Raw genomic sequence first — 281,448 nt, 5'->3', positions numbered from 1 at the left:
ATCATTTTTATGACTCTTCTTATGAATTTCTTCCAATTTGTCTGCATCTCTCTGGCAATGAGGCACCCAGGATTTACGGCCTTGTTTTAGATGTGCTCTCCCTGCAGCAACTCAGAAGATGTTACCTCCTGCTACTTTTACCCACCACTGATTTAACAATATGCGGGAGTTGTGAGGTAGCCTGGAATCAATTAAAATAGAATTTAAATGGTTCAGTGCTCAGAATTGCCGTAATTCTTTTGAGGCACCGCGCGCAACGAGAAGCCTTGGAGCCTGTGAAAACCTGCTGCTTCTGGGAGCACGTGACTGCAGTTCCTGGGGCAGGCAAAGCCTTGAAACCTGCTGCATGCACAGCTCTGTGAGTCTCTGAAGGGGTATGAAGGACGAGTGGTGATCCAGAAGACAAATGGAGATGGGTTTGGCACCAGGAACAGCTCACGTGTGCTGCTGGCCTGAGGGGTCCACCCTGCTCCTCCTGGAGCTCTCAGACAGGTGACAGCCCCCAAGGGCTCATCACAGCAGAGGCAAAACTGGGGGAGGCAGCAGCCAAGAGCTTGACATTAGGTTGCTTCAAGCTCTGTTTAAATGGTTTGCTTTAATAAAAAATTAAAAAAAAAAGTCTTTAGGAATCTGTAATGCATTTTGAGCTTTGATTAATGAAGAGTTTGAGATAGCTGAGCGGCAAACTAAATGATGAAAGATGCTCTAAGACCTCTCAGATCTGCTAAAATGATCAGATGGCTTCTCTGTCCCCATCATGTGTGGTCTTGATTCAAGGCACGCACTGGAGTCAACAGGATCTCTGCTCCTGGTTCCTCTTTTCCCATCTGAACAACCCTGTGGTTTCACATTGCTCTGGTGGATAAGGAGGGAAGGCTGTTACCTCTGGAGGTGTTTAGTTCCTCTTGCAGAACAATTTTTCCTTCTCTGTCCCATACACAAACTGTGGCTCTCCAGATCTCTTTTGTGTTGCCACTGCTGGTCTCTGAGCCACGGGAAGGGAATTGAAGGTCACTGGGCCTTCACATGCATACTCCAGCGCCCTGAGTTTTCACTTTCATGTCATTTGTTACTCCTCCTCCAACTCCTGAATTCAAAATGAAGTGTTTAAAATTTGATCAGGGATGTGTTCTAACGAGTGCTTGGATTATATGTGTGCCTTGTTTCCTTAAGTGATTTTTACCATTCTCTCTACCTCCAGAAAAAACAGATAAACTGTATTTTATAGGCTCTTTTCTCCACATACCCCAGTCTTTCCTCTTTCTCATCTGTTGCTCTTCATTCATGAAGCTCCTCACAAACCCCAGCCTTGAAGTGGAGCTCAAGAATTAATAAAACAGCTTGTGGTATGAAGCACATTTACATACAAGTTGTGTGTAAGCTCATATGGATCTTGCCTTAAAAATTATTTACATTCTGGACAAACATCTCATAATGTTGGACAAAACAAAACAAAACAAAACAAAACAAAACAAAACAAGACTGTTTCTTTTAGCCATAATGTATAAATATTTTAAGTACCAAGGCTGATTTGTTACTGCTGAGTTTGTGGGATCTATTTGTATGGTCTGTGCCATCCTGCTTTTCTCCTTCAGGAGCAGAGGATGGGCCCTGCCCCTGTACAAGTGCAAAAGGATGAATTTCCAAGCCTGCTTTTGCTATATTAGCATTCATTTTAGATACACAAATAAAGTAATTTGACTTGTTAGACGTTCTATGAAAAACACCAAGATAGACCAACTGTCTTTACCGTCAAAGTTATGAAAACCATTATTAAAAAGATCAATCACATAACCTCCTTGCTGACATAATGATAAATGTTTCCTGCGAGTGTTATTCTATCTTCTAATTTCAGAAAAATTAATATACCTTCTTTCTGCCTTTTTTTTTTCTTTTTGCTAGCTCAGGCCTTGTTACAAAGCCATTTTAATTTGCAGTCATTCTTCCAGTGCACCTGCAATGATAGAGCTGATAAACACTTTCTTAGATGATAATTTTTAATGACTACCACAATTGCAAACCGAACTTTGGCTTTAGGAAGAATGCCAGAGATGGCAGAAAACTGAGAGAATGAACAAGCAGAAGAAATAGCATGGGAGGGATGCATTTCATACATAGATTATGTTGAGCAATTTGGTCTAGTGGAAGGTGTTGGGGGTTGGAGTGAGATGAGCTTTAAGGTCCCTTCCAACCCCAAACATTCTGTGGTTCTGTGATTATCTATTCTTACTGCATTTTATTTTCCTGATAAGTTTCTACTCATACAGTTAAAACACTGCCATGCTTGAATCCATCAAAAAGCCCTCAGTTTCTCCTTTTTCCCAGTGCCTAAAAGCTGAAACAGTGGGTTTCTGCACACTGCTGATATCTTGCTGAATCAGGCAGTTTGGGGCAAAGCCAATTCCTGTGACTCCTGTGGTCTTGCATGAGGAATTGCTTCTGTTGGAGAAGCGTTGACCATTTAATATACGGTGCTCATGACTCACCATATATTCCCAGAGCACTTGGAGGTATTTCCATGCTGTCTCTGTATTTTTACAACTTAAACATATTCCCCTGGAGATTTATGCAGCTTTACATTCTTTTCTCTCATACACACTTCCAGGAGTTTTATGGGGGAGCAGAGAGGGAGCCTAACCAGCGCAGGCAGCTCGCTTAATTTAGCACAGTCCTGTCCTTTCCAGTTCACCCACCTGCAAAATGGGAATAATAATAAGCACTTAAGGGAGAATATTCACATGTCTAGCTTGAGACCTTTAATGTTCATCTCTCCAGAGGCTCTGCAGAGAGAAACAGCTTCTAATTCAGGTGCTTTGAATGGGCTTCTAATGGAGCTTGCTCCTCTTCTGGCAGTCAGGGAGACCAAGTTCTCAGCTCCAGCACCCCTCCATCAGGCATGGAGTGACATGCCAAAAGCCAGACACTGTGAACATCCTTTTTCATGCCTCATCCTGCAACCATTTTCACGCTCAGCTTCCTGCTGTGGAGCAATATCTGATTAACTCAGTGGTTTTCCACATCTGCAAAGTGGAGTGGGCTGTGGGATGAAGACCATGCAGAGCCCCAGTGATCACTGAGGGTGAACAAATGAGCATCTCAACAGCACTTTGTGCGTGTTAAACCCAGTGAAAGCACTATTAATTATCAATATGGCCAGTCATTAGTATTCATTAGGGCTTAGAATAAACTACTGAGACTCAAAGCTTCCTGTTGCAATCTCTGGGTTGCAACTGTGTGACATTGAGCAAGTCACCTCTCTTGTCCTCATTTTTCCTGTCATTAGGACCTCTGCATCATCCCAGAGTGTGATGTGAGCCTTAATAAGGCTTGAAAAGGGCTTTGAGAACTTGTGGTGAAAAGGGAAATATTAATGTCGAGCATTGCTGTAACAGCAGATGAGACGGAGCGAGAGCCTCATCCCGATCCAAAGGGCTCAGGGTGGTGCCATGGAGCACTTGAATGGCTTGTGAATCCTGCCCAGGAATATTGAGCACAGAGAGGCACACCGAGCCAGTTCTGCTCACAGGCAGAGCCAAGAAGCACCACCAGGGAGTTGAGATTTGGAAAACCCATCCCTCTCTCGCTTTTCTTCTGGTTGCACAGGCAAGCTGCCCATTGGTATGCACAAATAGATATTTGGGCTTCTAAACACCCACTCCTGGACACAGAAATGCAGTTTGGGACCGTGTTTAGCATGGAAAGACTGGCACAGAAATCAATCTTTATTTCAGAAAATCTTCTTTTCAGTGTTTAGCCTTGGTGTTGATTATATGAATTAGATCCCTATTACAAATGAGCCTCATGTCCCAGAAACTAATGTTCTGTGCTCAAAGCAAGACTTTCTGCATTTCATCATCATTCTGTTCCTTAACGATTCAGTTTTCCTGGCAATGATGAGAAATGTTTATTTCCCTGGAGTATTTTTTGGATGGTAAAATTACGGTGTTATTTGTGGGCAGTGGATGCTGCATTAACCCACCAAGGCTGCATTGCTGTCTTTAATCACTGTTTGGAGACCTGGCCACCTTCCTTCACACCTCTGGTTTCCATGGCACCCTTTGGCCACTTGTAATCTGTTCAATCCACTTTTATGCTAGAGACAGTGGCTGCCAGCTTCTGCCTGCTCGGAGGCACACAAGCAAGACAAAGTGACAAAGTGACAGTGAGATAAACACTACTGAGAGGCCTTAGTCTGCATTTTGAGGACTGCTGTAAATCAGAGTGATGGAGAGAGACAGATTAGTGATGCCAGCATAGAGAGGTGAATGTGCATGCTGGGATCTACATATTCCTGTGAAATGCATCTACATTTCATTTATGCCCAGTGATAGGAACGCTGTCGTAATGTTGTGGAAAAGAAGGATATGCTGACAGCATGGTCAGGCTCTTGCACAGTTCCTCAGGCTCTGCAGGAGTCATTGATGGAGTTAGTGCAGGTTCCTACAGTGCTACAGCCACATTTTCTTATTTCCATCTCCAGTTAGAAGCAGAGCAATACGTTATTCTACGTGATCATATACAAGAAATTCTTCATTTCGTGTGTCTTGTAACTTCTGTCACCAGGTGTTGGCTGACACTCTCCATCCTGTTCCAAAATCCAGCTGCCTTGCCCAAGCTGAAAATCCAAACCCAAACACCTGAGATGAGTTACATACCCACACATACATTTGGTGTTTGAGGTAATGGCACTGTCAGCTAAAGCAAAATCTTGGTGAATTTGACCCTCACCAAAGAATTTCATTTAAGAAAGTTACATAAATGCAAAGTCAGGCCTGAAATCTGCCATCTGCCAAACCAGGGAACCCTAAAGTTAAATTCACCATTGGAGCCAATGCTTGGCTGCTCTGCAGTTACCATCTGTAGTTTTTTACATTGCTGTTTATTCTGTTAAATTTATGCCTTAGTGTGTAAAAATGTCTCCAGACTGTGAAAGCAAATGAGCAATGTGACAGGGCTCAGCCCAGTAAAGACAATAACTTTGACATTATCAGATTTTTCAGACTTGAAAATCTCAAGGCTTAACCTCACGTAAACCCTTGGCTTTACAGTTTGAGATCTGCTTAGTACTGGAAGTCTTGCAATACTCATTCTCTCTGCCTGCACTCCCAGCACACTGGAATTTCCTCTCATTGCACTAACACAGAGCTCTTTGCTCAGAACTGATTATTCTCTCTGCTGCAGAACACACAACCACTGCTATCAGTGGCTCCTATTCGAGTTTTTAGGCCAACACAGGTGAAAAAAAGCCATGCAAAAAGCTTTGGTTCTCAGCTCCATGTGCTCCCAATCTCAAACTCAGCCTACATATGAACAGAGGAGGATGTTTGGGAAATGCACAGGCCTGCAAAAACCACCATGTTTGATGATTTACTCCCAGGTGACTTTTTCTTTAATGCAAAGGGATGCAATGTAAAAAGGAGCAAACTTCCCTGTGGTTGATTCATTCAGCTTTTTGGATGAGAAGACGCAGAACTGCCTAGAACGGCAATGTAGCCCCATCGCTTTTTATTTTCCTCTTCTGGTTCAAAAAAGAAATGTCAGTCTGACCCATCTGCTGGAATCTGAGCAGAGCCCCAAAAGACCCACACACAGGCTGGAAGACAAGTGCCCATATGGTGTCTGCATGCATTCATTGCAGAGCTGGTAGGCAGCAGAAATACCTCAGGGAAGAATTGGGGATGAGAAGATATTTTTAATAAACCAGACTGCAGTGATCTATAATGGGAAATAATCACCGAGCCTTTTCCACAAATACCTAAATTCTGTCTCCCCTACTTTCCCTTCCAGCGCTGGCGGAGAAAAAACAGAAAAGAAAGGTTTCTTGTACTGTAAAACACTTCAAAAATTTCCCAGATACAGGTGTTCTACTCTATCAAGGTTACTGTTAATGTTATTAATATTCATTTTCATTTACACCACCTCAAAGCCATTAATGTGATAAGAATGTTATTATCTTTATAGCAATAAGTATTTATTAAAAGCATGTACAGTGAAAATTGGTAATAAGATGAAGCAATGCAAAGCAGAATGCAATGAATCCCTTAGGAAGAATAATAAAGATTTCTGGCTCTTTTTATTCCTCCCAACAACTTCACAGTAGAAAAAAAATAAAAGCAAGATAGCAACGCAGGCTCGAAGTCACTTATCAGAATTTGCAAGGGCTTTGAGTGTTTATCCTCACTAAGAGCTGGAGGGATCCATTTCTGGAAAATTATTGTTGTCTGCCCTTTTAGCAAGAAACTGTCTTGATGTTTTTGTTTAATTAAACTGCCACTGTCAATTACTGCCTGCAAATAACACAAAGTATTGCCCAATGAACTTCGGAGGGCACTCAGCAGCCACTGGGCTGTTGTGAGCTCCCTCTGCACTCCCTGAACGTCTACTGGAGGTGGGAGGTGATAAAATTCCCCATTTCTGTCCTTTTCCTGCTTCCTTCAAGGAAATAAAAATAACCCATCATTGTTGTGGCCCCACCGATTGAAACATCAGCGCTTCCATCACAAGCTGAAGTATTTGCTTCAGTCCCCAAGGGTTCATGTTCGCTGAGCCTTTCCTGTTGTCCTGGCAAGGGCTTCCTCCCAGGGGGTGCAGCGGGATGCTCCACTCCAACTTCCACTCATCCCCTGGACCTCTGCCCTGGCCAAATCGGGCACTCCTCTTCCTCTCCCTCCTGGCACATCTCTCCATTTCCAATTTCACAACCTAGCTTTATTTCTGCTCCTTTTCTCTTTTCTTTTTTTGCCAGGAGAAATTGTGGTTGGCTTTATGCTCCGCGCTGACCCCGGCTGCCGGGCCGGCAGCTCCATGAAGGTAGAGCATTCCCAAACCACAGGAACACAGAGAGCCAGCCCTTCCTCCGTACTCTGTGTTCCCTGCAGCTCTGCTGGACACTTCCTCAGGCAACAAGGAATCTCACCACTGGCTGCAGCTGAGGCTGGCAAGTGCTGCTGCCTGAAGAAATGACAATCTATTTTTTTCCTTTTCAACTGCTCACCAGCTGAGCAAAGGCTCCCGGTGCTTTCTGCTTTGGGGAGCTGAAAAGGTGACCTCTGATGAACTTTCTGTGCCAACAACCCCTTACATTCACTGTGCTGTACCCAAGGACTACAGCCAAGTTATTGACTGCTCCAAAAGTCCTTTCCCTTATTCAAAATCTCCCTCTTTTCATCCCAGTGCTGAGCCGAAAAAGTGACAGGACAAGTGTTGCTGACATGTATGGTCTTAATTGATTTGGATGCAATTCTGACTGAAGTATCAGAATTCCAGGAAGATACAACCAGAAAAGTTCCACCACCAAGTCTGGGGGGTTTTTAGGAGTGCAACTTTCCACAAGAAACTGTTTTCAGTGGAGTCGAAGGCACTGTGCTTTTTCCACGGAAAAGATTGCTCCCCCTCAGATTTGAATGTTGAGGATAACTGACTGTGGGGAGGATTTTCCATTGTGTACATTCAATATAATCTCTACCTGGACTCCAGACTTTACTTTCAAGTTGTACAGAGATAAGAAACACCCCATGAGTAGAGTGTAATGTTAATTAGGTTCAGTTTCCCTCCTGTCTGGTTGGCCCAGCACAGTTCACTGATTTTATTTGTGGATAGATTGGAGATAAGTTCACATACTTATAACCCCCCTGCCATGGGCAGGGACACCTTTCACTATCCCAGGCTGCTCCAAGCCCCATCCAGCCTGGCCTTGAATGCTTCCAGGGATCCAGGGACAGCCACAGCTTCTCTAGGCACCCTGTGCCAGGGCCTCAGCACCCTCACAGAGAATTCCTTTCTATGAATGTGGTAAAACAGAGGTGAAAAATCACAGCTAAAGTGACACATTTATTGTATGTCCCAGATGCCTTCACTTTTTCCTTTCTATTTGAATTCTCTCTTCCCTCAATGTTACAGCTTTAGCTTTGATCCATCCCAGCAGAATCAACAATCTTTTGTAAAATGTTCTTTTCAGTCCAAGTCCTTTCTGTGATAACAAAAAAACAGTACAAAAAGAAGATTTGGATTATATTTATGTGTGACTAGACTATTGATCTCACAGCCCGGGAAATGAAAAATGAGATGAAATGTGATTTTTAAATCCGACCAGGAGGAGGGGATCAGGGTGAAGCCAAGCACAAGTCAGGGAGAAGTGTGATTCTACAAAGAATCCACCTCAGAAAATCAACTTTCAGTGTTTGTATAACACAAATTCAGCTACTTGTACTCATTGGGGACCTGGTTTCCTCAGGGGAATGTTTTCAGCCTTTTAATTTACCTTACTCCCATTACCTACACGTTATGGAGAGACAGTGAATGCACTCTGGTGTGCAAGAAAAGATTCCTGTCTTGAACACTTCCATTCCTACCTCACCTTCACTAAAACCCAGCTTTGATCCCACTTGTTTGACTGAGGACTTTCCTCCGGAGATGGTGGAGGACTCAGCACGGGTCCTTCTCTGAACTTCAGTTTTTCTGTGGTGAAGAAAACATGCTTATTCCTGTCACAAGGTCCTTGTGTCCCACCTCCAGCTGCTCAGGCTGCTCCTCATTTCCACCAGGACTTGGCTCTACACAGCAATCATGAGGCAGACTGGGCTGAAGGGACCTGTCTGACAGCGCGCTGGGAGTTTTTTTCTTCCTTTTTCTACTGTAAAGCATTCTTCCTTCCCCAGCCTACCCTAGAGAATCTAATTAGTGGCCTAATTACCACCCCCATACTATGCCCTGGCTGACCTTTGCTGGCTGTGTTCTCAGCCTGCCTTCCCTTGTCAATACAATTTTGGGCCGTAGGTCTGCGGGGTCTGCGCTGCTTCCTCTGCGCACCACGACGTCACCACGCTCCACTCAATGCTTATTTTTATTCCCCACTCCAACAAAATTGAACTGTGAAAGCACTGTAAATTTTCAGCCTCGAGAGGCTCTTCATTAAGCAACAAATAACTCTCTGCACCTAGTTGATATTACCCTCCTGTTGGCTGTTTGTCACGCAGCACTACCCCCCCGCTCAGCCGGCTGTGGCCGTTCCACTCGGCTGACAGAGCTGCTGCTGGCCAAAAAAATGCACATTACAGCCTGTTTGCTGAGCCTCTGACTTCAATATAGAAGCAACAGCATCATTTTTATCCTTATTTGGCTCAAAGGTTCATGCTATCTCGCTGTTCTTATCAGCTAACAGCGGGCAGTGTTTCACGGGCCTGGATCCCGGTGTTGTCCTACAGGAATGGCTTTTTATGGCTCCAACCCCACTGCTGCTGCTAATGGTGCTTCCACACAAAGAGGTGCTGTCCAAAACAAGGAGCTGCATTTAATGCCTCCATGCTCTGTCCCTGACGCTGCCCCCCAGTCTTGGGAACAGTCTGGGCTCCCACCCCTCTGCAAATCCTGCCTTGCCCCAGGGTTAAGCGGTGTCTCAGCTCCCTGATAGGTGCGTTGGTAATTTTCAAGCCACAGTGCATCTAAAAGCCAAGCACCACCCTGGGAAGGAGGTCATAAAACAAATATTCCTTTCCTGCTGAAATGCATTATTAAAGCCTCCACCCCATAAATCCCAAGTAGATAACACTCTCCGTGGCACCTTGTAAAATAAGCAATTTTCTGCTACTGAGGAAACAAATTCTTCTTCTCATTCCTATCTAAACTCCACCAACATGGTGACAGACACAACACTGCATCTGAGCTGGGTTTTGACAGCCTCATACATTTCTAACTCTGTCAGCAAGAATAAATGTTGGAGGCTTTTCACTTTAAAGAGCTCTGGAGCAAAATGGACTTTCTGGGACCCGCTTCACCCTTTGTGTCTACCAGCCATAAAGTTTCCCACCATTTCCAGCACTGCTTCATTGCAAGGCTGAGGTAGAATTGAAGTGCTGAGATCAAATCAAATTCCTTCAGAGAGGAAGTAAGGCTGGGAGTAGAGAGATAGACATCGTAGATTCCCAAAAATTTGGTTTTTCACCCCAGAACATATCAGGATGAAGCTCACCATGTATCACACCCTCTGGGTGCTGCTGGGGCAGAAACAGGGAATATCTGGGACTGTATCCAGCAGTCCTTGCTAAGACAGGCATGGAGCAACACTTGGACCAGGCTGCTTCTGTAGCAGCGACAAATGAATTTGGACTCCATTTTCTAGTTTCCTGATGGATCTGTCAGTGTCTCATTTCAATAAGATGTTATCTCCATTTTTTCTTTGGATTTGTTTGGGTTTTTTCAACGATAACACCACAATACTGCTACTCAATGCTGCATCAGCAAATGTTAATGTTTTATTCCAGTTTAGAACAAGAAGAGATTAAGGAATTACAGCAGTCACCTACAAAATGCAACTGCTGTTTTCCAAATAGCTCTAATCAGCTACCAAGGACACTGTCCTGTTTTCATCCATTGTGGACCATGCAGGTTTGCAGGTTTACAGGTTTCTTTCTTGTATGGAAGGTCTATGGGATCATTCATTTCAGAAACTTATGTAATGTCTTATGTTCATTTCTAGAGCAATCAGGGGAGTTAACTTAGTAGTTCATTGCTATTTTTCTGCTCTCTGGTGCACAGAGTGTATCTCCTGTGTTCAATATCAACAGACCTTACCAAGGTCCATATGTGGCCACAGATTTTAAATACAGACTTTTCCTTTTTCTTTTATTCTTTTAAAGTCAAAGCTAAATTCAAGAAATTTTTATCTACATCATCATATATTTAGGGATCAGCCTGAAGCCAAACTAAATTCTTTTCATATTATGAGTGAAAAAATGGCTTGTTCTCCTGCTCAGCACAGATCACTCAGCATAAATCCCTTGTGTTAAAGCCCCTGCTCCTCATTACCAATACAGTATTCTCGATAAGAAGGAAAATTTCCTTTTCCTCCTCATCCTCACAGTTCACTCAAGATGCAGCCTGTGCTTTGAAAAACATTTCTATTCCAATATTTAACAAGTGGATAGGTGTTGAAGCAGGGTCCTGTAGGGGTGGAAAGGGCTGGACTGGAGCAAAATTATACTGGGATATGGGGCAAATTCACAGGTACCTCCAAGTCCATCCTACCCTTGAGAGAGCTGCTGAAACATTTGAGGAAGATCCTCCTGGAGGTGATGTGCCCACTGAGGTGGGTGATAAGCAGTTTATCACAGGTCCATGCAAAGAGAACCTTTAGCCATGGCTCTGAGGGAGGAACATGAAGGTGACAAGGACACTGAGTGACCACTTAGAGCAAGACACTGAAGTATTCCAGGACTCATGATTGACCACTCTCCAGTGGTGCTTTCCCTCTGATAAAACTTGTCCCAAGCTGCTTTCCTCATGTCTGAGGAGGAAACCCAGCACCCATGCCCATGAGAAAGGACCCACGGTGTCACTCAATCCTACCATGAAAGCCAGTTAAAATTCCTTCATAGGGAAACCAACTTTGGGTTGGGTTTGTTTTGGGGTTGGTTTTTCTTTTTTTTTTTTCCAGTCTGCTATTATAAATAATGGCAAGGAAAAATAAAGTTTTTAATTTGTGCAAATGCCTTGACAAAGTTGTCCTTCATCCTTGTGTAAATATTGCTCCTGTAACCCTGCCAAGGAATGGCCTTGAGTGTCTGCAGCCAAAAAAAATCAGACCTGCTCCTATCTGAGCCCATGAGACCTACATATAACTCATGTTTGTGGCTGGTATTCCAGCTCTTCAAAAAGTGCCTCTGAGCCTTTCCTGGCTGGGAATCCAGGCTGCTGTTCCCTAACTTCTGTGTACCATTTCAGGAGTAGTGATGGCACATTTTGCAAGGAAAAATACTTCTATTAGACAAACTGGAAAAGCTGGAGAGAAAGGCCAAGGTCTCAAACAAGGATTTCCTTTCCAAACATTCAGACTTGCATGCCTGGATGCTTATCTGTCCTTTCAGAGTAATCCAATAAAAGATAAACTTTCTCCTCCTAAAAGCCTTTACTCCACTTAAACCCTAGACCATTGTGGCTGAAATTCCATGGCTAGCTCCAAAGATGATGGTGGAGATAAGCAGTAGGGAATCTGTTTATCTAAAGAGGGATACATTTGTACAGAATGAACAGAAATGTCATAGCTCTATTGCATAATCTGGCTGTGTTCCTTATTTCAGTTCCTCCAGTGGCTGGAGCCTGCACTCAGGTGGGGAGGGGAGAGTCACTCCAGGCAAGATCCGTGTGGAGGTAGTGCCTGTAGGATGTGTCTCAGCTCTGAAGCTTCCCTTGGGTCTCCAGCTCCCATATCTCATTTGATAGGAAAAGCTGGCCACGAGGCACAAGGCTTCTCCCAGTGCCTCTGGAAACTGGAGGGTTCCGTCACTCTCATGGAAAGGGATGTGAGAATGAACACAAGTTACACACTTTCCAAGAACACAGGCTGCAGCTTGCAAACCTGCAGGTGTTTTATGGCACTGACATTTCATAACCCGTGAGCTTGCAGATTTGGAGACAAAACTACAAATGGAGTTCAATTTAAAAATCCTGGAGGGTGAGATCCTTGATTTTGATGAAGTGTCCAGACTAAACCTTTCATTCCAAGATAGTTCTCACATACATTCCAACCAAAAATTCCTAAATCTGCATGTAGGGCAAAGTGCTGAAGAACCACCTACTGCTCTCTTGAAACAGAGAATCAGCTCCTCTTATGCCAGGACAAGAGGGAATGGCTGTAAACTGCCAGAGGGCAGGGTTAGATGGGATATTGGGAAAGAATTGTTCCCTGGGAGGGTGGGGAGGCCCTGGCACAGGGTGCCCAGAGCAGCTGTGGCTGCCCCTGGATCCCTGGCAGTGTCCAAGGCCAGGCTGGACAGGGCTTGGAAGAGCTTGGGACAGCAGAAGGTGTCTCTACCCATGGCAGGAGATGGGACTGGATGAGCTTTAAGGTCCCTTCCTGCCCAAAACATCCTGGAATTCTATTCTATGATTATTCACTACTTTTAGGGCTGTTTTCAAAACTTCATTTATGTGTGTACCTTCCCCTACAAAACCCCCAGCACTGAGACAGCAGTTCTCTTCACCCAAATGGTTCTATGTATGTTCTACACAGTTCTTTGCCATTGAGGCATTTGCTAAAAAACTGCTATAATTTTAGTAAAAAAGCTGTGCTGGCAAGCTTTAAGTGTGGGAAAGGCCTTAACTCCAAGTTATCAGTAGACATCACTGTGGCCAACCAATTGAAATAGTTAAATTATTCTGGGTTTCAAGGCCAGGAAATAGTGAAACTCTAGCAGGAAAGCATATTTTGCATAATGCAGAATCTCAGTCCTGAACCGAAACACTGAGAATAGCCTGGAGGAGATCAGCACCTTTCATCCAGTTCCAAGAGAGTCTGGAAACATTCACATTTAAATTTGCCAACCACCCTTTAACCTTTTCTCCCTTTTCTTTCCATCTACTGTGGTCTCTCCACATGCACCTCCTTCCTGTTTATTGGGTATTTTTCTATTAATACAAGAGGGGGAGACCACTTTGAGGACCTCCCCAGGCTCAGCCTCTTTAGGGTCCTCTTTAGGATCCTTTCCCTCCATGGCTGCTCAGTTCAAAGGGAAATCAATGGTCAAAAAAAGGTACCTGGGCATGAAAACCTTTCTCTGCAAAACAAAGGGGTATCTGCCACAGCTGTGGGTCACAGAAAACCTGGGGAAGGGGAAAGTTATCCTTTCAGAGTGCTTCCCAAATGGAAAAAAACCCCAACAATATAAGCAATAGATTCTTGACAATTGCATGGCATTCGCTGTCCCCAAATATTAATTTTCATTTTTTAAAAGTGCCTAATTCTCTTAATGAAACCATTACACCCTGAGTACCCTGGTTTAAAATTAGAAAATCAGAAGAAAGTGAAGAGTAAAAGTTGGTCTTGTCTTTTACTGTGTTACAGGTGAATGCAGAGGGTACCACAACCACAGAGAAACAGCCAGGCTGGGACAGCAGCTCTGCCCCATCTTCCTCCCCTGGCACCACCAGAGCCAGTAACTGGTCTGAGCATAGGAAACACACTGTCAAGCAGCACAGAAAATTGACCAAATTCTGATTTTCTCCATTAAGTGTGCTCTGCCAGGCTAACAGAAGTAAAACTTCATTAAAAAGTGGCGCAGCATTGGAGTGCTGAGCTGTACATGGATGCACAAGAGGCATCATTTTGAGAAAGAGATTCCATCTCCTACACGGGCCCTGCTCTCAGACAATCACCTTTTCAAGCATGCTGATGTTGTTGCTCTCCTTAATACATTTTAATTCCACTCTTAATGTTTTTGCACGCTCATGGTGCATAGCCAGGGACATTGCTCTGAAGAACCATTCCCCGGGAAAGGGTGCAAGAAGCCAAAGCAGTGACAGGAGGGGGAGTGTGGTTTCCTTGTAGAATCAAGGAAAATATAATGATGCCACACAGTGTGTAATTACCACGGCTCCCTCTTTGTGCTGCTTGTCTCTGTGGGCTGCATTCCTCCAGCAGGTAGAGAAGCAAGAGAAGAGAAGGGGGAAGGGGAGGAAAGGGCTCTGACGCTGCCACCTTTCCCCATCAGCTGGAAGCCTGTGAGCTCAGTGACAAGAAAAGGGAGCAGCACGTTCAGAGACCTGTGGGGCTGGACTTGGAGGGAGATGGGAAAGTTCAGCCCTGTTTTGTTACCTCTCCCTGTGGGACCAGGGCAAACGCTTGGCCACAGAAGTGCAGGGAGAAGTAGCCAGAGCCAAAACCACCATCCGTCCATCCATCCATCCATCCCTCCTTCCATCCATCCATCATCCACCCACCCCTCCATCCATCCCTCCATCTATCCCTCCATCCATCCATCATCCATCTATCCCTCCATCCATCCATCATCCATCCATCTCTTCATCCATCCATCATCCATCCCTCCATCCATCCATCATCCATCCATCTCTTCATCCATCCATCCATCCATCCCTCCATCTATCCATCCATCATCCATCTATCCCTCCCTCCATCCATCCATCCATCCATCATGCATCCATCCCTCCATCCCTTCATCCATCATCCATCCATCATCCATCCCTCCATCCATCCATCCATCCATCATGCATCCATCCCTCCATCCATCCATCCATCCATCCATCCCTCCATCCTTTCATCCATCCATCCATCCATCCATCCATCCATCCATCCCTCCATCCATCCATCCATCCCTCCATCCATCCATCCATCCCTCCATCCCTCCATCCATCCATCCATCCATCCATCCCTCCATCCATCCATCCCCCATCCATCCATCCAATCCATCCCCATCCATCCATCCATCCATCCATCCTCCATCCTTTCATCCATCCATCCATCCATCCATCCCTCCATCCCTCCATCATCCATCCATCCCTCCATCCATCATCCATCCATCCATCCATCCATCCATCCATCCCTCCATCCTTCATCCATCCATCCATCCATCCATCCATCCATCCATCCATCCATCCATCCCTCCATCCATCCATCCATCCATCCATCCATCCATCCTCCATCTTCATCCATCCATCCATCCATCCATCCATCCATCCATCCATCATCCATCCATCCATCCATCATCCATCCATCCCTCCATCCATCCATCCATCCATCCATCATCCATCCATCATCCATCCATCCATCCATCCATCCATCATCCATCCATCCATCCATCCATCCATCCTCCATCCATCCATCCATCCATCCATCCATCATCCATCCATCCATCCATCCATCCATCCATCCATCATCCATCCATCCATCATCCATCCATCCATCCATCCATCCATCCATCCTCCTTCCATCCTGCCAGAGTGACATTCCCAGGAGGGGACCAGCACACAGAGCAGAGCAAGGAAGTGCTTTCAGGGAGGGCCCTTCCCACTGCAGCTGATTTGGGATGCAGAAGGAAAGCAGCCCCTGTCTCCCCCAAACAGACACTGGGAGGTCACTCCCAGGTCAGCACAGCCTTGTTTGCAGAGGAGCAAAATGCACCCTCTGCCAGCCTACCTATAATTAAAGACCTGCAGTTTCCTACATATGTATTCTTAAAACATCTGTAAGCATAATTACAGCAACCACTTAAACAGCTGAATACGAGGCGGGCGTTCTTTTTCACTGGGAGATTGCTTTTAATGACTCTGTGTACAGCAGAGTTTGCAGATGAGGGCAGAAGTGCACCCAATTATCTCTCTGCTGACACTTACTGCACTCAAACTCACATTTTCAGGCTTTTTTGTTTGCTTCATGAGGACTCCCATTCCTCTTATGCTCAGTTCTCCCTGCAGCACATTAAAAATTAAGGATCCAGCCCCAAACCTGAGCTCTGGTTATCCAATTACCCTCAGAAGATGCTGTAGAGCTCAGGCCCATTTCCTTATGTCTTCCCTCTTCACTTTGACGTGTGTTGATAGCACTCTTTTGTGAGCTGAGGGGTAGATTTTGCAGGAATTTGGCCAAAACATGGGCTGTGATGCCAGTAGCATGGTAAAGGGTGTTTAGGAGGGGACTGAAGGTAATTCCTGGCCGTGTTACAGCTCCTGTGTCCACAGTGTCCAGCTTTCTCCAAGACTCTTGGTAAGGCAGAGGTGTGGGGAACTATTTGATGTGTGAAACACAGTTCTCACTTAGGGGATTTTTCAGCCTGGAAAAAGAGATTAAGGAACCAAATTAAGAGTGTCTAAAAATCTGTGCTGTTTTCCAGGGAATTTACTTTTGAGTGTTTTCATTTTCTCTTTCCTGCTTGCCTGAAGAGTCAACCATCTTCAGCTTTCAGCCCAAATAAAAACACTGGAAAGATCTATCGGGTAAACTGGGTGATGCCACAAGGGTGGGAGTGTCTTTGTTGTGCAAGGCACTGCAAGGTTTGAAAGTAAAAAGCCGAACTGTGGAGGCTCACACCATACACAAAATCTGCAACTTTTTTTTTTTTTTAGCATGGTATGCAGACAGAAGGAGAAAAGCAGCTGCCTAAATAAAGAACTGGCTTACAAAGAAAACATTTTATGAACAACTTGCTGTCTTGCAGCAAGAGGTCAAATGTGGGTCGAGGAAGAACATACAGAGGGACTTAAAAGTCAGAGATCATAGAACCATAGAATATCCTGAGTTGGAAGGGACAGAAAAGGATCATGGGGTCCTGGCCCTGCACAGGGAGGAATGGATGTTGATGGGATTGGAAGTGGAGAAGGACAAATCAAGATATCAGTGCTTGCAAAAAGCCAGATAGGAATACCCAGAGAGGTCAGAAGAGGAGGACACAGAGGAGGAAAAAGCTCACAGCTTGTGGGGCTCCTTCCCTCCTGTTTACCTGCGAGGTGGTGAGTGCTGGGGAATGAAACACTGGTGCTGCTGCTTTCCAAACACAGGAGCACATCCCAGTGCAGGAGCTTTGGGTTGGATTTGTTTGGGTTTTGTCTCTCTTGATAACATCATTTCATAGCAGATGATCCCGGCTGACTGCACACGCTCCCTGGGATGAGTCCTCTCTTGCGTGACCCTTCCTGTGTCACGGCTGGATTCCCCTCACCACAGGCACCAATTGCACAATCCTGACCATATTTTCCAGCCCATTTAAAAGCAGCCCATGTCCAGCTGGTTTATTCCTGTCACAAATATGACCTGTGGAGCTCACAGATGACGTAGCTCCCACTTCCTCAATGACGCACAGACCGCTTTCCCCATCTCCCATCAGCAGACCGAGCCACCGGCTCTGTTTGGAGAAAGGGATATGCCAGAGCCATCTCCACCAGGAGAAGACATGCTTGGAATGGGCCATGAGAAATCCCCCAAAGGCCTCCCTGCAGCTTGAAATTTGTCTGGGAAGATTCCATGGAGGCAGAGCCAAGGGACGATGAGGCAGAGCCCAAGGGACCACTGCTCTCGCAGCGCGTGCTCTGAGGGTGACCTGTTGTGTTTGCTTTGTCCCCACCCACCAAAGCCTAAAAACATATTTTAAAAATTCATTTCTTCCCTGAAATTTTGGGTGCCAGAATTGCATCCTCATAGTCCCATATTTCTACACAGACTTCCGAGAAGTAAATAAAAGTGCATTTTAATTCGCTGGAAGATTTGGACTGTCAGAAATGACACTCACCTGTGTCTGATGCTCAGCTGTATTTCAGTGTGTTCTTCTGATCAGTAGAATAGAAACAGACTGGTTTTGTACTAATTAAATTGAGAGACATTTTCACCCAATTAACATTTGCCTGTCAGACCAGGGAGTGCTAGAAAGCACATACATTCCTCCAAATAACTGTAGCTGCTCTTTGTGTGGGTTCTGCTTGGAGGAAGGTGGTTATGAAGACAAGTCTTCATCTTATGGCGACAAGCCAAGTATTTTAAAAGAAGATATTAAATATTGTGTAAATAAGACACACCTAATGTTTCACTGAATTCCTGCAGGATCTGAGTTTGTTGTGATTCAAACTAAAGCAAAACAGAATTTTGCAAAAAGAAGCTAAAGTATTTCTTCCTCTCCTACTATAATTAGAGGTAGAAGCTATTTTAAAAGCAGCTTTTCTTTTTACTAAGTCATTAAACATGAATTTGCCCTGAAAACATTTCTCTATGTCAAGTGGCCCTAATAAAACAGGATATTCTACAGCTATGAGTCCAGTTCCTGCTCACTGGGAAGAAGTTTAACAGTTTCAGCACAGGGATGGGTTTCATGTGGTCTGGATGTGCTTCTGTGCCTAATTTTTGTCATCCTGTGTGACCTTAGATAAGGCAGTCTCTGAAACTCAGCCACGCTCTGTGAAAAATGAAGATAACTCTCTCCTCCTTCACAGGGAAAAGATGAGCTTTAACCAAGCAGAGTGAGTAGATATCAGCTTGAAAAACAGCAAAGAAATAGCAGTGACTTCTTTCCAAGGATCTAAAGAGAACATCCTTTGCAGATGCTTTTTCTTCCACGAGTCACATTTTTAAAGGCCTTTCCACTACTTTTGAAAATCACCTTGGTTTGACTTGCCTGGTTCTGTTCAGCTTTATATGAAGAAATATTTAGCACCCATCAGTCTTTCCCAGCTACCTTTGATGTGGGAGCTGCAGCCATCCAGAGGGTTGCTGCCTGCATTCTGATATAGCAGCAGAAATGCTCAGTTTTACTGGGAATCTGGGGACTTCATCATTAGACAAGACAATATTAGAAAATTACTTATATTTAGGTCTAAGGCTTTTGTCCTTTGGTCCATCCTCATTGGTGTCACCTGATAAAACCCTGACTCTTTGGGTTAAGCAATGGGATGGGTGTGATGGCCTTGGCAGGGGGTTGGAATGGGATGAGCTTTAGGTCCCTCCCAACCCAAACCATTCTGTGGTTCTGTGATACCAGGAGCAGCTAAATTCAGATTTGAGTCAGTTTTTCTTAGGCATGGCTCTCAGATGGGCTTTGCTAGCATCTTTGCAGAAATCTAGGTAGGGATGTCTTTAAAAAGTGAAGCAGAAGAATGAGAACTAATGGGGAACAATTGCTTGAGGATGCTGCTCTATCTAGGGTAGCTGTAGCTGCAAGAGATTTGTTTGTTATTGTACAACAGTTTATTACAAAATCACCCTTCCTGTTACAAAACTACCCTACCCAAAATTATGACAAACTTACTCTAGATAACTTTGAGCAGATGTGCAAACTGCTCAGTAGAACATTTTATACAATAAATAAATCAGTGTGGACCATGAATTACAAATGTTATCAGAAAGGAAATCATATCACAATACGTGATACTGCAGTGAACCATTGGATTATCTTAGCCCAGTAAATTATTCCAGCTGCGAAGTGATTAATAGAGCTCACAGATTTGGAGATCAGCTACATCAGTGCTGGCTGGTCAGAGGGTGAGCTCTGACACCAGCTGCCCCTGGGCAGGATGTAACTGATTCCCCCAGCAATCAGATAATACAATAAAGATTTGAACCTGGTAACCTCTCTCCTTTTGGCAGAGTTGCAGTCATTCCTCTTCCTGACTGCTCCAGAGAGATTTTATCCGTGACCACACATTTCACATTAAGTATTGGCAGTTATTGGATTAGAGCAGTGCAGTAGGAAAGGTCACACACAGAGTGGACTCCAAGCAGCTCAGGCTTTGTTGTGTGTCCACATCAGGAGGGATAATCAGATAATCACCCTGAGTGCTGGTTTGCCACTGATTTCTGTCCTAGCACTTCAGATATCTGTGCAGCTTAGTGCAGTGTTCTAGTGCTCTTGAGAAAGCATTTCAATAAGCCCTTTCTCTGAAGTTCACCTAATATTTCCATGCAATTTTCCTTTGGGTGAAATATTCTGTGGCTGCAGAGATTTTCTTGGAAAGCCAAAGGGGAAAGTAAATTTAATTTGACTGTTTCTTAGTTACCTAACCTTTCATATTCTGTGGCATTGGGATTTTCCAATAGTCTAGAATCTTAATTAGTTTCTTCTCTCACACTTCTCTCTTTTCTTTCTCAATCTTCCTACAGTCTCTTCAGTTGCTTCCTCAGGACTGGAACTGAGATCCACAAAAAAGCCACAAATCAAATGGGGTTATTTCTTCAGATGGGGTAACTCATGGTGTCATTGCTGACTTTATTCCTGTCCAGTCCCAAAGTTAAATGAAAAATACTGAAAATTCAGTTGAAAAACTGCAAGTATCATGGTTTTTCCATGTGTTTCCTTTCAAATTCTTTGATGGGCAGGAATGGCCTGTACACTTGCTTCCCATAATGATTGTTAATATAGAAACAGATCAAAAGGACCAGGCTTTTTATTTGTACCTTTGTGTGCATAATCACTTTTCATGTACTCCACTTTCTGTTGTAGCTGGGACTTAAACTCTACAGAGGGTAAAATTCATTAATTTTTTACTTAACTGTGTTTTTTATCTTGCTGGTTTTCAGAAGCTCTTTGCTCCTTCCTGAGATAGTTTCTTCCTATGAAGCAGAATTTTTTTTTTAACCATCTTAGAAATTAAACTCCAGTTCCAACTCTAGACAGTTTTATTTCATATGCTAAACTCTCACAATCAAAGGCAGAATCTCTGCTGAACAGGTTTGGGAACATCTGGCTCTTTTCTTTTGACTTTTGAGGCTAATTATCTCAGAGCAGCTTGGGGTTGGTAAGTATGAAATTCAGCTGGCTGGCCGCAGCAGTTTTGGAGAGTTTGGGGTTTGGTTTTGTTTTTCTCCCCCTTTGTAACTATTTTCTCCACAGCCTTAAATCATGCTGAAATGGAAAGAGCACAAATATGTACCCAGGGAGCATGTGCTGGCACTTGGAGACACCACCACAGGAATTTCTTGCTGTCTGTTACAAGAACCGGACAATCTGTGCTGAAACCAGGGACCGTGGAGGGCTTGGGAACTGGGAACAGCAATGGAAAAGCTGCTCTCACGGGGAGACTCTGCCACTGAGCCAGTCCACACAGTCCAGGGATAGGTGTTAACCCAGGGCTGGGAACCTCCTGGGGCTGCCAACAATGGTGATTGAGTGTATCTGCTCCAGGGGTCTGCCCTGTGCTGGGTGGAGCATCCAGGGTGGTCCAGCATCTGTCACATCTTCCTTCTGCACCCATGGTGGTCAGGGGATCCTGGAAAAAACAGGCCTGACCCATGCTTGGGTCTTTGACTATGTCACCCAAGCCCAGCTGTGTAAAGAGTGGTCACAGAGATCTCATCCTCTCTGGTTTTCCCACCCTGTCCATAAAAATGAGGGCAAGGAGCTCCCTGGCCAGAGTATTCTAAAAGCCTGTGCCAGTGAGACAGCACGGTTAGAGCTATGGACAGACAGTGAGGCACAAAAGGAGGTAGAAACAAATTCCTTTATTAAACTGGGGGGAGGATGCCAGGGTCTCCAGTTTCACCTGCTCTAATCTTTGTTAGGGGAGCCTTGCTTCACTTCAGCTTTTTTTTTTTTTTTTGAGGATAGATGCTCTGCTTGGCAGCACTGGTCCCAGAAAATTCAAAGAGAATGGATTGAAAATATGTCAGCTTGGGAGAGACCAAACTTTTTTCCCCACAAAAGGAGCAGAAGTGCTGAAGGAACTGAGATTCTTCCTTTGTCATCTACAGAGAGTCCCACCCAGCCCCAGCATCAAACTCACACCCCAGCTTCTCCTTCTCCCCTCGGCTTTCTGTCTGCCAGGTAGTGTCTCACACAAATTGCCACACTGAGGAAGGAAAAAAGGGGAAACAACAACAGTGAATCACAGCAAACCAACCAATCTTTCCATCCAGCTTGGAAAGCCTGATGGAAGAGACTGATGTTGTTTCTGTTTTCAGACAGGAGTGCAGATGTGAAGGTGAGGAGCAGGTGAGAGGGAATGTTCAGGTGATGGGAAGGAAATCCTGAAGGAGGAAAGGATTTGCTCCCTGTGTGCAATCCAAATAATGTGGTAGATGGAGGGTCAGTCAGGACAGGGGGTTTCCAATTTCAGCAAGGTTTTCCAGAAATAAGTCCATATCTTGGGCACAGGCACATGCCAGACACACTCTAGGCAACAGACTTCTTGATTTATATATCCCAAATTGTAACCTGGGAACCAGAAAGGGCTTCCTGCCATGGAAATAAAAAATACTAAATTCCAGTAAAGAAAGAACTTAGTTGAAAAACCAGGTTTTTTTGTAAATGACAGATGGGGCTTGGTTGTAAAGGGTGAGGGGAGCCATCCATTAAGGCAACTTCTCTTGCTGAATTCCATGTTTTAATTATGCAAATTCACTCAGACATCACAGCATAGATGCAATCTACAGGAGGAACAATTATATCTTTACTATTTTCCCAATGTTCACCGTTGCTCTTGAAAACATTAAAAAGCCTGAGTCAGAAGCACTTCACAGGAGTGCAGAGTTAGGCAGAATGAGAGGACACAGGATGCTGGTGGCATCCAGCACATTAAGGCATCGTGTCACCTTCAGCTTGCCCATGGAATGTGCTCTCCTGGTGGCAGATGGCACTGGAGCACCCACCCACCAAGTTTTTAACCCCAGGAAGTCACTGGCAGCGTTGTGTGATGCCATCCACACCTTCTGAGTGACTCTGGAGAGCCTTCAGTGATTTTTCTGAGCTCAGAGTATTGTGGAGACTGGTCAGGTTCCTCTAAGGAGAGGTCAGATGGCTTTGCCACATCTCCAGAGGTGCAGTTCCCAGGCACTGTTCCCAGCCTGGGAGCAGGAGTCACAGCTCCTTCACCCCTCCCTCTCCCCAGCACGCTCCCCCAGGCTCCACAGGCATCCTCCTGTTTCTGCAGCACATCATTCCAAGCTGGAACATGCTTCCCTGGGGTCTACATCAAAGCCTCCCACTCACCCACACAGCACACATGGCTCTCCTGCTGGTCCTGCTGCTGCCCAGAGAGCTCTCCCCCAAGAGCTGCTGCTCCAGAGGGAGGGAAAGCTTCCAGAGGGGTTTAGCCATCAGGACATCTGTTTTCCTGTGGTCCCTTTCCCATTCCAAGCCCCACAGGCACCCTGTGCTCTGTGTCTGCACAGCCAAGCTCAGAGGAGGCTGAAGAATAACAGACAGGAGACCTGTGGGGTTCCAAAACACTTCAGTGTCCTTCCCAAATGATGATCACTGGGGTTTCTGCTGTGAAATAATTTCCAAAGTCAGGTGTCTCAAGTCAGAGGACTCTCAAAGTTTGGCTATAGGCCTCTAAGAGGACTCGAGTCAATAAAAGAAATCACTGCTCACTGTATAAAAATACAAATACCAATTTAGCCCATGAGCAAGCCCTTGAAATCCTATGGGAAATACTTGTTTAAGATCTCATTGCCTCCTCCTTTCATCATTTCAGCCCCTTACAATGCTAATTTCATAGGACCATCATCATTATTGCCACAGGGGATCTGCTTAGCAAACAAAGCAATGCTCTGTCACTGTTTGCCCCTTGCCACTGCCCCAAATTTTCCACAAAAAGTCGAGGAGGGCAGTGCAAGTGAGCACTGGTCCATCAGAGCTGCAGGATGAGTGTAAAGGAAAATCATCCCAGTGGTTCACATATTGCAGCTGAAGCCTGTGGCTTACCCAGCTCAGCTACTCAGGTATCACAGAGAAATCAGGAGATTAAAGACCAAGAACAAAATGATAATTTTCTCTAAAAATCATCTGGGCATAACCAGAAGAATTATCTGAGTGGAAGGGTAGGATAAGATCAAATGGGTATGTGTATATATTTATTATATATATATATGTGCCTTGAATACATTTGAGTGTGGAATTAGAAGGTCTCTAATCACTACACTGAATTTTAGAAACCCTCCATCAAACATAGTGCTGGGAGAAGGAACCTAAGCTGTTTTAAGATGGATCTTGGCAGCTTTCTGGGTGGGATTTGGTAACAGAACAGAAGGAATCTTAAATTAGAAATTAAAGGTTTTGAAAGATGGTTTTGCCCACAAGGAGATGAAAGGCTATTTGCCGAGTAGTTGTCAATGAATTTTGATTGAACCATATTTAGGCTATTAAATAATTCTGTTCTTCTGAGCTCAGGTTGCTTGAAAGGCCACGAGAACCTTTTGATTGGAGGAGGTTTTCTCGTGTTCCTACAAATCAGCAGAGCCTGGTCCCACTCTGAGCTGGGATATTTGGAGAGGTGTGATGCCACCCCCACTTGGATTCAGGAATATTTTCAGGATGCATGGTGTGGATGGTCAAAGGTATGAAACCATCAGCTCTCAGCTCAGGAGGGAACATCCCTCCAGCTGCACCTGGCAGGGAATGCCTGGGAGTGAGGGAGGGATGCCCCCCCTGCACATCAAAGGGGCATCTCACACCTCACTTCCCACCTCTTGCTGGAATCTGGCCGTGCCCCCTTCCTTTGGCATGTTGGGGTTTTAGTGGCTTCAAGGTTTTTCTCTACTGATCATTCAGATTGATTTCACAGGGCCTTAAAATGCTCACAGAAAATGCAATTTCCAGTTCCTCTACGTTCCACTGCAAGTGAAATTGCTTGCAGCACACTGGCCAATGAAAGACAGATTTTGTTTAATTAGACCAATTTTATGATGCATTTTATGTAAAAAAGTCCCTCATTTTTATTTGGCATGCACCATTTACTGTTACACTGATCTTGCAAGAAATAAGCAGAGTTTGCAAGACCTCAGAATTTTAATTGTCTGTTTTTCTATAATCAGGACTATCCCAAATAATTAAAAATCCAGGGACAAAAGATACAAAAAAATGAAGGAATATCACATTGTAAAACAAAATAAAATAAAATAAATAAAATAAAATAAAATAAAGTACCAGCAGATATTTTAGCTGTAATTTGCTCTTTTTCCTTTGGAGCTATTAGTCTCTGCAAAGCTGAACCATCGTGCTAATAAGTTTCTGGGAGAGGACGTGGCAAATCTGACATGAAAAAGGCTGCAGGATCATTTGCCTACCAAAAGGAAAAAAAAAAAACCTTTTAAAAAAGGGTGCTTAAAATAATTTGTTTTTAAAAAAAGCCACAGGAAAGTCAGACCTGCCCTCAATGAGGTTTGACTGAAATCTATTTATGGAATTTCCATAAGATTTTGTTCGGGTTGCAGAAATTTCATGGCAGGGAGTTACTGCTCCTTTCAAATTCCAGCCTTCTTAACAATCCCAAGTTATTAAACTTCCAGAAGGAACAGGCTTTCACTTATTTTTACATCTTGCACTCTTTGAGCTTGACAAAGATGAAACCATAAGGAAAATTACAAACTGCAGGTATAAAACTCACCGACATCACTAAAGCATTATATTTTTATAAGATAAAATATAATTGGGACATTTATTCTTTTCTAGGATCTTAAATTGCCTACAGATCTTTTTTTTTGTTTTGTTTAATATAAAAGGAAATTAAGTTATACCTTGAGTAAAAAAGCATTTGGCTGTGGGACAGAACACAGTCAGTGTTAGGAGATCAACATTTAGAGTAGAAGGAGAGTATTAATTATCCTGCCATTGAAAAAACTTGTTTTGAAAACCCAGTATGGAAACAACTGATCTTGAGGAGCATCAAAGGAACCAGGAAAATATGAAAATAATTAAAATTTTGATGAGCATAACTGGGAATTTTGCATTCTTCTGCTTTAATCTGTATTTAATCCATTTACTCTGAAAGGCTCCTTCATGTGGTCTTCCTGCCAACTTCAATCTCTTAATGCAACTCCTACAACTACTTTATTGCTTTCATTTCAGGGCCATATGAAACCCAGTGATCTGAGCCCGTTAAGATTTATAGGTGTCTTCCTAGAAGTCTTCAGAGATGTGCATTTTTTGGTAAAATATTAAACAGTTGTCACTTCCACTTCCAGTAAAATGATTTGTGCTTCCAGAGTATATTTCAATTTTCACAACAGAGGCTTATTTTGGCTCTTGAGTTTTGAATACAACATGCCAGAAACCCTGTGTTTTCATAATACTAATTAAAAAAAACATACATTTTAAACATTTTTCAGCAACCGAGTGTGAAATGTTGAAGGAATCTGTTAACATATTGATTGCTTTGAGCAGTGCTTTAAATTAGCTTTCTGTTCCTCTCCATATGGTTTTCCATTAAATTTAAATAAATTAAAGTTCAATTATCTGGAAGAGAGGTACAGAGTCCTCCCCAGGTTGATGGATGAATTACCACTCGACCCTCCCTGCCAGGAATTCATCAGGACGCTGCCTTTGGGTATTGTGGACCTTACACCTTCTCTTTCAGGCAAGATTTCAGCACAGGTGCCAAGCACACCTTCAGAAATAGCCCTGAAACTGGAAATTTCTTTCTCTCTGCACTATTATGTGAGTCATGCCTGTGAGGAAAAAAAGAATCAAAAACCAAACCCAGAAGTTCATCAGCTGGAGAGGCTCCGTGTTGGCAACCACAACAGGTTCCAGCCTGCAGAGATGCAGCAGACGTAAACAGGAGGATATGGCACAGATGGCGTCTTTCCTTCTGAAAAATTAAAAAATAAAATAAAATTTAGCTTGTATCTGCCTTTTGCATGCTCAGCATGCAGAGGAGCGGGAAGAAGGGAGAACAGCATCCTAAGTATTCACAGAGTTGGGCCAAAAATAATTTATTCCTGTCCAGTGGAGGTTTGGAGAATCCCAAACTGGTTTGGGTTGGAGGGACCTTAAAGCTCATCCAGTCCCACCCCTGCCATGGGCAGGGACACCTTCCACTGTCCCAGGCTGCTCCAAGCCCCGTCCAACCTGGCCTTGGACACTGCCAGGGATCCAGGGACAGCCCCAGCTGCTCTGGGCACCCTGTGCCAGGGCCTCACCTCACTGTCAGAAACTTCTTCCTTATATCTAATTTAATCAGTCCTCTTTCAGGTTAATAAGTGGAAGTATAGTAACTTAAAAGAAAATAAAAGTATATGTGGAGAAGGTGTTTTGTGAGCACTTCAGGACATCTGGAGGACACAGAGTGAGCCTGGGATGTTCTCTTTCAAAACTTGGTCTGTCCCCTCTTTGGCCCACATTCTTCCCCATCCCCCCAGGTCCAGTCCATGGCAGAACCACCCTGGCTCCAGCCTGAGGGAATTGTGAGGAGCTGTTTGAGCTTGTGGAGAAAGACAGAAACACCACTCAGGATCTGCTGCTCTCATTCTCATTTTCTCTCTTATGAAGGAGACCATAAAACATCCATCTTAGACCTTCTGTCAGTAGCAGAGATGATCCCAGAAGGCAAAACCTCCTCATTATAGTTTCTGCCTCGAAAATCTCACCTCAGATAAAATTGCAGCTGTGAAGGGCATTATCAGAACCAAGAATAACTCAATGGAAACGTGATCTGTGAGAAACACTGCCCCGAGGAGCTGGGGAACAAACCCTGCTTGCAGCAGACTGGGCACCCAGGGTGGTGGTGAGCCCTGAGGCTGCTGGAGTGGCTACTGGGACATGCTGGGATGGAGCTGGGCCATGCTGGGATGGAGCTGGGCCACACTGCCTACTTCGTGTAATAGGAAAGGGCAAGCTAGAAGGGCTTGGCTCTCTTTTGAAATGATGAGAAAAGCCACAAAAATAGCAGCAAAACAGGCCTGGCAGTAATTTTAACTTAGTGGTTACCTCTGTGGTATAGCTCTGTGGTTATATAAAATAAAAAGGAGAAAATGGGATTTTTACACACTCTTGTGTACCTGTGGAACAACGGGAGTGAGGCACGTTCTCCCTGTACGGAGATTTTGTAGACACAGTCACACCCCTACTGCTCACATCTGGCCTATCGCTCCATTTTTTACAAATCACGGTGTATCAACCCTTTGTATGAGCACAGTGACATTCCTGAGGGCACACAGAGGTGCAGTCTCCTCACCCCCACACTCGTGAAATGTCCATTTCCCTCTTCCCCCTGCCTAAATTGGGACCCTCAAAAACTTCCCTCACCTCCACCTCCTCGAGCCTCACCTCCAGTGGCCCCAGCCTGGTTGCTCCTTTCACTGAGCGTGCCATTCATCCCCACCAGCCACTAACCCGCTCTACTGTGTGAAAATACATTAAATGACTGAATTATTTGTTTTCAAACAACTTGCTGTGCAATCGCTCGTTTGACAGGAGCCCTTGGTGCCTTGCAATTTGCTCTGCACATGTGGCAGCTCCCAGGGAGCCCTCAGCAGACAGGGGTCAGGGAACAAAACACCCCTTTTAGTGAGCCTTGGCATGCTCCCCCCCCCAAAAAACAACCATAGAGGCTCTTGTCTATTGTGTCAGGGCTCTGGAGTTGAGTAAGAGGGAAATTATTCCTAGTAATGGCCCTATCCACTTGATGCTCTCCTTTTTTTTAAAATTCCCAGAGTATGCATTTGTTTGAAGAGATAAGACAATCCGAGAGTTTTAAGCTGGTCTTTATAGGACTATTAAATCTCCCTATAGCACCATAAAAATTAATAAAAACAACTGCTGCTCTTCTACCAAAAAATAAACAGACCTGGTATTAAGGGGTTGTTTTTTTCAAGGTTCTGTTGCTGCTGCTGTTCCTGTACCAACAGGTACAAATGGTTTTTGTTCCCTGGGATCTGCCTCACTTGCAGGAATGGAGGAAAATGAGATAAATGACACTCAGCTTGGCCAAAACAGAGCTTTGCTATGTCTGTGGCACAACTGCTTCTGTGGAAGGTGTCCCTGATGACGGCAGGAGATGGAACAAGATGAGCTTTAAGGTCCCTTCCAACCTAAACCATTCTGGGATTCTGTCCATCACAGCTACACAGATTTAAGTTGTGAAGGTGATTTATTCAGCTGAAATCAATGAGGTGTTAATGTCAAAGAATCTTTCTTCAGCTGGGTTCACTCTTGTTCCCAAATATCCCTATTCCCTGCTTCTCCTGTGCCACGCAGCTCTATTTAAATTGGGTGGATGGCTGTGTGGAGATGGATGCTGCTCTTCTTGTGTACACCTGAAAATGAAATTTTCTATTCCTGTAATGTAGTGCTTAAAACCTAACTCAGTCATACAAAAACAGCTCGGAGGTAAGAGCTGCCTAAATCATGCATTGAAAATTCCTCATTACATTAGTGGGGGAAAAAAATCCTTTCACGTTACCTCTCTCAAGCTGCTTTAATCACTTTAAATCACTTTAAATGACTGTTATCAGTCATTTCATTTCCCTTCCTCCACTGAAACCTTACTGCTTTCTACTTCTGAGATGTTTTCAACCTGTGCTTGGAACAGAACTTACTCCCTCCAGTGTAATTTTCATTTTAACCTTCCCTCAATGGCCTAGAAATAATAGATTGCTAAGATTGCTTTAATAGATTGGAAATTTAAACCTTGTAGAGATAACCACCTGGATGATGTTACGACTCAATGGTAAGGCAAAGAATAACAAACCTTAAAAGTGACTGAACTAAGACTTATGTTTTAAGGCTGCTGCAATGCCGGGCATTGTTATGGCTCTGTAATTAAATAACATTCCCTGGTGTTATGGTTCCACTGCTATTCAAAATCCTCTGCTCTGGAGTTGCTTTCTTTAGTGGTAACTCAGAGGGAAGTGATTACTGATGGAGGAAAACAAATATTTTTAATATTCCCCCATTGTCTTCTCAACGGTCTTTTCTTCCCTGTGGTCTTCTTAAAGCACTTGGGTGCTCTCTCCATGAATTTCTGGACACTGGAGGAGCTTTCAGCTGAAATCTCCAAGTTAATTATTTGCCTTCATCATTTGGGGTGGTGAATGTAAACCATGGCAACCTGGTTAAAAATCCTGGCAGCCCAGGGAATAACCAGAAAGTCTTTGTGAGTGGTGGAAGCAATGGGGCTTTTCTCGCCTTTGTTGTATCCAAAAGTTTTCTATGGAATGTTTTCTGGAGAATTGCTGGTTTTAATTCATAACATCTCATGTGACCAGGTACCCACCCCTGCTGTCTATGGTAGGATCTTAGGAAGCTGATTGATTTTCACAGAATCCCAGACTGGTTTATGTTGGAAGGAACCTTAGAGCCCATCCAGTGCCAACCCCTGCCATGGGCAGGGACACCTTCCACTGTCCCAGGCTGCTCCAAGCCCCATCCAACCTGGCCTTGGGCATGGGATGGGCCATCCACAGCCTCTCTGGGCAACACGATGGCCTTCCAATGGGTTCTCTGTGGTGCAAAATACCTTCTAAAAATACTTGGTAATTTCAGGGCTTGTGCTGAGAACTTGTGGTGTTCAAACATTCCCTCAGCGTGTGATTTTCACTGCTGCAACCAACAGCTACAAAGGCCCAGCAACAGCTTCCCATACTCAGCACATAAATACAGAGTATTTATCTCCAAGCCATTTATTTTTAGCCCACTTTTCTCACATTCTAGCAGGGAGATGCTGCATTGTGCTCCCTGTGCTTTCCTTATTTATCAGGCCTGGAATCACAGAAAATATGGCTTCATTCAGTTTGTGTCCTCCTCCCATGTAAATGTTTTAGCATAAATAGACTGAAGTTTCTCTCCATTACCATGCAATATCTATGACAAACTCTTCCCAAGATTTTTCATCTCCAACAGCAGTTTTCAAATGTCGCTTTCCAACTCAGGGAAACAGCATTGGTCTAAAGAGAATTAAAGAAAGAAGTACACTTAATTTTAAATATATTTGCTTCAGGTTTTTCAAGAATCTACAAATTTGAGGTCAGTAGCAACTGTTTCTTCCAAACTTCCTCCCTGACACAAGATCAACAAACAACATTGCACTAATTAATCTCAAAGGAACTACCTGGGAAGCACAAACCAGTTGTGCACAGCTTTTAAAGCAATCACACTCATACCAGAACTGTTGTTTATCAGGGCGTGTTCCCACTTTCCCAGAGCTCTTCTCCATAGACCTCAAGTGCAAAAAATGTTCTCACTGCCATATTTGTTAATTTTGCACACAAAAAGAAACCCGGGTGAGGTTTTTTTTTCCTGACCCTGGAAGAGTCAGCAACCAGTGTAGGATGACTGAGAGCTGGGGCTTCCCAATCCCATCGGGATCCCATGCCATGGGTGCTTCCTGGGATTCTGAGCAGCTGCAGGGCTCACCCACGCAGGTGGGGATACAGCAGCTCCCCAGCAAATACTTGGGATGACTCAAATCAGCTTCCAAAACAAGCTGCTGTTGTGGGTTGACCTCGTCAGAAATAAACTCTGAGTGAGTGCGTTATGGATGTACCACGTGGCATTAACTCACCACAGATGTGACAGCAGGATGGGGATTCTGCAGCGAGTTTTCTGCACTCTGGACATTCTGAAGTTAATCAAAATGTCACCGAGATATTAATAGTGTGAATCACTCTTTTTTGAAGGTACTTTCAGTTTGGTGGGCTCAAATCCTTCCCTGTGCCACTGGATCCTGTTTGGGATTGGAGCTCACCAGACTGCTGGGCTGCTGTGGTGTGTCCAGGCATGGGCCCAAAAACCAGTCCTTGTGCCAACTCATCTTCCAGGCTGGAGAATAGCTGCCAACGCTTCTGGTGGTGGAAATGCTCCCCAGTTGTAAATTACAGAATCCCAGCAATCGGCACAGACAGATATGATGACATCTGCTTGACAAATCCAACGAGCCAGGTATCTCCTGCTTGACAACTTTACAAATGCTTTTGCAGCCTGCGATAATGGAAGGCTGTCAGTTAAAACTCTCCCACGTCTCTCACTCACGTCAAATACTTGACTTTATCATCAATAATAGGGAGTTAATTACTGTTCTGATATGATCTACTCCAGAGTTGCCCCAGAAATGTCACAGTTATTTAACTGATTGCCCTGGCTTGCCTCTACTCCTTGTAACATTTATTTTAACCTGGTCCTGAGCACACAAAAATCTAGCAGCAGTGTAAGTAGACTCTCCAGTAAGTAAACTCTAGTTCAAGTAAGAAAATATGATGTCTTGGAGCAGGATCCACCCACGCGCTGAGTTGATCTTGAAATACCATTCTCATCAAGTTCTGGCACGATGCAAGTCCCGGTACGATAGTTGCAGGATATCAGGCAGCAAGGCTACACAAACATTGGCAAGACTTCTCTTTTTCCTTCCACTCTGTTCACCTCAGACATAAAACTCGATGCCTCTCAGGCTGCAGTGGAATATTGGAAACACGGAGAAGGTAACTGAGCCTCCCATTGCGCTGCTCAGCCAGAGGAGAGAGGTGGAAGGGTTTCCTCTCTCATCTCCACTCTCCTGCTCCCTCCTCAGCTCCAGGGAATGCTGACCTGCTGCAGAGGCTGTTTTAAGGAGTCACAGGGGTCTGACATCAGTGGAATGTGCATCACCCAGTGACAGCAAGTCAACCCCGCTGGAGATGAGCTGTGCTCCCTCTAAATGCAGCGAGAACCCGGACAGTGAGGGCAGAGAGCAAAATTCAGTCTGGACCTGGAGCTGTGGACTTGTGGGCTCGTTGGGAAACCTGACATTAATTCCCACCTTGGATCTGCTGGCCCCTTTTGAGAAGTGCTGCTCTGTTGCTCAGCTTGGCCTAACTCCACCAATGCCCAGAGGAACCCTGCAATGCCGTGGGTGATCACAACGTTCCATCCCCATGATGTCATTTTTGGAAGTTGGAACTGGATGATCTTTAAAGTCCCTTCCAACTCAAGCCTGTCTATGACTCTGATTTTACAAGATGCAAGATTTTCTTTTGAGAAAAGAGCCTGGTTTGCATTTGAGAGGGCTGGCAGCAATGGAGCTATTGATCTTCCTTCCCTAAATACATTGTTCTTGTGATTTAAATGAAATATGTGAACTGCATTCAAAAGACTTCTCTGCTTCTACAGTGTGTCAAAGCTTGCCCTCGTACATCAGTGGATGTTAAATCATCATATTCTCATTTATATGTAAACTCCAAGATGTTGATGGAGTCAAGTACTGTTATGTGTGTGTGTTTGAGGATCTAATTTTATGCTGTGTATTATTTTATAGTTATCAGGCTGAGCTCTGCTGACTTGATTCTACTGCCTTCAAAAGAGAGCAGTGGAAGAAGAATGGGTTTTGCAGTTGTTTGATGGGTGGAATTAAAATGTCCTGCCCAAACCAAAACTTCATATGGGCTATTTGTAAATTTTTGCCTCGTTTACTTTCAATAACAATGTAGCCTGTTTTTTATACAGGAAATTCTTTCAGAGCAAAAACCAACACACATTTTTATTGCAATGTTGGGTTTGAAATCAGCTGAGCTTTGTTCCCAAACAAGCAAATCTGTAGGTAATTTGATTTAAAATTAGCAAGCAATAAACCTGGTTTTTTGATCAGAACTATTTTTGCGTGGGTGATCCCGCCATGCAGACAAGCAGTGATTTGTCCTCAAGTCTGTTCTTGCAGGGGCAGTAAACAGTCCTCCTACCCACAGGGGTGAGCCAAATCAGCTGAAGACTTGTGAAATGTAACCTTTTCCCATCATTTGGTGGTTCAAGAAGCCTGGGAAGTTTTGTTTCTCTGTCCAGAGGCAGAAAGCAGAGCTCTCACAGGTGCCACAATACAGGGCAGTGCCAGGGGGATCCTACACACCTGGATTTGCTTCTGGGTACACACTTATTATGAGGCACATCCCTGACCAAGACACTTTGTACCCACAAAAACCAGCAAAAAGAGGAGGAAAACCTTTGGCTGGGATGCAAATCAGAGATTCATCTCTTTTCTCCACTGATTTTTTCCCAAATTTTCTACGCAGAGCTACAGCTTTTCTGCTAACCCTTCTTTCCGTCTGTCTGGGTTGGAATCAGTGCCTGGTACACAGGGTGGGAACTGATCCACAAAGGCTAAAGCTGCTGGGGATCTTCACAGATCAAATCTCCAAAAGCTCTCAGTGTTTTGGTTTAAAGCTCTACAAAACTCTTTGTGGGTCACCTGGAGAAGAATATGTGAGTGCAGAATTAGCAGCTCTTGCACTTAATTTGTCAGAGGTGCAGATGCAGCTTCACCACCAGTGCTTCAGTGCTCCATGTCACAACTTCAAGGGCCAGGCCAGGAGCTGCTGGTGATTTATGTCACTGGGACTGCCTCAAGCAATAAGATTTGGATAGCTTCCAGCACCTGTGTGGGTGAGGAGTCAGGGATTGAGGAGCTTCTTCCCCTGCCTACACAGATTTAAAGACGGAAGGCTAATTTTGTGACACCACATTCCGGTGGTGGATTTTTATATAATCTCATTTTTCAACTGAGATGGAAAGCCTTCCTCTTCAGATAAATCCACTTCAGTTAAGTGAAGCTGGAAGCCTTTCTCTTCTCCCTGATTTTAATACCTCTAATTTATCAGTTGTAGATTTGTATCTAAGTCCCACTGTAGCTTCTCTATGGTCCAGACAAAATTTAAATGTTGAAAACTTGCTGCATGCTGTCTTTCAAAAGAACAGATTTTAGCTTAGAAGATTTGGGGTTTGGATGTTTAAAACATGATTCTTTCTTATTTTGAAGACAACATGTCTGGCTTGTGGAGACTCCCACCTCTTCCTGGGTTGCTTGCTCTGGGACAGCTGGAAGATGTGAGCGGCTGCCACGCACAGTGAGTGTGAAAAACATGCACAATCCTTTTGTCTTCTTGGTGAGTCATTCCAGCCTTCTTGTCTCTCCCTTCCTGTATCCCAGAAAAATAGGAGAAGGCTGGGTTCCAACCAGACAAGCAGCAGCCAGTGCTGGTAATGACAGGGCAGGTAGGCAGGCTCATCATGTCCATGGTCATGTGTGTGTCAGGTTAGGAAACGGGACCCGCTGAAATCGAGCACAGGAAAGAGGGAAAAGATCTTGAGATCTCAAAGTGAGGGCTGGGATTCCCCATCCAGAAGTGGTTAGCAAAGAAAATGTAATTGCAAGTTGAAACGCTCTTGGTTTTGCTGCTGTTTATAGCAGCCTAAGTTCTGGATGTTTGTTTTAAGATGCTGTCCCTGTGGCAGGGAACGATTAATCCATTCCAGTTGCTGTGGATAAGGAGCTGTTGTCAAAGCCAGAAATGCTGTGCAATCCTGTCAGAGACTGAAATATTATAGTTTATGACTTAAACATTTTCTTGAAGGGCTTCTAAAACTGTATTACAAAAGCTGCAGAGAAGACTGCCACACCCTGAATGGGGTCCTGACTGAGGCCTGACACTGAAGATAAGATGAAGTAACAACTCAGGGCTGGGGATGTTCACAAAGCACAGGCTTAACACCTCCGAGGTGGAGACCACAGCCCCAGGGCTATCAGCTGCCAGGCTCAAACAGACCCTCCACCAAAGGGTGGAGGGAGGAGAGGCTCTGGCTATCTTGGAAAAGCATCTGGTCAGAGGCACAGTGACTGCCCATCCTCCCCTGTGCAGAGGAGCCCAGCTGAGAGGCCCTCACCGAGGGGGAGAAGCTTATCCACAGCAGAAGGGGTGACATGGCCCATCACAGGGGCCCCCCAAAGGATCCCCAGACCCAGCACCAGAGCACCAGAGATGATGCAACAGACGCTCAGTGTTGCAAGGGACAGTGTGTCAAGCCAGCCCCTGCAAGGGGAGACACGTGGGCGTTCCCACCTGGCCCACAGCGTGTATTAATCCATGGAATTCTGCACTCTTTGGCATGTGGTGGCATGGCATAGCGTGTGGTGGTGTGGCCATGGCAGTGACCGGGGACCCTCACCACCAGCAGGGCAGATGGAGGGGAGCAACGAGACGTCATTGGGACCCTTGGATGGGTGATGGGCTTCCACCTAACCCCTGTCACCTCTCCCTGTTCCCCCACCCCCCACGCACACTTCTATTTCTTTCTTTCTTTCTTTTCTCTTTCCTTCTCTTTGCCTCTCTACTATTAAATAAAGCACATCAATTTTTTGACATCAACATTTAATCTTGTTTGGTTTTAATCTCGTTTCTGGGAATATTTTGAACCTTCCAAGTTCTTTCTGGTTTATGCACAGAGACTTAGCTTTCTTTGCTTTTCTGGGTTTAAACCAGATCGTAACAAATCCCCACAGTCCTTCTGGGTTTGCTGGAGGAACATCTCCAGCACCAGCCAAGCCAGTTATCACATCCTGTTCATAGTTATCCTATCCATGTTCATCTTTTTCCACAGAATCACAGAATCATGGAGTAGTTTGGGTTGGAAGGGACAAGAAAGCCCAACGAGTTCCAATCTTCCTTTAGACCAGGCCCCATGGGATTTCTTCCTTGATGGGTTCTTGGGATCTCCAGGTGCATAAATGTTTTACCTCAGCCTCCACAGTGGCTGCCAAAAGTGGTTCCTGGTGGTGGCACAGGGTCCCACAGGGGTGGCACTGGCACAGGGCAAGGCTGGGAGCACCTGGGAGGGAAAAAAGTCCTGCCTCCACCTGAGATAAGGCAGTGCCAGTGATTTCACAGCCTCTGGAGGGATTTAAAAGATGTGTGGATGTGAGGACATGGGCTGGCAGTGGCCTTGGCAGTGCTGGGTTAATCGTTCACAACGATCCCAGAGGTCTTTCCCAAACTAAACAACTCCCTGATTGTGCACAGACTTCTCAGAACTGTCACCACACTGAATGATGTTGTGAATGCCTGTGGGAAGCAGCTCTCCTGCTCATGCACCCTTCAGTGGGTTTTATGCCAAGAAGTGCTTTCTGCTCCTGAACAATTCTTCGCACAGCGCATCACATCTTCTGTACCCCACCTTGGGCAATGTCAGCCCATGCTATCCCTCACCTTAATTCTTCTCACTCAGCAGCAAGCCCAGGTGTTGGATCACACCCAACTTTTGCTACATTTCTCTCTTGTTCAACCTTTCTGAACCCCCCAGCTCATTCAAAAGGCATTATTTTTAAGTATGGCCATTTTACACTTGTAAATGCTCTTAGAAATGCTGCTTCCCGGAGTTTGATATTTTGTTTTTGAATCTGCCTCCCAGTATCAGATTCCCTCAGCTGAACCACCCCCCAGCTTCTTATTCAGGGTGACTCCACAACCTGAAGTGTTTTCTAAAGGCTGATTACTCTCCTGGTTTATTTTGTTGACATGGATAGAATTTCCTGCCTTGCTAATGAGAGTCTTTGACTCAGTCCACTTGGGCTACAGTAATCCCAGGTAAAAACCAAACCAAAACAAAAACAGCCAAGAAGAATTAAGCAGTTAGGGGAGACTGTGAGTGAATAACACAATTCTGAAGCAAATCCACCTCCTGAGCCCTGCCCCTTGGCTTTATGTGCATAGGGATGAGCTGACACAGGAGGTGCATCTCTACTGAAGTGCGTGACTGCTCCTCCACGCAGCTTCAAACAGAAACCCCACTTTCCCCTCATACAACTCAAACCTGCATCTGCTGGTTTGGCACTGATCCTCATTTGTACTCCCAGCTTTCTGGAGACAGCAGGGCTGGGAGCTGTGCTCACCCCCAAGCAGGGCTCCACGCTTCTGAGTTCTCCACCAAGACTTGAACTTTCCCACGCAGGACCTCAAAACTTTCCCCTCTCCATTCATCAGCTCTTCATCTGCAGAGGGAATCAGCTGACTACAAATTGAATTAAAAAAAAAAATTAAGTCACTTTCAGGTTACTCACAGAGAGAAACAAAGCTGAGAAATGACAAGCTACTTGAGGGAATTTGTCAAAAAGGAAACATCTTCCTGTTTTCTCGGCTCTCCGACATCACTGGGAGATGGGATCTTGCATCTCTAATTGGCCATAACTTTTTCTTCTTGTAGAAAATGGGGTATTTAATGCAATGCTCATTTTTTTCCCTGAAAATCTTCTTAGGGACATAGAAATGGATGTTAATGTATGCAAGTCCATTACTGAGTATGGTAATGAAGAAGTCATGGCCAATGGTGAAGCTTAGATTAAGCACGCTTCAGAAAACAAACACAACTCCTCCAGAATTCCTATTCAACATTGGTAATGGAATAAAACTCCTAATAAAGTGTTTTCCCCGAGAAGTAATAAATTCTGGAAACATGACTGTATTTACTTAGACCTTTTGTAATGAAAACGTTTTTCTCAGGCAGGAAAACTGCTCTTTATGGGAAAATTCAGTAAATACAATTATGCAACTGTTTTCCTGAGGATTTTACAAACCTGTGCTGCTGCAAATGCTCAGCAGACCAGTCCAGCAGAGCCCAGTGCATGTGGAACTCGGAGAAAACATTTCTCAAGCATTGAAAACACATATGTACTTTTCTCTTTCTGTATCTCATTTATAAAATCAAAAACTCCCCCAAACCCTCAGTAGAGATCTGAAAAAACCTGATTCATTTTTCACCTGAAGCGACTTTGTTCATGCCATAAATCTTCTGAAATGAAATGCAGCAAATCTCCACTTGCAACTTCTTGAGAAATGCTTTTTCTTAAAAGCATTAAAAATAAAAATGCCATTATTTATTTATTTATTTATTTGTGGGAAGGGAAATAAATGGATTCAAATTTATGATTTAATCTAGGAAATATGCATCAAGTATCATTAGGATTGATTTTTTTTAAGTAGATGCTGACCACACAAATGCTGTTATTGCCAATGGAATTAACAGGGAGCTCACACACACCCCAGAGCTGATGTGAGATGTTTTACTGGTGTGTGTTGGAGTCACACTTTAACTGAAATACTCACTGCTAAGTTTCAGTGGGTTTTTACTCCCATTTTTACATTCCCTGGGGTGTTTCAGGAGGCTCCGAAGGCACAAATCACCCCAGGCTACCCTCACAAGGATGCTCAGGCAACTCTGCTCGGTCTCGAAGCAGTGCTGAGTTTTGCTCAGGGAAATGCCAATCTTTCTGTGCTTCTTGGGATAACAGGAGCCCTCCCAGTACTCCCAGTGCTGGATTCCCTGCTGTGCTCTGGCCAGGGATGCTGAGCAGCACACACAGAGCTGACAGCTCTGCCTCAAGCCAAGTTTAGGGCTGCATTGCTTTACCAGCACTGTGCAAAGCAGCTGGAGAGCACCAGCGGCTTTGATCCCAAACTATAGAAGAAATCCTGATTATTGAGCTGCTGTGATCCCAGGCGATCAGATATTGCTGCAAATGCAAAAGAAAGCACCTCTCAAGGAGGCTCTGCCCTTCCTCCTCCAGCACAGAATGAGTTTCAGAGGAATCAAAGCTCAGCAATCGCATTTGCACAGCAAATAAAAGGAGCAGCCCCCTTGGCTGTCCTGTCAGCTCCAAAGGCTTGGCAGGATTTGTCACTACATCCCTGAGCTCCAGGCCACAAAAGCGGGGGATCAAAGCTCAGGCAATCTGGGAAGGCATCAGCCCTGGCTGCCAGGACTCACAGGGTGGGGTTTGGAAGGGCTCTGAGGCTGTGACAGCCAAGGAGTGATGCTGGAGCCCCCCTACACTCCTTACTGGGAGCTCTGGGTGCAGCTGCTGTCACCTGTCCCATGGTTTCGATCCATTCAACCCCAAAAGCACATTTTAAATGAGGATAAACAACGTGGCAAATGACATCTCTGTAGGATGTGCTGCTTGTATTTCCCCTGGTAAGTTTGTGCTTCACCACATCATAAAAAAAAAAAAGAGGGGAAAGAGTTATTTGGGTTTTGTGGCTTTTGGATAGGTAAGTTTTAAAATACTACACAAACATTAAATCATTTTGTTTGGGTTTTCTAGTGCAAAACCAAAGCCAAATAAGATAAATCAAGAGCAAATACTTTCTGGGGCAAAGATGGGCTGGAATGGTGATACACAGTGTAACTCCTGTTAAAACTTTGTCTGACAACATGGTTTCCATGTTTTATACCTCTGCTTGCATCTCTGAGAGTTAATTCATTTCCTAACAATGTTCAAAGAGGAAGTTTCAGCTCCTAAGGCAATTTGGAATAAGTTTGGCAAAAAGTATCTGCATTACTTAAGGATGATGCTTTTACTCCAAAAACAAAATACCTTTATTTCTCTCCCCAATAACTAATTATCCAGGTGGTGACAATGCCAGACAAGAAAGTTACCTCTAAACATGTTGGAAGATGCATCAGTTAAAGTAGTGTAATGGAAAGATTTTATAAAGTACACTCCAGATCATCTGCATTCACAAAGACAAGAGGCTCATTTCCATTCTCCTAACTCTGTAATTTCTCATGTTTCATTAAGCTTTAATCAGGAGACTTAAGTCTTATTCTAGCTCAAATTAGTTTTAAGCAGAATATGAAGTACAAGTACTGCTAGTTTATAATAGCTTATATGCCCTCAATCCTGCTGAAGAATGGACTGAAGGAATTGTTGCATTTCCTTCTCAACCAGCCTAAAAAGAGCAAAGGCCTAAGGAGAGCCTCAGGCTGGAGTCACCCAAGTGCAAAGCAGCCAGGGCAACTCTCAGCATCAAACTGCAGATTTTTTCTGTCTCTGACACATGATCATTCAGAGAACCCCAAAAGCCCTCACTGATTTTGAAAGATTATCACAAATCAGGTTTTAAATTTTAATATTTTTAATTAATACTCCGAGGAAGGGAGGGAATTTAACAGGCACAAGGGAGAAAACAGGCGTAATTTGGAAATGTATGAACCAGTGAAGCAGGAAAGCTAAAAAATTGTTCCAGATGAGAAGAAATGAATGAAGGAAAGAACTTTCTCTGTCAGCCATGGCAAGGCTGTTAGGAGGCCTACAGGGAAAAAATGAGACAAATGCTGAGACAAAGGGAACCAGAGAGACCGGGTCTGTCTCAGGTCCCTGTAAACAGGGACTGTCCCCCCTCCTGAAGTGTTTCCTTCAATGCTGAATTAGCAGAGAAGAAATTCAAGGTGCTGTGGATAGAGGTCCACGGGGTGCCCCTTTGAATCCAGCTGGGTTTGTGGCAGGCAGCATCCCCAGCATCACCCCCTCCAATTCCCTGGGTGCTGCAAAGCTGGAATTCAAGGTCAGGCCCACAGCTTGGCCGAGAGGGGGATATACCTCAGCAGAAGAAAGAAGCAACCTTTCAGCTTCAAATCTGCACTTGAATCAGTTTATTAATCCCACAGTGCAAATCAGAAGAGAGGGGAGGAGGGGAAGACGTGAGGAATTCACAGAGTCCAGGACAAAAATAGCATTATTAAACATTTCATTTCTTTTTTGGACATTTTCCCAATGACTTTTAAATCTCCCTAGGCTTATAGAGAAAGAAAAAAAAGAGGTTTATATCCTTTATGTGCAGGTTTTAGAAGACAACCTTATACAGTGGTGCTGTAGGGAAGGACTGCAGCTGCAGCAGTCCCACCCTTGTGTCTGGGACCTCAGCACCAGCTGATGAATCTTGTCTGCAGCCCCCAAAACCAGAGCACAGGTGAGCCTCCAGTTAGTCCTGCAAAATAAAGGAAGAGAGAAATGCCACTCAAAAATAATCCTAAAGGGACTGGGCGGGGGTGAGGATTATGGCAGCTTTAAACAAAAGTTAGAATGAAATGAAAGATTATACAGTTCTTTTGTTCTTCAGGAGGAAATGTGCTTGTGTAGCACTTTTCCCCAAACTTTGACAGCCCCAGCAGAGAACATGAGGAATATATGCAATTTTTCTTCCATTAAAAAAACCTCTGCCATTAAACGTGCATTACTTGACAACCTAAAATTCAGTACCTGATTTTCATAGTCCCACTTTATCTCTGTGCTTGCCAAGTGTAAATTAACTTCTGTTTGTCTCTTTCACTGAAATACAGCTAGCCCTGCTTGCTCTTGTGTTGTAAAATCCAGTTATTCCTTAGAAAAACACACATAAAACAGGGCAGGAAAGGAATAAAGTGACTGGGGTGTATGCTGGTAGCAGGGCAAAATGAAAGCACAACTTTTGCAAAAGAAGCCTTGCTGGAAAGATTAATTATTATTGGAATCAGTTTCAGATTCAGCAAGACAGGTTTTCATAGACATTCTGGCAAATCCCCTTAAATCTGGATTCCATAACTATGGAAGAGATGGAAGGGGTGGCTGAAATAGGATAGGATGATAACAGGAACGGGAGCCAGCTCCCAAATCAGATTTGTGCATAATCAGCTCAGGGGATTGAAGCCTGGGAAAGCTTTTAAAGGCTCATGTGATCCTAAATGGCTGAGGTGAAAATGTAAGTGTATATGTCCACAAAATAGTTTATTTCAATAGCTACCTTGGAAATGCAGTGAGTCTGGCAGACCTGAACTGCAGAGGGCTGGTAATGGACTGGAGGGTCTTTTATTTATAGATCTGCTCCGGTTTAAATCCAGTTCAAGCCATCAGCAGCTAAAAGCTGGGTATTTTCCTATGGCCTGCAGGAACTCTGTCCAAGGCTGTGGAGCTGCAGGAGCTCCCAGCCCATGGAGATCCTCCAGGGACAGGAGCTGGTGGGGAGAGAGCACAGGATTGCTGGAGAAATCCCAGAAGAGGCAAACCCAGACAGCGGGATTGGGGCACAACCTCCAGCAGAAACCATTTTCCTGGGAGAGTGGATGGTTTTGAACCCTGCCCATCCACTCCAGGTGCTTTTCCTGCAGGATGCCCAAATCCTGCCCCTGCAGGGAGCAAGACATTCCTAGAGTACCCAACATTTAGCTCAAGGTGCTGTTTGCACAGTTAAATAAACACAGCCCTGAGGATGTGGTTTAACACAGGAATGGGTCAGTGGTGGCCCTGTCCTCTGGCCTGTCTGGCACTGCCACAGGCTGGAGCTGAGCTGGTGCAAGGCACCTCCTTGGAAGACCACAATCCTCCAGAGGTCATGGCTCATCCAAATCACTGTGTCAGACAGCTGAGAGCGAAGACAAAAGAAGAGCAAAGTTAAATCTGTACTTGGCAAAAAAAAAAAAAAAAAGCAAAAAAGAAAAGAGTTTCTCTCTTGATAACCAGGAGCCAAATAATTGCATGAGAAGGCTGAGAAATGCAGACCCAAGCAAATGGCACTGGATGGGAGGAGCAATGTGAAGTGAAGAATATTAAACACTGACTGCCCATCACCATCCCTGGAAGTGTTCCAAAGCCATGTGAATGTGGCACTTGGGACATGGTTTACTGGTGGCCTTGGCAGTGCTGGGGGAACAGCTGGACTCGGTGATCTTAGAGGGCTTTTCCAACCTAAGTGATTCTGTGAGAGTTTAGGCACCCGGGCCAGTGCTGGTGGGAGTGCATCATAATTTGCTTTCCAAACACACAAGGAAGAGTGATGGAAGGATTGGGATCTAAGGTCAGAGGAGGTGACCAGAGGGGACACAGGAGAGCTGAGCAGACAACAATTCCTTTCCTAACACCAGCTCAGGGCTGGAGCAACAAGAGGCAATTGATCCCATTTGGGGCAATTGATCCCATTCGGGGCAATTCCAGGGCAAAAAAAGGACTGTACCAGCTACTCAGCCGTCAAATATTGAATGGGGTGAGGAGGACTTGGATTTAGAGTGGAGAACTGTGAAAAGGCTGGAGTGTGTGTCAGTGGGGAGGATGGTGCAGGGTAGGTTCTTTTACACTGCCCCACAGATCCAGGGCTGCCACCCAGCCATGCTGACATCCCACAATTTACAGTTTACAGCAGGATTTCTGATAGACTGAGAAAAAATGCTCTTGAGTATTGCAAAGTGAGCAAATCATCCTGCCTGCACTCAGCTCTCATCTATTTTGAAGACATCAGCTCTTCCCTAACCATAGGGGAAGGATGAGAAAGGAGGTAGGGGCACAAGGAAGAGGTGGGGAAGGGGGACAGCAAGGGCAGAGAGAGGTGACCAGACACCCAGACAGCTTTGGCTCTCTCAGAACAAATCCCTGCTGTGGGCAGAGCTGACCAGACTGTCTAGGCACTGTATATATAGGATGGAGCAGGAGTTTGCAATTACATTCCATTTCTGTGGTTTACATATAGCAGTGCTTTATAAGCCAGCACACATCAAGGCTGAGCCTTTCACTGAGCTTTTTCCAGGGAGTGGGGTTCTTATCTCCTCTTAGGAAATGAAAACATGGGCAAATTTGCTTTTCCAGGTTGAAGAAACCACAGAAATGTGAAGGCCATTTTTATAAATAACATCATGCACCGAATTCCACTATTCCTTTTTACTTTTACTCATGGCTCAGCTGCATGAAGTGTTTCTTATTGGAACAAATCTGCCTTTATTTTTTTATTTTAAAAAAAGCCACCAAAGCAGATTTATAGCAATTCTTCCTATCAATAAACAAACTAGTTGGAGCTCCTGACTCTCAGTTTTGTCCTAACCAGGCATAGGGATCACCTCATTTGTGGCCACATGGTTTGAATTAGAGCTGATCTATTAGAGGAGCTGAGCTGAGCTCCCACCCTGCCTGATGCCCACAAGTGTCACCTCCTGCTCCTACTCTGAGGGCATGGAAGTTACAGCAGAAAAAAAACGGGATGGTTCATTAATAAGGGCTTTCTCAGCCCATGCCAATTGCAACTAGAATGTTCCTATTTTCAAAGGATACAAAACGTTTCCTAGCAAGGCTGGAAAACCAAACTCATGGTAGTTCTTCAGAGTGGAAAAAACTTGCAGCTTGAATCAACAAGAAAAGGTGAGAATATTGCCTTCACTCCAGTAATGCCACCAACTCCAGTTGCATCCACCTCTCAGCAGAAGAATGTTGCTTTCATATTAAAAATAAGAAAAAATACAAATTGCAGACAGGAGCCACAAGTGGAGATGAGCATTTCAGTCTTAAACCCATCCCAACCTGGAGCTGCAGACAGAGCTACCTTCAATTATTTGCATGGTATTTTAGTCACAATTTTTCAAGCAAAGCACATGGAACTCTGTGATGTGTTACAGAGCAAGAGCTTCTGCATGCTACAGCTTTTTCAGGAAAACAGTTCAATTAATTTCAGCAGGGAAATGAATGGTAAATTCCACCTTAAATGAAACATACAGAGACCTTTCTGTGCAAGGTGTGAAATGAAATACAAGTGAAAACACAGCAAATTGGTTGCAAGACCCAGACAATAGAAAAGATAACAGAGATGCCCGGGCAGCTTGGCCTGGCTTTTCAGCCACAAGCAGCAATTTAGGCAGAAGATTTGGACTGCTTGGTTTGAGACCTGTCAGGATGTGTGACTTGAGGCTGTTTGAACACATGGGCCAGCATTTGTCAGCCTATTGACAGTTTATTGACCCCAACACTTTATTGCTCTTTCCTAAAACACGGTGCCATTTCCTAGTTCAGGAAGAGACCGCGACAGCAGAATTCAGCCAGACCCAACCAAACCCCAAGGAGATGGCAGGGCTTTTAATTCACCCCAGAGGCCACAGGAACAAGGATTTATCCTGCTGAGAACCAGAGTCAGCGTTGAGCAACGGGCTGGCTGAGACCACAGTGCTTTGCATAAAATGTAGACAAAAATAAACTCTCCAGCAAACAAAAGCTGTGCTCACATGTCATTTGTGCTCTTCTTCAGATGCAAGAACCCTGGCAAGCCAAGAAGTGAGCAAGTCAGTCATTTTTCCAGGCATTTAAAAGAGTTACAAGTGGGGTTTCCCATCCTTTAGCTTCCGTCATGTTTCTCTGTGCTTTCCATAGGTGAAGGATGCCTGGTGCTGCCAATAACTTGCTTAACATGGAAACTTTCCTCCCTTCTTTCTGAACATCAAACATGGACTTCAGAGGCTTCATGGTCATTTTGAGGGAAAGAACTGCAAGTGCTGAAAGAAATGCAACCATTTTCCCAAGTATTTGCAGCCAAATGAGCAGAAGTGAATGAGAATCCAGCAAAGGCAATTCAGAGTGGTAGAGAAGGGAACTGTACACTGAGAGCCTGTTCACAAAACCTTGTAGAGAGGAATGAAAGCCTTCATTAAAGAACAGTTCAACTCAGGTGTGCCATAAACTGGTACTCAGGAAAGTGTCATACCAGAAAACAATGTTAAAAATCAACAGAAAGGCCAGTAAAGCAGAAATATTATATTGGTAAAAAATGCTACCAAAGGGTTCTGTAGCCTAAGACACTAAGTTAAAGCTAAAATTGCTCCTCTGAAGATCATTAGGTTTTGGATAAAAAAAGGAGGTAGAGGTGGGTTTAAAAATATGGTTAATTCTCAAGAACCGTGGGATTTTTGCACAGGAATAGAAAAGCATAAATGAAGCACCAGGGTACAATGTACTCATCATCAGATGAATATGGAAATAAAAAATAACTGATAAAATGTGTCAAATCTGCCAAAGGATTCAGGCTAGGGGAGATCCATATGGATGAATCCAGACATAATGGAGCTGCAGTGCAGATGTCTCCATGCTACAGGCAGAGGGTACAGTTTAATGCTTCCTTAATAATGATGCTACCTGCAACTGTGCTTTTTGATAATCCCACCTCAAAACAGGCCAAGAACAGTTTGATTTTCCCAGACAAGAAAGCCTGGAGAGGACTCTGTCCTCCACTGGTCATCTCTCCTCCAGGCAGGACCTTGGGTATTCCAGATTAGAGAAAACACTGATGCCAGATGTTCTCATCCCAACAGTCTGGGAGGAAAATGGAGCAGAGGCAGTTTAAATACTTTTCAAATAACACTAATAATATCTTAGCTTCTTCACAGCAGCTTTTCAAAGCATGAAATGTCACCAACTCCAATTTTGTATAACAAAAAGCTGAGAACTAAGCTTCCTAATTCAGGCAGAATTATATCACAGGGTAGAAAAGCTCTGATCTTACATGAAACACTATGAAAGCTGCACCAGAGCCAGATCCTAACAGGTGCACAGGAATTTCCAGGCCTCTGGCAGGAGGAAATGCACTTTGCATACCTGATGGCTGTGGGGAGCTCAAGGATGCAGCAACTGGAGAAGTTGTGGCTCAGCCTTTTGAGAGAGCGACTCATAAGAACTGGAACAATTAGAGCTCATCCTTTCTGGAAGGGTAGCCAGCGGGTACAACCTGCAGTGGTAGAGCCTGAAAATATATTGGAAGGAGCTGACAGCAGCAGCTGTGGGGATGGAAGTGGCTTTTCAGAGAATTTTAGAATATGCAGAGCTCCTGGAAGGGAGCTGAAGACATGCTGTGAATTGCTCTGTGCTGCTGGGAGATTTGTGCACAGCAAAGACAGTCTGGAGCTGTGAGAAACCTGCAGATGGGCTCAGTTCCACTCACCTTGAAGCCTGAGCAACCCAAAACCTAACATTGCAGCTAGTTAATCCCTGAAATCCACCTCCTAATTCTCCCCCAGCATGTCTGTCCCTCAGGCAGAAGTTGGCAGGGTTCTGCTATCTTTATAGTGAACCACAGCAAAGCCTTAAGTTTAAAGAATCCTGGAATGGTTTGGGTTGGAGGGACCTTAAAGCTCATCCAGTGCTACCCCTGCCATGGGCAGGGACACCTTGCACTGTCCCAGGTTGCTCCAAGCCCCGTCCAACCTGGCCTTGGACACTGCCAGGGATCCAGGGGCAGCCACGGCTTCTCTGGGCCTCGCACCCTCCGAGTAAAGGAAAGGTTCAGCACTCCTGGACTGGGGAATCACCAAAATCTAGGTCTGAGTGTGTCCATGTGAACCTTAAAGCTCCAGGTCATCATAGATTTTTTGGCCAAAATCCTGATGCAATTGGTTATTTTAAAAAGTCAGATTTGAAGAGAAGGGAAATGATGAGCAAGGCAGTAAATCCCTAAAAACCTGACTGGGGAGAAAAGGATTTGGGTCATGGATATCCAGTGACAATGGGGAGGACGAGGAAAGAAAAGTGACAGGAAGCCAGAATGAGAGTGAGCAGGGGGTGTGGATTATCAAAGGGACTGGGAACAGAGCAGGGACTGGGAACAGAGCAGGGACTGTGTGGGAGTGCCAGAGAGCCCACAAAAAGCAGCTGAGGACATGAAAGCACAAGAACAACCAGGACTGGACTTGCTGCTCTTTCAATTTGATGTTTTCCTGCCCAAACACATCAAAGATGCTCCAGAGGAGACAAGGGGAGGGAAGGATCACACTCATATTACTTTTGGACAGATGGAGAACTCCGTTACCAAAAATTTGAAGTCCAAAAAGAACAAAAACTTTTGAAGGTTGTGCACAATAAGCCTCAAGTGAAGTGGAGGCACTAATGCCAGAGCCCCTGCAGCTGTGACCCTCCACTGGCACCCCATCAGGATCAGGGCCAGCTCTGTCCCCAGGGACACCAGCTCCAGGGGCAGCCTTTGGATAGTGCTGAGTATCCCTTGGAAAGCGTTGGCACAAATGCCACAGACTGAGGATCCTGAAGTCTCACAGCTGCAGGTTTCCTTCACCTCTAGATCTACAATGATTTGAGATAAATCACTTCTGCTGGTGCTGGATTTGCTCTCAGGCCACTTTAACATTGCAGAGCTGTTCCTAGGCTGTGCTGGGGCATGGGGGGATTTCAGCATGTACAGATTCACACTAATTTTTCATCGGAATTACCCCGAGCTGCCAGCTAACAGGAACACTGCCTCAGAGAGAGCAGTTGTGAGAATTGTTTTAGCACAACATTGGGTGTTTTATGTGTGGTGCCAACTCCTTTTGCAATAAATCAGAGCTGCCCAGCACATGGCTCTCAGGAGGTATAAAATCACCTGAGAAAAAGTGTTCTGGCCACTTGCCTGCGCTGTAATTCCTTCCAAGGGTGCATGCCCCCAAGTCAGACACGCGGGTTGAGATGCAGACCCCTGTGAGGGGCCTCTGCAGGAAGGGCCAAGAGCAACACTCTTCCCTAGAGCTCATAAATGGGATGAGCCAAACCTGTTAAATAGCATGGAAAGACTCCCAGAGATTTTAATGGGTTTCATGCAATTCCTCTGGATGCAAAGACCCTCTTTGTTCCTGAAAGGGTTGTCTGTCCTAGGGCAGCACACTGGCAGAATGCAGAAGAAGCAGCCCAGGGAAATTAAATTCAATTAACCATTTCATTTTAGTATTGGCATTTACATAGTTCATTGATTACCTGGCTGTGCAGAATCCTCCAATTACTTAAAAGTATAAAATGTTCCCAATCTGGGTGCTCTTTGCCAAGTGCAGGAAAGAAGGGGCAAACAGGCCACTCCAGCAAGACCAGCACTTCACAGTTTATAGCAGGAAAATGTGGACAGAGGGGCTGATTTATCCTCATTCTTGCAAATCCTATTTTTCAATTGTCCACTGGGGCTATTCACAGGAAAACTCCCTGGGATAACAACACCCTGGCACCTCCCCTGCCTCAGTACATATTTTCCCTCCGACCACATCACCTGCAAGGTCAGCTCTTGTGAAATCTTGCCCAATAGAATGCTATATCCTCATCAAGGAGGTGATTTAAAACCAAAAGAGTTGTGATTTAGCAAGGTCCAGCCTTGGGGTTTTGTGGGAACATGTCGTCTTGAGTCATGACTCTCCTTTTGTTGAGGAGAAAAATTTATTTTTAAAACTGCGCATTGTTAAAAGCAGATCCAGTGTCACATTAATTTCTGTCAAAAAAAAGAAGAAAAAAGCCTGGTTTTAGCAGATGGTTCTTATGGTTGTCAGACTACCCTGTTATGAAAATAAAGTTTTGAAGAGTTTGGTTTTCCTTTCCGGTGCTTTTCTGCTGGCTAAGAAAAGAAACATCCACTGAGTCCCAGCCTATTTAGCCCTCAGGAATTATAAATATAATTTCAAAAGGTTTTACAATTGATTTTTGCCTTATTCCCTTCCGAATTTTGTGTTACATGCCGTAAATGCATTAAGAAGAGAAAGCAATTCTTTCTTTTAATGCCCTTCTTTGCAACTGAAGGAACAAAAATATTACCCAAAGTTTCCTTCTGTCTATGACCATACCAAAGAGAGGTGTAAAAGGTTAATTAGAGGGAAAAAAACCAACCTTCTATTAGAAAGATTTAAAAAGCAGCTTCAAGTGACTGCACAGCACAAAGGTAGAAATAATTTGCTGGTGGTTTGGTTTTCTTTAATGCTGTGCCCTGCAGCTCTCACAGGACACCTCAGGGAACTTTCCATTCCTCTGGCTCCTGCATCTCATGGTTCCTAGAGCTGAGCACACACAGGACATGCACACCACGGCTGACAACACAGCAGAGGTGCATTCCAGGCCGTGCCAGCACACCTGGATGCTCGGCTGAGCAGCCTTTGTAGTGCAGCACAGCATGAAATGGCCAATTTGTCCTCCCTGCCCACGCTGCAGCAAGGTGTGAAATCCTAAAGGGGAGAGGCAGCTCTCACATTTGCCTTTGGGATTTGCTGGTGAGCCAGGAGAGCAGCAGTGCTGGAAAATCTCTGCTTGGGAAGCCTGACATGAATGACAGAATCATGGGATGGTTTGGGTTGGAAGAGACTCAAAGCCCATCCAGTGCCACCCCTGCCATGGGCAGGGACACCTCCCACTGTCCCAGGCTGCTCCAAGCCCCAATGTCCAACCTGGCCTTGGGCACTGCCAGGGATCCAGGGGCAGCCCCAGCTGCTCTGGGCACCCTGTGCCAGGGCCTCACCACCCTCACAAGGAACAATTCCTTCCCAATATCCCACCTATCCCTGCCCTCTGGCAGTGTGAAGCTGTTCCCCCTTGTCCTGTCACTCCAGGCCCTTGTCCAGGAGTCCCTGACCCATCTCATGAAAGGCAATGACAATTGGCCATGAAGCTCAGCAAGGTCCAGCCAATGTACAGAAGTGCCTCAACTTCACGAGACATTCTCCCAGCCCCACTGAGCCTGCTCTGGTGGATTTCTCCCATCTAAGCTAATTTTCTTAGCCCTCACAATTCCTTCTCTGTGGGAAGACATCAGAGCCCAGAAAGCAACTTTTTTGTGGAAGATAAGGACACCGCAGGGTTGTGGTGGGACATCCTGGGAAATTAGGAAGAGCAGGAGAGCAGCACAGAAAAGCTGCTTCCCCTTTCTTCCTTCCCATTGTGGTCTCTGAAGGGCAGCCCAAGGAAAAAGCCTGGCAGAATTTTCAGGCCGGGAAGGCAAAAGTGAGATCCACGCTCCAGCCATAAATTGAATTCCAAGCGTTAAAGCAAATGGAAGTGGCATTTTGTGAGTTCAGAAGCGGGCATGAAAATTACTGTGGGTGTTTCAAGGGGTGTTTGCAGAAATTGTTATGGAAAAATCTCACGTGTGGTTGGAATTACCCAGGGAATGGTTTTCTACTAAGGAAATAAAATCAATCACGGGTGGGGTGAACCAAATGTTTTGTTGCAAGAACAGCGACCAGGATTCAGAATTTGCTGCCCTTTCACAACTGCAGTTGCACGAAGCTGCCACAAAACATCTTCTCCTGGCTTTTAGGAGAGTTATGGGCAAAGAGCAGGCTTGAGCTTTCCCAGCAGCTCCCCGAGGAAGGTGGCTCTGGGAAGGTTACAGAGAGTTTTATTCTTCGATTACGGTGGCTCTGCATGGCTCTCATGTGTGTTTCAGTGGAGTTATTCAGGGCTACACTTGTAACACAATCCCACCCATTCTGAGGGGATAAATGCACGTTTTGAAGTTATTTTAGGTAAAAAAGAAACAGGCTGGACTGCCTTAAATAACTCCTGACCTGTAATTATGAGCTAAGAGCTGCTGCATACAATGTAAAGGAAACCTCAGGATGACAGGAGTGGAAATCATGCCTTTTAACTGAGGCACAGACACATTTCTTGGAGCACACGTCCTCAGGCACAGCCCCTGCATGCCATGGATGCATTTGCTCTGCTGCTGGAGCAGATGGAAAGATTAAATCTGCTACATGCTCACTGCCAGGCTGCAAGGGAAGCCTGATCACAGCATTTCTTGGGCCATAAAAGCTGAAGCAGAAGGACAATGCTGGCAAATGTAAATGGGAGCAGGCCAGGCTTTGCCTGCCCTTCCTGCTGGCACAGCCCCAGTGTGGCTCTGCAGGGCATCCCCAGTGCCCAGGGAAGGCTCACCCAGGTGGGCACTGGGCTGTCACCCACCCCAAATCTGGGATGGAAGAGAAAGGAGACATGTCCAGACGAGGCCACCAGGTTGATCAGAGGGGTGGAGAACTTCTCCTGTGAGGCAAGGCTGAGAGATTTGGGATTGTTCAGCCTGGAGAAGAAAAGGCTTCAGAGTGACAAAATTGAGGGTTTCCAGTACCTGGAGGAGCTGACAAGAAAGATAAAGAGAGACTTTGGACAAGGGCCTGGAGTGACAGCACAAGGGAGAAGGGATTCACACTGCCAGAGCTCAGGGATAGGTGGGATATTGGGCAGGAATTGCTCCCTGGGAGGGTGGGCAGGCCCTGGCACAGGGTGCCCAGAGCAGCTGGGGCTGCCCCTGGATCCCTGGCAGTGCCCAAGGCCAGGCTGGACACTGGGGCCTGGAGCAGCCTGGGATAGTGGGAGGTGTCCCTGCCCATGGCAGGGGAGCTGGAACTGGATGATATTTAAAGTCCCTTCCAACCAAACCATTCCATGATTCTATGACCCAAGAAAGACCAAATACAAAAGCAGTAAAGCGTAATGTAGATTAGATTCAGCAGAATGACATAACAGGGTGTTAGGAAAAAGGGGATTTCAACCATTTATTTGATCACCCATGAGATTACCTGAAGAACTAGAGAACAGTTATGAACATGTCAATCAAAAATGAATAAAAATGCAATAATTTAGGAGCACAACTGTTTGAGGCACTAGTTGCAAATGGCATTTCATGGATAAATAAATTGTGCTTCAGTGGCAAGGATGGGACACCAAACTTCAGCAGGTATTCAAGGACAGCACATGTTTCTGAAGCAGCTGCTACAGCTCACAATACCAGCCTGATTCTCTTCCCCCTGAAATCCCAAGGCAGGCCTAGGACTCACTAATGGTTTATTATTTATTGGTTTATGTTTCATTAACTGAAATATTCTGAGCATTGCACAGGGTTGGCAAACATAATAAAACTAGCATCAGTTTCTGATTCTGCCACTGAGCTGGTAATGGATTTGGCATAAATAATTTAAACTTTCTGGCTGGTTTCTCTATACTCAAAGTAGAAGTTTGTTGCTTTTTTTTAAATAAAATGTTTTGATATCTAATAGCAAACACACTACATTAAAAGTAAATATTTTATCACCATACTGTCATACCAGATAGTCTGTCCCATTTACATGCTACAGATGTTATACAGGGGAGTGATAACAACCCCTATAAAACCATGGAAAGTTGATCCATAAGTGCTGTGAGACACCTGAGCATTAAAAGAACAGATTTTTCTGGAATAGCTGAGCTTTCTGCTAGTACAGGTTAAAAAAAAAAAAAAAAGAAAAAAAAGAAAGAAAAAGGAAAAAGAAGGAAAACAAAGCTTTAAATCTTATAAAATGGTAATTGTGCATAGAGAACAAACAAGGCCTTGCAGCTTTAGCAGTTAACCATGACTGTGTGCTGGACATGTGTGTTTTTCATTATCGGCCAACACATTGTTAAACACGAGCAGACCCGAATGTACACGTGCTTTACATTACATCTGCACAAGGAGACCCTTCCCACAGCCAGCACCACTTTCCAAATCCCAAATGATGACTGTTCTGAAGAGGCCTTGCTTGGAACACCCCTCATGTGTTTCATGGCACACACATTAAAAATCCAGGATCAAACTGCTGGTTTTTCACTTGTGATTGCAGAACTCAGAGCACCAGCAAGCCTGACCAGGCTGAACCTTGCACTGCAATCCCACAGCCCACATGATGGAAATTAGGCAGCCCCACGGATAAATGCCTGTCCTGGCTGGCTAGAAAAAAAAAAGATAAACTGATTTTAAATAGTAGAACAGCAATTAGCAAGGCTAACAAGGATTTCCATGTGGGATATCACTAAGCACAGGAAAGCATTACATGGAGTGGAGGGGGAAGAAGGACAGGGGAGCTCTGCTACCTCAGGACCACCATCCATGGTGGGAGTGGGATATAAACCAGAGCAGCAGGATTCAGGAGTTAATGTCACATGAAAGAGATGGGGAATTAGGGCAGAGAAACATTTGAGTACATTTTGTTGCTGTTAAAGCTGGTGGTCAACCCTGTTGATGTTATCCAGAGAGATGGCAGATACCCCATCCCTGGAAGTGTCCAAGGCCAGGTTGGACTGAGCTCTGAACAACCTGGGATAGTAGAAGGTGTCCCTGCCCACCTGGGACAGGTGGAATGAGATGGTCTTTAAGGTCCCTTCCATCCCAAACCATTCTGTGATTTTATCATTTTATGTTTGGCTCTTTCAAGGTCAGGCCAGACTTGGAATGCAAGTGTAACATGAGCCACCAGAACATCTGCTGTGGGGTATTTCCAGACCATCCTGGAACAAGAAATACCCGAATCGTGTGAGAAAACCGATTCTCACAAAATCTTCAGGCAAAAGTTGCCAACAAGCTTAGCTAAGCATGATAGCTACAGTTCAGATGAGAGAGCCAGGTCCTCGCTGCATCACCTGGCACCCTTCCACTGAAGTAAATGGAGTTCTGCTGATCTGGCTCTGTACCTGGGAAGGGCTGCCAACAGACAAGCTGATGTGACACATCAGTGTTAGAAAGGAGGGGGAAGAAAAGTCTGTTAGGTAATATAAAAAAATTGTGGGTTTGGTGTTTCTCGACCTTGTAAAACTCATGAGGTAATTCAAAGGGAATCACAGCTCCTGTTTATGAGTGACCCAACAGATCCTTTCCTGGCCAAAGTACTCAGCCAGGACATTTCATGTGGAAAGAGCTCTTAGGTGCTCCCTGGTTTCTACAGGGCAAAGGTGGGGATTTCTGCTCTATGCTGGTAAAAATTCCCACTTGGGCAACGAGGTAGAGTGAAGAGTGACACAGGCTGCTGGATTTTGCTGCCTCCTTAGAGCAGAGAGAAATGCAGAAAAAAACCCTTAAATTCTGGCGGCCTAAGATTTTCCCACATGCCCCCAGTGTTTTCTGCTGGGTTTAGGTGTCAAATGGGGATGAACCGCAGGTAAATTCCAGGTAAAGGGACTAGAGTTCATCTGCACCTGAGCATCAGGGCTCAGTCCTGGCAGGAGTGCATGGAGTCCTAAAATGAACTGGTTTGGAAGGGACCTTAAAGCTCACCCAGTTCCACCCCTGCCATGGGCAGGAACACCTTCCACTACCCCAGGTTGCTCCAAACTCCTTCATCCTGGCCTTGGACACTTCCAGGGATGATTGTTACAATGCCAGGAGTTATTCCAGTGGCTTTCAGGTTGGCCTTACTTCTGAGCTTGAAGGTACATTGCCGTCTGAAAATCAGAGCTGGATTTGGGGAGACATAGCTAAAAAATATCTGTATTTGTCAAAAATCCTTCCTGTCATTTCACGTTAATCCCAGCTAGTTTGGCGTATTTCAATTTTTTTAATATTTGATAGCAAATTTCTTCCCAGACGCCTGTGCCCACACTACCATTAGATCTACACCTCATCCCTTTGACTTGATTACTGTTTCTGGTGGAGTCTGCAGCAAGTCAGAGCTGAGTCCTGAGCAGCTCATGCTGGCAGCCTGATGAAATCAGGAAAAAATGTAGCTCTTGTTTATTGAAGAAGCAAAGCTGCTTCCATAAATAAGAAGGAGGCACAAAAGAGAAGCAAAGATGAAATAGCACTCTGAGGGAGGCATTTCAATCATTTTAGAGGGATTTCAGTGCAAAATGGCAAGAGGAAAAGAGGTTCCTTCTCTAAAAAGACAAATTTTATGTTTTTAATATTCTCAAAACACTTCAAATCTTACTGGAGAAAGGATTATTAGGGGCAACCTCAGCTTTAAATGAGGAGCCAGCCTCCTTTCTTTGGGAATGGAATTATTTCCAAAGGAATTACATTTTAAAATAGTGGGGGGGAATGACACACAAATTTCTGGGACAAGAATTTACCTTAGAAGCTGCTCCCAGCTCTCTGTTGCTGTACAGCAGCAATGCTCAGCCACCCCCGAGTGACACAGGACCGTGGTGGCTGTCACTGCCAGGTGACATCAGCTTCTCCAGCTGGCTCAGGTGAGATCAGGAGCCAAGAGAGAAGGGAACAATCAGCTGCCATCTGGGGTGGGAGCTTCCACCCCAACACCTGCAGCCAAGGCTGCACCTGCTCTGCTGGAGCTGCTCCTGCAGAGCTCTCAGGGAGCCTTCAAATGACTCGTCAGACCTCTCCTGTCTCCTTTGGGGATGATTAAAAACAAAAAAAACAAAACAACAACAATAAAAGAGACAAAAAAACCCCCAACAACAGAACATGATAAAACAGAAAAAAACAAATGCTAAAAATACTGAACTTGGCTGCCATCTGACATCAGCCTTCTACACAATCCTGGGAGATCGCTCAGCCTGCACATCCCTCTTTCCTTCCTTTGATTAGCCAAGATACAATTTCCTTAATTTTGTTACGAGCACTTTGTGAAAGTGATGGAAAATAAAGCTGGCCCGAGAGGATGGAGATGCAAGCAACCTCCTCCTGCTTTTCCATGGCTCCCTTCCTCCCTGCCCTTCTCATCAGCACCTTGCACACCTTCCCACCAGAAGCCCCATCCTGACAATAACCACACCACGACCGCCTGTTGCAGACACATCTTTGCTGCAGCTTGCTCAGTGGAACACAGGAATGCTTTCATGCCTGTCCAAGCTGACTGCTGTTAAAGAAAAGGAAGGGCTGGATTTTCAGCATCCAGAGATGTTTGCAAGCAAAGTCACATCAGCAGAGCAGTACAGAGGAAAACTCCCAGTTTATGTGACCAGAGCCCACAGGCAGAGCCATGCTGGTCTAAGTCAGGGACTTGATCTCCTGTCCAGGCTGTAGAAATCAGCTCCTTGGCAGCCAGTGGATCTCTGGGATGAAATGCATCACAGGTCCTTAGTTAAGAAAAATTAAATTTCATTGAGGGCATTGTTGGAGGTCTCACTTTAATATAATTTGTAAGTGTTCCAATGAAATCCTCAGCCTTTGGGCAAATCTTGCTCATAATCCCCCATCACTGATCAGTTTAAGCAAGCCCCAAATGGCAAACTGTCCCACTCCCTTGTTAATGGAGAGGCATCTCCTCTCATCTGCTGGCTCTGAAATAACAATGAATGCAGCATCCTTAGGCTTGCCAAATGCACTTTAAATACCAGCTTTATGTCATAAATAGGCTTTTTGGAAAAGCAGAACTCAATAGTCTGACAAAAATGGAAGAGAATTGCAGCATATCTAGAGAAATTGCAGCTCAGTCCCAAAATTTCAATCTGACTTCCCTTTTTGAGGGTTTTGGAATGAGAGTTTTTGCTGAGGCATGGCCCAGCAAGAGAACTGATTGTGAACTTCACACGGGGGGGGTGAACAAAACAAGAAAGAAATTATTAATCTGGCTCTCAAAAGTCAGGGCTTCAACATCCACATCCACTGCTGGCACTTCCCAGCCTTCAAGGAGAAAAGCTCCTTAATGGCTCGCCGTGGTCTGGGCAGGGAGCCTGGGCTGTGAATGCAGTCTGTGCCCTATTCCCTTGGAGGATCCATCATCCCCAAGGGCACCACAAACAGCCCCAAAGGCTCAGGGAAGTGAAGGGAATTCCAGCAGCTGCCAGGGAAGGCCAGTGCCCCATTTGCTGCCATTAGGCAAATGCATCACAGCAGCCCCATCCCTGCCTGGCTCCCAAGTGACGGGGGGTTTATTGCTCCTCCAGGCTCCATCCACAGCCATTACTGCAGCAAAATCAAATGTAATCACATTTACGTGGGATTGTCAACCATCAGTAAGAAACCGTTCAGTCTCCACTCCCAGACATCAGCTTCCTCCCAGTCTGCCATCCCACTCTGCAGCCCATGGCTGACTGGCACATCCTCCCCTTTGTCTGCAGCCATTCACAGAAAACTTCAAAGAAATCCTTCGTAAAAGCTCCTCCTGGCCGTCCTGCCCCGCTGCTCTCCCAGGGGGGCACAGGATGACAGCAATTGAAGGTTTCCTTCCTCTGTGCTGTGTTGCTGATCACCTCGGCACCATTAATCACCAGTTTGGGTACCACGAGGCACTGGACCAGCACAACAGCACAGATTGAGGATTTGTGGCTTCTGTCAGCGGTACAAATATTGCAGAAGGAATTACAGCAGCTCTGGGGTAATCGCGGGCCTTTCTTCAGATGCTCAAAGCATTTATAGACTTCTCCCTCAGAGCAGAGTTATGAATGGCTGTGCATAGTTAGGCTAATGCTTGGGAAAAATCCAATACCTGCTGAAGTCCTCGCTTAGGGAGAGCAGGAAGATCTTGTCTACAAGCTCTGTGCTGTGAGGCACGATTCAGATTGCACCCATGCATTGCTTCTGCCCTTTCCTTTCCCCCCTTGTGCAGATCTCCTCGTCAGGAGGACCAAACCAAGAGGATTTATTCAACCCCTAACACTTAACAAACACTGTACTGCAACAACTCAGATTTGGGGCGCTCTAGGAAGTTTAACCAATTCTTTATATGACCCAGGGGACGGGAAATGCTTCACTCACCCTCCCTTTTACCTGTGCCCCTGCCCAGCTCCCTGCAAGGCGCTGCCCTGGGTGGTCAGTGCCCCGTGTCCCCTCCGTCCCCGCGGGAGAGGATGGGGTTGCACACGGAGGTAACTCTGCTGCCCAGGTTGTTTTCTCAAGCGGTGAATGCACTCTTTCACAAACAGCCTTGTCATGTCACTGACCTTTTCATGCACTACATGAGTAGGCCTCATGTTCACCAACCCCCGCAGAAGATGGGGCAATAAAATCTTATTTCCCCAGGAAATGGTATCGCTTGCATATCTTAATGAAAATGCTGTGGTTTGTTGTTTTACACTGCTCCGCGAGCACCCAGATCAAAGAATTAACACAAGATCCAAGATCAGATCTAGCTTTGCAAGCAAGCAATGTAGTCTTTGTCTTTGATATGCAAACAAAGAATCATTAAATAAATTTGATTGTATCAAGCTAATAAGAGGCTTCAAATACAGATTGAGCAACCACTAGCTAGCTGGAGATAAGCATTTTGTTAAAGCAACACTAAAAATATAAATAAATTTCAACCTAGAACTTTGGAATTCATTCAGATGCAGATCAGAAAGCCTCAGCAGTTGTGTGAGTCAGTATTTTGTCTCCAGACATGTTACTTTAGGAAATTGTGGGGGTTAAGGCGAAGCTGAAGAGATTATTTTTCATATCAGCAATAAGTTTTATTGTTGCAGAATATGATTATTTGTGGGTGGACAGTGCTCAGCTCCACTGGCTTCATCTTAAACAGAGGAAGAGGTTTGAGACAAGCATGCACAGCATGTGTCAGCTTCCCTTTTTGTAACCTCTTGGCCTTTTGGAGGAAACTTATAGAATACCATGAGCTCAGCTGATACCTAGATACTTAGAAAAGAGGATTTATTGTAGGGAAAATAAAAATATAACTCCTGCTCAGTGGCCGCAGTGTGTCAGGAGAAAAAGGAAGTTTCTCTATCAGCGACTGAACAAAAGCTGCTTTGAGCTCCAAGTTATTTCTGCATTTCCACTTTGGAATATTACCATTGGCCATGGATGAAAGCAAGAGTGCTGGAGTACTCCTACGAGTAAGTAATTGCAGCCTGCTGGTGCCAGGGATGCCTTCTCCTGAACACCTCCCATCAGAGCACAGCTGGAGCAGGTCACAGGGACCCACAGAGCTGTCCCCAAGTGTCCCCATCATCCACCCCTGAGCAGAATTTGCACCCCAAAGGTGGGAACTCCAGAGTTTAAAACCTTCTCCCACTTCCGAGTTTGCAACCCCTCCAGGCAGAGCAGCTCCCAGAACAGCTGGCAGCTCTCCAGGTTTAGGATCATTCCAGAGGCAGAGGTGAACCTTCCCCCCAGGCTGGTACTCTGCCAAGGGATGTGCCAGGCTGTTGTTGCATTTATCCAGCATCCCAGGAGCTTTGCCCAGGAAGCTGCAGGTACAAGGATTAGTGGATTAAAGAGCAATAGGGGCACCTTAAACCCACTCAAAGTAGGATTTTTTTTCAGGGCATTTGCAAGAAATCAGAAGAGTTTTATATTAATTCTCTGGAATAAAAGAGTGTTCAGACACTGCAGCCACACAGGCTGCCATGCAGTTGAGGCTGTAATCTATGGAAGTTTTTATTTTTAAAGGCACAAACAAGCTTTTACTGTTTCAAAAGGGAGATATGGAGAAGAGAGAGACTGTCACCACGATGTGGCAACCCATTCTGTTCTGAGATTTTTATACACAAAAGCCACCAGAGCTCAGATGATGATTTGCAAGAAATCTGTACCTGCCTCTGTGGCTGGACCCCGCACATAACAGAGCAGAAAAGGCGAGTTCATCCCAGGCCAGGGGCCACAGAATGCCCAGCTATTCCCCCAGGCCAAGGCAGGAAGAGGCCAGGGTGGTACAGGCTCCAAGGACACACAGAAGCAAAGCCTATTTGAGAAAATCACGCCCTCTCCAAGCCCCCTCCCATCCCAAGCGCCGCAGGAACCATCGAGTGCTGTTTTCCCTGTGAAGACTGAGGTAACAGTATTTCTTCTTAACACAGCTCTTTATTGCACGCAGTACTTAGGAGCCTCAACTGCTCCTTCTGCACAGCTGGAGAGAAAACACACATTGGCTCAGGAATATGTGTTGTGAGTGGCCCACGAGCAGCAGGCAGAACCCAGGGCTTTGCCACCACTTCGTGCTTAATGAGCTTTGGAAAAATATCAGTGGCAGGAGTGAGGTAGAGAATTCATCAAAACCAATCCAGCCAAATACGCATTCACACTCTTAGTGCAATACATTATGGGAGAGGCTGCACACTCCTGTTAATGGCCATATCATCACCAGTCCAGAATTAATGTTCATGCCAGCAGCATTAATTACCTTCACTTTGATTTCTCCCAGGGATCAGGCTTCAGCAGCACTGAAGCCCTGCAGTCCCTCCTTACAGCACACTTTTCTCAAGCCCAGGAAAAACTGTGATAATCAATATTGATTGATCGCTGCGCTCAGTCCCACTGCTGCTTCTAAGTCGCAAAAAGCACTTCATCAGATAATGCATCTGTTTAAATTTACCAAAGAAGAGGCAGTTACACCTCAGCTTCAGGGGCCAGACATGCAAGAGTGCATCGACAACTCCTGAAATAGATGGAAATAATTAAATGCCTGAAAAACACAATGCAAACAGGAGTGCTGACACAGATTTGACACTGCTGGCTGAGCAGCAAGCTGGGGAGCAGGGATTAAACTTCCTTCAAACAGCTGGACTTGTGCCTGCCCCACCATCCGTGGCCCTGAGCCAGCTCCCAGCTGTGGGTGCAGGGGCTTCTGGAAGAAGAGGCAGCAGATTTGTCTTCTTGAGCTGTTAATTAGCACAGGGGTGATGTGGGTTTAAAAGCCCTTCCTACCTGAGACGTGGCATAAATCCCTCATTCCCCACCTCCCATGAAAGGTCCCTAAACAAATAAACCTCAGGGATGAAACAAGCCCATGAGTCTGGATAAATATTCCAGGAGGAACAAGTGGGAGCAGAGCAGCTCCTGAATCCCACCTGGATTTCAGTCTCCCACTTATCTGTTCAATAGTGATAAAGCTCAGCAATAGAAACTTAGGCATAAAGCAGAATTTCCTCACAGAAATTAAGGCAATCACAGGTGAGGGGACAGGAGTCAGCAGGACCCACGGTCATTTCCTTGTGGGCATCCGACCCCAGGCGTTAGTGACACCTCAAAAATAAAATCAAAGTTCCCCAGACATGCACAAAGCTGTGTATGTGTTGCACTTAGAGTAAAATATTCATTTCTGTTGATTTCCATTGAAAACCAGCCCCAGAAATCCACCCAACCTTTGAAAATTATGGGAAAGCTTGTTCTATACAGACACAAAGACTGTCAGGCTCTGTTGTCAGGCTATTTCGAGAAATAAAAAAAATCCAAAATTACCCCTGAAGACCATTTTCCAGCAACGTTATCCTAAAATCTGCCATTCTGTATAATCAGGATGGTGGTCAAGTGTGCTGAAAAGAGGAGTTCAAATTTATAGCACCCACATGCAATATGGGCTCATCAAAAAGTATTAAATCCCTGCTCAGAAAAATAAATACAGTTCCTAACACCCATGCAAGACCACACTTGAAAAGTACTTTATTAACAAAATGCAAAATGGGTTAAAAAATAAAAAAAAATTAAGCCTGCCTACTTTCCCTTGGCAATTTCCTCTAAATTTGATTGTAACTTGGGAAAGATAAATAGCACTTACTTCATCAGGGAACAAGCATTTTCTGTGGCAGCCAGGGAAGCTGCCTGTGCTCAGCTGGGCTGCATCCATAGATCTTCCCTGAAATCTGGGGAGCTCCCCAGCCCACAGTCCTGGGAGCTGCACTTTCAAGGGCATAAACTTGACACCACATAAATATTATGTGCTTTTCTTACACTTTGCAGCTCAGAATTGATTCACTCTCGAGCACAGTTTTGGGGCTGAGTGTAACATAACTCATCTCCAGCTGGCATTTTCTCTGTGAATAACACGCCAAGCATCCCTTCACCCAGGGATGAAGCCTCCAAGAAAATAACAACACATCTTTTTCCTGCTCACACCACCAAAACCATACTTGGAATTTGCTCTCAGGCTTTGTCCATTCCAACAAAGTAGTTTTACCAGTTCCTTGCCCTCTTCTCTCAGTTTTGTTTTCACCAGAAATTCTGTGCATAATCTGGGCTCAGATGAAAATGCAGGCTTGACAAAAATACCATTTTTGATCATCCAAACCAAAGGTCACCTCCTACCAGTCTCTGAAAGAACAGGCAAATCCTTTGATATTTCTTAATAACTGGTTGTACAGTTAAAATCTGAAACCAGAAATTTATTGTTTGTCAACTGATCAGCCTGGTTGGCTTAAAAAAAAAAAAATCCTTATTTACAACATAAAGCAGACTTCAGGTTACCCTGGAAGCAGGCAAGTCCCATAAACACCAGCAAGATGTCAGTGGGATGACACAACATTGCCAGGGAATTTATTCCTCTAACAGTTTTCAAATCACATCCATGGATTCCAACAACATTCCAGGACAGTACCTCCACACAGAGAGTTTGCTACACCTCCCTGGTCTTCCACATTTGCCAGCACTTAACTGACACTGAAATTTAGTCTTTCCAAAAGCAGTCTTACTTGTTTGGGGGTGAGGGTTAGGGTTAGAGAAAGTGCAGGAGTTTCTCAGAGCTTGGGTGTAGCCTGAAGGACACGTTCTGCTGGAAGGTGTTCTTGGATAAGTGTTGATATTTCTCCACCAAGACTCCCTATTTCACACTAAACCACATTTCAATAACTCTGGTCTTTAACATTTTGAGTTACTTTCAAAGTGATGCTCATCAAAACATTTTAGGTTCAGGTTTCTTCTGTTCACCATATTCCTAAAGGATCATTCTGTGTGGACACAGCTCCCAGAATTGCTCTCCTCTGATTCTTGTCTCATTTTCTCAGCTGATGTCTTCCAAATCCCCACAAATCCCCTACTCCAGTGTGGGCTACCACATATGGCAATATGGATTTACTGCAGGCTGTGCAAGTTCTCCCCACACGCCTTTTCCAGGATATTTTACTGCACTGTGTTAGTGGTTCCCCTCACTGCGACAGAGCTGCTCACACAGAGGTATGGGAGCTGCTAGATGAACTCAGAATCCATGCTGGCAACTTCTTAGAAATGATGCACTTTAATTTTGCATTACTTACAGGATGAGCAAAAGTTCTTTCATGAGGGATTCTGGCCCTGAGTGTTCTCCAAGGGGAAGTGAGATAACTGTGATCCTTCACAGATTTCACAAGAGGGTCCCTCTAAGAAGTCATATGCAACTTCTTTTCCCATCCCTTTTCACTCCTACCCCTCCCTTTTCTCTGGAATAGCTTCCTCTTTTATCAAGGAAATTCCCCCTGGTCTTTCAGAGATTTCTTGGGCGAGAGTGCCAACTCACCAACCCCCGAAATGAGAGTTGCCTCCTCCACCTTCAGGGATGGTGGAAACTCTAAACACACTGTCAAACAGCAAAGGTCAGCCTGCTTTTAAAAATGTCATTTTTAATGCCTTAAATGAGGTAAGAATTATAGAAGTTCATCTACAGATGCACAATCAAGTCCCTATTCTACTGCTACCTATATTATAAAGGTCATAGCCTGCAGAGTATTTTTTTTTTTTTTTTGCTGTTTGGCTTTGCTTCCTCCTAAGGGATCAATAAAGTAACTCATATTTCCTTTCTATTTTAACTGTGTTGTTGAGAGTATCTTATCCTAGGCATCGAACTGCTGGCACTATCTTTTTTATTGCCTATAACCTTTAAAAGAATAGATAATTCAAACACCACCTCGAAAACAAGTGGCAATAAAATGCAACAGCAGAAGAACAGCACAGAGTAAAACTTCCAGCAGAGTCTCCTTCATCAAGACTCTTCATGAACTTTCTTCTCTCTCCACACCATTAAGTTCAGAAGGAGAACATCCTATCCCAGCCCATGACTGGTTTGGGATCATCACCACACGAGTTTGGTGACACTGACTTGCTCAGTGCAGGGGAGAATTGGAGAAGCCAAGATCATCTTGTTGGAGGTGATGCAGATCTCACATCTCCATTTTCAACACTGAGTCTGCTGCAGGAACACCTTGATGGCATTAATTTTCTCCCCTTCCTAGCCTGACTCTGAGCACAGACATCAAGCAGCCAGAAAATCAGGGGAAAAGGAGTGTCACAGAGTAAGCCTACTGCTGAAGCAGAAATTTACTTTAATCCCATTCCCAAAGATGACTCATGTTCTTCAGAGGAACTTGAAAGTCAAGGTTCTCCCCTTCAAAGTCCTTGTCTTCCTGCAGCACTAGTCTCAGTGATTTTCCATGTAAACAGGGAAGTTTTAATGACATAATGGGTGCTTCTGCTGTTTTCACAAGAATTCCTTTATTCAGAGGCAATGCTAAAGGAAGCTGTTCATCTTCAAAGGTCAGGTTGTTGAATAAGGTGAGCTATAGTTCAGAGCAACTGCAGGAATGTGGAAGTACATTTTAATTAAGTGTTATAATCCATAACTCCAGGATATGCTTGACCTCCCTCAACCCTGGCCAGACTCAAGATGGGACCAGGTAGGGCTCATTGGGGTCTTCAAAAAGCTGTGGATAAACCCACTCAAGGAAAGGTTTTGCAAATGAAAGGAGGCACAAGGGGCAAATTAATGGACTGTGATGGCCTAAAGAACAACTAAGGAACAGAATAAGAAATCAATCTTCTGCTAGAGTCTGGTGGAGCTGCTTCAGTCCCCTGGGATGACAATGAACACTGACAGCCACCCCAAGAGGAAAAAAGCATCAACATCTGTGAAGGACACTAAGTAAGGTAGGCTACCTCTAGAGAAAATCAGGGGGAGCAAGTAGACAACAAAAAACACTGAAATTTATTGGAGTTCAAGGTAAGTTCCCTTTATAACACAAATATTTGGTGCATGTTACTGGCTTTTCTGTTGTAGAAAAAAAAAAAAATCATGTTGGCTTTGCTGTAGGCAGTTAATGAAACTCCTCAGTGCCTAGCAGCATTAATAGCAGAAAAGGGGGTCATACCTTAAAATGAAGTCTAATCTGGCCTGACACCATAGGTTGTTTACCTCTGACCTTCCCACAGCCAAAATCCTTTTAAAGACATGAAGAGGCTTTGGCTCATTAGAATAAGCAGCAGCAGCTCAGCTTAAACTGTTCTGCTTGAGAAAGTTGATAAATGACTGTTGTCATGAAAGGTGGAGAAGAGGGAATCTGGGCAGCAGTGCCAGGGTACTGGGGAAGGTGAGTCAAACCTTTCAAGAGAGGGGATCTCCACTATTTTACACTCCTGGTAGAGAGAATCCTTGGCCACAGTGATTCAACAGTGAATCAAAGTGAGCTGAGATTTTATCTGGCTGTTCACATCAGGTATTGAGTCCTTTCTTTCTGTGAGTCTGGCAAAGCTTTGGGCTCCTCTGTTTTGGGTGCTGAGCATGGTCCCACCCGGCCTTGCACTGCAGGTGAATGGAGTGGGAATGATCACACAGCTAAAAAAGCGGGAGCATTTTTAGGATCTGTGGTCTGTTCAGCTGAGGAAAGGCTGTCAGGACAGATATTGGCAAAGAGGTAAAAGCAATAGCAAAGAGGGAGGGAATAAATGCTTATGCCAAGAGGATAAAGAGCAATAAACATAAAGGATGCAGTAAACATAAAGGATACAGCAGAAAAGCCAAGTTAAGTATCAAGAAAAGTCCAATAAAAAGAACAGTTAATCACTGGAAGGAGTTTATCCTTGGAATGCAGGTGGGAGAGCACCAGCTGAGATGTGAGGCTGTTCCTTCTGGGGCTCAGGGCTGACCGAAGCTCATGGAACAGTTTGGGTGGGAAGGGACCCCCAAAAATCATCCATCCAACCCCTCTGCAAAGAGCAGGGACAATGCCTGCTGGTTAATGTAACCCCACAGCAAGGACAGGAGTGCTCAAATTGCCATCTTGCTTGGGGACTCAATTTCTGGGTGGGTTGATGCCACCTCACACCTTCACATTGTATTTTATTAAAGCTCCCTCTCCATGGAGTCTCCCTGCAGAGGACGAGCTCACCAGTTCTCCAGCTCCCTTCCAGCCCCATTTGCTGCACACCCCATCCACAATCTCCCAGTCCCTGTTGTTCTCTGGCATGGCTGGCAGGGGAAGCGTTCCCTGCGTGCCCTGCCCCAGCAGCTGCTGCGGGTGGGTGAGGGATGCCCACAGTGTCTCCCAGCCTGCCCAGAGCTGCTGCTGGCACCATCCCAGGTGCAGGAAGAGCCAGCTGGTGCCTGCTTTTGGCTGGCAGAGCGAGATAACTTCTGTCATCTCCACCGCCACAAAAAACTCTGACTTTTCCCCTGCATGCAGGCAGGTGAAGGAATCTCACACGTCTCAGCTGGGGCTCAGTGATTTCATGAGTGCTCTTCTGTCCCATCAGCCAGGGGCTCTCTGCTAATGAAAGCCCTTACCCTGGAAACCTGGAGAAGCCCAGGAAGTGCAGCTGAGTTGCAAACCCTAACTGAAGTGGGTGCATTTCCTATAGCAAAGCTAAAAACATGTCAGGATTTCAGGCTGCTCGTTGTAGGCAGCTGCTAACTACAGGCTCGGGTGGTAGGTTTTTTCCACCGAGTCTCTGCTTAATTCCTACAATTTAAAACAGGTTGTTACAATGATAAGCATTAGACTGTTTCAGGAAATAGTTGCTACCTGGGCAGTATGTAACAAGTATAACACCTTTAACTGTAAAACTTCCGAAGAGAAGTGTTTTAAGGGTAGGGATTGAGAGGAGACTTGGCACTCACTTCTTTTTGCCTCATGAAAACTAAAAATGTGCCACCTTTTTTTGTGCTATGGCCCACTGCAGAAAACTTCAAAACTCTGGCTTTAGTCCAGCCTTTTTGCTAGGATGGGTTGTGGCTTGTAGTTTCAGTCATAAACAAAAGTCTAAAAAGTCTCCCAGCTGTAAAATTGTCTATTCAACACTGCAGGATTTTCATGGCTAAGTGCCCTGAGTGCATCAAAATGCCAAATAATGCTGATTTGAACTGTGCATGCAGATCATTTTACTCCTCTTGACAGTCCCCAAACAAAAAATAAATAGCTGATGATTTCAGTGTTGTTGATACTCAGAACTTCAGAAACCAAGATGAAAAAAATACATGAGCTCTTTAGAAATCAGAATCACAGAAAGCACCTGCTCCAGAAACACATAATCAAAGGAGGCAGAGATGCTCCGGGAAGCTTCCCACAACACTTGTGGCTCTGTCCTTATGGCTCTTGTGAGTCATTTTACAAATTCTTTGCCACATTATCCCATTCTCTGAAGGGAAAGTGTTTACTTATGTTAATTAACAGCACAGAGGGATAAAGTTAAATATCAGCAGAGCTGTCTTCATCTTCCTGGTGGCTAAAGAATGCTGCAGCCTGTAGACTGGAATGCTGTAAATTAAACCAGTTTTTCAGTGTGGTCCAGAGCCTCAGCTTCAACGCAGGCATGCTCGGAAGGGAAGGATGTGTAAATCTCCCCTTCTTGTGCCACTGCAGCACCAGAGAAATCTGGGAAACTTTTAATTTAGAAAGCAGGTGTCCATGCACTTATGTGTGACTGCTTTAGGAAAAAAAAATGGTTTGTGTTGTGTGATGCTGTTAGTTTGAGAAAATTCATCTATTGTTTAATGAAAAGTTAAGAAATGTTGCTCAAAGAGGGCAGCTCGAGAAATGTGTGTATTTAGTGCTTTTCTGATGGTTATGTTTGTGCTGAATCAGTGGCTGACTTATGAGGAGCAACCTGGCACAGGTATGGCAATAGCTCAGCTAATTTAATGTACAGCACCGATGAAGCTTTAAAAAGATGAGAATAATGATATCACTGAGGCCTTTGGGCTGCCCAGATGATTTCCTGCTTGCTAGCACCATCTCTCCTCATCACAGGTGGCTTTTGCTGCCCACAGGTGTCACCTGGTGAGCGAGGCAGAGGCGAGGGGGCACTGTCACTTTTGCACCACCAAAGGCAACATTAAGTTCCTTATTCCTCCTCAGTGTAGTTGTGAGACTTTCTCACGTGGCAGTGAGTTAGTTTGGGTGGGTAATCAATAATTCACATGCACAATTTCTTCTTGCCTTGTGTATCATGTGCTGAAATTAATCATTAATTTTCATTTGCAGCTGCCTCAATAAGTTAATGACATCACCCTTATTATAAACAGCAAATTTATTTTCAATAGCCAGGCTCTGAAAACCAATTTTTCATTAGTATAATTGACAAAAGCTCTACTGTACTTGTCAGCATATGTCCAGAAATTATATGGAAGTGAGTGTACTGTTTAAATAATTTGCATTCTAGTGTGAAAGGTTTAAAATTATGGATGCATGGAACATCTATATTTGCAACAAATAAAAAGCTAAAAATGAGGTGAACTACTGTGTCCAAATCTGTGAGGGAACTGATCTGAGTTGTGGCCACTGCAGCAGGTTTTTCTATAACAGAAAACCCTTTTCCTACTAATTTCTGGAAGAGATGAATGGGGATTTTTTTTTTCTGCTCATAAAATACAACTTCATGTTGTCAGACTTGGCTGCAGTTGGTTTTGATGTGGATTTCCTTACTCTAAGGAAATGGTACAGTTTAATCTCATCTAGACTATAGCTTTTATTTGACGATTTTTCAGTGAGGGAATCTAAAGCCAGCTCAGTTCACAATTATTACATTGTTCCTTTTAGGACAGGGGTCCAACCAGATGTGCTGTACTGCAGCACAGGGCAGCCCTCCCCAAAGCCATTAACTTCCCAATCCTTTTCCATCTGCCAACAAACTGTCTTTGCTTTTTTGCTTTGGTTTCCTTTGATTGTTTGTGTTGTCCAAATGAACGTTCGGATGCTGTTCTCGCAATTTTTTGCATTAAAATATCAATGGAAATCCCTTTGTCTGCACGTGGCTGATTTCCCAGCACAGTTCTCCTCCAGCCTTTCCCCCAAAGGAGGAGTTTCTTTTCCACCAACAGCCATAAACGCCAGTGGGATGAGGAGTTCCAGCTCTTTCCATTCACTGCAATAAACCTGTTTAGCATCAGTGTGATGGATCTGTTCCATCATCCCCAAGGACAATGGGGAATGTGGAATTCAGGGGAACTAGCATTAGACAATTTTGCAAAGTTTTCTCTGTAACATGAGTTCTCTGATGCCATTCCAATTTTTAAATATATTCCAAAGGGGGACTATATGATCTACCAGAACATGAACAATAAGTGAATCTCTAATGGCACAAATGAGGAGAACTTGGATGCAGCGGGCTCTGCAAGCATTTGCAGATGGTTTCATCCTACTGATTTTTGGTTTTAAATAATCAGCTCAAAATATAACTTATGAAGTTAATTTCAAGAGTAGGCTGGGGTCTCAAGTTCCAGAGTGATCTAAGGAGAAAGTATTTCTTAATGGCCACAGAACTCTTAGTGTGAAAATTTCAAAAAAAATAAATTAAGAGTCCTGCTTTCAGTTAGCTAGCGAGGATTTTAAAGTCCATTTTGGACTTGGCTTCTTTTCCTGAATTTCTAATTTTTTGTTTTACATATTTGGTAAATATGTAAAATGAATTTTGGGCTGGTCTTGAATTCCTCATGTATTTGCTGATGATGAGTGTTTGTATCACACTTAGATTGTACAAATCTCCTGCTCCAGGGCTTCTCTTGCTTACAGGAGGGAAAACAAACTTTCCCCCACTTGACTTTTGTTTTGAGAGGGTGATGGAAGCAGCAGACACTCCTTTCTCTGCAGAATTACCAGAAGAAGAGGTACAAGCTGTGCTGAAGCTCCTGATGTTTGAGTCTGAGTGGTTAGTGTGTTGTTGATGGTGGAATTACTCATCAGGAACTCTGAGCCCCTTCCTCACTCTGAGCTTTGCAGGGTCACTGCATCCAGCTGCAGGGAACCTGCACATCCAACAGCCCTTGGAGGTTTAGAAACGCTTGGTCTGAGCTGGGTTCACATTCCCTGTGCCCCTGTGTCATAATTGCTGAGCTCTGGGAGTTCTTGGCACTCTCCAGAGAGCAAAGCCTCTGTTGGTAATTTTTCAGTGAAGCATTAAAAGATCTGTTTAAAGATCTGTTATAAACCAAGCTGTGTGTTTGTCCATTTTCACTTTACCGGCCAGCAGTGTGTAATAATACTTCAGGATGAAAGATGATAACTTCACAGACACAAACAAGTTGGAGCAATAAATGCATTAGTCAAGCACTTTGCTGAGGTGCGCGAGGGTTTCTTTAGTGCTAAACCCAATGCAAAAACTACACAGAGAGGGATTCTCCACTTGAGCTGAACCTATCAGGAGCAAAATATTTCAATGAGACTAAAACTCTTCAGCATAAGTGGTTTGCTTCATACTGCAGGGGAGGATAAATGATAAAAGATGTTTGCATTTAAACAGAGGAGATAGAAATGAAGTCCTGTGGAATAAAGAGGTCAAAATGACATGAGGTAGAAAAGCCACAGCTTTGAAGCCAGTTTCTAGTAGGTTCACAGAGCGTGGATGTCATTAAATATACACTGGTAGCACTAAAAAAAAGAAAATATGGGTGTGCAAGGAGTAACGAGGAGCAGTAAAGAGGTAGATAAGGGGGAAGGGCTGGAACGGTTGCTGAATGCAATTAAAGACTCTAAAGAAATAACATGGAAAGTAATGACATGGAATAAAATGTAATTCCACCAGATGATGAGCAATAGGAAGTGTTTCCAGTGTGAGAAGAGTAAAGTGTTGATGAAGGAGACTGTGGGCTTTTTAAGGCAAAGAAAATAATTTCTAGACAATAGACTCAGCCTCTGCAAGAAAAAAAGAATTAAATAAATTCCCTGCTTCAGTGTTCATAAAGGATATGGAACAGATGCCAAGAGCAGATGTACAGTTTCCAAAAAAAAAAAACCAAAAAGAAAAAGGAGAAACATTGCAGAAAATCATTGCTATAACAGCTGATCAAGAAATAAAACAATCTCAGCAGTGGGAAAGAAAGCCAAAATTAAACAAAGCTTCATCTCACTGTTCAGAAGACATCCAGAAAGGAAATATGAGCCTGGGTCACAAATGTTAAAACAGGGAAGCAAGGATAGACTAAAGGGATATTAAATAGGGATATTAAACTCAATGCCCCAGAGCCTCATCTTTCAACTCGGAGAGAATGCAAGGGTATGAGCCTTAACTCCGTGGTTTTCTTATAAAGGGTTTGAGGTGTCATGACAATAGAAGCATCCGTTTGAAAAGAAAAGAAAAAAAGAAAAAGGAAAAATAAGAATTTGGTTTTGTTTATTTCCCCTGAAACATCAATTCTGTGGCTTGTAACTTTCTGGATCATGTCTTCCCTCTACAGCATTAGATGTGGATCAAATACATCATAAAATAATTGGTTTTTTCCATTTTGGAACATTCCAGCCACTGAGTATTATGTTTTCAAGATGAAGAAGGACATTTTTCCCTTGTGTTCTCGTGCTTCCTAGGATTTATAACAATAAATATGAGCTGGTAGCTGAGGGGAATTGTGCTTTGCAAAGTGGCTATCACAAAAGTAAAGCAACACGGACTAAAATTAAACTTGGGGTTTGGGCTGGTTTCCAGCGGTGGGATCCAATTACTGGCGATGAAAGGAAGGAAGCAGAGTAAATCAGAACCAAGTTATTCATGCAGCCAGAAACCAGAGCTGTGCACAACCTTCTGGACGAGGTGGGGGACAGTTGGAACGTTTTGATTTGGAGCACCAGTGGGTTAAGCAGGGAACAGATGCAACAGTTCTGGGGAAAATGCTTTCCTGTCAAAAACCACTCAAACTAACAAGACTTTGCACTTCAGCTGAAGTTGGGTGGATTGTTTTGAATTTCCTTGGCAAGCAGCCAAAACACTTCAAGAAGTTACAGTAAATTCATAAAATTATCAAGAGAAAAATAAGGTGCGTTATGATCTTTGCAGGGAAGGAAAATGTCAGCACGTGAAAGGACTTGTGAAATAATTGAATGTATTGAATTTTTCTTTTGGAAAAAAGGTCAAAGGTTAAAATAGAGTATGGAGAAAATGTCATGTCGTTGGCACCAGGTGACATCTCTGAAAGCCATGGGTTTCATGGGTGTGAGAATAAGTTTTGGCTGGCGGGGGACATTGAAAAGATATTTATCACTGGTTTTTTCCTCCAGGTATAATTTTGCAGTCGGAACAGCACGGGGGCCATATTCTGCAGCCATTCCTATGCAATATGACCAAAATTACTGGCAGTCTCCTTTGCATGGATACATGGAACAGGTAAAACTTCCTGTATTAGTAAGAAATCTGTGAAGAAAGGAGCCTCAGGAGGATGCAGGAGGTCTGGGACACTTGCACTGGCTACTGATGTTTTGTCATTGTGAACTAAGAATGGAGATGTTTTTCCCAGTTGCAGAGACTGAGAAGTAGAAACCATTAACTGCAGAGGAGGATCCACCCAGAGAAAGGATAACATCATGGCCACTTCAGTAAACAAGTTTTGAAAGAAAGTTGAGAGGGAATAAAAATAAGGTTTAAGAGGGAGGGAGAGTCTCATCAAAGTGGGTACTACGTGGGAGGGAGTCGTGTTTGTCTTTTTGCTCAAAGTGCAATAACTCGCTATCATTTCCTGCACTTTATTAATAACTGCTCTTCTGTTTAAAAATATTTTAATCCCTTTCATAGCTGGAATGACTCACCAAGTCTTTTTTCATTGTTAAAGATTATTTCTTCCAGTCTCTCAGCCACCAGAACAGCGTCCCCAGGGAATAGCATGGTGCTAAACCAACACTATGCCTATTTTGTTCCCCCAGATCCAGTCTAATTATTCTCATTAAGCTTAACAGACAGCTAAACATCCATGGTTATTAAAAATAAAAGAGTCAGAAAGCAATGCTGTACTCTGAGCAGTAAAAGAGATGTGAATCTGTCAGAAACAAGAGGATTCCTGCTGCATCTCATGGAGACGTGGTGCTATTTTATACCCCAAGAATCACAGTTTTGCCTATTCCGGCTCTCAGCATTCATGAATAGATAATCTTAGGGAGGCTTCATGCTTTTCCCAGCAAACTGTGCAGGGAGGCTCATGCCTGCCCCTCTACCCTGCTACCCCAGCTGGAGTTCTGCATCCAGCTCTGGGGTCCCAGCACAGGAAGGATGAGGAGCTGCTGGAGTGAGTCCAGAGGAAACCACTAGGTTGATCAGAGGGATGGAGCAGCTCTGCTGTGAGGAAAGGCTGGGAGAATTAGGATTGTTCAGCCTGGAAGGGAGAAGCTTCAGGGTGACCTAACTGAGGTCTTCCAGTAGCTAAAGGAGCCAGACAAGAAAGATGGAGAGAGACTTTGGACAAGGGCACAAGGGGGTGACAGCACAAGGGGGAATGGATTCACACTGACAGAGAGTGGGTTTAGATGGGATATTGGGAAGGAATTGTTCCCTGGGAGGGTGGGCAGGCCCTGGCACAGGGTGTCGAGAGCAGCTGGGGCTGCCCCTGGATCCCTGGCAGTGCCCAAGGCCAGGCTGGACATTGGGGCTTGGAGCAGCCTGGGACAGTGGGAGGTGTCCCTGCCCATGGCAGGGGGTGGAACCAGGTGATCTTTGAGGCCACTTCCAGCTCAAACCATTCCAGGATTCTGTGGTAGATGGAGCCCAGCATGTTTGGTTAGAGGACAGCCTTGGTCCCAATCCATGTTTTCATCCCTGGTAGTTGCTACCCCACTGTCTTGCCCTCCTTTGAGGGGCAGGGAGCTCAAGGACAGGCCTCATCTGCTGCATCCTCCCCTGCCAAGGGGCAGGGAGTGCCAAAAGCCTGCAGTCAGGAGGGGAAGCTGGGCACAAATGGCACTTCCCAGCGATGGAAAATGTTGCTTTTCCCCAAGCTTTAATTCCTTTATTTCCATTCTCCCCGCTGTCCCCTGTCCCAGCGCAGAGCGTGGTGCAGAGCTGTGCTGTCACACGCTGTTACTGCAGATGATGGGCCCAGACCACCACATCTCCTCCTGCTGTGAGGTCCTCCAGCCGAGCCCAATGGAAACCAGAGATGTCATCAAGTCACAAAGGTGGTGTGAGGACACAGTTCTGACTGCTGGGCTCAGGCAGGGATGCTGGTTAAATGTAAAAGGGTGACTTTATCGTGCTACATCAGACAGGAATATTTTAATTTAAAAGGAATTCTTTTCAGAGCATATTGAAGTTATTTTCCCGCTTGTTGTCTATGTCAGTGCTGTATGCAGAGAAAATTAGGCCTAGGGGATGGTGGCTCACCAGTTTTTTATTTGAAGTCTATGAGAAAGGAAAATGTAGTGGAGTCTCCATTTTTTTGAGGTCTGTGTTCTAATGCATCAAGACAATAACTCCCTGAGAGATAGGCTATACTTTAAGTGTGCTTTATGAGCTGAAGACAGAATTACTGACTTGGTTCCTTTAGCCTGTGTTGTGCAGGAGATCAAAGAAGGTGTTTGCAATTGTATTCTAGGAACCTGACCAACACCAATGTCACAAATCCAACATTAACAACCAGTGTTTGCCACCCAAGAAGTCACAAAGATGGTAAAAAAAAAAAAAAAAGTGACAAAGAGAAGAAATGGAAATAATAGGAGAAAAAACCTGACAGCTTTCCAAGTGCAAAATTTGTTTGAGAGTAATTATGTAAGAATACTATGCATAGTTTATTCCATGCCAGATCTCCTGGTGAGCGTATAAACATATTCATGCTGTTCATGTTTCCACTCAGAAGCAAATTGCCATTGCACTACTTAGAAATTTGTCAGCAGAGATGTGGAAAAGGTGGGAATTAAGGTCCTGCTGCAGAAAAGACAGACCCACAATGAGCAGTGAGCCAAGTTCAGGCACAGCCCTGCAAGAAGGTGTTTGAGGAAGATGTTTGCCTCAGATTACTTGATCCCAGGAAGAGGCTCATCTCTCCCAGGATGAAGAAACTGGAGCTACCTGTCTTCCTCTCACCCAGAAGCAAAGCACTGGGGAAGCTTCTTCAGGGTATCAAACAATGGGGGGGCGTTGCTTCCAGTTTGAGCATTCCTTCTATTCAAATCTAAACACAATGGACTTTATCTTCCATGGGCTCACTGGGGCCCTTGAATGTCAAATCTTTAACCCTGTGAAGCAGATCCTCATCACTCCCCATTGTTTTCCACCAGATGAAGATCTTCCATAGCAGCTGCATAAATAGCCCATTCATAAAAATATAAAAACATATTGTACCGAGACAATAGCCCAACATTGTCCCTGGTGAAGTTAGCAGAGTTAAACGTGCAAAGAATTTCCCTCTCTCCTCCTGCTCCAGTGCAGAATCCCAAGCACCATCATCTCTGCCTCATCTCCATTTCCATCACCACTTCATAAGAACTGGGAAATAAAGATCAAGAGCCAAGGCTTTGGTTGCCTGGAGAGCTCCTGTGCTCATGGTGCAAATGGATTGTGATAATGGACAGTAAAAGAGAGTCTATTATCTTGTCCTCTTTAACAGGACTTCTTAGGAGATCTCTTTGATGTTTGAGAAGTGGACAAGTTATTGATTTTGCTATTCATGATCCCATTTCTTTTTTTTTCTTCTTTCCTTAATCAGAGTTGGCTGCTTTCCTGTATGCTCTACGCGCCCAGATGGGAAGCAAATGGAGCACCAGGACAGACATTAGGGGTAAATTAATTTAATCCAAGAGTGGGTTTCCTCACAGTATTGCCTGCATGGGAACATCCACGTGTGCTTAGCCTTCCTCTTCCATGTGTACCACTTGTGTTTTGCTTTGCTTAAAAACAGAGGAAAAATCCAGTTGCTCATCACAAGGCCTATTTTCAGCCTACATTTGGTCACAGGAGAAGTTTGCTTTGGTCCTTGCTTGAAAAGAATTAAAAATGGAAGATTTAAGGAGGATGTGGATGTAGCCCACTCTTTTATTCACACATCTCCAGGTCCTTTGCCTCTTTCCTGGACATACAATGTCTCGTTTATTTGTGCCACGTCACTGAGAGCATCGTGGCAGCCCTCAGTGGTGAGTTACTGACTGGCTAATTCCTAAGGTCAGCACCAGCGCTCGCACAGAGCAGAAATGTTCCTTCTACCTGATTAGGCAGCACTGCAAGAGAGCAGTGGGAGGCCAAGGATTCTCTGGTTACAAGGCTGATTAGCCTTCCTTAAAACAAACTTGAACTGAACCAGGGGTGAATGATCCAGAAAGTAACAAAGTGCATCTAATTGGAGTAGAAACAGAACAAACTGTGCTCTTCTTTTTTGGCTTCCTTTTATGCTTTAATGAGAAGTGATAAGCACCATGTCTGATACCATTAAAGGGCTTGAGTGGATGAGCCTCCTGTCTTGGGCCAGATGCTGCTATCCTTGACACCAACATAAACAAGTATTCCCTGGTATGGATCCAAGCAGCAGAGGCCTGTCTTACATTGCAGCAGCCCAAGCTTGAACCTTGAAAAGCCCAGGCTTCTTTTCAGTCCTTCACATTGCAATGAGAACATCTGACCTCTCCGCTTAACCCTAAATTAAACGTGCCTTTGGTTTTTCTGGGCAGGAGGGTCAACTTGCAAAACATTTGGAGCTGCTTGGTTCCCACCAGTCTAAAGTTCAGGGGAGGTCAACTCACAGCAGTGCCACAGACCCCAGCCTTGTACATCTGCTCGTTGTCACACGTGGAGCTGCACATCAGCTGTGCTGAGTACAGAATTCACATGGCTTCTCCTTGGGGCAGCTTCTTATGCTCAAAGTGCACCGAGGCTGAAGGAGAATGCACAGGAATTCCTACAGAAGTCTCTGGCTGAGTCGAAAAGGAGGCACTGAAATGTGCTGCTGTAACAGGAATGTAATGAAAACTAATATCAGCACTGGGTGCTGGTGAAATTATCCAGATTTTTCATATCATGCTGCAGATTTCTCTGCTGTCCTTTACCCTCATATTCTTGTGGGATTGCTTAAAAGAAATAAAGGTGATGCACCAGAGATGTCTGAGACGTGATAAAAATCAGTCTCTCTTTAATCAGTATCCCTTAACTATGCAACTAGGGACAATATATTAATTTCTAAGTGGGAAAAGAAAGAGGGTAGAAAGTTCCTTCCTGTGTTTAATCCTAAAATTATTTCCTGTAGATGCTGAATACTCTCCTTATGGCCCTGGAGGTGTTTCAGTAAGAGCACATTTGACTGTGCCTTGAGGCTCACCAAGGGCTGGGCTGTCCCCTCACCAAGCACACAGCTGTAAAACATCCTACACAAGGCAAGAACGAGGATCTGACTCGGATTTGAATGACTTCTTGGTCCAGACAGGAATCAGCCTGAGCCAGCTCCCTTGCCTTGATGTGTTTTAGGAAGCTGACTGGGATTCTGGGGAACTAAGCCAAGCCTTTGTCCCTCCTAATGTGCCCACTCGGAGTGAGACGTAGCAGTGCCAGCCCTTAGAAAGGTGCCAGTTGTGTTCTTAAACGCATTCAGATTTTCAGGCTGGAGGTGTGGGGATAGGCCAATCATTAGTTCTCAGTTTAACTTTTTTCCAGAGGTGTTGTGACCTCCTGCCCACAGAGGGCTGCAGGCTGTGCAGCTGCACAGGGCCAGGATGTCAACACTGGCATGCACAGCTGCCAGCATTGCTCAGAGGTCAAGCTCCCAAAATTATGAGAGAGTCCAAGAGGAGAAGGAAGAAACCTAAAGCTTGGAAAAAGGCAGGGGGGGAAAAAAGTCTGAAGCTTAAATGTTTGTGGCAGTTCCTAAACTATGGCGAGAGGTGCTCCTGACTCCACAATCCTGTCCAAAGCCAGGGTTCAACCAAGAGCCAGGCTTCCTTCCCAACTCCACCCTCAGCTTCAGCAAGGCCAGACCAATTCTCCCAACACTTGACAAAGCAGATCTATCCCAGGGAAGAGTTTTTCCAGCATGCTAGGAAAAAATCTGGCAACGCCTCTGGACAGCTTCAGCAATCAAAACACTCCAGGGCCTCTCATTTATTGGTAAGATTTTCCAATGATTCCTTGTTTAGTCTTCTTTTTATAGATTTTTGTCTTTCCTGTGAAATGACAAACCCAAACAAAAAAAAATGTGTTTGCTTTATTTCTGTCCTTTTAAAACTCTTCTAATGAGGGTAGCAAAGAGATGCAGGAGGATGGAAGAGGCTGTAGGGGGATCAGCTGCTGAGCCATGTCAGTGGCTATGGACTAGTTTGGCTCCATCATTCATGGCACAGGTGAACATTTTTTGGAGGCTGAGGGATATTGGGGTGTCCCTTTCCTGCTCCCTCCATCCCAGTTGATGCTGTCCCTGCTCCATTTCACAGTGTAGGGCAGGAATTCCCTTCTCCTGCAGAGTTTAGGAGAGCATCCCAGGATGGTGTTGCCAATCCAGCTCCAAACAGCGAGTGAAGGCTTTGAACGATTTGTGAGAGGTATTTTTCTCTCTGTGGAAATGTTCAGACCTTCACACACAGGCCATATTTCTGCATTAAGTCAAAGTGAATGATCTCATACCCTTGAATTAAATCACTGGGGACGATGATGGTAAACCTGGCTTTATATTGAGAGTGTCATCTTATTGTCCCTGCTCTGCATCTCCTTCCCCGTGGCAGCGTGGCAGTGAACCTCCAGCGTGGATGTTCCAGCATCCCTCTCATTTAATGCAGCTCTCTCTGGCCTTACAGGATAGATGGCTCCATCCTTAACAGATTAACTCCTTCTGAGGAGCCACACAAAGGGGATTTATGTTCCCTGGATCTGCATGCAAATACACAGCTGCACGACGAGGGGACTCGTGTGCACATCAGGGACAAAACACACCCTGAAAAGCCCCTCCCCACATCCACAGGCCTGCAGAGAGGAAGAGCAGGAGGAAGAGTGAGAGGCTGATCCCAGCCCATGGGGGGTTGCATCAGGCTAAATAATATTTATCTGCACTCATTTATCTACCAGGTTCACGTGGAATAAGACACAGGTGACTCACTCGATGGGAATTTTTTGTCTCTCAAACACTATTAAACTTCTGGAAAGCTCACAGCATCAAACTCTTACTAAAGTTTCTTTTTCATACGTACAAATTTACAACAGCAAACAGCAAATTCTTGAAGACAGAGTAGAGACCTGTCCCTAGAATACAGAATGATATCACATGAATTTCTGTGTTTCAGCTCCATTTAATAACACCCAATTTTTCTAACCCAATGGCAAAATAATTTTTCTAAACTACTAGCAAATTTATTCTATTCTCTCCTAATAAAAATTGAGATGTCCTGATCAAGGGTTTGATGCAAAACTGAAAGAAACCAGTGATAATCTTTCCACTGACCTCAATAAGCTTGGATAGAGACCCTGAAATAAAAGTTAATGTGTATCAGGAGAAACAGTGAGCTGGAAGTGAAACAACACAGATAAATCTATTGCCTAAAATTGCTGTAGGAATAGCATTTGTCTGATGTTTTTTAGTATAGTTACATTCTAAAATACATTCTCTGTGTGGTTATAGCAAGCTTTTTCCTTAAATGAAAAAAAATGGAGCCAGTCAGACTTCTCCATTTGAATGCTGATGGCATTTTTCATTTTTATGCCCTTCTCCAAAGCAGAAAAGCAGGAGATTTTGCTGAAGCGATAAGGGAATTTATACATTCAGAACAGATCTGCACTATTATGACTCCAACATGTAATGCTGAGGCAATAAAATTTATGACTGTCTTCCTCAGTGCCTTAATGAGGCATTGCGAGGCTCACTGTATATTTGCAAATGTCTTAACAGATAATGATTTTAAAAAGTACTGGAGTACAGCTGCCAGCACAAATGGTCATAACACCAATTATCTTCACAGGATTTAGTCATTATGTGGAATCAGAGGCAAAACTGAATCACGGGCCAGTTTTCTCCTCCAGTTTGTGAGGGAAGTCAAGGGAACACATTTCTCCAGACCCATCCCCTGTTAGCTTTCCTCTCCACTGCTGCCATAATCCTAGCAATTAAACTGAGCCTCCTGATGAGACTTATTACTTTTAATCCGGCTTGTTACGGGGCATAAGTGGTTTTGCTAATCCGTTTTTGGCACGCCTGCTTTTCCCAGCACAGCCCTCCTTGTGATGGGAGCAGGGGTGCTCCGGGAGCACCTGGCACAGGCTCCCTGATGGATGAGTGGCTGACACCCCACTCGAGCGAGTGATCCTAAATCCACAATCAGCTCAGAGTCATGTGGGACCGGAGAGAGATGGGGAAGGTGAGTGGATTGACAAAATCAATTGTGGAAATAAATTCCTTGCAGAAAACTCTCCATAGCTGTACATCTTTGGGCCTGGAAGTGCAAGAAAGTGGGATCGCCTTTGTTGCCTATCTCCAAGCTCCCCAGACTCTTCCTTGTTTTTTGGAGTGAGTTTGTTTGTTTGGGGAGGAAATGGCAAATTATTAAAACCTTCCATCTCTTCTGTTTCACTGCCAAGCCGCAGCCAAAGCCACGGGCTTGTTTAAGGTCAGGCCAGTGTATGGGGGTTTGGGGCATTCCAGAAAGGTGTAATCATAGAGTCATGGAATGATTTGGGTTGGAAAGGACCTTAAAGATAATCTCGTTCCAACCTCCTGCCATGGACAGCAATGCCACCCATGAGATCAGCTTGCTCAGGGCCCCAGATGACCTGGCCAATGACTGATGCTAACTTCATTTCCCCTAAATTCAGAATCGAGCAATCAGAAGAAGCAACGTGTCTGTTTCCCAGAAGAAGGACATCTGTGGCCCATTGACCTCTTCAACTTCCCCATTTGCTTTTAGAGTGAAGGGAGAGCCCTTCATGTGTCATTTTTCCTGGGAAACTCAACTAAGAGCAGCCTTTGGCAGAGGATTGCGTCAGCAGCTGAAGGCTGCTCCTGGTTTTCAAAGCACGGGATCCTGCTGGCTCCTGGGGGGTCCCTATTCCAGCAGCAGCGGGTTTGGGAGACACTGAGGGCTGCTCTGCTAAGCAGTGACTCAGCTCCCCACTAGAAAGGTCAGAGGTTTACTCATAGGTCATGATGAAGTCATTAGTCCTGAATTTCCATCATACTGGACGGAATTCAACCAGCTCCCACGGCCTCAGTGCTCATCCGAGCAATTCCTCTTGGCTGGCTCTGAGTGAAGCCATGGAGAGATGTCAGGACACTGATCTGATCTGCCCTGCACCCCTGCAGCAGCCACAGTTTACTGCCCAGGTCTGAAGGACAAACCTTCACCATGCTGTCTTGTCTGCTCCCACACCTGAATGGCCAGATAAGGCAGAAACCTGTTTATTAATTTAGCTTCCAGGTCAGGCATGAAAGGAAAGGATGTGATGAGCTCACTGGCTTAATGTCCTTAGCTGCTTGGGTTGATTTAAGGTATGTGTTTTGGTAAGGTCCAGAGACCAATTTTTCCTGTCTAATAAAGCAGATAAATGGAAAGGAAACATTTGCCTCAAAATACTTTCTGCAAATGCCCATGGTTTTTCCCTCTGAAATAAATGAGATTTTTGGTTTTGTGTCATTCACTTGGATGCATTTAATAGGATCACAGAATGGTTTGGGTTAAAAGGGATCTTTAAAGGTTACTCAGTGCCACCCCCTGCCATGGGCAGGGACACCTTCCACTATCCCAGGGTGCTCCAAGCCCTGTCCAACCTGGACCTTTCCAGGGATGGGGCAGCCACAGCTTCTTTTCCATCTAGGGACAGAGCTCCATGTGAGGCTCTAAAGGGTAATATTTTGGTGATTTATTTCAGCTGAAAAATCCTAAAGAGAAGAAAAAAAAGATGCTTTGGGTTGCACTTCTCCCCATTCTCATCCCCTAAAATTTTTCCTTAATCTTAATATTCCATAAACACCTTCACCTCAGTATATGGTGCCACTGCAGGATGAAAAAGGCCTTGAAATAGGTGCTGTATAAACCACGGAAGGCAAGAGAAATTCCCAATCCAACCATTAAACACAAGAGGAAATGGTGACAAAATAGCCTGACAGCTGCCTGCCCACACCTGAGACCAAACAACACTTCTGGAAGTGAAGATCCCTCAGAAATTTCCATTTTGGATCAGCATCCCACAAGCAGGTAGAATGTGAGCATTAATTTGTGGATTGCAACGTCCACTGAGGTCAGAGTGAAGACTCAGCTCTTTTATGCACTCATGTTGCTAAGAGCAAGTGTTGCTTTCATTTACCAACCCACAAATCCCATGTGTGGTATTATTTCCCTGTTTTTCAGTGCTAAGAAATGTGTCTATATAAAACCTCTCCGAAATATTGCTCCAAGGATTCTGTAATTCATTGTAACTCCCAGCCCTAATAACTACAAGGTGATTTTTCATAGATTTCTAAAATTGGCAGGCTAATATTTCTTGGATCAGTCAGAAAAGAAATACTGCTCTATCCTTTGCTTATCCTTTCCTCATCAACACGTGTAATTACAAAAACATATTTCCCCAGCCCAGGATTTCAGGATTCCCTGTCAGAGCCATTCTCCCATCCTCCAGGAGCCAATCTGAATCCTATGACTCCAGGGGAATGTCAACTGGTTCATCTCCCATCCCTGATGGCCATAACTTCCATTTCTACCTATCAAATATCTGTCACAGCTGGAATGGATGAAAAGCAGAGATATTCTTACAAACCTAAAACTGAAAGGCATTCATACTGAGGAGAAAAAACGAGGATACAGAGGTTTCCATTCTCCCCAGACAGAGAGGGACAAAGGACCCTCTGAATTCTGGGGAGGGAACAGAGCACCAGCTCCAAAACCAAGCAACCTTCTGCTTATGCAGGGCTCTGTCTGGTACCACTTACTGCTGTCATTTAATCAACTCACAGGTTTAACCTGCACTGGAAACAGCCACCTGTATGGAAGTCAGGAGTGTGCTGTGCAAGAAAAATGGGATTCTTAAGCCAAAAAGAGGAAGCCCTTTCCACACAAAGGTTATGGATGCTTTTAATTCCAAAGCCCTGTGTGCCAGGGCTGCAATAATTGATGCTGGAACTTGACAAGCCGGATCAGTGATTAATGGTGAGTTTGCTAGTTTTGAACAAAGAGCTGCAGCAGAAGCTAAATCCATTTGTACTCTGTCATGGGAGGGGTGTGCTTTTAAAAGGACAGGCAGAAATTGGCAGGATGCTTTACAAGGAGTCTGGTGGAGAGCTGGATTTTCTGCATCCTTTAATAACAGCTTAATTTCATTTAAGGCATGCCACATATTCAGGTTACTACAAGCACAGGGCGGCTTATCTGACAAGTGGTTGTGATGGATCTCCTGTATGTTAAACACTTTGCTTCAGGAAGCGTCAAAAACATGATTGATTTCCTTTTATCCCTGTGCCGTGGGGAGTTCTGTTGCAATTCCATGCACTTTGTCAGAATTAAAACAAAAAATCCAGGCAGGCAGTACTGAGCAGCATGGAATGCAGGCAGTGCACATCATTCTTTTTGATGGGAAATAAGGGGTGGTACCATTCTCACCTTTTAAAAGATCTTTACCCACAGGTGCAGCATCCCTCTGCCTCAATGGTGATCTCTTATTTCCAACCCTGCTTTCTTAATAAAAGAGACATTGTTGGATCTGAAGCCAGGATCAGCCCTGTAGTGCTGCTAATCCCAGGTATAAACTAATCAAGAGTTAATCCTCGAGCTCTCACTCAGAGAAATTCTCCTGACTTGTGCACACAGGTCAGGATTTGACTAATTTGTGATGATACATTAGAGCTGCAGCAGTGATAAAAGTGACAAACGCATTATGAACAGCAGCACCGTGCTGGGATGGTGCCAATGGCATGTTCTCCTCAGGGATGGCTTTTTGGGAGCACCCTCTGCCCTCCCTGTGGTGCAGGACACGGTCTGTGGTGCCACCATGGCATGGCAGCTGTGTTTTAAAGCAATGGCACAAGACTGTCCCGTCAAGCAGGAAGAAACATCACCATCCACATTCTTACCACGTGAACCCAAAGTCAAGGTAATCAGAGCACAGATTTTCCTTCCCTGCAGGAATGAATGCCTGTTGCTGAAATATTTTCAACACAGTGAAAGGTTAATGTATGCATTGCCATGCATGTAATTAACACTACTTCCCTTGTAGCACACCACCTTTTAAAATTAGCATTGCTTTTGTCCATTTGTCGCAGGAGTTGGCATTTCCCTTCATTTTGTTCGTATCTTTAATTTACAGCAGTGGTTTTCTGTCCTCCACACGTGTATCTGCAACCCAGGCAGAAATCTCATTTCTGAGCCTGAGCTGCTTTCTCAGTCGCTGCTTCAGGGGCACCTGGTGGTGCCCAGCACAGGGAGTGCTCCCGAGGCAGCCTGCGGGCAGGGAAGGGCGCTCTGCTCCTGCTCCCTCTGCACCCACAGCTCCCAGGGCCTCCCTGCAAGCCTCCTGCCACTCCATGCCTGCAGCTTGAGATGCAGCAGCTCCTCTCTGCCAGTTCAGCCCCTTGTCAAAGCCCTGCATCATCCCAAGATGCCTTAACCCACCCTGCCCCTCCATCCCAGCTCCCATCTCAGCTCCTCTTTGACATTTTGACATTTTCGGTTCATCTGCCGAGCTGCTCCTGCTGCTGACGTGTGTCAGTGCTCCCAAGGGATGTCAGCCGATTGCTGTGCTGCAGCTTCAGCTTCTTCTGTAATGATCAAGGCTTTATGAGACCCTGACTAGGAGCTGACTCAATTCAGGGTTTGATTGGAGCGTTCACTCCATTTAATATTTGGATGCTCAGTGTTGGAAGCAAAGCCATCCCCAGGCAGATGCTGACTGCAATTGTGTCACTGTCCTGGGTCATGCTTCATCTCAGTCTCCTTGAATCCACACACTCCATAAAAATGAAGGGTAAGACCATTTCCTGGTTCATGTTTTTATCTTTTGACAGGTTTTTGAGCAGGCTTTCAGGTGTCACCAGCCCGAATGGCAGCACGTTGTCTTTCTCAAATCAATGCTCGTTTCCTCATCAGATGTCAGAGTCCTCCTTTTTCTGTTCCACACTTTGTCCTTGTGATCCCAGGGCTGCTGTGGGGGCCTGGGACGGGGAAAGCACAGCCTGTCACGGGTGTTTGCAGCCAGGAATGGAGAGGGAAAGCAAGGGGAATACTTGGAGGCTGTTTTATCCCATCCTGCTGTTTGTTTCCTCCTTCTTCTGGCCCTGCTCCTCCACAAAAACACTCCAGGCTGGGGAGGCTTAACAGCCCTCCCATGGCTTGGTGGTGGAGGTACAAATGGGACTGGAAACGCCCTCAGGAGAAGGAGGACACCATAAAACCATTCCTCTCCTCCTGCTATTCCCACCACTGCATTACCCTCCACAATAGGGGCCATGAGTGCCCTGCTATGGGAGCTCTGTCCCTGCAGACAGGATGCATCACTCCCTTCCAAGCCCGTGAGGAGTTTGAAAGTCAAAATACTGGGAGAAAGAGAGAGGAAAAGGGTCCTTTTCTATTGTAGTTTTCTGAATTATTTTTCACCATCATAGAAAAAAAAAATACAAGGGAGGAGAAGGCTTTTAAAAGACCAAAAGAAATAAACATCAACTGAAGTTGCATTGCTCCAGTTGTCAGACTTAGAATTTTTAATACTTTTAACATATCCAAAATGCCTCTGGAAACCCAAAGGCCTTCTTGGGTTTTTTGTGTTTCCTTTTAGCTTGATGAAAAATGAGCAAAAGCCCATGTTTTTGTTTTTCCAGCCTAACACAGAAGTTCTCTAAACAAGGAGGAATATCCAGGTCAACAAAGCAGGAACAGGCTGCACCATGGAAAAATAAAACATCAGCTCAGTTTCCAGAGAGGTGAAGAATCAAAGGCCTTGTCCCTGCCAGGAATTCCCGTCTCCCAGAGAAACTCAACAAATTCAAAAAAGACCAGCAGAAAACTCTCTAAAATGGGGTTTTATTTTTGTTCCCCATGGGAAAAGGGGATTTTACATCCTCTGCCTCTTGCAAAAACCCTACATTTTCCTAACTGAAAGCTGGATACGTTTTCAGTGTGTTTTCAGTGCTTTACAAATCATTTTGCATTTTACTCTCCCTTGTTCCCCTGCCACGGGAAGGGCTACATTTTTGATTTATATTTCATAGGGGTAGGTGATGATACTTTAAGTCATCTTGGAAAGCTGTTAGCACAAGGAGTCCTGCTGGAACACAATCCTCTGCAGAAACTGCCTCTTCATGAGAGCTATTTGCAGGCTGGATCCCACCAGCAGGGCTGGGCCAAATCACAGCCAGTCATAAAATACGATCCTTAGGTCTGCTCTTTCCCTAAATTGACCATCTTAAGGCAAAAATCCTTCAGCAGGTATTTTAGCCAGGGACTAATGATATTTTATCCCAGTTGAATAACCCCACTCCCACTCATAAAACTCCACGTTATCTCAAAAAGCAGCCTTCTGGATTTAGTTGTGCTTAGTCAGTAAAGCCCAGCCTATTTATTTTTGTTCTTCTCCTGAAAGTATTCAGTAAATTCAAACACATAATGAGAATTGCACCAAACCAAAAATATTTTTTAAAAGCTGTAATAATAAAGGGTATCTGGAAGTCTTCCAAGGATTTCTTAGGAAAATTCTTTCAAATTCATATGCATTAAGAAAAGCACTTTTCATTCCAAGCACACTGACAAAAAAATGTTAGGAACTAGAGCTGGGAAAAATATTTTGGATTTGGTAAAGGGTGGCAGCTTTTTCTTTACTTTTTTAATAGTTCAGTAAAGACCAACTTGTAAAAATAATTTTCATCAACTGCAGAACAACCCTGACTGAATTACAGCAACAAAAACCAGGTTAAACATCACCTTCCTCGGCAATTTGCAGTGAGAACATCAGGCTAGTGCAGCAAACACATTTATTTATGCTCCACATATTGTTCTACATTTCAGCAGTGGCCAAGGTGAGCATATTTATCCGAGGAGCTGATGCTGTCACCCTTCCTTGGCTGGCATCTAAGAAATTGCACATAATTACTGGAAAATACAAGGTGGGAAGGAGCTCCTCTTCCTTGGCTTGAAAACCTAAATCATGACTTGTCCTTAGAATCCCAGAATCACAGAATGGTTTGGGTTGGAAGGGACCTTAAAGATGATGATCTTGTTCCAATTCCCTGTTATGGGCAGGGACACCTTCCACTATCCCACGTTGCTCCAAGCCCTGTCCAACCTGGCCTTGGTATTGATCACTGGGAGGAAATTCACGTAAACAAAAAATTCATGGCTCCAAAGATGTGTTTTCCCCCTTCTTTGCTCCACTTTGGCTGCCCATGTCCAGCTTTCAGTGCTGCTGCATCCTTTTGCAGCTGCCAGGACCTTTTTCAGGCATTAGGCACAGAGAGAAGCTGGAGCTGTGAGAGGGGGCCCAGCAGGAAAAGAGCCTCCCAAATGCCTCCTCCATTGATTTCCCTCTTTTTTGCTGGATCCTATTTTAGCCTTTTTGTGACACTGGCAGCTGTAATAAAATATGCAAAGTCATGAAACTCTCAGGACTGCCTTGAGCTCATCCAGTTTGGCACAAAGGCCAGCAAAGGGCAAAATTTCCTCCCTGATGGACGTGCAGAAAATGCTCCTTTCCAAAGCAGGAGAGCCACAAAATGCTGCAGAAAATCCCACCAGGCATCACCGAGGACAGGGCAACCCCTCTTGTGGATTAAGAACAGTTGAGAGCAGCAAGATTGTAAAGGACAGGAAGATTCAGGAGGTGGGGAAGCTCCAGCCTCTTTTACATGGTCTGTAAAAATAAATTCATAAATAAAAAATTGTCTCCGGGTGACCTCATTGGCCTTGCTTTCATCTATAGACACTGCAAATTGGGAACAACAAGACACTTCAGCAAATTGGAAAAGTCATTGAAATAGAAAGAAGAGGGAAACTGTTTCAAGCAGAACATTGTTATTTTTGTCAAGTGTTTACCAAAATACAAGTGGAAAAATTATTTTGAAAATTCATCTAGCTCTGGCATCACTCAAAGCTCAGAGAGGGCAAGGGGGATGTGAAGTAGTTTTTGTGCAGATGTGATTTGCTCAATATTAGAGATGGATGTAGACTGTCTGACTTCATCAGGTTAATTAATTATATGCTAGCCTGAGTCAGATTAGGTAATTGCATTTCTAATTGATCAGCGGTCTTACCAGAAGGTGGATGCAAGCCAGATATTTTAAAATATCCCCACTATTCCACTTGCTTCCAAATAGATGTTTTAGCTTTGAATTTAAGGTCAGAGCAGCCCCTAACAAAGCAACAAGCCCCAGTTTCTCGGTGTGGTGATGCCTTCTGGGCTATCTGAAGTACAGATGCATTAACAGGAGGGAAGTTCTGCCTTAGCAAAGAGGGGCACCACTCTGAGGTAATTACAGATACATCTCTTGAATGTCAGTGCCTTGCTGTAACAGATCTACATGCGAGAGTGGGGGGGTTATAAATAAAATGGCACTTGGCACATCTCTCACTGCAGCAGGGAACAGGGCTGTCATGCAAACATATCCTCACGGTACCTTGGAGGATCTGCAGAGCCACGGGAGCAGCCTGGCTGACACTGTCATGTCCCACTTCTGGAGATGTGTTAACCAACCCTGAATTTGTTCTGATCCTATTCTGGCTTTGCTGTACCTAGAAGAGAAGAACTCTGGGTCACGAGCTTCTACCTTATAGTTGTAACATATGGGCTCAAGAAGTGCCTGGCATCCTCTGTGGGAAATTCAAGGAACGAGCTGTAGTGACACTGCTTGCTAAATGCTGCAAGGAGATCACTGGAATTCATTGCTATTTTCATACCTCTGTGACAGGGGAAACTGATTCAAGGCACTTTGAAAATGTAGCTGATGTGCTCTGAAGGCTGAGACAATACAGGCTGAGAGCAAAGGCCAAGAGTAAATTCTTTCCGAGGAAGCTGAGCATGTGTTAGATATGCAGGGACCTTCTAAATCAGTGGCTAATGCAACTGCTGCAGCAAAAGCCCCTTGCACAGACTCTTTCCTTTCCAGGATTCAGAAGGTTTTGAAGCTGGATTTTGCCAACCTCACCGTTCTTGTCCCCTCTGCATTTCAGGTTCTCCACCCAGCAAGAAAAACGAAAGAATTAAATATTTTGAAAAAGAAGAAGAACGGCTAGCAGTAACTAAGGAGATTATCAACTCGGATAGAGAGCAATCCCCTTCAAAATGTCTGTCTTTGATATGCATCCCTCGAGGTACATTTAGGGCAGCCCCTATTGAAATTGGTGGCAATTAGGCACTTAGGTACCTCGGTGGTACCTCAGCCTTCACATTCCCCAGCAGTTGGAACAAAAGCTTTTGAGTGCGAGCCCCTGCAGGAAGAATTAGTTTGGGAAAGGGAAATGGGTTTACAAGTTGTGAACTCAGACAAGGACATTCAAACAACAAAAACCTGGCGGACTCCTTTGTTCAGTCACAAAAGCCAGCCACCATTTGGCTGAAACCTTTGGTTTTTCCACTGCAGCTCCTCAAAGGAGCTTTTGGAAGGTCAATTTGCAAGAAGCAGATAAAACCAGCTGCCAGTAAGGAAATGCCATCTCATAGTGGGGAAAGGATGTGCTGGGAAGGGAGCGCAGATGCTGGGGCTTAGCAGGACCAAAAACTATCCCCACCATCAAGCAGGAGCTGAGTGAGGGCATGAAGCTCCTGCAGCAACTGTTCTGTGGGAGAACCTGCCCGTGCTGGGGCTTCACAAGAGCATGAGAGAACCAAGAAGTTCTTTACCAACACAAGCTTTTATTAGAGAAACAGCACAGACCACTTCTTGCCAGTTGCCTTCCTCTGCTTCTCTCCCTTTCCCCAAAAAGACACACGGTTTGTGCTCTCTCTTTACTGCACAGCTTCTCCCCCAGACTTTCTTCCTCACCCAAAACCCTGCTGAAGATGAAGGAGACAGGACTTACAGAAGCAGGCGCTTTTGAAGAAAGCTTAAAGGAAACTTCTGAACAGCCTGGCTGGGTAAATGCTGAGAAGAATGTGAGTATCTGCCTGCCTATGTCTGAAAATGGAAAGGATGGGAAGGAACTGTTCAAGGTGTTTCAGGAGGTTATAAATAAAAATAATGAGATGGGATTTCAGAGAGAAATGTTAAGGCTGAATATCAACGGGAATTTCCTGACACTGGGTGCCTCCAGTTGTTCCTAATGGTTTCTTAAGCAAAAGTGATGGATGAGTTCTCAGTGAAGGCATGAAGTGGAGAAGGGACTGGGAAATGCACATCAGGCAACACCACACCACTGGGCAGAGGTGGCAGACTCAGTCCTCCTCCACCTCCCCTAAGTCCTTCTTACTAACAGTAATGTTACCCTAAGGCAGGTCCCCAACCAGCCAGAAGCAACCAAATTTTTGTCACACAAATGCAGAAGCTTGTGGGAGTCTCACTCAAGTGTGTGATCCATGCTTAGTAAGGTTTCTGCTAAATTCAGTTTACTAAAGTTCCTGAATCTGGTTATAGAGCTACTCCTTTCCAGATGTCGTTTATATCAGCATTTTTAGCCTGCAGTTAGAAAACCCTGTATTACACAGAAACCATGGTTTTTGCATAGGTTCAGCAATAAAATCACAGGCCAGCTTTGAACAATTCCAGGGCTGGGGCAGCCACAGCTTCTCTGAGCAACCTGTGCCATTTTCCTTTTAAATGTAGCCCAAGGTAGGAGGAAAACCAGGAAAATTAACGTTTCTGCACTTGTCACACGCTTTGCACACGAGATTTATGAACCACACCATCTGCACATGCACCAGCCCCAACCACGAGAGCTGGATCCTCTCCAACAGTCTGTTCCTGACTTAGCAAGTGACCTTAAAACTGTCAATCTGTGCATTAAAATCGATATAATAAATTATTTTCTTTTTTGAGTACTTCATTATCTGTCCCTCAAAGCTGTGATGCAGATGTTGGAAATTAAGTAGAATTTATAACAGATTCGATTCTGCATCAAACAAATCATGTTAAACCTAATGCCAGGTTCCTGGATTAGGCATGTACCTTCTTGTTCAGAATTTGGGCCTTTTCCTATGGACCTGAAATCAGATTTTGTCTCAGTGCTGTTTTCAGAAGGGAGGCCAGAGAGATGCAGCTGTACCTTTAGCCTCTGCCACTATAGCTGGGACCTTGTATTTGTGACGCACTGTGCTATAGGATTAGGTAAGTAAGACATTTCAGCCTTCGTACCCCCAAAAGAGAAGACAGGTGCCCAGAGATGCTTGGAAGCATCCCTGTTCCTTATTTGAATATTGAAACACCAGTTTCTAAATCCATAACACTCAACTTGTTCAGAGAAAAGCAGGTGCAAAGACAGCTGTGTGATAAAGTTGTGTGCTATTGGCTCTCCAAAAGCCAAAGGGTTTTTTTCCCAAAGCCTGTTACTATTGTTCCGGGTGTTGGATCTCATCCTGAAAGATCCCAGTGATGAAACATATGAATATCAAAGGAGGGATTACATTTACTGTAACTTCAGAGTCTTTTCCCTGCTGCCTTCAGGTGGATTTAGAAATGCTTGTTTAGTTTTCATTCGCTATAGGTTTTAATCTCCCCAGACAACAACAGCATGTTACTTACAAATTACTAAAATGGCAAAAATATTTCTCCTCCACACTGGTCACCAGTGAAATTCTTAACATAAAAAAAAGCAAGAGGGAATAAGGTATATACGTAACTTTACAGCAACAAAATACAAGTCTGATTAACCACATACTCTCCTTTTCTCCAGCTGCTGGAAATATTTATAAAAACTTCAGTGCTGCACAGTAGAATGTTGGGTATTGCAATAAGCTGGAATGGCTTGGCTGTACATAGAGAGTGTAATGACTTGTCTAATGTCAAAGAGCAAATCAAAATTACTCCCAGGAAAAGGACATGGGCATTCACACCTGTCACTGTGTCCCCTGCCCACGGAGGTGATGATGGAAGAGCAAATTCCTGCACCACTTTTTTCTAAAAGTGTCCTGAAAACGTCGTAATGCGTCACTACTTAACACTTGTCCTATTAGTAAATATGAATGTCAATGAAATGTTAATGTGACATTTTACCACAATCAGGGCATTAATTTAATTATGTAAAGATCCTCATTAATTAGGTTCTCTAATTGCTAAGTTTTTTTGCTTCCTACGCCTGAAATTATTAGTAGGATCTTTCTGCAATAGTTTCCATTCCAATATCAGTGTAAAGCCCCTGGACCCACAACGTTGTCTATGACCCATTTAATAAAGTGAATTACCTTCACAGCCATCAGTGACAGAAGTGTTTGGAGTTTGTCATTGTACCTCCTACTTTGGATTAAAAAACCCCACCTCTTAACCAGGTAGCCTGAACTAACTTTCCATGATTTTACAGAATATCTTTATAAGGAGAAAAGCTTTTATGCATGATCCAAAATATATTTGACAACAGTGTTTTTTATCTCTGTTTTGCACCAAACTACCTGCTCTATCTGCTGGGAAGGTGGAACAGAAGACTTTGCCAACCTGTTTATGATAAATGTGTTAAAAACAAGTAGACACTGAAAAGATTTCCAGGCTTGGTAGAGGACCATGTATTTTTGTGCTTCAAATTCAGCAGTGTGAGGATGTGTTTCTATACATTAAACAGAAGTCTGGGGATGTGTTTCTATACATTAACCAGAAGTCTGGTTGCATATTCCACACTTGAAGTCCAGCAACAGAAGCTCCCATATCCATCAGTGACAAGGCCATTGCTGGCTTTTCCCCATAAATTCCAAGTGCTCTCTACAGCAGCCAAAAGCACCATCCCAGGATAAAATGGTATTTTTCTTTCACTTTAGCAAATAGATACCCAGGAGGGTGGAGGGCTGGGTTCCGATGTTGTCAGAAAAATTCATTTCCAGCTGATGATGACAGGGAGCAGAGAACTGTGTGATGATAAACCATCCATTTTCCTTGCTTTGAGGAGCTCAGCACCATGGTGAGCGGAGGGAAATTCAGCAGCAGTTGAGCTTTGGAGCTGGAGGACTGTGTGTCCATGGGGTAATTAAGCACACAAATCCTCTGATCCATGGCTGCTTGTCAGCCGCGTGCTCCAGTGCACAGATTATCGTGCAGAGAGGGAAGGGAACACCAGGGAATGTCAGTCAGAAACTGCTGCTTCTGTCTGTCTGTCCTGTGGGAGCTGAGGAAGTTCATCAGCACGCTGGGGCTCCTTGCAGGGAACACTGGGATGCAATGGGGACACCAGGACGTGCAGGAAGCGGAATCTGCACGTCCTTTCTGCATGAAGAGACCACAGCCCCACCAGCACTATCCCCACCACCTCCTTCTCATTTGTTTTCCCATTTTATTCTTGTTCTTTCAGGTGGAAATGACTAACTCCTTCCAAAGGATGCTGGTGGAGAACAGCTTATTTATGTCCCTTGCCCAGCTGGCCAGAGTCTGTGCAGGAAATGCAGGTGATTTATCAGAGGCTGTTCACAGACATGGGAGATGGGCTTCCTGCACAGCTCAGGGGCTCTTCCCTTCTTTTATTTCCTCTTCTTTTTCACTCTTCCCTTTTCATGAGGGTTTCCAAATTCCTTTCCAAGGGCTCCAGTCATGTTGCTGTAAAATTACTGATTCCTGTGATACCTAACATAGTGTTCTGCCCCTTTCAATGCAATTTTTCTCCTGCATCTCTGTGTTTGCTTACATCTCTCCCAGTTCACAGCCTGCATCCTCCATCAGTCACAACCACAGCATTGAGCTAAATGCAGTAGAAAACCACACCAACTGTGTGGTGATGAAATGAATTCAGTACACACCATAAATCTCAAAAGTAGTCCTAAAAGCATCACTCATCACACACTGCACACATCCATTGTTACCAGGATCTCGCAGTCCTGAACTTAAAGGTTTCCTTCTTGAATGAGGAGCTGGGTGAGTATTTTCCATCAGGTAGCACTGATGCATTTGCAGATCATATGGGCAACCCCAGCTCAGCAGAGGGTGCCCTAGTGGCACCTGCAGACAGTTTCTCACCTTATGCCATGGCACAAACCAGGGCACAAATGCCTGAGCTCATGTCCCGCAGCTCTTGCCCTCCTCAGCAAACCTCACCTTTGCCACCCTCTCACTCCTTTCTCCTTCCACGTGTCCCTCCTCAGCAGCACCCTGTACTTTCTGCAACGAGCTGATGTGCACCCTCATTTTGGCATGGCCCTGAATTGCGAAGAGGCCTGCTTCCAAAATCCCAGTTTTCATGTCTCCAGAGACTGTCCGGTTCCCAGTACAGTGTCACATTTCCCAGCACCAGGTGTTACCACAGTATCATTTACCTTGGAAAAGATCTGTAAGATCACTGAGTCCAGCCATTCTCCAGCACCACCAAGGCCACCACTGATTCATGTCCCCAAATGCCACACTCACACAGGGTTTAAATTCTTCCCAGGATGGGAACTCCACCACTGCCCTGGGCAGCTGTGCCAGGGCTGGACAGCCCTTTCTGCGAAGAAATTTTAATATTTGTTTGGAAATATCTAATTTCTCTGTTGCCATACACACACAACACAGGCAGTGCTGCCTGCTATTTACATGCTTCCTGACACCCTAATAAAAAGGATGTTCATGTTTTAGTGGGACTCCTCCTGTCAGAACAATTCCACATGCTCTGTATGGGTTCTGGCTGTTCTGGAAGCATCAGGGCTGTGATGGTGGAGAGGGAAGTGTCATGTAATTTCAGGAGCACATGGAGTGGAAGCACAATTCAAAATCTTTCTCTTATTAATATTTGATGCGTTGTTTTCTTTCATCCGTGCTGGAGAAATCAGAGGAGTTAAAAGAAGCAAAATGATTTAAACCCCCACTTTCCTGTCCTGAGGGACTATAAACACCATTTTTCTTCCTTGATGTACCGAGTGAAGTCACTGACAGGTACTGCATTAGGGAGCAGAAACTCTCTGTGCTTTTCAGTCTGTTATAAAAGAAGGAAACGCAAACCCAGCCAGGGTCTGCAGCTGGCTCGTGGCTCCCGTTTCTGCTGGTGACAGCTCACATGCGAGCCAGGAAACAGCTGCACAGGAACGGGGCAGTGACACTTGTCAGAGTGCTGGTGACACTAAACTTCAGGTCCAGCTGACTTGTTATTCAGCTCCCGTGTGGTTTGGCTTTTATACTCTCCCTTATGGAGGTATTTGTTGGTTTTTACCAGCTTATGGCTGAGTAGATCTGTGTAGAACTCCCGAGGACATAACCACCTTCCCCTTCACTGCTGTGGACCCCTGCAATTCTCCCACTGCAATTCCACACAGGAAAGGATCCAGGGATGAATGTGGAGTCCTCCTGATCCTTTACACATCCCACTTCATGCCCATACTGATCAAGAGAAATACTTACGCACAGGCATTCCACTGCCACTGGATTAATGGGTTTCCAGAAACAGCACTGGAAACACGTCCTGCTTGCACTGACATTTCTACAGGACATCTTGCCTGGAAAACCTGCTCAGAAAACAGGCTACACACATGCCAAGCGGCTGCTCGCCTGAAATTGTGAGGAGCAAACAGAATTTTTAATGGGCCCATCACTATAAAGTTTGAGTTTTAATTGCATTGGGTAAGTCTTTCAGCCTGTCTTGGCACCAAGTCACAAGGAAGGTGTCTGTGTCAGGTAGTGACGAAATGATCATAAAAGTCTCCAATGACCAGCAATTTACAGAATATTACTTTCTTCTTAAGGAAAAAAATGGAAGCTTTGTGCAAAATCATCAGTTAGTGCTTTGAATCTCAGACAAATCTGCATTCAGTGCTAGAGCGTGGGAAAGGAGCACTCCAGGGATGTGGTGGTACTGCTGCTCCTCTTGCTGCTATGACCTCTGGAGCTCTTCTTCCTGGCAGGGAATGGCAGAGGGGATGAGCAGAGTCCAGAGCCTGTGCTGGAGGCATCTCTCAGGTGGAGACACAGGGGGGACTCTCTGGAGAAGCCACAGAACTCACAGACCTGCCAGGTGCCTCAGTGCTCCTCACGGGAGCCTCCCTTTGCAGCACAAGCATGTAAAAAATTAGGTAAAAGATCAATTAGTGCACCTCATGAAACCACTGCTCTGGCAACTACCAGGACAGGCCACAGGCTGACTGGTGAATGGTTCCAGAGGGATTACAGGGACTGACACCACAGAGAAGCACAGAATACAAGTTTCAGTTCTGGCAGCAATTCTATTAATCCAGGTGAATGTTTCATAAAATGAATGAGGGAGAATGATGTTTTCCTAAATGCATTTTTCTCCTTATATGGAAAAAGAAGGAGAGAGATTAAAAGGCCATGTACTAATGCTAATTTTCTACTATGTGTTTCAGTTTGCCTGTGCCAAAAAAACATTCATTCGGGGTAGGAAAGCACAGCAAAACACAGGAAATATCCAACGCAAACAAGAGCCAAACACCTCCAATTTAAATCCCCAGCTCGTTTCCGGCCATTCTTGTGGACAAAGATCAACTGTGGAAAAATATCCATGAGAGATCTGTCCCTCTTTTCTTCCTTTTCCCACCTATGAGTGTCTTCATAATTCTGGGTTTCCAGTAAATGCTGGTGAGTTTTATAGCTGAATCAACTCAGGATTCCCCTTAATGGAACACCCTTCCCTGGGCTCAGAGAACCCCAGATACCATGGATACCGTGGTCCCAAAGCAATTCCTATCTATTCCCATCTTCCTTCACCCAGGAGGAAACTCCATGGATCCATCTCTCTTCTAGCCGCGAAAAACCCAGTTTGCTTTGATCACCAAAACCTGGCTGAGAGTCATCCAGGGACAAGGCCTGGGGCTGGGAGCGTTCATAGCTTTTTTGATTATGTTGGACACATTTTCTCCTTTCTGCCTTTGGTTCATATTTGTCCATGGGAGGGGAGTGTGTGATCCCTTTGTAGTCTTTAGATAGCCAAAGCTGGACACAGTAGGCAATCCACACTGGATTCAATCCCAGGGGCTTTGCAAGACAGTCTTATCTCAGAAAATAAGGGATTCATGCTTGACCTTCTCATAGCAGATGGAGTTCAAATATGAATCCCTCTGCAGATTAAGATAAAGACTTAGTTTAAACAGGTCTAAAGGACACATCCTCCTGCTACAGTTTTCCCAGCAGGAGCAGGGGACTTGCCAATAGAAAGTCTCCTTGCCAAGCTTCTTGTTCTTTGGTGACTGAAAGAACAGATTTAGCCACTCTCCATTAACACAGACCAGTAATTAAAACCACGTGACCCAAGTGTGATTACAAAAACAATGAGAACAGTGCTAAGCTTTTATGCTTTATGACAGCAAAATCCTTCACTGAATCACAGGAATAAGCATCCTCCTGCAAAGCTGTTGTTTAAGTGGGGAAGCCTTCAAAACCAGACAATCAGCTAATAGGATGGTTCTATTTTAGACGAGTTGTCTCTCTGTCCTTCTCCAGGAACCAGCTGGAGTGATGCTGCCCAAGCTCAGGTGGTGCTGCTGGACAGACAGATAGAGGATGTGACCCCCACTGGGCTCAGCTGTCCAGCCTCTTACCCACAGAGGGAACAGAATCACCACAAATCACCATCTTCTCCTTCAAATGAGTTTTTCTTTCGGGCAGGAAAAGTCATCGAAGTTTTGTTTTGGCTTCCTCTTTCATTTAAAAAAAAAAGAATGCAGGCAGATGGGAGCATGTGTGAGAGCATAAAAAGGGCTCTCCCACATCTTCAGAAAGTAGACTCTTCCAAACCTCACACCATCCTTTCTTTAGGAATATATACTTTTTTAAAAGAGTGAATTATAGTCTTATCTCAGAAAATACAGGATTCTTGCCTGACCTTCTTGTGGCAGCTAGAGTACCCATGTGAACCTCTCTGAAGATTAAGACAAAGACTCAGTTTACACAGGTGTAGCCCAATCCTCTGCCTAAACCCAGCTGAACTTTTAATGGCTCTGACACCCCAGCCTCCCCCTGTAAAAGCAAGCCTTGGGTGTCTGCCTGCACACAGAACAGGAAAGTGGGACTCTTCCAGGAAATGCTGTGTTTTCATTCCTCAAAAAAAAACCCCAACAACTGCCTTCAGCGGATTTTTGTTCCCTGCTCCTCAGGTGCCACCACCCATGGGTGCCCACCAGTGGTGTCAGCCTGTAAAGTGTCAAACCTTGCACTGGGGCTGCCACCTAAGCACCCAAACACATCACCCTGGCCAGGAATGACAAGAACAAACACTGAAGTGGCATTTTCCCTGCACAAAAGTTCCTCTGCCTTTTTCCTTTGCAAAATAAAAGAAGCAGCCTTGCCTTTTTTAAGCCCAGCTCTCTTCATATGCAATTGCGTTCTGGATTTGTGGTGTTACTTCCCACATGTGAATTTTTTCCATAGTCCTTGGCAGCTAGAGGAGTCAAATGCCAAGTGGTGGAAGATATTTTCTACAGCCACAGCATCTGGCTTCCTGGCTGGTTGCTGTGTCAGTTGTGCTGTTGACTGTGGAGCTACCTCTGTTCCTGTATGGTGTTTAAATCCATGGAGCTGCTTCATCCCCGTATGCTGTTTCCCTTTCTCACCTTTCAACTGCTTTGAACATTTTTCCAGAAATTAGAACTTCCTTGCATAGTTTCCACATGGGTTCAAGACGAGAGATTTCCCTGAAATGGCTTTTCTCCTCATGTTGGGAAGGTTCTGGAGAACTCTCCAAGTTCATCCATGGTCACATTTATGCTGTTGCCGAGAGTTTTCCCATGGCTTTATGACAGATGGTATGTGCTCTAAAAACAACCATATTTTCTGTTAGCTCAGTGCTGCTCTGTACTGGCGGTTGTCTCCTTTGGAAAATTACGTGCATTCCACCCCAAATTGCTTTTTATCTAAAACATTTGGAGTGCTGTTTTGTAGGGAATGTATTAATTTGATTTGTTCTAATTACCAGGGGATATAAAAGTCTGGGCCTCAGTGAAAGAGAATTTAAAGATAGACTTTGTCACAAAACTCTGGAACACATCTTAGACAGGAGAGCTGCATAAAGCTATTGACAATAAAACTACTGTTTCATTTCACTGAAACAACCAAGGATCAGTAGGATCAGACTCAGCAATCTTGGTGGGGTTTAGTTGTTAATAAATTTTGTATAAAACCAGATTCTCAGCTGCTATAAATCAATATAGCTTTATTGAGTCAAAGTAACAGTTCAACCAGCTCAGAACCCAGCCCATTGCTTTCACATCTATTTGAGAAATACGTGCAGACAATGCTGGGAAGAAAGAAAAGACAAAAAAAGTCTTTTGACAACATTAAAGTTCTGCTACCTGACAAGCACTTCAAAGGCTGGCATTCTTTACCCATAAAGGAAAGCTGTCCTGCTCCTGCTGAGCTCAGCACTGCACAGGGCACCCAGGAAAAGCCATTTCCCACTTGCTCCTGATTAAAATGAACATTTCTGTTGCTCTGCTAAAAAAGCAGCTAAAAAGTGGCTGCACTCACGACACCAGGAGCACTGCCAAGCTAAATTATGCAGTGAAGAGGGGAAAAGATGGGCAGGTAGTGACAGGACAAAGGGGAATGGTTTTAAACCAAGGGAGCAGAGATTTACATAGCTATTGGGGAGAAATTGTTCCCTGTGAGGGTGGGGAGGCCCTGGCACAGGGTGCCCAGAGAAGCTGTGGCTGCCCCATCCCTGGAGTCTCCATGACCTAAAAGAAATGAATGAGCAGCTGTTAAGACACCACAGATCTTCAGTGGACAGGAATGAGCCAGAGCACGTGTGAAATGAGGACATAAATTAATAAAAATCTCAGCATCTTGTTAATTATGCCCTAAGCCATGTACACCCCACAAATCAGCAGCTTTACAAACCTGCATAACTCTTCAGCATTGCAATCCTTTCTGTTTTATACTACAACATGGAAAAGTCTTTTTTAGGGATTTTTTTTAGGTTTTTTTTTTTTTAACATTATGTGGTTATGGGTTACAATACCTAGGAAATTAAGGTTTATGCTACAATGTCAATGTTACCTCAACTATAGAGAAGATTGTACAATCTCAGAAGACCATCTGGCAAGAAATTGTTTTTGAAAGACATAAAAGCCAACAGATAGCACTGTTCATCAGCTTCACACCATCAGAAACCATCGGGTTTATCTTTGTACAGAGACCATCCGTGTCATCAGTCACATAATTTAGACTGAGAAATATATAAAGATTCTGTTCATGGCAATTACAGTTATAAAGACCAATAGAAAAATCATTTGCTGTGCTGTCAGCTCAGGGATTACAGATTTCATGTGAGGTTTTAGTGACCTTAGGGCATTAGAAGTGATATCCCTCTCAGCACAGTAGATTGAAAAGTATTGATGAGAGAGTCAAGATGAGAGAACAGCAGCTTGCTAAGACATTCCTCTGCCTCTGCCCATTTACTGCTACATTAATCTTTTCTTGATCTATTAAATTCCATTTTCTTGGACACTTATTCTGGGGACATGTAGGAAACTAGCTGAACCTATATCATCACGTCAGCTGGCACCCTAAAAGGAGTCCAAAGCCATGAACCCAAAAGGATAGGGAATATGTCACTTGGCAGTGCAGGATATGAGCTTTCCACCAACAAATCAGTGAGACTGTAGCTTCCTTTTCCCCCAGTGGCATTGGCATCAAGGCTTTTAGCTAAAACTGAAAGCATTTTCATTTTGCCAAGTTACAGAGCCACACCATAACCAATATTATCTCCACAGAAAAACTGATCCTGCACAGACTGAGATGGGAGGTACACTGACTTCATTAGGGTCAGGAGTCCACCTGCTTGTGCCTGCTCTGTACAATGTTTATTCACGTGAAATACCTGGCAAAGAATTCAAAAGCAGCTGGACTCCCCATCCCTGGAAGTGTTCCAGGCCAGGTTGGATGGGGCTCAGAGCAACCTGGGATAGTGGAAGGTGTCTCTGCCCATGACAGGGGCTGGAATGAGATGATCTCTAAGGTCCATTCCAACCCTGCTGCAAAGACCTTCAGAGAGTAAAAGGTACCAAAAAAGTAAGGTAGACCATAAGCAGTACTTTACAAACACTGAAGGAGTGCTGCAAACAGCTTTTTTCAAAGCTTTCTGGAGGAAAAAGCAGGAGGGGGAGGCTCAAGCAGGCTGGAGAATAGAGTGTGGGTTTACCTGCTCTTGCACTGTAACCCTGATGGAAAATTAATTCATAGCTTTAGAATTGCAGCTTCAATATCAATTCTGAGGAGCCTTGAAAGGCTTCAGTCTGATTCAGTGGTCATAAGCTTTTAGTCCTTAATGCCCCTCAAAATGTGCTCCTCAAGGCAGTGAGTGAGTCTTGCCCTGCTGAGATGATGAGCTGTGACCATGGGTGGTCACGGCAGGACTCAAGGACATTCCTTTCTGTACCTTGGGGAAGGCTTTATCATATCCCTGTCTGGAGGAACAGAAACTCTTCTGCAGTTCCTCGTTACAGCCCCCAAATCCGTGTGTGAGCTGTTCAGTCTGAGCAGACTGCACTGCCTCTTCACCAGGCTGCAGACAAGCTGAGACTTCCTGGGTCACCAAAATTTCTGTGATGAAGCATTAGCACAGAGAAAGGTGAAAATAAATACTTGAAAATAAAACACTTTCAGCTGGTTAGATTCCTAGGAATTTCTTATTGAACAGAATGAAAATCTTACTTAATATCATCTTCAGCAGTGGCCAACGCTCAAAATTGTTCATAACTTTGTTGCTCACAGACCCCACTGAATGCTAAAGGGATGGAAGGAGTGGCAGACTTGGCAGTGCTGGATTAATGGCTGCACTTCATGATTTTAAAAGCTTCTTCCAGCCTTAATGATTTGATTCTATCCCTGCTGAGCTTCACTCACCACCACTGACCCCATCGAACTCTCCAGCTGCACATCTGCCATCCCTTGCAGCAGCCTCTTTACTCTGTGGCTCAGGGAAAACTTCTAATTCAAGCCAGTGTTAGTGATAAAAGAATGAAGAAAACCACTGCAATGTCCATAATCAAACTGGGATGACTTTGAAGGTGCTACAGGTGCAAATGACAGTGGCCTCAAGCCCTGAGTCCCAGCCCTCACCTCTGACTCAAAGTGTGCATGGAAAAGGGGGACAAACACAGCATGTAGGGAACAAGAGGCACCTGTACTCAGCTGATGTGCTCAGTTAACCAAATTTACCTGGCTGTGCATCTAATTTATTTTTCTTCCTTTGTGCTGCCTGATTTGTATTCCCTAGAAATAGTCACTCTTCAGGATTTAGAAAATAATCTGCATGTTCTGGAGAAAATCAGATTTTCATCTCTTTGTCTCCCTTGCTGTCAAAATCTTACTTTATGCCTTCCTCTCGCAATCCATTTCAACAATTGCAGTGGCACAGGCAATATTTCTCTGTGCTTGATGAACTGAGGGACACTTGCATATATAACTGGGGGACAATGACTGTGCCTGAGTCTTCATGAAATGTTTGAGAGCACAAGGGGGAAATGCTGTATCCCAGCAGCATCTCACTTATCCTGACATAAAGAAAACAGCTCTGCAAACCAAGTGTCTCATCCATATTCAAAGTTAAAATCAACTCAAGCAGCACCTCAGCAGAGTGAGTCCAGCCAGCCAGGGCTGCCTCACCCAGGATTATCATCCCTCCAACTGGTGTTGTACTCAGTTTTCTTTATTCCAGCTAGGAAAGAGAAAAAACGACTTCTCACCAGTGTGAGAGTGGGTTAATGGATGTCTCAAAGCCCCTCGCTGTGATTCCTCCTGATCTCTCATGACATTTTTGGTGTAACACTCACATCTGTGCCAGAAGCAATGGGTCTAGCTGATAAAATACAATCCAAAAAGGAAATGTAGCCTTTCACAAGGTGACATATACCTCAAAATCATTAAACTAAGCAACAAAAGCACATGGTCTAAATCCATTTTCCATTATTTCCACACATAATTGTGTTCATCCTCAGAAACCAGCTTGTACAATGTACCTAGCTGAAAGAAAAGCAGAGAAATGTCCATCATACATAACAGATGGAAGGGAGTTTATATTTCTATAATTTTGACTTACAATTCTCTAACTGCACCACTTCAGCTTACGAAGTTTTCAGCAGATTCCACCACTGGAATTAGTCATGATGCTGAGGAAGTTCCCCATAACCAGCCCCATTTTTTCACTATTCACTGCATTTCTGTAAGAGTCTGAGAAGGAGAGCAGTTCCAGGAATATTCCTGCGCAGTGAAATCACAGGGCTGGTCCTTGTTAAGGGTACTGATGGCAGTGGTGAATGAGCACTGATTGTTGTTACCTTTTACATTTTAAAAGATAGTTATTGCAGATGAAAAATGCATAACCTTGGAATCTCTTCCCAAGGCACGTGGAGCCCAGAGTTGAGATGCACGGCACAGGCACGTTGCTGTGATTGCCTTCAGTGTGCTGCCTTCTTGTTCTGAAACACAGCGTAATGATTCCTCTTAAAACATCCATTTATAAAACCCACACCCACCAGAAGTGGGGAGGATCTGTAAGAAAGAACCTCTTACGGCTCCGGTGCCTCACCAACACCTCAGACCCATCTGATCACTGCTATCTGTTAGGACCAGGAAACAGAATTTGAGGGGTTTTTTAGACAGAAACCATGCTCCTGCATCACCTCAAAGGCTGCTACATGTCCTCTGCTCACTTTCCAAAGTTAATGGGTTATTGATCACTGCTGATCAGGCAAATGTGCCACCTGATGAATATGCAGACACATCATCAGGAGTGCTCTGAGCATCACAATGTTTTCTACATGGCTGGGTTCCTCACCCCAGTATTCTGAGGGGTTTTTAAATGGCTCTCTTCTTCTTAATCTCAATTAAAATGGATTAATTTATACTCCATGCAACATCCAAGAAATCAGTTTGGAGACTTAAAGTTCCTTTAAAATGCCACGTCAGCCTTGAAGCCTTGCTTTCTCCCTGCTCTTCTTGCCAGATTTCTCCTCCAAAGGAAACACAACAGTGAGCCTGGATGATGTTATTGCAAGGGATTGGGAAATTCAGCATCCCTCAGTCTTCCTGCATGAAAACCTCTGCAGAACAGACAAAATCAAAGTGTCACCTTATTCTGCTTTTAAACATCTGGTCATGTGAGTGTTTCTCTTGACAGCTCTTCCTCTTTTTCCCAGTGTCTCTTATTCAGGGACAGGGTTTTCATGGCTCACAGCAATGGCATTATGAGTGGTGCTTCAAGCTTGTATTTAAGTCTTAGGAAAGTGTCTCCTCTTTAAATAATGGAGAATATTCTCTGACCTGAAAGCCCTTTTTCCTATGGGAAAGTATCAGGGAGAACTAGGAAGAACTGTGGAACTTAAAGCACCGAGTGCTTTCACTGACAAAGCCCTGAGACAGCACTCCCAAAATGTTCTCCCCTGTAGCTTGCTCAACACACAGGAATTTTGGATAAGTAGGATTTCTATTAGTGTCTCAGTTATGAATAGATGTAAAGTCAGGCAACATTAAAAGCAGTTTCCCAGCTGTTTCAGCATAACAATTTCTTTGTAAATAAGGTGAATGTTATGTCAAGGCAGCTGTGAAAGTGATTTTATTGAGTCACTGGGCACAGATACCATGTAACTTATCCTTTAATTATTCTGAAACTTTGTAGATTTTGCTAACAAATAACATGTGACAGCAGGATATTTATGGATTCCTACAGATTGCTGTGTAATTACCCTTAGAGAGCTTTGTGGTGTGTGTACTGTGGAATTGTTATGTCTTTATTTTGGTACGTTGCAGTCTTAAATCTCTAAGGCATCCTCTCATTCACCACCACGCCTGGCAGCCTCTTTGCATTCATGGCAAGGGAGCCTGTCAGGGAGCAGACACAAATCCTAACACGTGTCTTCCCTAAAAGAATTGACTTTTGCTGTGTTTCTTATTACTATTCTCCCTGAAGGGTAGTAGAAGTCTTTTAGATTGAAAACAACATCGCTGTGCCATGTGTGGAAAAAGCAGCGCTGGCTTCAGAAGTGACTTTAGTGCAAACTGCTTCTGTTTAGGTGACAACAACAGCTTCCTTGTAAGCTCTGTATATGAGGGACTAGGGGTGCGAGTCTGATTTCCACAGCAGTTAAATTGTGCCAATCGCAGTCCAAAGCAAGCAGCTCAAAGCAGCAAGGATAAACCCCTTGGTTTTGGCAGTGATATATCATAGGGGCAAGTTCAGAAAGTCATAAAGTGCTCTCAGTTCAAAGGGAATTTAAAGCTCATCTCATTTCCACCCTCTGCCACGGACAGGGACACCTTCCACTAGACGGGTTTGCTCCAAGCCCCATCCAGCCTTGAAGTCCAGGTTTTGTTGGGAAGCACCCAAGGAGAGTGGGTGACAGGTGAAGCCATCCCTGTTTTTTGTGGATATGCCAGGACCAACCCCTCTCCTCTCCTGGGGTGTGTTAGGAGAGCTCCATCTCTCCACGAGTAAGTGATACAGGGGTCTCAAGGACTCTGCAGGTCAGTAGCAGCTCTGCTGCTTTTAAAGAGCTATCCAGCATTTTTGCTTCCTGACAGGAGATTGATGTGTCTTATTTGTATCTGTAGCATTTTGATGTTAAAAGTTTGGAAGCAGCTGCTGCCAACGCTCCTAAAAAAATGGGAAAATATGGGGCCCTGGAGAAAAAGTAGATGGGAAATTATAAATAAACTTGTGAGAAGACTGCAGTGTGAAAGGCACCATGTTGTTCTTCAACAGTCTGGGAACTGACTGCAACTTTTTCAAGAAATTTCTGTGACTAATTCTTCAGTAGCTTTTCAAAATCAAGCTGTCCTTTGTTGCTGTTTTTTACTTAATACTACTTTTTCATTCCCTTCTTACTGTCACGGCTTCCAGTGGGAATGTTTTCCACTAGAAATTTGGTATTAATTTATTGTGGATATTCTTCAACTGCTCCTAGTAAGATACTCATTCACTAAAGCTTTCATGGAAATGACCATCATGCATTCAGCTATGGGAAGAGTCCTGTGAAGCCACACCAGTATTACTGAGGACATTGGAGTGTCAGTAATTACCCATTTTCACTAAATAAACCACACTGTGTAAAGCACAATGTCCTGTAATAATAAAAACATTATTCCTGATGAAATGTTATTTGTCGGTCCCCTGATTGTTATCCATGACGTTTCATTTCCAGTCAAAGTAGAGAAATACAGCTCCAGCTCTGGGTCAGCTTTGCCACTCCCACTTGCTCTTTAGCTGGCTGCATGTTTCCTAGAAATCTTAAGGAAATTAGTTTCATGCTGTGTTAATTCTCTTCTTTATTTACAATTATTTGGTAAAAGAGTTGGAGCGAGACCAGAGGAGGCCATGAAGATGCTCCGAGGGATGAAGCATCTCTGCTACAAAGACAGGCTGGGAGGTGTTCACCTGGAAAAGAAAAGGATCCAGGGAGACCTTAGAGCCCCTTCCAGTGCCTAAAGGGGCTCCAAGAGTGCTGGAGAGGGGCTTTGGATGAGAGCTTTCAAAAATTGTATGTCACTGGCCTGAAACTGATCCCATCATCAGGTCACTGGCAGCAAAGACCAAGCCAAGCATTTTATAACATCTAAGTCTCTTCTTGACTGCTCATTTTTAACTTTTTTAACTCATTTTTAACCCACGAGCAACATTTCTGTTCACAACTGATTACATGCCAGCCCTGAGCAGAATGAGTGGGTTTTGAAGACATCAAGCAACAATTGATAGATCAAGACCAGGAATAAGCTCTCTTTTATCTAGAAAAACTGTAATGGAAATAATTGGAAAAATGTGTTTTATTATTTTCCCAGAGGAGATGATTAGGGAACCTGAAGGCAATGGCTGCTCTATGGAATAAATGATTTGAATTTTAACTGAAAATGCTGAGGCTCAAATGAAAAACCATTTAAGACAGCAGGAGAGTGTTTACCCATTTTTTTAAACTGTTTTTATTATTTCTAGTAAATATATTTGCATAATTTGTACATCCAAAGTATCCCAACTGGGACTAATTATCCACTGTGTTAGACAACATACAAACACACACCAGAGCCAACCTCTGATCTGGGAGTCACAATCCGGCGCTCAGTTGCAGCAAACAACACTTGATAAGCCAAAGTGTTCATTCTCTTTTCTGTTTTTGCCCCCATTTATTAAAAAGGGCTCATAGCCAAACCCTCACTGGCCCTTTCAGAAGGCAGAAGAACAAGGAAATATTGTGCCCTGGTTACTGCAAAGGGCTGGGGTTTGCAAATCAAAGCCAAGTCTCCATACTCTGGAGCAGATTTTCTGTCTGACAAGAAGCAGTTCAGCTCATCTGTGCCTCCGTAACCTATTTGTAAAAGGGTAGCAGCACTCCCATCCTCTTAGGGGCAGGCTGAGAGGGAAGGCATTAAGATTTGTGAAGAAATACCTAGAAGAATTTAAGAGACTAATATTTTAGGATTTTGTCACTCTGGGACTGGATGGGCTGATCATTGGGTGCAGCTGTGTTTCCTCATGGAAGCAGTAAAGCTTATGGTTTCCAGTACTAAAACTTAGCACTTGCAAGGTTGGGTGTGTTTCCCCAGCCAACTTTGCTGTTCCTGGTAACACCCCTGTTCATAAATGCCTCCTCCTGCCTCGCCATCAGGTGCACAGTGCAACTCCACTGCCTTTAACCCGACACACACTCGTAAAACCCGAGCTGCTGTTCAACTCTACACCGTAAGCTGAACCATCAAGAGGAAAATGTTGGCCATAAAACTTGTGGAGTTCCAGCTTCTGGGAGGCTGCAACATGCAATGTTCTAACTGCTTGTTAAGGTCAGGAATGAAAAATGAGCCAAGGAGGATTTTTATCAACTGCGCCACCAGTTCTCTAGAATGGATGCGTCCTCTTCACTCATAGAGGGCAAAGCCTCACTGCAGGAGCATTTTAACCCCTGATGTGGCCTCCTGTTTTCTGTTTCTTATATGGGGATACCAATTCCATATCCTGGTTCTCAACCAACTTCCAGCATTGTAAAATGTGTCCTGTACTTCAGAACAGGCTCCCAGGGCAGTGGTCACAGCCCCAAGGCTGCCAGAGCTCCAGGAGCATTTGGACAACACTCTCAGGGATGCATAGGGTAGGACTGTTGGGGTATCTGTGCAGGGCCAGGAGTTGGACTGGATGATCCTTGTGGGTCCCCCCTTCCAACTCAGGGTATTCCATGATTCTATGATCTTTTTATCCTGCCCAAATACCAAATATTTGCAGTAAGATGTCCTGTTAAACAACCTTGAGCTGATTACACTCGAACTTCTACAGCTTCACCAGAAACTTATTCTGAAGTCAGAATGGCAGTTCTGGGGGGAAACACTGAGCAGGAGGAAGGCTGCTGCTGCTGAAACCTAGGCATGCAGTAAGAGTGAATAATCACTGTAAACAACAAAAATACTCAGTGCCCATTTAGAGAAGGGCATCTAGAGAAGAAACCTATTATTTCCAGATCTAGCCAGACTCCTACACACAGTTCAGTTAGGACCTGTCTAATTATAGGAGTGTGGAAAAGTGTTGCCAACAGTATTAGATTGCCAAGTATTTTCCTTTGTGAAGGTATTCATTCATTGGTTGAGGAGCAGAGCTCTGGAATAACACATTTCTACCTCCATCACCCAGCACCAGTGTGACTGAAGGATAAACAAGGAGTTGCATTTGCAAAGCATTCAGCAGTTTACTGACAGCACTGGAGAGCTGCATAGTGAAACACCACCATCCAAGAATTAAAAGGTGTTCACTACTTCAGAGTATCCTGAAGGTCTGCCTTCCTGCTGAGGGAACCTGCTGCCTGTGAGAGTTCAGTTGGGGATTCACTCTGAGTGTCCTGGGCAGAAACCATGCCCTGTGCAGTAGAGAGGCTGCCATGGGGTGACATGGTCAGTACCAACAGCCCTGGAAGCAAATCATCTCCTTACTGGTCCACTACTTCCCTCCAGCTCCTGGTTATTACCTTGAAGTAGTACTTTAAAATCAATTTATACGAAGATATTTCATTTGATATGAAAGAGAAAAAAAAAAGTAAACAGGAACATTGAAAAAAAATTCTCCTTCTATTGAAGTTCCTGGAGAAAGCAAAATAGTCCTATTCAAGAGTCCCTGAATGTAGTAGTAAATTAAATCTCTGGTTTGATTGAAAATACTTAGTGGGAAATGAAAGGTCACTGTTCGAGAGGAGCCCCCAAGTCAGGTGTTTAAAGGGAAAACAGAAGCAATGCGATATGCAGTATCACTGCAACATTCACCTCTGCTGTAAGGTTATAGGGAGGGAGAACCTGCCCCCTGAATTAAGAGTGCCTTAATTACGTGTACCTGAGCTTCTGCTGGCTCCCAGGCTCAGCATGATTCGTAGCTTTGAGCTGTGAGGGAAAGCTGACTCCTCGCAGGGCTATGTGCAGAGGCACACGAGGAGCCTGCTGTGACAAGCCTCTCCTCTTCCTCAGCCAGGAGATGATCGCAGGGAGAAATCACACAGGCTCTGCACACACACACACAGGCACTGACATGTGGGCAGTGTTGTTTGGGTACTTTGGGCAGACTTTAGAAGAAGCCAAACAGACAGGACTCCAAGACACTACAGCACCAGAGCACTCAGATAATGCGCAGACTGGGTGATAAATTGGGGGGTGAGAGTAAAAGTGCATTTATCCACTGAAAACTCTTCCCCAGAGAAACAAAACTCTGCACGGTTTCCACAAAACCCCTGGGGAGAAGCTCGTGACCCCAGAGACAATAATACAGACATACAGGCAATGAAAAAATCAACAGTTTTAAATGATTCTCTTGGTATCCATCCCCCACCTCCACTCCATGACAGAGGTTTTCCTTTACCCAGATTTGAATCCTTGCAAGCTTTAATTCTGTTTCCTTGCCTGACAATATACCATCTGTGTTACGTATAGTGCCTCTTGCTTTCTTTGGGATTTGTAAAGGAAAACCAACAACCTTTAAACTGCAATTAATTTATCACTATACATATTATCTTCAGATTGCTTCACTACTGCCTCAGTAGCATTTGCAGCCCATCTTCGGTGAGGGCAGGGCTGACACGAGCACATCAATCTCTTCTTTTTTGCCCTGTAGGTCTGCAAATACCAACTACTCCCAGGCACCTCATGAGAAAGGAGTTGTTGTTGTGTTGAGTCAGAACCTGCAAGCCCAGGCACTCACCAGGAATGTTATTAATGTGTGCCATTTACTGAGTTATGTGTGCTTGTCTGACAGTAGGGAGGGGTACAGCTGGTTACCTGGGACTGGGGCTGCTGGGATAGCCCAGACTGTCTCTTTGGGAAGCAGGATGGACAGAGACTTTGGTAAAGGTAGCTGCAGCACCCAAACCACTCTAGGATTCTGTGACATCTAGGAAGAGCAGTATTTAGCAGCAGGTAGCATTGGGTTTCACTGTTCATTTGGCCATTTCTTAAAATGTGTTTATAACACTGCTACTGCAGATAACGAATTTTTATCATAAGGCTCCCCCCAGGAAAGGAAACCAAGACTCATAAGATCTGGGAAATTATAACAGAGAGTGAAGTCACAATGCATCCTAGGCCTGAGAGGATGCTGGACTGAGTAATCTGTATATAAAGAAAAGGTCATTTTGAGGGAAGATTTGCACAGAGGAAAATGGTTTACAAGTAGTAGAAGTAAATAATCCTTGCAAACTACTGGAGGTGATACAAACCAGCTGGGCTGAGTAGACAATGGGGAAAAAAGCAGATTTTCCTTCATAGACCCAAGAAACCACAACCCCCTCCCTGCCATCCTCTCCCAACCCTGTGATTTGTGCACATTTCTAGCTCAGAAAAAAAAGATCTCCTGGGTTTTGTCAGTCTACAGCAAAGGCCACATTTTTCCTACACTTAATAAAAGGGTTTGTTTCAAAGCCCTTAGCTTTATGCTGGGATAAACCTTCCATAGGGCCAATAATTCTAATCATATTTGGAATAAATTTGGTTTAAAAGAGTAGAAGTTTGACCTGGACAGAGTGTCAGGCAATGGAATACAAGTCAGCCTAATGGACTGCTTCTGATGTCCTCCATCTGGCTTAGGAAAACCATGTCCAACAGTTCATTGCTTAATGAAATGTCATCAGGTGGCATCAAACAGATCAACTTCCTAAGATAGCAAAAAAGCCTGGGATATTCCCCCATCTTGTGCCTTTCATAAATTTGGAAGAGTAGAATAGAAAACATACAGACACATGTTCCCCCTGCCCTTGGAAAAACCTGGCATTGCTGGGTCTGAAGGTAGGAAATGCAACGCCAGGCATGCTCACTTGGTATTTTGGGATTCCCCAGGCAGAGCTGCACCATCCCTGCTGTGCCCAGGCAAAAACCTGTCATCAATTCACTTGTAAAAGCAGTCCCCTGGATGCCACCCAGACACGGGAAACACACCCAAAACTTCCCAGATAGCCTCAAGAATGTCTGAGATGCCTCTCCCAAGGTATTTAAGGGTATAATTAGACAGACCTTTTAGAAATTAAAGGTGATGAAGTTGTAATGAATGAAATTTTCTTTTAGGTGAGGTTTAGAGAATGTAACGGATGAGGCACAGAAGGAGTTGGGGAAGGAAAAACATCCTGGGAAAGTCCAGTTGTCCTGGAGAAAGAATAAATACAAATGAACAGCAGAACATTCACTCCAAATTTTCTAACAAAAAACATTCTTTCTTAGATCTTCTTACAAAATTTGCTGTTGCCATTTGCTACACAGCAGAATGTTTTATTTATGTTCTGTATTTCCTAAAGGAAAATATTGGGAACTGCACTGAACCTCATTGGGAGGAATGATGTAATTGGATATAACATGAAGAATCACTGTTGCCGTTGCTTTTACCTATGACTAACTATTTAATCATGCCCATAATATCGCCTGTGCTGATGATGAGCTTGCTATGAAATGAAGGTTTTAAAACAATTCCTGCCAACTGCTTCTCAGCCTTCACTATTTCTTTTTTTCCATGGAACTCTGTCAGATGGACTCAAAACACATTTTTATTAATCTGCGCTAGAAAAAAACCTGGTCACATCCAAATCTGAGTGTGTACTGCCAGAGTTCTAAAGGCATGACTGCAAGGTGGCACATAAATCCGATCACTGCATGGGCAGCTCCTGCTTTCAGCAGACCAGTAAACAGATCAGTACCAATAAACAGGTCAGGAATTCAGGATCTGAGGAAAAAATGAGATTCTATAGCAAAGGAAGAAAGCTTATCCCCATGGAATGGACATTGCAAGAAACACAAGGTTTGGATTTTTCTAGTTCCACATGAAAGAGCACTTTTACAGTGGGGTGAGGAATGGGAAAAAGAAGCTGTTTGAGGGTTTCTGTGTATGTCTCTCACATCAGGAGTGTGTACGATGGTATTACCCCTCATGTGACTAAATCTCTTTTCTCACTTGAAACAGAAACTTTGCCCAGGATATGGGTGCCATCTGGGCACACAGATGCAGCTCCACCAGCACATCCCAGCTGTCCAAAGAGGGAACAAAGCCACTGCCTTCAGGTCTTCTGGGATTGCTGGGACAATGATGCCATGCTCCACATGTACAGTCCCCCAAGACAAAATTGCATGAAAGCCTAAGTACACAAAAATTAAGGCTGCAGTTGACCTCCAGGAGTATGAGAGTTCTTCAGAGCTTTTTCATATCTGAAAAGCCTCCAAACTCAGCATGACTTAAAACAGTTCTTGACTGATATAAATAATTAACAAGATCACTTATCACTTATCAGACCGCACGACATTTGGTAGTGACCACCTCTGGGAACCGCTCTTCTTATCTGCTTCTTACTTATTCAAAACCACATGCTACATCATAGCATCTCAGGACTCAGTTCCTACATTTCCTGTTTGTTTCATAAATAAACAAACCTGTTCCCTGAGACAAGACACAAACGCCCAAATGGCTCCAACCTCCTTCTAAGCAGTTGTAGAACATTAAGATTCCCACCAAGCCCCCTTTTTTGAGGCTGAGACCTACAGCTCCATCAGCTGCTCTTCATCAAACATGTGCTCCAGATGCTTCCCAAGCTCTGTTCCCCCTCTCAACATACATAAGCACCTCAATGTCTTTCTTATACTGAGGGGCTCAAAACTTACTCCAGAATTTGAGGTGCCTCAGCAGTCCCAGCAGAGAGGGATGGGCACTGCCCTGCTCCTGCTGCCCACACTGGTGCTGCTACAGGCCAGCTGACATTGGCCTTCTTGGCCACCTGGGAACATACCACACCATTTGCAGCTGCTGTCAACCACCACCCCCAGACCCTTTTCCATCTCTCAGCTTTCCAGGCACAATTCCCCACACCCAGGGCGTGGCCTCACACTGCTGTGAGTGAGGGCTCAGTGCCTGGCAGGGCAGGGGCAGACACCAGCCTTGGGCAGGTCTCATGTCATTGGGGCTGGGAATGCTGATGGGACATTGAACACATCCTGGTCTGCAACACGCTTAGGATATCACTGTTGGACAAAGACTTGTGGGCTGAAACACTTCCATCAGATAAACAAATTGGAACCATACAAGTGATGAAAAGGCCACAGTGGCTCACAACCAGCTGCCCAATGTATTGCCAGCCCGAGACCAGCAGCATCAGCAGCAAGCTGCAGTTGTGCAGCTGAGCAGACACGGTGTCACGTGTGGGGTCTCTCTGGGATCTGGGGGATCAGCTGTCCCACCTATTTCCCCTGCCAGCAGCTGCTGCCCCCAGGCTGCTTCCCTGGTGCTGGGCCTCAGGAGCAGGACAGGCCTCGGCACTGTGCATTCGCTGCTCAGCCATGGCTCACACAGCGCTGTGTCACCCACACTGACTTGGTCACAAATGCAAAACTTGGACGCATGAGAAGTTAATCCTATCCCCTCAAAACCACTCGCCACTCGGGCATCATCACTCAGGATGGTATGGGAGGAGCCCACAGATCGGTGTTGGCCATGTCACAATGGCCCCAGTGACATCATCACCCTGGCCTAAAAACACAAGCAGGGTGGCTGCACATCAATACAACCCTCTGAGTTGAGGAGAGCATCGCCGAGGAGGAGCTTGCCCAAGGCTGCTCAAGCACAAGGCTAAGTCAGAGGATTCTGGTGCCTCTGACACAGCTCACGCGCATCTCTCTCTTTACTCAGGGCTGGTGCACAACTGTCAGGCGGAGGAATGCCAGCAGTTCTGCGCAAGAGACGCTCCAGGCACTCGCCATCAACCTGTTCCAGATCCAACACGGCACAGCCGGACACAGTACCCGAGGAGCAAGGTGATAGCAAAAGCCTCTCTCCCCACAGCTCCCGATCGCTGGCACAGGTATACCAGGGCAGTCAGTGAGCAGGCAAGAACTATGCCAGGGCAAGGCAGGAGCTCTGCAAAAGGGCTAGGCTCTGGGCATTTGCTGGGGCACCCGTGCCTGACCTACCCTGCCCTTCAGCCAGCACAGCACAGACCCAGCAGGGTTCTGGGGCTGATCCTGCACGGACACTTGCCCAGCCCCACAGACATGCTCATGCCGGGGGCACTTTCTCTCCAGTGTGCATGCTGTGCCACCGGACCGAGGCAGACACCGACATCTGTGGGTACAAGAGAATGAAGTTCAAACTCTGTGTCCACAACTACTGCCAGGTAAGCTCTCTCGGGGCTCCCTCCAACTTTCTGCCCAGGAGGGGCCTTCCTTCCTCACCTAACAAGCTCCTGGCCTTCTCTGCTCTGCAGCTTCTTGCCACTGGGCTTTTCCCACAAGAGAGCACAGAAGACTTTCTCGTTGGAGACACCAGGCACGTCATCAAAGAAGCAGCCAAGAAGGTGAGGACCTCGCAGGCGCAGGGAGCTTGGCACCAGGAGAGGCTTGAGGCACCTCCTCCTGCTCCCCAGCAAAGAAGCCCCAGCCCTGGCACATGCAAGAGCCTCGTGTGCAGGTGGCTCTGTGGGCTCTAACCCAGCACTGCCCACATCCTGCTCCCTGCCCGGAGACGCAGGGCAGCCACAAAGCCCCAGTCCTGACACTCAGGGGGCTGCGGTGCTCTTTCCAGAGCTGCTTCATTTGCTACAAGATGGGGGCCAGCATCACCTGCTGTGAGACGGGCTGCGACCGCACCTTCCACCTGCCCTGCGCCCCAGACGGCGAATGTGTCACCCAGTACTTCGGGGCCTACAGGTAAGGGCTGCCCGCCCTTGCCTCAGAGACCCCGGCTTCATCTCCAAGCCCTTTCCATCTGCAGTGGCCATGCAAGGCAGAAGCCCACTGGGACAGCTGCCAGCAACCTGCCATAGACTGGGGAAGAGCCCACAAAGAGGCTGGGGTCTCTCACAGCTCCACCCCCCACATCGCCATCACTGCGGAAGGACTCTGCGCTTCCCACCTTCCCTCGCCCATCTCTTCCATCTTCCTCACAGGTCCTTCTGCTGGGAGCACCGCCCACAGCAGGCAGTGCACGCTCGTCCAAGCCAGGACAACACCTGCACCATCTGCCTGGACACCGTGGAAAACAGAATCTCCTACAAAACCATGGGCTGCCCTGCATGCCAAGACGCCCGCTTCCACCGGCAGTGCGTCCAGAGACTGGCTCTGCATGCTGGCATCGGCTTCCGATGCCCGTGTTGCCTGAACCAAGAGCCATTCATGATGGAAATGCTCACCATGGGGATCCGACTCTCCAAGAGGTTGGGTTTTCTCCTCCCAGCTCACAAGGTGTCAAGCACAAGTGCAGTGCCAGCCTAAGGACTGCCCTGGCAGGCCTGGCCACCTTCTGTACCATGCCTCTTGCCCGCAGCTCCACTGAGGAGCTGGAAACAGCACAGGCAGCGGAGCAGGGAGTGCCAGGATCTGCTTGATGCTGGGTCAGCTGGGCTCAACTCTTTCCCTTCCTTCTCTTGCAGACCCCCATCATGGGAGAGTGTCCAAGCAGTCACACCCTTAGGTCAGAGGCATGGCCGCTGCGATGCCAAAACGTGCCTTTGTCCAGGAGGCAGGGAGCACGCGGAGGAAGCGGGGTAAGCTGCCAAAGCAACAATGCAGGGCTCTGAATAGGACCTAAGATCTCCCCACAAGCTCAGGGATGTAGAACTAAGAACAAGGGCTCTGCCAGGCCAGGCCATCCCTTGCTCTGGCACTTTGTCCGCACAACCAGTACCTCCTTTGATCCTACAGACCCTGGCAACTGAGGCTGTGCAGCTCCTGCGCTGCCGAGGGCACCCACAGACACTGCTCCTCTTTGGGGAACAGCACCTACTCCTGGGAGTGCCACACCTGTGCTGGCACGGAGACTGGTAGGCACCAAAGCACTCGGTGCCCCGCACTGGGGACAGGCGCCAGGCTGGGCCTGGCAGCAGGGCCTTCAGCACGCCTTGGCTCCAGGACAGCTCTGGCTACCACAGGAGCCTCTCCTGCTTACGGCCTGCGTGGCCACCCTGATGACCTTCCTGCCCCTCTTCGCAGGCTCCACTGGCAAACCAGAGCTTGTCAGCCCCAGCACTTCCAGCCAGGAATTATCAACGCCCTCCCAGGGTGTGTTGCTCCTCAACAGCACCTGCTTCCTTCGCCCTCGGCAGGCCTTGAAGCGGCGCTACCCTGAGGAGGAAATACCATCACGGACAACGTACAGCCCTCCTGCAAAACGCCGCAGGATCGATGATGGCCCAGCCCACAGTGCCGATGAAAGCAGCCCCAGCACTTCCAGCCAGGAATTATCAACGCCCTCCCAGGGTGTGTTGCTCCTCAACAGCAGCTGCTTCCTTCGCCCTCGGCAGGCCTTGAAGCGGCGCTACCCTGAGGAGGAAATACCATCACGGACAACGTACAGCCCTCCTGCAAAACGCCGCAGGATCGATGATGGCCCAGCCCACAGTGCCAATGACAGCAGCCCCAGCACTTCCAGCCAGGAATTATCAATGCCCTCCCAGGGTGTGTTGCTCCTCAACAGCACCTGCTTCCTTCGCCCTCGGCAGGCCTTGAAGCGGCGCTACCCTGAGGAAGAAATACCATCACGGACAACGTACAGCCCTCCTGCAAAACGCCGCAGGATCGATGATGGCCCAGCCCACAGTGCCGATGACAGCAGCCCCAGCACTTCCTAACAGGCAGTGTCGACGCTGCCTGAAGGCGCTTTGGCCATCAACAGTCAGGCAGCACGGCCACGACGTACATACAGGCCACCATGGCTCTTCCACGGATCCACAACAGACAACCGCTCCCAGCCTGGGCCAATTCATATGAGACATGTCTGGCGGCAACAACACCGGGCCAAAAAGCCCAACTGCCGGCCATGAATAGCACAGCAGGACACCACTGATAGCACAAGCCTCTCTCCCCACAGCTCCCGATCGATGGCACAGGTATATACCAGGGCAGTCAGTGAGCAGGCAAGAACTATGCCAGGGCAAGGCAGGAGCTCTGCAAAAGGGCTAGGCTCTGGGCATTTGCTGGGGCACCCGTGCCTGACCTACCCTGCCCTTCAGCCAGCACAGCACAGACCCAGCAGGGCTCTGGGGCTGATCCTGCACAGACACTTGCCCAGCCCCACAGACATGCTCATGCCGGGGGCACTTTCTCTCCAGTGTGCATGCTGTGCCACCGGACCGAGGCAGACACCGACATCTGTGGGTACAAGAGAATGAAGTTCAAACTCTGTGTCCACAACTACTGCCAGGTAAGCTCTCTCGGGGCTCCCTCCAACTTTCTGCCCAGGAGGGGCCTTCCTTCCTCACCTAACAAGCTCCTGGCCTTCTCTGCTCTGCAGCTTCTTGCCACTGGGCTTTTCCCACAAGAGAGCACAGAAGACTTTCTCGTTGGAGACACCAGGCACGTCATCAAAGAAGCAGCCAAGAAGGTGAGGACCTCGCAGGCGCAGGGAGCTTGGCACCAGGAGAGGCTTGAGGCACCTCCTCCTGCTCCCCAGCAAAGAAGCCCCAGCCCTGGCACATGCAAGAGCCTCGTGTGCAGGTGGCTCTGTGGGCTCTAACCCAGCACTGCCCACATCCTGCTCCCTGCCCGGAGACGCAGGGCAGCCACAAAGCCCCAGTCCTGACACTCAGGGGGCTGCGGTGCTCTTTCCAGAGCTGCTTCATTTGCTACAAGATGGGGGCCAGCATCACCTGCTGTGAGACGGGCTGCGACCGCACCTTCCACCTGCCCTGCGCCCCAGACGGCGAATGTGTCACCCAGTACTTCGGGGCCTACAGGTAAGGGCTGCCCGCCCTTGCCTCAGAGACCCCGGCTTCATCTCCAAGCCCTTTCCATCTGCAGTGGCCATGCAAGGCAGAAGCCCACTGGGACAGCTGCCAGCAACCTGCCATAGACTGGGGAAGAGCCCACAAAGAGGCTGGGGTCTCTCACAGCTCCACCCCCCACATCGCCATCACTGCGGAAGGACTCTGCGCTTCCCACCTTCCCTCGCCCATCTCTTCCATCTTCCTCACAGGTCCTTCTGCTGGGAGCACCGCCCACAGCAGGCAGTGCACGCTCGTCCAAGCCAGGACAACACCTGCACCATCTGCCTGGACACCGTGGAAAACAGAATCTCCTACAAAACCATGGGCTGCCCTGCATGCCAAGACGCCCGCTTCCACCGGCAGTGCGTCCAGAGACTGGCTCTGCATGCTGGCATCGGCTTCCGATGCCCGTGTTGCCTGAACCAAGAGCCATTCATGATGGAAATGCTCACCATGGGGATCCGACTCTCCAAGAGGTTGGGTTTTCTCCTCCCAGCTCACAAGGTGTCAAGCACAAGTGCAGTGCCAGCCTAAGGACTGCCCTGGCAGGCCTGGCCACCTTCTGTACCATGCCTCTTGCCCGCAGCTCCACTGAGGAGCTGGAAACAGCACAGGCAGCGGAGCAGGGAGTGCCAGGATCTGCTTGATGCAGGGTCAGCTGGGCTCAACTCTTTCCCTTCCTTCTCTTGCAGACCCCCATCATGGGAGAGTGTCCAAGCAGTCACACCCTTAGGTCAGAGGCATGGCCGCTGCGATGCCAAAACGTGCCTTTGTCCAGGAGGCAGGGAGCACACGGAGGAAGCGGGGTAAGCTGCCAAAGCAACAATGCAGGGCTCTGAATAGGACCTAAGATCTCCCCACAAGCTCAGGGATGTAGAACTAAGAACAAGGGCTCTGCCAGGCCAGGCCATCCCTTGCTCTGGCACTTTGTCCGCACAACCAGTACCTCCTTTGATCCTACAGACCCTGGCAACTGAGGCTGTGCAGCTCCTGCGCTGCCGAGGGCACCCACAGACACTGCTCCTCTTTGGGGAACAGCACCTACTCCTGGGAGTGCCACACCTGTGCTGGCACGGAGACTGGTAGGCACCAAAGCACTCGGTGCCCCGCACTGGGGACAGGCGCCAGGCTGGGCCTGGCAGCAGGGCCTTCAGCACGCCTTGGCTCCAGGACAGCTCTGGCTACCACAGGAGCCTCTCCTGCTTACGGCCTGCGTGGCCACCCTGATGACCTTCCTGCCCCTCTTCGCAGGCTCCACTGGCAAACCAGAGCTTGTCAGCCCCAGCACTTCCAGCCAGGAATTATCAATGCCCTCCCAGGGTGTGTTGCTCCTCAACAGCACCTGCTTCCTTCGCCCTCGGCAGGCCTTGAAGCGGCGCTACTCTGAGGAAGAAATACCATCACGGACAACGTACAGCCCTCCTGCAAAACGCCGCAGGATCGATGATGGCCCAGCCCACAGTGCCGATGACAGCAGCCCCAGCACTTCCTAACAGGCAGTGTCGACGCTGCCTGAAGGCGCTTTGGCCATCAACAGTCAGGCAGCACGGCCACGACGTCCATACAGGCCACCATGGCTCTTCCACGGATCCACAACAGACAACCGCTCCCAGCCTGGGCCAATTCGTATGAGACATGTCTGGCGGCAACAACGCCGGGCCAAAAAGCCCAACTGCCTGCCATGAATAGCACAGCAGGACACACTGTCGCCCAGCCTGTAGCCCCCATCCCCCTCACCCATCAAAGTAGAGTAGAAATAAAATAAAGGTTTTTTACACTAGGAGAACCCACACGTCTTTTCCAGTCATTTTACTCGGCCTTTCTTCAGGCCACTGCTAGTGAAAGGGACTGGGATCTTCTTCCACAGCGTTGGCAGCACCCTCCCCTCTGCAGGCTGGCCCTCCTGGCCACTCAGCACCACGGCCGTGCCCTTCAGGCCTTGCTGGCCCTCACCAGCAGCTGTCAGTGTCCCTGCAGGGCAGCGCTCGGCTCCCGTGGCCTGTTCACATTCCTGAGCCCGCCTGCACCCACAGCCTCTGCCGTGCCCAGCACGCCTTGACCAGGCCTGTACGTCTTCCTCGGGTTAGCACCATTTCAAGACCTGTTGAAGGCACCACCAGCAGCTGCCCTTGACTGGAAAATGCCCTGCAGCAGCCCCTGGCCGGCAGTGCTGGGCCTGCTGTCCTCAGCACTCATGGCTGGCAGACCATCGATCCTGTGGCGTTTTGACAGCAGGCTGCAGGATGTCCATGCTCCTCTGTAGAAACCTGCTGCAATGCAGTTCAGCAGCTCCCACGCAGCACTCCACACAGCACTGTGGGACTGTGGGACGGGCACTGCCCTGCTCCTGCTGCCCACACTGGTGCTGCTACAGGCCAGCTGACATTGGCCTTCTTGGCCACCTGGGCACACACTGGCTCATGGATCCTCACACTGGGAAAGCTGGGGCTACTGCTCTCAGAGCTAAGCTCTGAAAACAAGATCTGCACAAAGTCACAACATTGGTGGAAACATTTCCACATCTTGCTTGTTTAGCCTTAATGAAGAATAAAAGGACGTGCGTTACATCTTGAAAATAAGGAGTACTCCGATGTTGCAGTTCAGGTGGCAGTGGCCACGGCAGCAGAGCACTGAGAGGACTGGTGAACAGGCCTCCAGAACACTGAGGTCTGATTCTCAACCCTTTGTTATGGCGAGATCCAAGGTTCCTAGTGCTTCTTAGTTTACGTGTTTTAAGTTTATTGGTTCAGGAGCTCTCCACCCAGTTTTATGTGTAAGTTCATGTTTATGTATTTCCCCTAGCTGCTTATGTATTAGTTCTGGAAAGTTCTGCTTTCTTCAATGCCCCACTGGTCTACTCATGTAATTCCCTCCCCTAAGTGATCTCCATTGATTATTCCCCTGTTATCCACTCCTCCTCCTCAGTCGATCCCCATCGCTTGTTTCCCTTTGTTCCACCCCCATATAAAATGCTGTGCTTTCCCCTTTTTCCTGGTCTTTGTCCCCGAATCTTCCGCCAGCAATAAACCAGCTGGAACCTACACACAGACCCCTCTGTCCCATCCTTTGCCTCTGCTGAGACTTTTACACCACCTTTGTTTGGGGCTCGCTCCTTGCAAAGGAGACAGCTTTCCCTCCTTGCTGCAGCCAACCTCTGCCTGTTGCAGCTGAAGCCAAGGACTGCAGCTGGATGCTGTGCTGCCTCGGGCAGCCCCAACAGTGTCACTCTGAGACCTGGTTGATTAAAGCAAGGAATCAAGGCATGAAAGGAATGAAGTGGGAGATGACAGCCCAGACCTCCTTTGGGCAAAGGAAGTACATTTTTTTTGATGCTTCCCAGGTTCTGGAGAGAACACTAGCCTGGAAGGTGGGGCTGGAGGGAGCTCTGTGACCTGCTGCACTGCCAGCACTTTCTTTCTGTTTTTGCAAAGCTTCTTCATCACTCCGTGCAACCTCAGTGGCCTGTGCTTCCTTTTACTGAGCTATTCCAGATTTTCACATCCTCATTACTTCTTTGTTCTTTAGATAAATATTGAGCACATCCTAGGTTTCTACAAAACTGCAAAAACACGTTCTCCAAAGATCCACACTTTAGCTGTTCCAAGAGAAGGGAGACCCTCAGGACTCTCTCAGGAGGCAGGCAAGGCGGGCACCAGTACTTCTCTAACAGTGCTAGATTTCACCCCAGGCCTTGTTCTCCCTCTGTTCAGTAATTTTACTTTCATTTCTGGATTGAGATCTCATCTGTTCCAGGCACACCAGGGCATGGTATGGTTGCATAGGCAGAGCTGGCCCAACCATAATGAGACAAGGAAAGTTGCGCCACATGGGGAAGGAAGTCCCAGATACCACCATAGTTGTTAGCCCTTTTTTTTTTGTTTTGTTTTACTTTACTTGGTATTGGTTTAGCATGTGACCACCCACCAGCCTGCTGAAGAACAGCATGGGCACAGGACTAGACTAAACCAAAATGTTCCTTCGCAAACCTATGCTGTGTGAATTACAAAGCAGTGACTTTCAGCTTGGAAAAAGCCACCCCCATGCATGTCTGAGCACCCTGCACTCCCTGGCCTCCCACCACGGTGCCTCCCCCTCCCCATAAGAGGTCTGAAAGCACAAGGGGCTCTCCCTCCCAGGGATGAAGGTCATCCAGGTTGCCTCATTACATGTCCCATCTCTGGACATGAATAGCGGTACCAGCCCTTAGCCCTATTACATGACTCCAATTCATCTCCACAGGGCCACAAAGAGCAAGGCCCTCCAAAACTATATTCTTGCATTAGCTCCTTCGCTAGCAAGAAGCAGCTGTGCTTGGAGAGGCCACTCTGTTGTCACCTGATGTCTTTAAAGATGCAGGTATGGTCTGCTCTGCACGCAACGGCTGCACAGGAACACCCACCCCACTTGGCTTTAATCTTGTTTTCATTTTTGTGCTGTCCAAGGTTAACTTCAGAGCTGGGAACTGCAACCCCAGCTCCCTAGCTGAGACTGCACTGCATGCAAATACCAGTCTCTTTCTCACACTGCCTTTACCCTTGACGTGAAGGAACTGCTCCTGTAGATGAGAGCGAGAGATCAAAGACTGTATCAGCAAGGCCATGGCTCTGTGTTTGTACAGCAACTGCCTGGCATTTACTGCAGTCCAGACAATACAAAATGTCGCAATTATACGGCTCTGATCCATGCACACACAGGAGCCTCCCCTAAAACACAGTCAACCTGATGCAGAGGCACAAAGTCCACCACTATTTTCATACAACAGCCTCATTTTCCCTGTCCTTTTTGATTTTTCCCTTACAATATTCTGCTGTGTGTACAAGTTTGCAACCCTTCATGGGCATCGGGTGTCACTTACTCGGGGATTGCTCCATTGTGGCATTGCTTAGAGCTCAGAGGAGGAACCGTGGTCCTGTCATGCCAGGCAGCATAGGGCACCCCCGCCCCGAGAGTAAGAGACACTCACTGATGTCTCAAGAACTTCTAGTCCATCAAATCTGGTGGCAGAAGAAAAGCAGGTGGTTTATCCTTGTTCTGTACAAGGGGAAGGTGCTGTGCTCAGCAGGAGGGCAGTGGCATCTGTCCTGCAGGGAGCTGGGTGACTGTTCACAGGTCATGGCAGTTCCCCAAGCACCAGCTCCCCAGGAGTGACGTGGGACTGTTCACTAACGCAACCTGAGGTTCATTAGCACGAGCCTCGGTGTGGCCTCGGGCAGAGGAGACGCAGCATCAGCTTCCACAGCGTCCTCGCTGGATAACTTCACAGTGGGAGAAGGCACAAGGTGGACGCGCATGCTGGCTCCTCTTCGGAGGAGGCACCTCAGGTGGCCATTGGATTTGGCTTGCATCAGCCCGGAGGCAAAGAAGGCAAGAGGGGCTCTGGTGTAGGTTCCAGCAAGTTTATTAGCAGGAGGGTCCAAGGACCAAAAAAAGCCCCGAGTGGAATCGTGCACAGCCTTTTATGGGAGGGGGGGGGCAGAACAAGGTGGGGAAAAGGGAAGTAACCAATGGGGTACAGTCAAAGGGGATACAATTTGACCAGAACCAATGCGGAAAACAGGGAGGCGGGAGTCACAACAGGGAACCAATGAACAACCAAACAGCGAAGAACTTTCCAGAACAAGGGCGGTAACTTGCACCCCAGAACCACCCAAGGGGAGGCAACCTAGACTTCAGTGACATCCTCTGATCCGCGCTCCAACTCACTGTCTTGGGTGGGGAAATCCACCCAGTGGATGGCCCTGGTTTGATTGGCATTCCATGGCCTCAGCCCAAGAGCGGGCTGAGCCACCCCAACAGCTCACCACTCCCTTCCCTCACCAGAGCAGCTCAAGAAGCATGAACTGCTATGGGGAAACTGTGCATTGACTGGTTAACACTGCCCCAACTCCTTAGGCCAGAGTAAGCAGCCAAAACTCAGTATTTGGGGTTTTTTCTGAAGACAAAGTGGGAACAGAACTGGGTACTCCTCCAGTGGCTTCCTGTCCCTGCGAATGACATAACCCCAAATCAAGGATGCCTCTCAAACCACCCGCTCCAACGAGGCTGCCCACACAAAAGGACAGTCTGTACAGTTACACATCTATAATGCAATACAACTAGGAATTTTCTGCTAAATATTTAGTCCTGACCAAAGTCCATGTATTAAACCACTGAAATACGGTATGTGAAAATGTGGGGGGGGAGGTTTTCCTGCATCTGTACAGTTGCTGCTGCTGCCACCTCTGATGACAGAGCTGGCCAGTCCCTGTGAGACTCACCTTACTCTGGCTATTCAAAAAGAAGAGTTTTTATCCTCAGAGAAGGCAGGAGCTGCCACAGCACTGGTGGAAGAAGGTGTGGACCACAGGATAATCACTGAAGCTTTCACCTGCTTTGTGATTTCCTCAGCTTTCCTGCCTCCATCAGGGGGGAAATTAATGATCCTGTTCTTTTCACACGTTATTCAGAAATGCTTCCAAAACTCCAAGTAATTCATATTTAATGATATCTGATTGTTGTTAAGGTGAAAAACTATTAACGGATACTGGAAAATGGATGTTCTTGTCCCAAAAAAAGTGTATGTAAGGAAGCACTACTGTGCATCTTCTCCCTCAGTGGTTTTAGGATGATTTCTGATGGCAAATTACTTGCAATCTCCCACCACATCCATGTGAGGCCAAGCTTCTTCAGCACAGCCCTAACTGCCAAAAACTTCCAAACACGTTGACCAGGCATTGGCCATCTTGCCAACAAGAGCCAGATGGAATGTACACCGCTGTCATTCCTCCCAGGACAGCCCATTTGAGCTATGGTTTTATTCCGTACACCGAACTAGGCTCTAGCACAGCTCATCTGAGGGAGGGCAGCCTCAGTGTCTGCTGGACATACCTATGGCAGACAGGGAACAGGAGTGTTTACAGGGTAACTACTGCCCTTTCTCATTTCACAGCTCTTCCAAATGACTGTATTAGCTTGAGAATTAGGTCTCCCATGTGTCAGACCCGGGGAAGGTCTGTGAGTTCATCCAAGGTCCAGGCCTTTGTTTGGTTTGCGCATTGTGCGAACGGTCAATACTCTTGAGGGGCTTTCTCTGCAGCCTGAGTTATAGCAGATTAATAGGATTTTATACAAGAATGAGTAGGAGTTGCTTTCTACCCATATTTGTTTGGACTAGTGCCGATAACAGCCTGGGGATTTTCCAGACAGCACAATCTCTGCTCAGATTTCTTCAAGCAAGCCTGAGCAGAGCGACAGAAAGTGTCGAGGGAAACAACAACTGAAGAGGATTCCTGATGGTCACCTCTTATCTGCACCACAATAACATTCAATAAGGATGATAATAAAAGCACAGCAAATTCAACTGGAAATTAAAAACAAAGGAGCATTCCAACCCGTGGCCTAAGTCAGCTGCCCTCCCTCGAGCCCTGAGCAATCCGACTGCAAGGGCCCCGGTAACTCCCTCCTGCTCCCCCATGTTTGACAGGCAAAGCAGTAAGGTTGGACTTGATGATCTTACAGGTCTTTTCCAACCTTAGTAATTCCATGAAATCTTACCACATTCAAGCATTTGGTGGCCCTCAAGACCCCTTAAAAGTGATGCTCAACACAGCAGCTTTGTGAGCTTCCCACCAGGGCACTACAAGGGATTTTTAATTGCTTCATAGTGCCAGTAATATTCTTTCCCGTGCCTACTTTTCCTGCTGAGGGAATGTTCAGCAGAACACCTCTTTTTACTGCACAAATACAGCAACTCCAACTGGTTAAGCCTCTCACTCAGGATGGAAGCACGACAGGGAGGCCCAGGGAAAGCAGTTCACAAGTTTAAAGGCCTATTTAAAATTTTGTCTCAAACCTCCACCTTCTCATTTGCTCTACTTCGGTGATGTGAGAAGGAAAGCCTCTTTTTTTCCCCTCTCAGCTGTCCCTACGTCCGTATCAGTCAGAATTGCTGGGCATTTGCCACACTAGAGGCACAGGAATTCTCCTAACTATCCCCCTTACACAAGATTAGCCACAGGAGTGCACAGCACAACTTATGCGCTGAGACAGCACCCAGAGCTGAGAGTGAAGCTTGTGTCACACCTCAGTATTAGTAAAGCCCAAAAGCAAGTGCCCAGGAGTTCCCGAACTCCAAAAACTCTCCACCCAGCAGTAAATTCTCAGTTTAAAGCCGAGCTTCTGGCTCCACCTGCTGCCAGAAGGGTGGAAAACATGAAGAAGCAGCTGTAGACAAAACAAAACAAAAAAAATGAAAAGAACAAAGAAATAACTAAGGCCTGCTTTTCTGCTTAACTCATCCGCCAACATTGTTGTTCAAAGACAAACAAAACAGATTGCTTAATCGTGGAAAACTCTTAACAGGTTCAAGATGTGCAGCTCTTTACCCGGTCATGACTACCAGGCACATGGGTCCTATTAAAAATTACCAGAATACATTACTTAAGTTTAGAAAATATTGTTTGATGACACAAATTCATGGCTTTTGCAGCTGAAAAGAACCCAGGTCAAGGACAATGTCATAAGCATGGTTCCTAAGATTGCCAGCAGGAAAGGGCAAAAAAAGGAATCCCTGCATTCAGTGTTTTCCCATCTCCCTCTGTTCACTGTGTGGTTCTTGCCTCTTAGTGTTTCACACGGTGCCCTGAAATCTTGGTTTACATTTACCCACAAAGAGTGTAATTTTTTCTTTTTATGCCAATATATATATTTAATGATTTCACGCCAAAACTCACTCACTTTTCCCTTGCCAAAGTGCACAGGTGCCAGCACAATTGGGCATTATTTCCACAAACAAAGCTCCCAGTGAAGCCAAGGGCTGCCCTGGGTGCCCCAGGAAGGCTGGTTTGGCTCTGGGGTGCTTGGATTACCTCCATGTGTTTGCACAGCACTGAAGGCAGGGTCACTATTCATTTAAAAAGCATTTCATATACCTGATTTAAAGAAACATCAGAAGCTACTTCACAAAAAATATGTGTGAATGATATGATGGAGACAGATTAAGCCTTTATAGCCAAATTCTCACAGCAACATTCTGCAGATACGTATTTGTGCTTTTAAGAAGCTTTATTGCCGTATAGGTCTTGCTAAAGAAACCTAAGCCCTCTGGATAGGCAATACAGAGCTCTTTCAAGTGCCATTTTAAAAATATTTTCAATTACAGCAACAAAAAGTAATGCCATTTCCACACTTGCATCTCCAGTTAATGCAAACTTAAAAAAAAACATACTGGGAAGGTACAGGAAAGGTATTCTCTGAGGTTGCACTTCTCACTTCTTCACCTCCTACAAAGTTATGATCCAAAACCCAAACTCATTTTATGAGACGTCTTACGTATTTTCTTTGCACATTTCAGCATGTGTATTACACTAATTTGTAGATTATTTTCAGTTTGGCCTCCTTCAAATTAAACTTTACTCAGCACCAGCCTTTGGCTGAGCTACCTCCACTTGAGCAATCAGTGGAACAAGTACAAACCCCAGAGCACTGGATTTCTGGCACCCAGGTAAAGGCACTTTAGTTGTCTACATTTTTTGGGAATAAAAGCCCTGAAGAAATTTTCTAAGGCTAATTAAGATCCCAGACAACAAAAGCACAGACAGGTTTTACAAGCACATTAGTTATACAAGCAGCTATATTTGAGTTTGAGAGGTTTAAGCGGTGTCACTGACAACTAGCCAAAATCCCAGTTTAGCACTGCCAGAAGACACAAAAACCACTTTCCATGATAAAGCAACTCCCCAAAACAGACACAACATTCCAAAGGCAGATGAGCTTTCTGATACCCTATCATTTTGTCACAGAAGAAGAGGAGGCACTTTCACATTCCCTTTGGCCATCCAGCTCCTCCTCCTAACTCACAGACTGCTGCCAACACGGTTTTTATTGTTTCTCAAGTGGAGGTTAGCTGGTGACAGCCTCTGCATCTGGGAAGAGAAGTCCCGGCTATCTGTCTTCACTTCTGAAGTAATACATGTAATTTTGTACTTGTTCTGGCATTGAACTGTAATAAACTAAACAATAAAAACCCTCTGTCTGCTCTAGCTCTGGTTCCAGACACACACCCTGGTCCTTGCTTAGTTAAGAGAGCCAGAGAGCTTTCAAATTGAAACAGAAAACTCCATTACCCCATCATTAAATAAGGGCAATTTAGGATGACTCGTCTTGGGAAAAGCTATACACACTCTGATATTCATAAGCTTACCAAAAAAATTGGACTCATGAAGCAACTAAAAGATAAATTAAAAGCTCAGATTCAGCAGTGGTGTGCTAGAGAACGAGAAAGATTCTCAAGTTCTGAAAAGTCTTGGCCTATTAAATCTGCAACCAAAAAGTGGGTAGGGTAAGATCTGAGCTCAAACCGATCATCAGCAGCCAGAGAAATAATCTCAGAGAACGCAGAATCAGTAGACCAAACCACAGACTGTTATATGCACTTCTTGTTTATTCAACAAATAAAAAACAGGGGGAACAGCTTCAAAGCTATTCTTCAAAACAGTTTGCACAAAAAACCCCTCCACAATACTGGGCATTAACTACAGGACGGCACCCAAACCACGTGAACTTCTCTGGCTGTTCCCAGCATTAGTGAGGGCACAGGGCAGCAGCGAAGTGCAGAACAGCAAGGGCTCTAGAAAATACCACCTCTCAGGGAAAAAAAAAAGAACTTTAATCAGAAAAGGAGTAAGGACTGGAACAAGAACAACCACAAACTTTAGGTATGTAAAGGGCTGTTGCACAGAAGGAAAATAACCTGTTCTCTGTGGCCTGAGAAGCACTACAGTGGCAACACGACACACACGTGGCAGGAAACTTGTTAACAGCGAGGACAGGGAAGCAGTAAAACAGACTGGAATCTTCTGCTCTCCAGTCCTTTTCGGCGATTAAGCAGTGACAAAGCTGTGGCAGAGAACAGACCTGAGCATGTCCTTCATCCTTGCCAGCCCCATTACCCTAGGAAAGTAAACTTCTGTGCTGCCAGGAGTTTTGGGGGTTTACCTTTTCAGTCTCTGAAAGGACCCCAGCAAGTGCTGTTTACCCTGTGATTGCTCTCAGGTATTTCCCTCCTTCCCATCAGGTTACACAACTACAGCTTTCAAAGATGTCAAACTTCTTCGGCAACACCTTCCTGCATTTTTTTCCCTTATTCCTAATGTGAGGAAAATCACTTTGCCAAAGGCCAGTGTCCACAAGGGAAACAGGAGAGCCCCTGCAGAAATCAATTCTATTCGAATGGAAAGAGATATCGCCCTGTCACCCCCGATGGAGTTTCTGGAGTGTTCCAAGGACGCAGCTTCCTTTTATTCCAAACTCCGACCCCAAGTGCCCTCCTCCTTTCCCCATTGGCTGCGGTGCCAGGCGGGCACAGCCTTCCCGATCCGCCTACCCCATATTCCCCCTGCAACAAGTTCCCCACGCCCATTCCTCCGGTATCCACTTACAGGCTCTGTGCCTGAGGGCTGCCACCCCCATTCCTCCAGACCCCAATAGGTTCCTGCAGGTTATCCAGGCGTTTGTAAGGACTCACGCAGCCATTTCTCTTATCCCTAAGGATAACAATCCCACTGCCATATTACCCCTTAGTCCTTGCAATAAGGACTGACTTTTCCAAGTGGGAATCAGTCTTACTTCACCCACAGGTGACACATCTTCCTGTCTCACCCAAAGCAAGGAAGAGGAAATGTTCTGTCACCCCAACCAGCACACTGGGTCACTTCATGAACTAAGGTGCCTTCCAAATCCCAAAGGATTGTTTACCACTTCACAGTATGAGCATGTGACTGTATTTAACCCCTATGCTCAGCAAAGGGAACATTTTGCACTGTGTGATTAATCAGGGTTTAGTTCAGCTAAAACCAGCTAAGAAAAATAAAGAACTTCAAGTTTCTGTGAGGTTTGCTCTTTTTGAAGACTCAGAGTATTTCCATTGCACATGAACATACTTTTTTATAATGCAAAGCATGTTTTAATATAAACATCCAGATGATAGAAAGTTTTGTAACAGTAAAAACAGATCTATATGCTCAGATCTGTTTTACAGGATTGCAAAGCCAAACACTGAGGCCACACTTGAAAACAGCATCTCTTTTCATACAATCAAAATATTGTACACACAGAACACAGCTCGATGCTTCTTGAGTTCACCAGCATAACACCCAGTTTGTCAAACCTTCAGTATTAAAATTTTTTTCAAGCTGCACGTGAAAAACACAAATTCACCCGCCATGATAAGTGCTTCCATCCTACAGACATCTTGCTGAGGGGCAAAAATTGCCAAATGCCATGTTTTGGAGAGTGATATGAGAGTGCAAGGCAACCTAATATATATATATAAATCACACTTTAAACTTTGACCAACACTTAAAACAATTAAGCAGATTTCTATAGGTATCTCCCCTCAAATATTCTGACTTAGCTGTTCAGTAAGTACAGAACTTTATTTCCAAGTATTCCAAGACTGGAAAGTCTTCAAAATCATTCTGTATTTTCTACAGAGCCGTTATAATTTAAAGATACAGCTATGTTTTAATAGTCAAGTCCTCTTAGATAAAAGGAATGAGAGATGCTTGCTTCAAGAGCAGGCCTTCATCATACACATTTCAACACACCCCCTTGGAGCAGTCAGCAGCCAGACTGTAAGAGCCATGTTTTCAGAAAGACAGGATGGTCTTGTGAATGATTTCAATGGACTCTCTGATTTCATCCTCCTTGATCACAAGTGGTGGAGCCAGGCGGATGATGTCGCCGTGCGTGGGCTTGGCCAGGAGCCCGTTATCGCGGAGCCGCAGACACACCTTCCAGGCATCATAGTCTGCAACGGGAGGGAGGGAAAACAACAACAGCACTTTGAGGACATTTCCAGCACAGCAGAAGAGGTGTCACACCTGCAGCACGTGGTGCTGTTTGCCAGCTGGCAGAGACATGATGCAGGGTGTTCACAAAGGGAGAGGTCACTCAGCTCCCTGGAATCCGCACTGAGTGACACTGCTCCAAAGCTGCCCTTTGCCTCACAGGTTTGCCTCAGCACACAGAGTTCTGCTCCTTCACAGCTCAGTGCTTGTCTAGCACTCAGCTAGACTTCAAAATAGATCTCAAAAGGGGAACCATGCAAAGAGGATGTAAGCAGACATGTGGACAGGACTTCAGACAAGGTCATGTTTATGTAACCTGGATTTCAGCACATCATCTTGGAAAATGACACCATCTTCCTGCACCACTTTATCCCTTGATCAAGTACCTTGATACTCAGATTTCTGATATAATTCAAGGTGTTAATCCCTAGAAACTTGCTAACATTAACTTTTTTCTTCTTTGTACTCTCCTGTATTCATTGTTCTCTTCTAACTCTTCTGGAGACAACTAATCTCAGCCAATGCTCCCATAATCTGTCAGGAACTGGTGTTCCAGATGTGGACAGTTTTTTCCAATGAGGAGAGACAAAGGTATTTGTTGGGAGGCAGATTAACCATCAGGTTTCAGCATTATCAAATCATAAAAGAGTTCAATAATTTAAAAACGATTGTTCAGCCTTTCTTAGTTAAAACCCCTCATATTTTTAATGGCACACAGTAACTTAAATCAGTTTTCAGTGGGTACTGCAGTACTATAACCATGACCTGAACATAAACATCGTGTCTATATGCCATCCCCCACCTGCAATTTAAGTTGAAAAATACTTTTCCATGCTGTGATTGTGCAGTTGATTTTATTTCCTCACCTTTGGTTTCCCGAATTACGATTGCATTTAAGAGCCCTTTTCCTCTTACAGCAGTTACAATATTAGAGGGAGTCTTCATGAGCTCGTTTCTTAGCAGATTACCCATTATTTCTGCATTTTTGGCTAGATTTTCCTCTTCAATTACCTAAAGAGAAGTCAGATCTACAGTCAGTTGAAGGGCACTGCATTTATTTTACATTCCATGGGGAAGGGGTGGATAATGACACTGAACCTGCTGAGACACAAAAGCTGTTGCAGCCACAATGTCCCTGCACAGGCTGCATGTCCCAGCAGGTTGGTATTGAGCCTTTACTCATTCATGTTTACAAGAAACAATAATCTCTTTGAAATTTTATTCTAAATTGACTGCTCTTTGTTTGCTGTTATTTACAACTAAACAGTAAACCTCTGAAGTCTCTTAGTCTTTCCAAGTCTGTGTATTGGGTAGTGATGAGGTTTTCTGTGTGACCTGCATCAATGTAGTCAATTAAGCAAGTACAAAATAATTGAATTGCACCTTCTGGACAGGACATTTTAGTTTCTGTTTGAGATCCATACCTGTTCTCAAGCTTACAGACCAGCAGCTTCTGCTGATACAGTAAAATAACCCAATTTCAAAATGTCTTCATGAAATTAGTGAAGGTATTTGACCAAACTTACATAATTGCCTTGAAACTTCCCCTAGATAAATTTTATTTTGATATTTAAGACATTAAGACCATAAGAACATAGGAATTGAGACACATTTCCAATAAAAAAATTTAGAATCTATTTTATGATCTATAGATAATCGCTACCAGTTTTCCATTCTTATTTAAAGCTAGATTTCTACTCGTCGCATGAAAAATAATACTATTTATTTCAGCAAAGATCATGACTCCCTTTTTAATTTGGATTCCAGATCTTTATCCCCACACACAAACCTCCAGAGCTGCCATTGCCACACGGCAAGCTAATGGATTTCCGCCGTATGTGGATCCGTGTTCACCAGGTTTAATGGTCAGCATAACTTCATCGTCACACAGCACTGCTGAGACCTAAAATGGGAAGGTCAGCAAATTCACATATTTAGAACAGTAAACTTTAATATCTCTGAAGCAAACTTTCCCTCAGAACTCAGGAAAGGATCATTTTCAGCCTATGGTGATAAATTACATTTACATTCCCAGGTCTGTATACAGGGAATAGCAGATCTGACAATCCCATAATTAATCCCTTAAATACACTTAGTTATAGTGGTAATACAACTTTTAACCACAGCTGAGGGGCATTTCTCCAAACTGAATATTATTTCAAGAGTTTAAGCTTCAATACTTGCTTTAACAACTCAGAAATCCCTTCAGTTGGCCAAAATAGTTCAAGGCATTGTAATTTCCAGCCTAATCAGCAGGAATTTAAGTCACTCCAAGAGGATAAAATCAGCCATGCAGGCATGCCAAACAAATGAAATAATGCCACTTGTTCAGCTATGAAGGTAGTATCAGGTATTCCATTATTTTATTATGTCTCTCTCACAGGCTGGACTGTCTGGTCATAAATCATAGCTAATCTTGCAAACAACAATTTCTAAGTACAACAAACATCAGATTTATTGTTCTTCCAACTGGCACGTTTTCAGTGTTAATGACTAAAAAAAACCCAAACCATTATTCAACAAATGTTTGAGTCATTTGGTATTATTTTAAATTATTAGTATTTCTTTGGTACTCACAGGGTATAAGCCACCAGAAAGGGCCTTTCCAAGAAGAATTATGTCAGGTCTCACATTTTCATGGTCAACAGCCAGCATTTTCCCTGTTCTGGCTAAACCAGTTTGTATTTCATCAGCAATAAACAGAACCTTTAAAGAGAAGAAGAAAAATCTTCTAAAAAACGAAATAAAATCCAAACAGAACAGAGAATTCCTTTCACTCCTAACCCAGTTCCAACAATACAATTATTTTTTTGAGGTATCACAGCAATAATGAAGACAATTTTATTAATAATATGTCAGTGTCTTCCTCTGAAGGTATGAAAAGATTTATGAGTAGCATTTACAAATTAAGAATCTGAGTTCTGTTGGAACAGAGATCACTGATTTTTAAATCAGAGATCACTGATAACCATTTTTTTCAGTGTTTCATTATATGACCCATTATTGTTACTGGTTCTTGGTAGCAGTTATGCACTTCAGCAACAAAGGTCCTGGATAGCCCTGGTAATTGGCTTTGGACCCAAGGAACTTATAATGTGGAAAAGAAATTAAAAGTCAAATTAACCTAAAATAAATGCAGTTGAAGAACATTCATTAGAAACTTAAATCGATGACAATAGTAAAAAATAGTGAAAAATGGTGCACTGCTAAGAAGTACTTTTTAGTGAGGAAACACAAGAAGTATCCCTGCATTATTCCACTGAAAGAAAGGCAAATTATTAAATAGCATATAAAGTTCTATACCTTGTATAGAAGGGTGACCTTGTAAGGTACACCAGTAAACACAGTGTGTAATGTTAAACATTTAATGTTACAGTGAATTCCTCACATTGTGTTTTGTGCAGAGCTCCCTCACTCCTGTGAGATAGCCTTTGTCAGGAACAATCACTCCTGCTTCCCCTTGAATTGGCTCCACCATGAAAGCTGCCACGTTGGGGTCTTGAAGGGCCCGCTGCAACATTGGACGTAGGGAGAGGAAAGAGAGGAAGAAAAAGCTTTTACTCAGGTCAAATATAGAAAATACATATAGCAGAACCTGATTCTAGCCCTGGTGTTCTTCCTCAAAGGAAGAGAAGAGCATTCCTGTCAGGCAGCTCTCCCCGAGTGCCACTTCAGTTCTAACACTGTGTCACTGACTGCAGTGTAAAATCAGCTGCTGTGCTTGCTTGGGAAGGTACAAACCTTGCAGACTGCAAACCCAGACAAGCAGTTTATCAGATCAGTTCATAAATCACCTCAGAAATACCCTCAGTTTCGTATTACCCCATACAAGACAAACAATTGCTCAAGTCTTTCCTTAAGCAAAAAAAGAATGGAGCCCCTCTAGAACAATTTTACCTTAAAGCAAAGTCCACAGGTACATTCCTGTACTACCAAGTTCAAAAAGGTTTAGAAGTCCACGAGGCACAAGAGATTTAATGATTCCCAGCATGAATTTACTGCAGCTTTTCTCAGCATTGCCCATGAGCAGAATTCCAGCTCCAATGAAGGCATTAAATACTTGCAGGCCTTTCACCATGGGAAGCCTGATGTAGGTTCAAACCTGAACAAGCTTTTCCACACTGCAGCTATAACCCACTGAGAGACCTTTGCTTCCCCTAACCCAACTCCAAGGAGAAAAGCAGCTCTGTTCTATAATCTCTCAATATCCAAAACCCACTCACTTGTATGAAGCAGACCCAACAGGTACAGAGGTTTTTACCCACAGAAATGATGTACCTAATCAAGGTCACCCCCCCACCCCCAACAGCTTGACAGGATTAATCTCAGAGAACACAGGGAAATACAGAATCAGTGGCATTTCAGGAGCTCGTGAAACAGCAGCCTGGCATGGTTTTAAGGATGCTGTGAAACTGAAAATAAGTATTTGCAACTGCAGTGAATTCTAGTCATAGAATCACAGGATGGTCTGGGTGGGAAGGGACCTTAAAGCTCATCCCATCCCACTTCTTGCCATGGGCAGGGGCATTTCCACTAGACCAGGCTGCTAGGAAATTAAACAGATCATGTGGTTTTCCTCTCATGTCCTAAAGCAAAACTGAAAATCAAAACCAAAGCAGAATTTACCCACATTCCAGTTCATAATTATAACAAACACATTCCTTGTATATGTCTACTCACAGATACCTTAACGTCAAAGCAAGGGTTTCAAAGTATAAACTTCTGATTTTCCTTGCTACTTAGCAAAAAGACATTGCAAAATGACTTCTTACAAGAGAACAAGAAGTTGTCAAATACCTCAAGAGCTGGTAGATCATTGTATGGGATCAGTTCAAACCCTGGCATGAAGGGTCCAAACCCATCGTAGCTGGATGGGTCAGTAGAACTGGAGATGGCAGACATTGTCCTGCCCCAGAAGTTGCCAGCTGGAAAAAAAAAAGGAGAAATTGTTACAAAACTGACCAAGAGCCAGAACACTTTAAAGGACATTACACGTCCCATTTGGTGATGCATTTTAAGAGTTATCTAACAACGTATCAGCATCCTTCTCTTAATTGTTAGTATTTTGTATTGATGACATAAATACACTCTGTTGCTATATCAAAAGACAAAAGAAAATTATACTCTAAGACCTGACAATTATACAAAATAATTTCCTTTAGTTTTGTTAGTAGTCTGAAAAATCGAAAAAAAATCAGATAACATCATTTTAATGATAATGTTCAGCTTTAATGCAATTATTACTTATAAAATGTAGGGGGAAAAAGTATTTAAATAGTAAGCTTTCTTCTGGAAGATTTTATAAAATACAGAACCATTAAACAAAATTAGCATTCACAAAACTGCTTTATCTATAACCAAAAAATACTAAATATAAGATTTTTTTTTTAATTGTATATAGGTTTTTAAAATTTTTCTATTTAACAAATCCCAACAGTCTCTTCAGGAGCAGGTAACTTCTCCCTGTTACAGAGCCAAGCAGGGCAGGCAGGTAAACGAAGGAAATATCCCAACAGAGAATCAGGGTCCAATATTTACTTTAGCAACATTGCTTTTACTTTCATTATATCAAGACTCCAATGTTAATGCCAATTTCTGGAAGACCTGGAGAATGCAGAACAAAAGCCCTGGCAGGTGAAGCCAAGACAGCAGCTTAACCCTATTGCACAATCTAGAAGAAGTGTGGCCGAGGTTTGAGGAATTAATCTACAAAAAAGTTCTGTAAGGAGCCAGTCAGGAGTTAAAAGTACTGCACTTTAAGTGATTAAAAGAGCATGGAGGACTGGATGTGCTTTCCGTGTGACTTCAGGCTGCCTCCCAACAATCCAGTGTCCAGATCCTCAAGACCTCAATTCATAACACACACTCTACATACCTGCAAAAATGATTTTAGCTTTGTATTTTGGAATTCCTTTCACAGTGTAGGCCCATTTCCGAGCCAGTTTACAGGCAGTTTCTCCAGCTTCCACTCCTAAAACATAAAGCAGCACCATTATCACTCTTGCACGTGGAACAAGCCATCAATGCAGCAGAAAATGTTACACAACCATTGAATTTCAGAAACAAGAACTAAAATGGAAATAAAATATTTCTTTACCTGTGTTCATTGGAAGAACTTTGTTATAATTGAACATTTTGGTGACAAGCTCCTCATATTCCCCAAGGACATCGTTGTAGAATGCCCTGGATGTCAGGGCCAGTTTTTCAGACTGGGCTTTCAGAGCATCCACAATCTTTGGGTGACAGTGGCCTTGGTTGACTGCACTGTAAGCACTTAGAAAGTCAAAATACTTTCTGCCTTCAACATCCCACACGTAAACACCTGGGAAAACAAACCTGTGGTCAGCACACAGAATAAAGATGACACAGGACAAAAAAGGCTCCTTAAACATAATCAAAGACGAGAGTAAATTTAAATTAAGTGGCAATACATGAACAGCCCACAAGGACTTAAGATATGTTCCAATGCACCTTTTCATGTTCACATTAAAACTCTCCATAGAAGGTAACAGACGAAATTAAGTTGCTTGAAATTTTTCTTGCTGAGTTATTCTGAAGATTATCAAGACTTAGACCTCTGTTTAGATAAATCATTTTAGAGACACCACAAGTTTTTCAGGTGCCCTTATGCATAATGATTCTGCTCTCTAATCAACAATTAGCTGTCTTTGTTTCATCAATGATCTCAATCCTACCACAAAAAAAAAATGTTTAGAAATCAATCAGGTCAAAACCATTCTGCCATGATCTCATTACACTTACACAGACACACCCCACCTACAATCTCCAGGAAAAACCTAAATAAAATACCTTTTCCTCTTTCCAGAGCAACAGGCAGTGGGTGATAGTTGTGGGCACCATATTTCGCCTCACGCTCAAAGATGAAATCAGACGAGGGAGGTCCCTGAATGGTTTTTTTAGGAGCAACTGAGGTGGCAGAGCTCAGCGAGGAATGAAGGCCTCGGCAGAGAACAGCAAGGTTCTGGGAGCGGGTTAGCTTGGAAAGCATGATGAACTTCAGGAATTCTGATACAGATCTGGAGGGAAAAAAATAAAGAGAGTTAATAATTAGCACTAAGAACACTTCAGAAGCAATGTCTGACACGATTGAAGTGGTTTTACTGCCAGGATTCCAGGTTCCTCAACTATTTTGAAATTCAGCCAAAAAGCTTATATGAAGTATAAATTAAAGGGGAATTAACTTCAAACAAGTTGTTTTTTCTATTCTAAAGTACACTTACAGAAAGAAAAAGAAAACTAAACTGTGTGACTCAGCAAGTCTATGAATCAGTTACATCATTTTTCCTGCAAGTGTCCCTTTTTCGCTGCGCCCTAAATTCCAAGGTACTTACATAAACTACAGTAAGAAAGTTAAGTTCATCAAACTTCTTGTTCTATTGAAATGTCCATTTTCTACCAGATTGCCATCAGACAAATCATGTCACAAAATCAGAAAGCAAATAATACAACACTGAGAAGAAGCACCCAACAAAAATCACATTTAGCTGACACTATTAACAAATTTGATGAAAAGATTAGTTTTAACTGATCTCTGCTTTAAGAAGCAAAATTTGTGACTTATAAATTGTATTCTGGATTGTAAATGTTGCCACCTACCCCTAAGCACTCGCTGATGGTACCATTTTTAAGACCAACATTCTGTTCGGCCTGGAAAAGAGGAGGCTCCAGGGAGACCTCAAAGCCCCTTCCAGTGCCTAAAGGGGCTCCAGGAGAGCTGGAGAGGGAATTTGGACAAGGGGTAGAGGGACAGGACAAGGGGGAATGGATTCACACTGACACAGGGCAGGGGTGGATGGGATATTGGGAAGAAATTCTCCCCTGTGAGGGTGCTGAGGCCCTGGCACAGGGTGCCCAGAGAAGCTGTGGCTGCCCCTGGATCCCTGGAAGTGCCCAGAGCCAGGCTGGACAGGGCTTGGAGCAGCCTGGGACAGTGGGAGGTGTCCCTGCCCATGGCAAGGGTGGGACTGGATGAGCTTTAAGGTCCCTTCCAGCCCCAACCATTCTGGGATTCTACGATCAAAAAATAGATGGAAAGTAAGAGTGTGTCAGATATTAATGATCATTAGAGCACTCTGTATTTTCCCAGCAATTCCCCCTGAATACATAACCTTGTATTGTCACCATCTAGGGATAACCTGAGGGTAGTCATGGGGCAAATGCACTTTGATTTCTTCTCCATGCCTGCACCTCAGTCAATATAAAGACACATCCCAGAGAAGGGGAAGTGAGTTGGCACTTTAAAAGCTGTTTGAGGAAGCTCCTCTCACAGCAGGGAACAGCAGAGAGCCAAGAGTTCTCAAAGCTCAGCTTTCTGGTCTCACAGAACATGACACTTACAAACTGGCAGACAGTTTGATCCCCAGAGGAGGATCACAGATCACAAGTACTCTGCTTATCAAATGCAGCCTCCTCTGTAACACACTCCACAGCAAACTGAAGAGCTGAGCAGCCTGGACACTGCTATACCACCTAACAAAAGCAGATTGCAAAACCTAACCAAAAGATAGCTATGAAATACCAACAGGAGGATGCAAGGCTTACACAAGGCTGCTTGCTGAGACAGAAGTATTAAGTCATGGATTTATCCCTACTTTACTTTGGAAAAGATCTGCACCCTGAAGGTGTTGCCTTGAACAGAGAGGCATTTCTTTCAGCAGATTCCTCAGGAATTACTTTGCTGCTCCTCTCTTCTAACCAAAGCCAAAAGACTGTTTTCTCTGTATACCAAAATCCAAAGAAGAGTCAATATTCTCTATTACAGCAAGAGATGAATGCTGCACAGCTCTGGGCATGTTTCCAGCTGTTAAAGATTAGCCCTCTGTGTTAGCACTTTTCAAGATTGTTATTCAAGGATTTCGCAAACAAAAAACCAAATAATTCTCTGTGCAAGAAAAAAAATAAATCTGACCACTCAATATTTCAACCTGCTTAACTCCTAAAATGTAATTGGTCTGTGACATCCTGGCCCCTGGCAGACCAGAGCAGGTAATCCTATCACAAGCTTCTATATTTTGGAGATTTTCCAGACATTCCTGAAATGAAAGGTACAAAGAAGTTAAACTCTCATCTGCCCTGTACCTTTCTGCATGAAGAATCACAGATCCCCAGTTTGAGGTTATTGTTTTACTTCTTTCAGGTTGGAAAATATTAATCAGATTTTTTTAAAAGGGCTTTTTCCTCCCCTAAGGGAATTGTCCTGCAAACTGTGCTAGTGAGGCCACATCACTTTAGCCAAGGTGTGGAAGACTACATGGAGAAGAGCTGAGTAAAGTTGAGAATTACAGATTAATCTGGAGTTAAAAGAAGGGGGAAAATTTGGGTTTGATGATCAGCAAGACAAGGTGAGCAGAAATTTCAGAAAGGGGAGGGGCACAATAAGGAAAAAACCCCAAGCAAACAAAATGAAATAAAATCAAACTCATTACCAACTGTGAGGAAGAGAAATATGAACGTGCACTGCAGCAGGCAGTACTGGAATCAGAAGCCAGGGAATTACAGCAACTGGAAGAGGTCTTGCATCAGAACAGAAAAACCACTCAAAACACAGCTATAAAACACTTGAACAGCTCTGCTCAGCTGTTGAGCAAGATTATCCAGACAGAAGCCTGCAGACTGCACAAGTAACTTGAATAGTATGTATCTGACACTGAAAAACACCCCAAGGTAAATGGGGGATATTGTCAAACACATGAAAACACTCAGGTTCATGTGGATAGAGCAGAGAATCGCAGTGCAGCCTTTACCAGCTGAATCGAAGGAGTGAACGCTCGAGGGGAGAAGCAGGGGGGACATCAGCGTGGACAGGCCAAGCTACCTCTGCAGACCAGCACCACAGCACAACAGCTTAGGGCCCAGGCTGGCAGACAAGAGTTGCAGAGTCCCAGAACCACTGAGGTTCGAAAAGACCTCTGCTATCATCGAGTCCGAGCTGTACCCGATGCCCACCTTGTCACCAGCCCAGAGCCCTGAGTGCCACGTCCAGTCCTTCCTTGGACAGCTCCACGGATGGGGACTCCATGGGCAGCCCGTTCCAAAGTCAAATCACCCTTTCTGTGAAGAAATTCCTCCTAATGTCCAACCTGAACCTCCTCTGGCACAGCTTGAGGCCGTTTCCTCTCGCCCTGTCTTTGTTACCTGGGAGCAGAGCCCAATCCCTACCTGGCTACAGCCTCCTTTCAGGGAGTTGTAGAGTGGGAAAAGGTCCCCTGTGAGCCTTCTCTTCTCCAGAAAACAAGAAAAAAACCAAGGAAAAGCAATAAACCCAGGGGTCAAATACCAGATCCCCCCCGCCATCCCCCCACCAAGGCGACGGCCAAAGACACTGCAGAGGCAAGGATGTGGCATCGCGAAGCGGGGCTGACACAGGCACAGAGGAGGGACGGGCTGTCACCTCCCCCGCCCCCCGCACAGCGACAGCATTCCCGAGGCCTTGCCGACGGGGCCGGCTACAGCCTCCCCGGCCGCGGGACAGAAGCAGGGCACGATGGCCCAGCGAGAAGCAGGAATGGCCCCCGAGGGCGGGACGGGCCGTACCTGGTGCTGCTGGAGGTGCCGGAGGTGCTGCCGCTGCCGGGGCCCGCGGATAAGAGGCGGATGCGGCCGCGGGCCACTGTCACCGCTCCTCGCCCCGCCCCCGCCCGCCTGACGGCGCAGGAATCGCGGCTGCGATTGGCTCTCGCGGCTGATTGGCAGCCACCGCCCCCGCGCGGCGGCACCGCCCCTTGGCGCGAGGGCTCCCCATTGGCGGGCGCGCGCGAGCCAGGGCCCTGCCCGTCCGCGTCCCTCAGGGGCGGCGCCCGCGGGCCCCGCCCGCCGCTCCCCCGGCCCTCAGAGCGAGGGCTGCGGCCTTTGGACGGGTTCATCCCGGCGCTCGGTCTTTCACCGCCTTCCCCCATCGCTCACACCGGCTGCTCCGTCCCTCAGACCGGGGCTCCGCTCCCCTCTGCCGAATTAGTCTAAGCAGCAATCTTTGCGGTCACAGAACCCCCACACACCCCGGCGGGATGAACCCCCCCCCGCTCCACCCCATCGCCCTCCCGCCGCTGTCACCGCTCAGCCGCACCTCGGGGAAGTCACTGTAGAAAAGGGCGAGCACTGAAAAAAATTGAGAGGAATTGGAAAGACACTCCCGGGAATGGGAAGTGTGTGGTATGGTGGTGGTAACTCCGCTGGCGGCTGCAGGTTCCCCAGGGATGTGATGACAAGTGCTCTGTGTGTGCCCAGCCCTGACCTTTCTCTTCACAAGAGATGTGCATGAGCTTTTTCCCGATCTTTTTTTTCATATGGCTAACAGAAAACATTTCAAAATAACAGCCAGGGATACACTAAGGTCGCTAAGGAGTTTCTCACGGAGCTCCTGTGCCAGGTGTTTTTGCCTACACGTACCAATCTTCCCCCCCAGTCCGCCGCGGTCCATCCAGCGAACCCATGCCCTGCCCTTCTCCACATGGAAGGGCATTGATGGAACCCCGAACTGCAGGCTTAGCTGCCTTGGAAGAAAAGGGGGGAATGTGGGGGGAGTGAGGTCCAGGAGCACCCAGTGTGCTCTGACCAGGAGCTTTGAGCTGGGACCAGCAGGTGAGCAGGGACAGGCTGGAACAAGCCAGCGCAACCCTGACCTTTCCTCGAGCTAAATTACACCTGGAGAGCGTTTTGTAACCAGAAGATCAGGACGTTCAAGTGGAACTGCGAGGTGTGTTTCATAAATACGTGCTGGTTTTGTCCAAAAGAATCACAGACTGGTTTTGGCTGGAAGGAACATTAAAGCCCATCCATGCCAACCCCTGCCAGGTATAGCAGGGACACCTTCCACTATCCCAGGCTGCTCCAAGCCCCGTCCAGCCTGGCCTTGGACACTGCCAGGGATCCAGGGGCAGCCACAGCTGCTCTGAGTAACCTGTGCCAGGGCCTCACCACCCTCACAGCCAAGAATTCCTTCCCAATATTCCATCTATCCGTGTCCTCTGGTGGTGTGAATCCATTCCCCCTTGTCCTGTCCCTCCATGCCTTTGTCCACAGTCTCTCTCCAGCTCTCTTGGAGCCTCTTTAGGCATTGGGAGGGGTTCTAAGGTCTCTCTGAAGCCTTCTCTTCTCCAGGCTGAACAATTCCAGTTCTCTCAGCCTTTACTCATAAGAGAAATGTTTCATTCTTGTAATCATCACTGTGGCCTCCTCTGGGCTTGCTCCAGCACTCCAGATTGGATCTCACAAGACCAGACTACAGAAGAAAACAAGTAATATTTCACTTTTTATTGTACCCACCTCACTAGGGAAAAAAAAAAGCAAAACAACCCAAAAAAACCAAACCACAAAACCCCTCAGTCTTAGCAGTGATGACTTCTGGGTGCCTCTTGCTCTTTGTCCATAAATCGCCCTGACAAATTTATCAATGCTGGAAAAGAATTTATTTCTTCCACAAAGAAAACATGATATCCACGGTATCCCACTTGACACACAGAGAATTTGCATATCTTCCCCTCACTAAAGCGAGCCATTTGAAAATATTCCCAAATCTTGTCATATCTTCTAACAGATTTGCTCAAACCCTGGATGTCAGGGAGCAGCACCGCTTATGCCTTTAGAGAACAACACCCTCGGAGAAAATTTTCCCAATGTTCAGTCAGCTTGATGCAGCAAGGGCTGGGAGGAGAACAGATGATGTTGAGCTCTTTATAAACACGCAGAGAGCTCAATTTGTTGATATGTTTGTGTCTCCTACTAGCCGAATTCTGCCAGCAAATAGTGCCCTACATCTGCTGCCAAAGATGAGTTCATAAAGCACCAAAAGATTGTGCCTTAGGTACTAAATTGCAAAACGCATTTCGGAGTCATGACTGCTGAATGAATACACAATGGTACTGTGCCCAGTTTCTTAAGTCCAGGGGCAGTTATTATCTGGGAGCAATTGAAACCCCTTTATTTCCAGTTGAAGCTATGATTTTTTGTGAAAAGCCTAACATTTTAAGGCTGAGAATAAGCGGTGACCTCTCTGCTTTGAGTATTACACATTGTCCCAGCTCATTCTGCCCCTCTGCTCTGGTGAGATCCCACCTGGAGTTCTGCATCCAGCTCTGGGGTCCCAGCACAGGAAGGACACGGAGCTGCTGGAGTGAGTTCAGAGGAAACCACCAGGTTGATCAGAGGGATGGAGCAGCTCTGCTGTGAGGAAAGGCTGGGAGAATTGAGATTGTTCATCCTGGAAAAGAGAAGTTTTGAGGTGACCTAATTGAGGCCTTCCAGTACTTGAAGGAGCCTTCAAGAAAGATGGAGAGAGACTTTGGAGAAGGGCCTGGAGTAACAGGACAAGAGAATGGCTTTCCACTGACAGAGAGTAGGTTTAGATTGGATATTAGGAAGAAATTCCTCCCTGTGAGGGTGGGGAGGCCCTGGCACAGGGTGGCCAGAGAAGCTGTGGCTGCCCCTGGATCCCTGGCAGTGTCCAAGGCCAGGCTGGACAGGGCTTGGAGCAGCCTGGGATAGTGGAAGATGTCCCTGCCCATGGCAGGGGAGTTTGGAACTGGATGATCTTTAATGTCCCTTCCAGCCCAAGACATGATTCTACAATCTCTGGTGTAAGGAAAAAAAATGCATAATTTTGTTAGTTGCATGCTCACATTTCTTAAATAGCCTTATAGGACACGGTTCAGGGTTTGCAATCCATGAGATCAATGGGATTTTCCCAGATAAGAAACGTAGGTTTAAGTTTGGATTGTTTTTTACTTTGGCATTTCATTATCATGGCAGATCTCTTATCTGTTAGCTCAAGTCATGCTAATGATGCCTTCTACCTATTTAGCCACAAAAATAACATGCTGGGAGCTACATCTCTTTCATCTTCCATAGACTCAACTCAAGAGCTGCCTTTCACCTGCCTTTAAATGCTATTGTTCTTAAGGTCACCTCCAATTTGGTTAAGATTCATCCAGCCTTTTCTTTTCAGAATAAGCAGAAAAATATAGAAAGAACAAAGCTTGTCCAAAAGATTAAGTAGCACCTGTCATATAAGGGAAATATACATCTGAAAATATAAAGAATGCAAACTAAAGGCAACCAAGATCAGTTGAAGTGCTGAATCTCGGGTTCAGCTCTACCTCATGGAGCTGGAGGAAAACTGCCCCAAGAGGCAATTTCAGAAGCCAGACATGCAGGAAAACAGCAGAGCCCTGTCTGGAAGGCAGAGATTCAAAAACAAGTAAATAAACAAACAAGCAACCCGCAAGCAAGAAAGGGCTTGCTTGCTTTTGGATTCTGTAAGGTCTGAAAGAAGAAGATACAGCCATAATATGGAATGCACAGACATTATAAGTAAATGTATTCTTTAAAGCTGATACAGACTGTTTCTGAGATGAAAACGTATAAATATGAAATAACTCGCAAAGTGGAATCTGGTTAATCAAGACCTGAGAGTGTCTTCAAAGTTCTGTTTAATGTAAGCCTGATGAGTTTTATATAGGACCAGCATCATGGCTCACTTTACTTCCTCCTTTGTTTTTGGTACTTATTATCAAGACATAGAAAATATCCGCTTTTCTTCTTTAAATGCTATCAAGTTGGAATTTTAAACCATTCACATTGTGCACAGTAGCAGCTATTACTGTAGATCTTGAAGGGATATCTCTCAGCTAGATATAGTATTCCATGTAAATGAAAAAGGGAAAGCAGAAGCTTGATGTGTACTATTTAGTTACCTGTGGATACCTAAAAGATTCCACATGACAGTAACCAAACTGTGGAAAGGAGAATACACGAAATGTTCATATTTTACAGTAATTTGCCTTGCAGAACAAAAGAAAACTCTGACCTACTTGAAGAAGGAGGGTTATTATATTCATTCTGCTAATCCAGAAAATACAATTTGACATGTAAGTAAACCATAAAGTTATAAGGAGGAACAAGTTAAGTCATGCCAGTTGTTAGGAGTAATTCCGCAGCTCTGTCTCTGGCAGAAATGCTCATTGAAGTCGTTGGGAATTAGGCATGTGAAGAGACTGAGGAATTGCATCCCACTTATTGTGGTTATTTAGAGGTAGAGTAAATGAAAGGGAATTGTGTGTCGGTTTGGCTGCACAAGCTCAGCGTGCGCCAGGGATTCACATGCTGCTCAAGCATTGGCAGGATTGCAGGACCCTCACTCGAGTTAAACACTGTCTCAGGAATGCTGCAGGAAATGTCCAGGGTTCTTTAAGAGTTGATGTTTTGCCCCATGGCACCAGTGTTCAATTCTTCAGTGGCATGGGGCAGTTCCTCACCCCAGAGCACAGGCTGGATGTGGAGCTCACCCAAGCCAGGAGGTCCAAGTTCATCATTACCTAAAACCAGCACACATCTACAGAGCTGGCACAAGGACAGTCCCACCTCTCTTCCCACCTGTAGCAAAGCCACAGGGATAGGCTTCACCCTTTCTCCTCCTGTTGAAACTCTGCTGCCACTCAGCAAAAATGAGAAATAGGCACTTTTCTGAGTCAAAGGCAGGTTTGAAGGCAAACCTTGCAGTTAACATTGCCCTGGGGAGCTCAACCTTCAGTCCCAGTCTGACAATGAAAGATAGAAAGCTACTGGAAAGTGACCAAAGGACGCTACCAAGATGATGAAGGGTCTGGAGGGGAAACCATACAAGTGGCAGCTGAGGTCACTTGGTTTGTTCAGTCTGGAGAAGAAGAGACTGAGGGGAGACCTCAGAGCACCCTACAGCTTCCTCATGAGGGGCAGAGGACAAGCAGCACTGATCCCTGCTCTATTTAACCAGGGACAGGAGCAAGGGAATGGCTGGGGCTGTGTCAGGGGAGGTTTACGCTGGATATTAGGAAAAGAGAGTGGTCAGGCCTTAAACAGGCTCCCCAGAGCAGTGGTCAGAGCCCCCAGGCTGACAGAGCTCCAGGAGTGTTTGAACAATGCTCTCAGACACAGGGTGGGATTATTGGATTGTTCATAGTGCCTTATATAGAAAAATGGCTTGCCATGGCCCATGATTGTATTATTCTGGTTATTTACTGAAAGTAGAACTCTACATTAAGACATATCTTGCAGGACAAGAAACGTTAGTCTTTCCTGCAGCAGGGCTAGAGTATTTCACAGTGCAGTGTGTCAGAACAGTGCAGCAACAAATTGTAATGTGTGCAAAGCAGATCTGCCTCTCAAGTCCACTTAGATATTTCTCTTTTAGCTCGTATCTTTCAAGATAGTTTGGCAAAGCATAGCACAGCCCCCTCAAAATAATGCTGTTTTATTGGATGGGTGTTAGTTAACCCAGCTTAAAGCACCACAAACAACCCTGAGAGCTGATGTTCTTTTTGCAATATAAACCTTGAGCTATAGTTCATACTTATCCTCCCTGATTTGTCTGTTGGCTTATTGTACAAAGATTTCCATTATACTTTGTTAGATGACAGCATAGATAACTGCATTATAGAATCAAAGGAGTTTAAATTGCTGTCTCCTCACTTAGGCTTTGTTCCCCATGTTTGAACTTACACTGTTATTTTCCTTTGCAACTCAACAATACCTACATCCAGAGCCTTCCACAAATGAGGTGAGACATTTTATTTCCATGTGAAACCCAAAGGTAAATTATAAGCTCTTTCATTCCTTGAACTTGTAGTTAATTAAATAAGAGAGCCTTTCTACACATATTTCTTCTGAGTATCACATTCCTTGGGCATCATACTGCCAAGAAGACACGACTTGGAGAGAGCTTGGGAGAAACAACTTTTTTTAGCTTCCCAAGACAGATTAAGAGAGCTTTATTACTGGCATTTTCTAGCATAAAACTCAGAAATGTTAAAATAAAAAAATCCAAAGAAAATTGGAGTGAGACTTGATTTAAATTTCAGGCTTTCAAGTGCCTTGTATGTGATCTTGCTTCTTCCTTGAACAAATGTATTTTGATTTGGATCCTGAGGACCTGGTGCTTCCTAAATTCCAATCTTCTTTCTTGGATTTTATCAGAACAATGATTTCTGGAAAAACTCCTTTACATGTTCTCCTGACTTTGAAAATCTGACCCAGATGGCAGCTCTGAGAGCACACAGAAAATGAACATAAATACATCTAACTAGGTAATAAGAATAAATATCTTGTCAATTTGGTTAATCTCAGGATTGAGCACTGAACATCTGGATATGCTTTATCTCAGGAGCTGGGAAACTTCTCAAAATTCCAGCATGACACATCCCACTGGCCCTGCTGTTGCAGAGTGTGACATTGCTGCAGCCAGGATTGCCAACCTTGCTAAATGGTGAGCACTCAGCTCTGACCTCAGGGCTGCTGTGGTCAGCCACTGGACAAGTTACATAATGCCTGCACCAGGTCAGGCTTTAACCTGCCGGCACTGAGGTGAAAGATCAGCAAGGTGACCTATTGCATCACATGCCACTTCTTATTACCCCAGGATGATGTGCTGGCACTCCTGCACTTCCCCAGTCAGGACTTCAAGTTATCCTTAGATTTTTCTAGAATATTAGATAATTCAGAAAATTGAAGGTTTTCTTGATGTATCTTAGGACAAAGGAATTTGCTTTCTATTCATTGTTTCAAGACAATTTCTTTCATCATAATTGTTTTCAAAAACCATACAGCTTGAGATATGGAAATATGGAAAGCATATTGCCAAAAGGAAGGAATCTTCAGGAAGACCTTGACAGAAATTACCTATTCTTAAACTATTAAGTGCCTGTTCCATAGAAGGGACAAATAAACTAGTAAAGAATTGAATCCATTCTTTGCTCTCTGCAGCTTGCCTATCAGAGTTCCCTGCCCATGACAGGGGATTTGGAACTAGATGATCTTTAAGGTCCTTTCCCACACAAACTGTTCTAGGATTAGTTGCTCTTCTGGAGCAATCTCAGTGAACTGCAGCATTTCTTGAATTCACCAATACTTGTGACTTGCTGGGTAATTCCATGGAAGGGACTGGATGATAAGGAATGCTGTCAATCCACAGCTACCCACAAACACCACGGGAGGTACTGGATGTTGGGACATCATCACAGAACTGACCTCACCTGATAGGACAAGGTTTCAACTTACCTGACTCTCAGTTTGTTGTGTCAGGTTCTTAGAGACCCACAGATACAAAACCTGACATCTTTTAAGGTTCCCATTTTGCAAAGTGTATGTGATTTCATATATTCTCTTTTTTTTTAAATAAATGTTTAATGCATCGTTCTTTAAACAACAGCAGTTGTTTATGATCAAAGCTACTATAATAAATCAGCATGTGTAGAAAGGAGTAAAATCTTTTATTTTTATTGATCTTGTACATAGATCTGGTACTACTCAGTGTTTCCAGTCTGTCAGAGGCTGCTCAGTGGAAAAGCACAAATCTTGAATACTGCTAAAATCCCTCTGCAGTGTTACAGCGTGCCTAAGCCCCATGGAATGCCACATTTTTAATTACAGTTTTCCTGTGGCATTACACAGAACACAGAAAAAGACATGATCAACTTGAGAAAGAAGATAACTTGGAAACACTCCGTGTTTGAAGGGGAAAATCTAAGAGAAATGGAGTTTAATATTTGTGCTACAGTAGAAAGCAGTGGTGGTGTTGCTACAGGCTACATGAATCACAGCCACCACAGAACAGCTCCTGTGAACAACATGGTGAGGATGCCAGCTGAGAGCACAACGCAAACCTGTAACAGGCAGCTCATAAATTAGTTGTACATCATTATCTTCCCAGAAACTTTTACTGAGTGCACTACCAGAAATGGGGCCCACAACGTGAGTATGCCATGAAAACAAAGTGCTGTAAAGATTTGAGCAAGGTGACTTCCACTGATACAGGGTCATACTGGAAAACAAAAACAGTGTTCAGGCCTAGGGGTGCAAGAACATTATTATCAATTTTTCTTCAGGAGTATCTCACCCACCAAATATTTTGCAGGATGTCTTGTCTGCCTGTGAGTTGTAAAGCTGCTGAAAATCAGACTTTGATCTCATTCCTAAGAGGTGTTTAGGACCACAGCAACACTTCTCATTCATTCCTGAGTCACCTGACCACTTGGTGGGCTCATGGATGGCCAAAAGGACACCTGCCAGGGGTCACTGCCATGTACTTCTCAACCTCTGCTGCCACCAGGAGGTGACTCACATGCTCCACTGTGACCAGAAAAATCAGTGGTCACCTCTCTTATGAAGGAACAGTTCTGCCAGAAGCAGGAAGAGTAGGAGACCTCTGAGTTCTCTCTGCTCCTTGTCTTGTTCTCACCTCAAGAACCTGTGTGTAGGTAGCACATATCTTATTATAGATGTCCTAATAATAATGAGAGAGAGAATAAGGGAGAGATTGCTAGGAAGGAATAGACTTTAGTTTAATTTTCCAGTCATGTATTACACAACAAATCACATTGATTTCCTTCAACAAATTGCTTGGTCACTGACCTGTCAGTAAATACATTTTGTCTTTAGTTCCTCAATGTATTCAATTTTTCATTGTATTCTTCTAACTTTGCAAACCCAACTGCACAAATTGTTGTGGGTATTTTTTCTTAAGTACAGATCTGAAAGTCTGGTTCAATTGACATTTATAACTTTTCCCTGTGATGTCACAGTGTGCCTCCATGTACTTGTTTCATTATCAGGTTAAATGAATTCGGTTTCCAAAGTGATTTTGCAGTTCTTGGACTCAGAATTGGCAGTAGTTTGGGCAGTTTGACACCCAGCTGCTGCCGCCTGCTCACTGCAGACACTGTCAGGTGCCTAATCACAGAATTGTTTGGGTTGGAAGGGGTCTTAAAGATCACCAAGTTCCAGCTCCCTGCCATGGGCAGAGACAACACCCACTAGATCAGGTGGCCCAGGAATGAGGGAGGCTTCTAACTTTCCTGTTCTCTCTGGATCATTTGAATTCAAAGCTCTTTTAATTTAATATAGATGCATTTTTTCCTTTTTACACATAGGACTTACATGTGATTCCCTTTAACATCTATATTCAGCTGTGGGTAAAGTCAATTTCTGTCTATGCCTGAAAATATTGCACAAATCTTTATTCAGAATTGTTAGAGATAATGGATACTCAGTGGGGCATTTCCAGAAGTGTTACCAGTGCAAATGGCCTCATCCGTTCAACACAATGTTTGACAGCGAGTGCTGTTCCCAGGACTGCTTGGAACCTCAGCTGGAATAAGTTCCCAGTCACCACATCCCTAACAAGAATCACCGACCCAAGCAGCCCCCACTCAACAAAGCAGGGAGGGAAGGGTCTGTCCGAAGGGCTTGGAAGCATTTAGCCAGGAAAGCTTTGGTGGCCCAAGATCAGAGCCACAAAATCTGCATCCCATTGGTTTGTATCCCCCTTCCAATGCTATGCAGAGGTGCAAGTCATGCAAAGTGGAGACCATGACTGCTATATTCTTTGGAAATAACCGTAAAACATTTTTTGGGAATCTGGGCTAGAAGTGACTAAACAGGGTGATAGGAAAATAGAAAGGCTAGAGCATCTTGCATAGGAACTGAAATTTCCTGTACAGTTAACGCAGTTTTGGCAAAGGCAAAATTGCTGGCAATGCAGAGACTTGAAAGGTTTATGAACAGCAAAAACCACATCTTAAAGGAAGAGAAAATTTATACTATTTATTTTGACTTGTAACATTTCCTGGCTTTTTTGGTACGATTTACACTTCTTAAGGAAAAGAAGTAACCATATGACCATACCAGGGCACAAGCCTGTCTTTTACCAGGGATCTCAGTACACTGTGAGTAACCAACTGTATCATGCTCTGGGAACCTCTTAGAGTGACAGAAAAGTGATATCAAGACCTCTTTCTTGCATGAACATGGATGACAATCACAAGTAGGAGGCCATGAATAGTCAAGAGGATTTAAGTCTAGTTAGTCCTAACTTGAGGCAGAGAAAATAGACTAGACCAGCCTGCAGGAATGCCTTTCCCTTCCTGCAGGGCTTGAGCTCTTAACTGCCCACAGTTTGTCAGCAGTGGGGGGACCTGATGGCTCAGACTCCAGGGACTGCTGATTGCCCGGCCAGAAAGGAAGGCAGCTCTGGATGCACCCCAAGCAGCTGAAATGACCCCGTCTTTTGTAACTCTAACTTAAATTAAGGTTAAAAGGTTACTTTAATTAACCTGCAAGTAAACAAATTCATACGGCAGTTATGACTTCCAAACCTGTGACCTGAGGTGAACTTTGTATTCTGTTAATAGCTCTGCAAATCACTGAGAAGACACTGCGTTCCTCCTCTCACTGTGGAAAGACAACCTCAGGTCATTTCAGCTGGCCCAGGCTTAGGCCTGTGGCTCTCACACTCTTGATCCCTGCAAAGCTGGAAGTCAGGAGGGTGATTTTTGCGAGAGAGGCTTGTCCCATCAATCATCTCCTCACAGCCAGCCCGGAGGAGATGAAGTATCACCCACAGTCACTGACATGCAACACAGGGACCATCAAGATCCACACCAGGTGGGCAAATAGTCCACAAAGAAGACAGTGCTTCATCCAAGGACAATTAAAAACAATTAAACGGGGAATAATTTAAAAACTCTTTTTATTTAGACCATCACAAGAGCTAGATAGGATTTATGAGCTACGTTTTTTGGTTGGAGAGCCAATGTGTACTTTAAAGCATTGTCAGAGACCAAGAGGATACAGTCTGGAATACTGTGTTGTAATAATTTGTAAAACTGCATGAAACAGATTTTTTTAAACCAATTACTTCCCGTCTGTTCAGGGACAGATGAGCCCCCAGCTAAAATTCCTTTTCATTCCGGTGCTTGTAACGATGAAAATGAAATGTGATTTTCCTTCTAACAAATGCTCCAAAAAGCAAAACCAGAAAAAGCGTGTGTTTCTCTGTTATGGAAAATAGGTCTCAGCATGCTGGAAATTCTGTGTTTTACTTACTTTCTACCACAAATGCCCCATTTTTAAAGAAATGAATAATGTAATAATTTTCTCTGATTTATGTTTGCTTTTCTGCCTCATTTGGCACTAATGCTGTGTTATTACAAGAACAACTGTTCTCTGCAAAAAGAATGATCTTTAGACTTCTTATCCAAAACCTGTGAAGTCACTGGGAATGAACTGCAGGGAAAGGAAGAGAGGCCATGGACATGAGCAGCAGTTGAACTCTTTCCCACTGACCAGGCAGATTTCCTTCTTGTCTCTTGATGACATGGAGCTGCATTTTCCTGCACCTTCCCAAACAAAAACTCTCCTCCAGGTAGGGTGCCAAGAACACGACTGGCAGTTTTCAGAAACGATAATGAAACGTGGGTCAGACAGGGCTCAGTAGAGTCCCATGAGCACAGTCAGAGCCTGGGGACGTCTTCACTGGCGAGCATCCCTGGGATTCGACACGGCCGCCTGCACCCTCATCAGCATCAGGATCACTGCAGTGCTAACGAGTGCCACAGCTCCCGAGCCCTCGAGGCTTCAGACATGTGCTGGCAAGCCGAACAGCAACGAGGAGCATCTTAACAATGAACTTGGAGAAGAATCTGCAGGGAATTAGTGTCAGGCGTGTGTAAGAGCGTTACTTTTCCCATCTCCAACACCTATAATTACATCTCAAATGTGCTAATAAAATCCAGTGGTTACAGTGGGGTTTTTTTTTCTCTGTGTGTCAAAGTCAAGCATGCTGCCGTGACGCCTAGGAAAAATCAACTTTCTTACACTTCTAATCGCCATGCAAGCAGCAGAAGCGATGACGGTGTTCCCCGCTGGGTCAGAAGGGCTGAGGTGCGCTCCTGGCTCCCGGGAACTGCCCCGGCCCTGCCGCCTCAGAGGTGCGGGGCGTAGAACGGACCGAGGTACGCGGGGCTCAGGAAGGGCGCGACGGGGCCAGCGCCCAGCGGGAAGGGGGCGGCCGGCGGCACCAGCACGTTGGCGGCGGCGTAGGAAGGGAAAGTCTGGAAGGGCAGAGCGGCGGGGCCCGGCGGGCTGGGGCTGCCGCCGCCCGCCGCCGCCGCGGGGGATGCTGCGGGGGCCGCCCCGTCGGCGCCCGGGTGCTGCTTCTTCCACTTGGTGCGGCGGTTCTGGAACCAGATCTTCACCTGCGTCTCGGTGAGGCTGAGGGACAGCGCCAGGCTGAGGCGCTCGCAGACCGACAGGTACCGCGTGGCTCGGAACTTGTTCTCCAGGGCCACCAGCTGCTCGTAGGTGAAGGCGGTGCGCGCCCGCCGCGGCTTCCCGCAGCCCGGCTCTGCCCGCCGCCGCCGGGCGCTCCGCGGCGAGCCCGGCTCCTCCGGCCCGGGCGGGCTCCCGGTGCCGGTCCCGTCCCCGCTCGGGTCCTCCTCGTCGCGCTCCTGCCCCGCGTCCTCGGCGCCGCTCTCCGGCGGGGCGTGCACATCTAGGTGAGATCGCGGGGCTCGTCAGGGGATAGCGCACTCTCCTCCCGGCCCCCCTCCGAACCCCGCGCTTCTGCTCCCACATCCCTCCCTCCCCCCAACATAAGAGTAATCATTAAAAATAAAATAAAATAAAGGGGAGAAAAATTCCGCCCGTCGTGCCAGAGACCCCCCCGCGTCCCCCGCTGTGCCACCGCATCCGCGGCGGGGGGGGGGGGAGCCGTCGATATGGATTTCTTACCAATTAAAAAAGAAGTTATTAAAGTCCCCTTCTGAAGCGAAATAAATCCCCTCCCCCCCTCCCCATCCCTGCGCTAATGGAGTTTCAGATTTGCGAGGGCCAGATCGATAGATGTCATCTATTAAAGGTAAGTTTTAATCGAACAATATTAGGATCAGGCCGGGGGAAGGAGGTTTGAAGTGGGCACCTGCAAGCTGCGGGCAGGAGATAGGCGGGAGTCGGTAATAGGATATCGATCACCGGGAGCTAAGGCATCCTCCGGTGGGGACGGGCTGAGCAATTACCCAGCCGGCCGTCCCGCGGGCCGGGGCAGCCGACCGCTGCGGCCCCGGGGAAAGAGCGCCCGGGGGCCGCCCTTGCTGGGGGAAAAACCCGTGCGGTGCCTCGGTAAGAGCCGTCCGGCGCCGGGATGGGACGGCGGCGCGCCCTGATGTGCGCCCTCCTGCTCGGGCGGCAGAGGATGCTCCGCACTCCAGGAGCCGGGCAGGGCACACGGATATCGAGAACTTTTCCCTTTGCATCATCAAGACTTAAAATCCAGTTCCAGCCCCCCTTCCCTCGCCTCTGCGGGACCCGCGCGGGGAGCGCGTCCCGCCGGGCGCGGGGCCGGGGGTCCCCGTCTGCCGGCGCCTCCACCTGCGCGCCCCCGCCAGCGCCGGCCGGAGAAACTCGAGCGCGTTCCTACCATGTGCCTCTAGTTTATTCCTCCCGCTGCCGGGAGCAGCAGCGTCCTTTCCTACTTCAACTCTTCCCAAACTTTTCTCCCGCTCGCCCGAGCGGGGGGCGCTGCCCCAGCTCCCCGCGGCCGGTTCGCGTCTTCTGCTGAATTTCTGGGGATCCAGGATGTCTAAGATGGAGAAGGAGATTTTATGATGGATGGGGGCCGCCTTGGCCCCGCGGTCCGGGCATTCCGGCATCCCACCCCACCCTCCGCGCTTCCCGGAGACCTGCTGGCTCCCAGCGCGGAGCCGGCGGAGCGCAGCGCCGGGCGCGGAGCCGGGCCGCTCCCGAGCCGCACGCTCGGCGCTGGCGGCGCGGAGTGAGCGGCGGGGAGGAGGGTCGGCCGGGGAGGCGGAGGGGCCGGCGGCGGGGTGGGGGCAGAGGAGGGGGCAGCGCAGCCATTGGCACGCCGCCCCCGCGCCCCCTCCCCGCCGCGCTGGCTCCGCGGGGGCGCAGCGGGCGCCTCCCTCCATCCCAGCCTCCCGGCGACGGGGCTTTCCCGTTACCTGCCCCGGGTTGGGGGGGAAACGCGCAGAGAGGTGGGCCGGGGGCGGCCAGGAGCAGCTGGCACCAGAGCCGGGTCCTCTGCCGGAGCAGAGATGCGGCTGCACCGACGGCAGCTAATGTTCCCCGGGGCCCGGAGAGCCACCGACTGCGCCTGTCCCCTCACCCTCTGCTGAGCCACCTGCAGCTCCCCCGCTCCGTGCGGGTCCAGCGGGGTGAGCCCTGTGTTCAGAGGCACCCAGAGACGAGGGATGGCTCCTGCATCCCTCTGCTGCACTGGGCAGGATCCAAGCTCCAGGCGCTCCCTGTGCCAGCAGCCACTGTTTGAGATGTGAAGCTATTGCCTGGTCCTCAGGGAGAAACGAGCAGCTTTTTGTTTGGGAACAGCTTGGAATCAGTGTGGTTCAGACTCTGGGCCAAACTCCTGCAACTCACCCGTGGTGTTCACACTATTCCCAGTTAGTATGGAGGGAAACTGAGGCCTGCCTATGCTGGAGGAGCTCCTGCCCCCTGAGCAAACCCCTGAACAACCCTCCTTGTCCTGGGGGGAAACACTCTGTTGCCTGTTCATACCTATAACTGGGACAGGGTAGGTGACAGCAGGCCAAGCCTCCCCACCGTGCACCAGCCCCGTCACCACTTCTAGCCAGCCCTGCTTATTGAAAACGTGTTTGCAGCGTATTTTGGCACACCTGTATCTGTTCAGGGGATGCTTTTCCCTCTCCTTAGTAGTTCAGCATTTGGCAGTGCCACAAATCATTAGATAGATTAGGGAAAGGCATCCTTCAGGCAGGGCAGGCAGCCTTCAATAGGAATCCGCTACTCCCCCTGCTTCTATTCCTATGGAACGATGCAGAGCACAGCCCTCCTTCTCTTCACAGCTGTCTAAGCCTCAGCAGAATTGGGCTCACAAATAATTCTTGGCATAGGCCTTAAGATAAGGGGAGAGCAAGAAGAGGAGATGATGATGATGTGCAAGGGAGATGTGATTGAAATTGTGTTAATTATCCAAGAGCCCATTTGGCACCGGCCTCTGGGGTAGACTACCACAAGAATGTAGAAGAAAAGGGAGCTCTGGCCTGAGGACTTCACACACACAGGCTAAAGGTGGCTAAAGCTTGGTTTTGGGGATGCAGGAAGTGGTGAACTAGGCAAAAAATCTGGTATATGTGAGACTATAAATACTTCTGTTTGAGTTGTTGGGTCTGTGGGAGCTGAGAAGGCAAATTGCAGCACTGAGATTAATCTGTGAGTTAGCAGACATCTTCAAATATCATCATCTTCACATGTGTATACACACAACCTGCAAACATACATGCATGTGGAAAGGCACACACTCGCGGATTAGTTCCAGCACTCTGAAGTTGGTCCGTTTCCCAGCTCAGGCATTAAAATTCAGCCCAAGTGCTGTCTTTAAATTGCTTTGATGCTAGGTGGGTTTCAACCCTGACCTGTCCTGACGGCAAGTGATGGCTGTAACAAGCTGTGGATCAATATTCATAGCGGGTGTCCTGGACTGATAACACTATCCAAGACAATGTTCACTATCGCTGCAGACAGCTGAGATATTGTGCCATTAGTAATGTTGTTTTAAATAACCTGATCCATTTCTGAGTCTATTTAATGAATTTCACAGTTTAGATATTATCTTTAGGGAGAAGCCAGAGGCTATTCCAGAAGCGGTGATGCAAATCAATGCTGCCAAGGCTCCTCTGCTTTTCTTAAAACAAAATGGACTATAATTCCCCCACAGCTCCTTATACATTCTGGCAGTCGTGGTGTGCTATTGATGGCATTAGCGAGGAGAAGATATTTGGGGGAAAAAAATACTATCTGTAAAGCTGGAACACAGCTGATAAAATCTTATCTGTGTTTGTAAAATTCTTTATACGATGAGTCAGTGGAAGGTTTTTTTCTTGGTTGTCATATGGATCATAGAATGCTTTGGGTTGGGAGGAACGTTAAAGATCGTCTAATTCCACTCCACTGCCATAGGCTGGGATACAACCCGCTAAGGCAGGTTGCTCCACACCCAGCTTGGCCTTGAACGCTTCCAGGGATGGGGCAGCCGCAGTTGCTCCGAGCTTTTCCCCGTGCCCCGGGCGTTTGAAGCGGCTCGGATTCCCGGGGCGGAGCGGAGGCCGGGACTGCATTTCCCGGCAGCGCCGGGCGCGGAGCGGGGCGGGCGGAGCGGAGCGGCCATGGCGGGCTGGGGCTGGGCCCGGGCGGTGCGGGGGCTGCTGCTCGATGTCAGCGGGGTCCTGTACGACAGCGGTGCCGACGGCGGCGTCCCCATCGCCGGCTCGGCCGAGGCCGTGCGCAGGTGGGTGGGAGGGTGGGAGGCGGCCGGAGGGGACCCGCGGAGAGGGGGAGTCCCCAAAGCGCGGCGTGGGCTTGGGGCTGCACCGAAGGGCATCTCCTAAAGGTGGTTGGAGTCCAGCCCCTGCTGTGCTGTGTAAGGCCCGGACAGGAAAAGGGAGTTTTGGGGGTTAGCTTGGTGCTTTTTAGGGTTATTTAGGCGAAGGGAGCCCGCAGAGCCTGGGCTGATGGGGAGAGGAGGCTGGGGCGGTGCAGGAGGCACACGGCGCGGGGTTCTGTGTTGGCTGCTGTCACTGCACATGTGGCAGGAGCTGGCAGTGGGTGAGAGATCTGGCACTATCCCCTGGTAAGCGTTTATTAAATATTACCCACACAGACACAGAGCTTCTGTAAATTGATTAACTTTGCTGTCAAATTAGCTGGGACTTCTTGCAGGGAATTTGCAACTCAGTAATGGAGAATTTCTGTGCTGGGGTTAATGATTGCCCAGCTTGGAAGTGACTCAAAGGCAAAGCGTGGTCTTGGTTAGCTACTCCCAGTGCCTACAGGTGGGGAACTCCTTCACTTTTAGCTGGGTGATGCTGTGAAGGTAACACAAGCTAAGTAACTTTAACTTAACTAACTTTGATTAATTAGGTTGACTCAGCAGTGTGTCTGTATTGGCCTTGCTTGACCAGAGGAGCAGGATGGGGCCAGGGGAGAGCAGTGGCCGCAGGGAGAACTTTGTTTAAAGACAAGTATTGATTGTGTGGTTGTGAATTTCTGGAAGAGCCTTTTGGCTGTGTGTGGTGTTTCACTCACACACTGCAGAAAATCCAGATCTGTTTCACGTGGCAAGTGCGGGATGGAGCTCGGAGCAACCTGGGATAGTGGAAGGTGTCCGTGCCCATTTCAGGGGATTGGAACTTGAGTGTTCCTTCCAACCCAAACCTTTCTGTGATTCTGTGCTGCTGCATGTACCCCACTTAAAATGTTTTAAATGTCTAAATTCTGATCCCATGTGAAATACTGACAGTGCTGCTTGGTGAGCACCTCTGCAGCTTCTGTCCTCCGGGGTCACTCAGCACAGACGTGAGACAAGTGCACTATTGAGCAGGAAAATACACAGGAAGAAATACTGAAACCAGTAAATTAATCATAATGGGTTAGTTAAATATGTGCCTAAGTGTTGGTGGAACCACCATGGAAAGGAAGAACTGGAGATGATCCAATTGAAGTGGTAATAACAGAACTCTGCTGCTTGGGGTTTTTTTGTTTGTTTGGGTTTTTTGTTTTTGGGGGTTTTTTTGCATAGTTCTGTCTTTGTTCGTATTTCTTGATACACATGTAGGAGGCACAGGAGGTGTTATCAGATGGATCAGAGTTCCCAGTGCTGTCAGAGAGCAATATTTGAAGTAAGTTTAAGGCTTACTGAGGCTCTTGGCCAGTTTGTGGTGCTCAGCTGGCCAGGGGAAGCTGCAGATGCCAGGACAGCCAAGGGGAGAGTAGCATTCCAAGGGAATTCAGTGAAACTAGGCAGAGGGAAAAGTTGTTTCTATTGAAATCCTGTGGAATGTGGTTCTTTCAAGGGATTGTGCATGTGCAGAGCACAGCCTGGGACAGCCCAGATTATAGCCAAGGCCTCCAGGCATGGCCAAACCAAGCATAAATAACAACAACTGCATTATTGCTGTCAGAGATCAGATCATTCCTTTAAAAACCAGGACATATTCAATAATACCTGTATTGTGGATCGCCAGATGCTTTTGACATTGTTTTTTTTGCTCCTAGATTTTAAACTTCGTTTTCTGCCGGGTTGCAGGCTGTTATTTAATAACCTTTGTCACTGCATTTGCTGAAACCTCCTGCATGGAGGCCACATAAACTGCAGTCTAACTTACAGTAGCATCAGAAATATGCTGATGAAACAACAGTAAAACTCTGGCCTTGGGCTAAATGTAGGAAATTATGAGCTTTCTCTGGAAGTCCTGGAAATGTCTAAGCCCTTTTTAGTCACAGGAAGCCCTCAGCAGCTAATCTGACCTGGCTGCCTGTGTGGAAGGAGGGGCTGCAGGGGTCTTTGAGGAGAGTTTGGAGATGCAATCCAGCAGCTGTCTCTGGAATGCTGTGCAGGAAAGGCTGATCTCATTTGGGCAGGATTTGGTGAGCAGTGGAGAGGCAGTGGTCGTAGCTGTGGGAACTGGGGACAGCAGAACGGAAAAGTGCCAGGAAGGGAAAACAAACCCCACCAAACCACTTTGTTCAGGTCATTCAATGTAAGTGGTGAAGAATAATCATTTTCCTTGGGTAAAGTCAAGTAGGCTTATTTATCTGCCTATTAGGTAAGTAATTGTTCTGGCTCACACCATTTAAAATCTTTATTGACTCATTATCCTATTGCCAGTTGGTCATTAATATTTGTGTCTGCATCACAGTACAGCTGGGTCGTTTCAAGCAGATGGATCAAAGCTAAAAGGAGCTCTTTTTTAATTAATTCCTTTTTTTTAATCAATTAAAGAGTCAAAATTGCATATAGAAAGGAATTTTATAACTAATTCAAATTGCTGCGGTCCTCTGCTAAAAAAACTGTCTAACATCTTTTAGTGCATATGTATGTCCACCAGAAATCTTAAACACCATTTTGATAACTCATAGTACAGATAAGGACTCGTACAACATGACAGCTGACCTCTTATTTTCAGACATCATCTCCCCCATTACAGCAATTACCTTAGTGTAACAACATATAGTACACTCCAATAAAAATGATAAGTAAACATACTAATTTGTCAGTGGTTTCGTGTGACTGAAGCCATTCTGACCTCTTAAAACTACATTTGCTGCATTATTTCTCTTTTTTTCAGCCGAATTCTGCTGTGCAGTTATTTGAGTTGGTGTTTGAGAGAGCAGCAATGTAATTTCTGCCAGCAGAATTTGGCCTGGTTTCTCTTTGTGATGGCTACAGAGGGGTGCTTCCCTCTTGTTTGTTTATTTTTAGCTAACGTTACAGTCAGATGGAGCAGAAACATGGCCAGAGAAGCTGATGGACACTGGAACACCCTGAGCAAGGTGACATTCAGTAACTTCCCAGTGCTGTAGAGACCCTCGTGAGGAAGGCATCAATAGTTGGTATAACCTGTGGTGAAACGCTAAGTGTAACAGCTGGGAATGCTTTATTTATTGCTGGTGTACCTGCAGCCCTGATAAATCCTACCTGTGAACTAGTGTAGGACCCAGTGCACTCTGAGAGGGGGTTGGTGGGTTGGAGGCTGAGAAGGTGAACTCCAGGAGTGTTTGTTGAGCAGAGCAGAGCTTATCCTGTGCCCAAGGGATGAGGTGAATCTGGATCCTTGCTACTCATCCAGCCTGTGGCAGCCAGGCACCCATGTGCCAAAGGGTATTGACACCCCTGGCTTAACCCAGGAGCCAGGAATGTCTCTAAATTCTCCAGGGACTATTGTTGTTATCTTTAGGTGGGGATTTTAGAGCAGTGGGTGGCAAAATAAAGTCCAAAAGTGGCTCGATAACATATCCTTTTAAACTTTTAAGAGATAATATTTATTGATTATTTAATTTACTGTGGCATATCTTTGAGAAAGTTTAGTAAAACTCCACCCATCTCTTCCCAGCGCGTGCAGTTCACTGGCAGATGCTTTGGAGCAGATCTGAAAGCCCATGGACAAGATCAGAAAGGCCATCGGTGACTTAAAGGCTTCTCCTGGAGCCAGCCCTAACAGAGCCTCAGTGCCGTGCTGTTATTGTCTTAATCGATTTACACAGCACTGACACGAGGTGAGCTAGTTGCTTTTTATCTTACAAATAGCAGGGAGCTGGTCCCTTACAAGACAGAAGGTGGTTAAACATCCATAAAAGATGCTCAGGCTGTGCTCTGGCATTTGCATTTACAGCTGTGTGCTGATAGTGTGTCCATTAGCATATCCATATGAAAAGCACACAGTGGCTGGACGTTTACAACATCCTGTTGTTGGGCTGGGATAGTGCATCTGTTAGCACAGCTTTGTACAGAGCCCTTGAAAAGGGCAGCGGAAATCTGGGGAGCAGGGAGGCTGGGGAGCAGCTGGACAGTCCTGTTAAAATAAAATACCTGGAGAGTCTAACAAGGAGAAGATTGTGAGGAGAACAAGCGGAACTGGGACTGTAAAACAATTCAGGGTGTGGGGGTTCAGACGAGTTGGGAGCTCACAAAGAGCCCTTTGGAAGTGTGTGTGCCACAAGGAGTAGGAAATCTTTGTTATCACAGCAGATAGCGTGGCTTAGCACAGGCTGTGCAGATGTTCAGAGTTCCAAGGCTTGCTGTGCCTTCGGGACATGTGATAGAAAAGGAGCTGTTCCTCCTAGAAAGAGACCTTCAAGTAAACTATACAGACTCTTGTGTAAATATCTGTTCATTTGTTTTTTGTACTTGACTCTCTTTGTGCTTTCTACCCAAAGGAACCCAGTGACCCAGGTGTCACTGCCCTCCTGAAGCAGCAGAGACACAAAAAATGAAGCTCTTCTCTATTGTCATGTAGCTGTTCCCTGGCAGAGCCAGAAAGGGAGCCAGGAACTGATCCTCAGTGGGTGCAGAGTTGTCTCAGCTCCACTCCAGTTTGTAACATCAGCTGTGGTCTCAGTGTGCCGAGAGCAGTGGGTGTTCCTAGCCCATATTTGCTTTCCTAATTAGCAGTGTTCATTATTTCTTTAAAAAGATCTGTGTCCCTGAAGTTGTGGGTGCTCACCTGCTATCTGCACAAATTGCAGGAGTAAGTGCTTGCATTTTTGGAGTTTGCACATCATTAACCTTTAGGGTCTCAGAAATAGAATTCCTTCTTTACAAACAAGTGCTGTTTGTGTACAAAGTGAGAATTCAACCCTGTCAAAGATAACTTGGTTTTGAATTAATTTTTAATGGAGTTTTAAAAATTAAAAATTTTAATTTTTAATTAGCAGCTTCACAGAATCATGGAATAGTTTGGGTTGGAAGCAACCTTAAAGATCATGTAGTTTCAACCCCCTGCCACAGGCAGGGACCCCTCTTTTTGCACAGAATGAAAGCTATTGGAGTAGCATTCACTATGTTGTCTATAAAAAGATTTTGCTTAATGTAAATAAATATATTCCAGACCCGTTCATGCTGACTGAATTCCCAAAGATCTGATTTTTTCTTTGACAGCTCCCAAAGTGGAGATTTACCAGCTACTTAAGGTCTACTGGAGTTTACTTATTGAACCACTTGCAATGTGGTTAAAGTCTTTTAGGTGTAATACATTAAGCTGATTTGGTAATCTGCAGCCTTAAATGCATCTTGTAACTGAACTTAATGGACCAGAGAGATTTTTCTTATATTCTGCTTTGTGCTTCCTTTCTGCAGATTCCCTTCAAAAGCACATGTTATTTTTATTAAATACTGAATTCTAGATTTCTCTGTTGTGTGCATTGTTGCCTGCAGATCTGTTGTCCTCCCTGCTCTTCAGGGAGGTGGACTATGATTTATGGTGCCGGATAATTTGTGCAGTAATTCTGGTATCCAGCTGTATTTGACGGCCTTTGCAGAGAATTCATGACAGCACAGACTTTGTGTTTGTTTTAGTGTGCAACTTCCAGGATTTCTTTCTACCTCTGAAAAATTCTACATTATCAAAATACCTAAATAAAGGTGCTGGTGGGTTTTTAATTGTGCTTTCAGCTACAATTTAGTGATTTTTTTTTTTTCCAGTTTTTGCTGTCAAACACTGTCTCAGAGTGATGCTTCCAGAGTCTTTACTTTTATAACTGCACCCTTCCTTATGTCACCCTTGCCCACCCTTAAGTAACATTGGCCTCTTTCTTGTGGCTCCTTCATGTGTGCCTATTAATCTGCTTTTATTCATGTGCAAAGGTAATGCCCTCCTATTTTTTAATCCCTTTTGCAGTCCCTCCTTTGGATTGCCTCCAAATTATCCCCTTCTATATTTAGAGAGAGGTGAGCCATATGAGTCTGGAGAGGAAATTGTGCTCGGGAGATAGCAGATGTAGAGATGAGTTTCAGGCACAGGAATGCAAGAGGGATTGGGGCCAAAAAGTGCCATGTGTAAGGATTTGTCAGGGCAGCCTTGCTACGTGGAGCAGAAAGTTGGATCACCAGAGAACCAGGGCTTTAATGAGTCTGGCTGTACTCAGGACCAATGACAGGACATCAGTGAAGGGAAGCACCAGAGATCAGGGGACCAAAGTGGCATCAGAGACGTGACAGTAAGATTTAAGCAGTTTGGATGTGCTGTGATGGCAGAAATCAGAGGAACGAGAAGTTTTGGGCACTGGGGTAGAGAACGAACAACCTGGAGTTTTATCTGCAGCCCTCTGGTTGCATTGAACCCACTGAGTTAAAAACAGCAGGGAATTCAGTGTTTCCATGGAATTTGGAGAGGCTTGTGCCGTGTAAGGATGGGCAAAGGCTCTTATGGCCTCCCCCAGGCTTCTGAAATAATGACTTTGCCACTGGAATGGCAGGATTACAGATTTGCAGAGAGAAGATAGCACATGATTGCCACAAAATACACTTTTTGAGCAGAGCAAATGTACTGTCCCCCCAGCAGGCATTTCCACAGCTGGACCCCAGAAGGGGTTATTGCTCTGAGCCAGTGCTGAACCAGAAAACCCTTTTGCATCCTCAGGTGTGTGTGATGCTCCCAGGGAGGTAGGTTCTCCTGGGAAAAGCCTGCAAGATCAGGAGATGTTTAGATGTTTTACCTGGAGCACCAGCACCCTGGCCCTTGCAGAGGGCACTAATATTAGCCCTGCCCAGGTGGGAGGATGGTGTTGCTGCACAAGTCCTGCTTTTGCTTTGTGGTTTGGTTGCAGGTGCTGTTGATTCCCTGTGTTCCAGACAAAGTATTAGAGTGCTGACAGGTTTACACTGAAGCACACTGGTATTTGTCCACTGATGCCAAAGAGTCAAATAGCAAAAGTGCTCAACATGCTTTCTTTGAAATTAAAAAAAACCCCAAAGCACTCTGAAAAACCAAAAGCAGGATAAAAAGCCATTTCTGGAAATCTCATGTAGCTCATTTCCAAGCCCCTTTGAAGTTGATGTTGGACAGTCTCCAAGCTCAGGCTTGTTGCCTCTTCCAGGGTTTTGCTTTCTGCCCCACCGCCCATCTGCACAGGACCTCTGGCTGTGGGCAGGGCTTTCCCCCTGCTCCTGTCTTAGGAAGAACCTTCACTGCAAAAGACAGTGGGGAAAGATGGGAAATCTGAAGTTTAGCCTTATACCTTTTCCTTAGTCGCTTCAGCCATGTGCAGGATAATGTGAATTTAAGGAGTGATGGTTCCCAGCCCAGATTCCAGGACCATTGCTTTTCCTACGGGTGTCACAACCTTTACATCATCTGAAAGAACCAGGTTTTGTGTTTTATGTGCCCAAAGGCTGCCCATAAAGGTTGGCAAGGGCAGTTGGCTAAGTCTGCACAAGGTCAGTGAGGATGTCTAATAATTGTCCTAACACTTTACCTGTTATGGAACAATAATGAGAGTTTTTTCATTATTTTCGGGTGAGTGAGCCTGGCAGATGCTGACAGCCAGCAGATGTGTAAAGTTCGAGGTGATTTGTAAGGGACCGGCTCATCTGACGCATGGTAATTGCATTGTGGGACATTGTCACTCAGCCCCGTGTCCTGCTCCAGCAGAACGAGGTAAAGGTCAGTTCAAAGAGCTGCTGAGGCATCAGGGGCAGCTCAGGGCTGAAATTAAACCCCTCACATCCGCCTCTCCCCTGGGCAGGTGCTCACGGCGTGCCTGGAGCCAGGTGGGTGCCCTGGGTGGAGATTTAGGGATCATTTGGGTGACCAAGTGGTTGTTTGGATCTGGAGTGGGCTTAAATCCCTCTTCTGGTAAGGCTGGTGTGGTAGCTCAGTGCTCATTTGTCCACTTTTAACTGGGGGCTTGGAAGTTTCTTTTTGTGACTTTTTCCTTCAGTGCCTGTGTGCTGTGGCAGCTCCCTGGCAGAGCAGGTACTGGCAGCACAGCCTGTGTGACACACAGCTGGAGGGGACACTGAGCCTTCCATCTGCTCCCTGCTGCCCTGCCTGCTCTGCCAGCCCCTCCAAGAAGGGCTCTGAGAAGTTTCTTTTGCCACTTTAGCTGGGTTTGGCATTTGTCACACCCTGGAAGGTCAGAAGCTGCTCTCCCCTCATGCAGGTTAAATCAAGCTCATCAAGCTCCCCCGTTCCTGCTTGTGGGCATTAGGAGTGGTATGAGCACTGATGTTGGAAATTGAGTGGATTTGTCTGATGCTGAGCCTGCTGATGGCCCCAAACAGGGAGGGAGAGGCAGCTTTGGGATGTCCACAACTACCTGGACCATGCTGGGTCCCTGCACAGTGCTGCCTGTCCGTGTGCTCGCCTTGTGCTCTAATCAGGATCAATTCCTGGTGCTTATGGAGTTCAAGTGGGATCTTTAGCATGGCCATGATGTGTGGGAGTCAGCTGAAGGCCTGATTGCATGGCTTTCCTGGGTGTGCCTGTGCTTCTGTAACAGACCTGCTGATAAATCTGTAATACGCTGGAGATCTCGATAAAACGTGTGTTGTGTATTTCATCTCCCACTGCCCCATTCTTGTGTACTTGCAAGTACCTAATCCCCTGCTCTTTATCTTATAGGACATCACAAAGCATCTCACCTGGCAGACACCTTCAAGCCACCTCTTTTAGTTTCTCCTGGTACAAAACCTGCCTGACCAGGGAAACCGAGGGGGAGTTTTGCTATAAACATGATTGGAGCCAGGATTTCCCCCACTTAGAGCTGTTGGTAAAAGCTCTCCCTAATTGTTTAAGTTCTGATTTAATAGTTGTTTGCTGGCCTGCAGGCTCTGGTCACCATCCCTGTGCTGAGCATCCAGGGGTGGATTCATCCCAGTGTGTGTCTGTGTGTAATCCTGAATGTGCAGGTGAGTGTGCCTGTTCTGTGCAAGGATTGGGCAGAGAGGTTACAGGGGGTCTTTTTAGAGATGTTAACTGGGAAGGAAAAGGTGGCTTTTCATCAGAAAGATATTTTTAGAGAAATAAGTATTGTCTAGAGTTTTTGTGGATTTTTCTTTCATTTAGTGTTCCAGGATATTTTTGGAAGTCCTCTTCAAGTGTCACCAGATGACTCCCATTTTCTGTCCAGCTTGGCCTAACTCACTGTAGACCTGATCCTAAACATTTTCTGAGCTCATTTGTTGGGGTGGTAATTGCTGGTGGCCACAAAGGCATGAAGTGTCCAGACTCCTCCTGCTTTAGTCAGTCCTTTCAGAAATGTCAGTCTGTTTTTCATCTAAAATGCTGAGAAAGAAGTGAAGTTTGTAATACAGGAAAACTGAATCTATGCTTTCACCAAGCTGACCTGTGAGGCTGCTGGTTTGTCTGTTGGTGTTGTCCCTGGATTCATTATTTTGACCTTTAGGAAGAGAAAAAGTAGATTCTAATTCAACAAATGCCTACTTCCAGGCAGTTGTGAATCATGGGATTTTTTTTTCCCCCTGAGAGTGTGCAGAGAGGCTTTACATTTAGAATAATTTTTTTTTTTAACCACGGCACACTCTGTTAAAGTTTGTTGTGTGTCCAAATTACACTGCTTTGCTTTTTAACTCCAGCTGAAACCGTGTCTCGAATAACAGATGTGGAATATTGTCATCCCACTGTCACACCAATTGTTCATTGTTCTGAGAAGGTCACATCATAATTCATTAACAATAATTATTCCCTGGGTACACCCTGCACTTCTTCACTCAATTGCTTCATTAACTTGAGAGTGAATCTCACATTCAGTGCTCCAATCAATGAAGATATATTTATAATGTACAAGTGGATGCTATTAGTTACAATATATTAACTGCCTAATTTAAAATAGAAAAGCTATCTTTATGAAGGGCAATTAACCACTAAGTGTAATTGATAATTCACATATCTATGATTAGGAAAGACAAATAATAAGAAATGAATCACCAGCATTATTAGAGAAGACACTGGCATGCAGTTTTAATGAGCAGAAGGGGCTCTCTGGGTCAGGACCGGATTTCCAAGAATCCTTTGATGGAAAGTTCATCATCAGATCTGTTGTCTCAAAGTGGTTTTGGTGTTTACACCAACCAATTGAGATCATCTTCCCTACAAAATGCACCCAGCATGTATGGTAGTCTTGAGAAGCAATGCAGGGAATTCCTGAAGAGAAGAGTCTTTTTTCTTTTTAATACAAAGAAGAGTCATATTTTTATAAGAATTTAGAAGCCTAGTTCCAGACTTACCTAGGTATCTGAACCTGCATGAGCTCAGATCCTCAAAGGTAATTATGCACAAATTCACATGAATACTGACAAAAAGTAGGCATTTTCACATATTAGAGGAGCTGAGTGACAGTCCCTTAGGCAAATGTGTATTTCTTTTAATTGTGGTACATTTTCAGTGTTTCTGATTTTCTGTGGCCACTTTGAAACACATTGGGTCTCCAAACAGCTGACAGCTCATCTTGGGGAAGAGGCTTTTTGAGGACATCCACAGCAGGTCACCTGCTTGGATCAGGAAACAGAGCTGCTCAGAGGCAGAGGGCTTGCAGGGGGTTCACGGAATCACAGGATGGTTTGGGTTGGAAGGGACATTAAAGCTCATCCCATTCCAGCCCCTGCCATGGGCAGGGACACCTTCCACTATCCCAGGTTGCTCCAAGCCTTGTCCTGCCTGGCCTTGGACACTTAGGGAATGGGGCAACAGCACAACTGTTGCAGAGTACTGACCCACAGGAACCATGTCCTTGTTTCTGGACACTCGTGGCCATGTTTTCATCCCCTGAGAAGCCATTTACCTGTAAACATTTACTAATGAATCCCTTGAAGTGCCGGATTTTTTCAGGATTACCCACCAAGTAACAGCACAGGGGTTTTGTGAGAGATTTAATGATAAGTGTAAGGGGATCTACCCCAGTGTTGATAACACATCATTGAACTACCTGGCAGCTGCAGTGCCCAGAGTCAGGATTTCAGCTGCATCTGGTTACGGCAAAGGATCCTGCTGCTGGTTTGGAATATCTTCACCTTTTTCGCAGAACTGACACTCTCATCTCATTTTTCTTTGTCTCCTTAACCCCTCTGCTGCTGTTCCTCCACAGGATCAAAGCCTCTGGGCTGAAGCTGCAGCTCTGCACCAACGAAACCCAAGCAACCCGGGAGAATTTCGTGAGGAAGCTGCGGGCCATGGGCTTCGACGTCTCGGTGGCCGAAGTGACGGCGCCCGCGCCGGCCGCCTGTCGCCTGCTGAAGGAGCGTGGCCTGAGGCCACACCTGCTGGTGCACGATGGTGGGACAGCACTGCAGGGACACAGGGAGGGAGGGAGGGGAAATGCTCTGTTTTCCTCTTTGCTTTAGGATGGACGAATAGGTGTCTGAAGGGCGCTTGATTCAGAGCAGGATTTATTTATTTATTCATATATCGTCATGAGTGAAGGGAAACACAAATCTGGGGAAATTACGTCGCTTCCATGGGATCTGCAATGGTGAGGGATTTGTGATTTTGTGGTTTTTTTCCTCCTTCTGTAGATCTTATCCCTGAGTTTGCTGAGATTGATAAGACAAACCCGAACTGCGTGGTTCTAGGAGATGCAGCAGAAAACTTCACCTATGCAAACCTTAATAAGGCTTTCCAACTTCTGATTGGGATGGAGAAGCCCGTTTTGATCTCCCTTGGAAAAGGGTGAGTTAAGCTCTGTCTCTGTCTGAAGTCTCTGCATTTTTTAATAATATCTTTAATGAAGGCCAAAAAACAATGGGAGCACTCACAGTACCAATTTTTCAGTTTTTAATCTGTGTGCCTCTGCTGAGAGCCTGATCTGATCAGGATCTGTCAATGAAGAGGACTTTTGTTGCTTTAAGAGAGCCTCAAAACCTCATAAGAATGGAGAGTTTGGGTTTTGGTGTGTGACCCCCAAGTGAGTGAGTATTTAGTATCTCAGAGGTGAGAATTGTTGGTTTAACTGCTGCCTGTAGCCACGTGTTCCTCTCTGAACTGAATATAAATGATTTTTCATAGTGAAAGAAACAGATTTCAAGCAGGAAGTTATTAATTCCTGTGCTGAATAATGACAAATCCCAACAGCCTCCAAGGAGTTACTGTTATCTGTTGTGTGATGCATGGGTTTAAAGGAGACTGTGCATATTTATCTTGGGGAAAGTGCAGTGACAACTTTGCTCAGTGGTTCAATAGACTGTAATGGGCATGAAAACCCTTCCTAGTTTGTGGGTTATTGATCCAGCAGGGGAGAACTTATCAGTGGGAAGGAGCAGTTAAATTCACTGTGTTGCCTTACCTGACACTCATGCTCTAATCCTCCAACAGGGCTGAAAAATCCTTACTGTTTCTCAGAAGGATGAGGAGAAAATGTTCAGCCAACAGGAGAATGGCTAATGTACATAAAATAAAAAAAAAAAATCAAATTTTGTGTTGTGTAATACCATATTTCAAAACTAAATATAGAATCAACCTTTGTTTAGGAACTGCATTGTGATCAATGCAAAAATGCCTTTGTACCCTGTGCATGTCAAAGTATTTGGTCATTCATTAATATAAACAGCTCTTTTTTGTTACTTTTATGAAATATTATTTTTCATTTAAAAAAATAAAGATTTTGGGATATTCAGAACTCAGTTTTCACCAAGAGCATATTGTTTTTTAATGGCTGATCATTGAGGTAGCATGAATACAAGTTCTCTGGTGAGTTCTTCAACTCAAAGGAGGGAGATTATAAAATGTGAGAACTGTTCTCCTGCCTGGAGAAGCCTCGTTGATGCAAAGGGCCACGTACAAAACCCAGCTTCATTCTTAACCTGCAGAACCAGCACGACTGGGTGGACCTTAGCAAGGTGCCTGCCTTGGGCCAGCAGGTTGGTTTTGGGAGAAGTTTTAGTTCATTCCATAGAAAACAAAAGTGTCAGAGTCACTGAAGCAGAATGCCCTGCTCCTGGAAATGGAGTGATTTACATTTAGCATCTGTTTTGGGCTGAGAGTGGGAATTGGCTTTGTAATTTCTTCTGTCATGCCACTGTCAGAAAATTAAGCTGTTTACGCCAGACTATAGAAGGTTAATGGCTGTTCTAGCAAAGGTCAAGTGGTCATTTTAAAGGAAGGCTATGCTGAATAATCGAAAATGGCAGAAGGATAAGGCATAAAATCTTAGCTGACTGCTCATCCTACCTTTTTTTCCTGTTGTATGGAAACCTATCTTTGCTCTGCTCAGAGCTTGGAAGACCTGTGTGAATGTGAATTGCTATTCCAGAAAAACTCTCTGAAGATACCTTCTAATTCCATGAGCTTCATGGCAACGGGAGCATTTTTAGAAGGAACAAAATTCAGCTTGGAGGGCTTTCTTAGCCCTGATAAACAGGCTTTCCTTGTGTTGGGGGCTGAGACAGCAGTGATGATCCTGTTTGGGGTCTCCTTGCAGACACAGCGAAGGGTCACAGCTGCTGGTTGGTGCCAGCCCTCATCTTTTACCTGCCAGGGGGTCTCTGTCACTGTGCAATAAAATGCAGCCCAGTCCATCCTGGTCTAAGCACACTGAAATCCCTTTGAACCACTGAAGTTGTTCCCAGATGGGTTTCTGGTCTGGGATCCTTCCCCTAAGCGTTTCATGGTCCTGAGCCTGTCCTTTCCTTAACTCCCGGTGTTAAACCAAGGCGTGGGATTTTCTGATTACTTGACTTTTTATGCAGCCATATGGACACCTATAAAGGCCCAGAAATAATAAAATGTGGTTTCTTTGTCTTTAACTGCCAGCGTTTTCATTTCATGGGAACTTTATCACTTTCATTTCCAGACGCTACTATAAAGAAACCGATGGTCTGAAACTTGATGTTGGAGCATATATGAAGGCATTAGAGGTATTTTATAGCTTGAATTATGCTTACTCGCCCTGTGCACCTTGTTAAAAGAGCAACTGGGATAAATATGGGTCATCTTCTGTAATTACTCACCTTGGTGGAGGGAGTTTCCACACATTGAAACTCATTTGCTGCGTTCTAAAGATGGGCCGATTCATTTATTTTCTGCCTTTGTTCCTTTTTTGGTTTAAATTTGTTTTACTTAAAATGTGAACTTTTTCCATTGTGGTGCCTTTAATGCAAGTGAGGCCCTTGAAAGGAGGAATCAGAAAAGAGAAAAGTGGAATATTGTGTGCAGGATACCCAGGAAAAACCTTCAGGTCCACGTTACCTGCTAAGCTCTTACTTGTCTAGGAACAAGCCAGAAACAATTTTTTTCAACATAGCACTGATATTTAGTTGCAGGAAAACGTAACTTCTAAAATCTCCTTTTTCAAATGTTAACTTCTCAAAACCCAGATTTGAAACTCAGTTTTTCACTTGAATCATTAAAATTATATCGGGTGTTTGAAGAAATCCTGTAAATCTTTTAGGGCCGTCCAGTGCATTTGATAGTTTTATATAAAGGATATTTGCTGTAAGAGTCATGCTCTTAACAAAATGAGCAGTACTGGAACTGAGTTTGAAGATTACTCAGTGATGGAGAACGTGAAAGATTTGTACCTTGAAGTGTTTCAAGAGCATTTTCTCCCCTGCCAGAGAACTTCAAACACTTCTGTTATCCAAATTCTCTGATATTTACCTTCACCTGCTAATCCATTGTGTTATTTAAGGGCAAAATTCCATAATCACAAAGGTTTTATAACTGGAGTTTATAGAGTCGAACAAATCCTTTTCTGATCAGCGTTTTTTGTGTTTCTCTCTTTTTTTCCCCAGTATGCTTGTGATATCCAGGCTGAGGTTGTGGGGAAACCAGCAAAAAGGTTTTTTGAGTCAGCCCTGGCAGAGCTGGGAGTTCCACCAGAGCAGGTAAGGTTGAGGTGCCATGACCACGGGCTGTGCTGTGTATTTCTGCTCACTGGTGCTTTTTCCTGCTTTGCTATAACTTTGAAAAGTTACAAAAGAGGCTGAAGGAGAATGTGACCAGGACTCAATGCCTGGCAGAGGCAACAGAGGTGCCCCAGTGTCTGGCAGTCTGCTTGGAGGCTGCAGGGTGGTGGGATTGATCCCAAAATGTCATTTATTTCCTGTGCTGTCACACTGACTACCTTTTTTTTTTTTAGTAAAAGGGAAAGGCAGAAGTAAAATATTTTGTAATTTTGGTTAATGGGAAGCACTGACTGACCCCAAACCTCCTCCTGTATTCCTGCCTTTCCAGAAACATGCTGAATGTGTCGTGCTTCCTCAGTACAGCCCATTTTTCCCCTCTCTGTAGTTGTTCCCAGCTCCTCTTTATTGATTTGTTGTTCTGTCACACAGCACATAAGGATGGGTATGAGAAGACTCACAAACAGCAGTGAATTACAACACAATAATTCCATCAGAGGGGTTTGGGTGACATTATAAACAACAGGAGCAAAGTTTGGGTGGCTTGTAGGTCCCTGGAGCCTGGAGATGAAATTATGGCCCTGTAATTCAGAGTGTGCTTGGGTTTTGCTTTATTACAGAGTGGGGAGATGGAAAAGACCTAGTGGGCCATCTAATCCATCTCCTTCCCCATGCAGGAATGTTCCCTGCTCCACGGTTATTAATGTTTTGTCCAGAGTAGTTTTCAGAGAGCTGAACAACTGTCAGCACCCTGAGGGTGGTGTTCAGCCCAGTGGGTTTTGTGGGAAGGCAGCTTTTCCTGAGATTTATCAGGATATTTCCCTTCTAAACTGCATCTCCTTATTTCTAGTTTTATTCTAGTTAACAACCAAAATAACTGCTTGCCTTCCTGAATATTTTCTCCATCCAGTTATCTCCAGACTTGTTATCATTGCAGGAGTTGTTTTTTACTTAAACTGTGTGGTTTAGCTCTGCTGCTTCCCTTCATTCAGTCCCCCTGCTTTCTTCTGTACTCCCTTCAGTCTGTCCATATTTTCCCAGGAACAAGATAGCCCAGTCTGGACTATCTCTGGAATATCCCAGGTGCAGCCACAGCAGTCATTCAATCCATTCATCCAACCAGCAAACCCCAAAATCCTTTTCAGACTCAGAGTAGCATTGGAAGAAAAACTATCTGGAGAAAAAAAAAGAACAAAAAAACCCACAAGCCACAGAGCTCAGCCCTTGGATACTTTGTGTAAATCACACAAATACAGGTTTGTGTGTCCTCTCAGAGTTGATTGGGGTGCAGGAGTAGGAGGGAAGGTGTTACTGCTGAGTTTTTCCCTTTTGCATAGGCAGGGAGGTGCAGTTTCCTCAGACACTTTTTCCCAGCTCAGGGACTGCCAGGACCACTGAGGGAAGGCACCATTACAGGGATGCAACACCAGAACTCCTGTCTCTAAATCCTTGCCCCAGGAAACAAATCTGATGGAATGCATCACCAGGCTGGCAAAAATGGTCCCATAGGATGAGCCCCAGTGAGTGGTTCCCATCAGCTTCAGGAGGATTTGTTTTGGATACAGAAAAGCAGGAATTATCCCAGGAGAGATAATTTACTCATTCTCTGCTTTTGCCATGGTGCTACTAGTGCCTATCTTTGTATTTTGTCAGAGTTTTGGCTTTTTTTTTCTAATGTGGGTATAGTATTTTATACTCAGAGAGATTGGAGATGAAGGAAGTGTGTGCCAAACCAAGGAGTGCAGTGGATAATGGCACCAGTCACTCCATGCTTTCTACCATGGAAAAAATAATCCACACTGCTGGAGTTAAAGCCTGCATCATGATTGACACATGTGTAGGAGGAACAAATTACAGCCAAGCAAACTGCCTTAATTCTGACATCTTTTCCTAACTTTTGAGTGCTTGACCTTGCAACTTTAATGTACTTTTGGAGAAGGATTTGCAGGTTGGTTTAGTTCATGGTACCTGGTAATAAAACCTCAGTATATTCACTTCAGTAAGTTCCTGTAATGCACTGCATTCCATTTTAATCTGCATTTGTAGTGACATGACAGGGGCTGGTTTTACTTGCCTTTGCTTTTACAAAATGTTTATTCCAATAATTTATTCCACTTGTGGAATGCATTTAATCCATGCCATCATTAAACCATTTTAGATGAGCTATGCTTTTGAAAACATATTACAATTTTCTTTCACTTGGCTTTTAATGAAAAATACCTTTTTAATAAAGCTGTCTCACCACAGTAATTTGAGACAGTGGCAATTCTGAAATTCCTCAAGCTGCTTTAATCAATAAAGTTATCAGCAGTCGTTTCCCTTGATAACTGCTTCTTACTGGGACCCTGACTTTGCCTTCTGCTGCTGAGATGTTTTCAGCCTGCACTTAGAATAAGAGGAACTCCCCAAAGTCCAATTTTCATTTTAACCTTTCCTCAATGGCCTAGAAATAACAGATTGCCAGTATTACTTTAATAGATTGGAAATTTAAACCTCTTAGAGGTAACCAGACCTATCTGACAATTCAGTACTATGACAAAGAATAACACATCTTAAAGGTTACTGAAATGCCTAATTCATGTGTTTTTAAGGCAGCTGTAACAGTGGATGATTTTTACAGCTTTACAATAAAACCTAAATAATGTTAAGGTTCTGGTAGTTTTATATAATCATAAAAAGTTCTCTCTGTAGCAAATTATCCTGTTTTAATGGGAGTTATGGCAGGTCGTGCTGGAGTCCATAAACTACTGGTAGTTCAGCAATTCCCATTCCTGCCACCTGCAAGTCTCAGGTGGGAGTTAGTGGTGCATGAGAGCAGAGGGAGGTCACCTGGGGGTGGCACAGGGGACCTGCTCCTGTGCCTGTGTCCCCTCCTTGCTCACCAGTCACAATGGGGCAAGATCTTCCATCCCAAAATAAAAGTGGCCAAGGGAAGTTTCAAGCTTCAGTCCAGCTGAAAGCTCAGTGAGAGCTGTCTGGCCCTGCACCTTTGGAGTTCTAAGACAGAAACAAGATTAAAATTAGCAGTAATGTGGGATCCTGAAGCCTGGGAGATTATTCCTTGGGCTAAGGAGAACAGGGAGAAAAGTAAATCTGTTGTACTTCTTGTGTGAAGGGGTTTAATACATTAATCAAGGTTTGGTGTATAAGCTTTATCTCTTTATAGTCCTGGTACATTTAGCTTGATTAAGGTTATTAAATCTCTAGCAAAAAATCTGTTTAGGCATAAATATGTCTGACTCTGGAAGCATTCTCTGTGCTAGATATTCTGGTGGAGTTAGCACACTGCCTTCTGTGCATCTCTCTGTTTGCATCCTCCATGGGCTCCAGCCTCCCAAACATCTGAGCTTGTCCTGGTAAACACTGCCCTGCAACACAAGCAGGGCTGGGCAAATCAGGGTGTTCTCATCCTTCTCCCTCCTTCATTTCCTTACTCTGTGATTCCTTTTCCGATCAGACATTTTTCTGTGATCAGTTAATGAATGCTGAAACTCTGCAGACAAAAACTACCTGAGGTTCCCTCTCAGCACCCCAAGAGCATCTCTAAAGATTTATTAGTTTTGGCTGCTCACCTCACTGCAGCTCTGGGTCTGTGGCACAGGCAGCAGCAGTGGCATTGCTGACTGTGGGGATTATGTTTTGCCTTCCCACCCCTAAATTCTTGGAGGTCATGTTCATCTCCTGTGTTCTCACTGCCCCTTTGGGCTGAGTCTGATGGGGACCTTTGAGAGCAGTGTTTTCACATGTGCTTTATTTACTGTGTGTGTACAACCACATACCACCTCTCACCAGCTCAGGGAAATAGAAATTACACCCATCCTCATTCTTTGATGATTTGTCTTAAAACCCAGAGAGACTCACTGCATTTTTCCCCTTCTTTTTAGTTAATTTGTAACCAATCTAAAAAAGAAACTTCTGCAGAAGGCTTGAGCAGATAAGTGGTGTGATCCCTGTGTAAAATGTGAACACGAATGGAGATCTTTTAATTCCTGCTTTCAGTGGGTATGTGACCTTTCAGTTTTATATCTTTCTCTCTCTTCTTACCATATTGCAGTCAGAGAGGAAGTTAAACCCAGGTTTGACAGGTAGAGTTTTTTTATTTCCCTTGACAGCACACCTTTTGACCTCTATCTTCTTGCCAATGATTTTTTAAATCCTAAATGATTTGGGAATAATTGCTCCTCCTTTAGTGATTATTGCCCTTCACCGATAGTAAATCTGTGAAATCCCTGGGGGCTGGAGCACATTTCTGTATGTGTGTGCCACAAGCTGGCCTGGACAGGCATCGCTGCTCAGCTGCAGCTGCACTTCCAGAGCCACCAGTCTTGCAGGAAAACTTCCCTGGATGGGGTAAAATACAGTCCTGGCAAGCTGGAAAGTGCTTAGTGGGCTGCCCTGCTCTGCCCTTTCCCCTGGTCAGGGGAAATTCTTTTTAGGGTTATGAGGACACAGGACTGAAATTGTCTTTGCTTCAGAAATCTCATCCTGAATGTCAGGATTCGGGCTGAGCAAGGGCATGCAGGTGGTGCAGCTCTGTTGCCTCTCACCCTCAGGGAGGTGGTGGAAGGAATTTTGGAAGAAAAGGGGGTTATAATCTCTTAAAGCCAATGGTTGACAGTGATTAAATATCCTGGAGCAGCTTGGGGGGAACTGGTAATGGTGGTTGGCTGGGGGTGGTGTTGCCAGGTTCTCTGTATGCAACGGTGGGATGATTCTCTTTTCCTTATCCACATTTACATGCTTTATTTACTAATTACTTAAATGTAACCCATCATTTTCTCCCCATTTTGTGCTGGATTGCTGGTTTGGAAGAGTAGTAAGGAAAGGTGAACTATGTACAGGACAAGCTACACGTTTGTAGCTCAGTTTGGTTTATGAATTCTCTCAGAAAATTTAGGTCTATCCTGAGATCTCCTTTACATGCTCAGTAATACGTGGGAGAAGATCCTGTTGCAATTAGAAAATTCATAAAAATAGCTCTGGAGGTTTAGTATTTTTATTCTTCCTCAGTATGTGTTTAGCCCTGCCCAGCAGATCAGAGCTGGGGGAGGGATGGAAATTCAGGCAGGAATGTCTGGAGTTGGAAGGTGCTGTGGTTGTGAAAGCCAGGCAGTTAAATTTATGAAGCAAAAGGCTGATTCATCAAGATGAAAATCAAATAGTTAAAGATGCAACTAATTTTGTTTTGGCTAAAATTCAACTTTGATATGAAAGGTGCAAAAATCTCATTGATAAACCACATTGCAGACTTTCAGATCTGTGCTTCCCCAGTTTTAGGTGCTGCCTCTGTTCTCTGCAGAATAATCCAGGACACCTTTGGGAGGTGTAAAGCTGATTTTTTTGATCATTAATGGAAAATCACTGTTTTGTGCATATACTGGGTTTTGTTGAAACTATAAAATGGCATCCCCCAAGCATTTTAAGTTTGAAGAATAAAATAAATGTGGTAATTTGTGATGCAGGTTGATAAGCACTTGAAATTTTGTCGATGTGATTGTCAACAGAAAGGACCCCTTGGTTGGTACATTCTGATCTAATAAATATCTGTATCAGAGGCAGGAAGGTGCTTTTTGCACTCTGTTTTTATCAAACACCAGACAAATCTTAGCACAAGCAGTTACTTCTTTGGTAATCTACTCACTTTTGTTTATTAATATTTGCATGTACTTAAGCTGATGGTAACACAAGCCATGCTAGGCCTGTACACATCGTGTCGTATTATGCAAAAATGAAGAAATTCTATTTTACAGTGACTTCCCAAATTTCTATATCAACCTGAGAACAGGTTGGGATCAAGCTCTCAGTGATTACAAGCTTAAGCTTTTGACTAGCCTGTAGAACACCAGATTTAAGAAGCTAAGCTTAATTTAAGCTGCTTGGAGCGTAGCAGGAACGGATTGTTAGGAACAGAAGAAGCCTAACTTCATAAAACTCACCATTTTCTTTGAACTGTGCCCAAAATCCCTTTGATTCCTGTGATTGATTACAAATTGTGCAGGTGTGTGCTGTGCCAGTATATTGCTGGAGGAGCTCTGGCATGAATTACCCTCAAGGTAGGATGACTTTTAATCAATACGATGACAATATTATCTTGTTTAATTTGTCCGATGGCAGCATTAAACCTCAAATCAAGCTGTTTGTTATGTCAGGGGAGGGTGACAAATGGCAGAAATGAACTTTTCCTGTATTTCACTGTCCTGACAGGCCATCATGATCGGGGATGACATCGTGAGTGATGTCGGGGGAGCCCAGCAGTGCGGGATGAGAGCGCTGCAGGTGCGGACCGGCAAGTACAGGTCAGTGCCCACCCTACACATCCAAACCAGAGCCACAAGGCCAGGTTTTTTCCATGCCTTTTCCAGATCCTTTCCCCTTGGTGTCAATGTAGGCTTGCATTTATTGTCTGCACAAGCACCTCGTGCAGCAGAGGCTTGGGTGGATGGTGATACTTTCTTTTGGGAAAACGCTGTGTGAAAGTGGCAGGAAGGGGAAGGCAAGAGTGTCTTTGATCTTTTGAAGAAATATTTTCTGCCAAATTACTGATGTATTTTTTTCATCACAGCCCATAGACTGGTATATTTCCTGGGGTTTGCTTATTTTTTTTCCTGCTGCTGCATGAAAGCGTTGTACACGTGATATAAGACGTGCGTGAAACCCGTGGCAGGGTTAGGGTTATAAAATTAGACTGTTGACTCAGCCATCCCTGGGGGTCATCTCTCACAGCTTTAGGAAGGGCTCCATATGTCTGCTCTTCCCTCCAGACACATATTCAGCACTGAGGTGTCTGAAACACGAGAGCTGCTTCCCCAGCTCTCACAAGAGTGCGGGATCCTGCTGCAGGGTCACTCATCTCTCCAAACAGCCCTGCAAACCCTTCCCTTGCAGGTGTCCCCATGATCCTGAGCACTCACTGAGCTGTCACAAGTCCAGCTGCTGAGGAGGGCCCCGAGTGCACCTCTAACCAGGCAATGACCCAGTGCTGAGCAGGTGCCTGGGCCAGGTTAGGTTTGAGGGCAGCTCAAGGTGACTCCAAATGCAGTGCAGACATCTGTCCCACTGTTCGACATTCTGATCCCAACACCCAAAATCTCCTTTAACCATCTCCTCTTATCCTTAACTGTGCCTCCTTGTAGTATGGTTCAGCCACACCCTTTGTCATCTGATGTCATTTGTATTTTCACAGTTTTTCTTCACTTTCAAATACTGAGACTGTAAAAGAGGGATGCTCCTTTGGGGAGAGATACAGCACATGAGAGTCATGCTTGCCATAAACTGTCTAAAAAGTTATTTTGTTCATTTTCAAGTCGATCTGCTCCTCGATTTTCTTTTTTAGTTTGTATAAGGTGATAAAATAATACCCAGTGCCTTAATTCTAATGGACCAGTAAGTGATGGTTTCTGAGGAAAAAAAGTCAGGTACAAGGGTATTGTATTTTCTATAATTTTAAGATAGTACATCTAAAAATCACATATTTATCTGAATAAAGCTTGGAAAATATCAAATATTAAAGAAGTAATTATATAGTTTGTGCTTTTGGGATTATTTGTATCTAATCTTTGTAGTCTCAGGACCTAGACTTGATGATCCCTTCCAGCTCAGGACTTTCTGTGATTCTAATCTCCTTAGTTTCCTAATGGAGGAAATAAGGACTCAGTGGTTGATTTTATTCTGATACTAATGGGGTCACTTGGCAAATCCACATTTCGTTGCCACACAGATTCAGGTGCCAGTGAAGAAGGTATCTTTGCACACAAAGGTGAATTAGATCTTTGCTACTGACCAGAGCTCTCCTGTTCCATACTTTGCCCATCATAAAGTATGCCCCAGGTGATGCCACAGCCACGCTGTTCAAGCAGCTGACATAAACTCTGTGTACACACACACATAAATATGTATAATCATATGCTAGAAAAACATTTTCTTGTATCAAGTCGTGAGTCATGATTTCACAGCTGAAGGGGAGTCAGCAGCTGTTCTAGATGGGGAACAAAGATTGTTTTCCACTGTTGTGTTTCCTGTTTCAATGTGTGGTTGGTGTTTTCTCAACTCGTGTGTATTGCAGAGCAGTGAAATACAGATGAGTGTCTCTCTCAATTCCCCATGTGGTGCCAGGCCTGCTGTCAACAACTGGGAGTAAAATGAAATAACTCCTGTTTGCCAGGAGAGGTCAGAGGTGTATCTATATTTTTAAGAGTGGCTTATTTAGTACACTTAGAAAATCAAGACTCACAGTGAGAAGAGACAGACAAAAACCCAAGTGATTGGCAGGATAAATTAAAAATAAATAAAATGTGTTTTTTTGGTGGTGGGGTTAGTTTAAAGTTTGATACATAAGATCATGTATAGGTTCTGTCTTCCCCTTTAGTCCTTGCTGACACAGAGCTCTGTGCTGCACCCGAGCACCTCTGGATGGCATCGTTGGCTCGTGCACGTCACTGTCAGCCACAGCCTGGGCCTTCCCCACCAGCTAAGGCTGTTTGTCCAGAAGTGCTCTAAAGCACAGAGGTGTCGGGGGTTTGCTGGGCTGTGGAGCACTGGTGTCGTGGGATTGCCACAGGTTTTGGTAACAGAGCCACAGAATGGTTTGGGTTGGAAGGAGCCCTGTTGTCTCCCTCCATCCTCACCCCAAGGCTGTCCCCGGCTGGCAGGCATTGTCAACTCCAGTGCACAGGTGTGCTTGGGGCAGCTCTCCTGATTTCAGGGCTCAGTGCGGTTTACATGAACATTTTAGGAAAAGGTTCTTCCCCCAGAGGGTGCTGGGCACTGCCCAGGCTCCCCAGGGAATGGTCCCGGCCCCGAGGCTGCCAGAGCTCCAGGAGCGTTGGGACAGCGCTGCCAGGGACAGGATGGGATTGTCAGGGTGTCTGTGCAGGGATAGGAGCTGGACTGGATGATCCTTGTGGGTCACTTCCAGCTCAGGATACTCTGTGATTCTACAGTTCTGTGGGTTTTGAGGTCTGCTGCCTGCCCAGTGCCAACCCAGGTTATGCAGGGATATGCCCTGGCACTGCCCCCTCCCCAGGCTCTCACCCTCCTGACCTCTGCAAAGTCTTCTCCACTGCTGGCTGCTCTCAGGGTGAGATTCAAAATGTGGTTTTAAGCTGCTGCAAAAACGTTCAGTTTTGCACCACCTTGCATGGAGTCCTGCAAGTTGGCTCCTTTCTCTTGCTTCTCTTGGATCCTTAAAGTTAATTAAAATCTGTGCAGCCTGTTTGCTTTAATATGACACACGTTGGCTGTTCCTCCTCAGTTTCAAGTGTTGAACTCTTCTTTCTCAGTAGCCAAAGCAGGCATAGCATAGATGAGTCCAAGAAATGCTATAAAGCCTGTCTGCAGCATGGAATAAAACTTCTGCTGGCACAAGTCAGGGCAAAATGGGAAGGTGAGGGGATAAGATGGGTGTGTTGGGGTGACCTGACATGGGGTGAGTAGTTGTTGGCCAAGTACAGCCTTTCCTAGGTGTGAAGTCTGAGGGCAAAGGGTCACTCTGGGCTGCAGCTTTGTCCTCTCTCAGTTTGTCCCATGTCCAGGATGGATCAGGCCATTGCTGCAGGCTCCTGAGGGCTGTGAGATTTGCCAGCACTGGGAAATGTGATGCCAATTCCAGAGTTTCTGTGCACACCTGGCCCTTTGTAGCCAACATCTTTCCCATCTAGGGAAGAACATGTTCTTGTCTTCCCGCACAGGGTATGTGCTAATTCCACTTGCAGCTAATTGGCCTTGACATCAAACCAATGATTCCCACAATAACTATTGATTCTGCAATGCTCTGTAATATCCTCGTTCCTCTTGCCTGCAAGTTGGAGCAGAGAAAAATGACTTTGAGGCTTTTCCAAGTGTCTCCTTGTAACTCTGGAAACAGCTTCCAGGTGCATCAGTGTGTCAGCTCACGGTTGGGTATTGGCAGGGGGTAAGAATTGCTTCCCCCGTTCTCCCTGATTTGTACATAAAGAGCTTTCCACTGCTGGTGTGTGGCAGTAGCCAGGAATACTCATGGCAGTGCTGCCCACTGCCCCTGCTCACCTGTGAGCTCTGGGGTGGCTTTGGAATCTGGCAGTGTGGATTCATCCCCTTTCGGTGCCCACCTGGGCTTTCCTCCCTTTGATTAGGGATTTATCTCATGGCTGTGGCTGGTACTGACATCAGAGTCAACATCCCTGAGGTGCCTCATTACAGACATCAAGGATTCTCCAGGGATGGAGGATAAAAGGATGGAGGCCTGTGAGAGCTGCCATCTCCCTCCAGCTCTGCCACTGTTCTCCAGGAGAACTGGGTCAACTTACTTCATGTATCCCTGCTTTTTAATTATCCCCTGGGAATAATTATCCTGACTTCCTTGATAAAGTGGCTTGTGATCTGTTCCTCTTCCCTGATTAAAGAAAACACACAGAATTGGTGATAAATTGGCTTGCCAGGAGAGAAATCAAGACGTGACCAAGACAAAAGTTGGGACAGAGGAGAAGTCTTTTAAGCTGCCATCAGCAGCTGATTAAGGATTGAGAAAAACAGGTTGTGTCATCAAATGAAGTTATAAAAGTATTCTTTAAAAAATGTCCACACATAGATAAATTCACTGCTGTCACTGTGTAATTCACTGAAAGCTCATGACAGCTTCTGTGAAGAAATAGTCACCCTCTTGCTGCTCTGCAGGGAAGGAGCATCCCTCCACCCTCCCTTTCTTGCTCCATGTTACTAACCCAGCCAAGATGAACAATTTTATGAGTTCTTTCCCATCTCCTGGGTACCACCAGTGTGTAATGAGAACGAGCAGGCAGAGGCACTCCCTTTGTCCTGTGACACAACCAGAGGCATTCTTAGGGCCTCACATCCTGATAATTAAGCCTGTTTCAAGTATTAAATGGAAAGAGTTCCAACCCATATTTGCACTGTGAAAAGCTGTATTTTAATTCATGTTGGTTAATGTCTTAAGCAATGTTTATTAAAGCTGGTGTCAGCAAGTTGATTGTGATAACTGATTGCAGGCAGTCCCAAGGCATAGCCTTGTCACCCTTTATTGCATATTCAGATCATGATTTGCTCTGTCCGTGTGAGGATCTTCACATGTTTTTATCAATTTCCTGACCACAGTTTGGTTACCATAATATTTCAATCAGCGCTCAGAGTAAATACTGCAGTACCTTAGCATGCTCTTCTGATCACAGCCTTACATCTTCCCAGTATATTCCAGTGTCCAGTCACAGAAATTAGTAGCTCATGCATAAATTTAATTATCTTCAGTCTAAAAGAGAAGTGTGAGTTTGAGGGAGGTTTATTAGCAGGTAATTTATTTGTTGGTAGCATAATAAACCTCGAGGGAGCAGAGTGTGCTCAGGACACAGCCATGCTGTGTGCTAATGTGCTGTTCTGAAAAAATCAGTCTGAATATCAGGAAAGAGATCAATCTGCAATGAGAGTAGGATAAATAAAGGAGGAATGGACTGGGTGAGTGAGGAAAAGTGGTATTACTCATCAGTCTGACAGTTCTGCTCTCTGCCTGTCCAATGACTGACTTTTCCTCAGCAGTCCCACTCTAATCAACTCTCATCTCCAGCACGTAGGAAGGGAGGCAGTGTGCACTTTGCAAAGCAGGGTAGCAGTGACCACATCAGCTGCACTTTTGCTTCCCTCTTGCCTCACATCCACCCAGCTCATGCACCAGCAGAGACAGCTCAGGTTTCCATTTCTCCTCTTCTAAAGCTGATCAAGGGCTGGAGGAGGAGGAGCTGGTGCCAGTATCTGCTACCTGAAACCAGAGGCAGCGGGACCTGGTGGGGGGCACGTGGCTCAGTTGGTCTTGATGTGTGGGACTAAACCACTTCCAGGCCCTTTCTGACAGCATCCAAAGCTAATGGCCTTTCTGCTTTCATTCCCTTTTGCTCTGGTGCCTCGATGTCTTGGCAGTACGTGCTCCTCCAGCTTGGGCTGGCAGCCACCCTCCCTGCACAGCCACGTGCGCTCTGCCTCTGCCTGAGCAACACCAGAGCCCTGGGCAGCTGCTTGTCCAAAGCGTTTGCCTTTCCTCCTCCCTGCAGACCCAATTCCTGAGCTGAGGTGGTGCTGGGGGCAGGATTGTCTGAAAGGAGGCAGCTCAGGGCTTTTCCAGGCCTTCCACAGGGTGTGTTCCTCTGCACAGCACCCGCTGTCACCGCAGCACCCGTGACCCGAGCAGCACAGTCCAGGAGGTGGTCCTTGCTTATTTATATCCCTAGAGGCCTTTCCTCAGCACCTGCACAAGGCTGCAGTGAAAGATTCCCCAGGGAAGAAGCCTTTCTCAACACTTGTCCCTTGCAGAATGCCGAGCTGTATCAGCTTGTCCAGCCTTTGACAACGTTGATGAATTCCATACCAATGGAAAATCACTTTATTTCTGTGGAAATGTAAATGAGAGTGCTGAAATGTGCTGCAGAAAGGGCACAGCTGGGACAGCTGCACAATTTGGGTTTCACTAGAGATTTCCTTTTTTTTAAAGTGCAGGTTCCTCTTCTCTGCTTATCTTTTTCCTGTAGCTAAATATCCTCCAGGCTCTTTGGTGCATGGAGTCCTCTCTGAGAGACTGCTCTGATTGATAAAACCCAGGCAAAGCATTGTTTTCAAAGGGAGGGAGAAGCAAATAAGAGAGAGACAGGCCAAGTCAGCTGCTGATGTAACTCCCTTGAAGCAAATGGTTCAATATCTGGAATTTAATCTGGCTTGGGCCCTTGCTCGTGCTGTAAACATGCTCAGGAGCAACAGTGCCAGAACAGTGCCTTGTGCTGGCACCCTGCGAGCACAAACCACCTGAGTGTTCCTGTTTTAATGCTGTTCTGTGTGCCCACAGATGCTGGAGGGTCCCTGCAGGCTTAGCCAGTGACATTTATTTTTTTCTCTATGAGTGAGTTTAACCAACAAACCCGGAGTTGCTGCCCTCCATCCCTGGAAGTGTTCACAGCCAGGTTGGACAGGGCTTGGAGCAGCCTGGGATAGTGGAAGGTGTCCCTGCCTATTGCAGGGGATGGCACTGGATGAGCTTTAAGGTCCTTTCCAGCCCAAACCATTCTGTGATTCCAGCAGCTGCAGAGGGGATGCAGACAGGTTTTGTTGGGGTGCAGGGGACAGGGGCTGCCAGCCTGCTCAGGACAAGGGAACAGCCACAAGGCACGGGAACTGCTGCCCTCCAGCAGCCTCTGGGGCTGGGTTTCATCCCCTTTGGGAGGCGTGATGGGACTTGCCCAGAGTTAAAAATAAAGCACCCAGCAGTGCCAGCTTTAGGCCTGCTGCAGCCTGGGATGTGTCTGGTGTGAGTGCTCGTGTGCTGCAGCAGCAGCACGAGTGCGATGCCACAGAAGGGCTCCCCGGGCTGCCAGCGCTGCCCTGCTCCTGGCTGGGTGCAGACAGCCTGCAGCTGGCCCGGGATGTGACTCACATTCACACTTTGCCCCAAAACTATTACAATTCTCACTTGTCTGTGGTTTTCAGTCGCTGTCAGCAGCGGGTATGGTTACCCCTCAGCCCTGCTGAGATGAGCTCATTCAGCCCACGAGGCTGGCACTGTTGTGTGGGGCCTGCATCCTGTCGGGCCTTTAAACTCCAGCCATCAGCCTCCCTAAAAACCAGGGATGTGTGTCTGTGAGGAGCACAGGGAGAGCCTGGCTGCTCTTTGTGTGGATCTGCAGCTCATCTCAAAAGCTTTTCCTTGCTTAACTGTGCTCTGTGCACAGCAACACATCACTTGCTTAAATGGGCACAGCACAGGCATTGGCTGATCAGGTGTTGCAATTAGGGAAATTAGTGCAGTGAGTCGGATGAGGAGCAGCTGGGGGGGCTCAGGGGCGACCTTCTTCCTCTACAACTACTTGGAAGGAGGGTGCAGCCAGGTGAGCGCTGGTCTCTTCTCCCAGGTATCAATCAACAGGACAAGAGGAAATGGCCTCAAGCTGTGCCAGGGGAGGTTTAGATTGGTTTTAGGGGAAATTTCTTCACAAAAAGGGTTGTCCAGCCCTGGAACAGCTGCCCAGGGTGGTGGTGGAGTCCCCATCCCTGGAGGGGTTTAAAAGCCCTGTGGATGTGGCACTTGAGGACATGGGTTAGTGGCACTAACAAGAATTTGGGGAGGCAGGGTGAGGTGATGGAGCTGTCAGAGCTGAGTGGGTGGATGGGAGCTCACAGGCTGCAGCCACAGGGCTCTTCTCCATCCCCATTCCCAGTGCAGACTGGAGGGGACACATTTCTCACTGTGTGAATTTCCAGAGGGCTCTGTGGGGCAGGACACGGCCCGCAGACTTGTGGAATGACGAGAACTGTTCAGCTCAGCTGCACAACACCGGGTCCAGGCCTAAAAATAGGAGGGTGTCTGACCCCAAAGTGAAGGATTTTCACTCAAAACCCAGCCTGGCCCCCAGCCAGAGTGACATCATCCAGAGGGGAAGTTGGAAAAGCTTCCAAACTCGTTGCTTTCCGTGGAGAAGTGCTAAATGCACGTGTCAGCAGATAATCAAGCAGCACATTTGCTGTGGCCATGAATCAGGGGAGAGAGGGAATGGGGAAGGAAAGGCCTGAAGGGGGAGGAACAGGATTGGATTTCCATGTTGGAGAAGAGTTTTGGGAGTGTTGTCCATGTATAACTCGAGGACAGATGATAAGGTCCTATTCAGGCTGAGTCTGTCCTGTAAAGATGACACTTTCCTTTAAGTGTGCTAAAAGTTACTGTGCTGCACTCAAGGTTCAGACTGTGAACCTACCCAGTGGGTTTTGGTGATATTGGCCACAGCTGTGGTTTGAGTCTGCATGATTTAGACTTGCAGGTGCACGGATACTGCTCATGGTGGTTGTGGAAGCATCTGACATGGCCAGGTACTGACTGACTCCTTGGTTTCAGCTCTCTGAAATTTGAAGCAGCTTTCCCCAGGCTAACCTTCAGGAGTTTGATCCAAATCTGTGCTCACGTGGCATGGATGACCTTGCTGTTGTTGTTCTAACTTCAAATTGCTTGAACACAGTTCCTCGTGCTTCTGTGCTAAGCTGCTTTGTCTTCTCTAAAAGTGACAATGGGTATAAAATGTGGTGGCAGCTTTCCTCTGAAACGGGATGTCTTCTCCCTCTGGGTGCTGCCAGGCAGCTCCTGTGCTCATGCTCTAATGAGGACACCTTTCCCTCAGCGTTGATGAGCACATGCTGAAATCTGCAGCTCTTTTCAGATGATGAAAGCTGAGTGTGATACGGGCAGTCTCCTTTATCTGTTTTCTTTCTTCTGCCTTTTAAATTCTCATTACACATTTATGATGCTGTTATAGCAGGGATGCCTGGAGCACAACCGTGGGCACTGTTTGGTCTCTGGGTCCCCAGAGGAGCTGATAAAGCTGCTGTTGCTTTGTAAACACTGTGTCAAGAGCTGATTTCATGTGTGCTGCTGGGCATTTTCACCCAGCTCTGATAAAGAAAAGAGGGAAAGAGTTTTACCATGTCAATGTAGACATCTGATAGGAAAGCACTTTATTGGTTAGAGACTGAGAATAGGGTTCAGGCATGCCAACCCTTCCTTCTTGGGGTTTTAGTACCTTTAGATCATCACAGCAGTGAAACTTCTCCTACAGACAAGCTGCTTTGTAGACACTGTCGCAGCAACAGGCACAGATGAGCTGCTTCTCACTTCAGCAGCCTTTGGGTAGGATTTGTCTGAGTAAGCATGAGGGTATTTCTGGTTGTCTGCTAGGAAATGACGTGGCTGCAGTTGCAAAGGTGCTACACTGGCATTGGCTGAGCCTGTGGAAGGCAGATGATAGCCCAGGCAGGGCCAGGAATTTACTTCCCATGCCAGCATTAAGTACATGGTCCAGAGAGGAGCTTGAACAATTTTTCCATGGTTTACCCCTTTTCTGCCTGAAAGGTTGAAGCCTCTCTGACCCAGAGACGAATCTCTACTTGCAGCCAGACTGTGAAACCTCTTAGCTTTTGATCCCTGGCATTCTTTATGGGGAACAGCCCCACTGGAGCAGTGGAGTGAGTGGCAGGGACCTGAACCTGAGCGGCTGGGATAAATCTGGTACTCCAGCAGTGAGTGCCAGTCCTGCTGCAGCTCCAGCACAGACCCTTGGTTTCATGGAGTGTTAGTGGAGCTGACAGACGTGAGACTGAGCACACACTGGAAGAGCCAGCTCTCATCCTTGCAGACGGAGCACTTTTATTTTTCCTTGCTGGTTGAGATGTTCTAGCAAACACTCAACTTCCTTGTCATCCTTAAACTATGTGGAGAGGTGGGGAGTTGCTTTTTACCAAAACAAATGGACTTTTGCTTTGAAAAGTCCCTTCCTGCAGTTTTTGGCATGGCTGATCGCTCTGTTCTCAACAGCTCCTGAGCTTCATGATACAGTAGTTTTGTACAAAGCTGTACTTTTATGTGCATAAGCTTTTAGAGCTCTTAGAGAGTGCACCCCTAGATGTCTGTCCTGTGGTTTTTAGGGAGAGTTGGAGATGGGGCTTGCTTGGGAGGAGGGACTGGGCTCTGGCATTGTGAGACAGTGGCCAGAGGCGCTGGCAGACACGCGGCGCTGGCCAGCGCTGCTGCACGTAGCACAAGTTGTCAAATAACATTCAGATAAAAATGCTGCATGTCAGAAGACCATTACAGCATGAATTGAGCCATATTGTGTGTTTACTCTGAGGAGCAGTGCTTGATGAAACACTCACATCCCCTTCCCTACGCTGAATCCTCATCTCCCCATCGCACACGTGTGGGGGGACTCACAGAGCAGCATTTCCCCTCTCCAGTCACGTGTGTTTTTCTGCCGTGTCTTTCTGGTCGTGAAATACAAACATTGATGCATTTATTTCTGGAGCAGAGCTTTGAGATCCTTCCCTGTGCACACAGGGCCAAGAGGCACAGCTTAAAGCTGGCACTGGCCACAGGGTTGGGTGCTGACGTGCTCACTTTGAAAGGACTCGAGCATTTTGTGCAAACATATGTTGGAAATGCCACTCGTGACCACCTCAGGGGCATCATGTGGGCTCAGCCCTGCTGCAGATGGACTCCCAGCTGGCCCTGGGCAGGCGCTCAGAAAATCCCAGTGCCCTGAGGAAAGCCTGGGAATCACAGAGGAACAGTGTGGCAGAGCAGAGGGAGAATCTGCTCCTCTGTGGGGCAGCACTGACCTTTCTCATCACAAAAGCATCTCTGTCTCCCTCCATCAGGCATCAGTGCATCACTCAGAGGTGCTGATCTCCTCTGGGGGCTCACAGAGGCTCTGCTGAGATGGTTCTTCCCAGTTTCCTGGCTCCTGGGAGTGGAGCGAGAGGACAGGTTTTGGCTGAGGATGTGGAGGCCGGCTCCTGTTCATACAAAGTGGGTACAAAGACCTCAGTGGAAAGGGGAAAAAAAAAACCTGTCTGCATTTCAATCAGCCTAATTAAAGTGGCTTTTTGTAGGGGCTGGCAGGCCCAGTGATTTGTGCAATTAATGCCTTTTGTGTCTGTCTGGTGGGGTTTTTTCCTACCTCACTCATTTATGGCACACATTTATATCACCTATGTGCAATTCATGATTTTAAGGTTAGAAATAACCTGAGCTGGATCCTCAACTGCTCTAAGGAGTGGAGTAAATGGGAAGAGCTCTGCTGATTTACACCTGTGGTGCTTTGGAACCTGGAAATAGCTTAGCAAGTGTAAAAGGGAAAAAAAAACGGTTTCTCCATCCATCTGGAACACATTGTGTCCATCAGGGGAAGGAGAGGCATTTGTGAGAGTGAACGCTTCATTTATCAGTGTATGAGCTATTGAAAAGCCTGGATGTAGCTGGGATAATTATAACCCAGATTAGTCTTCTTGGAATGGAAAAGTAACGACAATCCTAATTTTACCAAATCCTCTGAAATTTATTGTCTATTTGTTTAACACCCTTTCCTATGGCAGGGGATCCAATAGATTTATGGAGGTGCAGTTTGGCAATGTAAATATTGGGAGTTCATCTGCGTGGCCGTGGGCTGCTCTGGTTATTTTCACTGTCACCACCTGGAGGCTGTGGGAACTGGGGATGCAGCTGGGAGCACAGGGAGGCACAGGCCAAACATCAGCTGGAGCCACTCAAAACATTCTCCTTCCACTGGACTCTGCAGGTGAGGAGTACCTGGCCAGCCTCAGCTGTGGGTAGGAAGGGAACAAAGTTTCTTCCTTTCCCTCTTCAGGACCTGCCCATTTTTCTTTCCTGAATATTTGTGGTTTGTTTCCTGCATGCTTTCCCATCCCTGCAAGTGTCCAAGGCCAGGCTGAATGGGGTTTGGAGCAACCCCAAATGGCTGGGGAAGTGGAAGGTGTCCCTGCTTGTAGGTGGGATGGTTTTTAAGGTCCTTTCCAACCCAAACCATTCCATGATTCTCTGTAAGGAGAGGCAAGATGTATTCAGAAATTCCCCATGCAGGGGAGGTCAGAGTATTGGATATTTGGAGAGCTGACTGCAGTCCCCCTGTGCCAAGCCATGGGTATCACCTGTCCATCACAGAGTCTTATCAAAACTGAAAACCTCTGCTGGATGCAGGAATAGCAGCACAAGAGGGAAAATCCCTTTAGGACAATACAGGCTTTGATAAAGAACAGAGGTTGTCCAGAATCTGTGAAAAAGCAGGTAAAGGAGCAGAGCTCTGGACCTGGAAGCTTCTTTTGCTGCCATTATTTAATAATAGAGGAAAATGCCTGGGCTGGGTTTTAATAATTGTTTCTGGTCTTTTTTGTAATAATTCATAACTTTTAGGCCTGTCTGCGTTTGTGGCTTTATGAGCTGTGCTACCTTTTGGCTGAACATTTATTCTTTCCTTACCATGAAAGTGTCTTTTCCAGTGCAGCAGGAGAGCTGAAATGCAGAGTCTTGATTCCCTGTTCAGCTCTAAAGCACTTTGGGATTTTAGAGTTTTTGCAAGCACGCACAAAACTCCAAACAACAGACCCTGAAAGATGAAAATAATGGTCCAAAGACAGAAGGAAAATTTCCTTTGCCTCCTTCTGAGTCAGGGGTTTAGTCCAAGGGGTTCGGTAGCACTTTAGGCCTTCGTGCTTCAAGACACAAGCCAAATTCTCCCTAATAAAACTCAAAAGGCATTCTTCCTTCAGGGCACAAATTCTAATATAAAATCTCCTGCATTTTCCTAAACCACTGTCAGCAACTGGCCACTGCTGAAAGTGGAATGCACAATTAGCTCAGGCTGCCTGACTGAACCAGCGTGGAGGCTTTTTCTGGCTTCACCTTCCATAGGAGCACACAGAGTGGGCCCTGTCATCAGTACTGCTGTGTTGTCACTGGGAAGGCCACCAGCTCAGGTGGGACAGGTAATCAGGGAGACAGGAGGGGTTTGGGATGTGTTTGGGGGTGCATCAGGAAGCCTCTTTGCCAAAGCAGTATCTTCACAGTCCCATGCTCCCAGCTCCTGTGCTGCCATCCCTTGGGGCCTGACTCACATTTCTGCAGGCATCCAAGTCCTGAAAAGTTTGGGTGAGCTGTTGGATGGTGGTTTATGAGGGAACATCTGTGCTTTGCCACCTGGGAGCTACAAAACAGTAGGCCTGAGCGAAACAGAGGAAGGAATCTCTGCTTGAGAAAACGATGGGGCAGCAGCAGAAATGTACCTGTCTTTTTCCAGAGCAGAGCAAGTCCCCTCAGTGCCAGCTCTGCTCCACATTTAACCCTCCTGTAGGCAGGTTGCTGATCCCGGGAGCCAGCAGCAGCTCTGAGGGCTAGGAAATCAAAGCAGCTTCCTGAGGTCTTTGTATCTCACAAGTTTCCTGCTGCAGCCTTGGCAAAAATGGTACCAGTGAGGGATCTGGCAGTGGCTGTGGCTCGTGCTGCCAGCTGTGCAGCAGCTGGGGACGAGGGAGTGTTGCCCTCTGTACCTGGCAGTGTCATCAGGCTGGAGAGATGAGCAGCTCTGGTCTCTCCCTGTCTGAAGCCAGTGGGAGCCTTTCCCATCATTCCTGACGAGCTGGAAAAAGTCTTGCACCTCCCACATGTATCACTTTCTTCCTGGTTTTTTTTTTTTTTTTTCTTTTGAAACATCACACCCCACAGTCACAAGAGGCAGGGCTGTTCTTGAAATCCTGACCTGGGATAGTTTTCAGCTGCAAAATGCTGTGGCAGTATTTGTGCTTTGTCTCGGTAGAGGATTTTCATGCCACGTTAACATGGTGTGTCTTAGAAGTTGCTCTTGGAAGGTTTTGGGAAGTGCATTACAGGGTGGTTGAAGAGGGTGGGATGAAGTAACTTCCTTACCTTCCATCCATGCCTTCGACCCTCTGCTTCAGCTGCAGTGAACATTATTAAGCTCCAAAGTGCTGCTGCTGGCACCGTCCTCCCACACCCTTGTGTGGCCATTCCCAGGAGCTCTGTCCCTGCCAAAGCACAGCCTGTCACCAGAAGGAAAGGACAATTAAAAGGAAGCGGTGGAGTTTGCCATATAAACGTTTAAACCTTACCCAGGCTGAATAATAATGCAGAGCGTCGTTCCGTACAGGCAGATGCTTCCTGGATTGAAAGGAGCCACTGGATCTGATGGGAATGGATAAACAGCTTTGCAGCTCCCAGTTCCTGCAGCTCAGGTCCCTGGTGTTGTCCCACTGACTGTCCCTGCCTGGATGTGGGTCGCTCAGGGAGGCGGTTTTGTGAGCAGCCCAAATCCTGTTGTTGAGGGGTCTAGGTGGAATCTCTGTCCCAGCCCCAGCATGGGCTGTTCCTGCGGGGTTCAGGGAGGGTGTACAAGGGGAACGTCACCAGTGCCAGCAGCTCCAGCTGCCTCCTGATGCTGGCTGCCTGCTCTTGGACTTCTGTACCCTTCTCCTGGGAGCAGAAATCATCTCTCTGTGGCTCTGGGCAAACCAGGAAAATCGAAAACTTCCCTCAATCCCCTCTCTGATGCTGGCACTGTGCACTTCTGCTCTCCTTCCCAGACCACCTCCTGCACGGGGTGACATTGCTGGGGAGGGACCCCCTTGCTGATGGCTGAGCTGTTCCCACTCAGCCCCCTTCGGATGGTGTGGGGACACCTCACAGGCATCGCTTCCCAGGAAAAGCCAGGCTCTTCTCTGAACCCCCAGTGCCTCAGGGATGGGCTGTCATCACCCTCCTGACTTTACCTGAGGAATGAGGCTGTGTTGAGGGAAAGGAGCAGGAAGACATTTGGGGGTAGAGCAAACCAAGCCATTGCTGGGCTCTGTAGGTGGAGAGGAATCCGGGGCTGGAAGCTCAGTGCTGGCCCTGCTCTCAGCCAAACCCACACACACATACATGGCCAGGTGGGTTTTATCCAAGAGAGCAGCACTCAAGGAAGAACAGACAGAAAAAGCTGTGGTGCTCGTTCCAGCTCACGTGCAGCTGTGTTTTCCAAAGGGAGAATTTCACAGTGCTGTGGGAGGGGCTGGAAACAAACCCCATCCTGCAGCCCCCTGCGCAGAGCATCGCGTCCGGGCTGTCCTGACAGCAGAACAAACTCACTCATCCCAGGTGGCCATCCTCGGGAAAGAGGCTGATTGCCAAGTAAATCCAGGAGCTGCTGCCTTTATAGGAAACTCCTAGAGGATTGACAAGGCAGTAAAACAACAGTTTTCTATAGCAATTGCTCTCTGGGGAATCTGGTCAGATCGCTGCGTTGCAAATGTACAGAACGCCTGCTTGTAGAAATCCTTGAGAGTGTGATAGGATTTAATCAATCCCATTTGTTTGGATGGAGAGGCAGCCCAGATCTCCGTGGCAGATGCCCAGGAAGTGCTGGAGGCAGCAAAACCTGTTAAACAGGGCTATATGTGGCCCTGTGAACAGAATATACTGAATTTGCCCTTTTTTTGATTCAGTCAACCCCCTCCCCTTATTACACCTCAGGTGTGTCTAGTCTTTACTCATCCTGTCATTTTCCTCATTTTTTTCCCTTCTCTATCTCTTTGCCTCAGACTCCTGGTTTTATTTATTTGTTTCTTTATTTATAAAGTGTGCCTTGATTCCTCCTTCTGCTTCCCTCTGTGCTGGGAGGCCACAAGAAGCAGTTGGATGTGATGTTCTGCAGCCCTGCTCACTGTAGGGTGTGGGATGAATGTGCTGGGGGTCCTGGTGGGTTCCCAGGGATGCTGTGCTCTGTGATGTCCCTTCAGGAGAAAGTGACAGGCTGCAGAATGAGCCCCCCACCAGCAGTGGGCTGTGGAGGTGGGTCCTGGCTTTGGAGTTACACCAGTTACACACAAATCCCAAATTCAATCCTAACAATCCATGTTGTTTTAAAGGGGTTTTACTTCCAGACAAGTGACTTTCTCAGGCACGTTTTTCACTCCCTTTGAAAACTCTCGGTTCTGCTGCTTGTCCAAGCTGTGCACAAGCAACAAATAGTGATAAAGAACAACCTATTGGCACGGGAATGCAGGGGCCAGCTGGTTGGACTGTGTATTTATTGGACTGGAGATACTGGCAGCATGGAATGATGAAGATCTGCTGTTAGTTCAGGCTTCTCCTCTATCTGGTTCAGCCAGCTGTCCTTTCAAATAGCAGGGAAGTTTCATGTAGTTACAGGAGACAGGAGAAAAGTTTCCTCTCCTGGTTTATCCGAGTTTGCAGTTTGCTCACCGACCGCATGTTGTTTGCCACCACCTTTCCTCCTTCCCAATGGCAGCCAATTCTTTCCCTCCCTTTGTTTCCTGGATCTTTTGTACAACAAAATGAAGGAGGACCTTTCCAAAGGCCCAGCACTATTGTAAAGCCACAGGAGGGCTCAGCACAGGCTGATCCTCCCTGGAGAAGCCAAGCCACGTGGCTGTCGCTATGTTGTCAAGCTTGTTTTGGGAGATAGTGTGGGAGAAATGTCCTTTATCCTGAGATTGCTGGGCCTGCCATCCAAGGGGACACTCATCAGCGTTTTCCTATCTGCAAATCATAATTACTGGGACAGGAGAAAAAAACAATCTTGGGCCAGTCTTGGTCATACCTGCTGTGATTCTTAAAGAAAAGGCACAACCTCCCGTAAATAATCACCCCAGGAAGTGAAATACGGCATTTAACATCTTTCTAAAATAGCTAGCATTCAAAAAGCACCCAAGTGTTGTCTCTTTGTCTTGCAGAGTGTCTGCATAAAGCAAAATCTGGTGATTTTGGTACTGCAGACAATCTGGGATGCTGCACCAGAGAGGCAGCAGCACCAGCACAAGTGAGATAAGCAGAGAGCTGAGCCTTGCTTTTCCTGTCATAAGCTGGGCTGCTGCACTGAAAGGCACATGGGTGAGGAGGAAGACTTAGGTGGTGCTGTGCTGTGACTTGATGAAGATTGGCCCATCCTCATGGGAAAATCCCAGGGATTTCTGACATACCATCCAAATCTTGCTTCTCCTGTCATTTACAGGCAACAGCCCAGCCTTGTGTGATTTCAGAGTCTGGTACCTGCCCTGGGCTGTAGCTGGAAATGGGGCAAGCCCTTCCTCCTTTAAAGAGCTGCTGTTTCCCTCCTCTCCACTCCTGGGATGCCATTATCTCCTGCAGATCAGGCCTTACAGCATTCCTTGGGCCCTGCCTCCCTGACAGATTTTCCTGGACATCCGTGGGCTCGCAGGACCAGCACTCCTTGTGTGGAAATCCTCTGAAAACCGCTGCTGCTGGAAGTCCCACTGCATCCATGGATCCTGCAGAGCATCACTTTGGCCAGGCAGCCTTTCCAAGCCTGTATCCCACTTGCAGCATCCAGCTCCAAATGCAAACAAGCCCTCATTTTGTGGTCTCCAGCAGAGCAGCAGGTCCCAGGCCCTGGAGCCACCATTCCAGTAGATGGCATCAAAGACAGCTCATTCCCCTGCAGGATCTGGCTCCAAGGGCTCTTTTCCCACAGTTCCACTCCCCACAGCCCCATTTCCCAACAGCTCTGGAGCAGATGTTCCTGTGAAAAAGGCAAGTTCCTTAAAAAAGATAATCTCTGCATTGCTTCTCTTTTGCTTCATGGTTATGTGACATGTCCCATGTCACACACCAGTGTGGTGCCCAGTCTTCCACCCAGCTGTAGGGACTGGGTGCTTTTTGCTCACCTTTGGCTGTTCAGCCATAATCTCACCTGAAAAATGCATTGAAAAATTAACTACAGACCTTCAGGTGTGGGTTTTGACGTCTGAATTTAGTTTACTTTATATTCATATGTGTAATTTTTGCATATGCACTGCCCTGCATAATAGGGAGATTAAATCTTCCTTTTTCTTTATTTATTTATAAACTGTGAAGAGACCTCACAGTTGCTGGAGATCATTGATCTACCAGACATGAAGGAATCCCTTCTTGACTCCAGCCTGTAGGGATTTCCCACGACCAGCAGGTCTAGCACACCGTGAGACTTCAGCTGACACATCACATTGGAAAATCCAATCACTGCCACATCACATCTTTAAAACTTGATCACTGACTCACCATTATTTCTGATCTCTTTGGGACTATTCCAAAATCAGGTTCCCTGCATTAGCAGAAGGAGATCAGGAGCAGTGAGTGAGTACAGGAGGAGGGAACATAAGTGTAGTTTTTACTTTTAAACTTAGACCCCTGTGACTTTTAAATGTAATGGCTGTAACATACCCTGCCCTTGGGAGGTATATTTCAGCTGCCTCCCAGTGCTTGCATTAGCCAGTAGACTTAGCAAGATTTTATGGATCTATTTTCAATTAAAAGGAAAGAGCTGGGATTTCTTCCCACTGGGTTTGTCTTCTGCTCTATTTGTAAGTTCAAAAAGAGAAAAAAGAATTACCTTCCCTTCCTTACTAGGCCATAGGTACCACATGTACTTTGGGCTGTATACTTCAGTCTTCACCTGCTCAAGGTGACTTTGGCTTCTTCAGGCTGGGATGGGCAGGATTTGAGCTGTTGGGTGAGGTGTGAGGGAGGCAGAGCGTGGCAGGCACAGGGCACTATCTGTGGCTGGAGGTCCTGCTGCAAAAGTCTGTGAAATTGAAGGATGGTTGGTCTGTCCCAGGCAGATTTTTGGTATGTTCTGTGCTCAGAGCAAAACCACTGCAAAAATCTTGTCTTACAGAGTAGATGTGACAGAGCTTTGCTGGAGCTCCAGGAGAACAGCAAATCTGCATAATGCATTTAATGGATTAGATCTGAAAACAGGATTAAGCCCTCCTGAGAGCTTTGAGGTGGCAAACAGAAAGCTCAGCCGGGCCAGTGGATGCTCCTGTGGCGTAGTCACGTTGCAGTGCTGAAAGTGGTGTTGGCACTGGTGGCACCTTTCAGAGGGTGCTGGTGCCTTGGTGGACCCTTGAGGCTGCAAGGGGCAGTCAGGCTGATGCCTGCCAGGGCCAGCTGGGAGCCTCCAGGTGTGCCCCTGGCCTCCACCTCAGGTGGGAACAAACAGCATCCTCCAGGATGAGCAGTCCATCTGCTCTTAAAATATTCCTGCTGCAGAGTGGTGAGGGAGGGAATCATTACAAATTTAGCACATGGCTTTTAAGACACAAACTCAGCCCAGAATGCTGGCAGATTTTCCAATAGCAGCAGCTAGATCCCTTTCACAGGATGAAGCTGGACCGTGTTTTCCAGGTGGGATGTACACTGTGCTGCCCAGTGTCACACAGTGCTGCCGTGCCGGGGTAAAGTTTCTTTCCCAGGAAAAATAATGAAAGGTGCCAGTCACTTTGTTACTGGTTATCCTGTTCCCTGGGAATGAGCGAGCAGAGCTTGAGGAACAGGCATTACAGGGAGAAGGGGGAATAAAGGAATGAAGCTGAAAGAAAACCAACTCAATGCTTTGCAGGAAGGGATCAGAGTGCCTGGGGCCATTCAGGTGTTATCCTGGTTACAAGAACTGGAAAGCTGAGAAGAGTGAAATGGGAGGTAGGAGGGACCTCTCCAGGTGACACTTTATAACTTACAGATTTATCAGGCACCTTGAAGTCTACAAAAAAATACAGTATTAGTAATTTTGCTGAGAAGGGACAGGTGGGTGTGCTCTCAGAATGCTGCTGTGCAATGGCAAACCCTCTGTCCCAACATACTCCTTGTTTGTAGCTTCAGGAAGGTTTACACAATAAAACACCTCACTCAGCAATACCTGGGGACTTCACCCCAGGGACCAGTCCACAGCCCTTGGCTCTTCCAAGCAGTCCCAGGAGACAGGGAGAGTTTGGCTTTGCCTGCGCTGAGGAATGAAGGAATAAATAAATAATCCTTCCCAGCCCATGCAATTCACCATTTATAGTCTTGCAACAACATCCTGCATTCTGGTTTTCAGAGCTGGGGGCAGGTGGGGATGGGTAGAGGGGGATCCTCTCCATCCCTGTTGAGGGGAGCCTTGTCCCAAACGTGGGGCAAAGTCTGGCTGATGGGAAAAGATAAAAGGAGCCTGTGCTCTACAGAAGCCATGTGGAAGTTGTCCCACAGCAGCTCCAGTTTGAGTTATCCTTGTCTAGTTACCATGCTGTTCCCATCTATATATATCTATATATATCTATATATATCTATATATATCTATATATATCTATATATATCTATATATATCTATATATATCTATATATATAAGGCCAGAGGGGCTTGGGTTTGTGCTGAGGCCATGAAAGGGGCACCAAAGGTTTCTTTTATTGGGCTCTCAGAAACATTTGGCTGCTGTTCCCTGACTGACAGGGCTCTCACTTCCTGAGCTTCACAGATTTGGCCACTGGTTTTGGGGAAGTCTGGAAAATTCATCTACTTGTTTCAGCAGCACATTTCCTGGCTGGAGTGCTGGGCATTGAGAAGATGCTGCTTTTCAACCTGATTTGAGCAATCTCCTGTACATTTCAGATTTTGCAGAGATTTATAGGAAGGTTTCGTCTGTAGCTGTGCCAGGGAGTGCAGTGAGGGGCAGGTGATCACTCAGAGCCAGATGGTTCATGATGGGGTGTGGAGAACACAAGGACCTGTGAGGACAGAGCACAAGAGCCCAGGCACAGCAGAAGACCAGAACAACCTGGCAGCAGATGTGAGAGAGCTGACCTGACCCTACAGCTCCACTTTCCACCAAAACACCACCATAAAACTGGCCAGATCTGACCATGCCATCCTGGCCTGGGCCAGCCCTCCATGAGGCCTGTACAGCCCAGTGGAGCTGGATGGGGAATAATGGGTGGCACTGGGGGTTTGGGGGTTTGGGGCCAGCTGCTGTCTTTCCTAAGCAACCTCTACAAGCTGAGTTTAGCTGGTTGTGACTTAGGGACACAAAATATAGAGCTTGAGATATTCATCATGAGGGAGAAAGGCCTCACTCCCCTCATCACCTGCCGTGAAGGACAGGCACACAATTCAAAGTTTTCTGTAAATGCTAATTACAATGGACTTAGCTAATGACTGATTGGTCTTTTAATTGCATTAAGTTTCGAAGTGTAATGAACTTAACTGAAGTATGGATTACAATCTTGTTCTAATTAAAACAAAAACGTGTAACACATATTAGCACATATCAGAAAGAGTTTTAATGGCTGTTTGGGATCAAACTGTTGAAAATATTAATGTGTTGTCTAAAGCCTGCAGCACTTAATTAGATTCTTCATCCAAGTGGAATTCAGGTTGCTTCAAAGGATGCATCCAGATAAGATTTTCTTATGCTCTCAGAAACAGAGTGAATATCGATCTGGATTGTTACTTCCATGCTACCCCTCCTTTGCCCTCCTCAATCCTGACTTCCTCAGTCCCCTCCAACCCTGTGGCCTGTGGAAGAGAGGGGGACAACTTCTAATGCTGAACTTTCTGCGTATTTAATTGCTGAGCGAGATGTACCATTTTCTGCACCATTTTCTGCCTTGTTTTGGTCACAAAGAGTAGAGCCAGGGGGTTGTTACTACCTTGCAATAGATGGACAGAGATTAAACAACACACCTTGCTACCAGCAGCCACAGGGAAAAGGTGTTCAGTGTTGGTATAACAGTAGTGGCCAAGCAAACCTGTGATCAGAAAAGTGAAGCAGAGCTCAAGTTGAAATGCCAGGAATTCAGGGGGTCAGGACTAAGCAGGGAAGGGCTCACAGCTCTTGCCTGGGCCGTGCTACAGCTCTGCCTCTCACCTTTGCAGCTCTAGAGGAACTGACCTACTTTAATCCAAGTTTTTAATGCCGGATGAAGAAGGGATTGGAAACAGGGTGTTCTCCCTGGAAAGCACTGGACTTAATTTCTTCCACTCTTTTGGCAGCACCTGTTTCTGCTCTTCTTTAAGACAAAGCACACAGCCCTTTCTTTTTTTCTGGATGCTGCCTGGGGCAGGAGAAAGCCATTTGCTGTAGGTGGTGTCTCCACCCAGCTCCTACCAGAAGTGACATGTTTGCAAAGTCAAGAAGTCACTGCTTCTGAGGCCTCTCCAACCACCAAAAAAAGTATTTTCAAATATCTGTGATCCCTTTTCTCCCAGCTGTGACCTTCAGCTGTCTTCAGTAACCCCTCCTGTTTCTAAACCACCTGGAGGTCCTGGGAGGGCACAGGGGAAATGCAAACTTACTTCTGAAGGGGAACAGGATCCCAAAACTACCAGCGAGACATGGGCAATTAAGGCATTGACAAGCTGGTGCATAATTTCTGTAAATTTGGTGTCAGGGCTTGATTTTTGAGGAAAAGCCCAGCAGATGTCAATGTTCCAGGTGGCTCCAGCATGGTCAGGCCAGACTTGCTGCTGGACACATAGCCCCTGTGGTGGAAGGTATCTGCATTCTAACCTGGCTTCCCCCCAACAGACAAACAGATCTGCAGGGAGAACTGGGAATATGCAGCTCCCTTCTGCTCTCCTGGACGTGAGGAGCAGGGAAGAGGCTCTGTAAGAGCAGCAGTTGCTCAAGGGCAGGGCTGGGGAGGAAAATGTGTGAGCTCAGGAAGAGCGTGTGGTTATGAGTCAGGGTGTCAGCAAGCAGCGTGTGAGGTGACACTTAGACCAGTCTGAACTAAAGGCTTCCTGTCTTCACAATATCTCATCTGGGTCACACTTGAAGCAAAGCAAGCTCAGCACAGCCACACGGCAACACCTCACACCAGCTCAGGACTGAGGTGTGGGACTTCTTGCAACAAGTCTGACAGTGAAAAACCCTTCTGGTCTTGGTGCCACAGCACCTCCAATGACACATCTGTAACAAGGGCCATACAGCTCCCCCCAGACTGTGACACAGCAGCATATCAGTGTTTTTATGGCAACTCTGGTCACCTCCCTCTACCCAAATCACTGCCTGAATGGTAAGTCTGGGATCATCCCAAACCCTCCTGACAGCACTGTACAGCTGCTGAGCCCTGCCATGGCAGTGACATAACGTCTGTGAGTTTTGCAGTTCCAGGATAATCCCATTTTAGAGAGCCTTAACTGGCCACGTTAACCCAGTCAGTAGCTGATGCTTACTCAGTGTATCAAGTCCTTGACTGTACAGGCCTGGGTGTGCCCTGCATTGATAGAGGGAGGAGATTTTACACTAGAATTTGGAGAATTTTGATTTAGGAATCCTGCTTGCCTGATATCCAAGTCTGTGGTATGAGTTTACAAGCAAGGCAGAGAGGGTTTGAGCCCAGTGAGGGCTGCATTGCAACCATCACCTCTGCAAAGAGAGGTACCCAACCCACTGAGCAGAGAGGAGGTAGCATCGAAGGAGTAAACGTAATTATGTGCTAAAGAGGCTGCCAGGAGCTGGAGGGACAGAAGATGCTGTAAGGTGAACTCATCAGCATAAGATAATGTCACTCATGTGGCAGCACAGAGAGAGCCTGCAGCCAGAAGAGGCCACGTCCAAACAACTCAACACCCTGAAATAAAGACAAGTTAAGGAGAAGAATGGGATGGGCTGCCTGGGGCAGTGGTGGGGTCACCATCCCTGAAGGGATTTAAAACATGTTCAGGTGAGGCTTGGCAGTGCTGGGGCTGGACTCTGATGTCTTTCAACCTAAAAATGTTTCTGCAATTCTAAGGTGATTCAGTCTGATTCAAGATAAAGACAGGACTTGAGGACACTGAGAAGCCTCAAATGCACGTGAGTCTGTATCTGTGTGCATGCAAACATGGACATATAACCCTGGGGAGAATGAGGGAAGTTAGCAGACACCTGAGAGCAGGAGGATGCTGCAGCTGAGCAGCCTGAATGCGATTTACTGAGAAAACTCCAGCTCTATGTTCCTCCAAAAGGCACAGATTTTGCTCCTGAGGTTCCTGTATCATTAATGTCGTTAGCGACAGGATTTACATGTTGAGATGAGGAGAGGTAAAGCAGGGTTAAAAAAAAGATACCACAGATGCTACTTCATCAGCCCCAGCTAATTTTCATGCAATTCTGGTTTCAGATAAAAAGCCTTCCCTGGGTTTTTGTAGAACAGCAATGCAGGCTATTCAGAGGGTGTTAATACATGGCTCTCGTGGCTAAAGCCTCCTGCTTTCTGAACACACATCCTCAAGGAGCACAGCAGGGAGCAGGGATGTGCCTTCCACTACTCTGCTGCCAGACTCAATCTCTTCCAATTTCTTGCCTGGCTCCAGTTTTGGGGTAGACAATGGGAGAAAAATTATTTCAAGTGAAGCCCTTGCTCACTAATTGCAATTTGTGCTGAGAACCAGGCAGGAACAGGCAAATTTATTTGGTGTTCTGGCTGTTTCAGGGAGTCATGGTGAACACTGAACCCTGCACAGATTCAGTAAGGGTTAAGATTAAGGCTTTGTTAAAGCAGAGTAAATGCATTAGAGCTGCACTGAAAACAGAGGAGCTGGGTAACATCTTCAAGTGTTTAACAGAACTGCAGCCAACCACGTACGGCTGTTTTCACAGATCCATAAACTAGATATTATAAAAAAGGAAAAGAAAAATAAAACAAAGGAAATCCACTTCAGCTGAGATAAACCTAACCTGGACACGTGTGCAGACCCAAAAGAACAAGAGGCATCTCACAGGCTAAAAGAGCTCCTCGTTCCCAAGAGTGTCAAGTGTGATCATCTGCGAAACAGGAATGCGAGCTAATGTTTCTTTTAGTAAAAGGGTGAAATGAAATGTTATTTTTGAAAAGTTTACATAAAGTTAAGTGAGCAGGATAATCCCAGCCTCCTACAACAAACTTCTCACACTTGACAATGTACGCAAGAAGGGAGGTGTGAGCAGAGCTGTCCTCATGTGTCCTGTGCTGTGTGTCCCTAACTCATGACCAGCTAAACTCCTTTTGTAGAGTTTGGTTAGGAAAGACAGCAGCTGGCCCCAAAACCCCAAACCCCATGGTGCCACCCATCCTCTCCCCAAATAGCTGGCTCAGCTGGATGGAGCTGTACAGGCATCGTGGTGGGCTGGACCAGCTCAGATCTGTCCCGTTTTACACGGTGGTGTTTTGGTGGAAAGTGGGGCTGTAGGGCCAGGTCAGCTCCCCCACATCTGCTGACAGATTGTTCTGGCCTTCTGCTGTGCCTGGGCTCTTGTGGCATCCTTTGTCCTCATCATCACGCCGATCCAGGTGGGATTTGCCTGCCCTGTGTGCAGCACCCTGATGTAGCTCCAGGGACAGCCGTGATGAGTGAGCCGTGGGGAGGCCGGAGCACTGGGCACTGTCCTCCCTCACAGGATTGTTTGGGTTGGAAGGGACCTTAAAGATCATCTAATTCCACACCCTGCCACGGGCAGGGACACCTTCCATCACCCATCTGGCTGTGTCAGGGGACACTGGCAGTGCCCAGGGTGTTGAGAGGGCCAGTCCAGGCACCCAGAGCCAGCAAGGCCTTGGAAGCTGTGGAAGGCAGCATTGGCTGTGGGCCGAGCCGTGGCAGCAGGCTGTGCCTTTCTGCACTGGCAGCCCCGAGATCGTCTCCAAAATTGCTCGTCTGCAGATAATGATGAATAGTCCCTTTATGCACAGTAACTGAGTAGTACTGGTGTCGCCTCCCTGAGAAAAATCAGCATCTCTCCTCGAAGGGATGGAATTATGCTCCTTTTGCCATACACAGGCCACATAATTCACTGTAATTTCATTATCTCTGTGCACTCAGAACTACGCCACATGGCTCTTCTGTAAGTGGTGAAGGTAAGAGGCTACACCAGCATGAATTTTCTTTAATAAGATTACACCATGATAATAGGCTGCTAGAATAATTCAGCTTCTAATGATTTTGTTCTTCCTTGCTTCCACATCATCAAGGGCGATACACATTAAAGTTTCAGAGGCTTTCTTAATTAGAGAGTAGTAAGTATATATTTTATCTAACAGCTGTAATATTCAAAGGGAATTTTTGTTTTTGTGAGAAATACTTATTTGGTGTTGCCATTTTCAAGGCTCTCTGTGTAAGCATGTGCAGGCCTATGATCAAATTTCTGCAATACAGTAGTGGTGTCTTTGTGGGAAAAATCCAAGTGTTGAAACACAGTGCAGCCAAACCAAGCTGTCTGGAAGGGATCAACCTTGTAATACTTTAATCTGATTAAAAAAAAAAAAAAAAGAAGTTGTAGTAAAAATTATAAATTATTTCTTCATGCAGATGAGTTGCCTAACATCAGGCATTCAAATTAGGAAACGCTGGCTCGACTCCCCCGGGGCCTCAGTTTCCCTTTCAGTAAAACAAAGGAAAGAGTCGTTGGCACTTTCAGACCTGCCTCGGTGGGTTATCCCAGCCCGTTTGTGTTGCGCCCTGGGAGCACCGAGAGATTTGGTTCCCTGATGTTTGTACAACTCTCCAAGATCTTTAAAGAAACACTGCAAAGCCTTATTTTACCATTCCCGGAGGCAGCACTGGGTAACGCCTGTCACCCGCATTATACGCAGTCCTTGGAGAGCATGATTTTATCCACAATCCTACCTGGCACTGAAAGCTTCCAGCCCTCCACGGTGGAGCTGGCTTGACCTTCAGTGCTATCTGAACCTGCTCTGCCATGTGCCAACCTCCCTCCAATCTCTCTCTTCTGGACGAAATACGGCTTAACGTGGCCCGCTCTGAACAATAGCTCCTCAGTTAAATTCATATCAGCATCGTTCCTGACACAAGTGGGGAGGGTGGAGGCCCAGAGCCACACATCTGTTAATCAGGGCTGGGTGTCACCTTGCAATTCAGAGATGGTTTGTGCGGAAGGAAGCCGAGCTCTGCAATGAAAGAGTTTTGAGGTTTGCTCTGGAAAGACTTGTCACCACTTGTGACGTGCTTCCCCACCCCATGGCCAGGTCTTTGTGGCTTGCACAGAGTAACCAGGAGGGCAGAATTCACACCAGCTGGTGAGTCGTGGCTGGAACTTGTCCCTTCTTCGAGGATCTCTCTGGATCCACCTGGGGAAAAGAGGGAGATAGATGTCCCTGCATCTCACAAAGCTTTGGAGTTATGTAAAGGATGAGGATTTGCAGCAGATGGTGTTTGCACTGGAATTGTTTGGTCTAAGGCTGCTCACCACTTGGGCATGGTGGTTTTCACCTGGGCATTGTGGTTTTTACCTGGGAATAGTAGCAGGAAACTTAATCCAGGTGGGAGTTCAGGTTCATGGTTGGAGGGAAAGCAGCAGCATTTCAAGCACTGCCTTGCTCTGCTGGCTGGAAGAAGCGTTTTGTAACCCAGCACTGCAAAAATCATCAGCTCCTGAGCTCTGCCTGCACTGGGTCTCTCCCTCCTTTTCCAGCAGAGGGGAAATAGCAGAATTTTTCCAGCTAGATGAGGCAGTGGAGCTGGGAAATGGGAAAGGATCAGGTGAGTTTTCCTCTGCGATAGTAAAGGCCATTCCCCACGGCTGCTAACCAGGAGGATTAAAGAGTGAGTTCTTCTGACACTCCTCTGCTGTCGACCCCGAGCTGAACCCTTGGGTTAGGAGCTGACTTTTCATTTGGGACTGACAGACTTGCAAGCTAAATCAGAGCCCAGATGGCTTAGAAAAGCCCAGAGAGCTCCAACCTGAGAGCAGCTCTTGCCACGCACGTTCCCATGCTCTTTCAACACGCCGGGGCTGCTGTGCCAAGTGTGATTTCAGAGGAAGCTTGGAAAGAAAGTCCAGCCCCGTCTGTCATCCTTTTTTTCAGAGAACTTCTGGTGCCTTTGCCATGTGCAGAATAGCTGAGAGAAAGGGCTCTTACAAAGCTCGGAGCTGGGCTCCTGTGCGTCCTGCTTCCCTTCTTCCTAAGATGTGTTCTCTTCCTCCATGAGTCACCCTGTGGATGAGAATAAGAGACTTTTTAGGGAAAAGAAGACCAAACAGCAGAAGCTGACTCTTCAGAGCGGCTGTGCCGTGGCCGTTTGTTCGTGGAGCTGGAAGCATCTGTCACCTTTAGCCCGGGGAGTTCAATCCCGAGGAGCTCCAGGCTGAATTACTCCGGCGTGTTTGTATGTGTGGCCGCACGCTGGGCCGGGTGGCCGCCTGCCACCCCTTGCCCAAGGTGGATGTGTTTCAGAGGAGAAGCAGTTTGCACTGATAAAAATACTCAGCGCCCGCGGGTGAGCTGCAGACTGCACCAGTCGGGCTGTTAAAATATTTCCTGGCGTTTGCTGGGCGCTCCGGGGCTGCGGGATTTGCCTCGTTAGCCATAAAACCGTGCCTGAGGAGTCAAACCTGTCCTGCTGTGGGGACACCTGTGTCTGGCCACGTTCCAGGGAGGTGACTCTGCTCTGACATTGGCCTGGGAGGGGGCACTGGGGAGCTGGTGGCTGTGCCCTGCTCCTCCACAATGCTTCAGGACTCTAAACACTTCAGAAGTGGCTTTGCAGGTGTCCATCCAGCCTCATCCCAACACCCAGCTCCATGTGCCAGGCAAGCACACCTTGGGTCTGAGCAAGCACTCCTGCCACTGCTTCATTGAGCTGCGAGCTGGAAAACTTCTAATTAAAGCCAGATTATTGGTCTTGGCCCTTCTTGTTAGTGTTTTGATTTGGGGTTTTCTTTATTAAGTTCCTTTAAGATGTCTGGATAGATGATATCAAGGTTAATTTGTTTGTGATGGGAAAAATGTTTTCACATGGTGGCTAAAGGTTGTTGGAAAAGAGCAAAATTAATAGCTGCTCACTTAATCCTGATTAAACTAGCAGCTGGGAGATATTGATCAGTGTGTTCACAGCAAACTATCCCTCTCTAATGCTTGGGGTAAACAAGCCTGGGACTGTGGTTACCTTAACCCTTCCCACATTGGCAGCCTCATGCACTGGGCAGGGCCTGAACCAGTGCATCCTCCTGCTCCCCAGCAGAAGGGCTTTGTCTGGGGTTATCTCCCTGGGGTATAGCCAGGCTGGCTCTGCCCCAAAATCTCCTGGGATTGCAGAGCAGTCACCCAGGTCTGGGTGTTCCTGGGGAGCCCTCTCTGCCAGGGACCCTCGGTGGCCCCCAGCCCAGCCACTGCTGCAGCCATCACATGGGGTGCTTGGAGCAGATCAGTGTTTCACAGAATCCAAAAAAGCTGCTCAGGGCATTAGCAGCAACTGATTTTAGGAGTTTAAATGAAAAACAAGGCTTGGCCAGAGTGGGCACCAGCTTGGACCTGACCCCAGCTTTGCTGATGTTTCCAAATTCTACCTCTTCCATCGCTGTCGGTCATTTCTTACACACAACTTCTGGGGACAGATGGCAGGATAAACCCTTGCTCACCTCTCAGCCCACCTGTTTGATCATGCTCTCACCCCCAAAGTCATAAACCAGAAGCAATTTTGAGGCTGCCAGGAGAGGGAAGGAGGCTCAACAGCCCCAGCTTTCCTGCTCAGGCTTTATTACTCTCAGCAAATACACATTCCACATTCAAGTCCATGCCTTCTTAATGCAGCCACTGCCAGGCTGGCTCCAAACAACACAAATTGCTCTGGGTTGGGTCTGTCTTCACTATTCACAAGGTCACTGCATTTTTGCACCTCTGCCTGCTGCACTATGGTTGAGTTTCTTATTAACACAGACCAGGTCTGGAAATACCTAGAACTGTGTTCAGCCTCCCAGGGAACGAGTGGGACGGCTGGAGTGGATGGAAAGTAAAAGGAACAGCTTTCCAGAGGGCACTCAGAAATGTGCTTTTCTCAGGGAGATGAGTGCTGCAGGGACTGTTTTATCCTTGCTAGAAATTCCATTTAGAAGAGCACAATTCCTGTTGGAGGTACCATAACTGTAGCCAGTATTGGACCTGGCCCAGAATTAATTCTTTGTGGCAGATCTTGGTACTGATCCACTGCTCAGTACTTTTGGAAAAGATCAGTGTTTCTTTTGTGAATGTCAGATAAACTATTTTTCCACAGGGTGAGTAGGAGACGTGTAAGGGAATCGACCTCCCTGATACCTTGGGCAGCATTGCTCCCAAAAAACAGCAGCTTGCCATCCCCCTCTTTGCTCTGCTTCTCCATCTTGGTGCTCTGCTCACCTCACACTTGATGGGATGAGGGTTCCTCACCCTCCCTGGTATCCAAAGGAAGGCATTTTCCCAGATGTCCCTCCTCACGTGGCACATGACAGTCTTGCAGGAACGTGCATTGTATGCTGTAAAGACAGGCCCTGTTACAATCACTGCCCTTGGGTAAGCAGACTCAGGTTTCTTGTTCTCGTCACCCTTATTCCACCAAATGCTTGGTGCATCCACACAGTAGCTGACTCTCAGCCCACACTCGTATCCTGTGTGCTCCAGCCTGGATGATGGATTCTCTCCAGGATGCAGATCAGGCTTTATCAAGTGTTGTCGTGCTGACCACAGGGCCAGCTCATCCTTCTTGCATCCAAGTTTACGAGGTACAAAGCCATGGCAGATGAAACCCATCTGCCACAGGTGAGTGGAGTTAAGCTGTTTTACAGCTGAGGGAGCAGGCATAAATCAAAATGGGGAAATTGATGGAGTTCTGGCTTTATTGCAGGGGCTGTTATTCTCTTTTTCACACGAGCAGGAGCATTGCTGCTCCAAGCTTGTAGTTCAGTTGTACCTTCAGGCTTCAGTGCCCTTCCTGCACTCTCTGGGGTGGGTGGCATCACTCAGCTCTTCTCTGGGCGCAGTTTTAACTCCCAGAAACCACTGTGTTGGCAAAGGCTCATCCTGCCACTCCTCAGGGTACTTGACTCCTGCAAGCGATCCTTTGGCATATTTGCATTTGGATTTTCTTCGTTCCAGCCTGGGCACGTACAGGTTCTCTCTGCTGGCTGCTCAGCCATCGGGCCCACTCAGCACTGACCGCAGCATTTTTGTGCTTTGTAGAATTCTTTCAAGTCCCAGGGAGGTGCCAGGTGAGCGGTGGGAGTGTGTGAGGGCATCCAGAAGGATTTCATGCCTCTATCTCATCGGAACCTCTGAGCCATGAATGAGAGGCTGCACTTTTTCCACCACACCTGCCAATCCTTAGTCCTTTCTTCCATCCTCCGTATGCTGCCTTGTTGGCCTGAACAGCCATCTCTTAATCTAGGTCTGTCTTGGGAGAACCAGTTAGTAAAACGTCCTTAATTAACCTTACTGTGTTCAGCCTAAAAGCAAACCAGACTCACTGAGGTGCTGCTACGCTTGTGTCAGCAGCTGTTCTCATTTGTAAGAGAGAAGGCACAGGTGGTGTTTGCTCCTCAGAAGTTGGGATTTGATGTACCTCCCAGTGCTGCTGGAGGAGGCTGTGGATCTCCCATATCCCCATCCCTTTTCTGCCCTTTGATTTGCAAGAGCCATGCAGTGGCTTGTTGTGTCTCCTTCTCGCTCAGGTAGAAGCTGAACCAGCTGAAGCTGCAGCACTGGAGGCAAAATTGTTTTCCTATTCAGAAGCAAGAAGAGTGGGAATTTGGCGTCACTCCTCAACAGCCCATTTCCCTTCAATAGGACAAGAGACTCTTCTCATAGGTTACTTACCCCAAACAGCTTCCCTGTGGGAAATCTGGTCCTCTTCCTCTCTTCTGGGACAGAAAGAGGGATGGGAGATGGAAGGGTTTGGCCAAGTGGATTGTGATTTGGACAAATAATGAATACATGGGTCAGTGGGTAAATAGGTGATTATTTTAACATGAGGCAAAGAGAAATGCTCCCTTCCTTTATTATTCCTGGAGACATGGAGCACAAGACTCTTCATTGTTAAGTTAGCAGACTCGAGGGTAGGTGTTGATTCCAGCTTATGTTTGGAAAAATCTGGTGGAGCCACAGAGTGGATTAATTCACAATAAATGAGACCTAAAGCAGTGGAAGGTGGTAGGTGAATTATCCATCAGGTGGGATAATGCTTTTGAAGGAAAACAAAGAAGCTCCTGCGATGATTCCTGAAGTCAGTGCATTATTTCTGTTTGTTTGACTCCTCTCCACTGCTCCCTCCCCTGGCTGGAGCAACGTGTGTTTCATGACCCTTCAGAGAAAGCAGCTCCGTCTTTCGTGTTCACGGCGTGCTCGCATTTCCCCCGTCCTCGTCTCGCAGCTCGGTATCACTGATATGATGACAGAACATGTTCAGTGCACAGAACTATTAAAAATGTAGCTCAGATGGTGCTGATGGGAGGCTGACATCTCCTGAATAATTTATTTTAACTGGAAAGATTTGTAACACTTAAGCGTTAGCAGGACTCTTCCTTTTAACTCTTTCTGAGGTGGCTGCTTGTTGTGATTCTCTTGTTTGGGCAAGAAGTGGCTCAGCCTGTTTGAGGCCAAAGCCAGAGCTACCACCTCCCTCAGGGACAGTCAGACTGCTGGTCGTGGTCCCTTGGAGGCTGGAGAACTCGAGAAGAACTCCAAAAGGAAGCTGGAGGTGTTGGAAGAAGCAGTCACAGTTGGATTGCCCCTGCCTTGGGAGTAGGGAGCTTTTTGTAGGGTGGAAGATTGAAACAGGCTGTAATTACTGGCTGCAAAATATTTACAGTAAGCAAGGAATGAATGGTTGGCTACCTTTAATTCCTGGCAGCAGCTCCCTTCCTTGGGGCAGTGACTGTAAGTACCTGCTCTGAGGAGTAGCTGCTGCCATCCCCCTAGTCCAGGGGGAAGGACCCAGTGTGTTGCTGGGCCAGGAGTTTGCACAGGGTCTTTTCCAGTCTTAACAATCCTGTGATTCCATGGGTATGGCTGGAAGGAAGTCAGGGCCATTGCTTTTTTGTAAACATTTAGTAGAAACTTTGTGCAGGGAACATCCTTGCACACAAGCCAACAACCTGAATTTCTAAATTTACGCTGGCAGACATGCAATCACAAGCGGGGCTTATCAGTTGAATTCTTGGTGTCAGTGTTAGAAAGGCCAAGATCATTTCTGTGATGATCGTCTAAGGCTCTTCCTCCCTCTTTTTTATCATTACACATAGACAGGCAAATTCTGCTCTCAGCTGTGAGGAAGCAATTCCCACTCAAGTCAAAGGAAGCTGCTCAGAGAGACCAGGGTTTATCCCATACTTTACAGACAAATTTATCACGGAAATTGCTGTGCCCCCACCACGTGGCTGCTGCGGCCCAACGGGGCTCAGTGCTGACTCACAAACAACTCCTCCCTACTTTCTCTCACTCTTTCCTCGTGGTGCTGGTTGTGTGTTGCAGTGTGTGAGACTGCACTGGTCAGGACCAGTGGGCCAGTTGGCCCAGGGACAAAACAGGTCTGCTAGTGGGACAGCCCCTAAGTCCTGAAGCGCCCCCAAGGTTGTGGTGAGCACAAGGAGCCTTCCCACCATGCATTGTTTCATTATGTTGATATATGCTGTTTCTGTATTCTGCATTGGCCCATTGGCCCCTGCCCCTTTATACCTTGTTTGGTCCCCATCTAGAAAGTTCCCCTCTTCTGCTTCTCCCATCGGTTTCTGTTCTCCTGCCCACCCCTCCTACTTCCCCATTGGTTGTTGTACCTTTGTTCCACCCTCACTCCGCCTCCCTGCCCTCAAACCGTTGGTTCTGATGTTTCACCCACCCCTACCAGCCCCGTATATAAACCTACACCCTCATCCTTCATTCTGTCTTTTGTCCCTGGACCATCCACGCGTGGAATAAACTCTCGTTGCTGGAACCGCATACAAAAGACCCTTCTTGCCTCGTTTGCACTGACTGTCACCTTTGGGACATGTGGTTGAGTGGCTGTACCACCTAGGGTGTGTGTGCCTGTGCCTCCGTTTGGCCTCAGCTCCAAAGCAGCTCCCTCCAGCTGGGGACACTTTTGGGAAGGTGGCAGCGCCTCACCCTCTCCGCAGGGCGCCACAGTTGTGTTCCACGCAGGGTTGTTTCACTGCCTTTCAGTCTTCCTCCAGCTCCCTACCAAAACTGAGTTTTAACACCTTAGGTAAGACACAGTCTGTCCTTAAGGGATGCAAAATCCATGTTGGTGAGAGGGAATGGGGAGATGGAAATCCTGTTATTTTTGGTTTACAGATGAGGTCCTGCAGTGTGGAAGGTCAAACTCTGATGTTCTTGAAGTCAATGCCAAAGTCCATTTGTGGCTCCCAGCTGGCCAGGGCATCATCCCAAACAGTTTGTGACTGATCCGTCCTCTTTTTGGCCACAGATTCATCCGTCACTCTGAACCTTCTCCCTGCCTAATCTTGGAGGGACTGGAAATACCTCACTCTTCTGTATCTGCTCTTCGCCTAATGAAGTTTTGAGGTGCTCACACAAAGGAGCAGGGTGTTGTTATTCTCATTTTTCTGTTGTGGAAACCAAGCAAAGCCAAGTGATGTACCCGAGGTCACACACCAGTGTCAGAAGCAAAAGTAGGTTCTCCATGTCCTCTGTTCCTTCCCAGCCTCTCTCATAAACCCAAAGAGCAATAAAATGAAGCAAAGGTTCATAGCAAAAAAAATTGGATTGGGACTTGCAGCAGCCCAAGATCAACCATGGAGCCCCTGTGGCTCAGCATAAGCCCTGGAGTTAATGACCTCTGCAAAACTGATGTATTTTTACATAACTAAATTCCAAGAAAAAAATTAAATCCTTATTAATTATCAAGACAGGAACTAGTAGGAGGGAAGAGCCAGAGTCTTTAGGTCAGATTCATCTGAATCCATCACCTAGCAAAAACTTATATTAAGAATAAATACACCCTAGAAACTAGTCCAATAAATTTTTCCTATTGAAACAAGTTGTCTTCCTGCTTTATGTATCATTTTAAAGGAAGGTAATTGAATATAAATTTTCCCCACCTACAGAGAAATAGACATCCAAATGCGTGTATGTGTCTGTGAGTATCCGTGTTCTGGGGATAGTGCTGACATCTGTGTAGGGCATGTTGGACTGAGTCTGACTGACTTCAATAGCTGTTGGAGTGGAAACCAGCACTGATGTCCAACCTGGGGAAAATTCTCCTCAATTCCAGTTTCTTTGTGCATTAGCAATTACTTTCAAATGTTTGAAACTCAATAGTGGTTGCCAAACTCTGCGTTGCCTCCCAAGGAAAAGCTCTTAATTTCTTCGTGTTTAGAGGCCAAATCTGTGGCTAGACTTGATGATAGCTAAGGTTTGTGTTTGGGCAGATTGTGAGTCCATGCACAGTTAGTGCCTGGAATATGCACACAGCTGGGACCATGCTGGGGCTATGTCTGTGGAAATGTAAAAATACTACTCTTAAAAAGAAGTTAATCTTTCCCACATTTCCTGCTATGGTTAGAGGTGATGTTCTCATGTTTTGTTCTTAGCTGTCTCAGTGCTTTGAGTCCTCCTGCCCGAAAGTCTCTTCTTGCAGCCATTTTGCAGCCTCATGTGTTATGTACACATGAAAAATGGGTGGTTGAGTAAGAGGTTTCTTGGTTTCAACCAGAAAAGAAGTACGGGAAGTCACTAGAAAGTGACTTTTATGAAGAACAGCTCATATATACTGTAAAATCAGCCAGATATAAGAGGCCTGGCTGTGAGCAGAAGCAAATTGGTCGATTTTAAGACTTCGTGTTTTAATGCCTGTGAAATACAAGTGCCCGTATGCACCCCACTGGCTCTGCCAGCTTCCCACTGCCTGTTTTACAGCACAGGGTGCAGGCTCAGGGCCACATAAAGTTGTCAGATGCAGGGGGATGTTTCCTGCAGCCCTGTCCCTGCAGCAGCAAAAAATAATTGCATTGCTTCAAAACTGCAAGGAGAAGGTTATAAAATTATCATGCCTGTAAATTCCAGATGCAAACCATATGATTGCAAAGCCCTGCTCCCCGTCCTTGTTTAAAATTACTCTCTCCTAAGCCTCCTCAACATCTGCCTGGCCTGGAAGTGCATTTTTCCCTGTGCTCAGTGAACACCTTGTGCTGGGACTAAAAGGTCTTTTGAAAAAAAACCCACTGTGCAACTGATGAAGTGTTTGCTAAGGATTAGGGGCGTGGTTAATATAAGCATTAAAAAAGGTCTCTGGCCACTGTCCTGTGTCACAGCGGCCTCACATTTCCTCTCCTCTGGAGACGGATGTACATCTGGTTTGAGTGGCTTTTGTCCTATTCCCTGACCACAAAAGAAAAAGGAGTACTGGGCTTCCAAGGATGGAAAGTTATGCAGCGGCGCTAAATATATCAGTACTTCTTGGACCTGAACTTACCAAGATAGGCCATTCCAGCAACACTTCCAGCACGAGAGGCAAGGCTGCTCGGGGTTTTGTTTTGAAATAGGGAGGTACATCCACGTGTAAGGGTGGTGGCTCCGGGAGGGCTGGAGTGCAGGGCTGCCCTTGGGAAGCTGCCTCTTGTGGCTGGGCTGAGCCCCTGCGAGCCCTTGGATGTGTCTCCTCTTCCCCAGAGCGATCAAGTTACACGCCTTGAGCTTTGCCATAGTAGCAGAGGAAGGGGAGAGTACAAAGGTTATGGAAAACAAAACATTAATTTTCTTGACCAGATGTGTTAGAAGCAAAGTGCAGCTTTATTTATACCCACGGCGTAGTGTCCATAAATCAGGGCTGCTCTCCAGCAAGGCATTTAATGAGAACGATTAAATGATTTCATGATGTACTCATTGTTACCGTCTGATAAACACCAGCACTCCCTCCAAGGAGCAGGACTTTTCAGTTGTAGCTTTTCATGGGGGAACGAGGTGTGGGGGGAAGCAAAGCCCTCAGCAGTGTCAGATGAGTTCTGCAAACCTCTCTGGGCACATCGTGTTGGGAGGATCCATCGGCTCAGCCCGAGCATGGAGCCTCATCACGGATTTCGATTAGGGACATGGGCTGCTGCCATGAGCAGCCTTTGGGCTTATGCAACGCCTTTTGTAGAGAAAATGCCTGATCTGATCTCTCCTCCATCTGCCAGAGTAAATCACAGCATTGCTGTGGAGGTGGGTGCTGCTCCCCAGGCTTCCATGAGGCTGGACCCCCGCCCATGGTGCACGAGGAATCATGGATTGGTTTGGCCTGCAAGGGACCTTAAAGCTCATCTCATTCCCTGCCGTGGGCAGGGACACCTTTCACTAGCCCAGGTTGCCCAGGGCCTGGAGCAGAAAGCTGGGGAGCTCCATGCACAGAGCCTGCCTGTCTGCCATCCTGTTCTAGGTATTGGTTGGAGTTCAAGCCAAAGGGATCATGCCCAATGCAGCATCCTGGAGGCTCCCTGCACCACTGGGGCTGTGTGGGTGACCCTGGGGCTTGTCCCCATGTGGTGAGGTGGGGCACAGGTCTATCTGCAGCCCTCTGGACCTTCCCCCAGATTTTCGGGCTGGAAGGGCTGAATCTGATGGCTGCACAGAGCCCCATGAGGCTCCTTTGTCACAGGCATAGCCAAGCACTAAAATCACAGGGATGGCTAATTTATGTGAGAAGGTTTTCTCTGAGTCAGTGGGGAGGACCTTGTGCCCAGAGCCTTGCCCCTCTCCAAGTTCTTCATTGCTAATCAGAGGCTGGATTCAGCAGCTCCCATTCTCTGGCACTTTCTGTCTCCATCAATAAAACTGGAGAGGCTCTTGCTTTACAACAAAGATGTTTATCTTACCCAAAGTTGTGGGAAGATGTAGGAGGCTGTCCTTTCTCACTGCAGCGCTCTAATGGGGTAAACAGTTGCTGTTACTTAGTTTCCAGCCAGATTTTTTTGAATGGGGGCTGGGAGGAGGATTCCTTAATTAATCCTTTGGGAAGGTGGTTGGGACTGTGGCTTGTTGTTCCGGGTTTGTATCTAACTAGCATCTCCCAGATGCAGAGTAGTGAAACCCAGGTCCAAATGTCACCTTGCTTTTCTGCATCCCTCTGATGGGTAATTTTTCTTCCTCCTTCAAGCCACCTGCCCCTTTCTCTAGGATGAAACTAGGTGGTCTTTAAGGTCCCTTCCAACCCAAACCATTCCATGGTTCTATGATTCTTCTTCCCCCGAAAGAAGGAAGTGCCCTTTCCTGGGGAGGAAACAGCTGTGTGTGAACGGCAGCATGGTTTAACATTGACTGGCTAATTATTAAATTCAGATATAAGCAATCATAAAACCTGCAGGGTACTGTATATATGATGAGCTGCTCAAGCAACTTATACCAAACACATGTGGTATTCTTAAATGTTCATTACTTTCTCAGGACATGCCCATTTGCAGGGACTTCAGACAACTCCAGGCTGCCTTGCTGTTTTTTCCATCCATGTGAAAGTATGAAATGTGAGTGAGGTGCATAAACAGGTCTGGAGGAAGGTTCTCCATTAGCTGCAGGTAGTAATTTATGGTGGGAAGGCAACAGGCAATTAAACTCTTTACATTGCTGAGCATTAATGTATAGTGCTGTAAGTTAGCACATTTCCTTTAATGTTTTACTTGATGAAGTCTCCCTCTTTATGATCCAGTAAAGCCCTTGCCACGCAAGGACTTGGGTGGTTTGTTTCAAAAAAATTCTTTATATATATTATACTTACATAGCACACACACACCCCCCAAGCCACTGCTTCGTTTTGGACTGAGAAAAAACAGCAGAGGATTGATCAGCCCTCCACGGATTGCTCTGTGCTGCCTTGAATGCAACTGGAAAGGGATTGGGTTATTGTTGGGTTGTTTTTAACTCCATAGACAAATATCTCCACCCTGAAATGCCTTTAGAATTGAGCAATATTTGCAGACCACAGCCTCGGCTGTCCCACCTCCAGTACAAAGTAGACCTTTGAAGTATTTTAAGTAGTAGATTTTCTCAAAGGTATCGAGCATGGTATGTAAATAAACTTCATTTAAGCCAGGTTGGGTTACAGAAGCACAGCTAAAACCAGTATTATGGGCTGTTCATTATGGGCTGTTCATTCTACAAAGGATCAGTCCTCACTTGATGCTGATGCAAAGGGTGGAAACTGGTCTCTGCCACAATGCTCAGATAAAAGCAAATACTGCAGATACCAAGAAGGTGAAGCAGTTACCATGCCACTGCTCTTGTTTGTTTGGGGTTTTTCCTCCTCTGTTCTAAAGCTGTAAGTCTTTCTTGTTGATTTCATGGTTAAGAAATGTCCCAAGTTCAGTCAGATCCTAAGAAATGGGAAAGCCTTGTCAACTACACTGGAGGTGGAGAAGCCCCTGGGCACCCCTTTCATTCCCAGCCCACTTGGGCACCCTGCAGAGCCTGATCCTCGGCTTCTGGGTCTTGGAGCTCATGAAGAGCTGACTCAGAAACCATCTCAGCCCTACGAGGGTGAATGTGGCAGGGTCTGAAAGCAGCAGTGGTGCCTGGTGCTGTTCTGAGTGTGCCACGTGTGGTACAAATTCATCCTGCTGGATGATTTTGTTGTTCCAGGCTGTGGTTTGCACGTGTGATAACAGCCAGCAATAAACTCCCATGGGAAATGTTCAGTCAGTCCCACAAAAACTAATTTATAAAAGCTATTTGGAGGTGGCCATAGTATTTATTAACCATTGTATTTATGAAAGTGAGAGCCAGGGACCGACAGAGAAAATGATGCTGGAGGGTGTGCAAGTTAGCACAGGATTCAGACCGAACCTGTGCAACTCCCTGAACTGAAACCAAGCATCCCAAATGCTTTACTGCCCAAACCCAAGTATTCATCACTCAGTTGTTGCAAATTTGGGATTATCTATTTGACAGCATAGAGCAAAATCCCCGTTGACATGACTGGGAATTGGTATTTGACCAAACTCTTGGAAGGCTTCAGCCGGGGGTGGGCTCTGAGTCTGCACTGAGCACGCAGCAAGCAGGACACACGAGCAGCCTGCATCTGAGGAGCTGGAGCTCAGAGCTGGAAGGAAGCAGGTACAACCCTCAGCCTGTTCCCCGTGTCCAAGCAGAAGGCTGAGCGCCAGGAACGCGGGGCTCTAATCCCTACACCAACAATGTGACTTCAGCGCGCTTTCCGTAATCCATTCCTAAGCACGAGCCTAGATGTGGTTTGACACCTTGAAAAATGTGTTCACTGGCTTCCCTCCCGTGTCCTGCCTGGGTGGAAGAGAGCCAGGAGGAGGAGGAAGAGGCTGCAGCCATCCCTGCTGCCTCCCTGCAGCACTCTGGTTTCCAGGGCAGCGCTGCTGCACATTTCCTGCAGCGCTTCCAAGGAGCCTGGGATCCTTGGGCGAAGCGCAGCCCGTAAACGCAGCATGTCCTCATCCTTTGAACAGCTTCCCACCTTTGTGAGCCTAATCTGCAGAGGACATCCTGCCTTCCTCTGCAGGGAGGCAGCCTGGCCTGAGGTCCCCATTGCCTATTGAAAAATAAAAGGGATCCAGTGTGGGCTGGCTATTGCTGGTCAATACAGAACTGCATTGTTTTCTGCTGGATTTAGGATCTTACTCCCCAGCGACCCCATTCAGTATCCTAGAGGCTGCAGGCATATGGCACAAGGTTCCTTCATTACCTGCTCAACACCTCAGCAGATCTGGGGTTTTCCTTTCATCTGTGAAACAAAGCAAAAAGCAAAGCTGATCAGCTCCATCACTTCAGAGAATCATGGAATAGTTTGGATTGGAAGGGACCTCAAAGCCCATCTTGTTTCACCCCCTGCCATGGGCAGGGACACCTTCCACTGTCCCAAGTTGCTCCAAGCCCCATCCAACCTGGCCTTGAACACTTCCAGATACTGGTAAATCTATATCCCAAGCAAATGAAGTCTCGTTTCCTCGGCACTGTGGTCATGGAAGGGAAAGCAGGCAGACATTCAGGCCATGCAAACTTCCAAAGAGAAGATTACGAAGATCTCATTTACAGAGTGGCTTAAGCAAATGAGCCACAATTTGGAATAACTGTAGCAAAGTTTCTGCTTTAGAAAGGGCAGGAGTTTCTGAGGAGCAGGGCTGAGTTGTTTGGGTGGGCCATGCGTGCTCAGGTGTCTCTGAACCCTTCCAGAGGGCATAAATCGTGCAATGGAGGCAGAACTCCTGGGGTTTAGCCCAAATATAGATTCCCTTTTATTATATCAGTTCAGCATGAGCACATTTAGAAGCAGGTGGGTTCCTGACATCCTTGAGTGAGGTCGGATGTAATATTCCTATCTGGAATCTGGTCTGGAAAGAGAAGTCAGACAGACTCCGTGCCGTTGCCTTGTCCAGGCTGGACAACTGTGCAGACAAAAATATAAATTGTGCCTGAATTTTCCAGTGTAGGTGCTTTTTTGGCTTCCCACATGAGAAAGGTTTTGGAGCAGGGTGGTGCTGGTTCCCAACACGTGTCTGAGTTGGCTGTTCCTGCCCTTTGGAAGGAGAACTGGCTGCATGTCTGTCTGCTTGGGTTTCCTGGGAGTGGCACAGATAGCTCATAGTTTCATTCTCATTTAAAATTAAAGCTGATTTAGTGAGCAGCATCTGGAGACAAATATTATTCTCCTTAGGGTAGCTCAAATTCTTCTTTGGTGAGAAACAGTCTTTTAAAGCTGTAACTTGGAGTGTCTTGTCTTGAGGGTTGCATTATCAGTGCCAATCTGGCCTAATACTTTTAAAATCAAACTTCTCCAAACAGCATTTGAAACCTTAAATTAAGACTTCTTTCTTTTATAATCTGCAAAGCTCCTTTCTTGCTAGAATCTGCATCTGCCAGAGTCCTGTGACTTAAATCTCCATGAGATGCTTTGCAAATGCAGAAGCCAGCGTTCATTTTACACCTTTCATAGGGATTTTGTAAGTGATGTATTAAAGGAAAGCAATGAAATATTCTCTTAGGTTAAGGTCTTTAAAAGTATCTAACAGAGTAAGATGTCTGAGCACCACTGAGCTTTACATTCAACCCTTGAAATTAATCTTTCTCACTCCTGTGTAATATTAAGTCTGATTAATAGCTAATGCATCAGCTCCATTTAAGATGCACATCTGTTTGTGTGTGTGCACAAAGGAAATATTTATGTCCAAATTCTTTCTCAGGGGCGTTTAAAATTATTTTCTACTGAATTGAGTAAGGTCATCTGGCAAAGCTGAGCAGGTCATCAATAATTAATCCAAGCAGGCAGAGCTGAGTCTCAGGGTGCTTGCAAACACCCTGTTAGACTGGATCGTTTGGCAGAGCAGGGGCAATTCTCAGATTTTCTCAGAAAACAAGCAAATGTGCCTTTAACTTTTGAGGGGGAGAGGGAGGCTTTGCTTTTATTGGAAACAGCTGTGCTGTGCTTGCACTGCAGCACTTGGTGCATCCACATGTACAGTCAGAGCTTCTGGTCCCCCAGTGCACCCCAGCCCAGCCTGGGGGTCCTTGTGCTTACACCACCATGCCTGGCATCCATGGCTCATTTCCACCATATGCTCACAGCCTGCAGGAACACAAGGGGTTGGATTTATCTCACTAAACTTTATCTAAACTTTATTAAAAGTTAGACAGATTCTTTACACCTAACTCTGGCTGTCTGAGAGCTGGCTCTGGGATATGAGCTTGTCATCTGGTTTAAATAGAGTCAGTAGGGAAAAGAATCATCTCTTCCAGGGGTTATTTCCTATCCAGACTTGTTATCTAAGAAACTGGGATGAACATGGGATGAATGAGAAGGGGGGAAAAAAGCTGATGAAGGGTCTGGAGCACGAGTCCGATGAGAAGCAGCTGAGGGAGCTGGGAAAGGGGCTCAGCCTGGAGAAAAGGAGCTCAGGGGGGACCTTGTGGCTCTGCACAAGTCCCTGACAGGAGGGGGCAGCCGGGGGGGTCGGGCTCTGCTCCCAGGGAACAGGGACAGGAGGAGAGGGAATGGCCTCAGGCTGGGACAGGAGAGGGTCAGGTTGGACATCAGGAGCAATTTCTTCATGGAAAGGGCAGTCCAGGGCAGTGGTGGAATCCCCATCCCCAGAGGGATTTAAGGGACCTGTGGATGTGGCACTTGGGGATGTGGGTCAGTGGTGGCCTTGGCAGTGCTGGGGGAACAGTTGGACTCAATGATCTCAGAGACCTTTTCAACCTAAACAATTCTATGGTTCTGTGTATAATTTTCCCTTTCCCCACAGAGGGACCTGTCTGTCCTGAGCAAGAGGCTCCTGAAGAGGTTCAGGTGACCAGCCTGGGCACAGCATCTTGGTTTTGGATAGACAGCTTTGGCTGAAATGGGTCTGGGCCAGCCTGATGGGAAACCCCAGATGACTGAGGGTGAATGTGCACCTCTGGCTGTTCTGGTTGGCCTGACAGAGTAGGTTGAACAAATATTACCAATGCACTCCCTCACTGCATAAGATGGATTGAAATGGTTTCCATGGGGCTGAGGATGGCAGTCCCTGATGCAGTAACTCCTTTCCACCTCTGTCTTCTCAGGAATCAAATCCAGTATCTATCACCCAGCATGGAGCCAGGCTTTTGAGCCACGGTGGCTTCACCTTTGGATTCAGGGTTGGGTGGGACCACAGCAGCTCAGATCCCACAAGGTACCTGGATTGTGGGCAGAGAAGAAGGGACCAGAGCCCCTTGAGGCAGAAGGGGCTGGTTGGGTGTCCCTCCATCCTGTACCCACCAGGTTCCAGCTCTCCCTGCTGTACCAGCTGTTCCCAGGACACGTGTGCAGCTGTTTTGGGACAAGCAGGCTGGGAACCAGTCCAAAGCCAGATCAGGCACGTGTGCTGCTCCCTCTCCTCCACCATAACGCTGGTATGCACACTTTTAATGCCTGGCCCCTGCTGAACTGCTCTGGCTGTGCAAGATGAGAGAGCTCTGCAGTTTTGACAGGAAAATTGCTGCCCAGATGCCAGAACACCAGTGCTCTGCTTGTTTAAATATTTGTTCAAACCAGCTTGACTTTCAAGTGCATTTTTCCATGAAGGATTTTGGAGGTAGGGGAAAGAAGTCAGTACTAATAAAGTCTCATGCTCTGGTGTAATGACATGAGAGCATTTAGCCAGGAGTACCCTCTGTCCCGGCAGCAGCAGTTCACATCACGTCTCCCCATCACCATCCTGCCTTCCTTCGTGCCTGTTTCTTACTGTATGGATCTCTATATGTCCTCTCCACAGACTTTCAGGACTTTTAATCTCCCGAGCTCTTAATCTGGCATGTTCACATGTGCTGGGTTTCCTGAGAGAGAAAACAAATAGGGATGGGCGGAGGAAAAAGCTGCCGTCATCGGCTTCCTCAGCACTGTGTGTTCAGAGACTGGAGGGTGCACTGCATCCTGCAGAAATGCCAGGAGCTGGGGTTGTTCAAGGGTTAATTTGCAATCACCACGAGTAAATGTCATGCCTGTGGAGAGTGGTATGGGAAATGCTTGTGCTGACTCTCTCCCAAGCTTTGTATGTGATACCCACAGAATTTTGCTCCTGCCAGCCTCCGGCTCCTGATCTGTTCTCTCACCTCTGCTCCTTTAACTTCTGTGTTTTGACAAAGTCCCACTTGCTCTCCCTAAACCTCTTCATATCTGCAGTTACAATCCCCATTTCCAACCTATTCCTTGCTTCCCAAAGTGATGTCCTGCACCAGATTTTGGCAGTTCAAAAAAAACCTGGTGGAAAACGTGGTAGAGCAGAGTGCATCAGGGACACCAAGTGCTCCTCATGCACCTCTTCTAGCCCTTCCAGAGCTCTCAGCAGCCTCTTCTATGCAGTCATTTCTGGAATTGTGTATCTGAGATCTTTGGTTAGAGCATCTCCATGCAGCCAACTGATTAGAAACAAACTAATTGCAATTAAACAACACTTCCAACTAAATTTTCAGCACGTGTATGTTTGGAAAGTACAAGTGTTTACCCCAAGAAACATCTTGAAATGCAAAAAAACGCAAAAAAAAAATGGATCTGGGGAATGGCAACCTTCCAGTGCCTAAAGGGGCTGCAGGAGAGCTGGAGAGGGAATTTGGACAGGGGCATGGAGTGACAGGACAAGAGGGAATGGCTTCCCACAGCCAGAGAGCAGGGTTGGATATGATACTGGGAAGGAATTCTCCCCTGTGAGGGTGGTGGGGCCCTGGCACAGGGTGCCCAGAGCACCTGTGGCTGCCCCTGGATCCCTGGAAGTGTCCAAGGCCAGGTTGGATGGGGCTTGGAGCACTCCGGGCTAGTGGAAGGTGTCCCTGCCCATGGAACGAGATGATCTTTAAGGTCCTTTCTAAGACAAACCATTCTGTGATTCTGTGATTTCTAGCATTTAGCAATTTCATTTTATTTTATTTTTAGGTAAACTATGAAGAAAGATAACTCCCTATGCCCTCAATATTTTCTACATGTTGAGATACATTGCCTGAAGAAGTGTTGTACTTAAGCTGCTTTATTCTGCTCAGTTACAACTGCAGCAGTTTAACATAAATGGGAACAATTAAGTCACAAGCCCAAGACTTCCTTCAGGTGTTAGCAAACAATTTGGCTGTAATTTCTACCCCTTTGTGGATGCTTGAATTTAAATGAGTCACAATTAAACACAATTAGTGGCATGTGAAGTTCTGGGAGGCAAGAGAAGAGCAGTGGAGGATGCTGGTTTGCTCTGACACTGGTTTGCTTTGCTTGGAGCTCTCCAAAATCCAGTTTTTTAACCACAAAAGCCTCTCTTCCTACTGCAGGGAGAGCTGTCTGTGACATGAGAGGCGTCCAGGTATGGGGTTCCCTGGAGTTCTGAGAGCTGCTCCAGCCATAGATGCTGTTACTGACTTTGGTGCAGGTTTGTCTCTCACTGTATGTTCAGGAAATGTGCTTTGCAACCATCCCTCAGCTGTCCATCAGTGACCTGTCACTGTGATTTATCTGGGGTTTCAGTGCCAAACCGATTAAATTGCATGTTTCACCCAAAAAAAAAAAAAAGACTTTCACTCGTGGCACCAAGTCTAATTATTGCATCTGTCCAAATCAACCAGCAAAGGTTACAGTGTCTGTTTGCCTTCCTCATAAAGAAAACCTTGTTAAACCCAGTCTCGCATGTTTTACAGCCGTGGTAAGAGCCCCTGAAGAATATGCTGTCAGGAGAAATGGTCTCAGGCTTTTTTATCTCATTTTATGGAGCAGGAGTTGGTGCTGTTTAATCAGGGAGTTAGTGGGAAGCCTGAATGGTGACACAGAGATGCCTTGGTCAAACAGAGGGTGAGCTGTGGGGTGGGGTTTGCTGTGTGACAGAAGGTGGTGCTGCTGGGGAGCTCAGTGGGACAGCAGCGTTGGGATCAGGTTTGCCAAATGACTGCAGCTCCGTGGCACTGGAATGTGGTATCATTTGTGTTTTTCAGATACACTTTGGCACCTTGCTTAGGCCCTGCTTGGTGTTTTCCCTACCCACCCCAATTTCTAGAGGGCTGTGTAAGAGCTAATTTTAACCTGTGGTACCGATCAGGTGTTGATCAATCCCCATCTGCTCTCACTCTCCCAAGTCAAGTTTCAGCAGGTCTCAGATTGAGCTGGATCCCGACCCTGTTCCCGTCCCTGTGGCCATGACTGTCCATGTCAGCTACCTCCACCTGGGCTTTCAGCAGTTAAATATTTTGCCCATGCAGTAATCCAGCTGTTCCCTTTTTGTTCCCCATGTTTTGTTGGAGAAGAGCACAAGTGAGGCTCTGAGAAGGCCATTCCAACCAGTATGTGAAGTTTCCTAGGACAGCATGAGGGGCAGGCCTGGAGGTCAGACATCCTGGTGGGATGGTTGGCTCCCAGCTCGTAGGACCCAGCCACATTCCACACTCTGCAGGTCCAATCCCCTTTCCAGCAGTGATTCCCCACAAAAGTGCCATTGGAACTGGCTGACAGCACCATCCAAATCCTCTCTTCCACCCACAGACCACACCTGGAATCCCAACTGGTGTGGGAAACAAGAATTAACTCAAAGTCTGTGGATTTAGGGCCATCTTTCTGCGTATCATCTTCCCTGTATTTGCTTCAAAGACTCCCAGTAGTTCCTGAAAGGACCAGGCAAGCCAGCACAGATCCCTTCATCCCTCAGAGATGTTCAGCTGCATCTGGCTGAACCATCCCAGAAAATTGCACAGAAGTTGGAGCAACTCAAGCTATCAATTCCTGACAGCTGAGTCTAGCCAGGGAATCCAGCCTGTCAGGACAGACTTATCCAAGTGGAAATCTGACCCACAGTAAGGGAACCTTCTTACTCTTGCAGAAGCAGATTTTTCAAATCAGCTGCTTACAATTTGGTTTTATGCTTCATCAGGAGGAAGCCATCACTTTTTAAAAGTCAATCGTTCTGATACTGGAGTTTCCCTGATAGCTGGAGCTTCTCCTCCCAAGTGACGAGTTAAAATTGCAGAGCCAGTTTCCTGCAGCACCCTGCTGCTTCCTGATGCCTCCAAGTGCAGCATTGATCTGAACTAACATTCAGTATGGGCTGAGGGTCTGGCTCAGAGCACAAGGGGCCACAGAGCTGCTCAGCTGCTGCAGCCCTCACAGTGATAAATGGCCCCTGGGAGAGGAGGATGTTTTGTCATCTCCTGAGGAGGATTTGATGGACACGAGTAACTGGAGCCTCAGGACCACTGAGTTGCATCATGTTAAAAATAGTTCATATTGTTAATGTGCTGTGATGCACCGGTCCTGTTGGGTGGCTTTTCTTTTGAAGAACATGTTCTCCCTAATCCTGACATTACCCTGTGTCCCTTCCCTTAGGGACCAGGAAGGACCACCCTGGATTTCACAGGGATCCTGTGCTAAGCCACTCCTTTCCCTGACCCCTTTGTATGCCAGCGAGGTGGCCACCAAAGGCAGTGCAGAAGTGAAGTGCCACATTTCACCGTGCCACGGCCAATTTGGGCTGGAAAATTGTGTGCAAATCCAGGCTGTGGTGCTCAGCCACTCCAAGGAGTCCTGCTCTATGGAAGAGAGTGTTTCCCAGGGCTGTAGCTGATTTTTCACAGGCGAGTTTGTGCACTGGCCAGCAGTGCTGACAGCTCAATGTTCAGCTGCAGTATATAATTTTCTGTCATTTTGATTTATGCTCTTCTCTGCAGCCAGAGTCCCATGTGAGAAAAAAAATCGGAAGGAGCCTATCCTAAAGTTAGCTCAATGCTAACTTCTTCAACTGACCTAGCAAATTAAAGATATTTTTAGATGGTTGTGTTTTTTGTTGGTTTTTTTTTTTATTCTTTCTGGAATATGAAAGAAGAAAGTATTAAAAAGTAACCTCCACTGTCAGTTCTGTGACCTGCAGTTGCCATAGGGTTGTTGTCACTGAGAGAGAAGCCAAGCTGGGCCCGTGAGACCAAGATCTGCTCTTGGCTCAAGCTTCCACCTGCACCCAATGACCTTGTCCAGGGAGGCTCTGACGTACCAAAGCAATGCCCAGAACATCAGGGCCAAGCTCCAGAGCACTGCTCCACCTCAGGGCATCTTAAGACTCTCAGTGGCTGGGGCTTTTCCTGGGAAAAAGCCCAAATTCCCCAGAGAGGAGACTGATGTAGAGCCATAGTCTCTGCTCCCTCTGGACAACAGAATAAGGGCTCATCCTCCAGCATCTTGGGTTTGCTCGGAGGTTTTATGGTACAGCTCTCTCTTTGCCTCACTTCTGGCACCCAGATTTGGACTCCTGAGCTGTTTTGCTGCACTTGGAGCTTTGTTTCTTGGCATTAGAGTTTGGGGATTATTGCTTGCAGTTCCCTTTCGTCAGATGCTTCAAGAGCAGCTCTGAGCCAGAAGGGGGAACAAACCCATCCCTCGGCTGTTTTTGTGAGCCACAAAATGCCTGTGAGACAAAGGAAGGGGCCACATGAAACAGGAATTGGGGTGGCACTGACAGGGACAAAAGCTCCACACACAGCCCTAGGAAAAGGCAGGAGAGGAGGGAAGTGTGTTTATTCCAGCTGTCTGCTTTCCTACAGAGTTCAGACAACTTTATTTATTGTGTTTTAATATTAACTTCAGTGGAGCCAGGAGTGTGTTGTGATCCCAGGGTATTCAGGCAAATGGGTAAAAATACCTTATTTCATGTATATATGTATATACATACACACAAACCCTTTTCACAGGACACATTAAGTGTATACAGGGCTTTTCCTTGATGACTGGCATTTAGCAGCTGAGTTACAGATGGATTTCTGTGTCGTCAGCACAGATATTAATCACAAAATCCTTTTAATAGATCAAAGAGTGCTGTGTAATTGAAAATTTCTTGTAGAAGCGTTCGTTTCAAGCAGCCCTTAAAATTTTCTCATAGTGTGTAATCTAGGAAAGGAACATTTTTCAGGGTGTAAAATGCAAAGAGAAGGTTTGTTCCTTGCTTTATTTATTTCTCCACTCAAATGAAGGATTAGTGACAAGAAATTGATGTTTTACTGTATGCCCAAAGTTTTTTTTGTGTTCATCAAAGCCACTTGGTTAAATCAGGAGTGAGCAATAATCACCACTGAAGGGATGGATACATGCTGGATTTTTACTTGCTTTATGTTTGAAGGTTTTTCTCCATCAGCAAACTCTTTTTCAGTTGAGAAAAGCCCCAGAAAATCATAATTGTTATTCTCACTGATCCCTAGCCTGTAACAAGATAGCATTTGGCTGTTTAAAGAAAGACCCATCCACCTTTTAAGTAAGATGCAGAGTCTGTTTCATGGAGCCTGGTGCTGGGCATGGCTTTGCAGGTGACACAAGGAAAGATGAACATCAGCTGAAAATATAAAAATATTTTATTTTTCCTAGTTCATAGTGCAACTTTGCAGCAAGTAAAGCCTCAAGCACACAGTGTGGGCTTCCAGAAGAGGCCATGCCTTTGTGAGGAGCTCATGTGCTTGGACGTGAGGAGCACGGCTGAGACAAGAGCAGGAAGGAAACAGCCCTGGGGAGCTTCAGTGCTGGGACTGAAGAAATGATCTGGTGCTTGTACAGACAAGTGCTCACCAAATTCTGCACATCATTAATAATAATAATTAATAATAATAATAATCTCTCTGCCTCCCCTGCATCCAATGGGAAATGCATCTTCCCCACGGAGAGGCTGTGCTAAATAAAGGTTTGCCTTTCCCAGGGAGCAGGAGAGGTGGGAGGTGGACACTGGGCTCCCATCTCTCTCCCAAAGGAAGGTCATTAAGCATATAAAGTACATATGTTTTCCCTTCAGCAGCTGTTGGCTTTCTCAGCCCAAGAGCCATAACAGGACCATGAGGTTTGGAAAACTTCTGCTTCCCACATCTACCCCCCTCCCCACCAGCACTGCTGCTGAATCAGCAAAATGGGATTGTGCAGCTGCACCTCGTTAGCTCAGTGCCGCTAATTAAGTATTGGCAAAAAAATGGCTTCAAGGCACTCTGCTTTGGGGTGGTGACTTGGTGGAGGGTGAGACTGAGCCTTCTCCTGGTGGTGTTTCCAGCCACCACTGGTGAGTCTTCAAGAGATGGTGGTCCTGCAAAATTAAACCCTGACAGAACCTTCCTTTTCACTGGAAGGATGTGAAGACCTTCTGTGTCTCGAGGGAAGGGAATTGTTCTTTTCTTTACCTATTTCTTGACAAAAACCATGGGAGAATAATTATTTGTAATTTTGTAGGGTCCCAGGCTTGCACTGAGGTGTCCTTACAGCGATCCCTGTCTGGATGAAGAAGTGCAGTGCATTGACTTGGATTAGTTAATTAACTAATTGGGGGTTCTCTTCCAGTTGAGGCTTTGCAAAGTTTAGCCCAGCTCATTTGCACAAAGGGCATAGGATCTACCTGGGCATGTGGGAAAGACCTGAGTGTAGGAGAGAGAAAGGGGAAAATAAACAGAAGAGGGAGGAATGTGAACCTCAGGGGTGCCCCATGGGCGCTGCCTGGGCTCTGTGGGCAGCAGGATGGCCAGGGACCTGGGGCCTGTTTGGGATCCTGCCCCTGCTCAGCCGTGTCCCTCTGTCTCCTTCCAGGCCTTCCGATGAAAACCACCCCGAGGTGAAGCCTGATGCCTACGTGAACAACCTGGCTGAGGCTGTGGACATCATCCTCCAGCAGCTGTAAATCCCAGCAGGAGCAGGGATGAGCCCTCACGGGCAGCCCCTCCGTGGAACCACTTCATCCTCTCCCAGCTCCACCTCACCGTAGTGAGCCCAGCGCAGCCTTGCCCAGGGTGGTGGGCAGCCGCCTGCTGAAACATTTCATGTAGTGGTTCTAAAATGACCTACTGACCTCATCCAAGGGAGCACCAAACCTGCTGTCCTCTGGCCGGTCTTGAATGTCCTGAGGCCCCTTGGTGCCTGTGAGGGGCCTCAGCCTCCTTGGGGTGATGCTGGGGAGCTGTTCCCCCTTTTTATCTTTGCTCACACTGGGGACCCAGCCTGGAGGTGGGAAATGGGGGAACACAGGCACCCCCTCATGGATGGATTTACCTGCTTAACCCACATGTCCTGAACCTTTTGGAGTGCCTGAGATGGGATGGGGGATGTCCTTGGGGGCGATGCAGGCCACCAAGGCCCGGGGTCCTGTGTGTGCCTTGGGTGGCACAGAAACCCTGGGGAGGGGAACAGCCCCACATGCCTTGGCAAGGCAGTAACCGTGGTTCTGCCAGGATTAGCCCGTCTGTAAGCCTGGGTGAGGGCACAGGAATCAAGTAACACATTAGGGACTAAATGCACCATCCTGTCAGGAATAAACCCTGTCCTTTGGATCTGGCCTGTTTGTCGTTGTGTTCAGTGGGATCAGCACTGGCAGGGATGTTTACAGGGCCTGAAATGCTTTTCCCTACCTGGAAAAGCTGGAAAAGGCCATGGGACCAATGGGCTTTGCCTTCCCTCTGTGGAGGGGGATCTTGTGAGCAGCCATGGCTGTGTGGGAGGGGATGTGGGTTTCCTGTATCTCTCCCCATTAAAATCCTGGATGTGCAGTCAGGGGCTCCCCTGTGCCAGGGAGCTGTCAGAGCTGAGTCAGACACAGCTCCAGCTGAAAATTGACTTTTCACAAGGGCATGTAGTGATAGAACAAGGGGGAATGGCTTCAGAGGGGTAGGTTTAGCTGGGATATTGGGAAGAAATTGTTCCCTGTGAGGGTGCTGAGGCCCTGGCACAGGGTGCCCAGAGAAGCTGTGGCTGCCCCTGGATCCCTGGAAGTGTCCAAGGCCAGACTGGACTGGGCTTGGAGCAGCCTGGGGCAGTGGGAGGTGTCTCTGCCCATGGCAGGGATGGAACAGGATGAGCTTTAAGGTCCCTTCCAGCCCAAACCATTCTGGGATTCCAGGATTCTGTACTCACTCAGCACCTCCTGGGACTGATCCTGCCCCGCATTCCTGCTGAGAATCTGCTGCACCAGCTCAGCTCCAGCTCAGCCCCCTCCTGCTGCCAGCAGCGCTCAGCACATCCAGTGCTAGGACAGGAATGAGATTTGCCTTTTCTTCCCTAATCAGAATTAGGATTTCTAAAAGGAGCTGCTCCCTGCCTCCTGGCATCGCAGCCCTTCCCTGGGGATTTTAGTTTCTCTCCCTGTCAGTTTTGCAGTGCAGCTGTTGCAGTGTGTGTGGTAACATCTGGCCATGCTGCACCTGGCAAGAGCATGGAAGGGGCTCAAAATGGGGCAAAAAATTAAAGATTAAGAGTTGCTCCATCAAGTCCTCTGCCCACCCTCACTGACACATGGTAGTGTTTGCAAGGGTCACCTTTTAGAGGCAACAGTCCTCTTTTAATCAATGTATCAGCAGCTCTGCACCCTCTTGGGCTTTGGGCAAGACTTTTTGGGCTTTAACTTGTTTCAGATCTCCCAAGGCATCATGGAAATCGTGTAATTATGTTCGTGTTACAGATATTTATATATCCATAAGCTCAGGCAGTGTGTGCTGGCCACTGCATTCAGCCACTGCTCTCTGCAAGCAGGAGGTAAAGGATAATTCCAGCTCTGTTTCCAGCAATCCCAACAGCTGAAGACAACCCCGCTCACTGAAGGACACCAAAATTATGCTCCCTGTTTCTGGAGTGTTGGAACACTTGTTTTTCAGAGCTACCAGCTGGCCCTGGAGCTGCACAGCACCCCTTGGGGACAGCAGGGGAAAGGGGGCCAGGAATTAAGTTCTAATAAAATGAACTACATCTGGGAAAATGACCTTAGTGCAATTTTTTGGTCTGTTTTTGCATCTTCTGTCCTCTGGGTAGTGGTTCAGCCAAAGTGTATGGTACTGTCAGCATCCACACACATGGAAGGATGCTGTAAACCCTGGTCAAACGTTCAGGCTGTGATGGATCACTGAGAATTTCTTTTTTATCCCCTAATTCTTCCTTTTTTTTGCTATTATACTAAGCCTATCACTTCAATCTGATTAAGTTGAGGCAGATAAACATCCTGCCATCTGTCATGAAACTTTTTACACTGTTTGCTTGCTGGAGGAAGTGCAGCCGTTTTCCTTTTTGGGTTACAAAGGCTGCAGGGAGAGAACTGCCCTGTTTCCCCAAGAACTTACTTAGCACCCCCATGTGCCCTTGGCCTGCTGTGGACCCTGGCCTTGCTTGAGTTTAGATTTTATTTTAAGAGGCAAGATATTCTGTCTGTCCTTAAACACAAAGAAGGAGGTGCTGCTTGGCACTTCAGTTTGCATGTTGTTGTTTCTATCTTTGGCTGTGTTACAGCTAAATGACAGTCTGGGGGGGAGGCATGGGAGATGTCCCCTCACCATGGGGAGGGTGCAGCATGTCTGTCTGTCTGCATGTGAGTATCATAAAATGTCCATTTTCCAGTGCAACCCATGGCTGGGACACCCTTCCTATTTCTAACACAGACACCCCAAGGGAGGGTCCTGGTTGAGGGCTTTCCCGACCCCCACCCATTTTTTGGGACAGCCCTTCCCAGCACCCATGGAGATGTCAAGGAGGTGCAGCCAAGAGAGGAGAGGAGAGGGCTCCATCAACCTCCAACCCCATCAAACTCCAACCACTGCCACATCCCCGAGGGGCAGCGATGTCCCCAACCCCCCGGACCCCACAGACGCGCCCGGCCACGGGGACAGCACAGAGAGGCCAGACACAGGCCAGGGGTTATTGAACCAGGAAGCTTTATTTACACAGTAAAAGTAACAAGCAATTTCCTGAGATTGAGCTGCTCTAGTGCAATCAAGTCATGGAGGGGGCAGGAGCAGCCTCCTTGCCCGCCCCGGAGGGGACACCTTGGGCAGCCCCTCCCGGGACACGCACGGCCCGCGGCGCTTGTGCAATTGCCAGCGAGGCTTGGCTACTACAGGTCATAGCTTCAGAAGGCTTTGTTTTTATTCTTCTTCCCATTTTTTGTTTTGTTTTCTATTTGGCCATCCTCTTCTTTTTCTTTCTTGAACACCAAACCCACACACGCTGCAAAGCACTGCTACAATCCTAGAACATCCTACATCAGTCTGTTCGCCTGGGCAGCCAGGAGCTTTAAACAATGCACTTGAAACACGACTTTATTGGCCAAACAGGCTATGCTAGCACGTGGAAAAATTACAATCTATTTTACAAACACTTCTTTCCGTTGGTTTCTTTTTTTTTTAATGTACTCTTTCATAGGGCAGGCTCAAAGAGCTACATCTGCAAAACACACAGCAAACTCCCGTGCGCCTGCTAAGACTTTCTGTATCAAAATCCTATTTTTTTTCAGGATGAAGAACCTTTATTGCTGCTGCCACAGCTTTGGTGTCATCCCAAAACGGCTGCTGCCCAGACTGGGTCACACCTTGGACAAGCAGCCACTTAGTCTCTTCACAATAATGAGCCTATTTTAGCTACCTAGCAAGGAATAACATCCCTTGTCTGCATATTACTTTAATATCACATTCTGGCAGCCGGCAGGGACTTGCCAGGGAATCTGGGGGGTTCCCAAAGCATCTGTGTAATAGGTGAAGTCCTTTACAAACCAAGAGCAGGACCCCCTGGGGATGCCCTGCTCTCCCCACAGCATGGGAGACGGATCTCCTGCTGCCGGGGGAGCAACACCACTTCTGACTCTACAATCAACAGGATGTCCCCTGAATCTGAGGCACATACTATATTATATTTAATATTTTTAATTACTTTATTTATATATATATTTATATATATATAAATCCACAAATGTTTTACCTCTACACACAGAGAGAGAGAGAGAGAGAGAGAGAGAGAGAGAGGAAAAAAATTTTAAAAGTAAGGCTTTCTTAAACTGAGAATAAGTACATGAAATCATACAAACCCAACAAGAAATACCCAACAGAACACCACCGTGGCCTCAAAACTGTCGCTAACTGTAGTCTGTGCCTACGCCAACGTGCCCAGTGTAAGGCCATGACTCATTGGAGAAGCGTTTTTAGTAAGGCAAACGGGTTGTGCTGAATGTAAACTGAATGCTACGGCTACGTCCAGGACAGCTGGGCCCATGGGCCACCTTCCCACTCTGGGGGGTTAGCATGGCACCAGGAGCAGCCCTTGGAAAGAAAACAGAAGCCCTTAGGAATTCCAGCCCTGGGGATGCCCATGTGAGAGCCCACCTGGAGCTCTGTGGCAGCAGCCCCACGTGGATTTGGGTGAATTTGCCCTTTTTTGCTCAGCTGAGGAGGTGCCTGTGGTCAGCGGGACCTGCGCACCCCGAGACCAGGATGTGTCAGCGGTGGGGAGGGATGGATGGAGCATCAGGAAGACTCAAAGCCAAGAACTGTGCTGTGAGGGTGCCACTGCAGGGGCACGGACAGAGGGGCAGCAGCCTGGGAAACACTGGCAGGGCTGGACCCTCCCAAAACTGAGCCTGAGCCCAGCAATACCTTCCACAACAGGACGGCTAAAAGTTAACCCAGGATATATTTTCTTCTAAGTGATGCATCAAGCGACACTTCAAAAGAGCTGGAGGATTCCCCAAAATGAAAAGACATCCCTGTCATCCCCTCCCCGAATATCTGGGGCTCGTCCTGCCTGCCTGGAGGGAGTGGACACAGCCACTGCCACCAGCAAAACCTCTGCAGTGCCAGGACAGGGGTAACAACCAATGGGTTCCACTGTGGTGGGAGATGCTGCACGCATCCCAAACCACGGTGGAAAAAAGTGCACTAACATAACCAGAAATGATGAATGAAACCTGTACCAGCAGCTCTCAGCCTTTCTGAGTTATGGACCCTCAAGGCATTGCCAGCAGGGGTTCTGAACCCCATTAAAAATGTCATGTCTTCAACTGCTCTTGGTATCAATGATTTTTTTTCCCTTCTTGCTTTTGCAAAGCTCAGGAAGTGACCCCTGAGCTTGAAGGAAGCAACAGAAGGAATCCAGAAGATGCTGGAAGCCATTTGTACAGCTTTCCTAGAGCTTTAAACAAACAAACAAATTTAAAAAAAAAAACAAACCACCAAACAGAGGGAGAAAAGAACCATAGGTGTCCTTCTAAACCTGTTAGCAAGTGGACAGCTTATTTTTAGCAAAGAGAATTCATATCGTACAAACATAATGGTCACCACTTTATCTGTGCTTAAAAAAGGCACAGGAAGAGGAAAAGCTTTCAGTGCTGCTACCTGGATTTTCAGCCTTTTGCCAGCTGACTTTGTCAAGTAACCCCTCCACGACGTGCCTCGGGCGTGCAGCCCTTCACAGTAAAGCCAGAAAAAAGAGGGTGGCAGCCCTGCCCTGGGTAGCAAAGAGGGCACAGCTGCTGGTAAATGGGTAAACAGCCCAGCCCTGCCCAAAACAGGGTGTTGGGAACCCAAATGAGGGTGGCACCAAGCCTGAGTAGGGCTTTTTTCCCAAAAGGGTTCAGAGAGGGGGCTGGAAAGAAAAAAAACAGGGAAGGAAGGCATTTGAGCATCCCTGAGCAGCGCCCAGCAAGCACTGCTGTGGATGCCGCCCCACATGGGCCAGGGATCTGTTTAATTCCCCATCAGGAAAAGGAAAACTAAAAATAAAGGAGTAATAATCCAGCTCTTGCCATTATTAAATTTAAGCAAAACACTTCACTTGTGATTTCCTTCTCACGGCACTGCCAGGGACATGGGGAGCGAGGCGGGTGCTGGGGCCGCCCGGGATGCGGCCGGAGAAAAGGAGCTGCAGCCGCCCCGGCAGACACCAGCCAGTGCTCGGTTTGCAAATCTCAATATTCTGCTTTTCCCTCCCTTTCTCCAGTCCCAGGGGTGGTGGTTTCTCCTTGTGCACCCCTTTCTGAACTAGCACAGGTGGCACCTGTGGGAGCAAGGCCAGCTCCATCAGCTCCAACCCTACCCTGGCAAAAGCCATTTACTCGTGGATTCCAAGTTTTTGGAGATCCCCGTGCCTGGTTTCCCTGTGGGACAGGCACTTTCCTCTGACTGGCTGATCTCTGGCTACAGTAGTTACAAAGAATTTCAAGATTTACACATGCATGCACACGAATTCCTCTAAATACCTGATGAAATTTTGGCAAAGCTGCTTCATCCCCTCCAGCTGGCGGGAGGGGAGCAGTGACAGAATCCCACAAACTCGCTGGCAACGAGGAGCCCTCCACGGCTCTGCTGGCAGCCCCCGGACCCCAGGGCGAGAGGAGCTGCTCCCTCCTCAGTTGTTTTCTATCTGCTCGATGTCTATCTCGCCGTCCAGCTGGAAGAGGCTCTCGCTGCCCGTCCCGCCACTCCTCCAGGCCGCCCTGTCCTCCTCCTTCCCGGCACTCTCCTCCTCCTCCTCGCAGGACAGGTCATCCTGCTGGCCCGGCGGTTGTCAGGCCTGGCCCGCGGTGGCTCCGGGACTGGGGTGCAGGCGGGGGTCCTGCCCGGCATCACCTCCGGGGCCGCGGGGGTCCATGGCTGGGGGCCCGCGAGCCGCTGGGAGCCGTCCTCAGCCGTGGTGCTAAGGCAGGTGAGGCTGTTGAAAGTCTGGCGGTTCTGCAGAGGCAAGGGCAGAAAGGCAGCTGAGTTAGAGACGGGGGGGAATTCTGAAGCTGGGATGGAAGTTACGCCAGATGAGCTGCGGGTCTTCCCAACCCAGCTCCCCCAGCCCAACAGAAAGCAAGCAGAGCAGCAGGAACACTCAGCTCACAGCCAGCAGGTCCCCAGGAGATGGGCAGATGCTGCAAAGCCCCATCTCTCCATCCATGACAGGTTCCGTGCCTCTCCTGCCCCTGCAACAGGCAACAGCACCAAAACCATCCCCAGCCTACTCTGGATCGGTCCCTTCACCATCTTCACCCCCTGCATCACCCAGTTACGCAGGGCAGTACAGAGCTCACTGAAAATGAATGAACATTTCCAACAACATTTCCATTTGTTGGAAAGAGACAAGTTTCTCCAAGAGAAACTTCAGCCCTTCCTTTAAGTAGCTGGAGCTTGTGTCCTACTAAACCCTCCTCTGTGATGGATCAGGGCTGTTCCCCTCACTAAAGACCATGCAAGCACAGTTCTCTGTTCCCATAGTCTCCACACCTGGTTACCTTGGCCAGAAACTTGATTTAGTTTATGTGCTGTCACGTCTTCTGAACAGTTTCAAGCTCTGAGAATGACAAGGAGCACGCAGGCATTCCAAACCCCCTGGAGCAGAGCATGCAGAACCTCCTGGGGATGTTCTGGCCACCAGCGTGCTCACCTGCCAGGCAATGCCTTTTGCCCAGGCTGGTTTTTAAAAGAGCAGACTAAACCCTCATTCCTGAGTGCCAATGGAAATAACGAGGCCATCCCAGTGGCAGAGTGTGTGCTCTGAGCAGGAGGAGACTGAGGAGGATCTCAGCAGCTTGTGGAGTCTCTCATCAAGCCAGCGTGTGATGGTGTGTTCACTTCTCACACACTTGGCTTGGACACATCCCATGGGATGGGCCTGAATGGGAACTCAACAAACACCTGGGAGGAAGGCAGCCCCCTCACTAGCTGGAGATGTTCACCTCTTACTGGTCAGTTTTGGGTCCCTCATGACAAGAAAGACATTGAGGGGCTGGAGAATGTCCAGACAAGGGAACAGAGCTGGGGAAGGATCTGGAGCACCAGGAACAGCTGAGGGAGCCAGGCGAGCTTCAGTACCCAACAGAGCATTGGTGACACAGAGGGACAGCACTGCTGCCTGTATCTGCTCTGGCTGGTGCAATTCAGGACCAAACACACAGCCTGAGACACAACCTTGCTCCAAAACATCCCCACTGGCATTCCCTAGGAATTAGGAACATTTGCTTGAGGCTTTTTCCTTTCAAATCCAGGTAAGCTGGGAGCAACTCCACCAAAATAACTTACTCCAGGCTGTAAATGAAGGAAAATCACCCATTTACACGGCCCCTAAGGGAGATGCAGGGGTTCTGCATCACGCCCCAATCAGTTCTTAACAAATCAAAGGGCCTTGTGCTGAGTTGGACCCATGGACCATTGCCCAGAGGCTTTGGGTGCTGCACTATCCCATGCACACAGTAAAAAAAGTCATTGCAGAGGCTGCTCTATCTAAACAGAGAAGTTCCTGCTGCCCCAAGAGGAGTTGGCCACTGCTCAAGCTGGGGGAAGCTACATTACACATGGCCTTCAGTCTCTGAAACCTTCAAAAACCCACAAGCCCCAAGCCCGTGTGAAAAAAAGGGCATTTGTTCCCTAATTACGCAACTGCACCCAGTCCTCACGTCATGATGGTCGTATTTTTTAGATCCCAGCCGTGCCTCTGTCTTCTGGGTGCTGAGCATGCAGCAGCTTCAAGCAGAGCGCTGCACGCTGTGGTTAATGGACAACTCATAATTACCACTGGAGAAGGCCCGAGGACATAGCAGAAATATTTCCTAAGCACTTCACAAAATTTGCAAGCATATTTCCAACAGTGATTTAGGCACTTGAAAAGCCTAGGTCTCCTGAAAGTCAACAGCCCTCTCAGAAGTGCAAATCCCTTCTACAAACAAAACTCTGGCACTTCTGGGAATGTTAATTTTTCTCCTTCTTAATCGAGCTCATCTCCTGGATCAGGCACTCCCCAGGGTCTGGTACCCAGGTGTGGACATGCTGGGCTGCTGCAGGTGGGACAGAGCATCCTGAGAGGATGGGAGATGCTCTGCAGCGCTTCAGAGGAGATGAGTGATTCCTGTGGTGGTGAATGAAGGAAGATGCAGCCTGGAGAGTAATTCAACAGGTCCACAGCACATTCTTCCCATCCAAAAGAAAAGTGTTTCCAAGCTTGGACATGTCTCGGGGAACAGCCATGAAGTTACTTGACTTTCAGGGAAATTTTGCATTTTATGGGACTTTGGCAAGACAACCAAGCCAACAGCCTCCTTCTCCCTGCTCAAATCCACACACGCTGCAACCCAAGCCTTGAGTCATTCCAGAGAATGCAAGAAGACAGAAAACCCCTTCCAATGGTCCCGGTGCTGCCGGCACTGCGGCAGCTGCTGGTGGAGGAAGGCCACATGTGGAGGGTGCTGGGCAGAGGCACTACCTCTGAGGCAGGTTTGACAGCTCAGAAAGCAAGTTTTCACAGGCACTGGCTGCCCCAAAATCCCACAGCTCACCTTCCCAGCAGCTGGGGTCGGGAAAGTGCCCCCAGGACGGCGATCACCAAGCCAGCATTCCATGGGCTGGCTGTGGAACAGCCGTGGATCAGCCACCACCGTCAATGCAGCGTCTGTTTTCAACCCTTTGGAGTCCTTTGCTCACTTTTTATTTATTGGGTGAATTTAGCACGTGCTGAGGTGCTGAGCTGGCCAAACCGGGCAGCCAAGTCCTCCGCTGATGTCAGAAAAGAGCAGGGCTGGTGGCACAATGCGGCGCTTGTTCCCCATGGCCAGGCAGCCCTGGGCCCCTCTGAGCCTCTCCACAACCTTGGCCTCCAGTGCCAGAAAAAAAGGAATATCAGGCACCTCAAATCCTGTTGGTCTCAGGGAAACTGTGGGAATCCAACACAGATGGCTTTTGGGAGGTGTTTCTGGCCATCCTGACTTCACCCATGAGCATCTGTAACACACCTTACACCCAAAACACCTTTACTGACCACAGAGACCCATTTCTGACCATTTGAGGTGCTGGTTTTTCTTCCCCCAACCCTTCCCAAAGCTGCCTTAATCCAGCATGCTGGGCAAGCCCCCAGGGAGAAAATGAGGAGTTGCTAATGCAAGCACCTGAAAAATCATCTAAAAACATAAATAAGAAATGCTTGGACACTTGGAATAAGCTGCAGGGTTGCTCCAGAGAAAAGCCCTTCTTGCGTGCTGGTGACCAAGCTCAGGTTACTTCTCTTTCCCACCGAGTCTCGTGATGCTCCACACTGTGCAGGGACCAAGGCTACAATCAGAGAAGGCTGCAGAAATCAACTCACCCCTCACATCCATCCTTTTCCTCAGGTTTTCCCGCCCCTTAGGCACGTGTCCCCATCAGGGACGGGACTGGAGGCTGCAGAGCCCCGACAGCAAGCTGGAGAAATCCCTCAGCAACATTCCTCTGTCTGACTCTTCCCGTGGTAAAACACCCAGCTGTGAGCTCTTCCCCAAAACACGTCCCTGCAGACACAGTGGGTCTACCAGAACAAATATTAGCAGGACTGTGATCCCTGCGGTGATCACGGCTTTTGCTCACACACCTTTTATTTTCTTTCCACCCTGCCAGGTGATTGCCGCAGTTATCCCGGGAAAGGTGTAACGCTACAAGCTGTCAGCAGCACCAGCCCTACCTCCCAAGCTGTCATCACCTCCTGTTAGCACACTGGGCTACAGTTGCTTCAGAAAGCTGAAAATAACCTGGTGCCAGAAGGGAAGGGGGAAGCAGGCAGCGAGCGGTGCTGCTCCATGCGGGAATGATGAGCCTCTGCCAGCCCTCCAAGCCAGCAAAGTCACCTCCACTGGGGGATTCTCTGCCTGGCTCAGGTTTAAATCACTCTCCAAGGCAAACATCTCCTGTAAAACACCTTCGGCCTGAGCTGTTATCTTTGTATCATTATAAAGAAATGCTTTGGTTATTTGCATCACAGTAAATCCTGCCTGGCATTTGTGCCAGGGAAAGCGCTCGCCCGTGCTGCTGAGGAGGGCCAGGTGCTTGAGACTGGAAAATGAGATTGAAAAATGGGTTTGATTTGGTTTTTAAGCTCTGCAGAACTTCATTATGGCAGCTGGTGTGATTTGGGCCATGCACACACACACACACACACACACACACATCACTTGGGTTCAAAGCATCTGCATTGCCTTTAAGGCACCCCCGATCTCCTCCAACTCCATCCCCAGGACGGTTTCCTGGTGAGTGGGAATGGAAGGGACATGAGGAGAGAGCTGCAGCAGGCATGGCTCAACCCTGAGGCTCCAACAACCAATTCTCCTCTTTATAACCAAGGAGCATCTCAGCAGCTTTGCCAACAGGTCCAGGCTACAGCACTGGCACAAGCACATTACAGGCTCAGTGATGCCCCAAACAGGCCTCACCAGCATCTCCCACAGAAGAAGCCTCTGAGCGATGAAGTGTTGGGAAAGAAATGCTGGAATACCTGAGGAAGGAAAACACAGGAGGCAGTGATGGGGGGTGTGAAAAGCAAACAGAGCCTGTGTGCCTGGTGCAGAGCAGAGCTGGGTTAGATGCAGTGTTGTCAGGGAGCTCAAACTCATCTGCTACTCTCTTTCCTTTAAAATTTTATCTATGGAGGCATTGAGCAGTTCACAGGCAGCCCCACAGCCTCCACCAGGCCAAGGTGCTGCAGAACGTGCCTGCAGCAGCATCCCCAGAACAGGGGATGGCTCCCTGCCCTGCTCCCAGTGGGTACCACATTCCTGCCTTGGCTTTCAGGGTCTGCCTTCCCAGCTCTTCCCTTCTCATTCGCTAAAGAACAACATTTACTCAGCCCCAATCCTCATTTTTCAATAAGCACCAGTGCTTACTTGGTGCATTCAAAGCTTTAGCAGATAATTTTGCTTTCATTCTGTTTGGTGTGAAAAACAGCTTTCACGAGCAGGCTCAGAAATATCTATTATCCTCCCAAGTCACTTCACACCACAGCATTAAACAAACAAAACAAAAAATAAAAAGCAAGAAGGAGGCTTTAAGTCATTAGTATTGATGCTGCCTTTGGAGCCTGTGGAGATAATTTGGGTTTACTCACAGTTCTGCTCTTGTCTTTGGAGATGTGTGACTGCCTCAGTGACACTGAGGATGTTCAGGGAGATTCCGTAAGTGCAAAAGAAAAAGCTGCTGTATGACCCAACAGTGGCAATCCCTCTGGTACTACAGAGCCCCAGGGAGATGCTGGAGAGACAAATCCCAGATATCACGGAGAAATACCGCAATGCATAGAATCAGAGCAGTGAACACTCTGGGGCTCAATTGTCCCACCCAAGCACAGCATCCCACAGCATCCCACACGTGGGGACTCAGTCCCAGCACAGCCTCCCAGCCCCTTCCTATTCATAATGATAATTGGAGGAAACCCTCATTTCCTGCCCAGAACAAATATTTTCCCTAACAGACACCGAACCCTTTGCTGAGAGCTGGAGAAATCCATTTGCTCAGACAGGTCATAAGTGATCACTGTGTATTTATTTATTTACAGGCTGCCCTTCCCAGCCTTTCACCTCTGCCTTCTCCTCTGCATCCTCTTGGGATGTGGCAGGGCATCCCTGGAGCACTGCAGCCCCTCATGCTGACACACTCAGCACTGCCAGGAGCCTGGTGGGGACAGTGGCAGGGGGCAGGGCTGCTCTCCCAGTGATGCTTTTGCAATGCCATGGATTTCAGTAGAAAAGGGTGAGCCCGAACCTGACTTGTCCCCAGAGCTGGCAAAACGTCGGGATTTGGAGTGGCTCATCTTTGGGGAAATTCAGTGATTTGACTTGTCCCAAGTTAGGATGAAACATCACTAATACGGAATTATTCTTTTTTCTCAGCCCTATTCCATTTTCATACTTCATAATTTTCAGCATAGAAGTAATATTTCTGTTCTGCCACTGTGGTTCTCACTTCAAGGCCTAAATGATAAGGCAGGACCTTATAAAATTAAAACCAAACTTCAAGTCACTGTTTCAGCAGCACTGCAAAGAGAACACCAGCAAGTAAAGGGATAAAATCATATTGTGGGTGACTGAAAATCCACGGTTTGTGGCACCTGCACCCACTGCCCCCACCTACAAAGACATCCTGCAAATCCAATGCAGACTTGAAATACACCTCACTTATCTGTCACAGCCTCGACCTCGGGCTAACCCTGAGCATCCTTTCTCTGGAAAGGAAAATAGAAGTGCCCTTATCTAAGTATTTATTTATTTATTATTTATTTAGCACCATTTCCTGAAATGCTCTGCCTCCTGAAACGCTTTGGTAGAGTTTTGCAAGGCAAGTGGTTCCAGGTAACTCCCAGTAGCTCCTAACTGACCCAGTAGCTCCTAGAGTTCTGGGGGGTTTTTTGTAAACCATGAAAAATCCCTTTTGGCTTTTTTTGAGCCAAAATGCCACTTTTGAGCATGCTGACTCCTTCAAGGATGAATCTCTGTGCTTTCTACAAGCTGTTTTTTGGAGTCACACAGCACACAAGCCTGGGGACAGGAGGGTTAATCAGCACGTGGTGAATCAGATGTGCATCCTTGGGATACAATTGGATTTTGTCCATGTTTGGGACAGACACTGCCAAGCTTTGTTTGTGTTCCCAGCCCTGTCCTCCCATGTGAGTGTGAACAACGGGTGCAACACTCAGCCCTGCATCCCTGGGCCTCGTGGTGGGATGGAGCTGGGAGCAGGGGATGGAGGCAAGAGCAGGAGATACAGCCAGGAGCAGGGGATGGAATGGGATGGAACTGGGAGAGACATCAGAGCCCCTTCCTGTGCATGAAGGTGCTGCACTAGAGCTGGAGAGGGACTTTGGACAAGGGAGTGACAAGATAAGAAGGAATGCCTTTATGCTCCTATAGGGCAGAGTTAGATGGGATTTTGGGAAGAAATTCTTCCCTGTAAGGGTGGGGAGGCCCTGGCACAGGCTGCCCAGAGAAGCTGTGGCTGCTCCATCCCTGGAAGTGCCCAAGGCCAGGTTGGACATTGGGGCTTGGAGCAGCCTGGGACAGTGGAAGGTGTCCCTCCCACCTTCAAACCAGCCAGTTTCTTTTGATCCTGAACCAAAGGCTTTTTCCCACCAAGCCACAAACTGACCTTTGCAGACTCTCATTCCTGTTTATTTAAAAAACACTGGGGCTTGGAAGCTGGAATCTCTCTCAGAAGTTACATCAATAGCAAACTATTTCCTGGGATACGTATGGAATTTAAAACCTCCAGTTTTTCGCCTATCATTGCGTTTGGAAATATTTGTCACCGGCTCGAGTGGGTGCTGACGCCAACTGAGATCACTGCCACCCCTCCTGCCCTCTCCAGCAAGCCTGAAAGGTGCCAAAACTCAAACAGAAAATCTTCTTATGTGAAAATTAGAGAATTTTACCACTCAAGGAAAGACTTGGGTGCTCAGAGAGGAGAGGTCCCTTCTCCCACCATGTAGTTTGGAACTTCTTCCCATTCAGTGCCAAGACCAGCCTGAAACATTTCAAACTGGTGGGCTGTTTACTTCAGCTCTGGGAGTGTACAGACTCTTTTGTGCATGGATCCTCATGGAAACTGCCATTATTCCAAAGTTTTGAAGGGAAAACAAGGCAGGGGGACCAGCCAGGCTCCCAGCCATGGTGAGCATCACACACTTCACTGAGTCTGGAGACCCTCAGGATCTCCAGCCCAGGCTGAAGCCGATTTTAACCCTGAAAACCACAAGAACCACACATGCTCATTTCAGGGGGATGCTCCTGTGATTCCTGGCGCAGATGACTCCATCCTCTGAAGGCACGTGCTCCTTGCAGGGCAGTGAAGTCACCCCGTGAAAGGCTCTGTCTGTCCAGGCAGCCAGGGAGCAACGTCAATGGTCCCCTTGTGCCCAGACCCTTCCCACACCAGGCATCCCTCAGGCACAAAGTCCTCTCTATAACTCACCCTCATCAGGAACACCCAGGGCTTCACCCTCACCACCTCCTCAGCTGGTGTCCACTGCTGACAGCACCCTCTCATGCACCCATCCCTCACAGGGAAGAAGCCATCTGTGAACTCATAGCCACGGGATGCTCTCCATAAGCCATGGAGATGCAAGGGAATACTGTATTTTGATTGCCTTATTTATTCTACAGTAGCTACTCTCTGTCCCATGTACTGCAAGACATTACACAATACAGAGCTTCACGGAGGAGAAGCACTTTGCCAGCTGCCTGGGAACCCTCAGTGCTCATGAGTACAACCTCTGTAGAAAATTAAATGGGTATTAGAGAGGAGGAAAAGACCAGGAATACAGGATTTTTAGGAGAGATGTAGTTCTTCAAACTTCAACTGCTCTGAAGGCTCACAGAGAAGCCAAAACCTTGTAGAGACATCAGAAATGGGGCAGGAGTGCCACCTCCACGCCTTCATTGGCTACCAGTGCACAGATCCCACAGCTGGGAGGAACCAATATCTCTCATCATGTCTGACAATTCCTGTCAGCAGTGCAATGCCTTATATGCCACTGAGATATTTGTGCCTTTCTTTTCATGGAAAGTTGCATTTTCAAACACTACAGCACCACCCTCCATTTCCAGCCAGGGCTACTCCTGTTCGGGGTTTGCGCTGCAGGGAACATGGCTGGGTTGAACAAATACATATCTATATAAATATATATATATAAAATTAGAAAAACAGAATTGTTTGAGTTGGAAGGAACTTCAAAGGCCATCATGTTCCCACCTCTGACTTGGGCAGGGACACCTTGCACTAGATCAGGCTGCTCCAAGCGATATCCAATCTGGCCTTAAACATTTATTTCCATACATATTTATATATATATATATATATACATACACACATATATATAAATAAATTATCCATTTAAAAACCACATCTGTAAAAAGGATGGCTGTGTTTGGAACCGTCTTAACACAAATTGAAATCTCTCAGTGACCACCACATCAAAATTTTAGGCAGCAGGAAGCAGAACGGGGAAGAGATAGCGAAGGCTTGCATGGCCACAGCCGGGCATCATTGCAAATTCCCACTCAGGGTGGCAGTCGTCGGTGTGAGGGACGTGTCATGTGTCCCCTGCAGCTGCCCAGAGCCTGTGGGAAGGAAGGCAATCTGCACACACCAACATCAGGGCTGGCCCATGGCTCGGCTTCCCGTCGATGACTCAGCCAAGCCACCAAACCCAATGTTTGTGCTGCCACGAGGCACTCAGGCACACAACACCCCAGATCCCAGGAAATGTTCACACCAGGATGTCAGAAAGCAGCGGATGTGGAGGTGGGCCAGGGCAAGTTCCTCTGGAGGAGAACTGCACCAGATCATGGGAGAGGAAAACCCAGTGGGTGTCCCTCCATCACACAGCATCCCCGGCAGAGTGTGCTTTTATTTTAGAAAATCCATTTTCTCACCTATTTCACCCAGATGCTTCTCTGAGTGCCTTGCAAAGGGTAAATCCACTCATCCCTGCCAAAATCAGCCACCTCCTGTCACCTTTGTGACACTTCTCATCTCCCATTTATTTTAGATGTACCCACATCAGAAAAAGAAAGACCAGCTCTTTGAAAAACCTCCAAATTCATGGAAAAATTTGATCCCAGCCATTTCTGATCATGGCCTACCAGTACAGACACAGTCCCTGGGGCTGTGAGGCCAAGAGCACTGTGCCTAGGAAGGAGGGCAAGCTGTGAGATTCATTAACACTCTGAACAACTGCTGGGATCATGGAGGAGTGGTGTTGTCCTCCTTGGGCTTGTGCTTCACATGAAAAGGAGGAATAAAAGCTGAGGCTGGAAAGCAAGCCCAAACCCTACCCTGAAAGGAGAGGATGGTTCATGTCCTTGTGTTAAGGAGGTCAGAGATGCCAGGCCAGGTACCCAAATTCCTCCTGACTGGGGTGAAGAATAGAAACCAGCTTCTTCCCACCTCACCTGGCTCCAGGATTTGGGATAATTAAATGACACCTCATTGTCACTCACTCACCTGACTGAGGCCCCCACTGTTCGAAGGCAAAGAGGCACCAGGCAAAGAGTTCATGGGCATTTAAAAGGAGCAGAAGGATTGTCATGGTGCCTGTGGCTTTTAAAAATTGTTGCTATTTCAATGACAACCACGTGGATGGTTTGGTTTCTGCCCGAAGTTGAAGCCTGTCTGGTTTATGAGTAAATAATAGAGGGAGGGATATGGGCTCACCTCCCCTCTCTGGGCTACGGGAATTGCAGACAGAAGAGACACAATGAGGATTTTGAGGAATTAAAGGCAATATTTTCCTAAGTATTTTCCCTCCCAGCTTAACTTAGCTTAATTAGCCCAGTTATGTGGCCATGTAATTGCTTCCAGGAGAGGCTCCCTCCCCTCCTGCCTGGCCTAAATATCCCTCCTGGTATGAAGAAAACATTTCTTTCAGGTCAAATTATTTTTATTTTGATTATGGTACCGGGTTTCAGGCCCGTAAACACATGTGGTTACCAGCACAAGTGAAAAATTAACTGATCTGCTGCCAGAGCCAGAGGCTGACCCAGCACCCAGCACCTCAAAGCTCAGTTCCCACCTTGACATAAGCACCCAGGGACTCAGGGAATGCCCCATGCCTCAGCTTCCCCATCTGAAAAGCAAATCCTTTGTGGATAACTGGAAAGCCCAGTCTGGACACCTTGGGTGTCCTTTGCTTTGCCCATTGCACACAAAGTGTTTCTATCCCAGATAAACCCAGACTTGAGCACACATGCAGCCACACAGACACTTGCCATTATTTCAGCTCTTCCTCTGAAATCACCCAACTTTGCAGGGTTTTCTCGAGCACACTTATTCCCCATGAGGAATTCGTTGGTTTTCCCGGCATTCCCATCCCAGGGAGGGCTCTGACCGTGCCCCACCAAAGGCAAGAATGCTCCCCGTGACTTGCCTCATCCTGCTCGTCCCTCTGTGCCAGTCCTCCCACGCCGAGAGCCGCCTGCCAGTGCTGCTTTCCATAACCCCTCAGCTCTGAAACCCTGGCCCCTGCACGGATTTGCTTTCTCCCCACTCTGCTCCAGCCCTGCCACCCCACACCCAGCAGCACATCCTTGCCTTGAGGGGTCACCCACTGCCATGGGCACCTGAGCCCGGCTGGGTTTCCTGCCTGGAAACTGAGAATATCCATGGGACCTGCTTGGCCAGGATCCCACTGGGGAGCTCCTTAGTGACGCTGTTGTTGGTTGTAGCAACCACCGGGCGTTCGGCAGAGGCTCCGGCCACCCAGCCTGGACCAGAGGGACAGGAGGGGCTGGGAGAGGGGGTGCCCCCTGGCATTCGGAGAGATGCTGCACCAGGCAACCCCTTCCCCATTCCCACAGAGCTTGTGCCACACAGTGTGCAGCTTCCAGACCCTTTCCTTGCGGTATCGCTTCTCCCAGAGGATGAGCCACCCCAACAGTGAGCAACGCTGAGTGTTCAGGCATTGCTTTCTCACTTTGGAAGATGTTTTGATGTGGAGGACAGCAGCCAGAGAAAACACAACTATTCCTCAAGATGAGGGTTTTCCAGGAACATGGACTGAGCTGCTCTTGGACATCCAAGTGATTAGATCTTTTGTCATCCTTGGATCACCCACCCATGTCAAAGCCATGGCCATCCAAATTATAAACATAATTGCTGGACTCAGCATCCACTGGAGGGAAAGGGAAGCTCCTGCTGACCCTCAGGATCTCCGTGGCCAAGCCCTTTTTTTCCCAGCCAACAAACTTTCGCCCTTGGACTGATGCAATGGAGAAGCTGCCTTACAACATCCCCAGAGGGCAACAAAGGTCTGTCCAGCCAAACCTGGACACTGTCCTCCTTCCCTGTCCATCACACCAGAGAAGCACAGAATGGTCTGGACTGAAAGGATCCCTAAAGCCCATCTCATTCCACCCCCTGCCATGGACAGGAACACCTTCCATGGGACTGGATTGTTCCAAGCCCCATCCAACCAGGCCTTGAACACTTCCAGGGAAGTGAAATGATGCTTGTCTGCTTGTACAGAGAGAATGAGAGGCAGCAGTTGTGCTATTCCACCCTGTGGCTAGTAAAATATAACAACACATGTACGTGGTTTTCACTGTCCATCCAGCTTATTATCTAATAAAATAAGCTTGGCATAATAAATGTTGTTGCTGTGATTTATGAAAAGACAAGAGCAATCCTAATGTTTTTCGCCTGATCTCACCAAATATGTGACTCCTTCACCCTTTTTATCCTCTAAGCTCTTCTGGGGGAGGAAAAGATGATCTCTTCCTCCAGTACCACTGCACTCCTTCAAACACCCTCTGCACTGCCGAGCACAGAACACCATAAAATATCATGTTCTTGTAAGGAGAAAATGCACACACAATGTTGGATCTCACCCGCTGGGTGTTTCCCAGCTGTTTCTCCATCCCCACCTGGTGAATTTCTCCCAGCAGTTTCCCTGCAGACAACAAGAAGATGCCTTGCACCAGACAGGCCACAAAACCTTTAGGGTAAACACTCCCAACACGGGTGACTCTGGGATGAAGCACAGCAGGCAACCACATGGAACTGAAACTATGGGGGAAATTCTAAGGCCAGCAGAAGGTGACAGCCCATCCTGGGAGGTGGCCAGGCTTCCCCTGCTCCCACAGCGAGAGCCCTGGGGCCTTCACACCCCTCATTATCTCCATCCCACACTCAGCTGATGGTGTCACTGACTTTGTGACTGTAAATTATTGATGTGGGAAATGTCAAATCATAGAACTGCAGGAAATCTCATGAGTGTGGAAGGGAAACGTCCTTCAATGCAGCCTCTTGCTCTGTCTCTTGCTAATGTCCAGTCACTTGGTCCAGCAGGGAGAGGACCAAGGAGCAAAATCCTTGCTGATTTGTGCTTCAGATCTGTTATCTGGCTCTGTGCAGCAGATCGAAGAGGGAGGTTGTGCTCTGTCTTTGCAACGAAAATGAAACGTGATAACATCTCCAGAGTGGAAAATTACAGAGCCTAAGAGCAAGCAAAGCCCGTAGCAGTAAGAATTCAGCACCTGATGGAGCCAGGGCTGGGTGCCTTGGGGTGCTGCCTTCATCTCACCATGGCAGGCCCAGGGCTCATCTTCCCTGAACTCAAAAATGTGGGGTTTAACATATTCCTGCTCAAAACCCATTGCAGAAGGAAATGACAACACGGTGGACTCGGCCTGCAAAAATCAGTGTGGAAGAGAAATGCATGAATTTGCTAAAGAAATCCATCTGGGAGGGAACGGGTGATTCTCCGGACAGAAGGACGTGTCTCCCCGTAACACCCACATTACCCCTCGTGCCACAGACCCACCCTGGAGGACGCCGAAGGCTCTTGAGCAAAGCACAGAACACCGGAGCCCCTCGCAGGGACACCTCACCTGGGTCATCTTGGCGAGGTCCAGCGAGGGCCGCTGCTCCTGGACCTCCTCCGGCCTCCGCCGCTTGACGCCGACCTTTTTGTCGTTGAGGACGCAGGGCTGGGAGCGGCTGCGGGAGAGGCCGGCGGCGCGGCGGCCCAGCTCGGGCGTGGAGGCGGGCGTGCTGCTGGCCGAGGGCGCGCCGGACTCCGAGAAGCGGTCGTGCGAGCAGGACAGGGACCTCTGCATGTCCACCCTGTCTCCGCCGTGCCCTCCGGCAGCCGATTTCCTGGGCTGGCCCCCCGGGCGGCCGGGCAGGGCGGGCTGCTCGCCGCAGAGCGGGTTGGAGCGGGCGGGCAGGCTGAAGCTGGAGCTCCGCTGCATGGTGGCCACGCCGTTGGAGTAGCGCTGGACGCTGCCGCCGCTGTAGCAGCGCCGCTTCTCCACCGGCGTCCACACCTTGGAGCCCAGCGGTCTCCACGAGGTCCCGCAGCCCGACATCTCATCCGAGAAGGACAGCGAGCGGCACTGGCGCTTGCTGGGAGGGGCGGAGGGGTTGCCGTGGGGGTCGCTGAGGCTCAGGTCCTTGATCAGGTTGGTGACGGAGCAGGTGCCGGCCGTGTCCCTGGGCCAGCGCGGGCCCTCCTCGCCCTTGTCCGACAGGCAGTCCCAGATGCTGGCGCCCGGCTGCTCGAGCTGAAGTGGACATTTCCTGCTGAGATCTCTCCATCTGTCATTTTCTGGTTCAGAAAGGAGGAAAGGAAAAAAAAAAAAAAGCAACAAAACAACACGCACAGGCATTAGCGTTAATTAATTCTGCGACTCGCTTTCTACGTCCATAAACAAAAAGAGTAGCATATGGGACGTTTTCCAGTACAAATTAATTAACTCTTGGAATATGGTTTCCCGAACTGCCAGCAGAGCGGGTTGCGTGGTGTAGATGGAGAGAGAGACAAAGTGACAGTCCCAGCAGGAGCAAAACTGCTAGAAGAAGATAAAAACATGCCTCTGAATATTCCAGGTTGCACTAGCTAAGGGGAATTCAGCAGTATAAAATGTTGTAGCTATTTGTTATTTCTGTGCTAAATCATGTCTCAGATGTATGCGGTTTGTCCTGGGCTCCACAACTGATAATTGCCTGAATTTACAGCTGAGTTTAAAAAACATAGAATCGTTGAGGTTGGAAAAGCCCTCTAGGATCATCAAGTCCAACCATTAACCCAGCACTGCCAGGGCCACCACTAACCCATGTCCTCAAGGGCTGCATCCACAGGGCTTTTAAATCCCTCCGAGGATGGGGACTCCACCCCTGCCCTGGGCAGCTGTGCCAGGGCTGGACAAACCTTTCCATGAAGAAATCTTCCCTGAAGTCCAATCCAAACCTCCTTTGGTGCAACTTGAGGCAGTTTCCTCTTGTTTTATTACTTTTTTACCTGGAAGGAGACCCCCACCTGGCTGCACCCTCCTGTCAGGGAGTTGTGGAGAATGAGAAGGTGCCCCCTGAGCCTCCTTTTCTCCAGGCTGAGTCCCCCCAGCTCCCTCAGCTGTTCTCATCAGACTTGTGCTCCAGACCCTTCCCCAGCTTCCCACCGATAGCCAGGTCTGAAGAGAGGATTAAGGAGGATGATCTCACTCCTGCACACATCCCCCTGACAACAAAAGAAGGAAGCAAGGCACCCTCCAGGCTGGGCTGCCCTGAAAAGGACAGGGCTCTCCGCAGATACACCTTCAACACTCAACAGGAAAACCATGGCAGGACAACCCCACCGGCTGCTGCAGTGGAAAAAAGTCATCAGCCAACAGCCTCTCACCAGTGCCTGTTTTTGTCGTTGGCTGCTGCAAACAGAGCCTGGCCGTGCTGGAGAACCGTCGCTGCCAAGTTTCACATGATTGTATCTAAACCATGCAATATTTTGGGGGGCTTTTTTGGGTATTTCCAGTCAGACATCTGAAGGATGAATTAAAAGCCGTGCCCAGCCCGCAGCTGCAGGTACCAGCCTGGTAGGGAAGATGCAACAGTGCAGAACGCTTCCGACTAAGGTTTCAAGTCGGGAGGTCAAATCTGGGGCCCCTTGCACCACCCTTGGCCTATTTTCCAATTTCTCCCTGCCTCCAGCTGCTGCCACAACAGCTCCAGCCACAAGCAGCCTGGCTCTGCCCACACTAACCGCACGGCATTTCAACTGTTGCTCTCCTCATTTTAATAAACACAATGAAAAGTGAGAAATCTGTGCTAGACAACTCCATCTATGTTTAGATCTTTATTATTTTTCCTCTGCACTACGTTGCCAGCAGAGAGATTTCTTGGGTCAGGTCAGCAGACAAAAGAAACAGAAATAGAAGCTGATTTTTCATGGCAAGCTGCCACAATCCTCTGGCCGGAGACTGTACAAAAGGCCTTGGTGAGGAGGATACAGGACACCTTCCTCTTTCACCCCTGCTTCAGCACAAACAGCTATAAATCTTCCAAACCTGGCAAAGAAAATGGCAAAAGCACCACTGTCCCCGGCCCCAGCTTGCAATTACTTGCTTTTCCCCTTGCACAACGTGAGCTGGCACAACCTGGCCCCTCCAGGCCCCCAGCCATCACTGACCAGTCCCAAAATACCAGGTAGCCCAGAAAATGAGTTTTCAGTGCAAATGGAAAGCAGGTTGCCCTGAAACAAATTGAAAATAAGGTAGTCTAAGAGCCGAGGGTATAATTAAAGAATTCTGGAAAGCCTTATTGAGGAAAAGCTGCTGGTTTTCTGGTCAATTTTTGAAGGCTAAGATTCCCATCCTGTGCACGTTGATAACAATAATTGCACTGGAGCCATTAATTCTGCTGCAGTTAAACATGTATTCATTTTCTTAAATTACAAACCTCAGCCTGGTTCACCCTGAGGCAGCAATTTGTTCCAGGATAAAACCCACCACGAGAACCCCTTGGTCTGCCTGCTGTAAAACTCTCCTTTGCCTATTGGAAAACAAAAAGACAACCAGAGCACGGTGTAAGTGCAGCCTGAGGGGCTCTTGCCCTGCTTAAACAGGTCCTTCTTGGCTGTATGGGTCCCTGGATGAAATAGCATCTTACTTCTGGATTTTGACTTAAAACTGCAAAAAGAAGCACTGACACCTTAACAAAACCCAGCTGTTCTCTCAAAAAACCTTCGCCACATCAAATGAACCCTCGTGGTGCTCATGGGCTGGAGCCACATCCCAAAACTGGGGAGATGGGTGTTGTCCTCCATCCTTGAGAGCTTTGCACTGCCCCATGAAGAACAGGATCCACCCTCAGAGCATCACAGCCAGGTTTCCAAACGCTGAGCTCCAGGATTTGTGGGAGCAGCACATGGACAAGTCAGGCACTCTGCAGCTCTGCGATGGCCCCGGGCTTTTTAAATGACTGCTGTGCTCCTCTGGTGACACAGAGTAAATTTTAATGACCACTCATAACCACAGAGAAGGGTGTAAAACCAAAACGCTGACACAACTTTAACTACAGCGACACAAATGTGCTGCTATAATATTTTTACAGTTCCTTTTTATACATAATGCATGATCCTTCTGCTCAAGTTTCCTCTATGTTCTTTTCCCATGAAATAATTTACATTAATACATAATTTATTATGGCAACTTGTAAAGCAATTAGGGGTTTCAATCAATTTTTCTTATCCTTTTTGGCAGATAAATTCTGTTTGGAACCTAACCCAAACATTTGTCTGCACACAGGTGCACATCCAATTCCCATTTTTTTCCGTGTTGTTCAAGTTGAATTTTGGTCTCACAGTCCCTGTGCACAGGGGAAAAGGCAGCCTGCATTTTCCACTGCCCCCTATTTATGTTCAGGAGATAATTTTTAAGTGTGGAACGCATTTAATGGTTGTAATTAGCTGATGGCAGTGCCAGGGAGCTTTCCTAGTGCAGAAATAAGATGAAAATACGATGGGCAGATCTGTGCTTCAATGGGAAATGAAAACAACAGCCCCAAAATCTACTCGGGAGATTAAACACACCTGTGGGCTCCTCGTGCCAACAGCCTGCATGGGGGAGGGAAATGCCCGACCTCGACAGTGAAATGTACCCAGCTCCTCAACGGGATCCTCTGGAGGGGTGTCCCTGCTCCAGCTGCACCTCACCAGAATTCCCCACACAGCTTTTTCTCGTTGCAGGGTGACTGTGTTCGAATGTGCACCAAGGTGCTCTACACTGACGGCCTTTCCAAAAACAACCCCGAAATTCCAGAAAACCCTGGTTTAGAAAGAGGAGGCATGCAAGCCTGGCAGGTGCTTTCAGGATGCAGTCAAGGGCCATCACCCCCATGAAGGGGCTCAAGGTTGGATTTGATGATCTTGGAGGTCCTTTCCAACCTTGATGATTCCACGAGGAATTTTCTCCTGGTTTCTTGGCTTTCCTCTGTCACCCACGGATGGTGAAAAGCCACTTCCAAGAAAGAGCTGTGCAACAGTGAGCCCGAGGCTGCAACCCTGCCCCGGCACGCTCGGAATGATGGTGTTGCCAAACGTGGTAGAGGAGTGACGTGAGAGTGCCAAAGGACAGACAAGCTGACCTGCGTGCTCCATCCCTCACCCTGCTCTGCTGCAGCGCTCTAGGAAGACAAACTCTGAGAGAGCCCTCCAAGGGAAAATGGAAATGATGGCTGCTTTGGAAAGAGCTCTTCCCAGAGGATGAGTGCAGGATGTGTCCCTGATGGGCTCAAAGCCATCCTCCTCCTCCTCCTCCCTTTTACAGTCAGGGCTGGGACTGGGATCCTGCATGCGCAAGCACCTTGTCACAGCCTCAATAAAACCCTGCCTGCAGCTTCCCTCAGAGATAATTTCTTGCTTACACAGAAAACAGGAGGTCACAGCTGTCAGCACACACCTACTGAGCTTCTCTTACTAGGTCAGGTTGGACAGGGCTTGGAGCAACCTGGGATAGTGGAAGGTGTCCCTGCCATGGCAGGAGGTGGAATGAGATGGGCTTTAATGTCCCTTCCAATCCAAACCATTCTGGGATGCTGTTACTTTTGACTTCCTATATTGGAATTTTTCTGGCTTTGGGTGGATAGGAAAAGACATGGGCAGGGACACCTTGCACTATCCCAGGTTGCTCCAAGCCCCATCCAACCTGATCTTGAACATTTCCAGGGATGGGGCAGCCACATCTGCTGTGGGCAACCTGTGCCAGACCCTCACCATCCTAATGAACCAACTTTCTAAGATGCCACTTTTTCTAGTACAGTCACTGGTATTTTCACTGGGGACCTGCCATGGAGACTGCTGAGGAAGGAAAAGGAAAAAAAAGGAGGAAAAAAACCCCAAGCTATATATCAACAGGACAATTCTTTCACTCCTGGGTGTTTCAAGGACCCATCAAGGAGAAGGGAAAGCAGAAGTTGTTGAATTTATAGTTCTAGGCATTTCACCTTTAATCTTCCTCCAGGCAGAGGGCTATATAAAGATAAAACCCAATCTTTTTAGCAATATTATCATTTCACTGGCAGAAATATTTCTTACAAATCTAAAAACCAAAAGATTATTTAGGTCACCTTGAGAATTGGACCTAACCATGCATCATCCAATATATCAAGTCTTTGATAATGTTTACTCAGTATACTGAGTTTGGTTACGATCTATAATCCATTTTCAGATTCTTGCAGTGTTTAGTACCTTGTGAGGAAAGCTGCAGGGTGTGGCTGATGCTCTCCCTGGCAGAGGCTGGGCTTCCCTCTCCCCTGCTGCCCCATGGCCATGGGGTTCAGAAACAAGCTGCTTTCCTGCCCAAAGCTGCCCTCGCCCCACAGGCACCAGAAAGATTCTTTTCTAAGATCCTCTTTTGTCTAAAACCCCAGAAAAATCAGGCAACTTCCCTCCAGACCTCCAGCATGCACAGGACTGTGAGTCCTTGCCTCACGTTGTCTGTGCTACCAGTCCAAATTTCTTTGTGTTTATTTATCTCAGTGCTTTCCACCAACAGGGCCTTGGCCCTGTGACAGGAAATATTCCCCCAGTTTTGCATTTCAATAGTAACTTATTTAAAAAGTCAAGCAAGTTTTGGTACTGGATTAGTCTGTGATCATGGCCCACATTTAGGGACATCAAGAAGAACGCTCAGGGAAGATGCCTAAAATGAAACCCAAGCCAAGCAATGCCCTCCACACAAGGGAAGGATGGGCTCCTCTTGACTGGGCATGACAGAGACCATGACAGGGCAAGCCAAGGTCAAGGAGGTGACATTCAGTTCCCTCAGAAGGAGGATAATTTGGCAGCCATGAAGACCAGCACAGCAGCGCTACGAAAATGCAGAAGGCTTTGTAAAAGCTCTTAAAGACAAGCTGCTTCTCAATTAGGCAGAGACTCTGCATATCTGCTGAAGAGCCTGCCAGTGCCACAGTGCAAGACAAAACCATCTGATTTGGGTTCTTTGTTCCTCACTCATGTTTGAAAGGCAGGAGAGAGGGAACAGGCTGTCTCTATCCCTTCTTGACTTTGAAGCTTGTGATTTTCATCTGAAAAAACCCACAAATGCTCTGCATCTCCCCACGCTCCCAATGACTGGAGCTATCAGAGAGCTTGGGAGACATCTCCTGTCAGAGCATGTGCCCAGCTCTCATTAACGCTAATGAGAGTTGTGTCCATGAAGAAAAGGGGCAGCCTCTTTGTCTGTGCAGGATTGGCTTTCACAGCAAGGAGCTTGGCTCAAACTTGACCTACAATTTTAATTGGGTTTTGAGGCCTCATCCAGTGAGTGGCTTCCCGCTACGAATGCCAAAGAGCACAACACAGCAACACATCCTCTGGCACTATCAGCTTTTTGGGATCATTGGCCAAGGCCCCAATCCTCCATCCATTTTGGTGGCTGTTCAGCATAAAAATTGATAGCAAGCTCTGACATAAAAGGTTTCAAACATCTTATATCATGGTTACTGTCAACGGCAAAAATTAGACGTTTTCCTTATTGTTTGAGGTCTGTGCAACCACTTTGTGCCAGGTGGTAGAACATCTTAGTGATAATGTTGTTGTTTATTGCTTGCATCATGCAAACAGTCAAGAACCACAGTCATGGGCTGGATACTCAAACACAGCGCCGGACCCCCAATGTTTATAATCTCAGCTGTAAGAGTAACTCTAAAAATAAGCAGATGTATCAAAGGGGAGGGGAAAGGAGATAAGCAAGTCACTCAGCAATGGCAACAGGGCACAACAACCACCTCTGGGGAGGAGAGTGGCACAGGTGTGGTGGGGTGGGTGTCGCTCCATCCCTGCTGTGGGGGCCGACCCCAGAATCTTCAGGGGAGTGGTTTTGGAGACATCCAGAAGTCAGGACATCTTCCCACCCATTGCCACGAGGAAGCGGGAGCGGAGGTGGAGGAAACACGGAGAGAAGTTTCTATTACTTACCCATCACGCCACAAGAGAAGAGGGTAGGTCCTTGACTCATCTTTGGAGTGTGCTGCAAACAACCAGAAAAACTATTCACTTCCTGCAGACTCGACCTGGGCACCAGACACCACCCTGCCTCCAGCCTGGGCAAAGGAGAACCTTCCATGGCCCCGTTCTGGCAGGGACCAGGGAACACACCCAGTCACCTTTCCTCAATGAAATCACCTCTAACTAAATGCTGTGCAGAGTCCTTGTCAAGGCCTGAGCTTGCAGATCAAGGGTCCTGCAACCAGTCCTTACCTCAGGGAAGAGCTGCAGCAAGGTCCCCATCCCCCAGGACCCAAAACTCTGGAGAAACTAAAATGGGAGCTGCAATTAAGTGGTAATCCTGGATTGAGCAAGAAAGCAGCAAAAGTGGTATCCTGAACCTCATCCAAGCCATTAAGGCCTTCCCATCTAGGTACAAAGCAGCTATTTAGCTTTTTTAAGCATATAATGTGTTTCTATGGCAAAGGCATCCTCACCTCAGCACTTCTGGGGAGTCTGCGCTCAGACTGTGCTGATTTGCACTAAAAATAGGGGGAAATGCCACTGTATGGGTACAAAATAATCCTGGTTGCTTTTTACATTCTTTTTTTCCCAAGAATTTTCCTCTTGACAGCATAAGAGACACCATCAGACTTCTAAAAATGAGCATGGATGGGTTCACATATAATAAATCAATATGTTGTCCACAGCTGCATGCCATTTCAGCCATGCCTGCAAAAACACACGTTCATACGAATTGTTCCTTTATTATCCCTAAAAATATCCATATTCTGGCTTCTGAAGTGTCTATCCTGGCAACACCATCCCATCTGACTGAGGCTTTATATCATCTGAGGGAAGCACCAGCACGGCCTCCACGTTCATCTGCACTGCCATAATTGTGTTTTATCTGGCGTTAGGCCACTGCACTCACACCTTCCCTCCTGAGCCATGTTTTATATGTGCCTGCTCACATTAACTATGGAATCTCAGAATGGTTTGGGTTGGAAAGGACCTTAAAGCCATCCAGTTCCACCTGGGCAGGGACACCTTCCACTATCCCAGGTTGTTGCAAGCCCCATCCAACCTGGCCTTGGACACTTCCAGGGATGGGGCACCCACAGCTTCTCTGTGCCAGCATCACCAGTGCATAATGAGAATAATAATAATAATAATAATAACAAACAACCAAATGATGGCACCTGAGCAATCCAATAAAGGATCCCACTTCATACACAGAATGCTGGAAATACTGAATATAGAGGGATAGGGAGGCTTAAAAGAACTCTGGGGTGTAGATGTGGAGAAGGTAAATAAGGGTCAGTCACCTTTGGAGCGTGTGCCACTTTTCTAGGCAGAGTAGGGATATCTCCATCTGTCAAGCCCCACCTTATGATGCATCAGTAGAATTAATCAGGAGGCACAGAGGACAGGCAGCTGTCTCCAAGGAGCAGCCGAAGTGGGGCAAAGATGGAAGTGGGACAAGCCCCAGAGAAGGCAGGGGCTGTGCCAGTGCACATCTGTGTGCCAGCCCTAGAGACCAGACACTGTCTGCAAATGCAGGAGGGAGAGGAATCTGACATATGTCCCATATTGAGTATAATTACCATTTTGTAAGAATTTTGTCTTTATACCAAACTGGGAGCTGAACTGAACGAGCCCATTGGCTGTTGGCAGGTGATACTGCCCCAGTGCTCAGACATTTATTTCCTTTGGGTTTCGCTTTCTTCACTTCCCCATGAAGTCACCAGAAAAACTCTTGCTTTCTTTAGTGCATCAGCCTTCTTGTGATTGTCTGCCCCAATTTAACAGTCCAGGCAACCCAGCAATTCACCTTGTGTACCCAGGACTATCCCTGCACTCGTGACCCAGCCCCAGAGCTGCGGGAAGCACTCGGCAAACACGCGAGGGCAAAACTTTGTTACAGCTCTGCATCTCTGCCACCTGCCATCACACAGCCTGAGCACCCAGCCCTTCTCTTAGGAGTAGAAGAAATTACTCTCATCTGCCTCTCTGCAGCCAGTTCCCCTTCACCTGTCCCACACACTTCCCAGGGCACAGCTGGTGCTGAATGTTCAGGTTCTCCCCTTCCCACCCCGAGCAGCAGCCACAGGAGATGCTGCCTTCCCAGCAGGAGCCAACACTGCAGCAATGATACTCTTTTAATGTATCAATATCCTTCCCAAATTTCACCCTTTTAAGGCAGGATTTTCCACTGCTTCTGGCTTGCTCACCTTCTCCCCTGCCGTTCACTGCCAGGGCAGCCTGCCTTTACCCCAGCACGCTGTGCTCTCTGCCTGGGGAGCCCAGCTGGACAGTTTGCCATCCTCAGCAAACTCAGACATTTGTCTTTCTTTTATGCTCAGAATGCCCATCTACAGCTCATCCTGCCAGATGCTTCCTGCTGTGCTCCTGCATGCCCTTATCTGAGACTCTCAGTGCACCCTGCCTCTCGGTCAAGTTTCTTCTCAGACCATGCCCATCTCTCCAGGAGGATAGAGGGAAAATGTCCACAGCCAGCCTTGCTCTGATGGCTCTCCATCACCCTGCACCTGTTCCTCATTTGCTCTGACCCTGCCTCCAGACAATGCTATCCCTTATTTGCCCCCTACCACAGGTACACTCACCCCTCACAGCACCCTTTAGTCTGTTTGCTGCCCCTCACTTGTTTTTTTGTTGTTGCCTGCTCATTCAGCATGGTGGATTTGCACCTCTCCAGGCTCACAGCCAATTTAACTACCACAGCACTGCCCTTCAGCATCTCCCACTTAAGTCTGCTTCCCACTTGCTCATCCTCCTATTAATGATGAGCATCTCTTCACTGTCAGTGAAGCAACTTCTCACCTGTGTTATTCACAGCACTGATTTGGGTTTTTTGTACTGTTTATCCCATTGGGTGCTTACTGAAATCCACGTATGCAAAAGCCACAGCACTCCAATCATTTACAAATCACCTGCTCCTTGGATATTAGTGCAGCTTGGTAGAAATCAGTGCTGCAAACCATCTAAAGATCCATCCCTGCAGGAAAGAAAACCCTTATTACAAATCTACAGCAAAGTTCTTGGCAGTAAAACAGTTTTGAACAGAGATTTCACAAAGCTTACCAGCTCAGTCCTGCATGTTACAGAGTCAGCACCTTTGTTCTCCCGAGTTTTGGTTAAGATCATCACCATGGTAATGCAGTCCTGCCTCGGAGTCCATCAGGGTCCAGGCAAAGGGTGCTGGCAGCTGGGGGCTGGGAAAGCTCCTCTTTCAGTCCATGTTCCCCCAGGAGAGGCTGGGCCCTGCCAGCTCCTCGGGGGATGTGCAGGGACAGCCTCGGGGTGTGGAAAATTCCCTGCACAGAGAGAGAGAGAGAGGAACAGCTTTAGGGGACTTGCCCAGAGGGTGGATGCACTGGGCAAGGGGCAAGCACCGCCCAAAAAACACCCTGATGGTGGTGGCTTGAGGGGAGTGTTTGTTTTAGGATCTTAAACACTGTCGGTGCCCCTCTGCTCCTCATCAGCACAGAGGGGTTTCACAGGATGGGACGCTCACGGGCGCTGTCAGAAGCACACAAGGTACACAAGGTGATCCACAGGGACACAAGTATTTCAGTCAAATTTATGAAGTTTCCTCTGAATTCTCCATTTGAACAGGGGACTCACATCCCCTATGTTGAAGATACCAAGACACTGAAAGAAGAGCTCATTAAAGCTCCAGGGTTGATCTCACAGAAGCCCTTGCCCCCAGACCAGCTGGGAGCAGATGTCCAGCAGAAAAAGCCTCTCCAGCATCATTACGGCTGTGAAATCCCCTGGATGCCCCTCTCCCACCCCAGTTACTCCATGATTCCCAATCTATGCAGAGCCCTTTAGGGAAAAAAAAACCAAGGCAAAGATTTGGCTGCAAGGAAGGAGAGACAGCTCCTTGCCCTGAAATCCTAAGGACCACACCATGCCTCCTGATCCTTACCTATTGCTTAGGTAAGAAAAGCTAAGGCTGGACAACAAGGAGGCTCTTCAAACACAAACTGCAAGCCAGGCTCATAGAGCACTACCCAGCCCTGACCATGAGCCCTGCCTCACCTCCTGGCATCCTCCCCAACAGACTTATTCCCTTGTAAAGCAGACAGATTGCAACTCAAATCTGATTACTGAAATCAGCGTTTTCCCCAAATCACTCCCCTAATCCCGTTTCGCTATTTTGCTGCTGTGCAGTTGATGCAAACAACCAAACCCACCATTTGCACAATCCAAAGAGCGTAAAACACTGATCTTACACCATCCAGTCAAAGCCAATTGTGATACTTAAGGACAATAGACAGGAATATTCCACAAAGTATTAACCCTTACTCCAAACTGATATGGCTGCTCTTCCCAGCTCCTAAATCATCCTGTCCATGTTTACTCGGATTAGAGCTTGCAGTGGTGTTAAGAGTAGCTCATTTAAAGGCCAGCTGGCTGGTAAAGAAAAATCACCTTCTATTATTTTATGAGGACAAAGTTCATCCAGAGTGCAAAGCCAAGATTGGGAATCAATACATTTTCCAAAGATTTACTGTTCCCATGGGTGCCTGACACAGTCTCCAGCTTTCTGTGGGATATCGGTGGACTCATAATTTACAGTTTACTGGTACCTTCATCATAAACCTCTGGGCAAGCCAGTGACCAAATGAAAACTGTCAAACAGAAAAGTAAACATTTCAGAGTGTCAAAATGACACATAATTTGTGAGCAGGGTTAGATGGGATATTGGGAAGGAATTGTTCCCTGTGAGGGTGCTGAGGCCCTGGCACAGGGTGCCCAGAACAGCTGTGGCTGCCCCTGGATCCCTGGCAGTGTCCAAGGCCAGGCTGGACAGGGCTGGGAGCAACCTGGGATAGTGGAAGGTGTCCATGGCAGAGGGTGGAATGAGATGGTCTTTAAGGTGCATTCCAAACCACACCATTCTGTGATTCTGTGATTTCTGTCTGTCACAGTCTAAGCTGTCCCTGACCACTACACAGAGAGCGGAGTGCTTGCTGCAGTGACAGACTCTGTGTGCTGGGAGGACACTGGGGCCACTCTCGGCACGAAGATCACACAAGGGTTCAGAGCAGCCTGAAAGCAGCTAAGTACAGTTCTTTGTTGGCCAGGTATGATCTCTTCAGGAATAATTACCCTTCCCTAAGGTGATGGTTAATGCTGCAGCAGCAGACTCAGGTACACACCCGGGCAGGAGCAGCAGCAAGTCCAGGCAGAAGCTCCCTGCCCCAGCCGGCCGGGATGCAGCACACAGCATCACACCTCCCCTCTCCCTGCTCCTCTGCATCCCCTGCAATTAACACAGCCCTAATGACAGGCAACACAGCAAACTGCTGGCAAGCTGGCAGCCACTACCACCACCATCCCCCAACGTCGGGGCCGAGGTGCACGTGCAGGTATCAGCTATTTTAACCACTGCTTGGTTGGGTTTTGGAGCCATCCCCATGGAGAAACTGCAGTAAAAAAGGAAACTTTCCAGTGAAATGTGATCCCTGGCTCCCCATCCTGCCTCACAGTGCTCCTGACGCATGGTCCTGCCCTGTCACATCCTTTCCATGCAAACAAGTGCCATGGGACACAAACTGCAGAGCTGGGATGGACCCTATTGCTGAGGAGGAAACCGCTGTGTATTTATAGACTGGATGCTTTCACACACACAGGCTAATAAAAAGATACTCTTCAGGGACCATTAATTACTTTAAGAAATGTATTTCCTCATTTACAGTCAGATAAAGGAACTATCTTCATCATGATGTCAAGGTTAAGTTTAGACTCAAGCCAGGGCCACTGGGATTGACACAATCTCCTGAGCTGTATGAAATGCCCACGAGAAGCTCTAGTGCACAGAGACCCCCAAATTTTAGCAAACCCTGCTTTTTACATGGTTCAAAACACAGACCAAGCAGAAGCCTCGTGTGATCTTTGCAGTGGCAGAGGTAGGAAGAGGTTTCTCTCAGAGCTGCTTTCTGGACAGTATCACAGCCATGGAGTGTTGGGCTTGGAAAAAAATTAAGTCAAATGATCCAACTCTCGTCCATGGGCTTAAAAGATAATGCTGGGGAACAAATATGCTCCTTACAAGGCACAAGCACAGCCCTAGAGATGCTCATGGGGGACAAACAGCCCTGCTCTGCAGGGAGTTCCCATTCCCCATCCCACAACTGGTCTTACCACAAGCACCACTCCCAGCCATGCCCTGTTCACCTGCTACACTGAACTGCATGGAAAAGACCTCAGGATTCAGCAAACTGCCTGTCAGATGCTCTGCCATGGCTGCGGGGAGCCTGAACAGTGACCAGTATCACACCCCCATGCACATTATGGAAAACTTCCTCACAGAAAGGGTTACCAAGCCTGGAGTCCCCATCCCTGGAGGGATTTAAAAGCCCTGTGGGTGTGGCACTTGGAGACATGGGTTAGTGATGGCCTTGCCCGTGCTGGGGAAACAGGTGGACTCCACAATCTTAGAGGTGTTTTCCAACCTTACCAACTCCCTGATTCCATGGTCTGACCCCTAGAAATACTCCTTGTGAAGACGACTGAGGCCCAGCATCACACAGATTTCCACTTGCTGTGGCATCACCACCCTCTTGCACAGAAAACATTCAACCCCTGTCCAGCTCAATAATCCATCTCCAGACACACACACTGACATAAAACCTATTTACAGTGGAAAGGGCACACGGGAACGAGGAGCTGGAGCTGCATTTTGCATACTGATACACCTTGCAAGCAGAACAGTGTGAATTCTCTCAGAATATAAATCACCTGCCCCTGCTGAATTTTTAATGCTGATCAAAGTCTCCAGTGAAGGAGCCATGACCCAAGCAGGACCCCACTCCCTACCCCTGCCCCGGCAGCATTCCCTGTGCTGTGCTTGAAGAAAGTGGCTGAGCAAGGAGCCACTGTGATTTCTGGAGTTCATCCAATGCAGGTTAGACCCACATGTCTGAAGGACCAAACCTAATCCCTCTGGGCCAAACTCTGAGCACGATTCTAGGGCTTCACCACCCACCCATTCTCATCAGAGGAACAGAAATTCTCTCCACTGTGCACATCTTGATTTCTCCATGCAGTCAGACCACTGTGGGGACCAGGCACAGCACAGCTGGTCATCCCTTCACAAACCCCACAGGGGCCTACAAAGAATTTGGGGAAATAGCCAAAATTGGTGACTGTAATTGAAACTTGTGGGGTTTAAGGCTTTCTGTGAGCATAACAAGGCAATATTCACCCAAACTAAAAATCATGCCTCTCTCCCCATCCTTCCACTTCTTAGAAATGATTTGGGGCCACACTGAATCTCCTCACTGCACATCCTGTCTCACCCTCAGGGCTTTGGACAATGCCAAGGAGTACATCTCCAATTTCTTGATTTATTGTGTTATGAATTTGGAAAAAATCCATGAAGTCTATCATTTGGATGTAGCTAAGTCTGGGTTTATTTCCTCACTCAGGCAATAATTTGCCTTCTGCAGCAGGGCTGAGTGGGCTCAGCTCTGGGCAGTTTGTTCCCCTTGCCTGAGCACTATTCTATGTCACTCGTGAATACTGAATTTATTTATGGGGTAAAAACCTCCAATAAACATGAAAGATGCCATTCAGAGCCCAAGAAGAAGTTTTTACTCTCTGAAAATGCCCCATGGACTAGTCCTGGGTAAACAGGATCATGAGTCAGCACGCGTGACTTTCAAAGGACGAAATTTCCACGGAGGCAGCCGCTTCAGGATTGTCCCCTGGGACTCTGTCAAGAGGAAAGAGCTGACCCAGGCTGCCCAGCTATGGCAGAAGAAAGGCTGCAGCCCTGCCCATCTCACCCTGAGCTTGCAGTCAGTGCATCCTGCTCCACAGGGTCTTCCCCAGCTGCTGGAAAGGCAAACACCATCCAGGACACCATGGCTCCCACATGGTGTTCCCCTCCTGCCTGGCAAAGACTTGTGCCACCCCATGCTCCAGGTACTGAGAGACTACCAGGCAAAGAAAAGGAATAAGGAAATGTCTTTCTCTGCCTCCTGCTTGCATCCAGACCTGACATTTCCAGGACTAACAAGACAAAGACACGCTTTTACCACTAATTAATAAGTAAGGACTTGCCTGCACGTAACACAGCAAAGGGGAAGCAGTGTCTGAGGTGAGCATGGCTCCCTAGGGCTGCACAGCTTCAAGAACCACATCATTGCAATGCTTCTGACCAACAGCTTCACACAGGAACACAGGTTCTCATCAACACACCCAGAACTCACCTGTCCTGCCAGTGCAGGACAGCCTGGATGGAGCTGACATCTACAGCCACGCTAATAAATCTGCAGCCAGAAGGAGCTTGAGGTCTCCCATGACAGCACCCATCCCATGGGGGCACGTTAGGAACCAAAAATGCCACAGATGGCCAGGTCCAACCTGGCTTATGGAGCCTGAGATTAACCCTCCTGCCAGGAACAACAGACATACCAGGGTCCTGCCCACAACCATAAATGAATTACTGAGCAAATAAAACTCTGTTATTTCAATCTGATCCCTTGCTCCACATGCCTGGGTACTGCCTCAGCCTGACACCAAAGTCACACAAGGCAGAGGGTCCCCAGCACTCCAAGCCCCAAACCACACCTCCAAACATCCCTAGTCTCTGGGGACAGCCTGAAGTCCAAGCTCATACCCAGATCTACATGCTTGGCTTGAACTTCAACTGCAGGCAAGCCCTCACAAAAAAAGGAATAAGAGGAATTAAGGAAAATTACACACCATCTACTTGAGTAAAAGGTTTATTGCCCCCGTGCTCTTAGGGAGTAGGAGTGGCAGGGGAATGAGTCCCGTACACACCAGCAGCGGAAGGACTGAAAGGACAGGGCAGGGGCAGAGGTGCTTTGTCTCAACATCTTTAGCTCGAAGGAAATGGTGCTGGCAGTGACTTTGCCTTTTCCTCCCTGGCAACTGAAAAGGAAAAGAAGAAAGCAAAATTAGTCATTGCAAAACAGCGACCAGCAAGAGAGAGGTGCAAGCGAGGAGCCGTGGGAAGTGACAGGACAAGGGGGAATGGCTTCAAACCGAAAGAGAGTAGGTTTGGATTAGATATTAGGAAAAAAGTCTTCCCTGTGAGGGTGGTGAGGCCCCAGCACAGGTTACCCAGAAAAGTGGCTGCCCCATCCCTGGAAGTGTGGGTCATGCAGACAGAGCCTGCAGCCTGATCCCAGTCCCAATGACCACAGAAATGACACGTTTTCTTTGAGCAAACCTGTAATCATTGCCTTTTCCACTCATTAGGGGACTGCTTCTACCTTTGAGTAGTATTTCCAGGGAAGAGTAGAAATACTGGACCAAGAGGTGTCTGTGGAGAAGAGCAGCTGAAGCAGCAGCAGCAGCAGTCCAGCCTGCTGGCCCAACAAACCATCTCACCTTTCTGTGGGTTTCCCCCGCCACCCCAGTTGTGAGATTTATTACAAGAATTTGCAGTGGTCTGTGAGACACTGTGAGTGTTGGCCACGCTCCCAAAAGCTGAGGAATTGCTGAACTGAGAATTGCCTTGGCTGCTTAATCTCAACAACCAGGGATGCTGAACAAGGCAGCAGGATCTGGGTTTACTTTTAATTACTGCTCAGAGCATGCTGTTCTAGTAAACAGACACAAAAAAACAATTCTTGTTTCTTCCTTATGTTCTTTTCCCATATACAGCCTGAGATGTCTGAGCTGGAGACGGTAAATGGCCCCACCACTCTGCTTCTACTGACTCACTTCTCAAGCATAAACAGCTTCAAATAGCACATGAACCCCTTGGAATACCTGTCTCCATGAAACAACACCCATCTGCTTACAGACACAAAATAATGCTCTCAGGTTTAGAACCACTGAATGGTTTGGGATGGAAGGGATCTTAAAACTCATATCTCATCTCATCTCATCTCGTCTCATTCCATGTGTCCAGGTTGCTCCAAGCCCCGTCCAACCTGGTCTTGGACACTTCCAGGGATGGGTCAGCCACAGCTTCTCTGGGCAACCTGTGCCAGGGCCTCACCACCTTCAGTTAGTGGGGGTTCTCATCCAGCCCAGGCTTCCTTGCTGGCTCCAGAGCTCTCAAGGTCTCTGTGAGAAGCAAATCCTGAAGATGCAAAGTGAACTCAGCGCTGCAGCATCGACTGTAAAGCTGCTGCTCATCATTGCCCACCAAAAATCCACCCAGAGGAGGAAGAAGCAAGATCTGGGACATCTCCCTGTGTAACTGGGGAACACTTGCCAAGAGCCACAACACCATCATCGCTGTCAGAGCAGATTTGGATGCTGCTTCTAAGTCAGATTTCTCCTTTCTCCAAGGCTGAGCTGGAGAACAGGTAGAGGCTGACAGCCCTTATGGACATGCCTGGATTTAAAACAGAAAAATACTGGATGTATGGATCAATTGCCAGACTCCACATTATCTGCTACCACCTCCCCTTTATGGATAAATACCGTAAGGTTACAGAATCCTCATGTGAAGCCCAGCAAAATGATCACTTAGAACCTTCCAAAAATTGAAATTATCTCCCTGAACTGAGCAGGCAGTATTAAAAGAATTTCAGATGCTTTCAGTGGACGGTCTCTGTGCCCACACAGGGTGACACGCGTGCCTGCTGTCACCTGCACACCCTACACTGTTTGCATTAGACCAAAGTACTTTGGCTCTTGGGCAGGCTCTGGGGGTTCATTCCTCAGCTGAGAAATGGCTTTCAAAGAGCTCCTGGGCTCCTGAAAGACGAACCTGGAGCCTTTATTAATCCTCCTAGCGACCAAAAGGCACTTTTCCCTGCTGTTTGTCCATCCGTTGCCATCAACACCGGCAAGGGGAAGGCACAGTGGAGGGAGGGAAGGAGCCCTCCAGGGCCAGGAAACCTTTGCCCACACTGCCACCTCCATCTCTCCGTAAATTTCCGAGCCCTGCATCTTCCATAAATCTCTTTAACGAACGAGCAGCCAAACATCTGTGAGTTGTCTGAATTAGCGTGAATTTGGCAGACTGAACAGCAAACTCGCGTCGCCCCGCAGCCTTCACATTTCTTGTTTTCCTCGGGTTCATTAAATACACAACAATCTGTTACCAGAAGACTGTTCCTACGTGCAGGGGCTGCCAAGGAGCTGGGTTTGATAGCTCTGGTGGAGATGGGGGAATGTGTGGGGAGAAGAGGGGGGGGCTCTTCCTGGTGCAGCAGGGCAAGGAGAGGACGGGCTGCACCTACCCTGCCTCTCCCAGTGGCCACCCACCACATGGCAAAGGCTGTCTCTGATGTCAGAGCCATCCTGGTGCAGCTAAAGCTGGAGGTGATTTTGGGAAGCTTCAAGGGGAACAGAGCAGAGTGTGGGACAAGCAGGGGGAGATGCCTACAAAAGCCAAGGATGTCCTTCCCGCAGCATCATCCCAACTGGGATAACTGTGCCTAATCCGGATGGAGAAACCCAGGGTTATTCACACCTGTGAGCAGAGCCCTGGGCAGGGGGCATCCCTGATCCTGGGGAAAATGGGGGAGTTCCCACTGCTGCTGGGCAGCACGAGGCCCAGGCATGCAGTGAAGGCACTGCCAACAGCCAGCCCAGGCAGCCCGGGCTGATGCTGTGATGGGGAACAGCACTGGAGGCTTCGCCTTCCCTCAAAGGAAGTCTTTCGCTACGAGGGAAGAGTCAAAGCAAACACCCACTCACTGTGTTTACCCATCTAAATCAAAGCCAAAGCAGCACTGAAACGTGCCTGACAGCATTTCCACGGAGCCATTCATTGAGAGTTTGCACTTGGCTTTTAGCTGGTGTTTTTAATATCGCAGGGAGACGCTTGTGAGGCTGGTATAATACAGAATCTGTTGCTGTAACACACTCCCGGCTCCTGCGAGGTGTCAGCAGCACGTAGAGCCCAAACCTTCTGCAGGTTTGGCTCCATCAGGGGAACCCTGAGGGCCAGCAGTGAGATGCTTCCCATGGGGAACAGCTCCAGCAAGTCCGAGGTACCACTGCCCCAGAGCAAGGTACCCCACCAGGGGATTGCCCAGCCTGAGAAGTAATGCCCACAGAGGACAATTTTCCCAGATTTGGGATGTTTTGTCCCTGGAGATGGCCCTGATTCCCATGGAGTAAGGCAGGATGAGCTCCACGGTAGCTTAGCAGCCATAAAAGCCCAGATTTTGCAGCCTGTCTCAGAGGTGAGGAAAACTTTAAAAAGTAAGTGGAAATGCAAACAGGCCCTGGTTTTATTTGGGCTGGCAGGAACACAGTCCTGCCCTGCGTTCCTCGAGCTCATTTATGACAGTGTGAACATGCAGTAATAAAGAGGAAAATGAAAATAAAAATCTGCATTTTCCACCCCACAGGTCTCCATACATCCCTCCTTCTCTCATGCCACAGGTGAAAATCAGGAGAGAAACAGCTTTCCCTGTGCCACAGAAAGGGGAAGCCCAAAGGACAGAGGGGTTGGCCCCGGCACCAGCGTGGTGTGAACCACAAAGCCCACTCCTGAAATGGCATCCCAAGGAGAACTGACCTAAATGCTGCAGCCCATACCAGCTCCAAAGCTGCCAGGAAGGGAATCACGCCAGGTATTTTGTCAGTGCACAAACATGAATGATTGCCCAGGACAAATAGGGCAGCAAAAACGTCCACCTTCATCACATGGAAAAAACATGTATCAACTTGCAACCCTAATGAGCGAAGGAATTAATGAATCCTGGAGTTTGTAAACCGTTATGGAGTCCCTAAAATAATGCCAACACCTTAAATGAATGAGACTCTCAGTTAAACATCAGGTTCTGTTGGAAAACAAGATACAGGGGCTTTTGTAGATGTTAAGGACAGCAAGAAGTCCCACTGACAGCAACAGAAAGAATGGTGGAAACATTAGTCAGGATGCAGAAAATGAAGAAATAGACAATATAAACATTTCTGTCCTAAGCAGAAAGTAAAACAACAGTCACATTTGTCAGGAGTAACCTGGGGTGATGATATTAAACAGCAGGCACTAAATATAGATCCTTCTTAAACAACAGCTCCAAATAAATTTACACCTTCAATTTTATAAGATCATGCCAAAAAGTCTTCTGAGCCATCACCACCAGTGGTCCCCGAGGACAGGCACAAGCCAGCCTGGTAAATGGGTGGGTGAGACCTCAAGCCCAACAAGGCTCTGGTTTCAGTGCAAGGTCAGGGAGTCAGGAATCACAATTACAACACCAAAGAAAGAGCTCTCCCCTCACCTGAAGTCTTTGTGCACGTGAAAGGGAGGGCTGGTGTAACACACGTCATTGAAGTGCACAGAAGTGGATGACAGCTACTGATAACACTTGACTGGCACATCTCAAACAGACCTGCAAGTGACTGGTGGCACTGGCTGCAACAGAAACTACACTGTCACCCTACGCCATGCAGTATTTCTGGCAGTAATCGGGAAGGAAACAGGAAAACCAGTGCTGTGTAAGTGACTCGAGACCAGCAAAGCGCTGAATACACAGAACAACTCGGTAATACAGAGCCGAGAGAAGCGACCAGCACAGCTGGTTACAGAGATGTTAAAATACACCTTAAAAAGCTAAATTGCTTAAAAGCCACTCACCTCAAAGGCAGGGGCATGTTCCCTGGCTCCTGCATGGTGCAGTAGATTAGCCAGGTATGCAGGGGTATGTCCACAGGCTGCATAAATTTGGGGTCTCCAGGAAAAGAAGGGATGGTACAGCCTCTGTGCTCTGCACTCCACGACCTCAGCAGGCACCTGGAGCCTCCTCCCACCTCTGACCAAGGTCTGGAGGGGACTCCAGGAGTAACTGGGAGGCTTGAAGACACAGGTACAGTGCAAGATCGGGGGAATGTGGAGTGGTGATTGCTGAGGATGACCTGACTGCCTCAGAGGGGGCAGGAGAATTGGAGCAGGTCCCTCAGAGGGAGCAGACTGGCAGTGGAACACCTCCCAGCGTGGCGGGAGGCTGGAGCCATGCAGATCCAGAGCAAGGGCAAAGTGCAACTTTTTCCTGAACAACACAGACAATAATCATTGCAATAAACTACAGCACCATAAATGACTGCAGGGGGCTCTCAGCCAGTGCTCCAGCTTTACCTCTGCACTGGGGGCCTTTCTAAAAGACACTGAATCATAGAATTGTTAGGTTGGAAAAGACCTTTAAGATCATCGAGTCTGTCCTCCAGCAAGAATTCAGAAAATCACTAAAAATGGTGATACAGGGCTCTCCTGGCTTGCTGCCCTACACCCTGAGTGAGCTGCTGCACCCTGTGCCCAGCAGCCCCCATGTCCCAGGGTGGGATGTGCAGGGATCAGGAGGGTGGACTGACAGAGCAGCTCCTCACAGGCTGGCCTGGCTCTTGTCCAGCTCCTCCTGAAGCTGCCACCTTTATGGTATTTCGTGGGGTTCACAGGACAGGCACAGGGAAGGCATCGGCAGCACAATCCATCACACTGCAGAGCTGGAACTTTTTCTTTAAATTAAGTTTCAGATACGTACATCTGAAACTTCCTTGGGAAAATCTACCAACAGCACAAACCACGCACAACCGAAAATGCGGGTGAGAGTTTCTAAATGAAACATTTACGTTTTGGCAAGGTACATCTTCATTAACCACAGTGCTTTCACTCTGAGAAGTACCATCCATTGCACTGCATTTATTTCATTTATAACACAACTGATGGTCCAATAACCACTAAATGGCCTGGATTGGAAGGGAACTTAAAGAGCATCTTGTCCCACTCCCTGCCATGGGCAGGGACACCTTCCACTATCCCAGGTTGCTCCAAGCCGCGTCCAACCTGGCCTTGGACACTTCCAGGGATGGGGCAGCCACAGCTGCTCTGGGCAAACTGTTTTTCTGAGTTAACAGAGAGGCTACAAAACCAAAAGTGGATATTTTTAATGCGTTCTGTATCTTTATAAATATAATGGCTCTTCAGCTTTGGCACACAGTTGTAGCTTTTGGCACCTAGTTCATGGTATTAAAACTTGTCCTTTCAAAAATATTATACAATATTCATTTGTACCAGCTGGGACAAAAAAACCCCAAAGCACGTGGCAACAGGGATAATAATATATACACTTGAAGTAATTGCATAGCATTGACAACTATTTCCCAGCACACCAGAAGGCTGTTCTCAGTAAGGTTAAGGAAAGCACAGAAAAACAAAAATGACAGTTATTGTGACTTTTCCACATCATTTGAAACGAGAAATGGCCAGCTCCTCCTGGCCTAACTGTGCTGCCAGGCTGTCCTAACCAGAGAAGACCAGTTGTCTGCATTAATTCCTTTTACTTATAATTAACATTTCCCAGTGGTGCAGAATAGTAATGATGGCACTTGTACAACTGGGGCAGAGGAGCACAAAGGCTTGTCTGGGGTCACTGCAAGAGCCGTCATGGGGTAAAGGACAAAAATATCTTAAATGCAAGTAAGTAACACACTCTAACTCATCCCCTTGGCTTTAGAAGCAGGATGAGGGGTGAGTCTCTTGACCCCCTGGTCCAGACCAGTTGCTGAGACCAAAGCCAGTCACCGATGCACCTCGGCAGCCACGTCCTGCTGCAGCACCACCTCCCCAAGCCCTGCTTCTCCTCAGCCATCCAAAGGACTCCTGGTCCTTCCTTTCAGGAGCTGGTTTTGAGCAGAGAGAAGGAGAGCAGGTTTTCCAGCTGCTGGATCAAAGCTTGCCAGATCCCATTTTTTACAAACCCTAGGAGACGTAAGGATATGTAAGCACAGAACGGCCGCGAAGTCAAACTCCTCTTTCACCACGGTCCCGTACCTACCGCACAGCCAGCCCTGAGCCCTGGCTGCTGAAAGCAAAAGCTATGGCCAGGAGCCACAAATACAGAGAATGATGTAGCCCAAGGGATGCTTCAAATGGACTACAGAGGAGTGACACCAATGATGCTGCTATATTTAATCCTCTAAAAGCAAAAACCATGACCAAGTCTCCCTTGGGTACACTTTTAGGGGGGAGGTACAGCAACTCAATGCACCAGAACAGATTTTTTGCACTCCTTCAACCAGTTCTTAAAATATTACTCAAATGAAGTGATTACTGAGCCAAACTTGCCTGGTACTTCCCACCCATCCATGCAGGGACCCACAGCCTGCAGTGCTGGGAGCAGCCACGCTTCACACAGGGTTTGGTGCTGCTCCTCCAGGTCAGTCTAATGCAGTTTACTCCTCCCTGCATTTCAGAGAGACTTCTAACATATCAAATCTTACTTATCTCACATAGCATATGCCACATGCATGAGATGCAGTATCACACATATACAATGCCATAGGCTACAAAACTCATGGATAAACCACCTGAAGCCAGGAGAAATTCTGGCTGGAAATTAACTGCACCGCCACACTTCTTAGTTTTCAATTCCCATTGATGACCAAAGACTCACACATCCACAGCCTGTACTGAGATGCACCATCCCAGCGAGGTTTCAGAAACAGGCTCTTGCTTGGGAATGTTTGTCTCTCTAAAGGCAGCCAACTCAGAAAAGTTTGGAGAAACAAAACTGCCTGTGGATCTGCTCTCTCCAGTTCCTTGCAGCAGAGCCACGTTCTGCATTGCTGCTCTACAGAAATAGCTGGGTCACAGGCAGCCAGGCTGCAACTGCGGGCGCGGAGCGTGACCTTGGAGAAGCCCTTTTCCACTATTACAACACGGCCACTGCTTGTAGGGAGACTTGTGGGCAGAACCAGAGCTCCAGGGCTCGGGTCTGCCAGTGTCCTGACTGCTTTCAAGGAATGTATGGAAGGTCTCATCCCTAAAGGAAGTGGTGGCACTCATCCCGTGCCATGCTGGGGATCAGGGACAGGGGCCTCCCCCGGGGGGAGCAGCCCATAGACTTCATGACCCGGCAGGCTGACAGGCACAGAGGAGTAGCATGGTGGAAAATTCCCTCCTCTACGCCCGATTAGTTTATATTTAGCTCTCTGAGGAGCAGACATGCTGGAGGAGCTGTTGTTTTGGTGATATTTTTGCCCAGCCCCGCAGGGACCCCTGCAATGGGAACCGTGGCTCCCACTGCTCGCTCCACCACCACACCGGGCACGTGAGACCCACGGCAGTCACGGCCCTCTGCTGCTCGGCAGACCGGCTTTTCTTTTAGTTCTGTTTCCCCGAGTCAGCAGGCTTGCTTCCTCTTCCTCCTCCTCCCCATTTTGGGAGAGAAAGGAGCAGAAAACGTCAGCCAAGAAGAGCGTTTGCTTGAGGAGCTGCAGAGGAGCAACCTCCCAGCTCCTCTGCTGCCCTAGTCCCCCATGGCCACGGGAATAAAACTTGTCTTTCTGAAGGTATTTTCATTCTAGGAGTGAGTTTTGGCGAGTGCAGATCTGACACAAAGGCTCTGCTTGCCCTCTCCCTCCCCTGGGATGTGAGAAGAAGCCTCGACCCCGCTGGGCTGAGCTCTCCAAACAGCTATGAGCATCTCTGGCACCTTGCCCCGTCCCAGCCTGTTGGTCCAAAGTCTGTCCTGCCACAGATTAATGTTCATTAGGACTATTTCCCAGCAACACCATTTGACAAGCCACGTGACATGGGAGGGGGAAGGGAACAAAACCAAAATCACCCTTTCAGCTTGGGGTGTCCCCTTTTCCATCTCAGATTTTGCAAAGCAAGGGCAAACCACCTCCATCCAGACCAAGAAATGGAAAACGCTATTCAACATTTTAAGAAAGAAAGAAAAAAGGAAGAGGAGTCTCAAACCACGCAGCTGCCATTTGAGAAATCAGAAATCAACCAGCAATAATAAACAGGCAAATGGGATAAAGCTCATTCCCCTCCTCGCCCATGAGGACACAGCCCACAGTGTCAGTTCTGCACACAAATACAGGTGTTTTGGCAAAAAGTTGTGTATCTTGTTCTACCTATACTTCTGCTGAAAGTGAAGCAAGCCTTTGCTACTAGAAAAAAATGTTATTGCATATAATTAACCAAAGCAGATTTGGGGATTTGTACTGGTATATGTTTGCCTATTTGCTTGTGTGCATATTTATACACACGCATTTATTTATGCAGGTATCCATAGCTGAAAATTAACCTACATTGGTGCTGGCTCTGTCCCACAGTCTGCTTGATCTCCATATACAAAAATCTGGATCTCACTCACACAAATCAATTATCTACTGAACTGATTTGCACAGATTTTCTATGCAAAGTTTTGCATTTCCAGCAAAAGGCCATCTGCTTTCTATAACCAGTGTGGTTCCTGGACACCTTGGCCCTGTGCAGAGCTGGAAGTTGCAGAAGTTTCCCTCCCTCCTCTGGGTTGAAGCTGGAAGTGAGAAAGCCTGGAGCCAGGGATTCAGCTGCAAACCCTCCAGCACGCGTGGCCGTGCTCCACGTGGCCGTGCTTGGCAGGGTGTCCTTCCCTCTGAAGTGGAGAGAAGGAAGCAATTCCACGGCAGGTTGTTTTGGCTGGGTTTTCCCCCCCCACTTTTGAAAGCGAGAAGGCTGAGTGCTTCTCCCGATAAAGTGCCTCCAGCACAGGCACAGGCACACCTCCTGCCTCCCTGAGCCCGGCCGTGCCAGAGCTGGGTGTGACACACCCACCACCACAAGCATCCTCAGGCTCCAGAGGACTTTCAGAAATGAAGGAATAAATCAGAAGCTCACTTCAAACCCTCTCTGAGCCATGACAGGTAAGGACAGAGCAAACTGCTCTGAAATTCAGGTTTTTTACTATCACTCTAATTAATCTGTTTCATGACCCACCCCAAATATTTTCTCTAGAAACATTATCTACACTGTTTTGGGGTTTCTTTATTTCTTTTTCCAACCCTCAGCCAAGCCCTGGTAAATATTTCTGCCCATGACAGAGGCAGGCCAAGGGAACCTGGGCTTTGTGATAGCAGCAGCATCTCCTGTGCTCAGAGATACCAGACACTGGGCAGAGATGCTCACAGCCCTCTGTGTTTTTACTGGATTATCACAAGACACTGCTACCTCTGCAATTTGCAAGTAGTTTTTAATCTGTCAAAATAGACTTTTATTATTGCTTGAGGATTCAAAAGGAAAATATGCACATCTGGTTTCAATCGCCAACTGAAGTTTCATCTATCAGCCTATTTCATAACAAATTACGCTTACTTTTCACTCCAGAGGATTTCCTAAGGAGGGGACAAGCTGCCAAGGTACACGAGCATCTGTGGAGACCGCACGGCACCGAGAGGCAGCGGCACAACTCAGTCACAGGCACCGCGCTGCTGCAAACTCTCTCTGTGTCAAGTAAATTAAAATTATTGAGGAAAAGCCCCTTACTCGTGAAATCTCTGCGTACAGCTGTACGTGACACCTTCACGTACCTTAGAACCTGGTCAACCTGACGTCACTGAATGGAGAAACAAGACTTGCAGGCTTTCTAGGACAGCCCCACTGCCAGGGCACTTCACACAGCGTGGAGCTGCCGTGTCCCATCGCAGCAGCATCGGGGGCTGGAGACCCCCGCGGGGACTGGCCTGTCCCCCTCTCTTGCTGCCCTGAGCTACCTCACACGTGCCAGGAGTGAAATCCGAGGCATGGCACGGTGGGAAGTGTGCGCTCGCCCTGGGTGAGCTGGAGAGAGAGCATCTCTGCGGGGATGCTCAGCCACAGCTGCCCTGGGCTGCAGCCCCCCGTGAGACCCCGAACCTGGGGAGTTTTGCACCGAGCCCGACGGCATCCGAGTTTCAGCCCCCTTGAGCACCACTCTCGGCCCGGAGAAAGGAAAGCACGTGTTGATCCTTTCGCAGGAAATAATTCCAGAGGCAAAGGCAGAGGACTCCGAGCGGGTGAGGACCGCTCGCTGCCCGCTCGCCAAACTCCGGAGAGCCGCCCATCCCCGCACGTCGGGCTCAGCATCCCGCACCCCCCGCCGCTCCGGACACACATCCCACCGCTCCACGCTCCCTCCGGCCGCCCAGGAGGCTCCTCCGCGGTGCCCCCCGCTCACCCCGGGGCGGGGTGAGACCCGACGGCACAAAGGCGGACATCCCCAGCCCGCTCCGCGGGGATGCGGTGGCGGCGGGGAGTACCACCCTCCTACCCCATCCCCTCCGTGCCGCCCCGTCCCCGGGCAGGGCGCACCGCCGCCCTTTGTCCGCACCCCCCGGCAGCCCCCGGGGCGGCACGGCCCCGCTGCGCTCCGGGCATCGCTTACCGAGCGCTTCCCGCGGTGGCGGCGGCGCGGCCCGGCCGGGCCGGCTGTGGGCGCCGCTCCGACCGCGCTCCGCTGCCGCCGCCGCCGCCGTGCTGCGGGCGGGGCGGGAGGGAGGGAGGGAGCGAGGAGGAGGAGGAGAAGGAGGAGGAGGAGGAGGAGGAGGAGGAGGAGGAGGAGGAGGAGGAAATGCGCTTGTCACTTCCTGAGCGGAGCCAGCGCGGGCAGAGCCCGGCCCGCACCTGCGGAGCGCCCGCCCCGGGGACTCGCGCACCGGAGCGCTCGCTGCGAAGGGAGGCGGGGGAGACCCCCGGCTGCCGCCCCGAGCGGGCATCCCCGGGGTCAAACATCGCCAGAAAGAGCGTGTGTAGGGGGAAAAGGTCCAAAAATAATAAAAAAAGGGGCTTCGGGCAGCGATGCGGCGCTGCCCGACGGAGAGCCGCGGGCTGGCGCAGGCAGCGCTTCCGCGGCATCAGCGCCTGCACACGGCCCCGCAGCCCGGGATGCTGCGGGTGCGGCTCGCGTGGGGCTCCGCGGCCCGTTCGGAGGCCGAGAGTGACTCCTGGTGGCACGGCCGGCCCGGGGAGGAGCAGGGGAACTGGACTCCATCAGCAATTCATTGAAAGGTCCACCCGCAAGAAGAACTAGCGCCCAAGTTTTGGCACATCACAGATGGACACCATCCGCCCCTACACCCACCGGTGGGATACGGCAAAAGAAAAAAAATCCCAGACTTAAATTTTTCTCTCCATTTTTTATAGAATCATTGAATGGTTTGGGTTGGAAGGGACCTTTAAAGATCATCTAGTTCCAGTCCTCTGCCTTGGCTAGGGCCACCTTCTATTAGACCGGGTTCTTCAACTTCGCCTTGGACACTTCCACAGATGGAGCAGCCACAGCTTCTCTGGGCAACCGGTGCCAGGGCCTCACCATCCTCACAGGGAACAATTTCTTCCCAATTTCCCACCTAACCCTGCCCTCTCAGTTTGAAGCTGTTCCCGCTTGTCCTGTGACTCCAGTCCCTTGTCCCAAGTCCCTCTCCAGTTTCCTTGAAGCCCATTTAGGAGGGGGCCGTGGGTGCTCCGCAATACTGAGAGGCACATCTGCGTGGCTTCACGTGGGAATGGCCTTTAGCAGCACTGTGCTCTCACAGTGACATTTTCCATCCACGCAGGCTGCACCGCGCACAGCACGCGGGCTCCTTCCAAGAGCGAGCGTAACGAGCGAACAAGGAAACTACATGACAGCTAAAAGGAAGATTTAGGACTCATTACAAAACAGAGCCTAAACATTAATCTTAAACAGATGCGAGCAGACAACACAGATGTCATCAGGAATGAATCTGGGGCTGAATTTCATCCACCCGGCTGGATGGCCGGGCACGGTGCTGGGGATGGCGTGTAGGGACAAGTGAGGGACAAGTAAGGGCATGAATGGTAAGGGAAGCTGTAGCTGTGAAATCAGCAGTGCTCAGCGTGTCCTGCCCTGCTGCTGCACAGCCCAGGACAACAAATTACTGTCGAGAAAGACAGTAGTATCAGTTAGTATTTAACGCAGTGAAGAAGTAAGAGGGAAGCAAGCAGAAGTAGTGGGCAGATATTTAACGAGGGAACATCTCCCACCAACACAGTGAGGGCTGATCTCAATAAAAGTGGCTCCATGCTCAGTACACATAACAATAAGCAGGAGTGGCCAGTCTGAGTGGGCGATGAACAGGGAGAAGGGTTTGATGATGTGAAGGGGCTTTTGCATCATGTTCCTTCATCCCACTCAGTATTTGCTTTTCTTATCACGTGTTGAGACTGGTAGCAATAAAACACTTGCTAACTCCTTTTCCAGAACTTCAGGAATCAAGTCTGAAAATGTTTTTTTATGGTTTCCCAGTGGAATATTTCAGCAATAAAGCTCAGAGTGTAATTGAATCCATTCCCGTGGCAGCCTTGGGCTCCAAGACTCAAGCAGAAAGTTGTTTTCTGTCTGCTTCTGCAGCTCGCTCCAAACCCAGCATTTTCTGCCTCTCATCCTCTGTGCTTTCCCAACAGATGAGCTGGCTGTGGAGAATTCCCAGCACGTGTGAAAGCCTGGTGCTGAAGCACAAACCTGTTTTCCACAGACAGTGTTTTCAGTAATGTTGTTTAAATAACTGGCTGCCCATAGGTCCCTGCTCTGGACAGTGCCTTTTCCCTTTGTCAGAAGGGGGGAAAAACAGAAATAACTTTCAAGCTTTAAAGAACTGGCCAAGACAGTTTAGTCTTCGTGGACAGAAAATTCACTCTGTTCATTTGTGAGATTTGTGTTTTTGTCTCAGATGGCTGTGCCTTTGCTACCCATTGAGTAGGAGCCTTCCTGATGGCGATGGAAACCATGGATAGGAAAAAATCTAATGATCCCTACAGTCCTTCTGAAGTGATTCTGGGCTCCAAGTCATTAAGACATGTTGATGTAGCAGTGCTAAGCCCTGTGGATAGACAGCATTTCCTTCACTTCCAGTGCACAGGATTTGGCTGCAGTTACAGCCTTCTTTCCATGTAGCCTTTCCAATGCTTCTCTGTCTGCTCCAGTTTGTTGTTATTCAAGTCATATGCTCCAAGGTCACAAATAATTTCAGAAGTATGTCCCTTTCACAATGACCTACAACTCTGCACTGTCCTTCTGAGCACCTGAGCCGTCCCAGTTATTTATGGCTTTATCCTTCTACTTCTCCTGCCAGGCAAGGAACACAGGTAAAGGACTTGCCCAGGGCCACAGAGTCAGAGTGTCCCAGCCACTGGATGATGTCCCAACCACTGGATGATGTCCCAGTCACCCAGCTCTGCTGCGTAGCACGTACTCACAGGGACATCTTGGCTCCACCAAAGGTCTCCAGGAACACAAAATGGAGACCATCTTCAGAAGTCACCCTACAGTTTCAGAGAAGATCCTCAGATTCACAAAATCTAAATAACAGCAAGAAGAAATATTTTTAGCAAGTATTTCATGCCCAGGGAATGAGGATATCTCTGTAATATGATCAATGTCCTCTGGGTCAGAAAGTACCTGAATCACAGATGCCCTAAACAGGTGAAGCATTGCTCTGCAGAGAGTTGAAATGAGGAGTGTAGTTCTGACTACACTCAGAATACACTGGGATTTCCACCAAACTTAAAAATCCCTTTTTTATGTCACAGGCCATTTGCTGCACACATGCAACAGCTTTGTGTTTGCTGCCTCCCTCCCTGCCTTGGCAGAGGGCGTGACACCTGATCTGGGTGCCCCAGACTGGGAGCAATGGAAACATTGACAGATAAAATAAATAGGCCATGAAATACAAATGTGAGCCTTTCTCTCACCTGAATGTGTTTATCACTTTGTCAGCCACCTTTGGGTCTGAACTGGCTTAAGATAAGTCTGGAGTTATTTGTCCTTCATCCGCAAAGTCCGATGCAGCTGCAAACATGCCCCAAAGCATCACCCTACATTGGACAAGCAGCAGTGCAGCACCCACGGAGCTGAAGAGCTCTGGGGTAGGCCAGCAGCCAGAGAGGCTAACTACTACTGAAAATCGGGGTAGAAGATCCTTCTGCTAGAATTT

At 46.8% G+C, this 281,448-nt stretch overlaps 6 protein-coding genes and 1 long non-coding RNA gene across 9 annotated transcripts; 4 read left to right on the top strand and 3 right to left on the bottom strand.

Moving 5' to 3' along the window:
* The first annotated feature begins 64,931 nt into the window (after positions 1 to 64,931).
* On the top strand, positions 64,932 to 81,940 carry LOC104694532. The gene is made up of 3 exons (XR_752740.4): positions 64,932 to 65,299; positions 72,631 to 72,736; positions 76,041 to 81,940. It is a non-coding gene; the product is annotated as an uncharacterized LOC104694532 (long non-coding RNA).
* Positions 81,941 to 114,271: 32,331 nt separating this feature from the next.
* LOC120410247 (PHD finger protein 7-like) lies at positions 114,272 to 117,370 on the top strand. The gene is made up of 8 exons (XM_039554504.1): positions 114,272 to 114,542; positions 114,810 to 114,901; positions 114,992 to 115,081; positions 115,309 to 115,433; positions 115,673 to 115,939; positions 116,156 to 116,269; positions 116,427 to 116,545; positions 116,715 to 117,370. The coding sequence occupies exons 1-8, from the start codon at positions 114,446 to 114,448 to the stop codon at positions 117,350 to 117,352; spliced, it is 1,542 nt and encodes a 513-aa protein (XP_039410438.1). The 5' UTR covers positions 114,272 to 114,445; the 3' UTR covers positions 117,353 to 117,370.
* Positions 117,371 to 117,519: 149 nt separating this feature from the next.
* On the top strand, positions 117,520 to 120,255 carry LOC120410248 (PHD finger protein 7-like). 2 transcript variants are annotated; one of them, XM_039554506.1, is made up of 8 exons: positions 117,520 to 117,610; positions 117,833 to 117,924; positions 118,015 to 118,104; positions 118,332 to 118,456; positions 118,696 to 118,962; positions 119,179 to 119,292; positions 119,450 to 119,568; positions 119,738 to 120,255. In XM_039554506.1, the coding sequence occupies exons 2-8, from the start codon at positions 117,838 to 117,840 to the stop codon at positions 119,977 to 119,979; spliced, it is 1,044 nt and encodes a 347-aa protein (XP_039410440.1). In that variant the 5' UTR covers positions 117,520 to 117,610; positions 117,833 to 117,837; the 3' UTR covers positions 119,980 to 120,255. The 2 variants fall into 2 exon arrangements, with proteins under 2 accessions (XP_039410440.1, XP_039410439.1); XM_039554505.1 differs by having other exon boundaries at positions 119,450 to 119,969.
* A 10,625-nt stretch (positions 120,256 to 130,880) lies between these two features.
* On the bottom strand, positions 130,881 to 141,994 carry OAT (ornithine aminotransferase). The gene is made up of 10 exons (XM_039554115.1): positions 141,868 to 141,994; positions 138,124 to 138,350; positions 137,411 to 137,635; positions 137,189 to 137,284; positions 136,111 to 136,238; positions 134,702 to 134,824; positions 133,891 to 134,019; positions 133,103 to 133,216; positions 132,180 to 132,324; positions 130,881 to 131,273 (listed from the first exon to the last, which is right to left on the bottom strand). The coding sequence occupies exons 2-10, from the start codon at positions 138,320 to 138,322 to the stop codon at positions 131,113 to 131,115; spliced, it is 1,320 nt and encodes a 439-aa protein (XP_039410049.1). The 5' UTR covers positions 138,323 to 138,350; positions 141,868 to 141,994; the 3' UTR covers positions 130,881 to 131,112.
* A 9,888-nt stretch (positions 141,995 to 151,882) lies between these two features.
* On the bottom strand, positions 151,883 to 156,062 carry NKX1-2 (NK1 homeobox 2). Its single transcript, XM_039553974.1, is given in 4 exon segments — positions 151,883 to 154,630; positions 155,555 to 155,795; positions 155,797 to 156,027; positions 156,030 to 156,062. Coding segments are annotated over 4 exon segments (1,074 nt in total). The 3' UTR covers positions 151,883 to 154,061.
* A 2,176-nt stretch (positions 156,063 to 158,238) lies between these two features.
* LOC104694948 (phospholysine phosphohistidine inorganic pyrophosphate phosphatase) lies at positions 158,239 to 230,830 on the top strand. The gene is made up of 7 exons (XM_010408466.4): positions 158,239 to 158,416; positions 169,510 to 169,697; positions 169,937 to 170,090; positions 172,210 to 172,273; positions 173,150 to 173,242; positions 179,465 to 179,556; positions 230,089 to 230,830. The coding sequence occupies exons 1-7, from the start codon at positions 158,295 to 158,297 to the stop codon at positions 230,177 to 230,179; spliced, it is 804 nt and encodes a 267-aa protein (XP_010406768.2). The 5' UTR covers positions 158,239 to 158,294; the 3' UTR covers positions 230,180 to 230,830.
* A 2,341-nt stretch (positions 230,831 to 233,171) lies between these two features.
* Positions 233,172 to 277,920, bottom strand: FAM53B (family with sequence similarity 53 member B). Of its 2 annotated transcripts, none has more exons than XM_039553845.1 (7): positions 277,881 to 277,920; positions 266,512 to 266,700; positions 260,872 to 261,104; positions 260,611 to 260,802; positions 257,758 to 257,809; positions 250,397 to 251,115; positions 233,172 to 236,972 (listed from the first exon to the last, which is right to left on the bottom strand). In XM_039553845.1, the coding sequence occupies exons 5-7, from the start codon at positions 257,795 to 257,797 to the stop codon at positions 236,676 to 236,678; spliced, it is 1,056 nt and encodes a 351-aa protein (XP_039409779.1). In that variant the 5' UTR covers positions 257,798 to 257,809; positions 260,611 to 260,802; positions 260,872 to 261,104; positions 266,512 to 266,700; positions 277,881 to 277,920; the 3' UTR covers positions 233,172 to 236,675. The 2 variants fall into 2 exon arrangements, with proteins under 2 accessions (XP_039409779.1, XP_039409778.1); XM_039553844.1 differs by having other exon boundaries at positions 260,611 to 260,785.
* Between the last annotated feature and the right edge of the window lie 3,528 nt (positions 277,921 to 281,448).

The sequence above is a fragment of the Corvus cornix genome, chromosome 6 (genome assembly GCF_000738735.6).
Source record: "Corvus cornix cornix isolate S_Up_H32 chromosome 6, ASM73873v5, whole genome shotgun sequence".
Lineage (NCBI taxonomy): Eukaryota > Metazoa > Chordata > Aves > Passeriformes > Corvidae > Corvus > Corvus cornix.
This window is presented reverse-complemented; position numbering and strand designations above follow the sequence as displayed.

What these genes read in the sequence shown, in the direction of transcription:
- LOC120410247 (XM_039554504.1), top strand. Translation starts at nt 114,446, where the DNA reads ATGCCAGCAGTTCTGCGCAAGAGACGCTCCAGGCACTCGCCATCAACC. An exon ending in GGGATCCGACTCTCCAAGAG is followed by an intron (nt 115,940 to 116,155) that starts GTTGGGTTTTCT and finishes CTTCTCTTGCAG; the next exon opens with ACCCCCATCATGGGAGAGTG. An exon ending in CTGTGCTGGCACGGAGACTG is followed by an intron (nt 116,546 to 116,714) that starts GTAGGCACCAAA and finishes CCCTCTTCGCAG; the next exon opens with GCTCCACTGGCAAACCAGAG.
- LOC120410248 (XM_039554505.1), top strand. Translation starts at nt 117,838, where the DNA reads ATGCTGTGCCACCGGACCGAGGCAGACACCGACATCTGTGGGTACAAG. An exon ending in GTGTCCACAACTACTGCCAG is followed by an intron (nt 117,925 to 118,014) that starts GTAAGCTCTCTC and finishes TCTGCTCTGCAG; the next exon opens with CTTCTTGCCACTGGGCTTTT. An exon ending in GGGATCCGACTCTCCAAGAG is followed by an intron (nt 118,963 to 119,178) that starts GTTGGGTTTTCT and finishes CTTCTCTTGCAG; the next exon opens with ACCCCCATCATGGGAGAGTG.
- OAT (XM_039554115.1), bottom strand. Translation starts at nt 138,322, where the DNA reads ATGCTTTCCAAGCTAACCCGCTCCCAGAACCTTGCTGTTCTCTGCCGA. An exon ending in TGCTCTGGAAAGAGGAAAAG is followed by an intron (nt 137,636 to 138,123) that starts GTATTTTATTTA and finishes TTGTTTTCCCAG; the next exon opens with GTGTTTACGTGTGGGATGTT. An exon ending in AGCTAAAATCATTTTTGCAG is followed by an intron (nt 136,239 to 137,188) that starts GTATGTAGAGTG and finishes TTTTTTTTCCAG; the next exon opens with CTGGCAACTTCTGGGGCAGG.
- LOC104694948 (XM_010408466.4), top strand. Translation starts at nt 158,295, where the DNA reads ATGGCGGGCTGGGGCTGGGCCCGGGCGGTGCGGGGGCTGCTGCTCGAT. An exon ending in ACACCTGCTGGTGCACGATG is followed by an intron (nt 169,698 to 169,936) that starts GTGGGACAGCAC and finishes CTCCTTCTGTAG; the next exon opens with ATCTTATCCCTGAGTTTGCT. An exon ending in CATATATGAAGGCATTAGAG is followed by an intron (nt 172,274 to 173,149) that starts GTATTTTATAGC and finishes TTTTTTCCCCAG; the next exon opens with TATGCTTGTGATATCCAGGC.
- FAM53B (XM_039553845.1), bottom strand. Translation starts at nt 257,797, where the DNA reads ATGAGTCAAGGACCTACCCTCTTCTCTTGTGGCGTGATGG. An exon ending in CTTCTCTTGTGGCGTGATGG is followed by an intron (nt 251,116 to 257,757) that starts GTAAGTAATAGA and finishes TTTCTGAACCAG; the next exon opens with AAAATGACAGATGGAGAGAT. An exon ending in ACCTCGCCAAGATGACCCAG is followed by an intron (nt 236,973 to 250,396) that starts GTGAGGTGTCCC and finishes TTGCCTCTGCAG; the next exon opens with AACCGCCAGACTTTCAACAG.